This window comes from Pygocentrus nattereri, chromosome 17 (assembly GCF_015220715.1).
Source record: "Pygocentrus nattereri isolate fPygNat1 chromosome 17, fPygNat1.pri, whole genome shotgun sequence".
Classification (NCBI taxonomy): domain Eukaryota; kingdom Metazoa; phylum Chordata; class Actinopteri; order Characiformes; family Serrasalmidae; genus Pygocentrus; species Pygocentrus nattereri.
This window is the reverse complement of record NC_051227.1, coordinates 18,297,173-18,583,657: the sequence shown is the minus strand read 5'-3', so window position 1 is coordinate 18,583,657 and position 286,485 is coordinate 18,297,173. Positions and strand designations below refer to the sequence as shown.

General features: G+C 39.1%; 2 protein-coding genes and 1 pseudogene across 3 annotated transcripts in view; 1 reads left to right on the top strand and 2 right to left on the bottom strand.

Annotated features, from left to right (window-relative positions):
- The window catches only part of fxyd5 (FXYD domain containing ion transport regulator 5), a 24,504-nt gene extending 9,973 nt beyond the window's left edge, over window positions 1-14,531 (bottom strand). For both annotated transcript variants that reach the window (XM_017722686.2, XM_017722687.2), the window contains exons 1-4: window positions 14,460-14,531; window positions 8,729-8,774; window positions 3,295-3,384; window positions 2,560-2,748 (exon numbers count right to left, since the gene is read on the bottom strand). In XM_017722686.2, coding sequence (XP_017578175.2) covers window positions 2,560-2,748; window positions 3,295-3,384; window positions 8,729-8,774; window positions 14,460-14,471 — 337 coding nt within the window. In that variant the 5' untranslated portion in view covers window positions 14,472-14,531. The remainder of the gene's footprint in view (window positions 1-2,559; window positions 2,749-3,294; window positions 3,385-8,728; window positions 8,775-14,459) is intronic.
- Window positions 14,532-17,880: 3,349 nt separating this feature from the next.
- Window positions 17,881-17,982, top strand: LOC119265817 (annotated as a pseudogene).
- A 25,477-nt stretch (window positions 17,983-43,459) lies between these two features.
- On the bottom strand, window positions 43,460-237,521 carry nphs1 (NPHS1 adhesion molecule, nephrin). Its single transcript, XM_017722688.2, has 30 exons — window positions 237,435-237,521; window positions 224,210-224,301; window positions 207,228-207,422; window positions 199,397-199,519; window positions 152,973-153,095; window positions 151,674-151,755; window positions 147,976-148,079; window positions 125,591-125,712; window positions 123,586-123,757; window positions 116,594-116,751; window positions 112,189-112,330; window positions 111,856-111,980; window positions 110,239-110,407; window positions 107,234-107,363; window positions 103,391-103,563; window positions 98,595-98,735; window positions 96,549-96,689; window positions 83,001-83,122; window positions 79,214-79,376; window positions 78,563-78,719; window positions 76,504-76,655; window positions 73,020-73,131; window positions 70,053-70,234; window positions 65,667-65,720; window positions 62,388-62,501; window positions 57,676-57,721; window positions 55,233-55,362; window positions 52,696-52,774; window positions 46,512-46,669; window positions 43,460-46,341 (listed from the first exon to the last, which is right to left on the bottom strand). The coding sequence occupies exons 2-30, from the start codon at window positions 224,271-224,273 to the stop codon at window positions 46,225-46,227; spliced, it is 3,750 nt and encodes a 1,249-aa protein (XP_017578177.2). The 5' UTR covers window positions 224,274-224,301; window positions 237,435-237,521; the 3' UTR covers window positions 43,460-46,224.
- Window positions 237,522-286,485: the final 48,964 nt, after the last annotated feature.

Below are 286,485 nucleotides of genomic sequence, written 5' to 3'. Positions count from 1 at the left end.
AGGCAAGTCTTAGGACACATTTTCAAAATGTATTTATTTGTGTAGTGTGTTTATTTGCTGAGAAAAGTGTTAATATTTGAATAAACAAAATGTATAGAATATTAATTAATAATGAATATTAATGAATTAATTAATGAAGATTACATGTTATATATATATATGTCTGCCCATTCACCATATTTTCTCTTTTTGGACCATTCTCTATAAACCCTAGAGAAACCCTGGTTGTGTGCGAAAATCCCAGTAGATCAGCAGTTCCTGAAATACTCGAGCCCGTCTGGCACCAACAACCACGTCACGTTCAGAGTCACTTAAATCCCCTTTATTCCCTGTTCTGATGCTCAGTCTGCACTTCAGCAAGTTGTCTTGACCACCTACATGCCTAAACACATTGAGTTGCGGCCATGTGATTGCCTCATTAGCTATTGGTGTTAAGCAATTGAACAATTGAATAAAGTGGCTGGGGATTGTACATTGTGATAAACTCACTGCTGAGGTAAATTGTTTAAAAATTTGCTTAGATGCCTAAAACATTCGCACAGTACTGTATATTTAAGGAGATGAGTTTGGGAGTCTTGGTTGATATTGTTTGAAATATACAGTAAGACAAGTTCACAAACAATAGCCTACAACTTCAGTGAACACTAGGACTTGACCAAATATTTCAATAGAGAAGTGTACACTAAATGCACACTTACAAAAGACCATTCACAAGACAGATATACATTTCTCCTAGCACAGATAAGAGATTGTTGCACTGTGTAACCCTGCACGTATGTATTCTCCAACTTGGTAGATCACTTTATTTGTTTTAACTCGATTAACTTTCTTAATGTGATTCATATCAACTGGCAAACTCAGATAACAACTAAGTTTAAGTTGCCTGAGTTTATTACTATTTCATGACTATCAACAACTGGAAGGTGACTTTCTTCAGATAAATTGATCATTACCATGTTCTGATTTGAGAGCTCTTGGATCATTCTGTCTGAAGATGCAGTAAGCACTGGTGTGATTCTGGGGGACCAGTTATTCTTCTTAACTTATATTGCAAAGCTACCTTGGTCATGCATGTTTCTCTTTTACAACATCCAGAACATTTGACCCTTTCTCTCAAAGTTGGCCACCCAGGTGTTTGAGCCGTACCTCGTACCCTTCTAGCTTCAAATACAGTCCCTCACCATCACCATTAGGACCCCTCACTTTGTGAAGCATTTCAGCATTTCTGCTGCAGATAATCATGTTCCCAGCAAGGCACAGCACTATCCATCCATACCACTGTAATTTATACATTGTAACCTAATCTGTTGTAAATTTAAAAACCTCTATTAGTAGCCTATATTTAGTTATTATTATTAGTTATTTCTTGATTAATATATATGCTTGTATATATACTCTTTTGTATGTTTAATGTTATATCTGGCATTCTTAGCGAGGAGCAAAGTAAGCTTTTCATTGTATATAAGGAACCTGTGTTGCACTCATGCGTTTTACTACAATCGCATTTTAAGGTCACGGTTAAAAAAAAAAGACTTTGAGAATAAAGTTATAATATTTTGATAATAAAGTCATACGTTTTCAAGAATAAACCTGTGACTTTTTGATGATAAAGTGGGCTAATTGTAGGGGGTTGATGTAGTACATTGGGGCCTCGGTTGCTGTACTGGCAACGACAAAGGGATCCTCCTTTGGGATCAATCATTTTGATTATCATCTCACTGTCTCCTGTGAAACTACATGCACTCTTTGAATGTAATCACTGATAGCCACGTAGATGCCACTGTCTGCGATTCTCCATCAACAACAGACAATTTCCTCCAAGTCTATATTTCTTCTTGAGGTATACTATTTTTGATGATTTTTATTTGTTTTGTTTTGTTTTGTTTTTTACAGTGGGCCTAAAATGCTGTTAAATTTTACAATTTAATCACTCAATATTGTATCATCTTTCTAGGTATCAACATCAATGGTAGTTTGGACTGTAGACTGTTAGAACTAGCTAGGATACTCTCTCTGAGTGGATAATAAAACTCTTTTTTAAGTTATTCGGAATAAAAACATCTGCTAAATTGAACATCTGCTTTAACTGTACATTTAAAAAATCCTTTGTTGCACCAGTTTTTTGTCAATCTTTTGGAAAACAAACTTTTCTCAAGCTAAAATATTAGTTAGTAGTAAGCCATTTACTATTCTGAATGCCACGGCAAGCCTTTGAGAGATAGATTCAGAGAGACTGCATGGAAAAAATCACCACATTTTCTAGAGTTCTGTTTGCAGCAGATAGTATTAAATAAATTAGATGTCCTTGCATGTTTGCCCAAAGCATACCACATCATTTCGAACACATATTTGTTTGTTGTCGCACCACTTTAACAATCACCTGCTCCTACACATCATGCAAAGCAGCAAGTTGTAGTCTGTCTTTTTGCATGTCAGTCAAACGGCCTCTTTCTGAAAAAGTAGGCAGATTGGCCACATTGAGAAACAAAACCAGCCAGACCACCAGACAGTGCATAGTTAGCGTCTGAAAGCAACGTAAAATAGCAATGGGATGGTTACCAGATGTCTTGTTCTGGACAACAATATCTTTCTTTGCTTGTGTGGACCCCACGATTGTTGATTCCACTGTAGTAGCTGGTTTCACTACGGAGATGTTTGTAGCAGCAACAAGTTCGGTTTGATGTTCAGTACCATTTTGTGCAGTGCTGAACAGTTGCGTCGTACTGGATCCATTTGTTGTCAAGGTATCTAGGATTGAAGAAAATACATTTGTTACATACTATATAAAATTAATTCTAATTTTATCCCTTAGAAATAAAATTTTAGTGTTAAAATGTTTGTGTTAATTACATCTTTAAGACTGATATATGTAAATGAGCTCTGTTCTGTTTGCCTCATTTATAAAGCAAATTAATGTTATTTATAACTTCATCTTAACTGTAGAGATGCATCAGTTTTAATGACATCACAAAAGAATGAATTCAAACAGGGCAGTTTTCGCAGCTCAGCTTCCACATATGAACTGGCTGATTTATCAATGTTCACATTACACCAAACCCTTATTTATAACAAACAAACAAGTAAATAAATATAAATATGTGATTGTTATGGACCTTTTTGAACAACATGATACTAAAGAAGTTAAGATAGCTATCACAGTAATTGTGTTTTTTCATTAAAACCCAGTATGACAGGGTATACTTCATAGAATGAAATATGATGTAATTACAGCTAAATATTGCCATAAACATCAGTGATGGAAAGATAAGGGTGTATATAGTGTATTTAGTTTACCTCCGATGGTTTGCGCTGACTCATTGGTGACAAAAAGAGTTGAGGAATTCTGGGTCTCTGGGTGGGATGTTACTTCTACAGCATCACTGCCTTTCAAAATAGGATGTGAGATACATTTCAACTTGTTGAAGCAAAATTCTGGTTTCAATTTGCTTGAAACTTTCAAAGGCAAAATAAGAAAAAAAAAGCTGAAAACTGAAAACTCGTTGACAATAAAACAGATCTAACATTTCTATTCAAGCCCAAACAAAGAAAAACAATGGATGTTAGTCTAGATCAATGACCTCAAACTACCGGCTCATGAGACAACTTAATGTTTATGTGTATTGTAGTTTATTGTATTGCATTCTATTGTATTGCATTGAATGGCACAGAGTTCCTTTTTCTCTTGGTATCTACAGTAACTTTTTGTTTCTAGCAGTATCTGATCTCAGGACTGTCTTTTCTCGATGCTGCTGGTAACTAACAAAGATACTTTCTCTAGATAGACAAAGCACTTCTTGTAAGTCGCTCTGGATAAGAGCGTCTGCTAAATGCTGTAAATGTAAATGTTTATAATCTATTCTCAAATACAGCCTACCAAAAAATGAATAAAAATAATACATATTTTTGTAGCTAATTGTATGTGATGGGTAGATGGGTAGCTTATTTTAGCCCTGCCCCTGCATTAAAGAACAGGAAGAGATTGCATCCCTGTCCCTCATGGCCACATGGTGAGCAGTTAGATCACACTCTTTTGAAATAAATGTGTTCCAAAACCTGAAAATCAGTCTGAAATATTAGGAATTATCGGTACTGAAACTCATATTTTCTAGAATTAAGTAAAACTGTCATGCTTTAATAAAAATATCATGATTTTATATGTGTACAACTCACAACTAGCTGTGTTTGCTAGTCATGTACTGCTAGCATTTTTTAGTTGCCACTAATGAAACAATGTTATGATCGATTTAGTAGGGACAGAATGGTCAATCATTTGTTATACTGCAATGTTCAATCCTTGATTTTAACACAATAACCATAATTAAGGCATAGAGCCAGTCAAAGCGATAGGATTTTAGTCAAAAATCTAAGCTAAAAGACTTAAATGTGTTTTCAGCTCTGACTTTGAACAGTAGAATAACACGTGTAAGATCAGCTTAGACGGATGGCTATGATGTTAGAACTAATGTTCTGCCTGCAAGAGGAATCTTTCAGATGAAATCTTGAGAGAGCATGGCTTTAATTTAGCTTCAGCTCATTTAGCTACCTTTCTAATTAGACTGACAATTAATTAAATCGGTAACATTTTCTATAAATGTCACGTTTGTAAGCATCTATAAACACATTCATAGAGGCACAGGCACAGACAGCACAGAGCCGACACAGCACTCATTTCTGAGCATGAGGTAGGGTTGTAGAATAAGGTGCAAAGATTATTTAACATGCTGTGATCTGTGAATACGTGACCACAGCAGTTCCTGGGGTAGGATACACACCGCACTTGAGTAAACAACGTGCAAACACTGTATTAGCATCAAGTTCCAGATCATCAAAAGAGGAGAGTGTGTGAGAGGGGGGCTTTCAGTTCAGTCATTGTGAGTTCAAAATCCTGTTATAATGCATTCATAAGGCATCATAAACATGGCTATAAATATTTATGAAAATGCATTACATGTAATAGCTATGCTTATAAGTACTGTTCATAACAAATTATAAGAGCTCATAAGTTGTATTTGTCTGGTCTAAGGAAAGTGAACTGTACTGTAGTAAAGCTGCCTCCAGTGTTAAGAGTGAGGCTTCAAGTTGAAGTATTTACTGAAGGATTTACTGAAACACTAAAACATCCACAGTAAATCACATCACAGGCTTCAAATGTCAGAGTTTAAACTAGCATTGCCATCAGTGTTTTACCCAAAGTGGGAAAGTCAATGTACACCATTGTTAATGTTCACCACCATTAGCCTGGCACTAACTTATCACTGCATATCCAATATTATACTGTTTGGAGAATCTGAATATTCAGGACTGAAGCCCTGAAGATGCAGCCATAACAGCTCCAGCAGTGACAAATAAAGTACTGGAAATCTGTCTTTACTTTACACTCTCCAACCTGGGAACTTCTTTGGCACTGACAGTATAACATGTTATTAACACAACTTATAATGTATTATGTTAACAATTCATGATGCATAATAAACACCATTTTAATTCATTTTATACATATTTCTAACCATGTTTGTAATGCCTTATGAATGCATTATAGCATGTTATAAATGGGTTTATACATGCTTACAAACATAACATTTTTAGAAAGTGTTACCGTTAAATCTGCCTTCATGGATTCAATCATGACATAGTGGTAGACACAGCATGTCAGAATGAAGAAATGATTGGGATTACCAGACAGATTCATTGATAAATGCAAATTTAACTATTCGCTTTAAGGCCTTGTGGTTCAGTATCTGACCAGCACATGTGTCAGTTGTGTCATGCTGGCATGGTTTCCATTCCATTTGTGTGCAGCACATAATCTGCTACTTTTGACACATAAAAACTGGTACCAGCTGATAACAAACGCCATGCAGGAAATCCCTGAAAATAAATGGTTAAACTGAAATGTGCATTCTGAATTGACCACTTGTCCCCAATAAGGGGAGCTACTACAGCTTTGAGTGATATTTTGATTGTAATTGTAGATCACAGTTTGCATAAAAGGTGAAAAAATTATATTTAAATGAGTTTCTCTGCCCTTGCTGAGATGAGCTATGCCATCGTTTGGCAGGAACAAAAGTATTATTATTATTATTATTATTATTATTGGTTGTAGTGGCTTGGGGTGACAGAATTGCTAATACATGTAAATTTCACTAAGATGTGCTCATGTTGGTGTTTATGTTGTTAAAATTTATACTTGGGGGAAAAAAACCATTTACATCTGTAAATCTTCATCCATACAGTGGCTAAATCAGGAATAAAACCTTGAACAATTATGCCACAATTAAGGCATTTAGTTTCCATATTGTGAATTAACTATGGTTTGTGATATTCTTTGTGGTTTTGTTTATCTGTGGTATTTATTTCCCATTTGTATTCTGTGCTGTCTGTTGGTGTATAGACCCATTTACAGTACATGCAGGTGCACATGGCTAATAAAGTGATTCTGCTAACAATACATTACAACATAAGTGGCCACTCCTAAACTGGGAGAAACAGTCTATGAAAAATTCTCATGGAACAATAGCTTGCTGTTTGTCCTGCAGCATATGCAAGCTGCGGATAAAAATAAAGCTGTATATTCTCGGAGCTGACAGATGCAAATGTATTCAACGACTGACATAATAATAGTGTTGACATGGAGAGCTTTGTCCCCTGTCATGAAAGAAGCTTTCTCAGGGTCCCCTGCTACTGCACAAGGCCAGATTATGCAACACAAGAGAGCAGTCAGGACAGAGTTTTCCACTTAACCCTTTGCTAAAGAGTACACAAGAATTCCTGGATTAAACCTTCTTTTGCAGAATGCAGAGAATTTAATCTGTTATTAATATTTTTATTATTATTACTAGTAGTAGAAACAGTAGTAGTAGGTATTGCAGCAGTAATAACACTACTAGTAGTAGTTGTAGCAGCAGTAGTAGTAGTAGCAACAGTAGCAGCAGCAGCAGTATAAGTAGTAGTAGTAATGGTAGTAGTAGCAGCAGTAATAGTAATAGCAGTAGCAGTAGCAGAAGTATTAGTAGTAATAGCAGCATTAGTAGTAGTAGTAGTAGTAGCAGCAATGGAAATAGCAGTATTAGCAGTAGTTGCAGCAGTAGCAGCACTAGTAGTAGCAGTAGTAGTAGTAGCAGCAGCAATAGTAGTAGTAGTACTAGTAGTAGAAGCAGCAGCAGCAGCAGTACTAGTAGCTGTAGTAGTAATAACAGCAGTAACAGTAATAGTAGCAGCAGTAGCAACAGTAATAGCAGTAACAGTAATACTACTAGTAGTAGCAGCAGTAATAGTACTACTACTACTAGTAGTAGTAGCAGCAATAAGAGTAGAAGTACTAGTAGAAGAAGCAGCAGTAGTAGTACCAGCAGTAAGAGTAATAGTAGCAGCAGTATTAGTACTATCAGCAGCAGTATCAGTAGTTAAGTGATCCTTATTAGTCCCACAACAGGGAAATTTTCCCTCTGGATTTAATCCATCTGTGAAGTGAAAAACCACATACAGACTACTGAAGACACATGATAGGAGACAGTTAGCACACTTGCCCAGAGTGGTGGGCAGCCTGGAGAGCTGCTGGGGGTTAGGTGTCTTGCTCAAGGACACCTCATTCATGTATTATTGGCTCTGAGGATTGAACCGGCAACCTTCTGGTCACAGGGCCAGTTCCCTAACCTCCAGCCCATGACTGCCCCTACTAATCCTATCAGCAGTAGCAGTAGTAGTAGTATTAGTAGTAGAAGTAATAGTAATATTGTCATTGTTTTGTGTTGCGATAGCAACATTGCACATAAATTTCAATAGCAGTTCGACACACATTTCTCAAGATTCACCTTGAATAGCAGTAGTAGTGCTAGTAGTATTAGTAGCAGTAGTAGAAGTACTGGTATCAGCAGCAGTAGTACCAGTTGTAGCAGTTGTAGTAGTAGTAGTAGCAACAGTAGTAGCAGTAATATCAGTAGCATTAGCAGTAGTAGTAGTATTAGTAGTAGAAGTAATAGTGACATTGTTATTGTCTTGTGTTGCCATAGCAACATCATATGTACATTTTGATAGCAGTTCAACAGATATTTCTCAAGATTCACCTTGTTTTTGTACCATAAAAGTATTTTTTTTAATCGGAAATGTTTTTTCTTTTTTTTTTTTTCATTTCTTATAATTGTGTGTATGAGTCAAAGAATCTCTAGATGTTATGTTCTAAAAGTGTACACTATTTCCCCCTCCCATAGACCCCCGCCCCCCTTAGCTGGAATGATGTTTCACATCCCATCACCTCCTGTCTCCTTTTTGTGCTGAGTTGGTTTTACAGTAGGATTTGGGCAGGGGAATTTCTGGCCATCTAGTGAATAAAGCTTTCACTTCTCTGACCTCCTTCTGCTTTTCTACAGTTTCTACAGATTCATTTCTCAAGCCACAGTCATTAATTGAAGACGTAGTCTGCACTTTCCAGCGTTCTTTCAGTGAAGTACTTTACTGTGCGTTTCTTCCTTTAATTAGACTCTGAGATGAGTGTTTTTACTTTTACTCAAGCACATTTTCTCTGAAGTAATGGCACTTCTCTTTAAAGTGTAGTTTTTAAGTAGTCGTTCTCCCACTGCTGATGAGAGTGGAGATGAGGCAGGAGAAGAAAGAAAGATATTAGGAACTAGAGAGAAAGAGAGAGACTGAGAGAGAGAGAGAGAGAGAGAGAGAGAGAGATAGGGGAGGAGGAGGAGGAGGAGGAGGAGGGAGGGGAATTTTGATTACTCACCTCTGTAGAAAAGTGACACAAACAGTACGACTCCTCCCCAGAGTGTCTGCAAAGCAGGTCACAGTCAAACATGTGAACACACAAGCATGTCACCTACAATGCAAATAAAGCTCTGTTCACGCTGGATAAACTTTTAACAAGCTTAAAGTTTTAGGGCTAATTAAATTTACAATGTCACGATAAATGCAAAAGCATCAAATTAACACTCCTGAAATGCATGTCTGAATATATATTTTATTGTTTATGTTTAGACTGCTTTGTGCTTGTGGGCTCATCTGAACAAAAAAAAACCCAAAACAAATAAACAAACAAACAAATGAAAAAAACATTTAAATGAAAACCAGAAGTCTTACTTCAATAAACTCATTACCTATAAAGTCTTAGAGATCTTCACAATGGTGCAAATGGATTTTGTATTAAATAGTTTCAGATGTCTTTATCAATAAATACATTACTAAAATGCTCTACTCATTTATTTTAGGGCAGTTAGAGCAAAGTACGTGGTCAAGATTTTTTCCAATAAAATCCACATTCTGTCCACTGTCCACTTAGAAAAATAAATGAGCTAAGAAAAGCTAGCCTTGTCTGAGTGTAGGCATAGCCATGATTTGACACCCCAGAGCACATGGCCCTGTCAAAGGATGCAGTAATAGAGCCTAGTCAGCACCAGAAGTCTGTCTTGTTAGTACTCAGTTTAATACATTCACATACCGGACATGTAGAGTTATATGCAAAGGTTCGGTTATGTATTGTTGATTTTCTTATTGAAAAAAGGTGATGAGTAAGACATCATCCTCTACAGAGAACACACTGAAATAGTTCATTTCTCTTGACATTGTAGTGAACAAATTCTATACAAGACAAACTAAGAAATGTGCCAAAACTTTTGCACAGGCCACATTCTATATTTCATTTTCCCCAGTATCTTTAAATCAGCAAATAAACATTAGCTGTACTTTATTAAACATTATAACGGTGGACAAACCAAAACCTAAGTTTTGTATACGATTATATAATAAGAACACACATGGTAGCACTTTACTGTAGTGTAGTGGTCATAAGGTCACACAAAACAGGCATCAGCTTTTCACCTATGTAAAGTCATATAGACATTTATAAGGACTTTTTTCAAGAAGCATCACTGATCATGACACTTGAGTGGGCAGTAAACTTCAAACAAAACCAACGTTTCCACAAGCTTTAGGTGACCATACTCACTCTTGACTGGAGATGTGGGTTGTAGAACAGTGAAGAAAGTACAGAGGAATTATAATTTAGTAAAAATATCGAGTACTTGAAATCTCATTCAGTTAAAATTGAAATATGAAGCTAAAAATGTATTTAAGTGAAATTAGAAAAGTATCTACATCTAAACATAATAATGTACTTAAAAAAATAAATGTTTAAACAAAGACATTTACATTTTCTTTGGTAGAAAAGAGTAAAAAGAGAACATAGCATTTTATAATTGTAACAAGTACTCTAAAGGAGTACAATATATGTATATATGTGTAAATATATTTTATTTACTTGAGTAAACATATGAGTATTCAACTAGAAAAGTGCACTTTCTGAAGAAAATTGCAGCGTGATTGTGCAGCTTAAACAATTCCCAGGTGGTTGCTATAGATGTTGCCAAATGGTTAGCATTTGCTGGGGTGTTGATGAACAGCTACTATGGTATTTTACATCATTGAAAAGGTGTTGATTAGTGATTGAGATTCCCAGGTCGTTGCAAAGGTGTTGCTAGGTGGTTGCTAGGGTTTTGCTAGGTGGCTGCTATGGTATCCCAGGTGGATGCCAAGGTATTGCTATAGTTCCCTAAATGGTTAATTAGGTGCTACTAGTGAAATTCTACTAACATGACATAAATTTCGATGCACAAAGGTTTGCACTCAATTCTTTCCTATAAGAAAAAAATAATCATATAACCATAATTGTAAGACAACCTTATATCGATCAAAAAGCATACCATATACAAGCACACCTTTTCCAACCAGGTCTAACAAAATAAACATACTTTTTTCTCCACTTCTGGGTGGGTTCAATCCACTGGTTCTATTTCAGTTTCCAGTTACACGTGCAACAAAAATTTTGACGGAACTGTACTTGTGCAAGTGGTACTACTCCTTGGTTTAGTATAGTAGTTAACCTACCCCATCCCCCCCCCCCCCCCCCCCCCCCCCCCCAAGGCAAACACCTCACACTGTAACAGTCCCCTGTAACAAGACCCCTAACACTAAAGTTACTATATAAATCATACAATGATTGTTAGTTGCTCTGGATACCAGCAACTGCCAAAGACCATGAGTGTGAATAATAATGTTCCCACTATTTAAGTACACTAAATGACCAAAAGTATCCAGACACCACTTCTAACTAGTGACTTCATGCTAGCAAATGTGTTCAATTGCATACATACAGCTATATTCACCATAGAAAAGCATTGAATCATAAAACAGACATTTGCAGGATTATGTTTCAGTTTGTCTGTATGTGTTGTAGAAGTTGTTTAGGCAGCTTTGCAGAAGTTCCTTTTCTGTTCTATAAAACCCACAATGGCAGAGATCACCAAAGCACAGAAGATATAGGACGCATCACTTAGCAACAGTCAAAACAGTAAGAAGAAAAAAAAAAGGTGGAATACAACAGTAACCTCATTAAGATCAGACCATGACTGGCCCCATAATGTGCTTTAATTGCAGCAGAGGTCAGCAAGTTCAGCCATATTAAACAGCAGCAAAGAACAAGCTTAGCATCCTGAAGGTTCATGAAGTTTTTGAAAAGTGGAAGCTAACTCTTCTCTCACTGTTAGTCTTTTTTTTGGACATAACGTCATTATCTTAACCTCAGACAATGTTTCCTGTATGTGCACTGTCTGTAGGGCTGTGTATGAAACTCTGCAGTGTGGTTGCTACTGAGGCCACATTTGACATCCACAAACCCTTAACTCTGAGCTAGCGAATGCCAACTGCTGGGTGTTTCATCACGTTTCTTGGAGACTCAAGAGTTTTCAAGATCACAACGCCGTATTCTATGAATATGTAGCATTGTTCCAACCCAGAAAACTAGAAAACCCACTTGTTTGGCTACTTTAAAACCACGTGTCATTCATAACACGTGTTCATGTTCAGAGGAAGTCGTTCCATGTGAAAACATGCCACCCATCAGAGCGCACCTCCTCTCTGTCTCTGCCACTTACAATAGCATCCTCTCTAATCAGGTGCCTTTCTATCAGTGTAAAGCCTGAAGTAATAGTATGAACTAGAGCACAGGGACGAGTAATTATAGCAGCCACTCAGCAAACATGAAAAAAAAATCAGTTAAAACAAACTGTGATGACATTTAGTCAAATAAATTAATTACTAATGCTGGGAAAAAGAGTCTAGTCTTCCACAAAACAAAACAAAAAAATCTGTTCTACAAACAATTAGCAGGAAAGTGGCTTAATGGATCATTTTGTAACATGGCTATGATTTGATTGCATACAGTAGATATTAATAATATTACGTGAGAATTGATCTTTTTAACTTTAAGCACCAACACATATAACCATAATTGTAAGACAATTACAGATGAGGACTTATTGAGGCTGTATCTATTATTTCATTTGGTTTTAGTCTTTTTTGTTGGGGTTGCAGGGGTAGCGCTTTTGTTAGCACCATGCAATTGACAGGCTGTGTTGGGTAGTCTCAGACTCTGTGTAATCCAGATTGCGTCATCTGATTACAAAAGTAAAGTACTAAAGTATTACTTGTATTGTGGTATTCAACAACAACTTACACACTTGTTATTGACATTTTAGAAGCATTACACTGCAAAAAATCATATCTTGTCAAATGAAATGATATTAAATCTAGTCAATATAGCTAATATGTCTCATTTTGAGATTGGTGTGCAATTATTCTAAGATTATCTATCTTATTTGTAGACATTTTTCACTTGTTTTCAGTCATTTTATTTAAAAATTAAGTTCTCTCACTATACTGGCAGGTCATTTTGATGGTTTCAAGCATATTTAATCAAGCTACTGTATCTTTCAATATAGTGAGATTACTTTAAACATTACTTAAAACAAGTAAGAATGTCTAGAAACAAGATAATCTTAGAATAAGTACACAAGTTTACAACAATCTCAACAGGATAAATAGATATATTATCTATAGTTAATTTTACTTGACAAGATGTTGTCTTGTTGTTATGTTTTGCAGCATATATGATTGTCAGATTGTAAGCAATTTCTAGATTGAACATGTCAAGGTTTGTGAAAACAACAAGAAGTTGATTAAATGATGAACAATATACTGTAATTATCTATATATACTAATTTCTTGTCAGTTAACCCATTAAAACCCCAGGCTTGGTATTACATACCTTATTATTCATTAACTACTTTCTTCAATGCAAACTGGCTGAGCTATTCGTATGTTGTAGAAGTGTGTGGAGGCTAAAGTAACATCCTGGATGTTAATTTGAAATTCAATCTAGATTTTATACAGCTTTCATTTACAACTACATAATACATACAGCTTTGACTCTGACAAATCTAAAACTAGTTCTGCAGACTATCTGAAACCTATGAAGCTGTACAGTATGGTCATCATATTCAAACAATTGTATATGTTTACAGTGAGATCTGAGACCGCTTTGGGAATTTGAAACTTTCTCAGTTGAAGATGGAGTTCTGACAAATTTAAACAATTAACCGTTTGGATAAGTTTGATAAATATTCTGCAGGTCACTGTTCAAATGTAAGTGTGTGACACTGACCATGTTAAGGCCTTCCAAAAGGCCAGATCGTTAAGTCATGTTCAGATGATGCTCAGTGGATTTGATCTTCTCATCAGAGGCTTTTGCACAGTCATGGAGTCCACCTTAAGTGAGCTCTGCCATTGAAGCAAAACCCGCACATACTATCCCACTAATTCAAAAATTCCGATTCTTTTTTTTCTGAAATTAAAATTTTAAAGACTCTACTTTTCACTTAAATTCATTATGCTGATATCATTTGTTATTACAAAATGTTGTCGTACATTAAAAAGAATGTAAAAGTGAAGCATTGTTACTAGTGGTCTCAACCTTTAAACACCAATTATTTTGGTTTTATATCATTGAAAACACTGATTCCACAATTTGGGGGAGCAAATCCAATTTTTTTTATATTTGTGTGCCTTTGAAAATATATAATCAGATTTTAAAGCATTGTATTTTCCATCAAGCATGTGAATAAATCAGCCTATTAATTTGTTTGTTTACTGATGGTGAATATAATCTGCATGATAACTTTGTCACAATGACTAATAACAGAAATGATGTGTGCTTTAGGGAGGATGAAAGGAGGGGGAGGGATAATGAAGCTTTGCATGGTATGAGCATGGTGAAGATACAAAATGGAGCAGTTGGAAAGTTATTGAGTAAATTTATTCAAATTACATTTGATATTTTAAATAATCGAATGTTAATAAATAGATTAGAGTGTTACGTTAGTGTTAGTCATGTACATTACTTGAGTAATCCCCCAAACTGTGTTAACAGTTGAAATAGATGAGTAGGCCGATCCTCCTTTGTTCACAGAAATGTAGAACACGTGGTCTTCAAGCTCTGCAACTGTGATGCCCAATAAAGCCCAGCTCTCTACCTCTCATCCCCTCCAAAATCTGACCTCCTTCCAATCTGTCTCATCTCTTTTTACTGAAAATCAACACTGAAGAATTTAATGTTTTCTGCTTACCTTCATTTTCATTCTGAAAGAGTGTGTCGGGTTCAGAGCAGAATCCAAACAGCTTGCAACAACAGCTAACCGTTAGTTGACCACACCTTTTTGTTACTTCCTTTCTCTCTCTTTCGCTCTCTCTCTCTCTCTCTCTCTCTCTCTCTCTCTCTCTCTCTCTCTCTCTCACACACTTCAATATTCTCTGTGTTCAGCCCACCAGCTTTTTTCACTCCACCAGCTTTTGTGAGCCAGCTTGTGGCTTGGTCGCATGCTCTTTCACTGTCTGTGGGTTTTTATATGCTTGTAAACTGCATCACTGATTGTTGAGTTAACTGAACACGGACACTGTAAAAGTACAATTAAGCAATAATTTGCCAAAAAAAAGCCAAATGTCAAATATCTAGTGTTACAATAAGTTTGTGACAAAATTGAAGTTTGACAAATGATTATTTGTTGGGTGAAACTGCTGTGGATTCTTGATTACTTGGGATTAAACAGGACTCTGAATTCTCTGAATAAACATTAGCCTGCTTTGAAGCAGGAGCACCATGTCATTTGCCTTGTGGACTGGTAGAGAAGACATCATGTCAACTGGAGACTATTAAATCTTCCTGCCTTTAACAGAATGTAACAGTGACAGACTGAACCAGATGCTTGCAGCAGAGGCTTGGGTTAAGGCTTGGGGTAAGTTGCTCTGGATAAGAGCATCTGCTAAATGCTGTAAATGTAAATGTAAATGTAAAGAACTTTAATACCAAAGGGGTTATCCAAAATCACAGTTGGTAAACAGAAGCACAGAGTTGAAAACCAAAGCAGAGTGAAAGGATAAAGCTAGAACTGAAGTCATAAACAGGACAGCAGTCAGAAACACAGGGGGAATGCTGGTGAGAGGTGTGCGTATTAAGTGGTCTGGAGATGGCGAATGGTGTTAGGTTGATATATTTATGATATTTCTAGCGCAAGTTGCTGGCTAGCAAGCTAAAGCAAGTAAGCTAGAACCAGCTTGTGCTAGACAACCTGAAAAGACACCAAGACACTTCAATGTTGATAAGTAACAGTGGCTTTTTGAATATTTCGCTGATGTAATTGAGACACTACACCACTTTTTCTTGTGTAAGAGTTAAATATCTACTTTTCTACTAGGAAAACCCCATGTAAGGTACACCATTGGACCTTAAAACCACTGCTGTACCTCTGAGGGTACATTTATGTTGTTTGTACCTTAATGAGTGAATCATGTACCTGCCTAGTATGTTTATTTCTAACAGTGTAGACTAATTGGACTAAATGAGGCCTAGTACTAAATGAACTAGCTAGCTAGTTACCAACCATTGCTGCTTAGCTAAAAGGAAAGGTTTACACACAGTAGACAGTTTGATATGAAATGACATCAGTAGCCAGTCAACATATTTTATGTAGTATTCTGAGATGAATACTTGGTCTCTCTGTTCTGTTACCTTTAAGGCACATTACTGAGGCACTAATAACACACTGTTGTGTCCATATTCATCATCTGCTTGCGTTTACAGTGACTATGCTTGTTAATTTCAGGTGGCAGGTGTGAATGTTTTAGTTCACATATCTTAATATTCACATTTCTTTAAGGGCAAAATTGACACTCACTACAGTAATACTGAATACGTATTATGAATATGACTCAGTATATGTATGTGTTGCTGTATGTGCACGTTTGTGTGTATGCAAGCCATTGCAAATGTGGTATTTCTGATCTAAAACAAAAAAGAGTGACATTGTTCTTGACAGCTTCACATCCTTTAAGACTCATAGGCTATATTTACACAGCAGGTAAAAGTGGACCAAATCCAATCTTTTTCTTCATATGTGACACAGGTGTGTGTCTGTGTGTCAGTGTGAACAGCAAAAAATGCATTGAGTCTGATATTTTCTATTCTGAATTGAGAAGCTTTCATATGTGGTACTGAAATCCAATCCGTATCCTATCTGCTGGAATACGACTCAGTCTGAACAGCCAGATCGGAATTCATTCAGACTTTTCCATCAGTCCAACTCGACATTCGTCATCATTTCATGCTGCTCAGACTCAAACATTAAGGCTGATGTTTCTGTACCAAAAAAATTAGAAAAACTCAAACCACTCCATGTTCGAAGAGGTTTCATACGAAACGGCCGAACGCAGCTGGAGGAGAAAAAAGTCGAAAGAATCTGAGGACATGAATCAAAGAAGTGGCCATGGCTAAATAACATAGCCTTTTCATGGTGAACTCGAACACATTCTGGGTGATGAGCGCAGCTGTAAACCACTGGAACTTCATAATCACTCCTGTGATGTTGGCGAAGAGGAAACTGAAGCTCCAGCAGCGACTGGCACTCACTGGCCATCATGGTTGTTTACCTCTGGATGAGCCATATGAATCAGTGTTCTTTTGTGCATGTGGGTCGGTCGGTGGGAACAGCTGATCTGTTCAGACTGATGTTGCTTACAGCTCACATTTAAAAGATAATGTGAACAGCCAAACAAAAAAAATCTGATTTGGTGAGAAAATCAGATTTGGGCCTCTTTTACCTGCTGTATAAACATTGCCATAGTGTCGAGTTGTTTTCTCACAGAAACACCTGTGGGTTTTTTCAGACCCGAAGCAGCTTGATTTTCCTCCTCTCTCTCAAAAATTAACACACTACTTTCCCCTTCCTAATGCAAGTGGACATTTTGTGCTACACCTGCATATACTAACAGAGAGAAAGGCTGTGCAGTCCCTTTGCATATTACTAGTCTAGCTGTTAATAAAATATGTACTCAGAGAAAAAAACGCAGTCTCTGTAGCTGCTCCAGGTTTTGCAACAGGAAAGAAAGATATGGAAAAGGAGGTGTGCCTATTTGCTTGTCAATCACTTTGTATGTGCACAGCACATAGCATGAAGCACAAAGCCTTATGATTATACAGTACTATGCAAAAGACAGAGATCACACTTTTATATATCTAGTTTTCAGTCAAAAATGCCAATGTGTTCATTAGATTGCTCATTTTTCAGGATAAATTTCTGAAGAAATTGACTGAGGATAACCCAGGGACATAAGAAAGGGGAAAGGAAAGGAATAACAAAGGGAAAACAGAAGTTTCCAAAACTGGAGTGGCGAAAAATAATTAAAGTACAAAGAAAATGACAATCTTAACAAACGTGCAAGAGCTAGTAGACCACCAAAATCAAATCAAATCAAATCAAATTCATTTATATAGCGCTTTTTACAACTGATGTTGTCACAAAGCAGCTTCACAGAATTCCAGAAAAAACAAAGTTTTAACAAGAATGTAAAAACCCCCAAGTGAGTAAGCCAGGGGTGACAGTGGCAAGGAAAAACTCCCTCAGAGCTGAGGAAGAAACTTTGGGAGGAACCAAGGCTCACAAGGGGAGACGCATCCTCCTCTGGTCAGACTACGTACAAGTGATTGTACTCCTAATCGCTTCTCGGCCTTTTGGCTAAGATCAAGTGTAGTATCTGTTCTTATCAGTTTACAATCTGATACGTCCTCTGTATGACGACTGCATTCATCCATCCATCCATCCATCCATCCATCCATCCATCCATCCATCCATCCATCCATCCATCCATCCATCCATCCATTTTCTAAGCCACTTCTCCGTCATTCCAGAGTTTGGGGGCTTTATAAGAAAAGGCTCTTTCCCCAGCTGCAGCCTTGTGAATTCTAGGAACTATTAATAAGCGAGCGCTCTGTGATCTGAGAAGTTGTGATGGCTCGTAATAGGAAATAAGGTCTTGTAAGTACTCAGGAGCGAGCCCATGTAGGGCTTTATACGTCAATAAAAGAATTTTATAATCAACACGGAATTTAACAGGCAGCCAATGAAGTGATGATAGCACTGGACTAATATGTAGAAAATTTCTAGTTTTAGTGAGGACCCTGGCTGCGGCGTTTTGGACTAGTTGAAGTTTGTTTAGATTCCTGCTCGTACATCCTGACAGTAATGCATTACAATAGTCTAGTCTAGAAGTAATAAAAGCGTGTACTAGTGTTTCTGCATCACACAGGGATGGGGCATTTCTTATCTTGGCAATGTTGCGAAGATGTAGAAAAGCTGTCCTAGTGATACTGCATATGTGTTGATCGAATGATAAATCCGAATCAATTACGATGCCAAGATTTTTTGCTGCTGAGCCAGGTGTAACTGGAAAGTCAGCGAGATTTAAAATTAAATCTGGTTATTTATTTCTTGCCAAAACTGTTCCTATCAGAAACTTTCGTCTTTGTAACAGAAGAACATCTGAAAAAATCCAGAGGTGTTTCTGTCCATCCTTCCACAGTGAGAAGACCACTCAGTGCTATGGGTCTGAAAGGATATGTAGCTGTCAAGAAGAACCTTCCTGAGAAAAGGAGATGGACACCTCAAACAAAGAAGCTGAACAATGTACTGACCACCCCAGAGTCCAGACCTCAACATCACTGAATGTGTTTACTTGGATTCTGAGAAGCAGAATATGCAGACTGAACTTTTGAGGTGGGGAGACATATTCATGCTGATTTCTTTGTGAAAATGAAAGCAAGTCTCCTGAAAAGAATTGCAGCTGTAAACAAGGTAAAGCGTGAACACACTGAATATGGAAAAATCCAGTATTATATTTAGCTGTTGAGGCTTTTATGTTATTTCCTCTTAAAAAATATGTTTTTTGCATATTTCCTGTCACTGAAAAATGAGTAAATTACAGATTGAGTGACCCACTGTGACAGTTGGTGTGTTTAAAGAAATGATGGCAGAGGAACCTGAAAAATGCTTATTCTGATACTACCTATGATGGCTTGCACAACCGGGTAGGCATGAAGAGGGATGGCAACCTTGGCACTGCAATGCTAGGTAATTATTTGCCTGGCATGTTTTGTTTAAAACTGTGCCGCTAAGTAGCTAAAGTTAATATTGGCTGGTTGACAACAAACTGTGTGAGCCAGCTTTTGCTATAGCACAACGAAAATGAGAGCTGCCTAGAGATAATTAAAATCAGACATAGGCTGGGAATTGCAGCCTGGAATCGAACAAAGTGGCCAGGTTAAAGCAAGCTTGCTAAGTTCTGTATTAGCCAACATCAGCTAGCACTGACTAATAGGGAATTGAGAGTTGGGAACTACTTCTCTGTCTTACACATGACAGTGTACTCAATGTTCCCTCATCCTCCCTGTATGAGTAATACTGATACAATTTGGTTGGCACATTTATCTACTTCATTTTCCTGTCAAGGCGGAGGGAATTTCTCACTGTGAACAACTGTCATCTCCGCTCTCCGGGCTAAACAGTCACTCCAGCACCTTCCACCAATCTTTTTTCCCAAAACGGCAATGCGAGAATGATTATTTTCTCGCCTTGGAGTGAGGTAAGTATGGAGCAACACTCCTCTCACTCGCGTCTACGCTAAGCAGGAAGGAAGTGTCGCAAGCTGGGTTTGAGAGCCTAAAAAAACACGTTGCTCCAGATGTCAGCGTGACAGCGAGGCCATGCTCGACACTCATGTGGGTTCAACGCACCCTAACACATCAGAGCATGCACGCACTCCGACTTCCCCTCGTCTCTCCTTTTCAACTCCGCTTCTCACTCTCTCGGGCGAAGCTTTCAGACGCCCGCCCGGTGCTGGAAGTGACTGCAATACAAACAAACATGAAACGGCAGTGCGATCCTGCTCTTCCTCATTTGCACTCGTTGCACCTATAGCTCTGAAGCACCAAAGAGATGGAGTGACATGAGAGAGGTGTGCTGTTGACTGAACCCCAGCTAGCACCTCAAGCTCTCCGTGACAGTTTGATTAGGCTTAGTCGGGAAATTTAGGCTTGTCACAGCTGCAATAGGTTACTGTCTGTCTACGAAATGAATATCAACAGCCTGTAGCCGCACTCATTAGATGTTGTGCATGTTGTGCAGAGTCTTTGGATTTTAATACGGCTTTACCAGTGCATTAAGCCATGCCAGCCAGCTGGCTAACTGGCACGCACACCGACCTGCGCTTTTAAATGAAGTATACGAAGCACAGCTGTCACTGTAAGTTTACACTGTACACTGTACCTAAAACAGTGATGTAGTGGTGTCAGGATAGGTGGGTGGACTTTGTCTTCTGTGGACCCTTGCCATTCTAACGAGTATATCCATTCACGCCCTGTGAGCACACCATTTAGCCATATACTCATGACTAAAGCATCAACACAGCAATACCCACACGATGCATGCTTAAGGCTTTCTAAGAAGGTGTTTTAATTATATTTGGCTCTTTTTTATTGTGTCTTATTTGTCAGCTATGGTTAAATTACATACATTTCCCTATTTTCTGTCACTGCATCTGAGAGATGCATGAAAAGAGTAATTGGTACATTTTTTATATGCCTTTAGTGTAGCAGACTCTGTGAGCTCCCCTTTTTGAATCTTTACTTGAATAACACAGACATTTAAAATCAAGGTAAACTGAGCATCAAAGGCAAAGTGTGATTATCTCTTTTTTTATCCCATTTAATCCCATTATATCGAATTAGTACAAGGACTCATGAAATTACAAGGCTTTATGGTAATGAAGTGCATGTACTGACACTTAAGTTTTTATTGCTGTTGTTGGTGAAGAGTTTTATATAAAAGCCAGTGTTAATGGAGTTAATGAAAAGGCCAATTATGACAGTCATGGTGCTGCATTATTATTGGGAGCTTTGGTGAGAGGAAGATTTATACTGTATTTATACTATACTGTATGCAGAAATGTGGAAAGGAGTTTTAAAATGGGTGATTGATGACATTTTTAGCAGCATATGTGTGATGTACACCATGACATCATGATAAACACTACATACTTCATTCCTTTATTTGTCATTTTTCATTTTGACTGTATGATGCAGAATTTCATAATGGTTTTCAAATGTTTTTTTTCCTTTTTGTTTTTGCATATTGAGTAGCCATTTATGTGCATATTACTAGTGTTACATATCATTGACATTAACACTGAACAGAAAACACAAATTACATGGGTCAGGAGGATGAGAAGCCATTACTCCACCCCTACTGCCAACTATGGTTGTCTACATAAACTAATATATACAATATTCTATTAGTTAATATAATGTTAAGTAAGCAATATTAGATCATTTTACATACTCAAAAAATCATATTCTAAACTCATTTAATTTCTACACTACTGCTATATATTAGCAAACTCCTAGATAATTAGCATAATAATAGTTTTATCAGTGGCTGTAGAGAAGAACAGCAAGAAAATGGACAAAAGCAGAGAACACTGCAACATATCGAGGTGTGAGATGCTTCTATACAAACCAAATGCCCCCAAAAGTTGTACAGTATGTGAAATGCTGAAAAAAAAAAACCACAAAGCAGTGATTCTGTTTGATCTAATTGAACTGTTTAAACATATCATTTTTGTGCATTCTTCTATTATAGAAGTCTATGGGCATTTATTATCATATAACTGTATGGGGGTCTTTGTCATCATATTTTGAGCTAAATACAACACCTATTTTCCATAGGAGACAGTTCTGGACTGCAGACAGCTCAGTCTAGCACCTGCACTCTCAGATTGTGCAGGCATGCACCATGTAGAAAGATTCTTGGTGTTGTCATTTTGAAATAGGTATGCATGTCCCTGAAAGACTAAAAGGTAACATAAATTGCTCCAAAATGTGCTCAGCATTAATGGTGCTGTCAGGGAAGTGCAAATTACTCACAAAGGCTCCCCCATACCGTGACAGATGATGGCTTTGGAACTTTATGCTGGTAACAATATTAGTGGTCCTTTTCTATTTTGGACTGAAGAATTCAGTGTCAGTTATTACCAAAAACAATATCTGAAAGGTGGAGCCATCAGACCACAATATATATTTCCACCGTGCATGAGTTCCTTTAGATGAGCTCAAGCCCAGAGAAGTTGGCAGTGTTTCCAGACAATGCATGAAATATGACTTGTACATAGTAATCTTAACCTGCATTTGTACATGCAGTGATGAACAGTGTTTATTGACAACAATTTTTCAAAGTATTTCTGAGCCCACATGATAATGTCCACTACAGAAACTTGCCAGTTTTTAAACACACTGCCATTTAAGGGGTCAAAGGTCACAGGCATTCAGTTGTAGTTTTCAACCTTGCCCTTTATGCATGTTACTTTCCCTTGGGCTTATGACATGTGAGTGGATAATTGTAATCCAAATCCAAAGCAATAGACACAGACATATCTCTGGCCATATTTATGGTATATCGCTCTCAAAGGTGGGTATATGCCTTAAACCTTCACATGCATCTCACTACACTAGTGCCTTACAGTGAGTTAGTAAAAAACTCACTTGAACCTTGAACCATATATAAACCATGACACATAGTTTACACATGCATTCAATGAGTGAATTACAACAAACTCCTCAACTGACAGCTGCCTGTTTTCCTGACACATAAGCAGCATTGTATGTGTTACGCTACAGTGGATGAGATATGCACTGAAAAATGCCACAACTCGGTCAGCGTCAGCTGCAAGTCACAATGGAGGGTATTGAGAACTGTACAAAGGCAAAGCACTCTTACAAGTGGATTCGGGGGTGGTTCTGGACCTCTTCATGGTGTGTCACATTCCTGCCATTGACCTGTGCAGTCTGCAGATTCCTGATCATTTTTTCATTTAGCAGAGATTCGCACAAACATCTGCCTGTTTAGTTTTGTGTAAAAGAGGGGCAGCCTTCAAGGGCAACACTTTTCTTTCACACTCAAGAGCTATTTGGAGTTATCAGGTTGGAGCAATCATCCCACACAGGTGGTTTGAAAACTTCATTTCACCAACAGCAGTTTTTGTCAAGTAGATGGAAGCTGCTTTTGGTAAGCCATGCTGGAGTTTCACTCATCAACACAACAAATTAGATAAAGGTTAAATGGCAAAAAATTGAAAAAGATAAAGTTAAGATGGAAAAGCAAAGTGCCATTTCTTTTGACATTTCACTTTGCCTGTCTTAATGGTCTGACAAATTTAAACTGAAGTATTGGCAATCACGTTTCCTCATCATCATGCTTCAGCTCTGCCAAAATTAAAATACAATTGCAAACCTGATTGCAACTGCATTTTCACTGTTAACAAGGAACTCCTGTCAATCAAACACTGTGGGTGGGACATCATGGGGGACTTTTTAGAGCAGGGATTGAGGACCATTCTGTCCGAAGTGATTTTTGATCACCAATGTTAGTGACACTCTGACCGTGTCAGAGAAACATGGTCCTGCACATTTGGATGCTTTCACAGATTTAACACACCACGGAGAGCCGTAACAAGCTGAGCACCCCAGTTTTTGTTAAGTTGCTCCAGGAGCAGAGTTGGGAATACTGCACTAACCCACAGTGGCCCTGTGCCTCTTTAATCAGAATATCTGTCATTGGCCATCCAGCAAATCTGAAAGTCCTGCAAGCCTCTTCCCAAAGTCAGGTCACAATATCACCAACATTGGTGTTATGCAGCCACCAGCTGTCCTAGTCGGTCAAGAATCACTTTCACATGAGACAACAGGAAAACACTTTGGACAGAATGATCCTTGGCCTTGTTGGCGAGTGTAAAAATGACACTAGCAGAGGTTGCTATTATGAGCTCTGTATTGTAAACAATAATCTAGCACTGTGCCAATATCGTCAAAGTTTACCTTTCTCATCACTTCCTCTGAAAACACACACCATGCTAAAAATCCTTCCTAACATGCCACATACATTGTTTGATTGACAGGAGTGTCTTGCTGACAGTCAAAATGCGATTGCAAACAGGGCTGCAGTTGCAATTTCATTTTGGCAGAGCTCAATGATGAAGTGCAATTGCAAATGTGCAATTACTTTCTCTTTTTAGTATGTTGGAATCAGACCATTAAAACAATGCACAGAAACACAAATGCATATTACATATTTTGCAATTACATTTGAATTTTGTCGTAAAATTATGCACACTCACATTGGAAATGCCACTGTAAATACCCAACTGCATTGGAATTTGAATAAGGCCTGAAATCTGTTGGCATGAGGTCCATCTATTGGAGCAAAAACCAAAATGATGGTGCCAATCCGAGCAACACAAATGCACAAATACAGTCAGATAGTCCAAAATGACAGCAGTTGTGTCACATTAAAGCCTCGGGTTCTTTTAAGCTGTTGCTGAACTGAATGGAACTCACGAGAACTCATGCGTTCTCCTGTTACTTCGAGACCCAAATAAACAAACATGGAGCTGCTCGCTATTGCTGTTTGTACTGACACAGTAAAGAAGAAGCAGGTAAACATGTTTAAGTGAGGCTCATGGATTTAAACATGTGAGCAGTGTGAAATTTTTTTGTTTTATATGTATGTAAACCCGATTATGCTTGCGCCTCAAACTCTCTAAAAGCTTCATTAAAACTACGCTCTACACTCTCAGAAATAAAGGTAGTAAACCGTCACTGGGGTGGTACCCTCAAGGGTACATCTCGGAAACCTTTAGTCAGGGAACATAACTGAACCATAATCCACTGAAATGATATTTTCTAAGTTGTATCGACTCCACACACCCCGTCTCGCCTCCAGGCTTTTATTTTACTGCTCTGTTTTAAAACATTCAGTTATGAAAAGGTACAAATACATACTTTTCACCTGGAAAACTTACTTAAGGTTCACAACTGGACCTTAAAACCACTGCTGTACCTTTGAGGGAACTTTTACCTTGTTTGTACTTCGATGAATGAAAATGGACCTGCACAGAACCTTCATTTCTAACAGTGTACATGTGACTTTTTGCCCCTTTTTCTTTGTTTGCTTGCTGCATTTTCTTCTTTCATGTCCTCAATTTTCATTGGGCGGATGCAGGAATTTGGTCAGATTGAGTCATTGACCAGTTTACCAGTCTGGTCAAAAAAAATATACTCTGATTGGTCTGAAACTTGATTGGGAGGACAAAAATTTGAGACATCAAAAAAAATGTATCTCATTTTTTCTTTCTTTTTCAACACACCTGCTGTCCTTTGCACTCTGTGAACACTTCATGACTAATGCACCAACACAAATACTTTAAAAACATTTAGAAAGTTTTTGCCTTTTCCTGTAAAGTTACTGTTTTGGAGTGTATTTTGGGAGTGCACAACATATTGTCTGCATTATCTGATCTACTTCCAATCTTTGTTCCCTGAAATCTATATCTGCGTTTCTTAAATAATGATAGTTCCTACACCTCCACACTAGCTCTTCAGTTTCTTTGGTCTAACTGCTGCAAAAAGGCTACTGCACAAAACTGATTTAATTCAAATATACAACTGTCATGAAGGGTTACTCTTGCGTTATGATGCCAGTTTCCTTTGAACAGATGACAGCAATAAAATAAATCTAAATCAGCTACAGTGTTGGTGTGGGATGCAAAAGCATCAGCTCTTCAGGAATTAATTTTAGCCCTTCAAAATGAGTTTGCTTAATAACCCACTCTCTATACTTACTCTTTTTTGTCTGTCTCAATTAGTGTGACAATGGCTGTATTTGTGCTTCTGTCTGTAGTTATTCATGTTTTTTCTGTATTTTAAAGAGCAGTTTAGTCTTTTTAGAATTAAGCCCCAACCTGGCTACCTTTTTTTTTGGAGGGCAGGGAAGATTTTATGATATCACAGCAGGTTATATGAGATGACAGTCCACTAATCTCAGAGTGGGGCATGTCACTGATATAATTTTAATATTTCTTTGCTGAGTGGCAAACAATCAGATTGTTGATATGTGGCATGGTGTCTGATTGTGTCATGCTCACAGTCACACACTGAGATAAATCACTCAAGCCTGAATTATACTTTGGCGACACAGTGTTGAGTAAGACCTTGCAGACAGCACAAAAACTTGAAGCGAACTTACTTTAAAGTTATAGTTGTATACAGAGTATTCAGAACATGATTTGATAAAGGGCTTAAACAAGCGCCTGCTGAGGCATACCCTTCAAATTCATCCACTCTGAATGAAGTGTTGCACATGTGGTGAGTGCCAAGTTACTAAAAACTGGGAGATGCACAACCACACTTCACAACAGCTTTGGGGTTCAGAACTGGCCTTCAGTTCTTTCACTTTTTGCACCTTGAAAAGGGGGCAGTCCTAGGCTGGAGTTTAGGGAACCAGTCTTGTGACCGTAAGGTCGCTAGTTTGATCCTTTGAGCTGACAGTCTGCGACTGATGTGCCCTTGAGCAAGGCACCTAATTCCCAACTGCTCCCCTGGTGCTGTAATTAGAGCTGCCCACTGCTCAAGTCAAGCGTACTCACTGCCCCCTAGTGTGTGTCTTCACTAGTGTGTATGTGATGTTTCACTGCATGGATGGGTTAGATTGTGGAGGTGAAATTGTGGGTTACTTAATCTTAATCTGCTCCGGATACTATTAGGCTTGCTTTAATGAAAATGCAACATTTCTCAAAGCAATACAGTAAACATCTACTTCAATTTTTTTGAAAATGTATGAATATAACACAACAATACAAACCTAAAACAGGCACACAGGTCTCAGATCTTCAGATCTCAGATCTTATTTATAGTCTCTATTTAACATTTTTTAACAACTCTAAATTATGGGGGTGCTGCCGTACCCTCAGCACCTCCTCTTTCTGCATCCCTGTCCATTCACGGTGTGTCCTGCTTGAAGTTGAGGTTATAACATGAGGCTGACAGCAGTACAATCATCATCCTACAAATTCCAATATGCTGATAAAAACAAAATCATTACAAGATTATACACATACTACTGAGAACATAAGTTAATATCAACCAAACAACAACAGTTGTAACACTTTCTTATGCATCCACTCTTGATAAACACAACATTAATTATTCCCTCAAAATCCCAGATTTATTACATGCCAAGCCTTATTATTCAGTAAATACATGGACTTCAATATAAACTGATTGAGCTATTCTTAGGATATTGAATTGTATAATAAAACTTTGGGAATATATACATACATGTATATACAGAGACCCAGAGGGGAAGGAGGTAAAAAAAATATATAATTCAAGCAGTTTGAACAAACATTTTCTCTTATTGGTGGTCACGGTTTCTTAAATCGTTCCCTTTTCTTTTAATCGCGCGCATGTTTTCTTTACTTTGTGATCACAATTTTCTAATTCATTCTCTCGTTCATCACCAGGTCTGATTCTGATTTAGGGGGTTATGAGGAAACTGCAGCTCCTCTTCACAGCAAATGGCCCACGATGGTTCTGCTGATGGTCAAGAGCTTATGTTAGAGACCATCAAACAATTACAAGAAGAAATGATCAGCGTTTCAATGTCCTCACATTAATAAATGTACATCTAATCCACAGATCTGTTAAACTCTCTTACCATTTGACCTCATCCTACATGAAGTCTCTGTGTGTGTTTAATCTGATCATTTGTTCCTGTAACTGTGTCATGGTCTCTAACACCGCAGCTTGTCGTGGGAGCAGAAAGCAGTTAGGCTGCAGCTGTATCTCTGTTAAATATGATCATTAGAAAGTGCAACATAGTAAAGATTGTGGTTGTAGTTTGTTGTCTTCCTTCATTTCACCACCAAACTGCAGCTTCTCTGATATATCTGAGGGCTGTTTGCTGTGAAGATGAGCTGCAGTTTCCTCTTAGTGCCCCCAATCAAAATCAGACCTGATGAGCATCCAGTATCTCATCATACACATCAGAACCCATCAGACAGTATCAGGGAGCTGTTAGTTACTCCTGCACAGGACAAATAACACAACTTGTATCCACTACATTGATTTTGGGCACAAATCAAAAAAAAAAAAAAGAACATGTGTTCCATTAAAATGGAACATGACAACTATTAAAAGAAAACAAGAGAATGAATTAGAAAATTGTAATCACAAATAAACAAAAACATACCCAGGAAGTAAAGAATACATGTGCACATTTAAAAGAAAATGAGGGAATGCTTTAAGAAATCATGACCACGAAAAATGCAAAACCTTCACTCTAATTAATTAGCTTTTTTTAAAACTCCATCTGTATGTATATTACAAAGATGGGGAAAACAACACTAGCACAAACCAAAATGATCAAGCATCCTAAGCCAAAGAAAAAATCAAAACTCATTTATATCTTACCTTTGATGATTTATGTGCGGAAGGGTCTGCAGATCACTCCCAACAAGGACGGGCTGACATTGCTTTATCTATATGTTTTATCCTTTGGAAACGGGCATCCTTTGCTCTGTCAAAGTACCAAGTCTCACTCTTACAGCTCTCGTGCACATCATTGGTATATTTGAATATTGAATTTCAAAGTAAATTTTTATTGGATTCTGACAATCTTTATGGACTTTGCCTTTTTGCCTTTGCCCCTTGGACTATGTTTGCCTGGTATGTTTGTCTGTTTGTGTTTTCTGCCCTTGCTGGTTTTGACTCGTGCCTTGTCGATCACGATTTTACAAGTAAAGTCTTTTTCTCTTTTTCCATCCACGAGCATCTGAATCATTCTGGCATGTTACAACAACAGCTGTTTATATTTTCTCACAGTTGCATGCAAGAGACCCCTCATGGCTCAGACCCAAGGACACATGTCCATAAAACCCAAGAGATGATCCAGGCCTGTCTATAATACTTGATTTTTCTTTTTCTTTTTTTTTAAAACAAGGGTGCTGAGGAGGGTGGTGCAAAAGACCCAAACCTTATTGAGGGAGTGCTACTAGGGGTGCTGAATGATTTTCACTGGCCTCAATATCTGCTGAGACTTGACCAGTCATCCAAAAATTAAGGAAAAAAAAATAGGTTTTGTAAAGTAAGCGCTCCCACATGGCGCCTCGGCAAAAACACTGCACACACAGCAGAGGTGTCTGCACCACATGTGGTTTGTGGCTGTGGGTCCTTGGGGGTTGAAATCGTCTGTGCTCCCACTGGGGTTGGATCTGGTACCTGTCGTAAAAAATCCCTGCCTTGGTGTATTTTTAAAGCATACATGCTATTGTTTATTGTGGCACAGTTTGAAAAATGACCATTAAAATGATGCTTTTGCATGCCACAGCAGAATTGAGGGAGATAACGGTTGCAAAATAGAGTGTCATTTTCTCTGCTTGAGTTGCCAGTTGCTCATTCTCTACCAATCAGAGCAGACCCTGAATTTCCAGGTGACAGCATCATCTGGACAAGGATCATCGCTGCAGTGGAGTCAGCTCCTCCATTGTGTGGGAAGGAGCATGACTCATTTCTTCTAGCAAGTCTAAAAAGTACATAAATGACATTTACTGCTTGCTTCTTTCACACAGTGTATCAGGCAGGTTCAACTCAGTTTCAAAGTGAAAGTGTATCCAGTCTTCATGGAGTTCGTGTAGGCTGGAAGTGTCAAGACTAATCAAAGCATGGCTCTGCATATTCGCTCACAGGAGAGGTTTTCGTTTGCATTTGATTTACATAGATTTCACACAAACAAAGGTTAAGCAACCAAAACAACAACTACTACTACTACCATTAGGGGGTACTTTATGAAACAAAAGCCAGACAGTGCAAGCCAAAGGTCAAGTTTGTCCAGTTTCTTTTGGATAGTGATCAATTTTTGACTTAAACTTACAAAAAAATGTGCTTTGAGTTGATTTTGAATTTGCTTGAGGATTAAAAAATGTGGTAACACTTTCTATGAATATTACGTGTGTAAGCATCTATAAACACATTTATAACATGTTATAATGCGTTCATAAGGCATTATAAACATGGTTATAAATATTTCTAAAAATTATTTACACTGAATTACACTTTATAGCCATGTTTATTATGCATCATGAATTGTTAACATAATACATTATAAGTAGTGCTAATAACATGATATACGGTCAGTGCCAAAGAAGTCAGTCCCAGGTTGGAGAGGGTAAAGTAAAGACAGATTTCCAGTATTTTATTTGTCCCTGCTGGAGCTGTTATGGCTGCATCTTCAGGGCTTCAGTCCTGAATATTGATTCTCCAAACAGTATAATATTGGATATGCAGTGTTAAGTTAGTGCCAGGCTAATGGTGGTGAACATTAACAATGGTGTACATTGACTTTCCCACTTTGGGTAAAACACTGATGGCAGCTCTAGTTTAAACTCTCACATTTGAAGCCTGTGATGTGATTTACTGTGGATGTTTTAGTGTTTCAGTAAATCCTTCAGTAAATACTTCAACTTGAAGCCTCACTCTTAACACTGGAGGAAGCTTTAGTACAGTACAGTTCACTTTCCTTAGACCAGACAAATACAACTTATGAGCTCTAATAATTTGTTATGAACAGTACTCATACTGCATATGGCATTTTTATAAATATGTATAGCCATGTTTATGATGCCTTATGAATGGATTAAAACGTTATGAATCTGGTTATATATGTTTATAAACATGACACTTATAGAAAGTGTTACCAAATATTTTCCATGAACATAAATATTTATATTTACTCATTTTTGGTAACAGTAGTTTTGATGCAGGACATGCTATTCATATTCTTATGTACAATACTGTGTACAATAAGTGACCATCCTTCCCAGCCAAAACAATCAGTAAGTATGAATGTTACAATTTTTAAATGTAAGTTTTACAGTGCTTAGCATCAGGAAAAAAAAAAGTAGAATAAAATCATGTTTGACAGCGAATTGTACACAATCCGCACCATTTATTTATTTATTTATTTTTTCCAGCATTTAATGTGTCTACTCTTTGCTTTCAGTACCACTTGCATTCTTTTCAGAAAACTCCCTTCAGTTTTTCAAAGAAATCTGCAGTGATATTTTTCCACATCTCCGAAGTTTCTATTTGTTATAATCTGAGTGATCCCAAACACACTGAGTGTTGCTGAGGTCTGGACTCTGTGGTGGTCAGTCCATTGACCTGAGAACACCTGCAGCATATTTGTTTTATTTGCAAATGTTCTACTTTTTGATAGATTTAATTTCCTCTAAAATCAAGTAAATTTAAGTTCCACTTACTAAGTAGTTCTCCTTATAATATCCCACTGACAGCAACAATAACAATAGTAATCATTGTCGTAATTGTTGTTACTGTTTTCATTATAATGTCATATAAACATTTTGTAAGATAATATATAATTTAAAAAGTATGAGGTCTTGAACTGAGACATAATTTCAGGGCCCAATTATTCAGTGCTGCTTTCAGTGCCTTTGTTGCGACAGTGTGCTTGTACTCCTCCCTGAAGTCCATTAGAAACCATTAATATTTAAGTAAGTTCATCGCACCATTCAGTTTTCTCAGATGAATCCTCATCTAATATTAACCCTGATGTGTTTGGAATGTCTCCTCCTCTGGCTGACTGGCTGGCCTCTGTCCGTTGTAAGATTCCAAAACTACTCTCTTCTTGAAAAGGACGAAGCTTCAGGATTAGGTGGTTGAAGAAAAACATTTATTTTTAGAGGAAAAATCTTCTATAATGAAAACATTTGACACTAGCATTCAAAAATGTGGGACCAATTGAAAAGTCCAGATGCTATAGAAGAACCAAGGATGGCTCCTCAGAGAACCAATTTTGTAAAGAACCACTTTGTTGTGTCCCTAATTACTGTGTAGTTACACATGAATAGCATATGTAAAAACATTGTAGCTACTGATGATTTAGTCAGTGTTACAGATGGATTCCAGTATAGCCTGTGTAATTACACATGTATCGACTTCAGTTTTGCCTCATGTAATTACACAAGTGTATCTATTTATTTGCACTTATTAATAAGATAATAAAATATTGGGTCCGACTTTATATTAACTGTCTCTAATAACTCTGTAGTTACAAGTGAAAAATATATGTAATAACAATGTAACTACTATTGATTTAGTCACTGCTACAGATGGATTACAGAAAGACACCTCATAATTACACAAGTGTATTTTAATATTTATAACAGCCTATTATCTCCCATGTAATTAGACAAGTGTAATAACAAATGTAATTGCATTTGTAATCAGAATCAGAATCAGACTACTTTATTGATCCCAGAGGGAAATTGCAGTTATTACAGTTGCAACCATTTATGTAAAAGAATAAACACTTTAATAATTTAAAGCAAAAAAAAAAAACTGGAGCATCATTTTTTTCCAGCAGTTAACAGAAGCACCTAATAATGTACATTAAGGCATTACTAACACTGTATCTGCCATCTTTCCTAACATTTAGCTAATGTTTATGTTGCCAGTGCTGTGACACTGTAACCAGTTTCAGCTTCAAACCAGTCTATAATGTGACAGAAGAGCAGAAATCCCCTCATCTGAAAATGTAACTGTTATAACATTAATTGTGCTGCATTTCCCCCAAAGCAATGTCTATATTACCACTGCATTATTACACAGTACCTGCATAATAACTAAACAGGAACTGTCCACTTAGTATAAAGTGTAACTAACACTGCACTACAGGAAAGTTCCTGTGTCGAAGATACACTTGTGTAATTACATTAAGCAAAACTGAAGTTGATACACATGTAATTACATAGGCTGTACTTCTGTAATCCATCAGGAACCTTGACTAAATCATCAGTAGTTACAATGTGTGCATATGGTATTCATGTGTAACTACACAGTTATTAGCAACACTTACATAAAGTGAGACCAAATATTGCAATATTTTAAAAATGTTTAATATGATTTGTTATTCTGCAGTAATCATGTATTAGGTGTAGATGTATTTTTATAAACTAAACACCAAAATGTATTTATGGATGTTTAATCAAAATTTGATTGGTACTTTTTCAATACAAGTTATCCTGGATATTACATTTATTACAACTTTATTCTGGTGTAAAACTAATCTATGGCTCTGTTAATTACTCTGAAAACCATCTTCATTTGGAACAACAGCTTCCTATTAACTATTTGAAAGCTATGAAACACCACTGAACAATTTCATACACTTATCTGAAACCAAACAATTTTACATTCAACTTAAATTTTATACAGATGAACTCAAACACTGAGCTGAACTGCACTGTAAAAGTTAAAGGAAAATATGTCTCTTGTCAGCCTTCAAATATTGAGTTCACTGAACATAAAACTAAGTGAACAGGAGGATAATCTCCACCTTACATCTAATTTAAAGTTGAATAAAATCTATGCTTTTAGACAGCTGGGTTAACAGAGTGAGAGAGCACATTCTGAGTGTGTCCCTGAAAAACAGAGAAAAATAAGAGACAGAAGCAAACCTGATGGTTTGAATAAAGCTGTCAGGCAGTTAGTTCAGCACATTAGTGCATCTCGCCGTATTTGATGTCACATCAGGTGCAAACAGCTCCAATCGAATCCTGTCCATCACGCTGACGTGCGCACCGTAGGCCCCTCCGTAATGAATAAAGAAGATGGGGCTGTCAGAAAGACGGAGCAATGGCAGGTGTAAATTAGAAACACTGCCAGAGTTGTGCAGATATAAGAACATTATAATCTAACAGATCGCAATGGTGGAGTTTCATGTGAGATTTCTAAGAATAACCTTGTTTTGCAAGACAAAATATGTGTGTGGGAGACCGGAATAATTTATGAATGCACAAGGCCGCTGTTTGAAATATGCCTTATCTACCCAACTGTAATACACTCAGAATGACTCAATGCTTAGCGCTCAAATGCTCTACAATCACAATGCAGTGAGTGATAGTCAGGGTGATAGTCAAATGATCATTTTTATTGTGTTCTCATTTTCCTGCTTGTGTGATTGTGCCTTGATCAAATATCTAAACCCATTCATGGCAAAATGTAGGATGAGTATTTAATGAAATGTCAAAGGATAAAATGCCACTGAGCTTATTCTGATTGGAAGTTGGAAATGATGGCAAATTAGAATAGATCGTCATTAGTCGGCAATTAATTCCTAATTAGAACATCTAAAATCAAGGATTTGACCCATCAAAACATCAATTATAAAATGCAAAGCAACTATTATAAAATGGACTTTTCTACTTCTAGAATCTGATTGGCTAAGCCATGTTAAAAGCCTGCATTATTATTAAATCATTTAACATGTTAAAGTAATTGAGCAGTTTGATATAAAATGTTTGGTAGCACTTTTACAGATCAGTGTAAAATAAGTAATAATATGGTAATATTATGGTAACAAGTTGTACTAACGCAAATATGCCATTCAATTCTTAGTTATTACTAAATAAGTTGGTGAATGTAGCATTAATAACTTTTTAAATTAAATAGTAATACATAAGAAGTTGGTAATAACATTGGTAATAACCTAAATACCAATTAATAACATTGATTTCCCAGTTGATGCTAAATAATTTAATTAGCAGGTATTGCGATAGAAATGAGTAATGTTAAACAGACATTCACAGTAGTTTTTCTCACATTGATGCGAATAAGGTCTTTTACAGCATAAAATCTGCTTAATGAACATATCACTAATTCTTTTAAAAATAATACTAATGATATAGAATTTCAATTATTTTTCATACTGGTGCTTAAAGTGCTTTACAGACAGACAGGCTAACAGTAATAGAAGACACATGTCAAATGAAAAAAGATGAATACCATTGAGATCAAGAATTTTAATTAAGCTCTGAAAGTTAGAGATACATTTTTAAATATTTTCCAAAAGTGAGCACAGAGCTTGACTGTCTAATAAAAGGTGAATTCAGTTCCACAGTTTAGCAGCAGAATAACTGAGAGTGTCTCATGTTTTCTGTATTTTACTGAAGGTGTTTGCAGAAGGTCAGTATCTGAAGCAGGAACTTACACAGACAGACACTGTGTGATGTAAGTGGTGCTTTAAGGTCATTTAGAACTTTCAAAACTAGTAGCAGAACTTTAAAATCTGTCCTGAATGATAAAGGCAGGTAGGTCAGTTCTTTCAAAGCGGAAATGAAAAGATCCTGGGTTTATTTTCGTTCATACTGCCGCATTTTATAGAGGATGGACTGGTTTCTTAGGAAGTCCAGTAAGAAGATCATTACAGTGATCAACTCTGCTCCTAACAAATGCATGAACACGTTTCTCTGTGTCACTCTGAGATAGAAAAAGCCAAGCTTTAGTGATATTCCGCAAGTGATAAAAAGCTACTTTCGTAACTGTGTTTACATGCGGGATAAAACAGAGCTCAAAGTCTAAGATCACACCCAGGTTTTATACTACAGACTTGGTAAATGAAGCTAAACAATGGAGCTTCTTATAAAGTGGCTTTCTCTGGGCTTTCTCTACTTCAGGTTTTATAATGATTTAGTTGTAGACAATTTTGTGACACACAACAACTGACACAGCTGGTAACTGTTTATCATCAGTAGAGCTATTGGAATTATGTTTTCTAATGACATCACCTAGACATACCAAATATAAAGAGAAAAACAAAGGCCCTAAAACTGATTTTAAAGCATAGGATTTTATATTTTTAGGGTTAGTACCATAGAAACGTGCATGCAATTCTGGTAAAATCACATGTATTAGTGCTATAAAATACTAATTCACCTACTTCTGTTTCTTATCTGTTATGTATTTAAATGGTCAGCTGCTGTGTGATGTACAGACTTTACAGGCTATAATTATAGTGAAACTAATTTGCATTAGGGCAGCAAAAACAAACTTATTTCATTCCATCTGCTTTCTCAGTTACTGTAGGTGATAATGTCAGCTCTTCACAATAATGTGAGTAACCACACTGAAATTATCACTCCAATTATATTATGGTGTGGGAAAAATGTTGCCCACACACTGCTGAAAAGTCAGACATATTTAGTAAAAGTATACGTTTATTCCATTAAATAGAATCTAAAAAAGCCAGACACAGACCCAGCAAGTGTTTCTGCTTCTTGCCATCATCAGTGCAAGTGAAGCAACTCGCTCAACCTACTCTTTTTTTGAAGACTTAAACAAGTTGTCCTCACCTGTGTAGGTTCTGGTAAGGACTTCCTAAAGTGACAGTGCAATAGCAAGAGGATATACTCAGTTACAAAGATCAAATGTGCCACTCTGAGATTAAGGTTAAGATCCTCATTCATACGATTAGGGAACAAAGACTGAAGTTCACACATCCAAAAGGCCTCCCTCTGTAATCATCTTTCAGTCTAGTCCCCTTCTTCTCTGCATCAAAACCGTTATGCCCAGGAAACACAGATGCCCATGGTTACATAAATATAATTTAATGAAATATAATGAATTCTATTGTTTTGATTTTTGCTATATAAATGTGCCACGCTTCACACATTATCTTTCCACTATCATTTCTACCTCTTATGATTAATATATGTTCATTTGCATGGGCCAGAAAGCTTGTCTGTTTCAAACAACACAGAACTGTATTCAATTAATATGTTTGCACCTTTCAGTGACTGCTTAAACAAAAATGTCCATTACAATCACCCCACCTATGCACTGTTAGAAATAAAGGTTCTGTGCAGGTACATATTTCATTTAAGGTACAAACAATGTAAATATTCCCTCAAAGGTACAACCGTGGTTTTAAGATTCAATTTTGTACCTTAAATATGATTTTACAGGTGAAAAGTACAGATTTGTACCTTTTCATAACCAAATGTTTTAAAATAGAACAATAGAATAAATGCCTGGAAACAAGCCGGGATGTGTGGAGTCAGTAGAACATAGAAAATGAAATTTTAATGGATTCTGGTACAGTTAGGTTCTCTGACTAAAGGTACTGAGATGTATAAAATTGTTTTCTTAATGTACAGTGAATAGGCCTTTTAGAACGGTCGAATTTGGGCTTCATTGAATACATAACAAACCCTTTGTAATCCCCCAATATGCATCGCTTAAGCTAAAATGTTACCTAAATAAAGGCAAAATCTTAAATGGCTCTGGTTTGATAGCACAGCTTTACTAAAAACCTTTTGCATCATTTGTAGGTTCTTTAAACCTACAGTTGCATTGGCTTCCTATTACTACAGGCCATTTACATCCTTAACGGCAGTCACTACACAATGGGCCTCTAGCACTTTGCTGACCTTCATGCCAATTTGGATTATTAGTTCTAGGATTAAGTACAAAATTCTTCTTCTTACTTTCAAGGCTTTACATGGTCTGGCTCCGACATAACTTTCTGACCTTGTTTCTTTATATTGTCCCTCTCACGCTCTTTTAATGCTGGACTCCTCACAGTTCCTTCAACGAGACTTTCTCTACCTTCCATTCTTCGCAATTGCTCTTCCTTCAAATCTCTGCTAAAAACTTTCCTCATTTCTTCTCTGTAGTCTTCAATTTCTCTCTTTTTTTTGTTTTTGTTTGGATAATATGTAAAGCATCCATGGGTTTGTGAAATGTGCATATAAATTGAACTTATTAGTATTATTATTAAACTTTACAAAGGTTTTTCACAGTCATTCTATTTAATGGATTCAGAGGTGAGAAAGTCCAGGTCCACAAATTAAAACCCTCCCCAGGATATTGTTCCAACTGCCTGATGATATTTGCTGCTGGTTTGAGCTAACTAGAAAATCCAGGCCATTGGAACAAAATCCTGGGGAGGATTTATACTTTTTGGACCTGGATTGTCCACTTCTACTCACATATCACATTTACAAAAGTTGTTCTTTAATAACAACATGCATTGAGACACTCTTCAGGGAATAAAAGTGTTTTCTCTGTGGCATCCCTCCAAAGAAAGTCTTGTGTACTTGCATGAGACCTGTTTTCATATATTGTTGTGTTGTTTTGTATGGAAATAATGCACTCAGTGGGGAAAATAGTGCTAAGAATATCTCAGGGATTGCTGTGTGATAGGCAGTAATGCACATGGCAGTGTTTAGTATTTAGTCTACTTATCTATGCTCCTAAAACATTGGCCTTCAGTGCGCTGTGTTAATATTTACAGGATTAACAACACCAATTTCCTTCCTAATTTAATGACTGAGGGAGTCCTACACACTGCCATAGCTGGCAATTTGCTCATTTAATAAGAATCACCCTAAAGCATGTGGTGTGTTATTTCTCTGGAAGACATCAGCCTTAAAATAGATCAAGCTCCAACGACTAAATTCCTACAGCTGATTGGAATAAGCAATCCTTATTAGCCAAATGAATATAGAATAGACTTTGCTTGCTGTGGTCGTCCAGCAGTGTGAGAAATAATCATTATTGAATAGCAGCGTGTTTGTGTATTTGTGTGCTTCAGGAAGGTCTGAGATGAACGAGGACACAGCTGTGTGTGTACATGTGTGCAGTGTAGAAGCTTGCAGGGAAGTAGTGTTGTTTAATTGTTCATTGTCCTCTGACCGCATCAGCCAATTTACTACAGGCCATTTACATCCTTAACGGCAGTTACTACACAATGGGCCTCGAGCACTTTGCTGACCTTCATGCCAATTTGGACCTCATTAGATCGACCTTTTTAGAACTTACAGTACTGGGCAAAAGTCATTCAGTTATTCATTTTTCTCAGGTGATATTTTTGAGGAGATGGCTGTGAGAAAACTCATGAGGAGGAGAAAATTCAAAGGAAAATATGTGAAAAACAAGAGTTTCCTAAACAAGAAAAAACAAGACGTAGAGAAAATGGGACTCCTAACAACCACCTAGAAGACATGGTAGACATCAAAACTACCCCCATGAGATTTAGCACTTAAAGCTTTCATCTTTGAGAGAGAGGAGAATATCAAGCTGCTTTGAGGGCTGGAGTTTAGGGAACCTGCCTTGTGACCGGAAGGGTGCCAGTTCAACCCCTTCAGCTGACAGTACGTGGCTGAAGTGCCCTTGATCAAGGAACCTAACCCTCAACTGCTCACTGCCCCCTTGTGTGTATGTATGCGGGTGTTTCACGCACGAATGGGTTAAATGCGGAGGTCTAATTCTTCTGTGTGCAAACACAGTAGGCTTTTGGATCTGGATTCTATTCTATTCACACCTGAAAACATCCACAGGTATTTCTGTCCATCCGTTAGAAGTGCTTCCACTGTTAGAAGCCCACTCAGCACTATGGGTCTGAAAGGATGTGCAGCTGACAAAAAGACCTCATTGAGAAAAGGAGACAGACACATCAAAGACAGAAGCTGAACAATGGACTGACCACCCCAGAGCCCAGTCCTCAACATTACTTAATGTACAGCATTTGAGATTATTTGAATTGTGAGTAGAAGAAAATACCATTTCTAAGAAAATCTTGGAAATAGTTAATCAGGATAGTGGAGAATGTGTTGTATACAGCTTTCTATAGCACCAAAAGGTGTTCTACTGTTACAGGTTTGGCATTGTGACAACACAAGAACCCTTTTTGGTGCTTTGCAAAACCATTTTCAGAAATTTTCTGTATAGAACCACATACAACACATTCTCGATTAATGCAAAGACCAGTCTGACCATGCAAAGAACTATTTAAGCATGCAAAGGGATGTTTGAGTGTTCATTGTGCTTTATAGAATCATTATCTTTGCTAAAGAACCCTTGAAGAACCATCTTTTTAAGGGTGTACTGTTAAAAGTTTGACATTGAACCCCTTTTGGTGCTAGATAGAACCCTTCTCAAAAAAGGTCTATGTAGTACCGTATACCACAAAGTTCCATATAGAACCATCAATCTGAAGAATGTTTTCATCATGCAAAGAACCATTTAAGCATGCAAAACGTTCAGTGTGTTAATGATTCTATAGAATCATTGTCTTTACTAAAGAACCCTTGAAGAGCCACCTTTTTTTTTTAAGAGTGTTGGGATTTTTGGGTAATTTTCTGTTCAGTGATATTTTTATGATGCTGACAATAAACAACTTGCAATTAATTGTTCTAAAAAAAAAAAAAATCACCAAATCTTTTAAATGTAACAAAATGTATTGACTGCCTTAACAAAAGACTTCAAAACTGTAATTTAAAAAATATAGGAAAGGTTTTTCATAATGTTTACATAACTAAAGATGTAAACAAAGCAATGCAGAGTGATTTGGTTTGAAATGTTGAGTTATAGAGAAACCAAGTAAGAAGTGTTCACAGTGGTGGTCATAGGAACCAGACGTCTGGGAGTTTAACGGCTCTAAATCTCCCTCACAGAAAGTTATTACATGAAATAATTGTAAACTTTGTTTTATGATAGTTCTGAGATAAAGTTTTGGCTTAAATGTGCATTTTTAATCATGGTGGAGTGGCACATGAAGGTGTTAGAAGGCATTATTTTACCCTCATCAAAAACTCAGAGGAATTTATTAGGTCCACTGGTGGTTTTGGATAGTAAACAAAATTAACATATGTACTGTAGACATGGTGACCCCTGGTTCCTTTCAGCTCCACTGTAAAGAAATCTGAGTCTGTAAGTTTTCTCTACAGTGAACCATTTACATCAAACCACTCTGATTGAGTCTGTTTACATCTCCATAGTTGAATTATGTAGAAATATCCAATGAAAATCAGTGCAACACTGCTTAGAATTGAATATATGCTAATGTTACATAAAACTATGTTGTTAATTAAATGTTTAGTTAATGTTCACAGAAGATAAAGAGCAGTAGGTGCATTCAAATGACAGTCTTGAAGTTTCAATCATATAATCATATAAATTTATACACAAATGTTACAACCTAATATTCAGTAGATACTCTGGCAGTTAATAAAACTGAATTTTAAGATGTCTGTAAAATAAAGAACATCGTACGAGCTCATTATGTTAAATTATGCAAAAAATCAGGCCACAGATGTAAATAGTGTCAGACATTTCTTTTTATATCTTGCTCCTATGTTACTCTGTTTTTTTCCTTAATTGCTCCCTCACCGCTTAGAGTAATTAACACCATTTATTTTTATTTTCATAAATGTGCTAAATTAATCCAATGATACTTGTCTGTGTATATGACTAATTTGTCTTTTGAACCCAGTCAGGCCTGAGGAAAACCGCCTCCGAAAGAAGCGAAAGTGAGAAGACCCTCAAAGGTAAAAATTATACCTCTCAGAGTCTAGAACTAATCACTGCTGGTATCTTTCCAGAATGTGCAGTGAGTCGTAATCCTTAAGAAAACAGGATTAGAGGCCCAGATGCTGCGCTGCTGCTGCAACGTCAAGAACACAATGCCACAGTCAATTAGCGATAAACAGCCGGCTTTATGGGAAAGCAGGCATCACCTCTGGCCAAAAGCACTGCCGCATGATTGCTCCATGGTGGGTATGAGTGTATGAGGGCCTGGGTGGGATGGGGACGGGGAGGGATGTTGAGTTCTTTCCTGGGAGCTTCTTGTCTCCAACCATGCTGCCTTGCTTGTGGCGGTGAACTCAGCTGGAGAATCACTCAAAAGGGCAAGTGGCTGCTGGGAGAAGAGTTGAGGGGAAGACAGGGTGTAGATGGGTTGGGGGGGGCGGGGGGTCCCTCCCCAGTCCCGACGGCTGCAGGCCGGCTTCCTCTGAACGTCTGCTTCCTGTCACACACATGAGAACATCCTGGGGGTCACCAAGGAGATGTCGCCAAGGGGGTTTTGAGGGGAGGATGAGATGTTTGGAGTGAGGGGGGTGGGGGGTGGGGTTTGGTTCTTCCCTCACAGTGTATTAATTTCATTCAATCCTGTGTCTTTATAAAAATGTACATACAGTCTCCAATATTTGATGTCCTCTGATTTTTTTTTCTCTCTCAGTTAGATCACAAACCTTGGCTGCCCACTTTTTATCATTTCTTAAGAACAATTCAATTTAACCAAGACCACTGAACCAAGAAATACCAGCATTGTAATGGCAGTTCTTTGAGAATATTAAAAATGACATCCTAGAACTAATAGGCAGACCGCGGTCTGAGTCTGGACCCAGACGCTGTCCTAAGTGAACCTGAACCTATAACCAATAAACTATGATAATAATATTTCATTTTAACAGGGTGGTCATATTTAAATCGGCGTTGCTTCTCGAGCTTTTATGGTGCCGCTTTAGCAGCCCAGGAAACTCACAGACCAATCACATCTGTTGTAAATATCACACGTAATGCTACTCAGCCAATCAGATCTGTGCATTACGATGAGCACTGAGACTTGAGTGAGTGATGCACACCCAGGGGAGGCAGAGGGAAGTACATGGTGTGCTCTAAAAAGAGAAAACTGACAATGAAGATTGATGAAGTATCAGTTAATTGTGCTTTATTTGATTTAACATTCAGTTGTTGACTGAATAAGATATTGATATACCTACTAGGCTACTTCAGTAAACAGTATATGGCACTGAATCATGATGCTGGTTAGACATTATGATGTTCTGGACCTTCACCTAAGGCTATTATCTCTAAATGGATCTTACTGAATTTTAATCAAAGACCCCTGTTCTAGAAGAATGTGAATAAGGAGAGCATTCTAACATTAGACCATCCTAAAACACACTGATTTAGGCGGAGAGGATTGGAGAACAGTGTGAAAGGATGATTACCTTGCAAAATCAGGTGAATGGAACAAAACAATGGAAACAAACTAGGCAGAACAGCGAAGGTAAACATTACCTTCAGCATTAGAATGCTACAAATATGTGACAGCATTCTAGAATCCTATGAATAAACAGTACGAATGGGAGAATACATTCTAGAAAAGTGTTACTGGGAGACAATGTTCTAGAACAGTGCTAATCGGAGACAACATTGTAGAACAGCATGACGGGAGACAGCAGTGTAGAAAAATGTGCGTAGGAGACATTACAGAACAGTGTGAATGGAGAACAGATCATTCTAGAACAATGTGAATGAAGTGGAGAATACTGTAGAATAGACTTAATGAAAGAGAACTCTATGCAAAAGAGTGACTGGGAGAAAGCACTGTAGAACGGTGCTAATTGGAGGAAACATTCTAGAACTGAGTAAATTGGAGGAGAACACTCAAAACTAATATAAATAGAGGACAGATTATTCTAGGACAATGTGAATGAGGTGCACAACATTCTGGAACAGTATGAGCGGAAGACAACATTCTAGAACAGTGTGAATGGGAGACAAAATTCTAGAACAATGTGATTAGAATACAGTAGAACATTGCAACATTCTAGAACAGTATGAGTGGGAGACAACATTCTAGAACAGTGTGAACGGAATACAGCAGAACAAGCCAACATTATAGAACAGTGCGAATGGGAGACACCCATCGACCCAACGGCCCATTGACCCTCCAAGTGTGTTCAACTTAAAAGAGAACAAGTTGGATTTGATCAAATTTCATGGTTTATTCTATGACATATAATTAAAAGTACAAACAGGTACAAGTACAAGCAAGAAGAAAAACAAACAAAACAAAAACACAAATTTGCCTTTGGTTTCTGAGCCTTGTCCCAGAAGGAAATAAGGCTCTTCTGTGTCTTCCCTGACATTCTAAATAAACAACAAACGGTTAAAAACGTATCCATGTTCATGACAGCTCTAAGGTGACTAAACCAAAGTTATTCTACCCTATAATACCCAGAAAGACCCTATAAATACCCCAAAAGGTCTCTGACTAACCGAACATTTAAAACATCGTCAGGCTCCAGTGGTGCCGTTCTCCTTCAGTTGTTCACCGACGTGTGTTAGTCAGAATCGAATTGGACAGTTCTTCGCGCCTGACACTCTGGCTGAAACTCCACCCTCTTTGACTAGATCTGCCAAACGACAGAGCGATCTATATTCTGATTGGCTCAATGAGAGTTCTTTATAATATGCAACCGATGGATTGGCTGAATAGGGTGTGGTAAGTGGGTAACTTCTCTGAGCACAGAAGCGCTGTGACCAGTGGCTGTGACTTGTTTGTAGACAGGGCAAATTAATTTTTGATTGGATAAAAAAAAAAATCAAGAGTGAGAAATAGCATGTGTGGCGTATAATAATAATATATTATAATAGCAGCGTGTGAACTCGCTGAGGTGCGTGTGTCACACGCTCAAAGCGTGAGACTTGAGAACAATGATTATGGAACAGTGAATGGGGAAAACAGAGCAGTGCTAATGGGGGTGGAAGCACTGCATAATAGTATTAATGGGAAGTTCATAGAACGGTGACTGGGAGACAACATTACAGAACAATGAAAATGGGAAGAGAACAATCTGGAATCGTTTGAAAAATGTCACATGGCACACATTCTTTGGTTTTCCCCAGTTATATCTAGTGCTGTGTATCCTTAAATTTATATATCTATTCATGCATCTCTAACTACCTCTATGTTGGTTTGTTTGCTTGTTTATTTGTTCCTAAATTCTGTGGAATCATATAAAAATTGAAGCCAAAATATGAGAAATTTGTTTAATTTGACATCATTAATCAATATCACCACACCTCTTTATATGAACAAAAACCTTTCAAAATGTGAGTATTGTAAATATTGTAAATAAATGCTATATTGGTGTTTGTTTATACAACCATAATAGTATCTCAGTAAAAATGTAGCATCTATTATCAAAATCTATGGACTAATAACATATAATGTGATGTAACGTTAGTGTTCCTTTAATAAATCTACCGTAAATACACTTTCACAAGCTGTAGTGATGTTCTCATATTTATCTATTTTCAATGGCAAGAATCCCATCAGCAGCACATGCCAGTTGCTGGTTTACGGCTGGTGCTTGGCAGGGCAGGGCTGCTGGCAGATACCTGCAAACTGATGATCCAGACACAGGTAAGCTGCCAGCTGCCGTACTTATTGGCCTGCCAACTTTATGCCTTGTTGGGTAGACATACGTCTAAGACACTGACGTCTGTTTAGCTGTGCTTTACTCTGTGTGCACTTCAACCCAGCTTCAAGCACTGGACACAGACACTTCTCCAAAGTGTCAATCACGCATCAGCCTCGAGAGATGTTTAATCCTTCAGATCATTGCATAATCATTTTGTTATGGACACCTGAAAAGAGTCCGTGTGAAAAGAGGCAATGGTGTCTGCATTGTTTACTTCCAAGAATCATTGTGCTTTTGCTGAGCAGTCCTTACCTTCGACACGGTTCTTACATCAGATCTTTTCCTCCCAGGTCACGGATGCCAAGTGTCCTCAGACAACAATAAGACTGTACCCAGGCAAGGAATGATCACAGGCAAAAATAGTTTGCTGAGCTAACTGGGAAAATATGTCCAAACCATTGAGGCCCAAAAACAATAACAACAACAATGTAAAAGAAAAAAAAAAAGATAATAATCACCCACACAAACTGTTATTTGTCAACACAGGAAGGTGTGAAACCAAGTACGTATGGAGCCCCCTTGTGCAGACCTTTGGAAGTGCGTCCAGGCTTAGACTTTGGGAACAGCTTGTTTGACAGTTTACACAATATATAGTGTTATCGTTTAAATGTCGTAATACTATGATTAGATCCAGAATATAACATATTGTACGTCAAATATAACAGAATTTTGCATTATTTTACACATTTCATTTAAAGGCTACCTACATAGTGACCTTATAACACATGCATAAGTTTTGAATAACATATTTATAAGTTGATGAATGACATTTATAAATGGTTGATGCCAGTAATCACAAGATGATATCAGGTATTTTATGAAGTATATGCATTGCGTTGCATCGTTATACAAGTGTATGCACCACATGTCAGTTTAATCAAACTTCAGCTGAACTTAATCATTTTTTTTTATATGCACATGTAACGTTGTTCGTAAAACGCATTATATTTTCTTGATATTACTAGCATACTAACATAAGCTATTTTGTTTGTTTTTATGTTATTTGATACTTAAAAAGTCCCCAAATAAAATGCTACAGCCTTTTTTAAAAATGCCATGTGTACAATCATTTTTGCTATCGTCAGAATCTTTGACAATCTGGCCATATATTTTGTCCTGTTATCAACCAGCATTTAAAATTTGAAAACTGTCAAAATCATAGATTTAAGACAAATGCAAAATTACTACAGTGAATGAAGCATTCCACACCACCTGGATCAGCTACGGACCATTCAATGAAGTATCTAGCATTTTTGTTAGCTCTTAAACCAGCTCCCCCCTCAGTTCAAACGGCAAATCTGAATCCTTTTTGCGTCTGTAAGCCAGAGAATTGTAAACTGCACTTGCTGGGTCCAAATCAGCTTCACCTCGCCGCCCAGCCTGTTGGAGAGGCAATCAAAAGTAATGGTGTTCAAAAATGCTAACCATGCTAATATGGAAGCACATCTTGTATCTATGAGCATGCTAATGTAATCAGTTTCAGTCGCAGTTACTGTTGTAACTGCACATCGATGGACTGACTCTAAAAACATTGTGTGGGTCAAGCTCACTTCTTGGTAAGAAGGAAGTGGTGTCCTGCCTATCCGGTCAACACCAACCCCCTGGACAGTGACAGGAGGTAGAGTGGGTGCTAGCAGGTCTTCATATGGTCTCCAGTCTCTGACCTCCTCATACTCATGGCTGAGAGGGTTCAAACCAGGTCTGCTACCTATATGGGAGAAATGAGTACAGGCCAAGCTTCAACCTTCAGAAGTTGCAGTTGTAACCAGTGATAACAAAAATGTAATTTTATATGAATTAATAATCACTTATGACAAATAATTCTGTTATATTCTGTTAAGTATAAATCCTAAACCGTCAGTCTATCCACATTTTTGTGGAACAAGAGGTACTTAATTATGATATGAAATACAGTGTTCTACCATGCTTTCCCCTTTTCATACTCTTCTTGAACGTTCTCCCTATTCACACTGTTCTGGAAAATTCTCACCCTTCACTGTTCTGGCATGTTCTCTCCAAATCCACTCTTCTACCAGGTTCTCTCTTTTTACACTGTTCTAGAATGGTCTCCTCATTTACACTCTTCTGGAATGTCCTTTCCAGCCACACCATTAACACTTCTAGAATGTTCCCCTCTCCACAGTGTTCTTGAATCTTCTCTATTTTTTACAGTGTTCTAGTATTTTCTCCCTATTTACACTGTTCTAGGACATTCCATTCATGTGCTTCTAGCACATTGTCCCCATTCACACTGTTCTGGCATGTTCTCACCATATCAACTCTTCTAGCATGTTCTCTCCATGTACACTGTTCTAGAATGTTCTTCTCATTTACACTCTTCTGGAATACGCTTTCCACCCACACTCTTCTAGAACATTCTCCCCTTCATAGTGTTCTTGAATATTCTCCCCCTTTTTACAGTGTTCTAGAATCTCCCCATTCATATTCTTCTAGAATGTTATCTCCATTCATACTGCTCTGCCATGTTCTCCCGTTCACAATGTTCTTACATGCTCTCCCCTTTCCCAGAGTTCTAGAATGCCCCCCCAATTCATGCTCTTCTAGAATGTTCTCCCCATTCATGTGGGGCAACAGAGAGCACATCGCTGTGAGCGGCAGAGAGCACCACAGCTTAGAACTTCAGATTGAGCAGCGTTCAACCTTCACTTAAATAATTAATACTTACCAATCTGCTAACCACCTCACGCCTTTTCCCTCTTATTGTGTTTTCTCCCTCTCTTTCTCTTTCCTTTTCTCTTCCACAGATATTTCCTCAGCCCACTCAACATGGCGTCTTCCCAAGACTGAGCTCTCCAGGCCCTGAGCTCAGAGTTGGCCCAGCTGGACCGGCAGGTTACCATACTCCTGAAGAAGCAGGGCAAGCTCCTTCAGCAGAAGTTGCAGCTCAAAGCCGCCTGGGAAGTTTCACCCTCGGTGGTTGTGCCAGCCTTGTCTCTTTATACACCAGGAGACGCCATTCTCAGCCCCAGCCCCAGCTGGTCCCTGGGAACGCCAATGCCACAGAGGGCCTTCCAGACTTTCACCACCACCCCAGCCGATCTCCACCTCCTGCAATCGATTTGCCGCCCTCAGTTTACCACCTACACCTTCACCTACACCTCGGGCCTCGGGCCTCGGGCCTCGGGCCCCGTCGCCCGCCCCACAGGCGCTCTACAGAGGACTCGTTTTCTGTTATTGGTAGCTCTATTGTCCGCCATGTTTGAATAAAAGGTATAAACTGCCACACCACTGTCTCTTGTTTTCAAGGTGCATGCACTTTAGACATAGCCAAGCATTTCCCCTCAGCCCTCGGCAGACGCAACACCTTTGGAACCATGGTTATCCACGTCAGGACCAACGACATCTCTGACTGACGCAGTGAGGTCCTGAAGGAGCACTACCAGACACTACAGAGAGCACTGCCAGGAAGACTGGACACTGCTTGGAAGAAGACAGGCACCAGGATCGTCATCTCCGGCCCTCTTCCCACCTACAGGAGGGGATCCAAGCATTTCAGCTTTCTCTTCACACTGCAGGCCTGGCTCCGCAGCTGGTGCGCCATCAACAGCTTGGGCTACGTGGACAACCGGTCCTCGTTTTGGGAGCAGCCAGTGCTCTACCGGAGGGATGGGCTTCACCCTAGTCATCTAGGATCTCTCACGGAACATCGAGAGGGCAATCCACTGACTACAAAGCGAAGGCCACGTAAGTAGCACCAGATATAGAAACGCTACAGCTAATAATGCTAATACTACTGCTAAAAATAAGTCAATTGCTAACACTTATACTGTAAATAAGACAAGTGCTAATACAAATACATATTCTATAAATACAAATTCTCATGTAGCATACTGCCTTGAGACGCCACTTAGATTCCTCCCAATTGAGACAGTGTCTGTTCCACAAATTAAAAAACACATCAAAAAATTTGCTCTAGTAACCTGATTAATACACATGCTTTGCATGTATGAGGCCCCGGGTTCAATCCCCGGCATCGCCACGAGGAAACACTTTAGGGACAGTCATGGGCTGGAGGCTAGGGAACCAGCCTCGTGACTGAAAGGTTGCCCGTTCGATCCCCAGAGCTGACAGAACATGACTGAGGTGTCCTTGAGCAAGACACCTAATCCCCAACTGCTGTGCTGTGGATTGTGCTGCCCACCGCTCTGGGCAAGTGTGCTCACTGCCCCCTAGTGTGTGTGTGCTCACTAGAGTGTATGTGGTGTTTCACTTTATGGATGGGTTAAATGTGGAAGTGAAATTTCCCCATTGTGGGACTAATAAGGGTCACTTAATCTTAATATCAGACCAGTTAAACCAGTCTGCAATGACCGCACCTTTATAAAAGGGCACACACATTACCACACTACCACAACCACACTCTAGACTTAATACTGAACTTTGGTGTAGACATAGATAACTTAACCATTCTCCCCCAGAGCACAGCAGTCTCAGACCATTACTTAATCTCTTATGAAATTCAGTTTACTGGTAATGAGCATTCATCACATTGTTATCATATTAAGAGGACTATAACTTCCTCCACAGCTGGCAGCTTTATCAGAAAACTTCCGCAGTTATCAGCTTCTGTCAACTATCCATCTAACCCTACCGAGTTAGATATTTTGACCAACTTTTCGATCTACTCTAGATAATGTGGCTCCATTACAAAAATAAAATAGTAAGGCAGAAAAAAAACTCGCCCCTTGGTATAACGATCATACCCGAGCTTTAAAACAGACAGCAAATGGTCTTTGACTAAATTAGAGGTTTTCCAGTCTGCCTAGAAGGAGAGCCTTATAGACTATAGAAGAGCTCTTACTGCAGCACGATCAGGCTATCTCTCCTCTGTCATAGAAAACAATAAGAATAATCCTCGATTACTATTTATCACAATTTTTTAAAATAACAGAGAACAAAACAGCTACTGAATCCCAGATGCCATTAGCCTATAGCAGCAATGATTTTATGAATTTCTTTGTTGAAAGAAAAAAAAATAATTAGGCAGAAAATTCAGAACACACAGTTAAATTCTACAAACCTGCTGCCTTATAATGTCAGTCTAGATCCTGAGAATATTATAATCACTGAGAGGATGGAATTGTTTACATTACTTCACGAAAATGAACTAGTTAAAATTGATACTTCCACAAAATCATCTACCTGTATTTTAGATCCAATTCCTACAGGTTTACTCAAGGAAATTTTACCAGAAAGAGCCAAGCCTATTCTGTCAATGATAAACTCCTCTCTTAGTCTTGGATATATCCCAAAAACTTTTAAACTTGCAGTAATTAGACCGCCGATTAAGAAAGCTACCCCTTGATCCATGCAATCTGTCAAACTATAGACCTATCTCGAATCTCCCCTTTATATCTAAGATCTTGGAAAAAGAGGTAGCAAAACAACCTCTTAATTGCATAGGAATCATCTATTTGAGTTTGTCTGGTTTTAGGCCACATCACATGACAGAAACTGCACTAGTAAAAAATTGTAAGCAATCTTTTATTATTCTCTGACAAAGGAAATGTATCTCTGCTAGTTCTTCTTGATCTTAGTGGAGCATTTGACACAATAGACCACGCTAACTTACTAGATAGACTGCAAAACCTTGCAGGGATAAGAGGAATTGCTCTTTCCTGGTTCAGGTCCTACCTCGCTATCAATTTGTTAATGTAAAGGGTGAATCATCTGTCCTTGCAAAAGTAAAGTATGGTGTTCCACAAGGAACTTGGCAAGATTGAGGACTGTGTAAAAGACATAAAAGACTGGATGTCGAGTAACCTTCTCTTACTTAACTCAGATAAAACAGAGGTCCTCCTTCTTGGTCCAGAAACAAACTGTCTAACTTACCTCTTAAACTTAACAATTTCTCAGTTTCATCAAGCTCATCTGTTAAAAATCTTGGTGTCGTGATAGACGCTGATCTGTCCTTCGATGCACATATAACTGATATCACTAGAACAGCCTTCCTGCATCTCCACAATATTGCTAAATTAAGAAATGCATTATCTCTACAGGATGCAGAAAAACTAATTCATGCTTTTATTACTTCAAGGCTAGATTACTGTAATGCCCTGCTATCATAGCAAAACCCTCAACAAGTTTCAGCTAGTTCAGAACGCTGCAGCCAGAGTCCTCACAAGAACCAGAAAATTTGAACATATTAGCCCAGTTTTATCAACCCTGCACTGGTTACCAGTTAAATTTCGCATTGATTATAAAATTCTATTACTGACCTATAAAGCTCTAAATGGACTCGCCCCTCAGTACCTGAGTGAACTTCTCTCCTACTATGAACCATCACGCCTACAAAGCCCCCAAGCTCTAGAATAACCTTCCTGTTAATGTTCGGGACTCAGACACAGCCTCAGTCTTTAAGTCTAGGCTAAAAACTTGTATTGTCAAACCTTGTAATTAGTTTTCCCTGTCAGATCTAGACCTGCCGGAGTCTCTGCTGCTCTGTTATACTGTGATCTGTGGTCAGCCACTCTTTACAGAACTGACTCTGTGTTTTCTTATTTTCTCTGCCGACTTGAACAGCTGCCCACCCTGTGCATCTGATGCTGTTGGCCCTTCTGCCCTGATCGGGTGCCACTGCTCACCAGCCATCGGCTTGACCACCACTGTTGCTGCTGCTGCATAATCATAACCTAATCAAATTAGCTACTGCTTTCTTTTTTTCCCCCACTTCTACAATACTTCATAGTAACAATGGTTGCTATCCAGTGTTGACCAGAGGAGGATGGGTTCCCCTTCTGAGTCTTGGTTCCTCTCAAGGTTTCTTCCACTTTTAGGGAGTTTTTCCTTGCCACTGTTGCCACTGGCTTGCTCATGGGGGCTTGGACCCAGATTTTTCTTTTCTTTCTGTAATACTGATTGTGCTGTAAAGCTGCTTTGTGACAACACCTGTTGTAAAAAGTGCTATATAAATAAACGTTGCTTGCTTGCTTGCTTCTAGCATGTTGTCCCCATTCATACTCCTCTAGAATGTTATCTCCATTCACATTGTTCCTACAGGCTCTCCCCATTACAGTGTTCTAGAATGTCCCCCTTCATGCTTTTCCAGCATATTCTCCCCATTTACTGTGTTCTAGCATATTCTCACCATTCACACTCATCTAGCATGCTATCCCCATTCGTGCTCTTCTAGAATGTTGTCCCCATTCTAACTGTTCTAGTATGTTCTCCCCATTCACACTCTACTAGAATATTGTCCCCATTCACACTGTTCTAGCATGCTCTTCCTATTAACAATATTCTTGAATGTTCTCCCTCTTCCCTCTTCTCACATGTTCTCCCAGTTCATATTGTTCTAGAATGCCCTCCCTAATCAAGCTGTTCTCACATCTCCCTCTTTACCCTGCACTATGACAGTATGTTCTTCCCAATGATACTGGTTCTAGGTAAAGTCTCCCATTCACATGATTACAGAATGTTTTTTCCATTCACACACCTGGTTTATCACTTTGATTTCTAAACGTTCTAAAACAACTGTCAACATGAGTTAGAGGCTATTAGTAATAACTCCAGACTTCTAAGGGTTAAAGCTTACATCATGCTTACATCGTCTGTTCTGAGCTGCAAAAAAGGTTATAGGCAAATGTGGGCTGTGAGCGAATAACGACAAATTCATAAATATTTTCCCGTCTTTACCGCGCTGACGTTAGGAGGGATAAATCTTTCACAAATGCATTCCCTGCCTGCAGTGCGCCTGTCTGTGTGATTTCTCACCCTGTTCCTCAGGAGCCTCCGGATGGGGGTATAGAGCAGGGCTGTAGGCCTCAGTGGGGTAGTAGTAGTGATAGCTTTCCTGGTGGAACAGTTAGAAAGAAAAAACAAAATCCTGTGAGACTTGCTTTAGCAAACAATGTGGTGTGGTTCTAGAATTATCTCCCCATTTATTCTCTTTTAGGATGTTCTTTTGCACTATTCAAAAATAGCCTACCTTATTCACACTGTTCTAGAATGTTCTCCCTATTCACACTCTTCTACACTGTCTTCCTTCATTCACTGTTTTAAAACTCCTCTAGAACACTCTTCCTCATTCACACAATTGTAAAAGAGTATCTCCTTTTCAGTGTTCTAGAATATTCTTCCCCTTTCACACTGTTCTAGAATGTTCTCCCTGCTCACATTGTTCTACACAGTCTTCCCTCATTCTTTGTTTTAAAACTCTTCTAGAACACTCTTCCTCATTCACACCATTGTACAATCCCAATTCCAAAAATGCTGGAACGCTGTGTAAAATGTAAATAAATGTAAGTAAAAAACAGAATTCAATGATTTGCAAACCTTATTAAACATAGAACATAGAACACATATCAGATGTTGAAAGTGAGACATTTTCATGAAAAACATTAACTCGTTTAGAACTTGATGGCAGCAACGCATCTCAAAAAAGTTGGGACAGGGCCAAGTCTACCTTTGTGTAGCATCCCCTGTTCTTTTATCAACAGTCTGTAAATGTCTGCGAAGTGAGGAGACCAATTGCTGGAGTTTTGGGAGAGGAATGTTTCCCATTACACCATGTCTGGTGCAGGATTATAGCTGCTCTAACAGTTCTAGGTCTTCTTTGCTGGATTTTTCATTTCATGATGCGCCAAATGTTTGCTATTGGTGAAAGGTCTGGACTGCAGATAGGCCAGTTCAGCAACCGGACTCTTTTGCGAAGTCATGCTGTTGTGATGGATGCAGTATGTGGTTTATCATTGTCTTGCTGAAATACGCAAGGCCTTCCCTGAAACAGACGCTGTCTGAATGGGAGCATATGCTGTTCTAAAACCTCTATATACTGTTCAGCACTGATAGAGCCATTCCAGATGTGTACGCTGCCCAAGCCATTGGCACTAATCTATCCCCATACCATTAGAGACGCAGGCTTTAGATCTGTGCACTGAAAACAAGCTGGGTGGTCCCTCTCCTTTTGAGTCCACAGGACACGGCGTCTGTAGTTTCCAAAAAGAATTTAAAATTTTGATTCATCTGACCACAGAACAATTTTATATTTTGCCTCAGTCTATTTTAATTGAGTTTTGGCCCTGAGAAGATGGCAGTGTTTCTAGATTGTGTCAACATGTAGCTTCCTCTTTGCATGATACAGTTTTAACTTGCATTGGTGGATTTCACAGCGAATTGTGTTCTTCTTCACAATTTTTAGATGCATTTTTTTGCAGATTGGTGAACCTCTTGCCATTTATGAGTTAGTTGCAAATGGCTCCTCCAGCAATCCAGTTTTTATTAGTACCACTTACTTTTCCAGACTTTTGTTGCCTCTGGCCCCGTTTTTGAGATGCGTTGCTGCCATGAAGTTCTAAATAACTTTTTATTTATGAAATGGTTCTATTTTTTCCTGTAAATAAAATATGAGTCAATGAGATTTGCAAGTCATTGCATTCTCTTTTTATTTACATTTATTTACATTTAGCGTTGTTTATATCCCAACTCTTATTACAGTATAGCTAACATATCAGTTTCACAGTAGTAGCAATAATGTAGCAACTGTTGCGTAACAAATTAAAAACTGAACAGGGCTAGAGCAATGCTTTCTTTTTCTTGTTGTAGGTATTAGCCAGGTAAGTGTGTGGTACTCCAAAAATATAAAGTACTAGAACATTTATTTGGGGAACATGATGGAAAGTTCCAAAATAGTTTGACTAGATTACACTAACTTAAGACAGGTTCTATATATTAAGTGGGTTACTGTGAAGAACAATATGCATTGTACTATGCAATACAAAGAGTCTTATTGTTTATACCATATAGTTTAGAACCAAAAATTAATCTGGGCTGTAAAAAGAAGCAATGATTCTTACTGTGGCTCTAAGGGGTTCTCACCTTACATCTTTTTGAGCCATAGAATTAACCCAGTACTTGTATGTATTTCAGATTTACTTGTATGTTTTACAGATCTACTATGTCCTCTATTAGCTTTACAGCTAGAACCTTTTGGCCATTTCAGTGTAATTTAGTCAGACTTTCTTTTAGTTTATGCTGAATAATTACACAGCTTTACAGAATGCGCCTCACACTGACTCAGTTCATTGTCTAAAACCTGTTGGGCATTTCAATGTAATTTAGTTAAACTGTCTTGGAATTTGCCAACATGTTACCCAAAATAATTGTAATTGTTTTGAGTTTGTACTTCATAGTCAGCTGGTTAATACCCAGATTTTAAAAGAAAGCTTTACAGGGATTCAGGGGCTAATCTTCTCTTTTCTTTCTGTTTTTCTGTCTCTTCCACTCTCCGCCCCTCCGCTCTGCTCTCTTACCCCTCCATAGCTCTCGTATACGCTGCCGCTGCTGTCGGGTTCAGAGCTGGTGTCGATGAGCAGGGTGCGCTGGGCAGAAGCGTTGATCCTCTCTCTGCTTGCATAACGGCTGGAGCTACTCACAGATGACCTGTGCACACAAAGCCAAAAAGATCAACCTGTTTTTTGGAGTAATGTGCAACAATGACTGCCTAAAATTATACGTTTTTTACAGAACGACTTTTAGCCTGTGATCACTTCTGACCTGCCACAACACGATTAAATCTTTCAGAATCAGCCAACACGTTCAGACAAAGTTCAGATAAAGTGCAAACATGCTTAAGCAAGTATGTTCCAAGCCAGCGTTTCTCAACCTCGTCTTTCTGATTGTCCACATTTTATTCCATCTGAGCTCAATCATTACGACGTGATGACAGGGGCAAGTAATACATGTAATTTCTGACCTTTACCTTCAAATGTGAACACCTGGTTTGTTGCCTGAATTTTGCTTTTTGGAGTTTTGCACTGGAGCTATGAGGCTAATGTAGCTAACAAGTAATAAAAGCTTATAGCCCACCGGTTAGCATCATGAAAACAACCAAAATCATCACACACTTGCCTCACACATCTCAAATTGGCTTGCTTATGTGGCTTCTGACACTGTACGGCATATAATTATCTATAAACATGAACAAATATACATTGAAAGCAAGAGTAAAGGCATTTTTATAGCCTGAATTTTGTCCATTTTTATAGATAACAGTATGTCATGCAGTGTCACACCGCAGAAGACACCTTGGCAAATCTTAAATCAAGTAAATATGTAAACGCATATGCTTGTTCTAAGCATTATTTCTTTATTTCGAGCAGACAACATCATCTGCCAATAGAATAAGACACTTTCACTACATAAAATTACAAAAACAGTATAATTTGTAATACTATTAATTATCATCTTATAGATGATAATAGCCCAAACATTGTAGACTTCAATATCAAAAACTGAGATTATTTAAAATACTTTTAGTGACTAAAGCTATTCAAAGTGATAAAATACAGTAATTATTATCCTCAGATATACGCTATAATCTTAAATGGCATTGTTCATTCTCTAAGATTTATATAGGATAGTTGTATGATTGTACACTAATAAAGTACAATCAGTCCTAAATAGTAATATGGAATGTGCTACATGCTCCTTGTTTCAACAGGAGTTCAAGGGCTGTTGCATGCAAAGCTGTGTCTGCACCTGCCTCCCTGTCCATTAACACCACTTTTGTTGTTGTTGTTGTTAATATTGTTGTTTGTTAGTTTAAGATGTGTTTATGTGTGAACCCCACACCTGCTCAGTTAACCCTCTCAGGTCAACAATGTCATATGCTATATCCAAGGATGATGTACATAACAGAAGGCTAACATTTTGCCATTTCAATGAGAGGTCTATTGCAATTGTATCCATTTCAGAAGCTTTGTAATCCAGCCTTGAACTGCACTGTCTTTTTGGACAATTTGAAAATAAATCCTTAAAGCCAAATACAACAGGAAATGTCTTTTGAGATTCATCCAAATCTCTGTGTGTTCATGACTCATCTTTCAATGGGAGGCCGTGTTCCTGACTCATCAACCAATCAGAAGCAGTGTTCCTTGCACGTCAACCAATCGGAGGCTGTGTTCCTGACTTGTTAACCAATCAGAGGCTGTGTTCCTGACTTGTTAACCAATCAGCAGCTGTGTTCTTCACTCGCAGACCAATCAGAGGCCATGTTCCGGACTTGTTAGGAGGCTGTGCTCATAACTTGTTGACCAATTAAAGGCTGTGTTTCAGACTCATCAACCAATCAAAGGCTGTGTTTCTGAGATGTCATTGGAACAATGCTACCTTTCCTGGCAAAATAAAAGTCTCTAGCATGCAGCATTCATTTCTTTTTTATTTTATTTACAACCTCCTTTTATGTTGCATATGACATCGTCAGCCTGAGAGAGCAAATATATAGAAGATGTTTGACATTTCAGTTTAATTTTGTTAAGCTGTATTGGAACTCACCATCATTTTACCTAAATACTTATCTAGTACTCTGGAGTTTACCTGGTTTATAGCTAGTACACAGGAGACTGTAAAAGAAAGTGTTACCAGTATTTCGCAGCTGATCAACTGCATTTGGGGTAAATATTTGATTATGTAACTCATAGTATCACTTTAAGAGCACAGAGTTCCTGATCCAGGTGTACTAAGTTAGAAATAAGGCCTGGGTCTGGAGGTCTGGGTTGAGAAACACAGTTCTAAGCCAAATGAACAGACTGCGACTGGTTTAAAGCTGTTGTCTGTCTGTACTGAAGGCCGCTGCTGTTGCTACGTCTCTGCTGTCTGTTTTCAGTGTTCAGATGGCTTTAAGTGGGGATTTAGCGAGAGCTGCTGTATCTGCAGCGTCACGCTGACTCAAAGCGTGAGATTAATGTGACTCACCCCTCGCTCTCGCTCTTCTTTCCCTCTAAAGCGCCGCCTGCCCCCTCTGGAGGAGGAAGAGAGAGCCGGGTGAGGACAGGGAGATTAAGTGACAGGGACGTCTGCCGTTATTACACACAGCACACAAACAGGTCAGAGGAAGGAGGGGGCAGTGAAGCAGTCAGGCAGAGGAGAGAGAGTGATATGGAAAACGAGTGTGGTGTAGGTGTGTGTGGAGCTCGTGTTCGTTTCCATTATCAATTACTCATTCCTGCAAATCACATCACGTCAGATTGGACTCAGCAAATCTGAGAAAAAGGACACTTAGTCAAACAGAAGACGCATGGAGGGAGGAAGGGGGTAGAGAGGGAGGAAGAAAGAAAGAAAGAAAGAAAGAAAGAAAGAAAGAAAGAAAGAAAGAAAGAAAGGGAGAGAGACGACAGTTTTAGGAGAAAAGTAATCAGAAAAGAGCGAAGAGAAGACAGAGAAAAAGACAAAGAAATGTGAAAGAGAAAGAAAGAGTGAGAGACAGACCAAGCAGAGTGAGAGAGAGAGAGAGAGAGAGAGAGAGAGCAAAAAAGAAAAGAGGAGAGCATGAAAGAAAGAACATGAAAGAGAAAGAAAGAGACAGAAAATTGGAGAGAGAGAGCAAGAAAGGGAGAGAGAGAGAGAGAGAGAGAGAGAGAAGAAGGGGTTAAAGACCATGTGAGGACAGTTTGAGAAAAGGGGAGCAAGAGAGTTAGAATAAGAAAACCAGAGAGGGATAAGAGTGGGAAAATAACAGATAGGATGTGGAAGAGAGAGTAAAAAAGTGAGTAAAAAAGAGAAAGAGCGAGTTAAAAACAGAGAAATTGAGTGGGTTAATGTGTGTATATGAGGAGAGAAAGACAGAGAGAGAGAGAGAGAGAGAGACAGAGAGATAAACATGAGTGAAAGGAAGAGAGAAATAGCATGAGAGAAAAAAAGGTGAGAAATGGGGGGATGACAAGGTGATGTCAGTTTTAATAAAAGGGGATAAAGGAGAGTCAGGTTGAGAGGCTGAGAGGGAGAGAGAGGGAAATGGAGTAAAAGAAGAAAGATGGAAGGGTAAGGAATGAGAGAGGAAGATGAGAGTGAGAGAGGAAGATGACTGAGAGAGAGAAAGTGTGAAAGACAAAGAGAAGAAGACAGAGAAAGAAAGATATGAGAGAAAAGAGAGGAGGCAGATGGAGTGAGAGAGAGAGATAGAAATTAAAGGAGAAAAAGATGAGCAGAAGAGAGGAAAATAGCAGAAACAGAGAAGCTGTGAACACTGATAACAGTTTTGGGAAAGGGGAAGCAAGAAAGTGAGAAACAGAAAGTAAAAAGAGAAAGACAGAAAAAGTGAGAGTTAGTCAGAGATACGTGGATAGAAAGAGAGAACAAGAAAGGGAGGGGTGAAAATAAAGAGGTGTGTGTGTGTGTGAGAGAGAGAGAAAGAGAGAGAGCAAGAGAGAGAGAAACAGGATTGAAAGAGAGTGAAAAAGAGAAATAGTATGAGAGAGAGAGAGAGAGAGAGAGAGAGAGAGAGAGAGAGAGAGAGAGAGAGAAAGAAAACGAACAACGCCTGCAGAGCTGAATTAGGCCAAATTCCACTGCTGCTCAAAATCCAAAAGAGAACCATTAAATATTGGCTACACCTAAAACACAGTGACCCCCACTCCCACCCTCACACAGCTGGTCCTGATGCTGAGTTCACTAACACACACTAACACTGTTACTCATCAGGACCAGCCTGTAATACACACAATCAGACCAAACCAAATTATAACTCTCCAAAAACAAAACTTTATCACCCACTGGAAAACACAGACACATGCACAGAGTAAAATGCAGTGCTATCTGGCCCTAAAACATCAGTACACTGTAGCAGATTACCTGAACACACTGACACTAAACACAGATCCACCTTGACAAAGTACAGACTCAGTGACCACAGCCTGGCCGTGTAGTCCGGCCGCTATAAGAGATCCTGGCTGCCTAAAGAGCAGAGACTCTGCCATTTACTTTAATACATTTGAGAAGATTCACCCCCAATTTTGCCGCCTCACTGATAACGAGAAGCTGCCCATCCTGCAACAAACAAACAAACAAACAAACAAATGATATCAAAAACTGCCCTGTTTGTAATGTTTATATAGTTATTTAAATTTCTATTATTTATTTATTTATTTATTTTTGAGAGAGAGAGAGAGAGAGAGAGAGAGAGAGAGAGAGAGAGAGAGAGAAAAAGAGAGAGAGAGGACTGAAGGAGAGTGAAAAAGAAATAGCATGAGAGAGAGAGAGAGAGAGGGAGAGGGAGAGAAGACTGAAAGGGTGTGAAAAAGAAATATGAGAGAGAGAGAGAGAAAGAGAACTGAAGGAGAGTGAAAAAGAAATAGCATGAGAGAGAGAAAGAGAGAGGCAGAGAGGGAGAGAGAGGACTGAAAGAGAGTAAAAAACAGAAATAGCATGTGAGAGGGGGGGCTGAAAGAGAGTGAAAAAGAGAAATAGCATGTGAGAGAGAGAGAGAGAGAGAGAGAGAGAGAGGGGGGACTGAAAGTATGAAAAAGAGAGAAATAGCATGTGAGAGAGAGAGGGGACTGAAATAGAGTGAAAAAGAGAGAAACAGCATGTGTGTGTGTGCACGCGTGTGTGTGCGAGCGAGAGAGAGAGAGAGAGAGAGAGAGAGAGAAAGAAAGAAAGAAAGAAAGAAAGAAAGAAAGAAAGAAAGAAAGAAAGAAAGAAAGAAAGAAAGAGAGAAAGAGAGAGAAAGAGGGGACAGAAAAGGGGGGGTGACAAGGTGATGACAGTTTGAGAGAATGGGGAGGGTAAGAGAGTCAGATAAAGAGTGAAGGGATGAGAGAGCTGACAGGAAAAGAAAGAGAGGGAAATAAAAATAGAGTGACCTAAAACCCAACGACATCACTGACAGCCTTGCAACACTCAGAAAATCAGACCCAACACAATCATAACCAACCGGAATACCGCTACTTCATCTGCTGGCCTAATACTGCGCAACAACACCACACACTTCAGTGCTGCTCATCCCTGAAGATCACACATCAGTGACCTGCCTGACCACAGCTAATGGGAAAAACTGAGGAAAGTGTGACGATGTACAGACAGAGCTGGTCACTCAGACAGGCTGGACTGTGTTCCAACTGTCAGCTCTCAGTGACTCTGAGAAACTGCTGTATGGGTTATGAGAGAAGATTGAGCTGATCACACATGCAGTGAGATACGAGACAGCCTTCACAACCTGAGGGACAAGCAGTGAGGAATATCAACACATTATTATTGATTATTACTGATTATAAATCTTATTTTCACCCTTTTCATTTATTAGTTACTAATAATCCTGCAGATAATATGAAATAGTGTGTCACTGTAATCTATAATATTATCTTTATCTTATTTGTTATTATTTTGTTCATGTGCTTCTTGTTAACTGCTTTGGCAATTACTGTATGTGACAAAAAACTGGCAAAGAAGAAAGGGAGAGAGACAGGAACAGACAGAGGGGAGAGAAACAGTGAGAGAAAGACAGTTCAGAGTGAGGCAGAGAGAAAGAGCAAGTAAGAGAGACAAAAGAGTGAGAGACAGAGACAGAGAAAGAAGGAGACAGAGGAAAGAGAAGAAAAGGGTGAGAGAGAAAGTTTAAGAGAAAGAAATAGAGCGAGAGAAAGACAAAAAAGGGCGAGTGAAAAAAGAAAGACATTGAAAGTGAAAGAGAGTAATAGAGTGAGAGACAGAAAGAGAGAGACAAAAAGGGGAGAGCACAGACGATTGGGAAAGCGAGTGAGAGAGAAATAGAGTGGGTGAGAGAAAGAGAAAAAAGAGAGAGTGAAAAAGAGAGGGATGCGAGAGAGACAGAAAGAAGAGAAAAAGTGGGAGTGAGCAAGAGAGAGAAAGAGAGCGAAAGTGAGAAATAGAGTGAGTGAGAGAAAGAAAAAAGAGGGAAAGAGAAAGAGAAAAAGAAGTGAGTAAAAGTGAGAGACAAAAAGAATGAGAGGGAAAGTGAATGAGAGAGACAGATACAGTGAGGGAGAGAGAGAAAGTGAGACAGAATGAAAGAGACAGCATGTGTGTGTGTGTGTGTGAGTGTGTGTGAGTGTGTGTGTGAGAGAGAGAGAGAGAGAGAGAGAGAGAGAGAGAGAGGGAGAAAAGGGGGTAAAAGACAAGTGACACCTGACAGTCTGAGGGAAGGAGGTATGAAGAGTCAAACAGAGACAGACATGATGGGGGGGAGAAAGGGAGAGGGAGAGAGAGAGAGAGGGTCAGAGAGAGAGAAGGGGGTAAAAGACAAGTGACACCTGACAGTCTGAGGGAAGGAGGTATGAAGAGTCAGAGAGAGAGAGAGACATGATGGAGGGAGAAAGGGAGAGGGAGGGAGAGAGGGAGAGAGAGAGATAGAGAAAGGGATGGATGGAGGGAGGAAAAGGCCGTGATAAGGGGAAGACGATGGAGAATTAAAAATGACAGCTGCTGAGGGAGAAAAAGGTGGCAGATGGGTGAGGAGAAGAGGGTGAAATGATAGAGAGAGAGAGGGAGCGAGAGAGAATGAGCGAGAGAGATGGATTTGAAAGTGACAGCCATATTAGGATTCAGACAGGCTGTTCTTTTTGAGTGCTGTACTGTCGCTGCGGTAAGTAGAACAGTCTACAGTCTAGGACGCGCTGTCTAACAGCACGTCGGTGAAAAAGTGACACTAAATAAGCTCCCCCGTTCCTCACCTTTCAGACTCCTCCCCCTTTTCCACCGGGCGAACAGAACGAAGCCTAACGCGTTGAGCAGCAGGAGGAGCCCTCCAACCAGGACGGCTATGGCGTAGACTGGCACAGCGGAGGCTGCGGAAACAACCCACAATACGGAACAGTGAGAGGCAGTGAACACACGGCAGCCCGTCTATGTTAAACTGGAACACTAATACAGACATACGCCCTTCTGATGGATTCATGACAAGTGCATTTGCATTCATTTATACTGCATGTCAGTGAACATCAAAGTGAGACATCAAAGTGCAGCTTTTGAACACAGCTCGAACGCAGGCAGCTCAAACAGAGTCTGTCACTGATGAGTGATGGTTAATGCCAAAGAAAATGGGCTAAAAACAGACATGTAGAATCTACAGTGAGGAAACGGTCTATTTAAATGCAGGGCCTGGTCAGAACACGACTTGAATTGTTTACTGGGCCACATGAATACCCGGGTGAATCGAGGTTGAATCACTGTCAAATTTTGCTTTTAAATTTGAAAACTGAATCAACGTTGATATTGTAACATTATTTCAACATCTTACTTGTCAACACTGAATAAACTATTATACTGCCAAATTTGATATCTTAGCAAGTGTAAACATCTTAAATGCCATCAATAGATGTACTATTACCCATTTTGCATATTATGTAACATATTTGTTACATAATATGCAATATTATCATGTGACATGTTTTAATCATTATTTCTTGAAATAAGCAAAATGATCATTATTTCTCAAAAAAAAAAAAAACTAAACTAAGTAATCTGCCAATGGAATAAGACACTTTCACTAGATAAAATCACTTAAACAAGTAAAAACGTACAGAAACAGGTGGAATGTTCTTATAATATTCTTACAACAGTCTCATAATGAGAAATAGTAGATTTATTGACTACTTTTAAGAAGTTTTCACAAATTATTGGCACATAACAAAAATTAGTCAGACCACGTCTTGTCCAGATGCACGACGACAAAGCCTGAACATTAGTGGCCCAGACTTGGCTTGAATGGAGGCCCAATTCTGGCCCAAATGCTCATCTGGGCCAAGCAACACACACTGCTATTTATTAGATTGGCCAAAGTTTGGGCCGTAAGCCTCATGCTGCAGCATTCAGCACAGCCTTGGTTTGATTCTACAGCCGATTCCAGTACAATTATTGGCTCACACCCAGGACAAATACCGTATGCTGTGACATTAAACGTTCCCCTGCCCAGCTAGCACAAATACTCACTGCATTCACTTCTAAATACTTTTCTGCACACGCCTAAGTTTCTATTTAGCACTGATATAACCTTGCTATGAACATGTTATAGCAGATGCCATAACAGCGTATGTCCAATTATAAAACAATGTCATGTTACTGTTGCCGCTAATTGTCCTGACAGAGTTGCTGTCATGATGACCAACTAGAGTACACAGCAAATTGGCATGTGGCACAAACTGTCATACATCAAACATTATTACAGCTGTCATTATAGTTACAGACAGTGGTAATAACTCAACATAGTGTCACTGTAAAAAGAAAAACAAGTAACTCCAAAATGGAAACTTTATAGCAGAAGGCGATTTGGATTTTCTCAATTTAGTCGTGTTTGACTCCAACCACTAGTTAGGACTCCTCCCACACAATACCACCAGTGCTATGGGAAGGCTAGCACAGGCTTGTTCTTGTGAAGCACCACCGCATCTTTTCGCAAACACAATCAAACGCCAAGGAAAGCGCCCCCCGCCAGAACTGTTACATCAGCTAAAAGGCGCCTGCACTGGCTATGTGAGTGATAGTGGGGAGGGGGCAATTGTCATAACTCACAATCTCCTGATGACAGGGCCAATGCTTAGACGGTTGTGCCGCTCAGGACCAAAAATTCTTTACTTTTGATGAAAGGTCATTTACACACACTCCTAACCCTAACCCTAACCATACTGTTGGTGAACTGAATCACTAGAAAGTTTGTTAGTGATTTAGGGATCTGTAGAGCACCTGGAGGAGACCATCCAAATAAAGTGTGGCCCAGTTTACTGACCCCTGATGGCAAACCAGCAACAAACAAACTGTCACCAAGCAGCTAGGGATGTGTGTGTATTCTGACCACTTCTGATTATGTATTGCTGTTTACACCAATTCTGCTGTGAGTATTGATACAATGTTCTTTTTTGTTTGTTTGTTTTATTTATTTTTATTTTATTTTATTTTTTTCAACACCAACCAGTCTTGTGGTGTCTTCATAGATGTCTACATTGCTATTGTAATAGATGTAAAAGATTCCAAACTCAACATACTTCATGAAAGAAAGATGGCCTAAATATATTATATAAAAGTGAATAATGTTAAATAATGTATAGAGAACGTGACTGTAAAAAATAACATGCAGTTGTTTTGCATGAGTGCGTTCAATCATGTATCAATTGTGATTAATATTTATTAAAAACCTTTGACTGGATTCCAAGATATTATCATATAATGAATCTCAAATGTAATTTTTTTAACTGGAATTTTGCCGTTATTATAGTTGTCAGACTCAGATTTGTACTTTTTTAAATAACAAAGAAATGTTGCTTTATTACTGCTATGCTACAGGAAACACTTTATTTGAAGCCTACCTACTTAAGGAGTTCATTACACATGAGCATTGGAGTTCTTAACTAGGGATTAGGTTTATAAGGTCAATTTCTTGGGAATGATGCTTCATAACAGTGCTATATACGTAAATGGCAATCACTTAAAATAAAAATTTTATGTCAATACAGTGTCATTTACTGTACTATCTTGTAACTGGCACTGTTCAGAAATACTCAAGTATTGTATGTTACAAAGTCCCTATGAAGCAATTCAAATGAGCTCTTACCAAGTTCTAATATCAAGTTCTATCGCTGGAACATGACGGCAAGGAAAAAAAAAACGCTAACAATTCAACAGAGGGAGTTCGCTGGTCATTCAGCTCGTGGTGACACCAACATGCAAGCATTACACTATCCATCAGTGGCTGCTACCTAACTACCTTCAAAAGCCTGGTTCTACCAGACCTGCAGGATTGCATGCGATTACATCAAGGCTGACATCACGTCCCAGCTGCATTACGGCTGGTAGCTATATCATAGTGCATAAGAAAAGGCCTCGCAAATTAGCCTTATGAGCGGAGATATTGATCTGAACTGTGGAATGACAGAGGCGCGCTGAGCTTGATGAATAGCAGCAGTGGAAAGCCATCTGTGAACAGGCTGACGGAGCAGGCAGAAACGCAAGCGCAGCACCTTCTGAGGAGTCCGGCACTTCTGGCTGAGGCTCGTCGGGAGCGGGCTCGCGAGCTGCAGAGGGTTGGGGGGAGGGGGGTTGGGGGGGGGGGGAAGAGGAGAATCAGCATCAGAGCACAGACTTCGCTTGCAGTCAATAAACACAATAAAACCCAAGAAAGTCAATTAATTATCTATATCTTTAACTCTTTAAAATTCCAGGCTTATTACTCACTAAAGTTTATTATTCAGTAACTACAGGGAGCTATTGGTTGGTAACAGAAGTGTGTAATAAAACTTTAGGCCTGCCGGAGCGCCCATAGCTTAGTAAGGGGTTGACTTATTACAGCTTATTACAACTCCAAAATTTCCTCTAAGGGGATCAACAAACTGTCTGTCTATCTGTCTGTCCATCTATAAACCTATAGCTTGACCAAGCAGGCTAATGTCATTACCAATGAATGGAAGCTAATAGCCATCAGTTAGCAAGAGGTCATTTGTATAAGGCTAATTCATGTCTATCAATCTTCATTATTTTCATTTATTTTGATCAGTGTTAGCATTTTTGGCTTAACTCTTCCTGCAAACTCTAAAGCCAGCAGTATACTTCAAATTTTTGGCCAAAACTATGCAGTACATTGGATGTTGTGTGTGCTAACTGCTAAACAGAACACCCTATCACAGCATTGCTTGTTTTGATACCTCCTCTTAACTATGATTGGCTCTAATTACCACATTGTTTATTAACTAAGACCTCCCGCTGACTGTGATTGGTCCTAAGCACTGCATAATTTATTCTGAGACCTCCCCCTGATGGTGACTGGTCCTAAGTACTACATATGTTCAACTTAGAAATCCATTGAACTTCAAATAATTAGTCATAAAAACAGATTATTATTATTATTCTATTAATTTATTAATAGAAGGCCTGTAAACTCAAAAATTCTGTCCTAATCACTGAAGGTTCTTTCATGGCTAGCACAGCATCCATATGTGGGTCAACACTTCAGTTCCTCATGCTCATAACTACAGGACTTGTACATTAGTTTATTGATTACCAGGTACATCATGATCAATATTTAATAATAAGCCTTAAGATTAAAAATTTAATAATACAAGGGCAGTTTAATAGGTTAAGCTGTCCAAATAAGCTGTGTATCATTGTGTCATGTGTGACTTCTTTTAAGAAAGTAGTCCTAATAATACATTGTAATTGTCTACATCTTATGAAAGTCAACCAAAGCATGAAAATTTCAGTCACTTAAGCAAGTTAAGGAAGTTATTTAAGAGGCTAAGATGACTCTATTGTTCTTCTTTGTTACTGAAACCAAATGAAGCAGTTATTAATGCAAAGCATGGCTAATTAAACACTGGCAATTATGAACCAAAAACAAAACAGTTTGAGTGTTCTCTCAGACCTTTGCCACACAAAAACAGAGAAATATCAATCAACAGCCGTGTAAGACCACACAGATCGGGTGACACTCAACTTTTTTTTGCTTTGTTTTCATTTAATAACCAAGGCAACACATCATAATTTAGCATAGAGCTGGAGAACTCCAGAAGTTTGCGTGTTGCAGTGATTTGAGAGTGGGCGGAGGTGCTAACGATGTGGTTTAACGGGACGGATCCGCCACAACACAGCATGATTGCTGCAATCTGAGTGTGTTGTTTTCCAGCTCACACACAATCAGTCGAGTTTTGCTCGCCGCCTGGTTTCTGAAGCAAACCAGGCTTAACCCCCAAACTCTTAATTGCTTGTAGCAGCAAACGCAGAGTAATAACTCTGTAATATCTCTTTCCTTGTGCTGATTTTGCTACAAATGCATTAAGGTTTTGAATGTTTGGAGCAGCTAATGTAGCTTCTGTTTACTGGATTCTAAATGTGTGGTAGGGAGACTTTGTAAAGGACTTTCTAAGCTCAATGCATATTTCTTAATACTGCTGTGACGTTTTAGTAATTACATTTGGTTACAGTTTGTTATTTAAACATGCTGGCCTTCAAATTCTCTTCCATAGCATATGATTTATGCATCATTACTGTCAAAACAAAACCCTTAAAATCTCCATTTTTGGCATTTGTGATGCTTTTACAGAATTTGAATGCCATCTGCGCTTTACAAGGTGTTAAAATCTCAATGAATGGGAAAACAGAAATATTCCAACGAAAATTGTTATTATAAAGCCAAGAACATTCCAAGGCTACATTTGCACAGCAGGTAAAAGTGGCCCAAACCTGATTTCATCACGAAATCTGATTTTTATCCTGAACAGATCAGCTCTTAAACTGACCTGCATGTGCAAAAGAACAAGGCTCCACATAATCTGAAAGTAAACAATCATAACTGACAACAAATGCCAGTCGTTCCCGCTGGGTTCGGTTTCATAAAGCTTCACTGACTGACAACTGGGCTCATCGCATAGAATGTGTTTGATTTTGCTGTAAAAAGTGCACGTTATTCAGCCGCGGTCACTTTTTTGGTCATTGTCCTCAGATTGTCTAAACTTTGCTTTCAGACTTTTCTTTGAAGCTGCAGCCTCGCTCTCCTACGGCTGCATTCAGTCAATTCTTTCAAAATCTCTTCGAACACAGAGAGCTTGCAAAAAAGTCTCTTCTAATATTTTGTCCAGAAGCCTAAATGTTTATGAGGTACAGCAGTGCAAAATGATGAAGAATGTGAAGGTGAATTGATGTAAAAGTCTGAGTTGCATTGCAGCATATAGGATATGTATTGGATTTCACTACCACGTATGAAAAACTGGTACTGAAAATGTCAGATTCCGTGTGTTTTTGCTGATCACACTGACACATCTGTGCCACATATGATGGAAAAAATCTGATTTGGGCCACTTTGACCTGCTGTGTGAACAAAGCCAAAGAGCCCTTTGCATGATTAAAGGGTTCTTTGCATCATGAACGTGTTCTTCAGATTGATGGAGAATGGGCTGTAAATAGCACTATATAGAACGTTTGTGAAAAGGGTTCTATACAGCACAAAAACAGGGGTTTTCTATTGCTATGCTATCAAGCTTGTTACAGAAGTCAGTGGACAATATGGTCCTATATACAAAAAAAGTTATTTACTAAGGAACCCTTGAAGATCCATCTTTTTTTAAGAGTATAGAGTCTGATGTGGTATGTAAAAACTAACAGTTTCCATTCACTTGTCAGTCCATATAGTCCACATATGCAAAACAAGCTGCAAAAAAAAAAATCACAGTTTGTTTGTTTTTTTTATTGTTGTGTGGTCATTAAAACAAATGTATCCATAAATATCCATTTAATCAAATTACAGCACCTTGGCTCCTCCCAGTCACCCTGAAGTTATAAGGAGTGTTTCAGTCCAGACTGCTTTGTGAATGAAGTAAAATACAGGGCAGCCAATCAGAACAGCACTGTCTTTAAAACACAGTAACGAAAACAGCCTGTTTAAGTCTTTAGTCTAAGGGGTTAGAAACCAGTCATGTAAAAGTGAACGACACATAAAACTCATATAAATTAAGTTGCCAAAAATGTTAGATATAAGCCTTTTAAGACTGCAGTTCACTTCTACAAACACAACTGTAAAATCAATCCTGAATATCCCAATTTCATGCCACAAGGTAAAATTCTCTGGCAGTGTTTTATGTGCAGAAAGAGAACTGCATGCTCCAGGCAATGCTTCCGCAGCGTTTATTCCAACAAGGCTTGTTTTTCCACAACAATATGCTCACACTGCACCCACTCTAGTGGATGATTGGTCACACAGTGATTGCTTCGGCAGCAAACGTGGCTCTCAGCACTACGGCACAGATCTTGCACTCGATGCATGCAACCTGTCCTCAGGTCCCTCTTTCAACGATTTAACACACCAGTGTGAATGTTGCTTGCATGATGATACAGCTCATTTATCAGAAACACCCACCTGGCCACTTTATGGACTCCTCAGCTCCTTATAGGTCCACTATATGCAGTATGCGTACAATTACAGCCTGTAGTTTATCTGACCGGAGTGTCTGACCGCAGAACTGCTGCTGCCCAGATATTATTTGGGTAGTGGGACATTCTTCTGCAGGGATTTTTACACATGGCATTGTCACTTCTAGTTTGAGCGTGGTCCAAAACCAAAATGCATCCAGCCAAACCGGCTCTGTGGTCCGAAACTAGAGGATGGCTAACACAAATTATGCATCAAGAGCTGGGCTACAGTCAGGGGGACCAGCAAGGGACAGGTTTCTTATAAAGTGGCCAATGAGAGAACATAAAAATTGACAGTGCTGAGGTAATCAATGCTTCGGTCAATTGATTTCTTCCCTTTCTTTGGAGGAAAGAAAGTGACAAAACACACGTCATGATGCAAACCATTCACTCAAGGGTTGTTTTTCACATTGCTCAATGTGACAGTAGCATAAGAAGTCTATACTTACCCAAGGTGGTGACAGTCAGTACTACCCCATTGTCTGCATAACTGCTCTCCCCCACGGGGTTAATGGCGTTGACGGAGAAGTTGTAGGTGGTGGAAGGGTTCAGGCCAGTGACTGTGTAGACAGTGGCTCTTGGAGGAAAGACATCCACGTAGAGATAACTGGCAGACTCCGCCCACCGATACCTGTCCATTGGTCAAACATTGTTTATACAAATTAATAAGAAAAAAAATTATAACCAGATCCTTTTCAGGATAATGACACATGGCCAATTTCAACTCAATGATATATGAACTATGGTTTCTTAAGCCATATTCGAGCTGGATTAGATCAAATGTACTAGAGCTCAGTTTTTTAACGGTCTGGTTATGTAGTTTATATGGTATAAAGTATAAATTATATGGTATAAAGTAAATTTCCCAATTACCCCAGATAGCCAGGATCATATTATAGCCTGACATACTACAGCCTGGATATTAAGTTTAGAGGGTAAAGCTTAAATGTAATGGAGGCAAATAAATAAACATCAAAATTCATCAAGAATTGTCAGGTGATGCCAGATAGAATGGCACTACACAATTAAAAATATGGTTCTTCTGAGGTTCTTTAATAAAGGGAATGGTTCTATTTAGAACAAGCATGTCAAAATGGGGAACTTCTGGGCTAAAATGCTGTGGAGATTAGCATTCACCCTCATCTAACATTCTGGATTCAGTGCATGGAGTCCTTACTAATTAGCTGATGAGCTGAATCAGGTGGATTTAATGAGGCAGTGTGCGGAAGCCTGCAGTGTTTTGGCCCGCAAGGACTGGAGCCTGAGCCATAAGTTCTATATAGAATCATTTCATGCTTCAAATGGTTCTTTGCATGTGAAATGCCTACTCAGATTAATGAAGAATGTTAAATGGTTCTATATAGAACTTTTTTTAAATGTTTTTTGTAGCACCAAAAATTATTCTTTTAAAAAAAAATTTTTATGAGTTTGACACCAGAACAGTAGTAGATCCCTTTTGGTACCATATAGAACCCATTTTCAAAAAAAATGTTTCATATAGAACCACATACAACACATTCTCCATCAACTTGAACTATTTTATCATGCATATAAGTGTGACTATTCATGGGCTGGAGGTTAGGGAACCGGCCCTGTGACCGGAAGGTTGCTGGTTTGATCCCCAGAGCCAACAGTACATGACTGAGGTGTCCTTGAGCAAGGCATCCAACCACCAACTACTCCCCGGGTGCTGTGGATAGGGCTGCCCACCACTCTGGGCAAGTGTGCTCACTGCCCCCTAGTGTGTATGTGCTCACTAATGTGTGTATGTGATGTTTCACTTCACGGATGGGTTAAACGCAGAGGTGACTGCGACTAATAAGAGTCCCTTAACATATAGATAGTTATATTTCTGAATATCACTACTGGCTTTACAATAGAACCTTGAAGAATAATCTTTTTTAAGTGTGCATTATTTCAAATTGGGCTCTTTCAAATTGTCAAATGCCAGCCAATAAGTCATTCCACTGTTTTGTGAGAGGTACTGTCAATTCAGCTTCTTATTAGGCTATCACCAAAAAATGTTACAGATTACAGCCTTGTTTTCAACTTGTGCTTAGTCAGTCTTTATTTCAGCAGTTAGCCTTGTCTGCCAGGTCACAATTAATATGTGCCAGGATCTATTGGCAAGTTTTGTTATTGCTTTGCCTTGAAGTCTTGCTGAAGGGCTCAGTGAATTATAGATAGTAATAAACATTTGCAATAGACATTGCAGACTTTTATGAAAGTCATGGATGGTAATCATTCAATGAAATACTTTGCAAACAAACTGTGATGTGGTGAAGTAACAGTCTAACTAACTGGCTCAAACAAAATCCTTTGACCAATCAGAGACCCCTAGGTCCCATTCTTAATCCATAGGGTTTAATATGATTTCAGCCCCCCCTTTGCAGCTGCAACAGCTTCAGCTCTTCTGAGAAGGCTTTCCACAAGGTTTAGGAGTGTGTTTATGGGAATTTTTGATCATTCTTCCAGAAGCGCATTTGTGGGGTCAGACACTGATGTTGGACGAGAAGGCCTGGCTCGCAGTCTCCACTCTAATTCATCCCAAAGGTGCTCTATCTAGTTGAGGTCAGGACTCTGTGCAGGCCAGTCAAGTTCATTCACACCAAACTCGCTCATCCATGTCTTTATGGACCTTGCTTTGTGCACTGGTGTGCAGTCATGTTGGAACAGGAAGGGGTCGTCCCCAAACTGTTCCCACAAAGTAGGGAGCATGAATTTGTCGAAAATGTCTTGGTCTGCTGAAGCATTAAGAATTTCTTTCACTGGATCAAAGGGTCCAAGCCCACCTCTCGAAAAACAACCCCACACCATAATCCCCCATCCGCCAAACTTTACACCTGACACAATGCAGTCAGACAAGTACCGTTCTCCTGGCAACTGGCAAACCTATACTTGTCCATCGGATTGATAGATGGAGAAGCGTGATTCGTCACTCCAGAGAATACGTCTCCACTGCTCCAGAGTCCAGTGGCGCACTTTACACCACTGCATTTGACTCTTTGCATTGTGCTTGGTGATGTAAGGCTTGGATGCAGCTGCTTGGCTATGGAAACCCATTCCATGAAGCTCTCTATGCTGTTCTTGAGCTAATCTGAAGGCCACATGAAGTTTGAAGGTCTGTAGCGATTGACTCTGCAGAAAGTTGGTGACCTCTGTGCACTATGTGCCTCAGCATCCGCTGACCCCATGCTATCATTTTACTTTGCTGTCGTTCCCAATCGCTTCCACTTTGTTATAATACCACTGACAGTTGACTGTGGAATATTTAGTAGCAAGAAAATCAGCACTATACATGCCCAGACACGACGACAAGAGTAGCCTCAAGCACACCCACAAGAGAAATACTACAGCGACTTTAGAGACTTGAAGCCTCCTAATGCAAACAGAGTAAGTCAGTGTCTGTGACTCACCTGACACGGAAGTTCTGGATCAGGCCTCCATCAAAGCCTGGCATCCACTCCAGAGTGACAGAACTGGAAGAGACACTGAGCAGCTTCAGGTCTGAAGGGGGGTCTGGGTAACCTGAAAGAGAGAGAGGTCCGCACAGGCATGAAATTGAACCTTTATGTGCAGCTTTGAGGCTCAACCTAAATCTGCTAAACTTCAGACCTGGACCCAAACTTATTCGCATGTATGAACAGACAGTGTCACAGTGCTTTGCTTTGTTACTAAACACTTGAGCTGACTGACAGAAAATGAACCAAATAAAGCCTTTTCACTTATCCGAGAGTTTGCTGTAGCCAACACTGACCTCACTGCTGTGAGAAAGTAATTAGACACTGTCATTTGTTTCTTGCTAGTGGCTGCTGGGGAACAACGGTGTGCACAGTAAATGTATCACTGAGATGATGATGTGCCAGTTCTCTTGCTATCATAGCTGAAAATTCACAAGTACAATCACAAGGGCTTTTTATATAATATAAAGGATATAACAGTCATACAGTTTTAACAATGCGGCATCTCATTTTGGAAATTTTTAATGAGTTCTTCTTTAACAAAATTCCTTTTTATTTATTTCTTGGTGAACAGTGAGACAGGCTTTGCTGGATATATGAGAGAGAGAGAGAGAGAGAGAGAGAGAGAGAGAGAGAGAGAGAGAGAGAGAGAGAGAGAGAGCCCGCCCATGCCAAGTCCAATATTTCACTGGGCTTCTTTCAGCTTGGATCAGGTGGCAGAACTTTATATACATTAGAGGCTGTAGCCCATCTACTCATGCACACTCTGTGGCCCAGTTTCCCAAAAGCATCTTATTCTTAAGATTATAACTGGTAGAGTGTTAAGAATCACCTTTGTGCATTTGGGAGAACTCAGCCTGTGTTAGCCATAACAATGGTCATTCTACCACAGATCCACTTTTGGCTGAACATTTTTGGGTGGCAGACCACTCTCAAAAAGCCCTATAACACCACTGTGTCCCACACACTTGAAACAGCACCACTTAAACCACCATGTCAGGTGGTCACTACTGTGTTAAGAATGGACCACCACCTAAATAATAAATGGTAAACAGTGGTCCCATGGTCAGAAACTGACCAATCACCAATGGGGTAAAAGTGGATGATAAATAATGTAGCAGCAGAAGGATGACAGTTGTATATAGTGTACATTTACAGTGTTGATGAATTAGTTTAACTACATTTTCAGATGGGTGAATAAAATCTGTTTGGAATGAATCTTTCATTCATCTTCATTTATAAAACTGCAGTTGTACATTGCTGTTGTCAGATCAAAGCCTTGTATCTCCAAAATGGTAACTTTCCAGGAAAAGGAAAAAACCTAGTCTACTTTTAATGCAAGTCAATGGAACCAGAATTATTTACAAATTATTTTGGATCATTTCTGTTGGTCCTTTCATCATGAAATTTGCACAGAGGATGTAGAACCATAGGTACTTTCAAACTATTTCAAAAACTGAAAAAACAACAAAAAGATACGAGGAAAGTAGAAAGGAAAAATGTACATAGAAGGCATATTAGGGTTCTAGGGTTCTTTAGCAAAAACAAAGATTATATGTAGAACCATACCCACTTAAATGCATAAGTGATCTTTTCCATGGTTCTTTTCTACAGTGGAGAACCTGTTGTATTTTACTATATAGCATCATAAAAGGTTCTGCTATTCTTGCAAAACATAGAACGTTTTTTTTTAATACTATACTTTTTGCTAAGAGTGCAGGTGTTTCTAATAAAGTGTCCACTGACTGTATAATTTGCATAACACAGCTGCTAGCCAAATTTCAGATCACTGTTATCTTAATAAAGGAGTGCTGGAGAATGTGTTTGCATATTTTAGTGAGAGGAAAAGTGCGCATTTCATGTGTGCGAGTCACTGAGGTAAAGGAGGAGTGAGAAACTAAGAGAAAGAGAGATGAAAATATGTCCCCATTCATTTCACTTGGTTGAGTAAATAGCAATTATCTGCTCTCACTCTCGGGACGGAGGGGCAGAAGGGTCAGTCCTTTTTTCTTTGCCTGCTCGTACACATTAAAAAACACAGGAAAAAAAGCACAGAGCGAAATCTGGGTTATTTTTCTCCCACAGCCTTCTGATGATAAGAAGCATATAAGATTTATTATCACTGCGTCAGATTAATTATGAATATTCACGGCAGTAAAAATAGAGGAGGGGGGCTCTGCGAATATTGGATTGTATTTCATGGTTTTTATGGTAAACATTAAATGTCTCCGCCTGAGTCCAGAGAACTTGCCGGAAGAAAGACAGAGGGGGAAGGGTGGGGGATGGAGGGATGGAGCTGCAGGGAGGAAGCCTCACTAATAACAAAAAAAAGTCAGAGAAAGGGAGCGAGGAAGGAAGAGGAGAGGATCATATTTAATAGAGAAAAGGAAATGAGAATAGGTAGATGGGACTGATGGGGGGGAGAGAGAGAGAGAGAGAGAGAGAGAGAGAGAGAGGAAGAGGGAGAGGGAGAGAGAGAGAGAGAGAGAGAGAGGGAGAGAGAGAGAGAGAGAGAGGGAGAGAGAGAGAGAGAGAGAGAGAGAGGGAGAGAGAGAGAGAGAGAGGGAGAGAGAGAGAGAGAGAGAAAGAACAGTGTGTAAGAGATAGAGAGGGAGAGGATGAGAAGGAAAGAGAAGGAGAGAAAACAGCAGAGAGAATGAAACACAAAGATGAAAAAAGAGCAGGGAGAGAGAGAAATAGGGAGAGAGAGAGAGCAGACTGAGAGAGAGGGAAGGGAAGGGAAGAGAAGAAGAGAGAGAGGGAGAGAGAAGAAATGGGGAGAAGGAGGGTGGAGAAAGAAAGAAAGAAAGAAAGAAAGAAAGAAAGAAAGAAAGAAAGAAAGAAAGGTTAAAAACAGCATAAGAGATAGAGAGGGAGAGAATGAAAGAGTGAAAGCAGAGCAGGAAAAATAAAAGAGAAAAAAGAGCAGAGAGAGATAGGGAGACAGAGCAGAAAGAGAGAGGCAGAGAGGGAAGTGAAGGGAAATGAAGGGAAGAAGGAGGGGTGGAGAGGGAGAGGGAGGAGGGAGAGAGAGAGGGAGAGGGAGGAGGGAGAGAGAGAGAGAGAGAGAGAGAGAGAGAGAGCTTGAGTGACCTAGAAAAGCAACAAAATTATTTTAACTACTCTGACGATCTCCTCTTAAAAAAGCTCCTTTATTATTATTATTATTATTATTATTATTATTATTATTATTATTATTATTATTAGTAATATTATTATTATTATTATTATTGTAGTTGTTTTGGTGTTGTTGTTGTCTTGTTTGTTGTGTTATTTATTGTATATATTTGGTTACGGAGGTTAAGATGAGGGTTAGGTTTAAAAATAAAGGAATTTATTTTTTTCATTTATTCATTTTTGACATAATTAAAAAATTCCAGCTGCTCTTCACATTGTGCAAAACAAATGTGTGTGTCAGTGTGTCGATGTGTGTCTGTACTGGTGCTAAGTAGTTGTATGTCCAGACTGTCCTCCCCCTGGCTGTTGCGGGCCGTACAGGTGAAAACAGCGTAGTCCAGCGCTGCACTCACATTAACTACAGTCAGGGTACTGGTGTGGACGACCCCCTCCCTGACCGTCCGCTCAATATACCTACACACACACACACACACACACACACACACACACACACACACACACACATACACACACACACACACACACACACAAACACAAACACCAACACAAACACATACGAAGAATGACCCTTACATCACATATGGACATTTTCATCTAAAATAGTGCCAATATAAAATTATACATATAAGCTTAAATTACCCGAACAACCAACTGACCAACATCAGCACATTAAGGTGACACTCTTTTAAATGCTGAAACAGCAGGATGTGCTTCTTAGAGGGCAGATTCACACATGTAACTGATGAGATAAGACTGCAATTTGAGAGAACATGAAAGATGGAGACTTTCGTTTCTAAACTGTAATATGTAATAATGAACAGCTTTGAATGAAAACTTTTTTGACATTCATATAGCTGTTAATCCTTGTGTGGAGCAGTGTGCCCGAAAACAGTGCTTTTCACTTTTCACTACTACTTACCACTAGTCCATGTTTATAAATAACAGTATATAAATGACTATATTAGGGATGCCTGAACAGCTCTACATAGTTTGAGGAAAGTGTGTGATGATTTAGACACGCATATATATATATATATATATATATATATATATATATATATATACATATACACAGTAGTAAAATAATAGCAGTGTGTTTAAAAACATGAGTTAAGAACAAAATCTTTATAATACTTCCATGCATCATAATTTCCATGCATTGGGAACATTACTGTTTTCTAAATCAAAACAAGAGAAAAGTATATAATTTTTAATAATTTACAGAAAATAACAAAAAATTTATATCGGGCTGTTAAAAAAAAGCAGTGTCTGCATTTGTCTTTACAAACTCAAAATATCCATCCATCATCTTCCGCTTCTCCGGGGTTCGGGTCGCGGGGGCAGCATCCTGAGCAATGAAGCCCAGACCTCCCTTTCCCCAGCCACTTCCACTAGCTCCCTGGGAGGGATTCCGAGGCACTCCCAGGCCAGCTGGGCGATATAGTCACGCCAGCGTGTCCTGGGTGTTACACTTACTGTATAGCTGCACTTTGTAGTTCTACAGTTACAGACTGTAGTCCATCTGTTTCTCTGATACTTTGTTACCCCCTTTTACCCTGTTCTTCAGTGGTCAGGACCCCCATGGACCCTCACAGAGCAGGTACTATTCAGTTGGTGGATCATTGGCAGTGCACTGCAGTAACACTGATGTGGTGGTGGTGTGTTAGTATGTGTTGTGCTGGTCTGAGCGGATCAGACACATTTTTAAACACCTCCGTGTCACTGCTGGACTGAGAATAGTTCACCAACCAAAAATATCCAGCCAACAGCTTCCAGTGGGCAGCGTCCTGTGACCACTGACCAGCACAAACTGTGCAGCAACAGATGAGCTATAATCTCTGACTTTACATCTACAAGGTGGACCGACAAGGTAGGAGTGTCTAATAGAGTGGACAGTGAGTGGACACAGTGTTTAAAAACTCCAGCAGCACTGCTGTATCTGATCCACTTGCACCAGCATAACACACACTAACACATCACCACCACGTCCGTGTAAGTGGAGCTGATAAAATCTTCAACGAGTGAAGTGGACAAGGAGGTGGTCATAATGTTATGCCTGTGTATATCTGTGTATATCTGATTATTGAAGCTGATAGAATGGACAAAAGGTATACTCGCTGACATTGCTGGTCAGTGTACGTGTGTATATTATTTGACAAATAAATAAATAAATAAAATGTATCCCTTCAGTTCATTAATGTATGATTGTGTTCAGTGTTTTATAGTAGGACACAAACAGAGTCATTTTAAATGTGTTCACTGTACATTTCCCTTAACTGTTCTGTTATGTAATGTCAAGACTGTCCACTCCTGCCTCTACCTGGACGTTTCAAGTCTACATGATGTGTATATGTGAAAACCTGGGGTTGTTGAAGTCCAGTGGTAAACTATTCTTGGCCCAATTGAAGGTGACTCGTGGAACGCCTTCTGCCTGGCACAGAATGTCCACATCAGTGGTACCATCCCCTCTACTGGCCACCTTCTTCCACTGTGCCCCCTTTTGCAACTCTGGTGCAACTGCAACACACAGAAACCAGAAGATGGGGAGGTTTCAGTGACAAAACAACATTATATGTCTTCTCTGGAGTAATGCAGCCTTGTCCACTACATTTGGGATGAGCCGTAGTGACCCAGAACTGATCATTCAACATCAGCACCTGATTTCACGAATGTCCTTGTGGTTGAATGCAATCAAATCCTTACAGCAAAGTTCTAGCATCTAGTGTAAAGCCTTCCCAGAACACTAGATGCTGTTACTGCAGCAACGAGCAGAAAAGTCACAACTAATATCCTTCACTTCAGAAGAAAAGGCCTTTGTCTAAAGACTTCTGGATGTACATTGGACTTGACTGTATTATGGATTTGACCCAGACGTTAAATTGCAGGTAAATAAACTAATGTAAATTCTGAGCTGTTATGAAATCATGCTGAAGTTGAAGTTACCTCACTGGTAGCTTTAAAGTAAATGAAGCAGCTCTTGAACAATACGTTTCTTTAAGGATCGAACTCACAGCGGACGATAAGTTGTCCCACCACACTGGCAGGGGGCGCTATGTCATTATCTGCTGTGCACTGGTAAGGTCCTGCTTGAGCACGGGTCACCTCATACAGAGTCAACATGCCAGTAGCACCATCCTCACTCTCTTCACCCAGCTCCTCCACCTCCCCATCACCCTGCAAGACAGACACAGACACACACACACACAGTATAACCACCAGCACCCAGCACAATAATACTACTGATCTCAGGTCAGGTGATTGACTTGGACAGCCAAGAATTTTCCACTTTTTTGACTTCGGAAAAACTCTATATTTGCTTTAACTCTATCAAACTGAGCATGACAACATTGAGATTTTGCACATGGTCACTAACTCTTAACCACTTACATCCCAGGCCTATTACATACTAAGGCTTATTATTCAGTAACTACAGGAACTTCAGTGCAAACTGGCTGAGCTATTCTTAAGTCTAAACTTTGGGCCTGTTGCTCTATGACTGTGTGAGCTCATTCAAAGCACAAGTTGGGTTACTAAGCGCTTATTATAGTTTTGTTTAATCAGAGAAACAACAACAACAACAATAATAATAATAATAATAATAATAATACTAATAATAATATGCCAGTATGCTTAAAGTGGTGAATAAATAAATAGATACTTTCATTACTGACTCTCTGTGCAACTACATATAGCCTATGCTTTGGGTATAACAACATGTCCCAATGAACCTATTCATAAGCAGTGTCAGTGAGCATCGTAGTTTCACTGGCCATCCACCAAAGTCCTTACACACTCAAAAATAATGGCAAGTTAAAATTAAACCCAATTTGAGTGATTCCCATTACCCAGCACTGGCCGCTATCTAACAGAATATACATTTAGTCAATCTGACCCAGCATCAACTCAGCAGGCTGGGTCACTAGAATTACCCCAAAATATGGTTACTTTGACTTAGCAAAGGGTTCATTTGAACTCTTTTGTTGGGTTAGCATCTGATATTTTTGTGATATTGATATTATCTTCTAATTCAATATAATCAGTCAAATCAAATCAAAAAATAAAAAACACATTTTGCACTCAAAAACAACAGCTTATCCAAAATAATGCAACATCATGAGAAGAGCGATTATATAAAGTCTACATGAAGTCAAATCAAGTTTGCTTGCTTACTAATGTGTGTAACTTAGTTGGTAGGCTAACATTAGCAACACACAATATGATTATTATTATGACACAGATAAAGTTAATATTTACATTAAAAAAATACTTTTCAGCTACGAATGTCAATGAAAGGGCCACAGCTACGAGTAGCCCTCTGGTAGTGGAAACACACACAATAGCATGCTAATTCAGCTACCATAATCCTATCAGCCTCACAACCTGAAACAAACATTTATAATATATTCCTGAAATATAATAATTATTTTTATTGGTTTATATTTTATATAAGTCTATATATATGAGACTTATGAGACTTATAAGTCTCAGCACTGAGAAATCACACACATATTTTTGCATTAGCCCTCATGAATTAATGCAATTTTCCTGTTGTGAGGTGATGCATCATTTCCTTGTTGCTAAACAACAATCGTGTTGTAAGTGTTTTCGGTTGTGCTAGTTAGCTATTGTTTTAATAAAGCTGTTTTTTATTGGTCAGAATTATTTGTATCTGTGAAATTTTACAAATAATGATATTCAGTGAGTGAAATGTAAATCATTACAGCAGCAACCACAGGCCCACTTTTGATCTGATTGGTTAAAAAAAAAAAGTCATAATGTTCACCACTGACCGTTTTGTCTTTATTTTGTTTTGGGGGTGTTTGGTGTCCTGTGCATGAAACACAGTCATACAGGGTACCTAAAATGCAAGCTGTCCAGTGCACAGGCACAGTGAGCAGAACACATTTCTACCACTTAGAAGAGCTGAAAAAAGTGGTTTGGTCCACTTTGGTCCAGAAAATGCATGTGAACTCCCATTAATGTACAATTATTGTGGGCAGTTGAGTGCCCAACACTTGCAGTAATCTTGTGATTCAGTCCTTGTCTAGCACAATTTGGTAGAGCACATTTTAAGTAACTATATATGCTATATAAGTGTCATCTAGACCGTTTGGTAGACGTGAATGTTTTAAAAATTGTGGGGTCAAAAAAATACCAATTGTTTTTATTATTTCCTCAAACAAATAAAAAAATACAAAATATAAAAGTCCACTGCTTGTTTCTTGGTGAGGACATTAAAGAGTTATTTATTTTTAGGTTGAACAGACAAAACTTTTTGGAACGTGTACAAAAGAATGATACCATTTTTCTGGCTCTCATTTTGTGAAAATGAGACCAGTTTAGAAAAAAATCCTTGATCATTTCTAAATAGCATATTTTAAACCATATTGTAGGGCCAGCTCTGATGAAGGACCACGTGAGGAGGCTCATGGGAGGCGCATGCTCTCCAAAGAGGGAATTGTTGTTTATGTTGTTGTTTGTTAGTTAAATGATGCGTTATGTGCTGTTTATGATATATTGTGTCAGGAGTGGGATGTTTATGTGCGAGTGTCACTTCAAGGTGACTGATTCTCACACATAAGCCTTTCTGCAGGTTAATTTATAAAAGAGAACTTCACACTTTTCACAGCAGAATCAAGTGCTCTGTGCTGACACCACAGCTAGTATGTTAACATTTTAGGAAACATTTTGAACATATTTTTCAAGTTTGCATATCCTGTAGCTTTTAATAAAGGCTTGGATTGCAGAGTCAGGAAAAAAGAAATAAAGCACATATTTAACAGATAATTACAAAGTCCCACGACTACATATAATAGCAAAGTTTATATTTTTCAATATTTGTCACACTCTTTACTTTTATTCTAACATCTGCTCATTTCTGGAGACTCACTTTCAGTTTTTTTAGGGATATTTTTCCACACCTCCAAATTTCAGTCTTACAAGTTGGTTTAAATTTCTGCTCCTCACAATTCTTGTATTCCCAATACACTGATGATGTTGAGGTCAGGACTCTGGGGTGGTCAGTCCATGGTTTATTTAAGACTCATAGCATTGAGTTGTCCTCACAGTGGAAGGTTGGACAGAAACATCTATTATAGTTTTAGATCTGACACAAGTGGAGCTTGATTTTCTTCCAAAGATGAAAGTTTTAAGTACTGTTTATCTGGTGGTCTCATTTTCTCTGTACATTTGATGATTTTTTGAACGATTTTTTTCTGACTTTTTCCTTCCTTACACAGGTGGATGATCTTCTAATCTCCTCAAAAACACCCTCTGAAAAATGAATAACCTTGTTTTAACAGATATTTGACTGGAAATGAAAAAGAATGAATGGTGGCCTCTGACTTTTGCAGTACTGTACATATTAAACACATCCTCTTATACAAACATGGAGAGTGGCTTGCAATATTAGAATTGTGGCCTAACCGCCAGAAGGACAATGGTTGTGCGCTTTGAACAGGGAAAAAAAAAGCTCTAAAACAGCACAATCTCAGCTAACACTGACAAATGTGGCCTTTGCTAAAGCTGCTTTAATGAAAGCTATTTTTCTCCATTTGGAACGGAGGTGTTGCAGAGAGGTGAGATAGTTAGAGCAGTGAAATATGGCACGTCCCCCTGCTAAAGAGTGCCACCGACACAGCCAAGAGAAGAGGAGACAAAGAGGAAGAGAGGGATGTCGGAGGAAGACAAATAGACAGTGAGAGTGAGAGTGCAGAGAAAGGAAGGGGAGGAGAGGAAAGTTGAAAGAGATGTTGTTAATGTGAGAAAAAGAGCAGAACAAAAAAAGGAGTCACTCACCATCCACTTCCAGGAGAACATGCCAGGGTTGATGGGGTTGGCATCAGCTTCACACATCAAATCTGCAGTGTCTCCAACGTTAACGAACACCGGGTCCTTCTTCATCTTCACACTCGGAGCATCTGTACAACAAACACAGGTTCAAATTCATACTCACTGTCAGAGGAGGAGGGTTAGTGCTGGGTGATATTTCATCCATAGACCAGCAACAATATCGATTTTTATATTTAGCAGCATTGATAGATCACAAAAACTTCACTGCAATGCGGTGAGTACTCTCAGGGCTTTAATGTCTTCAGTGAAAACCTAATCATTTCTGGGGACTAAAATTAACAGTTTGTAATTTTTGGGCTCATTTTAAAAACAAACTTAAATTTAAACTATTATTGTTGTAGTACTTCTCTTATTTTGTTTAGATTTGGCTGGAAATAAAACTGTTATGATCTTGAAGAGCCCAACTTGATACTGTCCAATCAGGATTGTTTTCTCAGTGACATTTAAGTAGGTACAGTCAAGCAAGGTCTCCCATTGGTTAGGCATTCAGGAGCTTAAATAAAGGCCCTTACATAATTATCTACCAACAGAGTTATGAAACAACAGTGGATTCTACCAATCATGAGTTTGCTTTAGAAAAGGTGGGACCTGAAGTGGTGTTTTGGGGGGTAAAATCTTCTAGGCCTTCTGGAAGTTGTACACTGTGACTGAGTTTAACCAGATTTCATGCAGTTGCTAATAATGGGTGCTTTACTGAGAGTCACTGTAAAATTGATAAATACTAGGTAAAATATATGTTAATGTCTACTGTAAGCTTCAAAAAACAAATATGAAATGTCTTTTCAAGCTTCAAATGTCTGTGTTTAATATAAAATGGCCAAAAAACAAAAAAGTGCTGGCTTAGCATGAACATATAACTAGAAAACCTGCATCACAAAGGTGGGTATTATCTTAATTTTTGAATAAGTTTTCTCATTTATGGCCTGAACTGAAAGCCAAGCTCTAACAGTCACAGTTTACTACGGCTGTGTTTATAATTTGCTGGGTACTTTAGATTGCCATCATATCCACCAAGAGAGTGGCTGAGAGTGATTTTCCAAGTGTGGCTCGGACGCTTTTTGGGCTAGCCATTTGGGTAATGCTAGATTGTATCAATGATGGATCTGGACTGGCTGCTTGAGTCATGCTGCCTTACAGCTATGAGGCTACCTGGACTGGGGACCAGATTGACACTACATCACAGCTATAAGGCTGCCTAGACCGGGGACCTGATTGACACCACGCTGCAGCTATGTGGCTGCCTGGACCGACTGCTTGGATAATGCTGAACTGCAGCTGTGGTGTTGCCTGGACTGGAGGTATTCAGCTGCAGCCACAGCACTATGCCGCATTATGATGGTTCTCAGGTGTGCGGCCTAAGTAATGCTACATTGCAGCTACATTGCTGCCTGGGCTGGTGCAGGAAAATGCTACCCTTTCGGAGCTTAGGATATTTTTGCCTTCAAGCCTTCCCAGGCAGGCTGCCGTTGTGATAGACCAAATTTAAGGAGTGAGACTTTCCAGTTCCCCATAGAACCACCGTGGTACCTCTTAGTACATCTAGCATCTATAGTTGTAGGAACTAAAGTTTGTTTGGTTCTTTTTAGATCTTTTTGCTTTAAGAAAAAACACAAAAGCTCTAAAGTGAGAGATGTGAGTTGAATCAACACAACAAAATTAAATGAAACCAATAAAACAAATTAGGAACTAAATGTGAATTTCTGAAGAGGAACTGAAGGAAATGTTGGTACTTTACTTATAAATATAAATAGGACTAACAGTAACAATGTGAAAATACCAGTGGAGACATGAAAATGAGTAACAAAACAATTTAATTTATATTATGCAGAGGTCAAAACACATCTTCTATTTTAGATCCTTCAAATTATTTCTCTCAAGAACATTCATGAGTATGAACAAGGGTTGTTTTTATAAAAGGCTTGAAGAAGATATACATGTATTGAGAGTTTGTTGGAATATATATGAAGAATTGAAATTTTTGTTTTGGAAATAAATTCATAGATGTCAAGTTGACTGGTCTTATACTCTAAACAGTGCTAGACTATTTGTTTTACTCAAACACTTAGCTTTTGTCCAGCTTTTGTTTGATAAAAAAATAGTAATAAATAAATAAATAAATAAAAAATACAAATTTTGTGGAAAAGAGTGACTGGACAATGGTCATGTAACATATAATTATGGTCACTTTGGGAGTACAAAACCACACAAATGCTATACGTAGACAATGAAAAAAAATTTAAAAACTTAAAACTTAAAAGAAGCAACATAGGATATGGGCCTTTTATGGACTTTAAATTTATATAGTTAACAACTAAATTCATCTAGTATAGTTAAGCACTACATTTATCTAGAGACATTAAGAATGTCAGGTGAATGCAACATTAGGAGTTTTATCCAGCAGCTCTTATTGGTATAAAATAATACTGCTTCTATCTAAATATACTATCTAAATATTGGAATCCTCGTTTTCCCTTTCAATTGGATATGTGTGTTATCCACTACACAATCCAACTATTTGTAATGACTGACAGCATATCTGCAGCAGCACCATCGTATTGATTAAAGCAGAAATCATTTTGATAATCTATTAGTCTAACAGTAAGCCTATGACAACTCATATAAAAGTTTTTGTAACTACATAATAAAAACATTGATACTTGGACCAGCGTATTGATATTACTCTTAACCCTAAAACACTGCAATATTGTTTTTTTTGTCCACCCATAGCATCCACACAGTATGGATTGAGAAGTCATATGACTTGCATGACTTTTGTTTCTGGTGCATCTGCTCAGGGCCATGCTGCAATGGGAACTTAGGGGGTCTAGCCGTACTCTTGTGATGCGCCACCCTTCCGGTGCAAAAAGGGACAGTTATTATTGCACTTTGTTAATAAGTAAATTGCCAACTACACACTATATCCACTACTGGGGTGGGAGGGGCACTATCCTGCCTCCTGGTACTGTGGGGGAAGCATAAAAGCCCCAGAGGTAGAGAATCACAAGGGAGAGAGTCAGTTGTGACAGAAAGTGTGGTGGTGTTGAACTTGAATGCGAAGACAGACCACCCTCCTCTTATGTTTGGTGTGGGAATTTGTCCCAGCTACCCACTTTTAAACTTTTTTTTGGGATTTTTACCCAATTTTCTCCCCAATTTAGTTGTCTTCAATTTTGCCCACTGGTTAGGACTCCCCCTATCAAATTATACTTTCAACACTAGGAGGCTGAAGACTAGAACAGACTTCCTCCAAGACCTGTGAAACCAGCCACATCATAATGCAACATCATTGCTGACAGCTGAACGTGCTCGGAAGAAAGTGCCAACCTCCAGATCTGTTACGTCAGCTAACAGACGCCTGTGCTGACTAGCATCGCGTTAAGTGATGGGGAGAGAAGGGGGGGCATCCTACCCACCCAGAGAGAGCAAGGCCAACTGTGCTCTCTAGCTCCTGGCTACAGATGGCTGTAGCTTCACCAGGGATCGAACTCATGACCCCCTGATAATATGGCCCACACTTAGACGGTTGTACCACTCAAAAGCCCCGTTTTTAAACTTTTGAATGGAACCAAGAGGCTTGTGTTCTCTGCCGTTGAGGGACTGCACTTGTGCTGGCCTGGAGTTGTGGATGTAGGCTGGTTTCCCCCAGTAACCCACAGTCATCTTAGCTTGATACATACTGATAAACACGTCACCTGCACACGTGTATGTTAGGGGTTTAAATTGACTATAAAGTTGAAGAACATTAGATTAGAACAATAAATTGTCATTAAACCATTAACATCACCCTTTTTGAATGTCATGTCCCTCCATGTTACACCCTCCCTATGTTTTGCATAGGGTTAGTACTGGGCTGGGCATTTCTAGTCTTTGTAAAGATTCACTGTTTACTAAAAACAAACAGCATTTGCCTTTATGTGCAATGTTTTCTGCGTCTTCTTTTGCACTGAAGCTGCAATTTATTGTTATTTGTTCCCTTTCTTCTTTTTTGCCCCTTGGCTTCATTATGCCTATTTTGGAGAAATGGTTTCAGGTTGAATTTGTTTATTTAAGCTAAATTGATCAGCGTTGCTCTGTCCTGTTCTGTGCGGTGACACTAAAAACTCTATAGCGTTATGCAGGATAATATAACAGTGTGGAGGTAATGAAGGTTGCAGAATGATCATTCAGCTTTAGAGTCAGCTACTGCCTGCTCTTCCATTTCTGTGTCAGCTCCAAGGACAGGCTTTCACCAAAGTCTATTGCTCTGTGCCGCCATCCATGCACTGCATTGATTTCTTATTTCCAGTAAGTTGCTCCCCAAAGTTTGCTGTGCAGTCATAGATGTCTTTTTCCAACAGTTGAACCCTTAGAGGTCACCGTTATTAGTTGCAGGAGGTTTGAAAAGCAGTCAAATTCTTATTTAAGGTAATTTTATATGGATCATTTCTCACTCACAGCGAGGGACAGCAAAGCATGCAATGCTATATGTTTCTCAGCACAAGCAGAGAAATTCTGTGAAAATACAGAGTTTAAACTTTGAATTTATATCACAGTTGCATTTATAAGCAAAAGAGGAGATATTTTATTATGGTTTGGGAGGCATTGTTGTGTATTCAGTCTTAAGTTGTGGAATGAAAAAAATCCTTTATATGTTGTCTATATTTTAGACCTTCACTGATACTCAAACCTAAAGTGCAAACTCAAAACTCAAAAGTGCAAACACAAGCCTGTTGATACAGATTCTAAATAGAATGTATAAATGTAGTTTAACTGTAGCTGGCTTTCCTCTGATGTGCCTATTTTGACATATGAAATAAAAAACAATTTTTGATGGAAACAGCAAATAAAATCACCAAATGAAAAGTCTGAATACTCACTTGAGGTTCAGAAACTTAAAAAAAAAAAATAAAAAAAGAAGAAGTAAATGTCATCATAATGGCAACACATTCATAGAAAAAAAATGTAATATTAAAAGAAAGGCATATAACTGCTCATATTTCTGTTTTCATAACATGACAGAAGGAAGAAGGTACAATTAAACACAAAGAAATAATAATAATAATCATAATAATAATAATAATAATAAAAACTTGTAAAACTAAACAGTCATGAAGTTCACAGCTGGTTAATGGACATTTCTTGAGCTGCTAACTGCACTTGTACTTTTATGGCCATATTATTAATTAAAACAGCAATCAAGCTCAATATTAGACATTTTTCTATAAACTCTGTTAAAGTGAGCTTGGAATGAGTTTCCATGGCCGCACCGCTGCATCCAAGCCTTATATCACCAAGCGCAATGCAAAGCACAGAATGCAGTGGTGTAAAGTCCCGCCACTGGACTTTGGACACTGGACACGCAGTGGAGACGTGTTCTATGGAGTGATGAATCACTTTTCTCCGTCTGCCAATCCAATGGATAAGTCTGGGTTTAGTGGTTGCCAGGAGAACGGTACTTGTCTCACTGCACTGTGCCAAGTGTAAAGTTTGGTGGAGGGGGGATTATGGTGTGGGGTTGTTTTTCAGGATTTTTCAGGCCCCTTAGTTCCAGTGAAAGGAACTCTTAATGCTTCAGCACCAAGAGATTTTGGACAATTTCATGCTCCCAACCCCTTCCTGTTCCAACATGACTGCACACCAGTGCACAAAGCAGGTCCATAAAGACCTGGATGAGTGAGTTTTGTGTGGAAGAACTTAACTGGCCTATACAGAGTCCTGACCTCAACCCGATAGAGCACCTTTGGGATAAATTAGAGTGGAGACTGCGAGCCAGACCTCAGACCTGTCTGACCTCACAAATGCGCTCCTGAAAGAACAGTGAAAAATTCCCATAAACACAGCCCTAAACCTTGTGGAAAGCCTTCCCAGAAGAGTTGAAGCTGTTGTAGCGGCAAAGGGTGGGCCGACATTGTATTAAACCCTATGGATTAAGAATGGAATGTCACTCAATTTCATATGTGTGTGAAGGCAGAGGAGCAAATACTGTTGGCGATATAGCATGCGTAGGAGCACACTTCAGTTCCTCACTCTTATATCTACACACTTAAAACATAGTTCTTCAAGGTTCTTTAGTAAGGAAATAGTTCTATATAGAAACATGGTAATCTTTGCATTATTAAAGTGTTCTTTGTATCATGAAAGGGTTCTTCAAATGAATAGGGAATGTGCTTTAGATGTTTCTAAATGGAACCTTTTTGAAAAGTGTTCTATATAGCATTGAAACGGGTAGCACCAAAGGTACAAGCTTGATTTAATAACAATAGAAGAACCATTTTTGGTGCTGTATGGAACCCTTTTCAAAAAGGTACTACATAGAACCATATCCAACAGATTCTCCATCAATCTAAAGAACACTTTCACAATTCAGCAAACATCCATGAACAATAATCATGCAAAGTGAACACTTTGAGTGTTCATGGTTTATATAGAACTATTTTCTTTACCAAAGAACTCTTGAAGAACCATCTTTTTTAAGAATGTACAAAACTTACACATTAGTTTAAAAGCAGTTCACAGCTGTTACATGACTTAAAGAATCTTTACTGTATTCAGATTAGCTTGACAAGGTAATGACATTAATAAAGATTATGTGCCTGTTTAGCCACCTTATAAAAACTTATAAGCTATTAAATAAAACTAAATAATGGGTTAAGGGGGGGCAAATTAGCCAAGTTAGCTGCTGAGTTAAATAATAATAATTATAATGAGCTTAAAAAATGTGTAGCTACACTCTACAATGAGATGGTTCTTCAGGGGAACTGTCAGTTCTACATAGAACCATTCCATGCCTACAAATGGTGAAATGGCTTATTAGATTGTTGGAGAATGTGTTGTATGTGGTTCAGTAAAGAACCTTTTTGAAAATGATTCTACATAGCACCAAAAATGTTAATGGTTCTATATAGAGCTTATGGTTCTTAATAGGACCATGAGCACTCAAAGAACCCTTTTAGAAACATGTTTAAGACAGTATTTTAGCTACTGAGTAAAGGTTCAAGTTACATTCTCATAATTACACACTTAAAATATAGTTCTTCAAGGGTTTAGTATAAAAAATAGTTCTATTTAGAACCATGATCACTGAAAGAACCCTTTAAGACGGTATCTTAGCTACTGAGTAAAAGTTGAAGCTACATTCTCATAACTACACACTTAAAAATATAGTTCTTCAAGGGTTCTTCAGTACAGAAAATGGTTCTATTTAGATCCACAAGCACTCAAAAAAAACCTTTGCATGATTAAAGGGTTCTTCACATCAGGAAAGGGTTCTGCAAATAAATAGTTATTTGCTTTAGATGGTTCTATATAGAACCATTTTGAAAAATGGCCCTGAATAGCACCAAAAACTGCACTACAGATTTGGAGCTTCTGTGGTGGATGTGTGTAACTGCATGAAACATATGGAACAACATTTTATGTATAACGATGAATACGATGATGAATGACGAGTGCATTGAAGGAGAACCTACAAAACTCAGTCAAAACTTGGTGAAAGCGTGTCTTCTGAGGATGCAAGTGAACTATCTACTATTGTCATCATATCTTCATTTAGTATAATATTGATTTTGCATTCGAGACCTAAACATCAAGCCTGACTTTCTTTTTGAGAGGCTAATAACATAAAGACATATGACATGGTCTCACAAACTCCTGATCCTGGCCCCTCTCAGGCTTTAGATGGTGACCTGGAGCAGAGCACACACTCCATGTTATAACCTAGTTTTTTCTATTGACTCTGTATTGCTACTGCTTTCAATTTTAGAAAGGGGAAAAAATAAATAAATAAATACATAAATAGTGCAGCATTAAGACATTAAACCAGACATAAATGTGATGCTACATCAGTCTGCAGCTGTGTCAGTAAGTGCAGCATCTACATATTACTTATGAAAGTGCTTTCATTCTGGGACCTTTAACAATTGCTACATTACAGGTCTCTTATGAATTTGGAACCATCTAAAGATGCTCCTGTGGAACCCTGAGATGTGGACAGCTTTAAATACACTCATAACACATTAATCACAGCATCCCTATAGACACCGTCACAGCCGTTTAATTTTTAACCGCAGTTCATTTCCACTCATCACGCGCTTATTTGTGTAGCAGTGGGTAATCTCACTCGCATAAAGTGCATGATGTGTTTTGACACCGGACCTCTGGGTTTGGCTAGTGGGTCTACTTAGCATTTCAGTGACTTTGACTTTTTAAACACTACGAGTCTAAAAACATTAAGTGAGCATCATCTGACGTCATCTTGCTGTGTTTGATAAAGGAAGGAATCAATAATTGCTCATTTCACCTGCTGCCTTTCATTTCCTTCACCTTTTTTTAAATGTGTGCTAGCGCTCATATTTAACCTGCTTATAAATAAAGCTCACAAAGTTTAACAGCAACCATTTCAGTTCAATATGAATCACCCCAGGTGTTCTTGGTGACCCAAGGCCCTTAACTTAACCAACGTCAATGCACTTAACTTTGTTTTATCAGCTTATAATCTATTAACATTTATGAATTTTAAGAGAACTGCTTATAAACATGATTACAATTTGATGGCATGCTTCAGGAGTCCGAATGAAAACATTTACAATGCTATTCAAAACTTTGGAATGACTATTTTCAATTTTGTTGCAGATACATTTACAGTCATATGCAAAAGTTTGGGCACCTGGTAATTTACATGTTTAGTTGATCATCACATAACTAGTTGAAATAGTTGCTACATCAAATACCCCATATATTATAGACATCCAATAAAACATACTATGAAGTATGAAATGCTTCATAATTTAGTTTAAAATAATGTTTTGTGGTTATTTACAGATCGCAGCACCCATTTTTTAAAATGTTTACACCTATTTTGTGGCAGAAAGGAGCTTCAGATGATTCTCAACAGCATTAGGTTAAGGACTATCATCAGTGTTTAGGAGCAGAGTTAGGGTTAGGGTAAGGTTTTGGGTTGATGTTAGAGTGTTAGGTGTTTGTTTAACCATTTCAAAACCTCTATGTAAGGAAGCTTCATTTGTACTAATCTAGTTTATGTGATTTGGTTTATTTCATCAACCCTTCATTATAGTAAATCAAATATGCTGGTGATGGAATTTAATAAACCCAAGTTATATCTGGGGCCATCAAGGAGAAATCTGGAACAAAACTTTGCTCTTCAAACTAGCTCCAAAAATGTCACCTTCTCTTTTATAAACAGCACATTCTTGTTAATTTACTGTATTTGTTTTATTTGCATTTACGCTGATGACATATGATGTTTTTATAAGCACAAACCACTTATTGATAAGTTTTTTTTTGCATTTTTTTTGCAAAATTGCAATTTTAATCAATCAATGTGTTTAGGTGCCTAATTTGGGGGCAGTCGTGGGCTGGAGGTTAGGGAACCGGCCTTGTGACCGGAAGGTTGCTGGTTCGATCCTCAGCACCGACAGTCCATGACTGAGGTGTCCTTGAGCAAGACACCTAACCCCCAATTGCTCCCCGGGCGCCATGGATAGGGCTGCCCACCACTACGGGCAAGTGTACTTACTGCCCCCTAGTGTGTGTATTCACTAGTGTGTATGTGATGTTTAATCCCCGGTTGTGGGATTAAAAAAGTATTACTTAATACTTTTTCAGAGTACTATACGTATATATATATATATATACACACACACTCACACACATATAGATAGATAGATAGATAGATAGATAGATAGATAGATAGATAGATAGATAGATAGATAGATAGATAGATAGATAGATAGATAGATAGATAGATAGATATTTACATTGTCATGCTCTCCTAGTGTTGCGAACTACATCTCCCAAGACACCATGGGAGAACAAGTGACTGAGGACCCTCCTTGTGGCATCGGAGTCCATCATGGACTCCAATACCCAAGAGTCAGCAGGGGATTACTGTTCATCACTAATCCTATCAGCACTCTCAGTCTCTGGATTACTGACTGGTTTCACCTGTGTGGTCTTGTCATATGACTGTCTTAGTTTAGTATAAAAGCCCAGGCTTTAGTTTAGTTTATTGCAAAGTATTGTTTCTCTTTTGAACTTACTGAGTGTTTTTTCTGATTGCCATTCTCTGTGCTGTTCTGACTTTGATCTTGTTTTATCTCCCGACTCTGATTTTTGCCTTGCCCTTTTGGTTTTGATTGCTGGTTTTTGGATTTGTGCTTTTGACCATTTTCGCCTGTTACTACAAGCTTGTTTTTTGGATTGCCCTTTTGTTTAGTCAGCCTGGTGCGACCACAAATGTGATCATCTATGCTCTTCTGGTTTTGACCCCCGCATGTACTTTGACTACGACTTTGCTTAACATAAATAAACCCACTCTTTTCACTTTTATCCCCGCCCGTCTAGAACTTGCTGAACCCTCACATACATATACATATATCCAAAAAGGTAACTACAGGAGAAGGAAAAAACTATTTTTCTTTTAATGTAAGTCTATAGAACCAGACTTTGTTCTAATTTCCTTTTCTTTTGGTTCAATCATCATAAAATTTCAAGTTAATTTTCAAATTATGTCTGAAAGACGACAACGATGAAGACTTTTTGTTCAGACAGCAGTGCAGTGATATATGAAAGGGGCTCATTTAAAATGGCTATTAACATTTTTTATCATTATTTATATACATACACCACTGGGGTCTACAGGACCCCAAACAGTGAGGAACCAAAGGCACTCTCGACAAATTATCAGGCCTTGAAGAACCCCAGAAGAATGTGGGCTAAAAGCCTGGGCCCAAAGCCCCTGCATTTTCTCCCCCTCTTTCTCTCATCCCTCTCTCTGTTCCCACTGGAATCATGTTCTTAACCAAGCGGCCCATTAGCACTTGTGTAACCCCTCATGTGTTGACACACTGGAGCCGCTTCCCCATTGTCTTAAACCGATGAAAGAGGAGCTCCTACATGGAAAAACAGGGCCATCCGTAAAAGCTATTAAAACGGCCCATACATAATGAATATCTACCACTGTCGACTGCTATTGTACCAGGAAGTAGGGATCCATTAGTGATGGAGGATTTGCCAGACCATGCAGGCCTAGATTTGAAGCAGGGCTATTATTAAATCATTAAGGAGGTAAGAGACGGCATACAGGCCAGTATCGCTCCCTATTTTCTTCTGCTCTCCCGCTCCCTCTCGCTCTTTTGTTTAAATTGCCACAAAATAATTTGCCCACTATAAAGAAGTGATAATAAAGAATGTGTCTGTATCTCTGGCAGAGCTGTCCTTTTAAAGGATGCTTTCTTGCAGTGCCTTATGTAACCAAACGCATAACCGTATTGGTTATTTTTAAAATCACACCATCTCCATCTCCGAGATAGATATAATGTCCCTGCAAGCAAATATAATGATTACAAAAGTGGAACAAATCCATTACTTTAACTGTCAGAGATGAGCCACAGTTGGTGAGATTCATAGCGTCTCTTTTCTAAGCCTGACTTGTAAAACTGTATTAATAAAAAAATAGTGTTAAGAAAGTGCTTGATTTGGGACGAGGTTGTGACATTGAGAGTCAGTCTTTTGTGCCAGTTTAATGTGCAAATTGGTTTAATTCTGCTCTGAAACTTTCATATGAGTCTAAATATGCAGTTTATGGGTCATGTGCATGGAAAAATATGCATATTTATATGAAGCAGGATTGCGCTCAATGTGAGAGGATCACATAGAAAATGGGTGGAGATCTTTGAGATGCGGTTGATCAAATATTCTGCCCAATTTATTAAAGTTTCAAAAGCTAATAGCAGCTGGTTTTGCATGCATTTTCCTCCAGGCATAGACATACAGTAATATCTGTTCTTTTGAGACTTTGTTTATTAACACTGATATCTCTTTGTCTTCGGTTCGCTGCTGTCAGAACAAAAACTCAAATGCCAACTCAGGAGAAAATAAAAACCTATTTTACTTTCAGTGCAAGTCAATGGAACCAGATGTTTTTTCCAAGTCATTTTGGGCTGTTTCTGTTTGTCCATTCACCATCAAATTTACTTACAATATAAAGGACTATAGGAATTTTCAAATAATGGCAAAAATTCAAACCCAAAAAAAGGGTTTGTTCCTACAGCAGCGATTTAATAATATCTCTTCATCACTGACCTTTCAGAGGCATTGAAACCAGCATTGTGCATCAGAGCATAACTCTGATACATTCTGTCTGCTTGTTCTTAGTGAAACCAGTGCATGACCATAAACTGGCTTTTGTTGCCCACAGGCATTGAAAAATGCTAAATGTGCTGTTCTCCCTCATATAAGTGCATTTGAGGGAGGGTTATGGAGATATTGAATATTCTGCTTGGATCTAAGCAACTGAGTGGCCAGTTTCGCATGAAATGCCTTCAGCCTTTTCAAACCAGGCACAAATTTGCAGTAAGGTTTCAAAAGCATTTTGTTATGAGGCTTCCTTTAACAGCTGCAGCAATCAAACACATGCTAAAAGGACATTTTCCACAAAAATCACACTGTTTCAACTCTCAGGATCAAAAGAAATATGTGTGAGAAACAGTCATGTGGCCATACGATGCACTCACAGTCCGTATAACTTGCTCACTGGTGTAGAATTACAACCCGGCAGAAAACATCTCCATTTGACATAATGTGAAAATGCCTGTCGCCCTTTACATTGTATGTAAATTTCATGATGAATGGACGAAAAGAAATGGCCAAAAGTTACTTGGAAAAAGTCTGGTTCCACTGACTTACATTAAAAGTAAAGTATGTTTTTTCCTTCTCCTGTAAAGTTATCATTTTGGGAATATGAGGTTTTGTTCCTAGAGCAGCGATTTATTAACAGCGCAATCTTTGTCATTGAACTTTCAGGGCCTGATGTTCAAAGCTTTTTGAGCAGTTTCAGCCACAAACCAGATGCATTCTGTCTGCATGTTGTGTAAAAAAAACTGGCGCAAGAGCCTAGATGTCCAGTTTGTAGACCATGGGTATCAAAAAATGGGAAATTTGCTTTGCTCCCTCTTACAGATAAGCTTTTGAGGGAAGATTTCATTAACTGTTGGAGGATCATACATAAATGAGTGGATGTATTGGAATGGCAGCTGCATTAAAATTTGAGAAAGTGATGACAGATGGTTCTGTATGGATATCCCAACACCATTAAAACCTGGTAGTGTCCCATTAGTATGTATTTGAATGTAAATAAGATGTCTGAGAAAAGAGGCATCAAAGACTATGTCATGATGCGGCCACAGTATGAACTGTTGTTTTGCAAACCATTTTCTTTGCTATTGTTGAATTACACCCCTGAAGAAAGTCTGAATGGGAAAGAGCTTCATGTATTACTTCTTCAAACCTTGAGCTTTATGAGTGATCCTATACACAGCCTTGGTAAATCAAATGTTAATTTCAGACACATTGTAGCATGTTTTTTGGTTAAACCGCAGCACATTTAAATCCATGTGTGGTTGTATATACATGCTGCACTGGAAGTTTGCATTTAAATCTCTATAAATGAGCGCAGTGTTAAGAAGTGCAGTGACTGGTTCTAAATGGGGTTCTCACACTGGACGTCCAGTTTGACGATGGTGCTGTTCTTTCCTTCAGTATTGGAGCACTCCACTCTGTAATGCCCCGCATCACGCCTGCTCACGTTCCAGATCTCCAGCACCCAGCCTTCAGGAAAGTGGTAACGATGATCCCTCTCTGCACACATACACACACACACACACATACATACACACACACACACACACACACACACACACACACACACACACACACACACACACACACACACACATTAATTACAATACCACTTAAAAGTTTGAAATCAAAGGTTTGGCATCACTTCTCAAACTAGAAATAATTCATTTTTGTATTCAACAATAAATTAATATACAGTGCAGATATAGTTTGGATGGAATATCTTACAGCTAAGCTTAACAAGGCAAAACAGAAAACAATAAGAAACTTGGAGAATTTATATGACTCTTCAAGACATTTAGTGTTCAATGAAATTATGTGATGTTTAGTTGTATAGTTGTTTATATATGTTTATATGTCTTTGCTTTATTTTTGATGTGTGTATTCCTAAAATGTATGACACCATCCTGCCTTCCCCTTACCTCTCCCCACCCTTCTTGAAAAATGCAATAAAAAGTTGATCACAAAAAAACATACAGTGTAGACATTAATATTATAATCCATACACCCAAAGGCATTTTTAGAAGTTTTTATACTTAATAAGTTATTACATATTAGACAGCACACTGTATTTATCTATTGATGATGTGATCACCCCTTCTCAAACACAGGCCAACCTATATTGCTGCCTGGGAACAAAACCTCTCCAGAAAAAAACATCTCCAAAATGGTCACTTTACAGGAGAAGGAAAAAAACAACTTTAACAAAAACTTTTTTTCCAAGTAATTTTGGGCCATTTCTTTTGGTCCATTCATCATCACTTTTACACACAATGAAAAGGGCAATAGGTATTTTCAAATTATGCCAAAAACTGAAAAAATGACAAATTTAAATTAGGAAAAAAAATTATCACTCTTCAATTTAGCCATAGCCAACTACTCCCACTAGCTAGGCCTTCCACTATTACAAGATGCTGCCAAGCTGAGTGGAGGCTAGCATATTACCTCCCCCCAAGACACATGTAGTGACACTGCATCTTGCCAAACTGCTGTTAATGTAACCTCATTGGACAGCTCAACACACTTGGAGGAGAACCCTAACTATCAATCCTGTAACATCAGCTAACAGACATCCATGCTACCTAGCATTTATCTAAGTGATGGACATATGTGGGAGGACCAACTAGCCCACTCAAATAGAGGGAGGCCAGTTATGCTCTCTTGGACTCCTGGCCATCATTGGCTATGGTATCGCTGAAGATTGAACTTAAGGTCTTCTGTTGATACAACCAACATTTTGGCCATTGCAGTAAAAACGTTGTGGATAATAATTTTATTCTAACTTCATTCTCAATGTTCTACAACGTAGTCATTTTAGAGTCATCTACAATGCTGTTCACCTTTCTGGACACACCTAACACTTTAGACCTTCCTATAAAGTGATACAAGGTTACTACAGAATCTTTTTTATTTACATCTATCTGCAACAAAATTTGTCTAATATGAATGAAAACAGAGATCAGAAATTTCTGCATGGTGGTACAAGCAATCAAATGAATTTCACTGGTGCACTCATATACACTGACACACATAAAGTATTCACAGTTAAATCATAAACACTGACGGTACACATGCACAGCTGTCCTGTGCAGTATGTGTCTCTTCTGGGCTGCAGACAGGCCTGTGAGGAAGGGTGGGGGGCGAGGGTGGGCTCCAGAGGGGCCTGAACTGATGAGAAGCGCTCAGTGGAGCGGTGCAGACTGCAGACGCTGTGTAACATTCAGCATGACAGCAATCCTCATTTAGCCTGCATACATTAACACACCAGGCAGGACCACATCTGGCAGCCATGGTGCCACAGAGCCTGCCAATGTTTTATTCAGCGCACATATGGCAGAGTGTGAGTGGGTGTAACAGAGAGAGTGCGTGTGTGAACTCGTATTGAGATGTTATAACGGCTGTTACCTTTAACCACCTTCTCGCCCTGGAATACCCACTCGCAGGTAACATCGTCCGGATTGGCGGACACCATGACGGGCAGAGTGGCCATGTCGTCCTCGATGATCTGGACCTCTGTGGGCTGGTCTTCTGCAAACTCTGGTGGGACTAAATCATAGAGAAACATACACGCTTATTAATTCTGAGTATATTGCAGATGTGTCCAATTTCGGCCTGATTGTTGTCAGGGAGACCTGATTGTTGGCGTGCCTGCATAACAGATTCATAACATCTTACAAAAACATGTCATAACATGTTCATTAATAAATTTAGATCAACATTCCTAAAGCAGACACGTTTTAAATGATCTTAATATGGACTGCTCTTTTTACTGAGACTTTATTTGTCCACATTTTTTATGTTGAAAAACTATTATTTTCAGTGAAACGCCTCATTTCTAGACAGCCAAAATTAAAATGACCTTGCTTTACCCCTTTACTCATTTGCTATGAGACTCTTTGACACTCAGGCATGTCACATATACTTTTTTAATGTTTTTATTTCTTAAGAATTCGTTGATTTGCATGTCAGTGTAGTATATGGACATTAATTTACTAATAATATACTTTTTGATTATTAGATTTAAATAATATACTTTTTCAAAATAAAAAAATGAGGACTTATTTTGAAGAAACGACTCTCAGGAAAATGACATAGTAGTCCATCTTATTATCCTGTAAACACATGTATACATTTTAAATGTTGATTTAAACATTAACTCAACATGTTATGAAGTGTTTGTGTAAGTTGTTATGAATGTGTTATGAACATACCCCTCAAGTAAAGTGTTACCGAAGTCCATGTAGTTACTGAATAATAAGCCTGGGATTTTAAGGGGTTAAACTTCATTTTGGAGAGCCGATAATCAGGCTATTTGTTTTTGTTTGTGCATCAAAATCTCCTCGCCAGGGCTTCATTTGTGCTGGAACAAGCCACATCCTGATGCAGCACATCCCAGATATGTAATGTGTGTGTGTGTAACAGTAATAAAAACAGTTGATGCTGTTTATCACTTGCAAATGCACCATTACTGCTGTGATCGTTCATCCTTCAAAAGCTTTTAGCAATGGTGAGCTATCCCACTAGCTCATGAGCAGTAGTGGCTTCAGGACAGTTGTTTTGAATGGGCACTACAAATTCGCAGGTGGGCCAAACCTTGAATTTCACTCCTGCAGCACACACTTATACAGGGTAATCCTAAAAATCTGGTTCTCAAACTTGACAACCACTGACAGATGTTCCTTACATCTCTATTGAACTCAGAATTGTTAACACTCGGTGAGGTAAATAAAAAAAAAAAAGAAGCCTTATTTATTTATTTATTTATTTGAAATCAGTGTTGGTACCAGCTCACTTTATGTAAATACGTTTTGCAGACAGTATAGCTTGCTTTCATTTCTTATTTACTAAGCTGCTTTACATACTGCCGCTTATTTTTTCCCCCTTCTGTTTATGTATAGGCCCCACTGTAAATAAGGCCTCACTCCCAGCGGACTTTTCCCTTCATAAATAAATGAAAAAGCCCCACAAATGTTATGGTGAAGCTGCAGTTTCTCCTCCAAGTGGCTGAACCATTATTTATGGATAAGGACCTGAAAACAGTGCAGTCTGGCTTTTGGGGGGTGTGGGGGGGGAGGTGGTTAAAACAAACTCTATAACATTCTGTCATTTCCTAATGTTTCAGGAGCGGAAGCTAAAACAGAAACCAGAATACTTCTAAACGGGAAAGAAAATATGTCTGTTAAACTACAATAAAAAAAATGAAGGTCATGTTAGTTAAGTTACAAGACAAGTTAGCTTTACATCACAACAGCAAAGAACTTATACAGATAGCACCCGTAGTGCTACACTGGTACAGCAGAACTTTGTACTAATGTTTAAGGTTATTTCATCAGGCTTTTTTTAAAATAGTCTTCCAAGTGAATGCTTTCACAACCATGTAATTATTTTTTTTATTCACATACTCATGAATATGCAGTAGCCACATATTTCATTGCAGGGTTTAATGAAGAAGCATTCGCTTGATATCTTTAGTTCATTTTCCAACTGTTTACAAAGTAATAATTCTAAAAATGATTAATTACCACATCAACATATCTAGTGCCAGTTCACAATGTGACACGTGTTGGTGATGTAATAGTGCTTGGTGACTTTATCTTCAACAGAAGAAGAATAAATGGTTTGCTGAAGTGTTTTTAGCTTCAAGTGTTTCCAAATGAAACCAAATGACAGATGATCTATTACTGGGATGAATACTACATTAAGCAAAAATGGGGAAAAATGGGAAAAACCTGAGTAAATGCCATTACATACTTGCGTATGATTGACATTGACACAAGGTTTTACCATTAAAATTTCTGTTTGCATTTACAGTAAATTGTACTGTAAACTGAGCTGCTTCCATGGTGATTGAATGCAAGTTGTCAAGCCAGAAGAACAGCTGACCTTTTTCAAACATTCTGATTTGGTCTATTAATAATAAGTTAGACTAAACCAGATCATAGTGTTCCTTTAATAACGTTGACTGTTTGGGCAAATTTGTCAACAATTATATCTTCTATTGCTGTTGGCAGAACAAAATCTCATATCTCCAAAATGGTCACTTTACAGTTGAAGGAAAAACATACTGTACTTTTAATGTAAGTCATGGAACCAGATGTTTTTCCAAGTAACGTTGGGCCATTTATCAGGAAATTTACACACAATATAAGGGACAGTAGGTATTTTTAAATAATGTCAAAAACTGAAAAACAACAAAAATGGAGATATGAGGTTTTTAAAATGTTTGTTAAAGAAAATTTTCAGAACTTTAGAATTTTTTTATACTACAATGATCACATTTTTGAAGCCATTCATGATGAAACACTACATTTTGTGAACCCTTTGGACTGTTTTTAATGTACATGCATAAAAAGTTTTTTTTTTCTTCAAGGATTTTTAAATAAAGGGAATGGTTCTATTTAGAACCATGAGTTCTAGGTGAAATGGTTCTTCAGATTGATGGAGAATGTTGTATGTGGTTCTATGTTGAACCTTTTGAAAAGGGTTCTATATAGCACCAAAATGGTTTTTCTATGGTTACAATGTCAAACTTTTAATAATAGAAGAACTCCTTTTTTGTGCTATACAGAATGTAGATGTAGGGTTTTCTAAGGGTTCTACATAGAACCACATACGACATTCTCCATCAATCTGAAGAACACAAAGATGCAAAAAGGTTTGTGTTCATAATTCCATATAGAACCATTTTCTTGTATAAAGAACCCAAAAGGAACCACAATTTTAACTATCATTAAGAGTGTATAGAACTCACTAGAACCATTCCCTTCACAAAAGAACCCTTGGAGAACCACCTTTATTAAGCGTGTTATGGTAGAAAATGTACATAATGAAGACATTCAGACCTTTAGAATGTTTCTTCTTCAGTAACTTGTTTTCCTGTGTGTGAGATTACTTTTCTCTCTGATTGTTGATGTTACAGAACTGATATTTATTGGGTTGAATGATGAAAATGCTCACTCTGTATTACATATCTGTAAACAAACATTACGGTTTTATTTATGAAAGCGTGCCTCATGCTTAACATGGCTTCTTTCTTTCTTTCTTTCTTTCTTTCTTTCTTTCTTTCTTTCTTTCTTTCTTTCTTTCTTTCTTTCTTTCTTTCTTTCTTTCTTTCTTTCTTTCTTTCTTTCTTTCTTTCTTTCTTCCTTCCTTCCTTCCTTCCTTCCTTCCTTCCTTCCTTCCTTCCTTCGGACACTAGTTTAAATCACACTATGTACAGCAGAGTTCAAACAGTCCAGTTAAACTTGGCTCTGGTGTGGAGCAGCTGATTGGCCTGTGTGTGGACACTGTATGCACCACACGTTTTCACATTTATTTTCCTTGTGTAAAGTGTTATTGCAGAGTGGATGATCATTTAAATACAGACTCATATACAAATCACACACACATGCGCACACGCACAAAGAGATCAAATGAAAACCTCATCTAAGAAAAAATGGAATCATCAAAAAATCATCAGACAGACAAAAAACAGCAATTAATGTTGAGTGTGCACAGAAGGAAATCTCCATCGACAGGGTTTAATAAAGAGACGCTGGAAAACAGCCTCAGAGTTCCACACAGACACACACACACACAGACACACACACACACACACGTTCCTTTGTGCTGGTAGATTACGGCGAGCTTTGAAGAGGTGACCGCTACATCAGCCGCAACAGCATCAAAGTCAACCGTCCAGTTACAAACCTACAATCACCGAGTTATTATATCCATACAGCACAGACAGACATGCTTACTCTCTCTCTCTCTCTCTCTCTCTCCTTCTTCCTCCACTTCTTCTATTACTCCATTTCCTTATTTTTTTTCTCCCCTCTTCCCTCTCTTTCTCTCCCTTTGATCTCTCTCTACCTCTTTTTTTCCTCTCTTCCTCTCTATTGCTGTTTCCCCTAGTGTTTCTCTTCTTCTCCCTTCTTATTTTTGCTCAACTGTCTCTGTCCGTCTCCCTGTTAAATATCTATCTGTCTATTCTCCCTCTCTCTCTCTCTCTCTCTCTCTCTCTCTGTCTTTTGTACTTTTCTCTCTGCTTTCTTCCTTACCTCTCTTCCCTCTTTCTCTTTTTGATCTCTTTACCTCTCTTTCTTCCACTCTCTTGCTTTCTCTCTTCCTCTTCCTCTCTCCCTCTTCTTGTTCTATCCTTTTGTTTCTTATTCTATTTCCCTCTCTCTCTTTCTCTCTCAATCTCTCACTCTCTCACTCACAGAGAACGTTGAGGGTGTAGAAGGTGTTCACTCCCTCAGACAGGAGGCTACTGAAGACCTGACAGGTAATCCTGTTGTCGTGGTGATGAGAGCCCAAGCACAGGGCCAGTTTGCTGCTGACGGACAGACCACCATACTCCGCCTTCTTGGGGGCCTGGTCTACTCCCTTCAGCCTGGGAAAGAGAGAGAGAGAGAGAGAGAAAGAGAGAGAGGGAATAAGAGAGAAAGTGAGAAATAGAGAGCAAAAGTGAAAGATAGAAAGAAAGAAAGAAAGAAAGAAAGAAAGAAAGACAGGAATAAAGTAATAAAAAGAAAGGTGGAGAAAGAGAATGAGGGAGAGAAAAGCAAGAGAGAGGGAAGAATAAGAGAAAGTGAGAAATAGAGAAAGAAAGAAAGCAAGAAAGAAGATTAAAGAGAGAAATAAAATTGAGCAAAAGCGAGAGAGATGACAGAGAAAGAGCAGTTTGAGAGAAAGTGAGAAATAAAAAAGAGAGAGCAAGAGTAAAAGACAAAGACAGAGAGAAAGAAAGACAGAGCGAGAGAGAGAGAGAGAGAGAGAGAGAGAGAGAGAGAGAGAGAGAGATACAAAAAAACAATACTTTTTTTTTTAATGTTTATTTTTTCACCAAACATATCTGCTCGACTACATCTGGGATAAAGTAGAGGGGGGATCTAAGAGGCCACTCTGGTCAGCTGTACCACAGGAGCCTTAAAGTGAGATTTTTTCTGTGGCAGCAGTTATTGACTGTGCTGGAGACAGACTCTAACAAGGTAATGACTCAGCGATCACCGGCTGCCCGTCGAAGGCCCGAGTGCCAGGGAAACGGAGCCGAAGATGGATTGCCAAACTGTCTGCCTGCCTGCGCAAACACTTCACACTCCAGTGCTCGGAGTCTGGAGCCGTTACTGCAGAACTGCGCTCATGGAGCATCAGTGCTTTTTCCTTTGTTTCTCTTTGGGGAAGGATGAGCGAGCGAGACAGATTGGCTGTGATGTATTGTAAATGTACTGGCTTACATACTGTATTGCTGCACTCATCATTGGGCTCATCTGCTTTTTTTATAGAATGACATTAATCTAATGGAAAGCACAGAGCGTGATGTCGTGCTCTGATTGAAAATGGGAGAGTGAGCTCTTTGTTTTTCAGTTGAGGAGATTCACTGTGAATGGGGAAGTTGAATTAAAGCATTTGGTACAATGGAAATCTAAAACATTAAAAAAAAGAAGGGATCATGTTTTTCATGGTCATCATATCTCTCTCATACTCCCTTGTGCTCAGGGAACTGATTAAGGTCAAGAGGCTATTATTATTATTATTATTATTATTATTATTATTATTATATTTCACCTTTGATCTATTATTAGTAGTGCTGTACTTAGGGTGCTTTTATTTACTACCACTGCTACTATTTACATGGAAAAACAGTTTTCTGACACTATCCACTGTTTTCTAAGGTCATCTACTAACTTTATAATTACCATATGACCAGCAATATAACCCCAGGTTTGATTCTCTATGTTTTTGTTTGTTTGTTTGTTTTTATTTACCTGTTTCAGGTTCAAAATGTGATTATGTCAAAATAATGACATTTCTCTTTTCTCCATTTTTGTCATTTTTCAGTTAGTTGGAAAATGCATGCTGTTTTTTTTTACATTGTGTCTAGATTTTATGATGAATGGCCAAATAAAAAAGCAAAAAATCTTTTTATTTATTTGAATATACAGGGTGATTCAAGAAGATTCATCCAATTTCAGAGGCCCATGTTTTTACAACCATGAGGCCTAGGAACCAATCACAATCCAATTGAAAAAAGGAGGTCAGAGTTTCTGACTGTCACTGGAAGACGGCTCCCTTCAGTCTGAGAGGAGATGAGACCCCTGAGCAGAAAGCATTCTGTGTTCTCCACTTCAAAAAGAGTGAATCAATCATAACTGTGCGGCATGATTTTCGTCAGTAGTGAACCTCCAACAGCTCAGAGCGTTTGTTGTTGGTTCCACAACCCTGGATGATCTCCGAAATCACATTGAAAGAGCCGTGAGTACAGAGACACCCGACACGCTCAATCCAGTATGGGATGAATTTGACTATGGTGTTGATGTTGACCGTACAGCTGGAGGAGGTTTATACTGAGCACTTGTAAAATTACATAAACCTTATGTAAACCATTTAAACCATTTACACTTTACTGCATGGTTCTGTAATGATTTACAAGTAAAATAAATCATTTTGAAATCGATTGAGTCTTTTTGAATCACCCTGTATATGAACATAACCAAAAAAAAATAAAAAATCCCCACAAATATACACACAGGGGAAAAAAGAGAGAGAATGGCAGTAACTAAAGTGGTAGTTAATTAGAAAGGAAAAGGGTTAAGATAACTGTTTTAAAGCTTGGATCACACTATATTGGATCACACTATATTAGCAGTAGATTTTTTTTTTGCTCTGTTGATCCTGCCGTACTACACTGTATGCAGGTTATATTATTAAAAGAAACAACACAGAATTATTTGAAATTGATATCAGATGTAAACCATAGCATGCAGCCTGCCATCAATAGCCTCTTCTGAGTTGTAGTACAACACAGTTGTAGTATAGGGGCAGTCATGAGCTGGAACCATGCCAGCCTCATGGCCGGAAAGTCACCGGTTCGAACCCCTTGGCTGACAGTCCATGACTGAGGTGTCCTTGAGCAAGACACCTAACCCCCAATCGCTTCCCAGGTGCCGTGGGTAGGGCTGCCCACCACTCCGGACAAGTGTGCTCACTGATCCCTAGTGTGTGCGTTCACTAGTGTGGATGTATGTGAGTGTTTCACTGCATGGATGGGTTAAATGCAGAGGTCTAATTTGACAGTGTGCAAAACACAGTGACAAAAGGTTGTAAATTCAATTCAAACATCCAGCCTAATTCAATTTTTCCACTCTACAGTGATAGAAAACAATACACATTAACCAGAGTGCAGGAGTCACACAAACAAAAACCTTTTGGTAAACACTTCTCACTATAAAGCTTCATATGTTTGCCCAAAGAATACAGTATATCTCCATTAAAAACAGAAAGCTGAGATGCGCAAGGATAATGAAAAACAACACGGCAATTTATAAACCTAAACCCAGTCATCCTAGACTAAAGCTCACCACCATGGTGGGCATGAACAACTTTGATAAATTTAGACTGCTGAAGTAGACATTTTGACACTGTCCATTTTAGTTTTTGTAGTAAAAGAATGACGTATCACATTTGCAGATCACTGATAACATTTTCCTATATCTGTTTTTGGCTCTGGAAATGGGTAGAAAATCAGTCTATCAAGACAGGATATCAGTTTTACAGCTCCCCCAGGCGCATCTTTTGAATGCAGCTGGAGCTTCAAATTCAAACACTGGCATACTTATATATAACTAAAGGCTTGAGGCAGTGGTGGATAGCAAGGGTTGCTATGTAGTGATTGAGGGGCTGAAAAAATACAACCAAGCTTGGGTTCAGTTGACTGGACCATATAAATGATGCAATGATGTAGAGAGTGAAATGAATTGATTGGCCATAATACAGTGACAGCACTCACCAAATACAAATCAAATTTCATTATCCAGGCTTATGAACAATCTGGGTAGGTCCAGTCCCACCCAGGTGTACCCATGGCTATGCCCTAATACAATGCACCATATCACATTTTCACACGGCAGCAGTCATTGGCTGCGCTGAAGACAGACTAACAGTGTATGGTACAGGTATAGGTGGGATCTCCAGGCGATGAAGGCATTGACTAGGTATGATACTTACTGCTGTACACCTTTTTCATATGTACACGTGTGAGATGTCAGACAGTGCTGCAGTACCTGGTGGAGCCCAGACTCCAGCTGATATTGGCTTTAGGGTTGCTGCTTCCAGCCAGACAGTCCAGATTAAGCACCTGTCCTGCACGCAGCTCATTCTGCTTCACCACAATCTTCACATTCACTGCAGGAACTGCAGCAAGATCAGCCACAAAACAGCAGAGCACTCTTAACTGACAATTCATTCTCAGACCAAATGATCTGCTTTCAAGCAAACAGTGACAATGTGTCTATCTAAAGATGAGCTCTGCTAGAGAGGGTGTTCAAAGTGACAGTTTTGCTTGCATATATAAAGCACTAAAGACACCGTTTGGAAAACCCAGGCTACAGCAGTTAACACCAACTGCTGTAAAATTTAACGTAACCCTCCATTACACAGTGTTGCCATATGGCAACAATGATATCACAATTTTACTAAAAATCAGTAATATAAAATGTGTTGTCAATTTCAAATATGGAAAAAGGGTCTTTTACCTTTGAAAGGACAAATACTTTGACATCACATGACCAGGAATTTATATTATGACGTTATTACCACACATTTCAAATATAAACTGAAATTGTATTAGTTTCCAATTTTTGTAAATATCGGTCGGGCATTATACTAAATATAAGTTGGATGTGTTTGGACTTGTTTTCAATAAAAGGATGTTTTTAGAGAATAAAATTGATTTATGGTGATTTTTTTATTTTTTATTTTTTTATTAGTGTGTGTGTTTTATATTTAATATATATATTTTTTATGTGTGTGTGTGTGTGTGTGTGTGTGTGTGTGTGTACACATGTATATACACGCACACACTCACCGGCCGCCTTATTAGGTAAACCTGTTCAATTGCTAGTTAACACAAATAGATAGATACTTTATTGATCCCGAAGGAAATTTAGCAAATAGCTAAATTACATAAATAGCTAATCAGCCAATCACATGGCCACAACTCAATGCATTTAGGCATGTAGAGGTGGTCAAGACAACTTGCTGAAGTGCAGACCGAGCATCAGAAGGGATAAGAAAGGTGATTTAAGTGGCTTTGAACATGGCGTGGTTGTTGGTGCCAGACGGGCTGGTCTGAGTATTTCAGAAACTGCTGATCTACTGGGGTTTCACACACAACCATCTCTAGGGTTTATAGAGAACGGTCCAAAAAAGAGAAAATATCCAGTGAGCTGCAGTTGTGTGGACGAAAATGCCTTGTTGATGTGAGAGGTCAGAGGAGAATGGGCAGACTGGTTGCAGATGATAGAAAGACAACAGTAACTCAAATAACCACTTGTTACAACGAAGGAATGCAGAATACCATCTCTGAATGCACAACATTCATATATATATATATATATAAATTTAAGCAATTCTAAATACCCACATTAAAACATTTTTATCATGTTTAAGTAATAATTAATGCAACAGAAGGTTAAATTGAGAACCAGTAAAAAAGAAGAAACTGGTCTATAATGGTCTGGTAGGGGAGTTTTATAGTAATATGACCAGTTACAATGCATTTGATACTGCTGATGGAACCGTCTTCAAACTTCAATGCATTTCAGATATCCAGTAGTTATTATAATAAAAGAAAGCTGCACTTTACTAGAATAGTTGTACCTTACATCTCCCAAAATATAAGAGCCATTTCAAAGTCCCATCAGCTGGAATGTTTTGCATTTCAGACATTATACCTTTCTTTGGCTTCAGGTTGGTTCACTGTTAGTTATGTGCATAATATTACGTATTTTATCCCCAGTGCAGTACAAAGAAAACTCGCTGACCTGACCCAAATCATTATACTACAATATAAACAAGATCTGCAGAACAATAAACAAACAATTATTTATGCTTCTGGGACTGAATAGATCTGTGGAAGCTTCTACTTTAATTATTTAATGATTTCCGTCCCCAGTGCTCATGGTAAAAGTGCTTTACTGTTGTAAATAAACTGAAAGAAATAACACTGGATATTTAGCAGAACATTAAGGCAGTGGTTCTCAAACCCATCCCCAGGGGCCCCCAGAAGTTTTCCCCGTTCCCTAGGTGTTACGAGTTGGATTGGAGGAAAAAAAACATGAACCATTTTGGGGGACATGAGGACCGGGTTGAGAACCACTGCACTAAAAGAACAGTTTGGTGAGAAATCTAATTTGCACAATTCAGGCTCAAAAATATTTGTTACTACTGTTTTAGCGTTGCTTGGGCGCCTGCATAGACTGACTACAGAGGGTATTTGAGTACTTGCCGTTTTGCCCCCAAGGTGTATAAAAGCCCTTCTTTATCACTAACTGTGTTAAATGGCCGTTCTTAAGAAATGTTTCATAAAGGCATGAATCAGCCTCATCCTGGGAATAAAGCTAATGGATCAGCTCAGCCTACTCACACTTGAGTGCCCCTCTGGTTTAGTAATGCTAATGCTACTGCTGTTTTAGGTGTGTTGATGTTTTGCTTCTAGCTATGTAACTATGTCTACTACTGTTTTAGCCATGCTATAGTTCTATTACTGTTTTGAACTATGTTAGTATAGCTAGAACCGCTTTTAGTGATGCTAATGCTTTACTTTCAGCTGTGCAACTACTGCTCTTATTGTTGTTAGCCATGCATCTATTGCAAGTACTCATTATCCTACTACCACTACTGTTACTAACTACTCTTATAACTAACTACTCTACTACTACTAACTACTAACTAACTACTACTGCTGTTTTCAACTATACTGCTACTAGCCAATATCAACTACTACTATTTTTATTAGCTATGCTACTTCTATGCTACTACCACCACCACTACTACTACTACTTTACCTATGCTGCTATTGCCACTGCTGCTTTTGGCTATGCTACTACTGCTACTGCTGTCTTCACCTGTGCTTATACTGCTACCCTATGTAGCTATGTGATATGCATTAATATTTTTGTGAACAGTCACCACTTGATTATGACTACATTTGAAGCAAGCTATTTATTTAAGCTGTAAAAAAGCTAAATGAAATTAGTCTGGAAGCACATAACTGTGATATACTCACACTGGACCTGCAGCTTTATCTCAGCCGACTTCACTTTTTTGGCCTCGTTGGTGGCATCACAGCGATAGGTGGCTAAATTATCACTGGGATGGAGGGTCAGGAGGAACTCCCGCGATACGCCACGCTCAGATTGGACATGCTTTGATGGGACTTGCACCACTTTACCGTTCTAATGTAGCCAAACAGAACCAGAAACTCATCAACATACACACACACACACACACACACACACACACACACACACACACACACAAATTCAACAAGGACTAAACAGAAAATCAAACAAATATTCAATTTTAACCCCTTTAAAGCACTTATTAGTTCTAAGACTTATTAACTGATTCTAATATGTCAGTTGAGGAGGGATGAAACACTCCTTATAACTTCAACGCTAAATTACTGTAGGCTGACATATGTCCATGAGTTTTTGTGACATCATAAAGAAAGTAAATTCATGAGCTTAGCGACTATATATGGACTGTGTGGACAGGGAGAGAACAGTACACTTTAAAGCTTTAACACTTCACACACTACATCAAAGCTCTCTACATCAAAAGTGAGTTTTTTCCTCATGTAGACTCTGTAAAGGATTAAGACAGTGAGTCCAGACACCTAAACACAAAGCAAATAATGTCTAACACTTGAATCAAGTTTTCCACAGTCCAAAGCAATTAAGAAACCACAACCCTGACCTATTTAACGTCAAATCAATCAAGACTGAAAAAGATCTCAGTCATTCCAACATGAGGGTTATTCTTTTTGTTTTTTAATTTACAGTCATACATAGTAAACATGTAAACTTCTATGACTGAAAATGGAATGAAAACATGTCCTCAACTTTAATGTATGTTACTATAGTATGTTACTATATAACATTTTGTAACTGCAGTAAATTTTGAAGCATTTCTAGATCACACTGATCCTTTGTCCTGATATGATCACAGTATGTAAAGAGAAGCTGATGATTTCAAATGTTTGAAGACTCTATTATTTCCAAAGACTCTTTTTTAAACATACAGTTAAACATTTTTAAACATAGTTACAGTTTAACTTTCAAGCGCAATAATTAAAAATTTCCAATCCAAAAACATTTACAAGATTATGACTACATGAAAGAAAGTGAAAGTGCTCAGCAGTTAATGCTGAAAAAGTATTTGCTCCACCCTGATTTCCTGTTTTTTTTGCATATTTGTAACACTAAATGGTTTCAGATCCTCATATAACATATCAGTGTTGTCGCAAGAAAACCTTGTATCTCCATTTTTGACATTTTTTCAGTTTTTGATTTGAAAATATTTGTTGTTGTGATGGATGGACCAAACGAAATGACTTAAAATGACATCTGGTTCCACTGAATTACATGGAACATAAAGGGTTTTTCCTTCTCTTTTGATTAACTGGTCGATTATGTAAATAAGTTGGTGTTGGGATACCTTTTTTCAATATTAAATGAAACAGTTGTTATATGATTTAACAATGGGATATTGTGTTTATTCAGGTTGTCTTTGTCTTATGTTACATTTTGTGTGAAGATCTTAACATCTGAGTGTGACAAATATGCAAAATCGAATAAATTAAGAGGGGCAAATACTTACACTCACATTCATAAACACACACCTTTAACCACGTCAGGCGGCCTGCAGGATTTCCTCCACTGGAGAAACACACCAGACGCACAGTCATCCCAGAGCGCAGAGGAGTTCCTTCCGGAGGAGCGTCTAACCACACCTTCTGAGGAGGATCTGAGAGAGAGACAGAGAGACAGAGAGACAGAGAGAGAGAGAGAGAGAGAGAGAGAGAGAGCGTCATTTGTTAATTCTGTCTCTGTAATCACTGAGTGCTATTGTAATTGGTTCATTGTTCAATCAGTACACACACCTGGAAGCCACTGGCAGGCAATTATAGAGGGAAATGATCACAGAGCAAAGCAGCGTTTGTGTATGTACTCACAGTAGACACTGAGAGTTTTGGATTGGATGCTGGAGAAGCGTGTGCCTTTGTTAAATGCCTCACAGGTAAAAGGGAGTCCATTTTCCTCTCTGGACACAGTGTGGGTCAAATTGGACATGGTCATCATCCCTCCATTCTCTCCCTTCAGCACAAGAAAATAGTTTCAATACATTTTGCATTAGAAATAAGTTTTAAAAAATCATGATTAATTATCATCAGTTTGTGTAGTTAATTGTGATTAAACATGCTGGTCTTATGTGATCAAATCTGACACCAAGCATTTTTCCATTTAGAAACAGTGTATATTTTAGAGGTATGAGTGGACAAGATAAGCAGAATAAAAATGTATTTATTAAATTCAATAATTCAATAAAATTACTTTCACTGTGTGAATGGAGAGTTTCACAGTTTCCAGGTTTCATCACTGATGGCCAGTGAGAGCAACAGTGACTGCAGGTTCCTTATATGTACCAGACGTAGTCAATGAGTATGTTTTATGTATACATAACATATACATTCACTTAATGAGGGTATTTTTCATTCATACACATATCATATACATACATGAATACATACATACATACATGCATATATATATTATATATATATATATTCCAATTATGTATATAAATATATATTTTATTTATGTAGCACTTTTTACAACAGGTGTTGTCACAAAGCAGCTCTACAGAACAATCCGTATTACAGAAAAAAAGAAAATAAAAATCCGGGTCCAAGCCCCCATGCGGCCACCAGCGGCCACAGTGGCAAGGAAAAACTACCTAAGGGCAAGAGGAAGAAACCTTGAGAAGAACCAAGACTCCCATCCTCCTCTGGTTGACACCGGATAGCAAACATTGTTAGTGTAAAGTGTTAAAGTATTATAGTACAAAGCAGGAAAAACAGGTGGGGTAGCGGTTAATTTCATTAGTTTATGATTATACAGCGACAGCAGCAGCTTCTGAGGGTGAGGACTGCACAGCATTGTACAACAAGAAGCTCAATGGTTTTCAAGCTGGTCCAGAAGGATGGTGGGCAGTGGCACCTAATCAAGGCAGAAGAGGCAACAGCATCAGAGGCACAGGATGGGCAGCTGTTCAACTCAACAGAAACTCAAAAAGAAACTCAAGCACCTCCAATTTTTTGCATTTTATAATGTTCTGCATCATTTGAGCTTGGCAGCTGTCCTTCACACTGTGTGAAGAATTCATGATGAATGGACCAATAGAAACACTCCAAAACTGCTTGGAATATATATATTTTTACATTAACTTTCATGGAAGGTTAAGAATGTTTCTGCCCTCTCCTGTAAACTATTTTGTCCCACATATTCATGTCACCTGAAACAATATTTTAGCCACACCCCTGCATTTTTAAGCAGGAAGTGCATCCCTATGATCTGGTTTGTGGGGGAAAGGGGGGGAAAAAACATGTTACTAACTCTCATATTTTATATTTCAGCATTTATTCTTTATTATTTATTATTCATTTATTATTTGTTTTTGAAAAGGAAGAAAACAGAAAACAAACAAAAAGAAAAACATAGCAAAACTCTTCACTCTGACAATGTTACTGATTTGACGAGAGATTCAATATAATCCAGTGTTTTTTACTGCAATAAAAGCATTTCTTGACTCAGTGGTTGAAATTATAGATGTTTTCTTCATGTGCTGGAGCTCTAAAGACTAAAGAAAAATGCACATTTATTTTAAGTCCTTCTCCTCAAGGCTGCTGAGTTTCTTTCACCAGAGCAACTGTTGGTATGTTTTTTCCCCCATCATTCCGAGCTCTGAGTTCACTTTCTAGAAGCTTCATTTAAGCTTGCCTGAAGAGCCTCAGCATCTCCATATAATTACTGGTGTGCAAAGCAAAAAACTGTCACGAAAAAGCAAAAAAGCAACACAGGTAGTTCCAGAAATATCAGCCAGAAAGGTCAGTCCTATTCTTTTGTCATTTAATTTACATATATACAAATTTGAAGAAATAGTGGGATCATATATGTGTAAAATAATCAAAATGAACAAGGCGGAGGCCAGAGAGGCTTGTGGCTGCCTCGTATTGGCTTTTATCCACTTACATTTCATTCAAATCAAGCCTCGTAGAAGAAGAACATGGGGAACGAAAGCAACCCCCCCCCACCCCCCCACCCCCGATCTCACAGGAAATTTAGTGGCAGCTAATAGAAACCAAACTATAGGCCAAGTCAGCAGAGCCGTGCTAGGGTCAAGGTGCGCCAGCTTTATTTTGTAGTATAATAGCCAAATTATTCTTTTAATCAAACACTCCACCTTGGGAAGTCATTTATTGTCAGTGGACGGACCCCAGAGGGGGTTTGCGCTCGACAGTGTTTTATATTGTCCCTGACTTCAAGGCTGAACTCATCAAGCACTCAATAAAGGAACACCCTGGTTACACATTTCGTCTCTCTTTGAAAGCAATTTCAAAGTCTCGCTTCAAAAGTTCCTGTAAGGAGCGCAGTGATTCATATATGACTAAATTATTCAGTGCTACATGAGCGCAAAGCGTCGCGATGTTAAACAATTTGTAAATGATACTCTTCTCAGAAAAATTTAATCGCAGAAATGTACTGCTGTAAATGGCTGTGAATACCATTTGAATTGCTCTTATTTTCTTGCCCAGAAAAAAGGGGAAAAAAAACAACAACAACAAAAAAAAAAAAACTAATCACTGAGATATATTTCACGGGAGCCAGGTTGCAGTCAGGGAGAGGTTTTTTTTTTTTTTTTAAGTTTTTCAAGCATCAGTTAGAGAAATGAATCTGAATCATTACAGAAAAGGCTACATAAGGTCATTTTTGTGGCCCGTTATTAGGACAACTGTCTGAAATGCTTAGGAAACACTCAGCAGCTTTTCAAAGCCAAATTAATGACATCTATGACCCAGAAATGAAAAGATTCATTAAAAAAAGGGGGAAGAAACAAACTGCCAGACAAATCAAAGAAGTTAATATTGAGCCCTCCATCATTAACAATGATGTAGGGCTCAACACTGAAATGATACTATTAATAATAAAGTCATAAGAACTACAAAGTGCTCCTATATGGTAAGAGGAGTGGTCCTAATAAAGTGCCCAATGCATATATATCATGGATCATTCTCAGCACTACAGTAACTCTGATATGGTGGTAGTGGTGTGTTAGTGTGTGTTGCACTGGTCTGAGTGGATCACTCAGCAGTGCTGCTGGAGTTTGTAAACACCTCAGTGTTTCTGCTGGACTGAGAATAGTTCACCAACCAAACATATCCGGCCAACAGCATCCTGTGGGCAGCGTCCTGTGACCACTGATGAAGGACTAGAGGATGACTAACACAAACTGTGCAGCAGCAGATGAGCTACTGTCTCTGACTTTACATCTACAGGGTGGACCGACAAGGTAGGAGTGTCTAATAGAGTGGACAGTGAGCGGGACAGAGTGTTTAAAAACTCCAGCAGCACTGCTGTGTCTGATCCACTCATACCAGCGCAACACACACACACACCAAGTATCAGAGAAACAGATGGACTACAGTCTGTAACTGTAGAACTACAAAGTGCAGCTATACAGTAAGTGGAGGTGATAAAATGGACAATGAGCACAGAAACAAGGAGGTGGTCATAATGTTATGCCTGATTGGTGTGTGTGTGTGTGTGTGTATATATATAGCTGCTGTTGGAACAAAAAACTCATATTTCCATTTTAGTCATTTTTCAGTTTTTGAGATAATTTGAAAATCCAATCTCATAGTCCTATATAGTGTGTGCAAATTCCATGATTTTATATATATATATATATATATATATATATATATATATATATATATATATATATATATATATATACATACACACACACACAGACACACACACACACACACACGTTTCTGCCATTTTATTAAATATACAGTTTGGCCAGTGGCTCTACCAAAACATCTGCATAAATTAGGACATGCTTCATGCAAACTACATGTAAATGAGGTGCTGTTTGTGTACATCATTAAAGATGGTGAAATCTGAGCTCTTTTTACTCAACTTTGATAAAAAGGGCCAGTATCTTAACATTTTAGACTATAATTTAAACTAGTCGCACTTAAAATCTAAGATTTTTCCTATTCAGAACTTTTTTTTTTTTTATCAACTACACTTTGATGGTAGGCCTACATCATAGAGTACTGTGTAAAAGTATTAGGCCAGTAAGAAAGTTTTGCTCTGCATAACCTTTTTCTTTCAACAACTGAAACAATTACTTGAGAATTGTATCTTATGTTTAACCGTATATTTTGTTAGAAGATCTGTTTGATGTGTGATAGGCAAAAAAAAAAAAGGGAAGCAATCAGGGGAGGACAAATACGTCAGTACTGTATGTAAAGCCATTTGTCAGTGGAGTGTGATGGTGAGTGTATTTACCTCTGAGATGGTGACTGTGGCATTGTTGAGCTCTCTGAAGCCGAGCCACCAGCGGATGTGGACTGGGGGGTTGCTGGAGGAGGTGTGGCAGCACAGGGTCACCTTCGTCCCCTCTACAGCCTCGACGGAGCCCAGCAGGGTCACTTCAGCAGGTTCGACTGGACCAGAGTGGGAAAAGCAGTCACATTGCGAAACAGGAGAAGTCCAATGTTACTAAACATGTTCAAATAGTGTTTCAGAAGGCGTATAAATTAATTAATTGTTGGATGAATTAACAGAATTATTTACTTAATACCAGCTGTTCTGTATATTTCACTTAAATATAAATTTCAGTTTAACAATGAAACACTCAGAGTTCTCAGCAGCCAATGCAGTATTTTATTTGAATTATTTCTCATTTGTAGCTGATTGAAAAGGAAGAAGAAATGCAGAAATTAAATGCAGTGTTAAAAGTGGAGAATGCAAACTTTGAGTCCCTGGCACATTAGTGTGTGAAAGTAGAGGAGTTTCTTTAAAAGCACTACATAAAGTCTGATTTGAAAGGATCTACATAGAAATTATCGGCCCAATCCCATTTCACCTCTTGCCCCTACCATTTGGCTCTACTCCTCCATTTTGCACGTTCACGCCTAGGAGGTAGGATGTCCAGATTTTTGTTGCGATAGAGAAGTAGGGTGAAGGTTTTTTTTTAGAGGCACACTCCAAATACAGTGCTATGAGAAAGGAAAACTAGAAAGATGGTGGCGGGAAAGACCAAAGAAACCCACAAATGTGAGACTTTTCTCCATTAAAAAATTACTATAACCATTGTGTTTTCTAAGTTGAATGGCATTTCAATGTATTATGGTCCTTTTCTTCATAACAAGCATGAAGAGTCATAATAGCATGCTGATGTCATGGTAGCTAGCTAGCTAAATGTCACATTCCACCTTAAATGGCCCAGCAGTTTGGTACACATTTTGGTGCCTTGGGAGGTACATTTAAGGTGGAATGGGAAAATTACAACACGAAGCTGGTGAATAGCTGACTTTAGCTTCATATCACTAAAGTATTAGTTAAAATGATAATTGTCCCCTCTTTGAAGGCTTATGATGCCCTAAAGTTAACCAAAGCCCAGCAGTGAGGAGCTGAACTTTACCCTCCTCTGCTGTCACTGCAGACTGGCAGGGTCACCTACAGAGCAGCACTAGAGGCTGTTAATGAAGTGATGTTCTTTTTTATTTGAGGGTCCCGTTTTGTAGAAGAAGATTTCAACCACTACTCCTTGTAACTCAGAGGCAAGGTGACACTCAAAAAGATGGGGTAGGGGTAAAAATAGATGGGATTGGGCCTTATACAGTGTATCAGGCCTCTGCTTTAGAAGTTCCATTTCTTGGCAACAACGCTCTGTAACTGTGCAATAAACCAGAACAAATGTTCAATATTTTGTTTCATATTTAGAGGCCTTATATCAACATTTCACCATGTCATTTGCATAATAAAAAACTTATGTTGTGAATACTGATATAAACTTCTCATAAAAATAACTGCTTTTTAAATGTGTTGTTTGATGCCTATGTGGGTGTTATGAGGACATTTTAATATAATTTCTACTGGATATGAAAGGCTATTGTTGTGCGTTATGATATTGTTTGTGTGGTTTTTTAAAGGTTTTGTCAATTTTTTACATTAATATGTAGTTACAAAATAACATTTGAAGAGTGGAGCAGTAGGGTTAGCAAAGGATCAGATTTTTGCCATTTTCTGTCATTGTTTGATATTGAAACAAGTGGAAACATGAATGTAAATATAATAGAATTTAAATTAAAGTTAATTGCATTTAAAATAATATAACTAAAGTGTAATTACATATGAATAATTATGTGATACATGCAAATTTATACATGCAGATGCACCTATTGCTAATATAAGATAGACTGTAACTCTTGTTCTCTTGTTTATATTCTTGTACCAAAGCCATGGTAGAAGACAGAGGAGAGCCATATGCTTTGTGTTTGACACTGACAGTACTGCCCGAGAAAATCCATAAATGTTTTGTCATGAGCACCCAGGTTGCCTCAGGTGTGTTTTGTAGCTCTGAGGCAGAAAATGGTTTGTGTTGTTCTGGCTTCAGCCTCTGATGTGACCTGGTCCTTCAGGGCCTCCTGGCTGAGTCTGCGAGCAAAGGAATGCGGCATTGTAATGCTGCAGCTTTGCAGGAAAAAAGCTCAGGGACTGGACAAATGACCTTGCACTGTAACAATGAGCCACCCACATGCGCACACCCAGACATGAACACCTAACACGTCTATAACCTTAACCTCAGCATCAGCTGTATTCTCTTTCACTTTTCTAAGAAAAGCTGCAGTTTTGGGGGGAAATAATTTGTCCTAGTGAACAATAGCCAAATGTCCCCACAGCCACTAAACATTTTCATCATCTGGGGGTATTTGGTCCTCAGAAAAAAGGTAAACACATCCAATTGCAAATGCCTCAGCATGTGTTGCTTGTTAGATTCACAAACTCACAGTATATGTCAAAGTATATGCAGGAAGTTGGGGGGTACAGAGGGGGGTGTTTCCAGAACATCCAGATTTCAGCAGCTGCTACATTTTTAGCAACTTCGAACCTGGAGATTTCGCAGGTCAGTCCAGATGTGTGAAAGCTCCTGAATATTCATCATGCCAATCAGTCACATTTGCAGCCCTGTCACCTCAATCAAATGACCCATTTCTGCATAATTAAAACACTCCCAGAACATCACAGAGCCTCCTTCAGACAGGCTTGAACACACCTTGAACCCAGTCCTCATTGAAGGCTTCCTGAGGTCTATGATGAACACAACACCCAACATCATTCACATACAGGCAGGAACAAGATTCATCTGACCAGATAACTTGTTTCCAGTCATGAACAGTCCATTTATTTATTTATTTCTATCTCTTCAACCACTGCAAGAGTGCCGCTTTGCTCCATACGTTCATGGTATGCAGTTCCCTGTGGAGAATTCTTTCTGAAATTGGTTGTGAAGGACCTGTGTTGATTTCTAGAAGCAATTCTTGCTAGAAAGCAAAATGTTTTTTATTCAGAAGCCCTGAAAGACGCCAGGGGTCCCTGTCCATCAGTTACATCTTTCTGACAGAATTTCCTGTAGACTAGGATTTTTGTCACTGCTGGTAGACCCGTATGACTGGACAGTTTTATACACCTGCAAATTCAGCTACTTCCCTCTCACTATAGCCTTTGGCATGCCCAAATATAATCACTCCTTTTTGCCAATCATTAACATCTACTTTGTGACCCATTTCCCACATCAACAGAGATATTCCTTTCACTGTACCACCTTTTCTCAATCTATGAATCCTGTTACAGATCCTGCAGGTATTTATAGCCCAATCAACCATGTGCAACATAATCTGGAGGAGCCTCAAGTTATAGGCACCTTGAACACAGGTGATTTTTTATTGTCGAGTCAAGTCATTATTTATTTTCAAAGCCTGCAGTAGTGGCACTATTCAAGCCAGCAATGTATTTTCATTACAGTGAACTGAATCACTTCCCTCCACAACCAGGTTGGGGTATAAAGAGGGAGAAAGTGTACAAAGTTCCACAGCAACCCATTATTATAATAGCTATAAAAAGCAATCAGTAACACTTGATATTAAGGCCTGCTCCTTAACCGTTACTAAACTAATGGCAAGCAATTCATAATGCACCTGATAGTAGGGCTGTATTATTTGTAAGCAAGCTTAAAAGTGTTTGTTGTGTAATGAGTCAACTGTCAGTGAGTTGTAATCTTTCAGTTGCAAGTATACTTTTTTGTGACAAGGAATATGCAGGTGATAATGATCTGATTTCACAATTACCAAATACAGTGGTAAACAGTCACCTCAAACAACTGACTAATTTGACAATGATTAGTTGATTAGTGTATTTGAAAGTGTAAAAATAAATTGCTAATGCCTGCAAGTCAAGTGAGCAAAAAGCTTTTATCAGCTTTTAACAATGTTAGTCAAACACAAGTTAATACAACCTCTTCACTGGCAATGGCCCAAAATCATCCATGCAGTGGTTAAAGGGGTTTACAAATGTGTACAAATGACCTAGAAATAGAAATAACACATTATAATAACTTATTTATTCGTAGTATCCACTGCCTTATACCTAGCAAGTGCTTATAAACAATATTTCCTGTTCATAACATGTATTTTGATACTGTAAAATTCCAGTGTTTAAATGCCTGCAATTTCTGAAGTGTGTCCATTTACTACCATTTACTACCACATACAGTGAACAGTTGCTTTTGGCTCAGGATGAAAGGTTGAAGCCTTTATATAGAGTCCATCAGTCTAAAAGAACTCAAGAGAGCACAGAAGGTGTGACATACAGCAGGCCTTTCTGAATGACTCCTTCCTTGCACACTGTATTTCACACATCATGAACTTTTACTGGAATTTTAGATGTACTCCACCGTGGGACATAGCATAACTTTTTGTTGAGCCTTCATGATTGGTTATCAACTGGCTTATAAACCACAATCTTTTTTCTCTGCTAATAGATTCTTCTCTTCAGACTCAGTCCTATACTTAAAGGTTGCACCAATGAACATTTTCTGTTTTTTAGTCATTTTTAATGTGTCATAAAATTTCTGAACCTGTATCATCTTTCATTGCTTTTTTCCACAAAATGGTCATAAAAGCCACCGTGGAAGTGGCATAATTAGGATCTTAAGGGCCCTGGTATCCCTCAGTCTTAAGGGCCCTGGTATCCTTTTTTCTCAAACAAACTGATGCTCTCCATGCATGCCACTTCTTGCTAGCATCTGACACTAACTTACTTATATTAGGCTACTTATTTACTCACAGCAAAAAGTGTCTGGGTTTGATTCCCCGGCCGGGCGACTGGAGTCCTTTCTGTGTAGAGTTTGCATGTTCTCCCCATGTCTGCGTGGGTTTCCTCCCACAGTCCAAAGACATGCAGTCGGGCCAATTGGACACACTAAACTGCTAAATGTGAATGTGTGTGTGTCTGCCCTGTGACCTGTCCAGGGCATTTTCCGCTTCTGCCCAGTGATGACTAGAATAGGCTACAGCACCCCAGTGGCACAGAAGGATAAGCAGCTTAGATAATGTGTCATTTTAGAATTATAAATAATGAATACACTAAGTTGCATATTGTGAAGGATCTGTTCACTGTGGATGAGATGAACGATGAATAAGAGGAGGACAAGTAAATAACTGGTGAGGTACGCTGTCAGTGAACTGGGATACAAGTGTGTCAGTAAGTGTAGGAGGTGGATTTCAGGGGTCAATCAGTTTCTTCCAGTATTTACACCACTGGTTACAATTTAATGTTTACAGCAGACTAAAGATACTAACTTAAAAGATAAAGGATTAACTGAAAAGATAAAAGATATTTGAGCATGCAATTTCTCCCCTAGTGCACCTTAGAATTTGAAACAGACAAATGTTTCTAGCATGGTGGTAACCATCATTCATTTACAAGGATAATTGAGATTATTGCGTTTTACCACTTGTGTTATGTGAGGTGTTGCTTCAGTTTTCCTTAATTTCCATTCATTGGCCTCCTAGTAGAACATTTTCTATATCTTTTAAGAATCCATCATGGATTAATTATATATTTTCCACACTGCTTCCACAGATTTGGTCCCACAAACAATCAACATACGCATATTCACCCACTCAGCTGATTAACCAACATGTTTAAAAGACATGCTTTTATCTGTTTGAACGGATCATGACAAACCTACCTGCTGTTGTAAAATTAGACGAGAAGGAGAAACACTTGCTTGAGCAGAATTTCAGATTGCTGAGGACTTTTGATGTAAGACATGCAAATGTAGGTGCTGCAGATATTATTATTCATCTCACACTTTCCATCAACGCTGTGCTTAAAACAGCTGCGTCTTCTTGCGTCTAATTCAGTGTTTGGTGAACCCCCTTCTGTGTATGTGTGAAAAGCAGGTTTATCTTGTAATCCAAATGTGAGTGAAGAGTGAGATTCTTATTTCAACTGACTGATGCAAGCAGTTTTAGGTTTTGACCTGTTTTTCAATTTACAACGGCTTTTACAAAGAAATTTCATTTATGCATGCACAAATTACACTTTACTAGTGAAAATAGTATCAAAACTATATCATTTCTTACAAGTACAAATTGTAAACTGTGAATGAATTTTGAAGTCAATCTTTTAATATTTATTTGTGGAATTTCAGAAATTTCAGATGAATTCCTGAGATCAGGAAAGATATGAAACAAATGCTAAAACGGTAATTAGAATTTCAGCACAATTTAATTTTTAAATATTTTTCATACATTTTTGTGTGTTTGCATGGTTTTAATGTTCCTACCATTAAAATTTTAATTTCAAGATATAATAACTCAGATTTTTATACATCATTTATTGTTTCTTTAGCCTGGGCACAGAGACTCCCGCTAACATTTGTATGCTTTTTCTTTCACATTTCTTTGGTTTCCTGCTCAACTTCCGATGGCCAACAGCAGTTCATGTTACATATGCCTGCACATTTGTGTGCTCCACAGTTCCAATATGTTTCTCTATTGTTTAATTATTGCTGCATCTTAAACAATCTACTGTTGTCTGTCAGCACTGGTTCCTTTAAAATGTCCAGCTCTGTTTCTGAGAAACTTGTTTCCTTGTTTCTTTCATTGTATCCATTTCAGTAGTCACCTGGAGCTGGACATGGGTCATTAATATGTATAACCTCCCTTACATGTTGATTTAGGTACGTTCTTGACTTCATCAGTAGTAAACAAATATATATATATATATATATATATATATATATATATATATATATATATATATATATATATATATATATATATATATATATATATATATATATATACACATATATATATATATATATATATATACTGCAATGTTAAAACACCCTAATGCAGAAGTGAGAAGTGGATGTATTCAATTATCAATTATTAGAATATGACTTGGTGACCTCAGTGACTCACAGAGGACAGTGAGGGAGCGAGTGATGGACAAAGGAGATCTGGACACCTGGTTGACGCTCTCACAGCATAGAACAGCTTCATTATCCTCCGGTTTCACCTCCATATTCAACAAACTGCTGGCCTTCTGAGAGACTGTGTCCACCTCCCAGCTAGTGGACAATACCTCTCCATTCTGAGAGACAGACAGACAGATAGACAGATTGACAGTTAGAGAGAGAGACAGAGAGAGAGAAGGTAAGAGATAGAGATAGACAGAGGAAAAGAGATGGAGAGTGGGCAAAGGAAATAAAGTAAAAGACAGATGGCAGACAGAAAGAACAATTTGAGAAAAGAGGCAGCAAGAGTGAAGGAAAGAGAGAGATAGAGATAAAGAAAGAAAAAGAGTGAGGGAGAGGAAAAAAGAGAGTGATAGAGATAGAAAGAGAGAGGAGATGAAGTGAAAGAAGAGAGAAAGAAAGGAAAAAAACAAAAATGAGGACAGAAACAGTTTGAGAGAAAGAAAGAGATGGGGAGAAAAAGAGAGGGAGAGTAAGAGATGGAGTGAGAGTGAGGGAAAGCAATACAAAAAAGCAAAAGATAGAGAGATGAGAGAGAAAGAACAGTTTGAGAAAGCGAGAAAAAGAGAGCGAGGGTGGAGGAAAGAGAGAGAAAGAACAAAGAGAGAAATTGGTGACAGTGACCGAGTTGAAAATAGAGAGAATCGTGAGAGTGACCACAGAAAAAAGGAAAAAGAGTAATAGAGAAAGAAAGAGATTAAGATGGGGAGAAAAGGAAAGAGAAAGAGACAAAAAAAGACAGATTTAGATTGTCTATTTTTTTTAGTCTTGTCTTCTTTAATGAGAAGCGACTCTAAAATAGATTCTGTTTAAAGACTGTTTGGGTGAGAATGTACTGCAGTCACAGTGAATCTCTGTTACCTGACGATTCTGTTCATCAGCTGAGACACTGTACAAACACAAAGCATTTCGTCAAGGTCCTTGAGAGCCCATGGTGTCTATTCTAAGTTTTGAGTGTGTGTGTTTTTATGTGTGTCAGCCAGGGTCTATTGTGCTGTGTGTCCTTGGCTGAACTGTGGATGATGGTGTAGCACTGAGCATCTCTCTGCCTTTGTCTGCAGAATTGCTGGTGTCTCTAAGCTGAGTGGATGGATGAAATGAAAAGTGTTTATTTAGATGAACGGAGTAGGGCATCAGGTTTTGAATGGGCTAAGACATTATGCCAAACGTCTTAGCTCTGAGTTACATTCATAATGATCGGCTGCAAGACCATTTTAGAAACTCATTTTTCACATTGTTATGAAATGTCCACCACATATTACGTACACTTATTAAATTTGTATAGAAACATTTTTTTTTTACATCCACTCACTGGATCATTTATTTTATTGAAATTCCCACCTCCTCCTTGTCTTTCCTTTCACTGTAAACTTTGTTATAACTCCTACCTTGTACTTCCACTCACTGGACACTTTATTAGAAACACCAACATTGTCCTTCCACTCACTAGCCACTTTATTAGAAACACCTACCTTGTACCTCCAGTCACTGGCCACTTTATTAGAAACACCTGCCATGTACTTCCACAATCTGGCCACTTTGGTAGATACACCTACCTCTACCCCATTCATTATTACTTAGTTTCTGGCCACAGGACCACTATTGCCAAGATATTGTCTTATTTAGGACACAAAAAGATTAGGACTTGGGAGTTGACTTGAGACTTCCCTGTACTGACTCAGGACTTGAATTGGGACTTGACTGTCATGACTCTGGACTTGAATGTCAATACTTGAGACCTACTCGTTTCCTGCAACTTACTGATTTGTTCCCACCTCTGGGACCACCCAAATAAAGCTGGACCAGCTTGTACGTAGAATTAAAACAAGAATGAGTAAAAATTCCTGTTCAGCAAGAGCCCAGGATAGCAGAGGAATTCCTCCCAGTGCTGGAGCAGTGATCTGGGCCTTGGGAGTGTATTGTAGTCACTGACGGCTGTGTTTTCCCACCTTGGTCCAGTGCAAAGTAGCCAGAGGGTTCCCTCCGTATGACAGGCAGACGAGCCTCAGAAAGGTCCCCGCTTTCACCTCACTGCTCCTCAATCCTTCTATCACTGGAGCCTGCGGTGGGACTTCAAGAAGAGGAGAGAGAGTATGAGAGAACGAGGTGATAGAGAGAGCCATGAGACATAAACCAATATATATCATGACATTTCAGTCCATTCCCTTAGCGTGTATAATCCTCTAGAAGCCCTCAAGGAAGAAACGAGATGGCTGGGGGTGGTGAGATGAACAGATAAAGGAAAAGAAGTACAAAGCCATGACTGACCACACAACAGTCCATCTGAAATGAGGTTCCAGTTTGAACCAGTGAAAAGAAACATGAAGATCAGTAAACAGAAAAGATATATGAGCCTGGGGAAGCATAGAGAGAGGAAGAGCGGCTCTTTTTTATTCACGGACAGTGCTGTTAAATTGCAAGGCGTTTAATATGGCTGCGGCGGTGAGAGGAGCAGGCCCGGCCCTTTGATGAACGCATTAAGCACTAAGAGCAAGCAGCGTTCTGGCTCCGGTCCATAAAACAAAATAACAGATGTTTAAACAGTAATAAGGCAATGCGGAATATGAATAAATTACAGAGCAGCTCCTGAATAAAACATACGCTGTAAAGTGAATTACGGAGCTGGGACTGGCCTTGTTATTGCGGACGTGTGGCCGATGGACAGATGAGGGTCCACTGTGACAAAGTACCGCCTCGCTCACAATCTGGCGAGGACTGGAATGGTGGATTTTGATGGGCCGGGTGTGCTGAGTAAGGCCCCTACACTGGCCATCCGTTCTGCAAGATTAGCACTTAGTGCAGTGGCTGGGCAGTAATGGAACAGAGAGAGCGAGGGGGGGGTAGGGAGGGAGGGAGGGGGAGAGAGAGAGAGAGAGAGAGAGAGAGAGAGAGAGAGAGAGAGAGAGAGAGAGAGAGAGAGAGAGAGAGAGAGAGAGAGAGAGAGAGGTGCTGACAGGCAGAGGTACACTGAAAAATTATGAGTGTTGAATTTAACACCTACAGTGTTTGCGCAGTAAACAGTCACTAAAAACAAAGTAACAGAAGTAATAAAAGCCGATTGAGTCTTTTATTGTCATATGACGGGGATGGTAATTATATCCAGTGCATTGAGATATATCACTGTTGTAGAGCAATACAACATAAAATTAAAGTCATAAAAAATTACACAGCAACTTCATCTGTGCATCCTTACAAAGGGAAATCTGACAGACTGTATTAATATACACCACTCAGAAGAGGAAACTTCACAATACCTGGCAATTTATTATGAGTTTGAACATCTATTTCCTCTCAAACTGCTGAAATCCAAAATATCTTAGCAAGTATGAACATCTTAAATGCAGTCTTTGTATCTACTATTTCTCATTATTGGACAGGTGTAAGAATATTGAGATTATTTCACTTATTTCTAGACATTTTGCCTTGTTTTTAAGCACTTTTATCTTATAAGTGTCATGATCCATTGGCAGATCATGTTCCTTGTTTTAAGCATTGCTTCTTGAAATAAGTAAAATTATTTGTTATTTCTGAAAGAAGTAAACTAATCTGCCAATGGAATAAAACACTTTCACAAGATAAAATCACTTAACACAAGTAAAAATGTACAGAAACTCAAGACGTTTTTTCTTAAGATAATCTTTTTTGCAGTGTAGATGACGTAAGAACACTCTTAAGCCTCTAAAGTTTAGTTTGTATTAAGTATTCAGTTAAGTGTTGGTGACTTCACTCTTTAAGGAAAAAATGTCATGTCACAATTTCTATAGTTAAGAAAGTTGAAGTCTCAGTTCAAGCCCCAGTGATTCTATGGCCATCTGTGGCCTGGACTCCAAGACAGCACAACTGGCCACGCTCTCTCTGGGTGGGTGGGTAGGATATGGTAGGTTCTTTGATAACAACATGACTGACATTTGTCAAAATTCACCCTGAAGGCTGCTTTTGTATTATAAAAGTAACTTTCTCACACCTTTTTGATTGACTACTGTAGTCAAGTTGTAGTTGGCACCATATTCTTATAGCCAAATTAGGAACTCTGGTCTAAGCTTGATTTCTCTATGGGCTGAATAAATAGATACATTTTGTCCTGTGAGCACTCTCTTGAATACCACTGGATCCCCTGAATTATAAGGTCATTAAAGTGTTGAAATATGAATATATATGTGAGCTAAAGCTACTGTGCGCTGATTTCACATCATTAGACTGGCAGCCTCCTTAAGCAGGTTATCAAATCAAATCAGATTTATTTGTATAGCTTTTTTTTTACAACTGATGTCACAAAGCAGCTTCACAGAATTTCAGAAGAGACAAAGATTTAACATCAATGTAAAAAACCCCAGGTGAGCAAGCCAGGGCAACAGCGGCAAGGAAAAACTCCCTCAGAGCTGAGGAAGAAACCTTGGGAGGAACCAAGGCTCACATGAGGGGACCCATCCTCCTCTGGTCAAATGACCAACAAATGATTATACTACTAATATTAATAGCAGTAGTATTAGTAGTAGGAATAGCTAGGAGTCTATGAAAACTTCAATGTAGCGTGGGCAGCTAGTCCAAGGCAGGTGGCAGTAGCTGGGGCGTGGGCAGCTGGTCTGAAGCGGGTAGCAGGAGAGCTCGACAGTCAGTCATCCTTCAGTGTCCGGCTGGACATGTGGCGGTCGATTACTCAGAAAAAGCCAGGGAGATGGAATTAGTATTGTTCTGTTTGATTATATGTAAAACAGGGAATGTGAACATTTCCAGAGTGTGGCTAATGACTAACAGCTTATCACCCTCTGATAAACTGATTTTGGCTCTCAGAATATCCTGATTATTATTTTAATGCTGGTAAGATTTTTCTGAGGACATTCACCAGTTTTTTGTTTGACTTTTCCCAATCCATGTTAAATGGTGCAGCAGTCATGTTCTGAACTGCTACATCACTTAAAGTGGAACGGGAAAATTCAAAGAAGCAGCCGGCGAAAAAGAAGCTGACTTCAGCTCCATGGAGGGTTGAAAGGCGTGATGACGTTTTTCTAATTTCACTTAACCGCTGAGTGACAATAACTTATTTTTGCTGTTTCACAGAACCTACAGGTTCATATGTTGTCTTGTTTTCTAATGTTTGATGGCTACTCACAGCTGCTGCATCATTTATGGTGAAATGGGAACGTTGAAACAAACTGAAAAAAGAAGCTAAATTCAGCCTCATAGCTTTAAGTCAGATAGTAGTAGAGTTTTAGCCCATCAAAATATCCCACCCAGAAGTTTTATTTACAGATATACCTGCAAATATGTGCTACAGTAGTATATTTTGTTAAGTTAGCACAGCTCATCAGAACACTGGCACAGCCTGCCTTAGTTTCATGTACCTCAAATTGATGTGCAGTAGCTTTAGCTCACATAGCAATATTAATATTATAGCTCTTTATGACCTCACTTGGAGGATCCAGTGGTATTCAGTAAAAAAAAAAAAAAAAAAAAAAAAAATTACACAGGAAAAAATGTATCAGTTTCTGAATTTTTATTTAACACAGGGGTCAATAGAGATTTTTTGAAAACCCTATTCATTCTGCACATAGAGAAATGGAGCTTAGACCCAGAGATTCTAATATGGGCATTGAGGACTACAGAATGACACACAATTACATCCGTATAAACTCACCTGTAATCTCCCTTTTGATGGTTGTACTATAGCATCAAGCCCCACTAAAGTACAGCCCACTTAGGTTTAATGCAGTAAAACTGCAGTGTAAACAATGAGAAGTTAATTTCCCTTCACATCAAGTCAAAATTACATTTTTGTCTCATTCACAGATTCATTAAAAATATATATCAGGATTTCTCAGGGCTCCTCATAAGTGGGCCATGAAGCACCCATTGATGCTCCTGGGGCGTATTCTGAAGGGTAGCCAGGGGTCCTCAGAGGGCCCGAGATGGCACTTTATCTTATAAATATCAGTGAAAAAAATAACTGACTTAAGAGAAATGTCAAGTGCTTTCAAGAGGTAAACAACATTAAAATGAGATCTGCAACAATGGTGCATGAAGCTTTTTTTGTGTATTTTTGCTTCCCTCGACTTTTCACTCATCCACTCCCAAGCAGCTGGGATAAAAAATGGGTTGTAGAAAAATTCTGCTTAATTTGCTACCACTCTGCTTGATTTGTGGTGTAAAACAAGCTGATGTTAGCCTAATCTGATAATATTTTATGTTCAGTGATACACGCTGCAAATCACCATGCTGTATATTTCTGACTACATCAGCTTTAATAGCAACACTGCATTTTTCCTGCTTGTTTGAAAGAAGATTAGATAAGGGCAAGAAAAATTTAATAAAAATTGGTCAGGGCTGCGCTCTCTTCATTAAGTATACAATGAATTGTTGCTACTGCTGCTGCTACTACTGCTGCTGCTGCTACTGCAGCTGCTGCTTCTACTACTACTACTTCAGTGACATTGCCTTATATAATTACAGATAATTACATTAAAGTAAATGGGCTTGCATCATTTTATCAGATTTCTATAGAGACTGACCAAATGAGCAAACCAGTGTCCCTAGTTAAATCCGTTTCCTTTCATATTTTCCCCCCTTATTTGAGTCCCATTCTCTCTCTGCTCTAGTCTTACAGTAGTTTATACACTTTCTCACCATTTTATCAGCTAAAGCCGCTTACTTCTCAATGCAAATTCAATGTTTGCTAGCTTGGTACATAATATCACCTTTAAAGTAATACTACTGCAAGCAAAGTTTATTTATGCAGAGCTTTTTACAACAGGTGTTGTCACAAAGCAGCTTTACAGAAAAGTCAGCATTACAGAAAGAAAATCCAGGTCCAAGCCCCCATGAGCGTCACCAGTAGCAAGGAAAAACTCCAAGAGCGAGAGGAAGAAACCTTAAGAGGAACCAAGGCCTATCCTCCTCTGGTCCACACCAGATAGCAAACATTGTTAGTATAAATTATTATAGTACTGGACTTCATATCATTATACTAGCAGCAGGTCTATAACACACATTACTTACATGAGCTGCAATATTTTCTGGTCTGGGAAAAGGCCCAAGCTTGCTTTTAGCTGTCCTTAAATAATGCCTGGGCAAATTTCAGACATGCTCAGTGGAACCCGGTTGGATTGGTCCATTTGAAGGGGGAGTTTATGGGATTTATATCTTTTGAAGTGTTCTTTTTTTCATTTGATCTTATTTGTTCTGCATGTCTTTTAGTCGATGATTCAAGAATTCATTTGCGAACAAGCTTTTTATGGATTTTGTATTTACTTTTTAAGTTATTATTGATGGTCATTATTGTCTCCCCCTGCAGAGGAGAAGGACTGGTATGTGCTGGGTTGGGTAGACCAGTGGATGTCTATGTAGTCTTTTATTCTCCAAGGTATATTATGCTTATTCCATCTGAATTTATATGACCAAATCATAAGGCAAATTATTCAGTAACTGCATGAAATAAATGTAATTGTTTTCTAATATAAAATACACTCAGACCAGCGCAACACCACCACCATGTCAGCATCACTGCAGTGCTGAGAATGATCCACCACCCAAATAGTACCTGCTCTGTGAGGGTCCATGGGGCTCCTGACCACTGAAGAACAGGGTAAACAGGGGCTAACAAAGTATCAGAGAAACAGATGGACTACAGTCTGTAACTGTAGAACTACAAAGTGTTCCTATACAGTAAGTGGAGCTGATCAAATGGACAATGAGCATAGAAAGAAGGATATAATGGTCATAATGTTATGCTTGATTGGTGTATCTTAGCATCAGCCATGCAGAAGCATGACTAAAGCCATGTTCAAACCAGAAACGTGCTTTACTAAATGGGATATAGTATGCATTTTTTCCTTTTCTTTTAGTGTGTTATGTAGCATTTTGTGCATATAAACAATCTCCAAGGTATGAAGCCCAAAGTAGATGCCAGAGGGAGTCATTTTCTCCCACTGAAACCTTTTCTCAGCTGTCTAAAATGCTTCACAGGAATTTCAGCCCTTTTTCTTTGGCTACAAGATGATGTCATCTTGTTACACAATCGTTATTGCCCTCCTACTAGCAAGCTTGGCACGCCCTCACACAAGAAAGCTGCAGAGTAAAAACGTAGAACTCTGAAACGTCCTTCTCCAGTCTAGCTTGTAAAGGTGAATCGTAAACTAACTAAATAAGGTATAGCTATTTTATGCCTTTTTAAGCTCTTTCCTTCAAGAAATGGGTGGGAAAATGGTAAAAAGGCGCCTTCATCTGTTCACTCACTGACTATCTACAACATAAAGAAGAAGGCAGTGTGTGAAATACCCCCAGGGGGGTCCCATGTTGGCTAGCTTCTCCAGCATTGGCAGTGCTGATGCTAGCTTTAATGGCAGTGGAATGTTTAGTTTAACAATTGTTCTTCTGAAAAGGTTCTTTCGTAGTTTGGTAATGCACATTTTCACACATTAACACAGATCCTTTCTCCTCTTTTGTCATCAGCTTGAGAAATTAGTTCACTCCTTCCACCACTTCTGAGAAGCTGGGCAGGTTTTTATACATTTACAAATATGCTGTGGCTATGATGGACCACCTGGGTGAAACAATTTCCTACAGCGCCACCTTAAGGCAGACCAGTGCTGCAGCTCTAGTTAGTAAAGGATATCAAAGAAAGAGGCTCATTGTTTGTAGGTGAAACAGCTAAACAATGACCTTTACCTGAATTTATATGTGAGCATCTATTTTACCCTAACAGACAGCTTTTCAGGGACTCCCTAGAATTTTGATTTTGGGACATCTGGGGGGTCCAAGAGGTTAATTAGGAGGTCCTGGACCTTCCTGGATCCCCTCAAGACCAGCTATATTTTGGACAGGTCAGGCTATCATGGACTAACTCTCACAGCAAACCCATTTCAATGCAAGGAAAACACAGATGTAGTCTCTATTTGTACATTTATATAAATGTTTATGTTTCAGCACCACAATTCCCATATCAATGCATCCCCAGCAAAAACCAAGATGTGATTTGTACTAAATTAGCGAGTGTTTTTTTTCTCTCCTACCTTTTTGAGATTGCTAGACAGTTTCATGTCTGAGGGGTGGAAATAAAACTTAAATGACTCAATATAATGACAAACAGAGAGAAGCAGACAGAAAAGAGAATAAATGCCAGTGTAAGAAAAGCAGAAGAAATCAGAGATGCAATTGGTAGGATCTGTGTAAACGAAACAATCAGAAACAACAGTCTGCCACAAACTTCTATTCAACACATAACAAAGCGAGAATAATAACAAAGACACTGCGGGGAAGAATACAATGTTGGGAAACGTTCTGTACTGAGATCAGGTCCTGTTTGAATAATGAAAGGTAGAATGTAAAATGTGGAAAGTGGCCTTCGATCAGCATGAAAACAAAGGTAGTATGTAAAGGCACAGAATGTTCTCGGAGTGAGAGACGCCATGGGTGATTTAGAGGAGGAGCTCCTATAATACGCCTTAATGTGCCAATGGGTTTAACACAGCCCAAGACATTCAAGCACATGTCACAATGTTGGAGAATCTGAGGCCACGTTGTTTGAAATAGGTTTCAAAGTTTCTCGTATTCAGTCGCTTCACTTTCTTCAAATATTTAAACTTAAAAAAAAAAAAAAAAAACTTGGCCCATTGATGGTGTCGGAACATTTTCTTCATGAAACATTTCTGAGGAAGTTTCAGAGCCACGGGAAATTGTCTGGGGATGCTACGGCTTTGACCTCGTTCGATTTTCACAGCGCTGTGCTGAATATATTTAAGTGAGCCTGTTGAATTAACTCTTATACAGACTTTGCACAAACGAAATAGGGACAATGGGACACAACCTAACATGTGGGTAAAATGTTACGCTGACTTTGTATGCAATTCAACATATTCAAATAGGTCAACCTCTCACTTCTTTTAACCACAACACCATCATCTCCAGGTTGGGACTGCAGTCAGACAGATATTCCTCAAAATGTACAGTGTTTTTGTGTTTTTGATTACTTGGTTGTCTATCTTAATGCCACAGAATGTATTCCTATATTATTCCTATAATATAATAATATTCCTATAATATTATTTCAAGCATCATGAGCATGTGAACAGCTCATAACATGATCTATCCAGACTAAAGCTGGGGGTTGCACTATATGACTTTTACCCCAATTTTAGCCCAGATTCTCAGTCTCTTATCAAACATGTTTGACTCAACTGAGTGTAATCTAGTGGTGTAAACTGGTCAATGGCTGGTCAGCGAAAGAAGAAAATAGAACAGACAATAAATGAAAAATGGTGAAAAGTCACATGTGTAACAAATATTTTTAATGAGCTGGGTTTTAGAAATAAGCACAATTGGGTTAATGTACTCAAAAAAAGAATAATAAATAATAAATAAATAAAAATACCACACTAATGAAATATTTAAGTCCATGATCCTCAATTAAATATGTCTACCTGCTGCTTCTGTACTGTATCAATGCAAACTGCAAAGAAAACAACAGGAGTAATGGGAGAATGACATTCATATGAGTTCAGGAAGTTTCATTTCAGAGTACTGTGTGATCCCTAATCATTTAGTGTGTGATAAAAAGAAAAGTAAAAAATGTTGTATGGTGTGAGATACTTTTTAAATCTGTTAAGACTATAAAAGTCATGTAATGTACCAAAGACTAAAAGTACACCCTGGACCTGATTGGGTCAGTTGTAACACAATGTTATAACTAAGACCTCCAATATAAACAATGAGAAAAATCGATTTCTACTTCATATGAATTCAAAACACTTCCTATTTCTCAAGATAGGAATGGATATATCAAAACTATTGTACTATCCACATTCTCATACCTCTGCACATTTTAATATACAACTGCTGTTTTTATGTATGTTAAATTCAACAAATAAATAGAAACATAAAATGTGGCTTGTGCAATAGTTATGACACATTTTAGATTTCATGTTTTATTTATTCCAATATGTTTAACTAAAAACTGTCTGTTAAAATGAGCTGAAATGGCATAATTAAGTTTGTTCCCTGTAAGGAAAGTGTTAACTTTCTTCATTTAGAAAAATTGAGAAAAACAATTTGACTGGGGTGTTTGTAGTTCTGCATATGACTGTATACTTTATATGCATTGTAAAAAAAAAAGTTCTTAAAAAATAAACAGCACGTTTGATAATAATCAGTACTTTTTCATTAATTATTTGCTTTTGATCATTTCTCACATGTAGGTGAAAGTAGCATTAGGAGTCTTGCCTAATGACTCTTATTGGTATAGTGTAGGGTGCTTACTCACATAGGGAATTGAACCCCAGTCTACAGCATAGAAGGCAGAGGTGTTACCCACTACACTATACCAATCACCCATCCATCCATTTTCTAAGCCGCTTCTCCGTCAGGGTCGCGGGGGGGTGCTGGAGCCTATCCCAGCAGTCTTCGGGCGGAAGGCAGGATACACCCTGGACAGGTCGCCAGTCCATCGCAGGGCAGACAAACAGACACAGACAGTCACTCACACACTCACACCTAGGGGCAATTTAGCATGTCCAATTGGCCTGACTGCATGTCTTTGGACTGTGGGAGGAAACCGGAGAACCCGGAGGAAACCCATGCAGACACAGGGAGAACATGCAAACTCCACACAGAGAGGACCCTGGTTGCCCGGCCGGGGAATCGAACCCAGGCCCTCCTCGCTGTGAGGCGACAGCGCTACCCACCGTGCCGCCCTCCTATACCAATCACACTATACCAAATTATATTTACTATATAGTTTGGAAAGCTAGTCTGGTACAAAAATAAATAAATAAACCAATACATTAAAAAAATAAAATATTATATTGAATTGTGTTTGCCAGACTTGCCAGACTTAATTAATTAACCCCATCTATAGGGTAAGCTGTAACATATATACTTGTGTCACACTCCACTTTGTGTTGGTGACACAAAGTTATAAAATTTACATTCTCATATCTAGATGAGGTGTACTGGTTACTTGTTTCTAAAGAAAGGGTATTAATCTTGCTCAAATGATTGTAAAATATAGAGGTGTTGCAAGGGCTTGGTGTACCACCTATAAATATCCAGGCAAGACCTGCTATTTGGTCTGAAATTGACCACTGATGAAGGCAAAAGGATGACCAACACAAATTGTGCATCAACAGATGGTCTACAGTCTTTACTTGGCCATTAATAAGGTGGAGCTAAAAGAAAGGCCATTATAACTAGTAGGCAAATCAATGTTCACAGTATGTGGTCCTATGGTGGTCTTTTTTCATTGATAGATGGGGTAGAGGGGGCTGATAAATCATGGACCAAAAGATGAGCTACAATCGGTAACTGCAAACGGGCAATTGCACCTAAATGGTAGGTATTTCTGATAAAACGGCCGATTTAAGTTCAAGTAAGGTGTATCTAATAAACTGGAAACTCTGTATAGATGTCTTTGTGGAATATAAAGTGAATCGACGGTGTTAGTAAGCGAAGGCCAGAGGAGGGTTAGAGAGAGGGCCAGGCTGAATATCAAAGTGCTCTCTGCAGTTGGCCAGGAGCTCTGGCACACACTCAAAACTCTTCTGCTTCAAAAAGCCAGGCAGGATCTCGCTCTATCCTTGACAACCATCCGTTTCTGAGTCAGAGCGAGCTGTGGTCAAGGGGCCATTCTGGCCAGGAAGCACAGAAAGGAGAAGAAACAGCAGCCAGAAAAGAAACGACTGCCTACAGTTTGCTTTGCCAAGCTCAAAATTGTCTACTTCAGGTAGCGTTTCCATTGCTTACTACTCAACTGATAGCTATAATGGACATTAACTAACCCCAGAGATGCTACCTTTAGCATGAGGCTTCCACTGTAAGCACACTATCCCGAACACATGCTTTAAAGTAAATCTGACACAAATCACAGCTGAATCCTATAATATAAATTTCATCTGGACTTCAGTGACAATCTGTGGACTGAATGTTACAAAATCATTTGATATTTTTATCAGGAAAACCTAAAATATAGGAGTTCTTTGTATGTTTACATTTACAATCTGTAGACCAGCTGTTACTGCACAGTTTATCAGCTGCCTTGTACAGTGGAAAGCAACTGCCATTAGACCACCATTGACCATATCTCTGAAGCACAGAAGATCTTGTAAATTTTGGTGTTTTTCATGTTGCAGTATGCTCTCAATATTGTTTCCTTCTCTCCAACAATTCACTTATTAAATTATTCTGAAACTTTTCAAGGCCAAAAATGAAACTTAGACCTTAAACCTTAAAATGAAAATAGAACTTAACAATATTTTAAAAACAAAACTGAAACTAATTATCTTTAACCATTCTGGAAACATTCATTTGAATTCTCTATTAGCAGTTAATGCCATTTTTTAACTGTAACTACCTAATTTTGCATTGAGTACTAGAGTTTATTGAAGTCCTGTAGTGTACACATCTATAGCTGGTTCTGTGTCACTTGGCCTTTCATTGGCTATGAGATTTCAGGGTACTACAACACAAACTCAATCCCTCAAAAAAGTTGGGAGAGTAGGTGAAATGCTAATAAAAATTAAATGCAGTGATTAGTAAAATACATTTGACCTGTTTTCAATTGAAGATGGTACAAAAATACAATAGTCAGTGTTTTACCTCAAGAATAACATTGTGTTTTGTAAACATTTCTGGACAGCAGGAAGGTCAAAAATGGCCTAAAACGCAGCATATATATATATATATATATATATATATATATATATATATATATATATATATATATATATAATTATTTATTATTTTTTTATTCTCTTCTAAGATTATATTAAGATTACATTTGGTGAATGGAGGAACACCAAAGTAAGAATTTCATTGTACAGTGTAACTGCCTGTTCTGCTGTGCACATGACAATAAACCTCTTGAATCTTGAATCTTGAATGTGGCTTCGCTGTGCATAGTACAGATATAACTTGTGTCTGTGGATGCAGCAACAATGTATATCAACAATGATTTGTTGAAGCATTCCTGAGCCCATGTGGTGATATTCATCACAGAAGCAGGCTAGTTTTTAATGCAGCACCGATTGATAGCTATGCACTATAAAAACATAAAATACTTGCAATTGCTCAATGAAGAGTGTTTTCTTTTGTTGTTGTCGTTGTTCAAACTGCTGGAGTTTTTGCTGATCAATTTTTGTCAAAGTTAGAGAGCCTCGAGCTCTCTTTTCTCCTCAAGGATGAGGTCTTTCCTAAATGCTCCTTTTATACCCAAGTATGACTGAATCTCTCAGTTTCTGTGCAAATACAGATTAATGGACATTTCTAAATCACTGCTTTACTGCAAACTTTTATTTACCTACTGTCCCATCTTTCAGGAATGTATAATTTTACAATTTATATAGGTATAATATAAAAATAGGGGTGATTACTAGCAGGATTACCTACAAACACATGCAGTCTATAGAAAATGTTAACATGCTTTAGGCTCTGAGTTTCTTCCTCGCTCTTCAGAGGTTTCAACTCTGGTCAAGAGTATCCGTTCCTTTTTTGAGCCTGATCGCTCACGGACGCTTTGTCGCACCTGCTCTGGCTAGACAGGTCATTGTTGTGACATGTGTATCATGTTACACTCTTTCAAAGCTATGATGGTAAAATATGGGTTTTTTCTTGCTGAAAAAAAAAATCATATTTCTTTTAAGTATTCTATCTCTGTTTACTCATAATCAGTTGAATAAACTAAAAATCATACACATACACTTACACACATGCACACACATTAAGACCTCTTTCTTCATCTCTGTTATTTGTTGTTGCAGCACTACAATCACATTTTTATTCATTCACCACTGCTGCACTCTAACACTAATTGAGCCCGTTTGCTGGGCTTTAATGGTAACATTAGTTAAGACTAGTGCCTCACTTGATGCCAGCTGATTTAATTCAACCTGGCCTTGTTTTCAGACTGCCCAATTAATTGTACCAGTCGTTGAAATTATTTTGTGTGCCCTGAGTGCACCGAACAACGTAATTCTTCAGAGGCCTCTCAAATGCACTTAATAAAATACAAGCACTTTCAGGCTCTGTATATGGGAAGTGAGGTAGAACTAATGACTAGGAGGAATATGAGCTTTTTGGCACTGAAATGCTACACTAAAGCCAGCTGTGATAAAACATGCATGATCACCGTGGTCTTATTCATATGTATACTGTATTTCTTACTGTGGAAGAATGCACAATATCAGTTAAATTTACATGCGCTGTGAATAAGATTATATGATAAATACTCTCTAGTGGGAGACCTATAGCACAAGAAAACGACAACATTCATCTTGGATCTTCATTGCTAGCTTCTATTTTGGGAGGGTTCAAACAAGAACAAGCCTTTTGCACAATAACAGCAATATTGTGTCTTGGGAAAATAAATGGGCTTAAGCATGTTATTGTTTTGTTGCATTATTATCTAATTTACTGCTATCTATTTGTAGTAGGCTCATGAAATGAGCTCCTTTACTATGTTGATCTGTTGTTCCTAAACATCAACCAGCCCAAACTAATTGGGACTGGGAGGGGCCAATCGTGACAGTTTTGTGCTTATGATCATTTTAATAGATGTCAGCGTCACAAATTAATGACGTTCTATTAAAAGACTGGTTTACCAAGAGAGACGCTGGAGGATTTCACCTAAAATGAGTTCATGAAGCGAGTCTTGTTATACAAATGATAACAGGACATCAAAGCCATAATTAATCTTTTAGTACTTTTACTTTCGATACTTAAGTACATTTGAAGATAAATACTTCAGTACTTTTACTCAAGTAGAGTAATAATTTACCATGGGACATCTTTACTTTAAATCAAGTACATGATTTTTGTATTTCGTCTACCACTGTCTGCTGGTGACATCCTGTATAAATAAAAATAACATGTGGTCACGCCATATTAATGTGTAATATGTGTAAAGTGTGGGAACAAGATAGTTAAGTCACAGCCAGGACTGAGTAAGGTGCAAGAACAAGGTCATGCCTTATTAAGCTGTGGTCATGGCTTAATTATCTCATTCCCACACCTTACTAAGTCATGGCCATGCATTATTTTAATTTATCTTGGATCTCACCAGCAGGGATCCGTAATCACTAGCACTATCCTTAAGCATTAAGTTTAAAAAGGAAATAGCTTAAATTTGGGTGAAGGACCACACCCACATTTCCACAATTGCTTTCATTTATGGAGTGACAGGTGGGTCTGACTTCCAAGCTTCTTAAAGTTCCCTTCCTCTATCTTCAGCTGAGTTTGAGATGTGATCAAACTCATTAACAAACAGTTAGCCTTGCAGAGCCAGATGTGTTCACACACTGAGAACATGTGGGGACAGTCATGAGAGAGTTTAGGCCAAACGTGAATGGAGATATACGCTTATAATGATGGAAACAACTTGAGAGTGAAAAATGTAAAGCAATACATTTTTTTTATAGTGAATTTCTCTTGAAGGTGGTGCTCAAAGTATATCAATGACAGTGTGCTAGTCAACACTGACTGATCATCAACAAGCCTGTTGATAAATATGTAGATATCATGTATGGAGAACCTATTGTTTGCAATAAAAATAAACATGACCTCTTGCAAGGAAACACTGCTCAATTAAACTAGACAGCATGTTAGCTTCAGAAATTATAAATAGACAAGTAATAAAAGACGGTGATAAGTCGGCTGTATGTGGCATTTGTTGTTCACAGTTGTGATGATGCAGCTGGAGTAAAAGTAATGTGGAAAGTATTGGCAGCTATGTTTAAAAAAGACAAGCTCTTGTATTTCTATTAGAGCTAAACGATCGCCATCATTCCCACTACATTGTTAGAAGTGAAGGTTCTATGTGGGTACATTTTTCATTCAACATACAAACCATGTAAATGTTCCCTCAAAGTTACAACGGTGGTTTTAAAGCCCAACTGTGAACCTTAAATAAGGTTTTCCTTATAAGGTAAAAAAATAATAATAATACGTATTTGTATCTTTTCATAACCAAATGTTTTAAAACAGCAGTAAAACAAAAAAGCCTGGCGATGAGACGGGGTGTGTGGAATCGATACATCTTTAAAAAAATCATTTCAGTGGATTATGGTACAATTATTTTCCCTGGCTACTGAGATGTACACTTGAGGTTACCACCACAGTGACAAGAGGGGTCCTGCCCCAATGACAATTTACTACAAAAATTGCAAAAAGCATGCAAGAATGCATAGCAGTGAACAACAATACAGTTGAAAATAAATGTATTCACAACTGAGCAGCAGTATGAACTTCCTCCTCAGCTATTCCACCAAGCCACTGATGGAATAAGTCTGTCAGAAATTGCCTGAAGCTATTTTTTGACGATTTCTGTGCTCGGTGCAAGCAGCTGGAATCTCCTTTGCATTTAAAAAACATGCGTGCTCTTCCATGAAGGACAGTAATGGATATACAACTAAGACCATTGCTTTTTGTATTTTAAATATTGAATTGTAAACAGCTGGTCGGTCTTGGTAAACTAAAGTTTTACCACATTCTGTTGGTAAACAAGCCAAAGCATCTTTTTTTCTATGTAATTGACATCTTTAAGTGGTTTCATAGAATCAATTTTATGTATAGAGCACACCTCCAATACAACTAAGTGGAAGGGCATTTCTGAAACATTAATCTTGAAGAATTGTCCCCAGACATATTCTCATTGTCCCCAAATGCATGCTCATTATGAGGTCACATGTAGCCCTGCAAGACCAACAAACACTTAAAAGAACTCTCACGCTTCCCACTAAGCCTGCTTTCAAGGCTTTGATCTCCCAGAGACCCCACAGTCTTATGACTTTGTTTTTTTCCAGGGACTCAATATCACAGCATTCCCTGTGAGATCACATGACTGCCTTACAGTCATGCACTGTTAGAAATAAACATACTATGCAGGTACATGATTCATTCATCAATGTAAGTGTACCCGCCCTCAAAGGTACAACAGTGTTTTTAAGGTCCAGTGGTGTACCTTACATGAGTTTTTCCTAGTGTAAAAGTAGATATTTGTACCTTTTCATAACCAAATGTATTAAATCAGAGCATTAAAATAAAAAGCCTGGGGATTTTATGGTTTTTTGCAAATATTCACATAATTTTGAATTTGATACAACACGTTCCAAAGACGTTGGGACAGGGGCAACAAAAGACTGGGAAAGTTGAGGAAAGGTTAATTGGAAACAGGTGAGTGTCATGATTGGGTATAAAGGGAGCATCCCTGAAAGGCTCAGTCGTTCACAAGCAAGGATGGGGCGAGGTTCACCACTTTGTGAACAACTGTGTGAGCAAATAGTCCAACAGTTTAAGCACGTTTCTCTGGAAAAGTGTCCTGTGGTCTGACGAGTCCACATTTCAAATTGTTTTTGGAAATCATGGACATCGTGTCCTCCGGACCAAAGAGGAAAAGGGCTGTCCGGATTGTTATCAGCACAAAGTTCAAAAGCCAGCATCTCTGATGGTGTGGCGGGGGGGTGTTAATGCCCATGGCATGGGTAACTTGCACATCTGTGAAGGCACCATTAATGCTGAAAGGTACATACAGGTTTTGGAGCAACATATGCTGCCATCCAAGCAACGTCTTTTTCAGGGACGTCCTGCTTATTTCAGCAAGACAATGCCAAGTTACATTCTGCACGTGTTACAACAGCGTGGCTTCGTAGTAAAACAGTGCGGGTACTAGACTGGCCTGCCTGCAGTCCATACCTGTCTCCCATTGAAAATGTGTGGCGCATTATGAAGTGCCCGGACTGTTGCGCAAATGAAGTTGTACATCAAGCAAGAATGGGAAAGAATTCCACCTACAGAGATTCAACAATGGGTGTCCTCAGTTCCCAAACGCTTATTGAGTCTTGTTAAAAGGAGAGGTGATGTAACACAGTGGTAAACATGCCCCTGTCCCAACTTCTTTGGAACATGTTGCAGACATCAAATTCAAAATGAGTGAATATTTGTAAAAAAACAATAGTTTATCTGTTTGAACATTAAATATCTTGTCTTTGTAGGGTATTCAATTGAATACAGGTTGAAAAGGATTTGCAAATCATTGTATTCTGTTTTTATTTATGTTTTACACAACGTCCCAACTTCATTGGAATTGGGGTTGTATGTGTATGTGGGAGCCTTTGTTCCTACAGGTTGGTGTTTGTGTGCTATTTTGTCTGTCATTCCTTGTGGAACAATGTTTATTTGCCATCTCTAACAATGCACATAGCTTATTGTTATATACATCCAACCTTACACCAACTTGAGGAGTCCAACAGGAAAGGTTAAGGTGCCTTACACATTTTACATCATGTAGCTGTCTGTGTATAGATTCACCAGGTTAGCAGGTGGGTTCCCCATTTGTACTTATATTTGTTAGTTTAAGTAGTTAGGGTTTGCTTTCTTTGTTTCTGTTTTGTTTAGCTTAACTCTAGTTTTAGATTAATGGTTTTTCCTTTTTGTCACCGTTGGCTCCTCTAGGCCTCAAATTGTCTGAGCCCTGGCTAAGTGCCTGTTTTGGTTGGATGTTTGTAAGCTTAAATACATCCATCTTATGTTAAATCTCTAATTATAGTCTGGTCCCTTCACTTCTCTTGCATTCCCTTTGTGTTGCAACCATTTTAGAATGAGCCATTCTAGGTTGTAACACAGGTATTGCTGCTTTAGTAGAGCTACTGAGCATTTCTTCCTGTGATTGTCTCTTGTTATCTCAAGGCTTGACTACTGCAACTCACTCTTGGCTGGCCTTGCCATGCAGACCATCAAGCCTCTGCAACTCATCCAGAATGCGGCAGCATGACTCGTCTTCAATCTGCCCAAGTTAATACACGTCACCCCACTGCTGCGCTCCCTTCACTGGCTTTCTGTAGCTGCATGCATCAGATTTAAAACCCCGATTTAAAACAAAGCCAAAAATGGACCAGCCCCTACCTACTTGATGGCACTGGTGAAATCTCGAACTGTACCTCGAGCCCATCGAGCTTCGAGTACAGCTCGGCTTGACCAGCCATCCTTCAAGGCGCGTGGAAGACAAGCATCGAGACTGTTCTCTGTACTGGCACCCAGGTGGTGGAATGAACTCCCACTGGCTGTCCGAACAGCAGAGTCTCTTGCTGTCTTCAAACGTAGACTGAAGACTCATCTCTTTACACAGCACTTAAATGAGCACTGAATAATAAGCTGCACTTATTTTATTGTACTGCACTGTGTATTGTAGTTTATTGTATTGTATCTTATTGTTATTGCATTGCATTGAATGGCACAGAGTTCTTTTTCTCTTGGTGTCTGCAGTGACATTTTGTTTCTAGCAGTATCTGAGCTCAGGACTGGCTTTTCTCTAAGCTATTGGTAACTAGCAAAGGTACTTTCTATAGACAGACAAAACACTTCTTGTAAGTCGCTCTGGATAAGAGCGTCTGATAAATGCTGTAAATGTAATTGTATGTAAAATGTAATGTTTATTAGACTCTTTGCTGCATCTTTGACTTTGCCTTGTTGCCCACCCCTTTTTGGGTCTGGTTTGCTTTTTTTGTTATTGCTGTGTTTGTCCCTTATTGTTTTTGGATCAAACTGGATTTGACCTTTTGCCTGTTTCTTGACCACAAGTATTGATCACGTTCAAAACAGTTAAACCTCAAATCCTGATTTTACCAGCAAGTATCTGGCTAGTTATATTACATTACAATAACCAGGGCAGCAGGGCCACAAAGGCACAAAAAATCATGAGCGAAGAACGAGACAAATAAAAATGGTGTATATACACAGGTGAAAATGAATGTGAAACAAAGGACAAATTTGAGGGGAGGACTATAGACAACACACAGGTGAGGGGCTTGACAACAGAGCAGAGAAAGGACCGAGCAGGAAAACAAAAGCAAGAGCACATGGCCTGAGACATGAGGGAAGGTAAGTAAGAAAGGAAAACAAACCAAGACAAGGGCCAGACAGGGCAGGACATGACGGTGTCAGCTCTTGTCACTCTCTATTTGTATTTTTTAGAGCATTAGTCATTAGATTTTGGCCTAAAATGTATTACATGGCCAAAACTCTGCTGATGGTGTCTTTGAGCACAAAGGCTCTAAAACGGCCTTAAATTAGCTGCATACATAATGAATCTGATTATTAAAATGAGGGCAAATCTCAATGAGAGTTCATCAATTTCAGTTTTGTCATTTCTTAAATATCAAACATGTTGGCTAGGAGTGGCAAAAAAGCTTATTTTGCTTAAACACATCAGTAATAACAATAATAAAAATAGAAAATATTGATGATAGTGACCTTGATAAGGTGGCTGGACTGGGAAGCATATTGGAACAGAAACACATTATTTAGCAGCTTGTCGACACTTGCAACATGTAGCTTTCATGCTTTGTGGCTAGCTGGAGGACAAGGCTAAAGGAAACCAGCTGGGGGTTATATATGGCCACTGGTTTCCTGCTGACCATAAACATGAAACACCAGTTGCAGGCAGCCAAGGGGACTCACGGGAGAATGTAAATAAGCTTGAGACCATGCAGAGCTCAGGGTCACCATGGTGCTATTAACTGTGCACTTGACAATCCTTGTACTTAAGGGAATGGTGTGTGCGCGTGTGTACACATGCTTATAAATAACATGCGCATAAAGTAACACACATACAAATTCTGCAACCATTAGCATCCTGTTTGAAGTCTTTAGCTTTACACTACTGATAAAGTACGACTTCAGCCAGTAGCAAACGAAACCTAATAATGTAGCAGCCTCATTTACTGCAAAAAGCTAAGACTTTTTCCCCAGTTTCAGATGTTATTGTGTAATTTTAACTCTATATACACAACTGCAATTCCAATGAAGTTGAGACATTGTGTAAAACATAAAACAATACAATGATTTGCAAATCCTTTTCAACCTATATTCAATTGAATACACTACAAAGACAAGATATTTAATGTTCAAACAGATAAACTTTTGTTTTTTGCAAATATTCACTCAGTTTGAATTTGATGCCTGCAACATGTTCCAAAGAAGTTGGGACAGGGGCATGTTTACCACTGTGTTACATCACCTTTCCTTTTAACAACACTCAATAAGCGTTTGGGAACTGATGACACTAATTGTTGAAGCTTTGTTGGTGGAATTCTTTCTCATTCTTGCTTGATGTACAACTTCAGTTGCTCAACAGTCCGGGGTCTCCGTTGTCGTATTTTGCACTTCATAATGCGCCACACATTTTCAATGGGAGACAGGTCTGGACTGCAGGAAGGTCAGTCTAGTACCTGCACTCTTTTACTACGAAGCCACACTGTTGTAACACGTGCAGAATGTGGCTTGGCATTGTCTTGCTGAAATAAGCAGGGACGTCCCTGAAAAAGACGTTGCTTGGATGGCAGCATATGTTGCTCCAAAACCTGTACGTACCTTTCAGCATTAATGGGGCCTTCATAGATGTGCAAGTTACCCATGCCATGGGCACTAACACACCCCCACACCATCAGAGATGCTGGCTTTTGAACTTTGCGCTGATAACAATCCGGACAGTCCTTTTCCTCTTTGGCCCGGAGGACACAACGTCCATGATTTCCAAAAACAATTTGAAATGTGGACTCATCAGACCACAGGACACTTTTCCACTTTGCGTCAGTCCATCTCAGATGAGCTCGGGAAGCCGGCGGCGTTTCTGGGTGGTGTTGATATATGGCTTTTGCTTTGGATGGCAGAGTTTTAACTTGCACTTGTAGATGGAGCGACGAACTGTGTTCACTGACAGTGGTTTTCTGAAGTGTTCCTGAGCCCATGTGGTAATATCTGTTACAGAATGATGCCAGTTTTTAATGCAGTGCCGTCTGAGGGATCGAAGGTCACGGGCATTCAATGTCGGTTTTCTGCCTTGCTGATTTCTTGCAGAGATTTCTCCAGATTCTCTGAATCTTTTGATGATATTATGGACTGTAGATGATGAAATCCCTAAGTTCCTTGCAGTTGCATGTTGAGAAACATTCTTAAACTGTTGGACTATTTGCTCACACAGTTGTTCATAAAGTGGTGAACCTCACCCCATCCTTGCTTGTGAATGACTGAGTCTTTCAGGGATGCTCCATTTATACCAAATCATGACACTCATCTGTTTCCAATTAACGTGTTCACCTGTGGAATGTCCCAAACAGGTGTTTTTTGAGCATTCCTCAACTTTCCCAGTCTTTTGTTGCCCCTGTCCCAACTTCTTTGGAACATGTTGCAGGCATCAAATTCAAAATGAGTGAATATTTGCAAAAAACAAAGTTTATCCATTTGAACATTAAATATTTTGTCTTTGTAGTGTGTTCAATTGAATATAGGTTGAAAAGGATTTGCAAATCATCGTATTCCATTTTTTTTTGTTTTACACAATGTCCCAACTTCATTGGAATTGGGGTTGTATTCATTTAAAGTCTGGCCAGTAAGAGGAGGGGCAGTGTCTGTCCTGTCTGACTCCAAACTCCACCTACGGGACCATCACCCACATTCCCGTTGGATGCTTTCCTTTTATTGGCCCACTATCAAAATGTCAGCATTTTTTAGGGCATGCTTAATGTATGAGAGCATATCAATGTTTTTGGAAGAAAACCTTGTATCTCCAAAATGGCAACTTTAAAGAAGAAGGAACAACTTACTTTACTTTTAATACCACTAAATGGAACCAGATTTTTTTTTTTTCCCAAACCATTTTGGGGCATTTCTTTTAGTCCGTTTATCATGAAATTTACACACAATGTAAAGGGTAACAGGTATTTTCAAATTGTTAAAAACTGAAGTACCACAAACAATATCTTAACAAGTAAAAACACTAAATGTAGTCAATAAATCTGATATTTCTCATTATGATTATACCATGTGTTTCTGTACACTTTTATTTGTTTTAAGTGATTTTATCTAGTGAAAGTGTCTTATTCCATTGGCAGATAAGTTTACTTATTTTGAGAAATTTACATTATTTCAAGAAATAATGCTTAAAACAAATAACATGATCTGCCAATGAAGCAAGACACTTTTCTAAGATAAAAATAAAAATGTCTAGAATTAAGTTAAATAACCTCATAATATTCTTAACAAAATTGTAAAAAGAAATGGTAGATATGTTGACTATATTTAAGATGCTGAGCTATATTTTTTTGCAGTGTAATGCTCAGACACTTGTGCAGAAGTTTCATCTCCTATGTTCAAATTATTTGTTGCTCATAAAAAGGTCATAAAAATTCAGATGCTGAGTTGTTTGTACGTCATTGACGGTCAAATTTGCAGTTATTTTTACACAACATTGATGAAGGAGGGTCATTAGGTGTTCAAAGACCATCATTTTTTCATGATTTGCAAAAAATTGAAGAGTAAACCTGCCTTAATGAAAGGAAAACAAAACAAAAAAGTTTCTTACAGTATATGTTCATGACCATTTTGGTTTCCAGAGCCCGGGGACTAACTGGATTCTTCACTCGGCACAGCAGGAGCCGGCCGTTGTCCAAACGCTGTGCCCTGACCCTGCGGTGGGAGAGTGGGATGCTGTCCGTTAATACATTTCACACTCTTTCTCACTCCCTCATTTCACCTCCAGCACCATTAAACTCATGCTTAGACCACCGCTCCATTGAAGAGCTTGGAGCCTGGCCAGAGGGAATCTACAGCATCTCCCAACATTCTTCAGGAAGACAGAAAGTAAGCTGCTTTTTTTGGTACAAAAAGAACTGCTGAATACTTTTACAGCATGATGCAAACTACAGCCTGCTCACTGAAAGCACTGCTTTGTTGATCTATTTAGTAACACCAAAGGTAATATAATTCAATTTGATCTATTTGAATAATAGAGCTCACAGGGCATGGGGAGAAATACAAGACTAGAAAGATAGAGGAATTCAAAATTGCCAGATCTTTAATCATGAGGGTATCATCACTCATGTAGACAAACTGAGAAATAACATTACTCTTTAAGGAAGATCACTGAGAATCATTAGTCAGGAGCTGAAGACTACTTCTAGAGCCTTCCACTACTGAACTAATATGAACCTAATAATCATAATTGGTCTGTAATAAAATTAGCTTATGGAGTGCTGGTTGTTCACAGTGGCCAAAGTTATAATTCAAATCACAATTATTTTCATTATAAATGTATTGATCGTTGCTAATTAGCTGCTGTTGGCTAACATTAGCTCACTGGCTGGCTAACATGCACCTAAATGTCATCAAAGTTAAGTTTAAGTTGGCAAACTGAACATTTGCGAACTGCAGAGCAGATTAAGTGAGGTGTTACGTCCAATGATGTACTGATTACATTTCTTTTCTCTCTCCTTTCTTGCACAAGCTTCCACTCTGTCAGCTTCTTGCTCTTCTGTCGATCACTGTCAGGTGTTGCTGCTGAGGGAGGTGTAATGGAGCACACTTATTGACTGTACTGAGATCAGGGCAAAAGCTTATAAGCTTGGTGACCGGATTCCTAGGGGCTCTTCCTTCCCCTGATGTTGTTGCCAAACCAGCCAGACCAAGAAGTTCTAACACAGAGTAGTTGGGCCTGCTCTCTGTGTAGTTGCTAGTCTGATGTGTTGTGAGAAACTGTCCACTGTGGTGGTATGTGGAATCTTTTCTTAAACTTTTCATTCATTTCTTAATCTTCTAGATTGGAAGCTGTAGGGGTGTAGCCCTATTTTTGGGGGGTTTTCTTCATTTTGTTGAGGGAGTTCGGTTATGTTTTTTTGTATTTTTTGTTTCTTTGTTTATTTTAGGTAAGTTAGCTTATTTGTGGGTCTTTGGCTGAGAACACTACTGAAGCTTAAGCTTCCACATTCCATAATAAACCAATCATGAGACTAGTAGTGTTTGAGTGTGATGGGTCTGGTAGGTTGGTAATGGGAAGTTGGGGGAGACTCTTATGTTGCGGCCTACCCTAGACGGGTCGTAACAGAGGTCAAATAAGCAATCTATTAAATTAACTCTAAAACATAAGTGACCATTAGCTTCCTGTGTTGTAAGCTAATAAGACTAAATTTATCTAATGTTTAAGGTCAATCTTGTTATGTGTGAGGCAATGGCTAAACTACCCACTTGATCTGTTCCAGAAATCATGAAGTTGATTCAGATTCCAATGGGAGTTGATTCCAAGAGTCAATTTCACAATTTCTGTTTTTCCAGAAATTTCCAGAAAAATCTAAATTTATATGGCAATATAACCGTAATTAAACAGAATTAGAGATTCTATCACAGAACCACAGATATTGTACAGGGGCAGTCATCGGCCGAAGGGGCAGTTGTGGGCTGGAGGTTAGGGAAGTGGCCCTGTGACTGGAAGGTTGCCGGTTCGATCCCCAGCGCCGACAGTCCATGACTAAGGTGTCCTTGAGCAAGAGACCTAACCCCCAATTGCTCCCTGGGTGTCATGGATAGGGCTCACTGTCCCCTAGTGTGTGTGTGTGTGTGTGTGTGTGAGCTCACTAGTGTGTATGTGGTGTTTCACTTCATGGATGGGTTAAATGTAGAGGTGAAATTTCCCCATTTGTGAGATAAAAAAGTGTCACTTAAAAGTAGCTATCACAATGTGCTGGTGGCTCCTTTGTATTTTCATGTAATTTTTCATCATTTGCAAGTGGAACTGTAGCGTGATACCTGATTCTAGTGGCATACCATTCATCCCTCGTGCATATATGCCAGCTGCACATCTTTTGTTTTTACCACAGATATACAAACATATTGATACATTTCTTGCTACAAAAACTACTTTACAGTGCTTTCCTCTTCTCCAAAGTAAAATACAACCAACCCATCAATGTGTAAATTGTGGATATATGCATTTTTAGACAGGCTGCCTACACAGTGAAAGCTCACTAAATACCTCACACTCTACACTATATGGACAAAAGTATCAGGACACCTACACATTGCACCTACAGGGGTGTTTATGAATCCCATTCTAAATCCATAGGAATTAATATGGAGTTGGTCCCCCTTTTGCAGCTATAACAGCTTCCACTCTTCTGGGCAGCTTCCTACAAGAGGTTGGAGTGTGTCTGGAAAATTTTACCCATTCATCCAGAAGAGCATTTGTGAGGTCAGACACAGATGTTAGACGAGAGGGCCTGGCTCAGAATCTCTGTTCTAGCTCATCCCAAAGGTGTTCAGTGATTCATCAAACCCAGACTTGGACATCAGACTGCCAAATAGAGAACCGTAATTCAGAATTTTACAGAATACATTTCCATAGCTCCAGAGTCCAGTGGCAGTGTGCTTTACACTACTCCCCCTTGACGCTTGGCATTGTGCATTTTAATCTTAGGTTTATGTGTAACTTTTCATCCACGGAAACCCATTTTGTGAAGCTCCTGACACATCTTTTGTTGATATTGCTTCCAGATGCAATTTGGAACTCTTTAGTGAGCGATTCAACAGAAAATAGGCAATGTGACTTGAGGCAGAGGAGGCATCCTATGACAGCACCATGTTTAAAGTCAATGAGCTCATCAGTAAAACCAATTCTACTGCTTGTGTTTGTCAATTGACAAAACTACTAGGCTATGTGCTTATTTTTATCCACCTGTTAGCAATAGGTGTGGCTAAAACACCTGAATTCAATAACTAGGAGGGGTGTCTCAGTACTTTTGTCCATATAATGTATGTACAAGCAAACTTGGACGTCTCTGTGTGGAAACAGTACAAACTCTGGAGCCGACTCTCAATTCTCATATGCCTGGAACTGAATAATTAATTTTTTTGTGGGATCAATTCCTAACCCTACTACCCAGCATGCAAAATGTAGAGGAACATTAGAGTGAAATAATGACATGGACAACTTCTATGTGGATTGTGTGTAATAATAACCCTTGAAAAATATTTATGGTGCCTGAGAAATGCTGGGTGAACTGGCTTTTATGATGGCAATAGCAAATTAATTTCCTTTAAAATAGCTGGACATAAAATTGCCTCACAATATAAACTCACAATCTGCCCACAGTCAAACATTTTCTGTCACCTTAGACCTTACAATTGTTATGAAAATGAAAAAAAAAAAATCTCAGCATTTAAGGCTCTTGAAACCGCTCAAGGACATGTAAGTGCAGTGGTAAAGGGCAGGTGAGATATGCAAACACATACTTAACTTCAGCATGAGTGTTGAGAAGTTTATCCTCAGAGCCTGACATGGTGAAAGACTCTATATCTGTCAGTTCCTCTCCATCTGAGAAGGAAAGAATGAGAGTGTGTTTTGTAGAGAGTGTGAAGCTCACACTGCCTTGGGTTTTTTTTTTTTTATGACAACTTTACACATGGAGATTGGGTTTGCATATGTCTTCTCAGCTGGTGGCAAAGGGTCTACATTATAGAGTTATTGATTATACTTATGTTTCATTATTATAACAGATGAATTCATTATAATGCATTCATACTAGAGCTGCTAAACACAAAATAAGTAACTGAAAGTAATCTGCATTTATTATCTTTAGCGGAGATGAATAAATCACATTTGTCTTATTTGCTGAAACCCTAATTGTTTTTTTTCAGTGCATTGTCACAGTTATATAAGTGATGGAAATTAGCTTCGGAATGTATTTACTACTTTCGACAATTCAATTTACAGCATTGTCTTTGTGTGAACACAGTTGAACCTGAACAAGAAAATCATGAGTTCCACAGAACACAGACATCCAGTGAGAGCACCAGTGGCTGCATGTTCCATTCAACAAGTATATCTAAGATGTATATTGTACACACAGCCAATGGTTTTAACTCCTCTGTGATTGTAGCCTGTCCCCTTCAAGCTTGTTCCTGTTCACGCAGTTTATAGATTCTTGCTATAATGGATGCTCTCAACTGAACTGAATATCAATTTTGCTGTTGCTTTTGTTAGTTTGTTGCTTATTGAAAGATTTATAGGTCTCCTGTGATCTCTCTCCAATGAAGTCATGGGGAAGGTGTTGAAAGTATTTCTTTAAAATCCATTTAAAAGCTGTTGAATGAGAGGGTTACCATAGAACATACAGTCGGACTTCAGCTCGCATTGAATAGATAGTTTGAAAGGTAAAACCAGGAAAACGTGATTAATATAATTTGTCATGTGTTCCCACTAATTTATACCATACCCAAGAAGCTTTATTAAGCATGTTCAAGTACGAACCTAATTGAAATGGCAGGAAGAGCAATAGCTAGTAAACCACAATAACTAGTAAATTGCTCCTAGACAGCATTAAGGAAAACAGTAGCTCAACTTAATCTTCCATTTAGGGGCCAATTGACCTGGTCCACAACATAAGCAACCTGAACTGATTGATGACTGCTGTGTTTCTTTCCTCTATCAGATAAATATAACCACTTTTCAATCATTATTAGACAAATTGAAGCTTTCCTTTAAATTACCTGCTGATCTGATTTGGAGACATTGCTAAAAGGACATCATACCTTTATAGAAAATGACATCAGCAGCTGGTTTTGCATCTGGGGCGATGCAGGTCACTGTGTACTCTTCTCCCTCCACCCAGGGCTCTTCAGAGTCCACCTCAATATATGGCTCTGAGGGGGGAACTGGACAGCAATATGGTACCAGTTAAAAGTCTGGATATGTCTACATATATTAATTATTATTATTATTAATTAATTATTCGTTCATACTAATCTATTTTACATATAACAGTGATGACAGTCAAACTATACAATAAACAGCTGGGAAGCCTCATGGACATTTAGGCCTTCAGAGAAGGACTAATAGCAAGCAAGCAAAGTTTATTTATATAGCGCTTTTTACATCAGGTGCTGTCACAAAGCAGCTTTACAGAAAAAAATCCAGGTCCAAGCCCCCATGAGCATCATGAGTAGCGATAGTGGCAAGGAAAACCTCCCTAAGAGCAGGAGGAAGAAACCTTGAGAGGAACCAAGACTCAGAAGGGGAACCCATCTTCCTTTGGTTGACACCGGATAGCAAACAGCATTAGTAGAAAGTATTATAGTACAAAACAAGGAAAACAAGTGGAGCAATGGTAAATTAGATGTTTTAGTTTATGCCGCAGCAGCAGCAGCATCATGAGGGTCATTTCATGAGGGTGAGGTTTGCACAGTGTTGAATAACATGAATGTAATTTTTAGTTCATATTTATTTGATATAATCATCATGTTTGATGTATTCAAACTGAAGTACTTTAATGATACTCAATTCATTGATGAGTTTTGATTGGGAACAATGTTAAAATCTTGGACTCTTAAACAGAAAATTGTCCAATGAGGTACAAGGATACACTCAAGTGAGCTATCCCACTGGTTGTGACTACAGGAGCTAAATTTAGGGCCTGTTGTGTCAGATTAGACCACTATCTGATGAAATAACAGTGAAATCAGCCAATAACATTTTGATTTATAATAGGTGGGACCAATTCTGAGGCCTTCTGAAAGTTCTACATATGCCACTGACTGTGGAAATGAGCTGTAGTCTATCCATGTTTCAGTCATTTATTAGAAATGCAAAACAGTGGTAGCTCTATGTCAGGGTAACTTACTGAAGTAAGCACTGTAAAATAACTACTTTAGGTAAAATATGTTTTAGCACATGTTGCAAACCTCAAGTAAAGCATTTTACAAGCTTCAATTGACTGTGATTAAATACCTTGGCTCTAATATACTACTAGAATCCCATTGGGGTGCCAGATGAACTCAGCATTATCATAGAGGTATTTTTTCCCTCTTTTGTTTTACATTTATGGTCCAAACTGAAGGCCTAGCTATAATAGACATGGTTCACCTCTGGAAATACCATATGTGTAATTATGCAGTGACCAAAAAGTGTCTTACTTAATGATTTTTTGTAGAATTCAGAGTCTTTAGCTTTGTTCCCTTTATGCTTTAAAGTCTCATTAAAACATTAAAATCTGCCCCCAGAGTAGTTATTGATGCTGACACTGGTCATTGTAAAAAGGATCCGCATGTGTAACTTTCTGTGCACTGCAGTGTTTCCTATCACTGTATTAAAGAAGCTCCATGCTGCCTTTATTGTTAATGCACGATGATAGTTTTAAGCATGTGTACCAGAGCAGAGTAAGCAGAGTACCAATCAAATGCAATCCACTATGGAAACACTTATTATTGATTGATCTCAATAGGTTAAAAATAAAAAGCTGCTTTTGTTTGTAGCATATTTCTGTTTATATGTTTTGCTTTGATCAAAATAGTAGTTTGTCACAATAACAATGGAAAACTCAAATTTGCAAGCACAAATGTCAACCATTTTTCCAACTTTGTTCAAGTCCTTTATATCACAAAATCAATGTAACAAAAGCATTGGGAATCTCACTTGAGCTTTAGACACAAGCTTGATATATATATATATATATATATATATATACATATGATTGCATAACCTATACTGAGATGGGAACAAACTTGTGGAGACTATTATGTTACATGACACATGCTGCAATATGTTGAGTCTAATAATGACATATATCCCACATACATCCCACATCAAGTGCATAACATTTGATCTTCATTGAAATACACATAGGGTATACATAGGCTTTATTATGATAGCAACACATTGTTCCTCGGTGGATCAAGTACAGGTCACAAGCTTGGAAACTCATACTGTGTCCATATATACGACACAAAACCACTAATTTCAATGGATTCAATAGCCTGATTCATCAGAGAAACCATTTCATCATGCTATATACTGTTGGTGCTGTTATATACTGTTATATAATGTTAGTGCTGGATAGTTTTGGAGCTTTTAGACACTGTATCCACTTACAGACACTGTATCCACTTTTAGACACTGTGTCCACTCTATTAACACTCCTACCTTGTCAGTCCACCTTGTAGATGTAAAGTCAGAGACGATTCTGCACAGTTTGTGTTGGTCATCCTCTAGTCCTTCATCAGTGGTCACAGGACACTGCCCACAGGATGCTGTTGGCTGGATATTTTTGTCCAGCAGTGACACTGAGGTGTTTAAAAACTCCAGCAGCACTGCTGTGTCTGATCCACTTAGACCAGTGCAGCACACACTAACACACCACCACCACATCAGTGTCACTGCAGTGCTGAGAATGGTCCACCAACCAAATAGTACTTGCTCTTTGAGGGTCCATGGGGGTCCTGACCACTGAAGAACAGGGTAAAAGGGGACTAACAAAGTATGCAGAGAAACAGATGGACTACAGTCTGTAACTGTAGAGCTACAAAGTGCACATATATTGATATTAGATTAAAATGTGTTTATTTATTCATTCATTATGTCACTTTTGGCTTTATTCAGCTTCTTTAATTTACATCTAAGACACCAAGACACAAATCAGTGCCTGATCCTCTGGCTGGGGATTTACAGTTTTTCATGTTTAAAATGCAAAGCAAACAGGGAACTAAAATCCATTACAGAATAGGAGTACACAGGAAAGAAGACAGTAATCTGATTATAGATACTTTCAAAATAGAAGGCTATTGCTTGAGGGATTACATTACATTCAAGAAAATACAAGTACTAGACACAATCCTATAAACAAAGGTGACACAAAGAGTTTTTGGTTGATGCCAACGAAGAATCACTTGTGGTTCCCTCAAGAACCTTGTTTGAATAGTGTTACGTTTAAAGTCCTTTCACATAATGTAAAGGGCTGTTTGTAAGTTTACATTATGTTTAGGTTCTAAAACATGAGATGTGCAAGCGTGAGGAACCTTTTAAAAGTTTAAAGAATGTCACAAAATGTAAAGGTTCTATGCCAATTCCTAGAAGCTATACCTTATGTGGTGCAGTGAGCTGTCAGAGGAAGCCTCCCAGCTTGGCAGCATTATGTAATAGGAGGAGGCCTACCTGGGTAGAAATGACAGCAGCTAAATTGGGAGGAAAAATGGGAAACAAAAGCTCCTCCAATACTGAGTTACTTATAGAACTGCAGTGACTCTACTTAGTATATCCAACATTTATCAGTATAGGGACTTTTTTGATCCTCTGAGTTTAAGCAGCACAAGAGATGAATCAGCTTTCATTTTGCTTTACTATTGCAATGCAGTGTGTAGTTACAAATGTAATTGCACAGTTAGTTTAATGGTGTATTATTTTCACATTCAGTTTATATTCAATATTGATAGATTTGAATCTGCACTACTCCATCATCATTGTTGTTGACCACTTAATCCAGATAGGGTCGTGGTAGCAGTTGGGAGAGCAGAGAATCCCAGATGACCCTGTCCGCTGCAACTTCCTCCAGCTCATTCCCAGGGACCCCAAGCCGCTCCCAGGCCAACTTGGAGATGTAATCCCTCCATCGGGTCCGACTGCATTACTGCTGCAACCTGTCCCAGCCTGCAGCTGATCTCATGATCCCTCTTCCCAGCACTTGTGAACAAGACCCCAAGATACTTGGGGCAGATACTCCTCCACCTGGGGCAAGTCCTTTCTCCTTACCTGGAGTGGGCATACCATCCTTTTCTGGGCTAAGATCATGGATTCAGATTTGGAGGTGCTGATCCGCATACCAACCGCTTCATACTCAGCTGCAAACTGCTTCAGTGAGCGCTGGAGGCAACCATATGATTCAGCCAAAAGAACATCGTCTGCAAACAGCAGAGACACCAGCCTCCAGCCTCCACACATAATGTCCTCCTGACCTTGGCTACACCTTGACACCCTGTCCATGAATGTTATGAACAGGAGTGGAGACAGGGCACAACCCTGCCAGAGCCCAATGCTAATACTGAAAGGGTCTGACTTAATGCTAAGTATACGAATACAGCTCTCACACTTTGAGTACAGCGATCGAATGGTCCGGAGTAGTAGCCTTGGCATAGACTTTCCCAGGGAGGCTAAGCAGTGTGATACCCTGATAGTTGGCACACACACTCCGGTCCCTTTTTTTAAAAATGGGGACCACCACCCCGGTCTGCCAGTCCAAGGGTACTGTTCCTGAGGTTCCATGCAATATTGCAGAGGCGCATCAGCCACGACATCCCCACAATATCCAGAGCATTAAGCATCTCCGGACGAATCTCATCCATCCCCGGTGCCTTGCCACTGAAGAGCTTGCCAACTACCTCAGTGACTTCCAATAGGGAAATGGAGCTTGACACGAGAGGCCTTTGGCCCTGACTCCTGTGAGGGAGGCATGCCTCCCTGATTAAGGAGTTTTTCAAAGTGCTCCTTCCATCGACCGACAATATCTTCATTTGAAGTCAGAGCTTCTCTACCTTTGCCGAATACAGCTTGGGTGCAGCCACCCTGACCACTCCCGAGTTGCTAGACAGTTGACGGCTTCCCTCACCACTGGTACCACCCCGACAGGCACCCACAAGCTTTTGGCCACAGCTATGCCTAGCAGCTTCCACAATGTAGGTTTTGAACAGGGTCCATTCAGACTCCATGTTCCCTACCTCCCCCAGGACATGAGAAAAGCTCTCCACAAGATTGAAATCATTCCAAACAGGGGCCTCCAACAGTTGTTTCCAGCACACCCTTACTATTTGCTTGGGGCTACCAGGTCTGACCATGAGTTTTCCTTGCCATCTGATCCAACTCACCACCAGATGGTGATCAGTTGACAGCTCAGCACCTCTCTTTACCCGAGTGTCCAGAACATACGGTCCCAAGTCAGATGAAACGACAACAAAGTCGATCATTGACCTCTAACCCAAGGAGCTGTGGTAGCATATATACTTATGAACATCCTTGTGTTCAAACTTGATGTTTGTTATGGACAACCCATGCCTGATACAGAAGTCCAATAACAATTCACCATTTGGGTTTAGATCGGGCAGGCTGTCCAACATGAGCATTGAAGTTCCCCAGTAGGACTATGGAGTCTGTAGGCAGGACCCTTTCCAGAACCCTGCCCACTTGATCCAAGAAGGCCGAATACTCTGACCTGTTGTTTGGTGCAAAAGTAAGTAAGTAAGTAAAACTTTATTTATATAGCACTTTTCCAGAGTGACTCACAAAGCACACACCACAGTCAGAGTTTTCCTCTCTCTGATTTTAATTCACATTGAGGCAACCCTCTCATCCACCGGGACAGACTCCAACTGCATGGCTGCCAGCTGGGGACCCGTGAGTATCCCCACTCCCGCCTGGCGCCTCTCACCCTGTGCAACACCATAGTAGGAGAGGGACCAACCCCTATCAAGGAGTTTGTGTTCCAGAGCCAACATTGTGGGTGAAGGTGAGCCTGAGTATAGTTGGTACCTCTCAACCTCCTGCACAAGCTCCAGCTCCTTCCAGTGAGGTTACATTCCACATGCCAAGAGCCAGTTTCTGCCACAAGGGCCTAGGCCGCCAAAGGGCCCCTCTGCAATCTCCCACTGCCTGTGCAGCACTGCACTGCTCCCCCATGCTGGACCTTGTGGGTGGTGGGCCCACATGGTCCCCCCACGTTGACTCTTCAGGGTGAGGCCGGCCAGGTTATGTGGGCTGCCCGGCCACCAGGCGGTCAGGCCTGGCTCCAGGGGTAGGTCCCAGTGACCCTATCCTGAGCAAGGTACACATTGTTCTGTGCCTGTTTTTTGGATCATGTTAGTCCGGGTCTTCAGACCTGTTCGCCCTGGGAGACCCTACCAGGAGCATATTGCTCCCGACAACTTAGCTCTGAAGATCCCTAGACCACACAAGTCCTTCTGCCATGACAAGGCCCCGATCCAGGAAGGGCACTACTGATTTTTCAAATACGATGATAAAAAGGTGTTTTTCTTTTTCAAATTCAAAATATAAATAAACAAATAATAACATTCTATTGCATTACCAAATGTAAGTATGCATTAAAAGTGTGGAATGAAAATTATCCTGTGATTTTATTATAGCTTATCGCTTCTGTTGGGGCAAAACCACTTTTATTGTTTTTCTAGTTTTTGACATAATTTCAAAAATGTTATATTTACATTATATGTAAATTTCATAATGAATGGACCAAAGGAAATAGCCCAAAATGACACATCTGGTTCCACTGACTAACATTAAGAGTACAGTATGTGTTTTTCCTTCTCCTGTAAAGTTAGCATTTTGGAGATTTTGGACAGCAGCGATATAGAGGTATAGGCAAAAAAAAGCAAATTAAAAAACCTTGGAATATCGAATTACATGGATTAAATTTAAATATGGCATTGCATGAGAAGTTTAATGCACAACTTGCACAGGTCACTTTTTTTTATTATTATCATCCAATGTGGTAAATTAAGCAAACAAAGAGAAAGTGTGCAATAAAAAGTGCAGCAGTGTGTTCTTTGCAGAACTCAGGCATATGATTGTAACTTCAATGGCACTTTAAGATTGATTGTTTTTAATAAGGTACTTTTCAGCATGTAAAACCATGCCCCCCCATGCTTCTGTAGGCCCACCTCAGAAAGACTGAAATTAAAACTAATGCATTCTTTTAGTGGCTGTTACCAGTTGCTGGCATTCCAGCACCTCCACTTACTACTGCTCTGAACTGCAATCTCATTATTTACATTACATTTATTCATTTGGCACACACTTTCATCCAAAGCCACTTACAAATGACTCAAAATACAATGTAAGCAAACAGCTCTGACAAGAGTGTCAATATGAGTGCTACATAGCTGTGTTTGCATTTCAGGAGTAATGTAAGACAGCTGTAGGAGGTAAGAGAAAGTCTCCATCACATGGCTTAAAGCTACAAGGTATATTAAGAAATCTGGTTTGTTTGACAATACAGTTCATTACAATTCAATAATATTATAATAAATCTTAATATCTACTGAACCTCTGACAGAAATGTATCTTTATCTGGCATCATCTCTGCTGCCTTTTTTTTCTTCTAAAAGAAGCACCAGATGGCTCTGACCTTTTCATAATCAATGCTTTTGGCAATCACCTCCACCACCCCCCCAGTGCGCGTGACCAAGTGATTGCCCACCCGCCCCTCCACACCTGTCAGTCAAAGGTCATATCCAAAGGAAGCACACAGTAAAACATAGCTCTGAAATGTCTACCAATTTAAATGAGGTACAAATGTTATCTACAACCCCGATTCCAATGAAGTTGGGACATTGTGTAAAACATAAATAAAAACAGAATACAATGATTTGCAAATCCTTTTTCAACCTATATTCAATTGAATATGCTACAAAAACAAGATATTTAATGTTCAAACGGATAAACTTTATTGTTTTTTGCAAATATTCACTCATTTTGAATTTGATGCCTGCAACACGTTCCAAAGAAGTTGGGACAGGGTCAACAAAAGACTGGGAAAGTTGAGGAATGCTCAAGAAACACCTGTTTGGAACATTCCACAGGTGAACAGGTTAATTGGAAACAGGTGAGTGTCATGATTTGGTATAAAGGGAGCATCCCTGGAAGGCTCAGTCATTCACAAGCAAGGATGGGGCGAGGTTCATCACTTTGTGAAGAACTGCGTGAGCAAATAGTCCAACAGTTTAAGAACAACGTTTCTCAATGTGCAATTGCAGGGAATTTAGGGATTTCATCATCTACAGTCCATAATATCATCAAAAGATTCAGAGAATCTGGAGAAATCTCTGCAAGAAATCAGCAAGGCAGAAAACCAACATTGAATGCCCGTGACCTTCAATCCCTCAGGCAGCACTGCATTAAAAACTGACATCATTCTGTAACGGATATTACCATATGGACTCAGGAACACTTCAGAAAACCACTGTCAGTGAACACAGTTTTACAGGTTTTGGAGCAACATATGCTGCCATCCAAGCAACGTCTTTTTCAGGGACGTCCTGCTTATTTCAGCAAGACAATGCCAAGCCACATTCTGCACGTCACAACAGCGTGGCTTCGTAGTAAAAGAGTGCGGGTACTAGACTGGCCTGCCTGCAGTCCAGACCTGTCTCCCATTGAAAATGTGTGGCGCATTGTGAAACGCAAAATACGACAACGGAGACCCCGGACCGTTGAACAACTGAAGTTGTACATCAAGAGAATGGGAAGGAATTCCAGGCATCAAATTCAAAATAAGTGAATATTTGCAAAAAATAATAAAGTTTATCCGTTTGAACATTAAATATCTTGTCTTTGTAGTGTATTCAATTGAATATAGGTTGAAAAGGATTTGCAAATCATTGTATTCTGTTTTTATTTATGTTTTAAACAACATCCCAACTTCATTGGAATCGGGGTTGTACAATATTATAATCATGCTGTTATTATATACAGCATTCTTATTGTTGCTTTATTGTAAGTATACAATCCAATGCATTGGTTTTGTAGGTACTGGCTGTATATACAGTAAATAACACATAGTTATTTGATATTTTTCAGTAGCACTTTGGAGTGGCCCTTTGCAGATAATTGATACACTTATAACAGATTATCAGTGGCACAGTGAAGTAGCATCTGAATATACTGTAGTAAATTTCTTAAAGATGTTCTGTTGATACATTATGTACGTTAAGTCGATGTATTGTTAATATGTCACTTGCATTTTAACTTGAATTTAGTTTGTGGATTTCAAGGTAAAATTGTCATTTTTTAGATAACAGCAACTTTTTAGCATCAGTTTCTTGACTGACTGTTACACTGGCTCCCAGAATCTGCACATTCATATCCATTCTTACATCCCTACAATGTTTCCCATGTTCACAGCCCTGAAGCATAATAGATACAGTCCATGCTTAACAGTTGACAAGGTGTTCTTTTCATCAAATGCTGCTCCTTTTTTCTCCAAACATCTTTGTCGATTGGTCACAAAGTATTCCCATTTATATTTCATCAGTCCACAGCAAATGCTTCCTAGATGCTTCTGACTTATCTAGATGTTGTTTTGCAAATGTTGACTCTTGAGATGAGGCTGCAGTTAAGGATTCCTTCTGATGACTCCATGCATATCGTGTATGTGCAAAAATGCTTTGCCTTTCTGGTCAGCATATGAGCAGGTCCACTTAAGGGCCATATCTTAATCACATTTCAGACACTGGTAATTGTGAGCTGGTCCTCCTCTCCAGTGTAGGCATCAATCAGCTTCATTTTCAGATCTTCAGCCAGCTGCTTAGACAAGTCCATGATTTGTAAGTTATAGTACAAGGTTTAAAGAGTCAGAGAATTGATTGTGCTCTGAAATTGATGGCTAATTAGAATTCTTGACCTGCATAATCACTTCTACTGTGTCAGTTTACACCTAACAGTGTGGACATATTACACGTATTAAGTAAATCAAGTTCTTCAACTGAAAAGCAACTGTGGATTAACACTTGCAGAAAAAACATTTTTTTTTTTTAAAGTTGTGTTTGCTTCATGTCACTTCAAAAAACAAAAAATTAATTTGTGTATTTTGGTCATGGTACAGAAAGAGAATGAGTTATGATTTCATATTCTCAGCAGCCCTCATTTATCAGAGTTGTGTGTGGTCAAATCTGAGCCACTTTCACAGTTTTGTGATTTATCACTGTCAACTAGCGCGTATCTGTACATTTGGTGGGAGTGTGTGTGTCAGTTTGAGCATAAACCAGGGGTCACCGACATGTGGCTCTGGAGCCGCATGCAACTCTATTACTGCCCTGTTGTGGCTCCACAGTAGAACTGGATTTCTAGGTTAAAATAATCTTCCTTTGCAATAAAACATCAAATGTTCTAACACAGTTTTTAACAATAAATGGATTAAACACTGGAGTTAATGTAGAACTATTAATTCACCAGCTTTCAACCCTCAAGGCTGCTGCACAGACTGCACAGACAACAGTCTAGACAAGCTTGTAGCTAACAAAAAGGCAAGGAGAAAGATTTAAGATGAATATTGGTATTTAGGAGACGAATGAACTTGCATTTGTAATCACTCCAGCTGGTTTCCTGGTACATTTAATTTGCAATGAGATACTGTCAAACACTTAATACCAGCTTCAATGTTCAAATTGTCCCGTTCCACCTTAAATGGTGCAGCTGTTACATTCTGGCACCTCTGGCACCATTTAAGGTGGAACAGGAAAATTTGAACAAGATGCTGGTGAACGAAAAGTGACTTCAGCCTCAAAAAAACCTAATGTTGAGACATTTTACAAGAAACTGTTTTGTTTAAAGGTTTCCTGCCAGAGATGTGCGAAAAGCAGCTATAGCTGAGCTAAAGCAGAGCAAAGTTAGCCTGTGTTTTTGTTTTTATAATATTTTTTAGCCTATACAAGTACATCAGCACATACTGAGACAGATTTACAGCCAAGATGGTAAAATGGACATAAATTGTTATATAATGCTATAATATCTATAACACAGTATCATTTATGATACCAATAATACAAATACAAATAGAAAAAAAAACACTAATATAAATCATTTGTGCAAGCAGGAATCTAGTCGAAAAGTCGATGTACTTATTTTACAGAAAAGTTCTGCAGCCGTTCTGTGTTCCATTTTATTACATTCTACTTTTGTTCTGCATTGCTGGATGGATATTGCCCAAAATAAATAAATAAATAATAAGAAATACCGCTGGTGTGGAAGCATGTCATAAACCACAATAATAAAACATTTACATATGACATTTTAGGAATAATCACATTGATCAATCGCAGATGTTTTTGTTTATTTCACATTTAATTCCTTCCAGATGTCGTCATTTTGACACTAAAAAGTTAGCCAGTAGGGGGAGCAGTGAACTAACTGCTCGATCTCAAACTCCACCTACGAGAACAGCCACTGGCTCAGGAGATGCTGAAACCTGACTTTTTTAGCTCCCTCAAAACATTTGCATTAATTAGGGTGTGCATCATGTAAATGAATATGTAAATGAGGTGCTGATAGGCTGGCACTTGATTTTATGAACTGTAGCTGATTCATCACTTACCCTCAAATCTCTGCTTGTTTCTACGTCGCAGGAAGGTTTGATGAATCAGACTCAGAGCAGTTCATTTGTGCTTGCTGTCTTTTTAATGAACTTGTGAGGACATAAGGGCCATTGACTGAGTTTGTCTATCGAGGCTTCTGCTATCAGCTTTAATAGAGATTAGACTATATGTGAATATCAGTGGAGAGGTAATAAAAGTGTAATATCCTCTAAGTGGTAGAGAATAGAATCTGTTTACACAGCCTGCATTTACTGTTTATTTTACTGTATCATTTTTTACAGCGTAAACCAACTCAGAGTGTTGTGATGTAGTTGTGTTTATTTAAAGGGCTTTTTTTATCATTATCTAAGTGTTTTGCCCTTATAAATGAGGCAGAGCTGCAGGCAGTACATCAGTGCTCGGCTTAGAGTGTGTGTATGTGTGTATCTGCATGCTGTTCCAGTCTGAGATGCTCTTTAACCCCCACTGCCTCCAGCACGAGACGCGCTCGCGCCATGGATCAAAGACACGAGCTCCAGAGCACAAATGCACACATGTACACACACGCACACACACACCACACACACGTTTGTATTCCTGTCATTGTGGTTTCAGTACCTTCTGTATAAGTATAGCTAATGTTTTGTTAGCCCCCCAGAAATATTTACAATAATGTGCAAAAGTCAGAGAGTACTCTTAAGTATAACATAGTCCACCTGCGCAATGAAGGTGGTGAAAACAAGCTATGGGTCTAAAAGGATGTGTAGCTTTAAAGAAGCCCTCAGCAATATGAGCCTCCTAAAAAAAAGAATGGAAGCTGTAATAAGAGCAAAGATTGCAAATAATAAATACTTAAATATTTAATATTATATAGTTTACTTATGCATATTTTATTATAGTTATATTCTTTTTCCTGATGCTGAAAAAGAAGTAACTTGTACTTAATGGTTGTTTCAACCGAAAATGATTTAACACTTGTGTGGTGTTGGGATCTGTGAGACCCAGTTTCAGTTATGTGATTTATTAATATTTCAACCTCAGATTGTTGGCCTTTGCTCATTTTCTATGAAGAACATATAACACATTTTCAGTGCTTCACACTGTTCACACATGTGGTGTTGGGCTGAACCTGTGGGGAATAAAAGTGTGGAGTTGCTGTGTCCTTCACTGTGTTCTGCTTCTACATGACCTGTAGAAGTGTGTGTGTATGTGTGTGTGTGTGTGTGTGTGTGTGTGTGTGTGTGTGTGTGAGGACAGACAACATGGACAAGCTGCTGACTGGCTACAGCTGCTAAAGGGGAACCTATGCTGGACATTTGTGATATTTTAAAAATCTGGTATTTTTACAGAAATGTTTACAGCTGTATTGATTTAAACCAATTATGTGGTGGGTCCACCAGACCACTGAGTAACAGACACACCAACACCACACAAGGGTTAAATGAAAGGGTGATTTCTGACTTTTGAACAGTATTGTGTATAACTATACAAATGGCTTAAAGCAGGTTGTGCCAAATATTTGGTTCAAAGTTGCTGAACTGCACGCAAAACTAGACTTGTCACAAATATTAGTCAGAAAGCACATTCCTAGCTATAACACTTTTAGAGGGTGGCAGTGAGTGACGTTTGTTTAGTTGATGTTTGTTAATAACGCCTTTAGAGGGCGGCGGTGAGCGACGTTTGTTTAGTTGATGTTTGTTAATAACGCCTTTAGAGGGCGGTGGTGAGTGACGTTTGTTTAATTGATGTTTGTTAATAACGCCTTTAGAGGGCGGCGGTGAGCGACGTTTGTTTAGTTGATGTTCGTTAATAACGCCTTTAGAGGGCGGTGGTGAGTGACGTTTGTTTAATTGATGTTTGTTAATAACGCCCTTTAGAGGGCGGCGGTGAGCGACGTTTGTTTAGTTGATGTTTGTTAATAACGCCTTTAGAGGGCAAAGGTGAGCGACGTTTGTTTAGTTGATGTTTGTTAATAACACCTTTAGAGGGCAGCGGTGAGCGACGTTTGTTTATTTGATGTTTGTTAATAACGCCTTTAGAGGGTGGCGGTGAGCGACGTTTGTTTAGTTGATGTTTGTTAATAACGCCTTTAGAGGGCGGCGGTGAGCGACGTTTGTTTAGTTGATGTTTGTTAATAACACCTTTAGAGGGCGGCGGTGAGAAACTTTTGTTTAATTGATGTTTGTTAAAAATGCCTTTAGAGGGCGGCGGAGAGCGACTTTTGTTTAATTGATGTTTGTTAATAACGCCTTTAGAGGGCGACAGTGAGTGACGTTTGTTTAGTTGATGTTTGTTAATAACGCCTTTAGAGGGCGACAGTGAGTGACGTTTGTTTAGTTGATGTTTGTTAATAACGCCTTTAGAGGGCGACAGTGAGTGACGTTTGTTTAGTTGATGTTTGTTAAAAACGCCTTTAGAGGGCGGCGGTGAGCGACTTTTGTTTAATTGATGTTTGTTAAAAATGCCTTTAGAGGGCGGCGGAGAGCGACTTTTGTTTAATTGATGTTTGTTAATAACGCCTTTAGAGGGCGGCGGTGAGCGACGTTTGTTTAGTTGATGTTTGTTAATAACGCCTTTAGAGGGCGGCGGTGAGCGACGTTTGTTTAGTTGATGTTTGTTAATAACGCCTTTAGAGGGCGGCGGTGAGCGACGTTTGTTTATTTGATGTTTGTTAATAACGCCTTTAGAGGGCGGCGGTGAGCGACGTTTGTTTAGTTGATATTTGTTAATAACGCCTTTAGAGGGCGGCGGTGAGCGACGTTTGTTTAGTTGATGTTTGTTAATAACGCCTTTAGAGGGCGGCGGTGAGCGACGTTTGTTTAGTTGATGTTTGTTAATAACGCCTTTAGAGGGCAAAGGTGAGCGACGTTTGTTTAGTTGATGTTTGTTAATAACGCCTTTAGAGGGCGGCGGTGAGCGACGTTTGTTTAGTTGATGTTTGGTAATAACGCCTTTAGAGGGCGGCGGTGAGTGACGTTTGTTTAGTTGATGTTTGTTAATAACGCCTTTAGAGGGCGACAGTGAGTGACGTTTGTTTAGTTGATGTTTGTTAATAACGCCTTTAGAGGGCGACAGTGAGCGACATTTGTTTAGTTGATGTTTGTTAATAACACCTTTAGAGGGCGGCGGTGAGCGATGTTTGTTTAGTTGATGTTTGTTATTAACGCCTTTAGAGGGCGGCGGTGAGCGACGTTTGTTTAGTTGATGTTTGTTAATAACGCCTTTAGAGGGCGGCGGTGAGCGACGTTTGTTTAGTTGATGTTTGTTAATAACGCCTTTAGAGGGCGGCGGTGAGCGACGTTTGTTTAGTTGATGTTTGTTAATAACACCTTTAGAGGGTGGCGGTGAGCGACGTTTGTTTAGTTGATGTTTGTTAATAATGCCTTTAGAGGGCGGCGGTGAGCGACGTTTGTTTAGTTGACGTTTGTTAATAACGCCTTTAGAGGCTGGCGGTGAGCGACTTTTGTTTAATTGACGTTTGTTAATAACGCCTTTAGAGGGCGGCGGTGAGCGACGTTTGTTTAGTTGATGTTTGTTAATAACGCCTTTAGAGGGCGACAGTGAGTGACGTTTGTTTAGTTGATGTTTGTTAATAACACCTTTAGAGGGCGACAGTGAGTGACGTTTGTTTAGTTGATGTTTGTTAATAACGCCTTTAGAGGGCGGCGGTGAGCGACGTTTGTTTAGTTGATGTTTGTTAATAACGCCTTTAGAGGGCGACAGTGAGTGATGTTTGTTTAGTTGATGTTTGTTAATAACGCCTTTAGAGGGCGGCGGTGAGCGACGTTTGTTTAGTTGATGTTTGTTAATAACGCCTTTAGAGGGCGACAGTGAGTGATGTTTGTTTAGTTGATGTTTGTTAATAACGCCTTTAGAGGGCGGCGGTGAGTAACATTTGTTTAGTTGATGTTTGTTAATAACGCCTTTAGAGGGTGGCAGTGAGTGACGTTTGTTTAGTTGATGTTTGTTAATAATGCCTTTAGAGGGCGGCGGTGAGTGACCTTTGTTTAGTTGATGTTTGTTAATAACGCCTTTAGAGGGTGGCAGTGAGTGACGTTTGTTTAGTTGATGTTTGTTAATAACACCTTTAGAGGGTGGCAGTGAGTGACGTTTGTTTAGTTGATGTTTGTTAATAACGCCTTTAGAGGGCGGCGGTGAGTGACGTTTGTTTAGTTGATGTTTGTTAATAACGCCTTTAGAGGGCGACAGTGAGTGACGTTTGTTTAGTTGATGTTTGTTAATAACACCTTTAGAGGGCGGCTGTGAGCGACGTTTGTTTAGTTGATGTTTGTTAATAACGCCTTTAGAGGGCAAAGGTGAGCGACGTTTGTTTAGTTGATGTTTGTTAATAACGCCTTTAGAGGGCGGCTGTGAGCGACATTTGTTTAGTTGATGTTTGTTAATAACGCCTTTAGAGGGCGACAGTGAGCGACATTTGTTTAGTTGATGTTTGTTAATAACGCCTTTAGAGGGCGGCTGTGAGCGACGTTTGTTTAGTTGATGTTTGTTAATAACGCCTTTAGAGGGCGACAGTGAGCGACATTTGTTTAGTTGATGTTTGTTAATAACGCCTTTAGAGGGCGGCGGTGAGCGACGTTTGTTTAGTTGATGTTCGTTAGCACCTTTTTTCAGTTTTTTCCAGACCAATGCAGTGGTTAATTGCAGTTATTTATATGGCAATTAAAAGGTAATGATTGTGACAAGCCTATACAGAGCTAACATCATGTAGCATATGGCTGCTGTCAGAAGAAAATCTTGTATCTCCAAAACGGTCACTTTAAAGCAGAAGAAAAAATACTTTACTTTTAATGTAAGTCAATGGAATTAGACGTATTTCCAAATAATTTTAGGCCACTTCTTTTAGCCCATTCATCATGAAATATACACACAATATAAAAGGCAACAGGCACTTTCAAAATTATGCCAAAAACAGAAGGTTTTGTTCCCATAGCAGCAATATGTCATATACACATGACAATACAATTTTAATAGATCTATATTTATCTGAACATTGAACATTATCACATCTTTACTCTTACTCAGCTATATTAGGATGAAAGTAAATGACTTTTTTCTCAATTCCACTTTCTTTCACAATCAGTTCCTGATTTTACTGTTATTTACTACTTTTATTTGTGTGTGTGTGTGTGTGTGTGTGTGTGTGTGTGTGTGTGTGTGTGTGTGTGTGTGTGTGCGCGCACCCTGGGGGCAATTATATTCTGTTGTTTCTGTGCAGCTCTTGATTGAACTACTTTGCTGTTGCTTCTTTCTCTCACTCTAGAGTTCTATTCTTGAGCAAAAAGAGAACAGTCATACATCAGTCAGTAGATTTTGGATATACTAAAAGTTTCACTTCAGTGCTGTAAGCAACTCGGTATTGGAGGACCTCAGACTTTTCTACTGTAGCTGCTTTCTGGTAGGTATATTTGCTCCTATCAGATATTTCGTTGCAGTGACAGCTCTTTTATTGGACTGTTACTCTGCCCACCACATGGGGGCGATGTTGCAGTGTGAGCTTGTCGCTCAGGGGCTGAAACTGCAGAGCTGGTTTAAACGAAGTGATGGGATCTGTGTGGAGTCCTCACTGCAGAGGTACCGGCCAAATAATGACATGCATTTATTATCTCCATCTCTCTCTCTCTCCCTCTCTCTCTCCCCCTCTCTCTCTCTCTCTCTCTCTCTCACTAGTCTCTACCATTCTTTTTACATTTCCCCCTCCTTTGTCTTCCTTGTTTTAGTTTCTCATCCCTTCCCCTCATTCCTATCTTTATCTTCTTATATCTCATGATATATTCCCCCCTCTCTCTCATTCTTTCTCTCTCCTTTTTTCTTCTTACTTTGTTCTATCTTATGCTATTCTCTCTCTCATTCTTTTTCTCTTTCTCTCTCTCTCTATTTGTCATTTCCCATTGTTTTGCTCACCACTCTATCTTGCCTTTCTCTTCTTCATCTTATGTAATGCTTTTATTCTCTTTCTCCTCCTTCTCTCTTTATCAATTGCTGTACTGTAGCCTTTTGTCTTTGTGCTTCTTTAATTTCTCTCCTCCTTCGGTCTCTCTATACTTCATGTTCCTTCTCTTCTATCACTGCCCCTCCCCCTTTATCACTTGTTGTGCCGGAGCAGACGGTCACACAAATCTCCCTAAAACAAGAATGATAGTGTGATTTCTCAAACCGAAAGAGGTGGGGGATTTTTTCCCCTCCATCTCATTCTCTCTTCCTAGAACCACTTCTCTCTCTCTCTCTCTCTCTCTCTCTCTCTCTCTCTCTCTCTCTCCAGCTCCTTTATGTACTTTCCCCTCATTCATTTATTCCCATCGGCCAACTCAGCACACCTTCAGCTTCACCCTCTCTCTTTCTCTCTCGCTCTCTCTCTCTCTCTCTCTCTCTCTCTCTCTCTCTCTCCCCCCATCTGAGAGAGAGAGAGAGAGAGAGAAAGTGGACCTGATAAACGAATCACTGACACAAAACCTGTGACCGCAATGAAGTCCACCTGAGAGCCAGTGAACACAAACACATGAGCACATCCAAAACTCTGTATATGTAGGTCAGAAATCTGACATTGTGCACTTTATAAAAAAAAGCATTGTTTACCTGTTATAAAGGTGTTATAATTAATGCTGCCAAATGATTGAAGTAAACAATTGCAATCAATTATTTATTCTCATTTGTTTAATTTCCTGATTTGCTCATGTGTTTATCTTTTTTTATTAAAATGCAGTCCATGTTGTTTTTGCTACATTGGTGGACAAAATAAGCTTAATCAGAATGTATTTATTATTTTCAATAATTCATCTTTTAATTTCCATTCAACCTGAACATGAAAATCACAGAGATATTTCCACAAAGTGAACATTTCCAATTTTTATCACCAATGTCCAATGAGATCAGCAGTGGCTGCATGTGCCCACCATTAAGTGTATATCTCTATATAGTATATGAGTCAATAAGGGTATATCTCATATGTGTCAAATATACAATATATAAGTCAGTATAAGACAATATAGGTATAAGTATATAAGTCAATATAAGTCAATGATTCTATATATAATATAAATGATATATAGTCAATGAGTGTATGTCATATATATTGTAGATACAGTTAATGAGTATATTTTTCACATATATTACATATACAGCCAATGAGTATGTGTCTCATATATCACATATACAATCAATGAGTGTATATATCATATTATATACACATTCAATGATTCACCTCTTCCATGACCCTCTTGCTCTGGTTCATACACCATGCGAACTCTTGTTACAGTGGAGGGGAACTAGAGCTCCACTTTTCTGATGTTTGTTAGTTTGCTGCTCATTGATTTATGAACAGGGTCTCCTGTAAGCATTGTCTAGAACAGTTATGAATATTGCTAATACTAAAGCATCTGTTGCTGGTAAATTATAATCCAGATGTGACGTACTTTACTGATAAACAAATTTTTCGGCCATGCGATGGCTAGACATGACTGGTTTTATCAAGAAAGCCATCAATGATTCTTCTTGCCATTTAAACGCTGTATTTGAATCAAGGGTCTACAGTGGCGGGGTCATAGCAACAGTGCTCAACAAGCTGAGCTTCAGAGTTGAACTACAGATGGTTTGAAAGGTGAAACTAGTAAAATGAATGTGTTGATGATGTTAATACCATGTCACATTAATACCTTATTAACGTGTTAACTTTGACACCACTAATCACAACATACCGTTATTGTTTCTTATATGTGTGAAGCTCACTGCCAACAATGTAAATCATAAAAAATAACTAAGTAAGAAAAGTAACAAAGGTGCCATTTAATGTGTTTTGGAATGAAGCCCTTGATATTCATGTGTATAAACACAGATGTACACAAAAGAATAACAACACAGACACTTTCTGGAGAACCACACACACACACACACACACACACACACACAGCCTGTGAGGTGCAAAATTTGATTCATTAGACAAATACAGATGGATGGACAGATAAGGAAGATAAAAGATTAACAGAGACAGAGATGCACATACTCTCTCTCTCTCTCTCTCATTCCCACACAGCACAGCACTCAAACATTAAATGTCTGTGAAAATATTTATGAGTGTCTACCTGCTCGTTAATGGAGGTTAAGACATTGGTTTGTCAATATTAAATGATTTTCAGGTAAGAATTCACTCAGTGATCATTAAAAGGTTGACTTTGATTGCGAATATGGTTCAGGTCATGCTTTATATTGATTAAATCTAATAACTGTGTAGTTACACATTAACAAAGCATGTAACGACAATGTAACTACTAAGTATGCACTGTCATAGATGGATTACAGTAGCACAGCGTATGCGAGTATAACTTCAGTTTTTACTTGTGTAATTACACAAGTGTATCTTGAAAGTTGTAAGATATTTACAGCATATTTTCTCTTTTGTAATTACATGTGTGATAGGGTGAGTGAATTGCACTGCATGAAGATTTTTTTTGATTGGAACAGAAGGTAATGTGTAGGAACTGAATGTAATGACCTACATATTGCCAGTGTTTACTCTGTTTTCTTAACATTTAGCTAGTTGTAGTAGTACACTTGTGCTGTGTCATGGTAACCAAAGTCCGGGCTCAGAACATTCCTGGAATGTGACAGTAGTTAGTGCAGGTTTATTCATCTTTACAAGACATAACTCCTTAACTCTGTAACATTTCAACATTTTATTTCACACAAAGACTGATTATTCAATGTACTGTCCTTGCTGACGTGTTGAGACTTCAGTTAGACAGCCAGCCAAACTCTGTACATATGACACTGGAGTCAGGGAATAGCCTTTAGCTCCTTTATTTATTGCAGACTCACTGAGAGTGAAGATGTGTCACAAGAGTGAAACTAAAAGGACATCAAATAAAATATTCTTAAAACAAGTTCCAAAATAAGATGTTTCAGACACATAAGCATTAAAGAAAACCACTGGTACACATCTAGCATATGTTTTAACCAGGCAGCCGCATGTAAAAAGCCAACACAGCTAGCATGCAATTAAGGCTCAAATCTAACATTGTTTTTCCTCTCCTAACCACTAAATATGACTATATATTTATAGATAACATATCAATCAACATAATTTCAACTTACAAGCAATGCCTCCACTGGTACATCAACAGGATGGCTACTGATTGTCTCCAGCTCTACTAACAGGAAGTATAAAAAATATATACAAATATTGCCTAGAGGGCAGTACACTCCCCACCTGACCTTTTCAATAAGGTCACACAACCCTCAAGTTCACAACATTATGAACAGTCTTCCACAGGAAAGAGCAAAACAACTTCAGAGACTGGTCTCAGATATGTCTTTGCAATGCCTGTGGTTGCAGTCTTGACTTCAATTTTCTGAACTTTACCATCCCTACCATAGAAGACAGAACTGATCACAGCAAGGGGCCAATCATTGCGAGCAACTTGATCATCCCTCAATAGGACGACATCGCCTGCCTGCAGGTCTCTGCGAGAAACATTTCACTTATGACGTCTCTGTAGAGTTGGGAGATACTCATGGCTCCAACGGGTCCCAAATCTGTCAGCAAAGGCCTGCACTTGTCTCCACTGTTTACAGAATCGGTCTTTATCCGTGAAGTCCCCTGGTGGAGGTGGGACCCCTTCCTTCTGGGTGAGTATCATTGCGGGGGTTAGTATGAAAGGTGCATCTGGGTCTGTGGAGACTGGGATGAGAGGTCTGGTGTTTAGTATTGCTGTAACCTCAGCCATAAGAGTGCACAAAACTTCATGTGAGAGTTGAACCTTCTCCTGCAGCAACATGAAATCTAGAATTCTTCAAACCATCCCAATCATGCATTCCCATGATCCACCCATGTGGGAGGCGTGAGGGGGTTGAACTCTCACGTGCAGCCCAGCATGCCAAGGTACTGCCACACGGCCATGCTCTGTGGATTCTTTCCCAGACCCAGCTCCCTAGCAGCACCTACAAAATTTGTGCCACAATCAGAAAAGAGGCTTTTTGCTGGTCCACGGATTGCGAAAAATCACCTCAGTGCATTAATGCAGCTTGAGGTATCCATTGACTCCAGTACCTCAATATGTACTGCTCTGGAGCTTAAACAACTGAAGAGCAATGCTCATGGCTTGCTTTGGGCTTGTCCTCCTCTTGTGCCCAGGGACCAAACACATCTAACCCAACATTCGTGAAGGGTGGGCATGCGCAAAGCTGCTCAGGAGGTAGGTCTGCCATAAGTTGATTCTCCATTTTCCCATGGAGTCTTCGACAGGTGACACCTTTATGCAGAATGGTGTTGATGAGCCTCTTGCCTCCTATAATCCAATAACTAGCTGCTTTAACAGCCCCCTCCGTAAGATGACGCCCTTAATCTTTCACTTGGTCATGGTAGTGTCGTACTACTAGCTCGGACATATGACTGTGCTTAGGGAGGATAACTGGGTGCTTTTCTCTGATGTCTAGGTGAGCATGTGTCAGCCTACCTCCAGGTGACCATTCTCAAGGATTGGACCCAATTTCAGATGGGAACTGCTTGTGCTAATATGTTTTCCTTGTGCAAGTGCAGCAAACTCTTCAGGGAAGGATTCTCTTTGTGCTGATCTGATGATAACATTGTTCGCTTGCAGCAACTCATCAGGAGTACATTGTAAGTTACACTGATGCCATTTTCTGCATTGGTTGGGAGACTCTGTAGACTTGAAAGATCTGGCAATATGTACGAGGCATGCCATAGCTCTAATGAATGAATGAAGGGTTGAAACACCAGAAACGTTCAGGTCTCAGGTTCCTCTCTTGAGTTTTGGTATTGAAATTGTTTACTTGCAGACGAATCTCTGGGTCATGCTCAGGATGAACTAAATCGAACTCTGACTTATCAACTGCGTCATCCGCAGGGAGTTTGTGAAGGAACGCAGGTCCAGTTAGCCATGTTGTCTGCACCAGGCGTGATGCTGGAACTGTCCTAGATGCATGATCAGCTGGGTTATTCTTAGTGCAAACGTAGGACCACTGTCCTGGCTTGGTCGACTGACATATGTGCTGGACTCTATTATGAACATACACATAGAAGCGCCTAGTCTCGTTGTAGATATAGCCAAGTACCACTCTACTGTCAGAGTAGAATTTAGCTGCATCCAGTTTGAGATGCAACTCATCTTGGATGAGTTCCACCATTTTAAATGCCAGCACAGTGGCACACAACTCCAGCCTTGGAATGGTAGGCTCAGAAGGCGGAGTGAGCTTAGCCTTACCCATTACGAACCCAACGTCAACATAACCATCTTCGCAGATGACTCTAAGGTATGCCACAATGCCGGTGGCCTTTGTTGAGGCATCTGAAAACACACACAACTCTTTATGCACTGCCTTGGATAGGGATAAACATGTGTATGCTCGTGGGACATGAAGTTCCTCCAAATCTTGTAATGAGTCTCTCCAGGTTTCCCATTGACTGCATTTTTCATTGGGTAGCGGTGCATCCCAATCATTTGTGTCCATTGTAAGTTCCCTTAGGAGAGCTCTGCCTTGGATAATGATGGGAGTCACTAGACCAAGGGGATCAAAAACACTATTCACCACAGACAAGACTCTGTGCCGAGTGAATGGCTTGTCACCAGTGGATACCGTAAAGGTAAAAGTGTCCTTTGCTATCTCCCAGCAAAGTCCTAAACTACGCTGAATGGGAGGTGTTTCTGCACCAAGGTCCAGGTTCCTGACACCTGCAGCACAGTCCTCAGGTGGGAATGCATCCATTACAACTTGCTGGTTTGAAGCAAACTTGTGCAAATGCAGGTTAGACTCACCAAGGGATGCCTGAGTCCTCTGCAGCAGATCAACTGCCTCTTCTTCAGATGGCAAGGAGATAAGCCCATCATCCATGTGATGTTCTACGAACTCCAGTGAGGAGCACATAATTGAGCGAGATGGACTGCTGGTACAGTGGAGGTATCTTGTTCCTCCCCACCATGGTCTGCCATGGGAGAGACTGTACTTGGAGCCACAGATGTTGGTCCTGGGTGCATAGCTTTGTTGTGCCAACTGTTCCCACACTCACCACACTTTACTACTGCTTTACAGTCTTTAGCTCTATGTGCTGTTGAAGCACAGCATTTGAAACATATCCCATTTTCCTTCAGGAATGGCTTTCTTTCTTCAAGTGGCTTTGCCCTAAAGGCCCTGCATTTCCTGAGTGGATGCGCTTTATTGTGGATGGGACAGTTTTTACCCAACCCATCGCTCTTCCTCATGGGATTGTCCTCTGTTGGGCTTTCAGCCGAAGAGACATCTGTCTTGCGGACCGATATGGTGTTTCTTGTATTGTGTGACCTAAAGGTAGCTATGTCTGGTTTTCTGGGTACACTGCTAGAGCTATTGTGAAAGGTGAAGCTAGGGTCATTCCTGGTTCGGGCCTTATTGCAGATGAACCCTGCAAAGATATCAAATGGAGGAAACCAGCCATCATTGTCCTCTTTATATCGTGAACCATACGATATCCATCTCTCTTGAAGTGCAAAAGGAAGCTTTTCAATGATTGGACCAATGCCGCGGGCTGTATCCAGATATGACAACCCTGGTGAGTTGCCTTCCTCCTTGGCACAGTTAAGCTCCATAAGAAGGTCCCCTAGCTCCCTTAACTTTGTGTAGTCTTTGGCTGAATTTCTGGGAAAATCATCCAGTCTCTTAAATAAGGCACATTCAATCACTTCTGGAGAAGCATAACAATCCTGCAGTCGATGCCAAGCTCTCATCAGGGCTCTTTCAGGATGGCTGATGTGTACTGAGCGTATCCTCTTGACATGTTCGGCAGATTCACTTCCTAACCATTTTGCCATCAGATCCAATTCCTCACTTGCTGTGATACCTAAGCCTCTGATTGCATTGTTAAAGGAAGACTGTCATGCCCTGTAACTTTCAGGTCTGTCATCGAACTGAAAAAAGCTTGTGATGACCAAGTCGGTTGTAAATGTATGGCCAACTGCAGCTTGCTGGGGAACATATGACTGAGCTGTTGTGCTTATAGCGGGATGCACTGGTTTAAAATCTGCCCAGTACTCATTACCCTTCTTAAAAGTCCTCCCAACGTTTCCTTTGTGGAGCAGTAAAAATGTATCTTGTAATCTATTCTCAGCATCAAGTGACTTATCGGTCCTGTCAGGTTCGGTGTATGCATGGCTTACATACGGTGTTCCCCATGTAATGAAACTTTGATCAGGAGCATGCAGAAGTGTAGGAGTGGCAGCAAAAGGTTCCAAACATTGTGGAGTGAGCAGTCTCTGTTGTGTTTTCACATATTCACTTGTACGCTCAGGAAAACTGTTCTCTGTCACTGATTTCCTGGAGTCACTCCTCATCATACCTCCCTCCATTACTTCAGCTGCCTCTAGTGCTACAGCTTGTGCAATAGCTGCTGCTGCCTCTCTTTGCAAAGTTAGTGCTTCTAGTTCAGTCTCCAATTTAGCCTTTCCTAACTGCAATTCTGCTTCCTTTTGTGCCTTTTCCAATTTTAACTGTGTCTCTCTTTCAGCAAATGCAGCCCTAGCTTTTGCCGCTTCAGCCTTGGCGTGTGCTCTCGCAGCTGCACTGGTAGTTGAGGATGCTGAACGACTGCTCTTAGAGCTGGACACTGAAGCATCTTCTTTGTGTTCCTCTTCCATGTTTGGATAAGATGTTTATTTCCACACGTAGTTGCTGAGGCACCAGACAATCTTTGCTTTTTCACTGTACTGACCTCGCTGAAGTGTTGAGACTTCAGTTAGACAGCCAGCCAAACTCTGTACATATGACACTGGAGTCAGGGAATAGCCTTTAGCTCCTTTATTTATTGCAGACTCACTGAGAGTGAAGATGTGTCACAAGAGTGAAACTAAAAGGACATCAAATAAAATATTCTTAAAACAAGTTCCAAAATAAGATGTTTCAGACACATAAGCATTAAAGAAAACCACTGGTACACATCTAGCATATGTTTTAACCAGGCAGCCGCATGTAAAAAAGCCAACACAGCTAGCATGCAATTAAGGCTCAAATCTGACATTGTTTTTCCTCTTCTAACCACTAAATATGACTATATATTTATAGGTAACATATCAATCAACGTAATTTCAACTTACAAGCAATGCCTCCACTGGTACATCAACAGGATGGCTACTGATTGTCTCCAGCTCTACTAACAGCTCTACACATGAACATAGGCTTCCTACTTCCTGCTTCCTGTCTAAACAGGAAGTATACAATAAAACTTTGGGCCCACCAACAGGCCCATAGCTTTTTATGGTTTATGGCGTCAATCCCATGTGACTTGATTACAGTACAAATGTCTTTCACGATTGGCCCATCCCAGTCGTGTCCATGTGTTCATGTTGTGTTTTTGTTTTGGTTTTCAGTCCAGCCCCCTCATTTTGTGACTCCACCCCTGATTGTTTCCACCTGTGTTCCCGCCTGTCCCTCATTTACCCTGTGATTATTTAAGCCCTGTGTTTGCCACTCGTTGTCACTGGTCTTTGTTGTTTGAACTGTTTGGATGTTTGGTGTTTGATGTTTAGGATTTGTTTGGTGTGTTTCTCGTCATGTCTGTACCCGAATCTATCCATGTTGGCTACATGAACCTGGATTGTCTTGACCCTGATTTTGGATTTGCCCACAATAAAAGTTACTTATCTCTGCATATACGTCTGCCTCCTCGCTCCCCGGTTTTACAATGTCCCACAGTGACCACGTCAATGTTACATTTAAAATTAAATGGACAGTTTCTGTGTAGGAGTTGATATAGTGAAATTATACACTGGAAATCTAGAAATCACTCTTGAGATAATATAATGCAACACACATTGATGATGGCAAACATTATCAAGTACATGGTAATAAACTATTAATTACTCATCGTCTATATATTTATTATACTTCTAATTAAACATGAGTGCTTAGTAACTGATAAAGTATTTAGTAATTAGTAATTGAGTACACCGTTAACTGATTTTTGCATTGCATTTTGCTGCTCATAAGTGCAAAATTTCAGGCGATTTTGATTGAGTTCAGTTTATGATTTTCATTGCCATTTGCATGGGAATTGACAGCCAACACTCAATATCTCAGCATACAATCAAATCACAATACATGTTTTAATATTAAGTCTCGAGGTTATAATGTATATTAACTTGATTTGGGCCTCTCCTGTTTTCCACAGGTTATGAATAAATATTTCCCAATATCAAAGTTTGCACAGGATTAGTATAATGAGGTTTATTTCTATGGTGAAAGTTTAACTGATGTGAGAGCACTCAATCTCTAAAAATAGCATGGCATGACAAAAACCAGTGAAAATTACTGATAATGTTTGCATTACACCAATCTTCCATTTAATACTAATCCAATCCCAATAGGGCTTTAGATTGACTTCAATAACAATTCAATTAAATGCATGGAATTGAATCACAGAGTCACTTGAGGCTGTATGTTGATCTACACTTAAGGGGTGTTGTTAGTGCAGAATAAAAATACACAAAGGCAGGGACTAAAATGTCTTTTGCACAAAATTGTCATATGTAAGTCTATCCTCTGTACTGCATGTCTTACCATATTTTCACTGGAGGTGTTTGGCATTTGCATACAACTGTATGTGTATATATCAGCAAATAACATTTCAGAACTTATGACCTATCATATATTGTTATATCTAAATATATACAGCTTGTCACCACAACAACAATATGGACATATTCTTCCATCTTCATGTTGACATTTGGTCCCCACATAGAGCTAAATGCACTCACATATAAGCATCCAGTTTCTGTAAGTCCTGTATAAGAAGAGGCAATGACAGCACTGATATTTTTAACTGCTGTAGAGGCAGGAGGTCTGCGTCCGCTGTTTAACTCGGAGAGACCAGCGCGAGTGGGAGAGATCCAAACAGACAGCCGTCAGCACCAGCCAACAGCATGCGGCCTGATGAGAGACAAGCTTACACACGCCGCACACTTCACACACTGCACAAAAACAGGTAACACGCTCCAGAGGGATCCTTTCAACTTCACCCAACCCTGAAACGCAGCAGTGCTTTCTTTTGCATTCTTTTAAGCTTATAAGCATCAGCCTGGACCCAAACACACATGTGGGTAGGCATCCATTCAGTTCAGTTCAATTTGATTCAATTCAATTCAGCTTAATTCAAATAACTTTTCTTTCAATCCAGTTTAATTCAATTTAAATGAATTCAATTTCATTCAATGCAATTTCCTTTCTTTCCTTCCAGTTTAATTCAGTTCAATAGCCTTTCTTTCCCTTCAGTTCAATTCACTTCAGTACAATTCAGTTAATTTTCAATTCAATTCAGGTCAGTTCAATTCAGAATTTTCAATTCAATCAATTCAATTCAGGTCAGTTCCTTTTCCTTCCTGGCAATTCAATTCAGTTCAGTACAATTCATTTTCTTTTCCTTCAAGTCAGTTCAATTCAATCCAGGTCAGTTCCTTTTCCTTCCCTGCAATTCAATTTAGTTCAGTACAATTCAATTCATTTTCTTTTCCTTCAAATCAGTTCAATTCAATCCAGGTCAGTTCCTTTTCCTTCCCTGCAATTCAATTTAGTTCAGTACAATTCAATTAATTTTCTTTTCCTTCAAATCTGTTCAATTCAATCCAGGTCAGTTCCTTTTCCTTCCCTGCAATTCAATTCAGTTCAGTACAATTCAATTCATTTTCTTTTCCTTCAAATCAGTTCAATTCAATCCAGGTCAGTTCCTTTCCCTTCCCTGCAGTTCAGGTCAGTTCAGTTCTATTAAGTTTGGTTCAGTTCAGTTCAATTCCTTTTCCTTCTCTTCTCTTCAGTTCAGTTAAATTCAATTTCATTCAGGTAAATTCAAGCCAGTTCACTTCAGTTCAGTTAATTCAATTCAGTTGCATTCTGTATCATAACAATTCCATTTCATTCCACTCCAATTCCATCCCATTCAATCCAGTTTATTCCATTCCAATTCCACCCAAGTGCATTCACTTCTCTTCCATTCCCAATAGTTCAATTCAATTAACTGCTTTCTATTCTAATGCATTTAAGCTGATTCAATTCAATTCATTTCAGTTTCATTGAATTCAGATGTGTGTGTGTGTGTGTATATATGTGTGCACATACAATTTAATTTAATACAATTATATTCAATTCAATTTAGGTTTTCACTTTTATTTAAGTATCACTTTTTCTAAGTATCTAATGCTTACATCATGACGCACCTTTAGTTTACGCTAAAGTTATGAGTTCCCTTCCCTCTTTAAATGCACACTGCCAGTCTGTCTGAAGATGACAAGGACTTATTCCCACTTCACTCACTAGTAATGCAGATATTTGTGGCCTTTATCACTGACACTGGAAGGATGGAAATTCTAATCCCTAACCATCTACTCAGATAACAAAACATAGAGTTTGACAGTGGTTTAGCACTAAAATTGCATACCTTCAAAGTTAAATCAATTGACCAAGCTAACCAGTGTCTTTTGAAACTTCTGCTCAGTGTAAATAAAATTTGAATTCACACATATCTTCTAAGCCACCTATCCTTCTGGGTTGCAGGGGGAGCTGGAGCCTATCTCAGCAGTCACTGGGTGGAAAGCAGGATACACCCTGGACAGGTCACCAGTCCATCGCAGGGCAGAGACAGACATATACATTCACCCACACCTTCACACCTAGGGGCAATTTAGCATCTCCAATTAGCCTGACTGCACTGTCTTTGGACTGTGGGAGGAAACCGGAGCACCTACGCAGACACATGGAGAACATACAAACTCCGCAAGGTCGCCCAGCTGGGGAATCGCACCCAGGCCCTTCTTGCTGTGAGGTGACAGCGCCACCCACTGCACCACCCCAAATTTGAATTCAGCACAATTAAAAAATAATAATTAATTAAACTAGTTGTTTTACTCAACTGGTATGTAGTAGATCATTCTTTATTAATGAGGAATATATTGTTTTTTCATACCTGATGCACACGCCAGAACCAAGTCAGACCACATGTGTGAACTATAACTGGCTCTTTCCAAACATTCAAACATACGTGCAGTACCTCAGAAAGCACACATACACTCACAAACACGTACACCCACACAGCCGTTATGGGGGGCTCAGGTGCAGTCTTTGAAGCTGAAAGCTATTGAAGCAGTCCCTTTGCTCCGCCCCCTCTGTCCTCTCCTTTCTCTCCTTCCCCCTCTCCTCTCTTCCTCTCTCTCTCTCTCTTTTCATCTCATCTCCTCCTCTTCTCTCCACTCATCTCTCTCTCTACACCTATCCTCTCATCTCTTCCCTCTTTCTTGTTTTTTTTCTCTCTCTGAGGACATAGAGGAGCAGGTGTGTTTGAGTCCGGGCGAGTGATAGCTCTATCCTCTCTCTCTCTCTCTCCATTCCCTCTTTTTTCCCCTCGCGGTTCTCAGTCCACTGTGTGACAAACATTTTATTCAGGAGAACAAGACCTGAATTGAGTAAGTCTGTCTGACAACTGATAAACGATGCAGCATCTCTTCTGTCTAAAGCCGCTAATATGTGGATACACGGGCAGGGCCGCAGAGGGGGGCAGTTCAAAGTCCAAATGCAATAGCCGAGGCTCTGTTCCTGTCACATTGCATCTGAAATAACCAGCTAAACAGCACAGAGGAGGATTCAGTAAAGACATTACAGCAGAACCAGAACAGAATGAGCCTCAGTGTAAATCTCTGAACTACCACTGATTCAATGTCTTTAGAAAATGAATCAGCATCATGGAATTGCAGATTCTTTAGGAGGTGAGGCATCATGAGACCCCAAACGATAATTCTATTGAGCACTTTAGCATGAGGATGAAACAGTGAGAGGAATCAAGACTCTGTATGAACCTCACATTTGATTCAATTTGATTAGGATTCTTTAGGAAATGGTTCAATGCATGATGACATCTCAAGTGTCATCACAATTTGATTTGATTCTACAAGAAACAATTCAGTGCATCACCACATATCATATATCATCACAATTCAATTTGATTCATTAGGAAATGATTCAGTGCATCATAACAATTCTGAACATCATAATTTGATTCAGTTCTTTAGTATGAGAAAGAAATGTTATATTTCTTTAAAGCAGTTCTATGTAAGAATTGTTTCTTAACATTCAAACTTGGCAATATATATTTTTTTCAGACCACATATTATGTCTTCAGATATTAATGCCACATGCACATGCTCAAAACTTAGGTCTGGCTCATTGTTTAGGTCTCAAATGCAAAATCAACATTATACTGATGAAGACATGATGACAATAAGTAGATAATTCACTCACGTCCTCAGAAGCTGCGTCTTTCAAGAAGATTTGATGAAGTTCTCTTTGAATATTCAAAGTTCAAAGATTCATCCACTTGGGGAAGGAGTCTGAAGCAAAATCCCCATTGCAAAACGTCTTTTTAACATGTTGCATATCACAGTCTCATTTGTCACCACAATTCAATTCAAATCTTCAGATAATGACTTAATACATCCATATATATCAGCTTTGAGTTAAATGCATCATGAAATCTGAAATTTCACCACAATTTAATTCTCTTTGATTCTTTTGAAAAGAAGTTAATGAAAGTGAATGAAATTGAGTGCATCATAAATATTTCATTTCAAAATGATAAAATCTTCAATACACTCTTTAAAAAGATTCTATGTACCATGAAATCTCTCATTTCATAGCAATTCAATTGGATTAGATTTTTTAAGTTACTTTTAATTTAACCACAATTTGCTGACTGCATATAACTAAGAATTATTTAAAAGAACATGGAATGCAAAATGTCAAAAGGAGTGCATTAGCCATTTTCTTTTTTTATAATCAATTAGAGTGCATTATAGCAATCTAAAATCAATGCAGTTAAATTGCCACCTTCAGAGGCATTTTTACTCCCCTAGAGACGAGTGTTGAGAGGCGCCACACAGCATGACTCAGTTTAACGTGGGTGGTGAGAAGGAACCCAAATAAAACCCCAGATCAGCGGCGGACAAATACAGATGCCAACTACACGGGACTTGATTCCAGCCAGCCTGGAGCACCGTGCGTCACATTATTGCCTGGGCAAATCTTTAAAGCTCTTAATACACTCCACACACACTGTAACTAAGGCCATTCGGAGAAAACAGTAGCAGCCTCGAGGATGCGCTCCTGCACAGGCTCAGCCCTCATTCACTCATTTTCAGGAATTCGATTTGCTGGTGAACACTGGGTTACTATTTCATAGGGAAGCACAGGCTAGAGAGCCTGATGATGAAGAGACTCTGGGAGAATGCTAAAAAGTTGGAGGCATGCCCAGACCTGATTCCAGAACAAAAGCACTGAGAGTCCATTAGAAATAAATGGGGGTGCATGCATACATTTATATATGCATTATAGCCAGCCTACTTGGTAGCTGGGTTTGCATCATTTTCCCCATATTGGCACCTGTCTAGTATGCTAACCATGGACAATGTTAGCTACAGCACAGGATACTCATGCAAATAGGAATTAGCTTGTAGCTAACACTAATGCAAAGCATTTTTTTCTAACTTGTGATTTTTACATTGTGTCTGAAAAACAGAAACAAAAAAAACCTAAAGCTAAACTAAATTATCAGACACAAATGCATGAGTCAGCTAACTATATTCTTTATGCTGTGCTACAAGATCGTGCATTCATATGTTACAAGTTCTGTGCTAGCACAGTGGACTGCAGGAGCTGGCATGGCTGTTTCAGGGGAATTCCATGGAATGTTACTGCATAAACAAATCACTAAGATATAGAAAAGTCATTTAGAGTGGGAGTATGTCAAATGCTCTGTTTTAGAGAAGCTTATGAGCAGTGGTGATAGGAACTAGACATCCAATGCACTTTATATATATATATATATATATATGTATATATACGTGACCCTGACGGAGAAGCGGCTTAGAAAATGGATGGATGGATGGATGGATGGATATATATATATATATATATATATATATATATATATATATATATATATGTAAAAGCATGACATGTTTAGGAATACATCCCCTGATGTTTGAAATGTTGTTTTATGGTAGTTTGGCTTTAACATGCTTTTTAAAAGCTGTTCATGGTGGTGTGATTCATGCAGGCATTAAGTACAATGAAGTCACAGAAGAAGAACATGATGTATGTAATATATGTAAACATATTGTAAAACTTCATTTCTTTTTAAGAAGTTTTAAGTTGCACCATTTTACTTGAAAATATGAACACAGATCATCTAGAAGATGAAGAATATTGAAATCTTTAATTTCGTCAAGGATGTAGTTGGTTTAGGCGAAAGAAATCAGAGTAAGAGCTCACATGCACTGAGAAATCTGATTACTGAGCTAAAATCCAGCCTCTTTATCTGATTTCTTAACCGGATTTCTAGACCTCACTCCAATCTAACCATTTGAATAATCAGATAAATACAGAAATCTGATTTATGATTGGATCATTGAGTGAATGTAAACACACTTATTTTTAGGTCGTTTTAGGTTTATCAGTATTTTTCCAAGATCAACATTACATGTAGAACTCAGAAAGCATGTGGGTTCACTGGTCACTTTGGATAGCAAATAAAACAGCTACCTTTGTGCTGTAGACAATGTGACCCCTGGTTCCTGTCACCACTATTGTAAGGAAATCCAAGGTAGTACATTTTTCTGCAATGAACCATCTCACATCAGAACACTCAAAAAGACTTAGTTTACATCCGAACAATAGAATTACACAGAAATTTTGGAAAATCATTTCCCCAAAGCACAACTGAAGGTGCAAAAATTTAATCCAGCGGTGCAGTTTGTGTTCTAGCACCCCCATAGAACCAAGCCAGGATGTCTGCTGACATGGCTGGTTTGGGTTTCTATGCGAGGCAGATGAGACTGGCTGTATTGTTTTGGATTAGGCGGGCCCACTTGATCTAGTGGCTTCGGTAATCCCCTATCAGCGCATGGCAGGGATGGAAAAACACACAAGGGTAATGTCAGACCCATACAGTCCTCTTCAAAACGTCTCTCTGCTGCGTCCTGTGGAGATAGCTATTGACGCAGTGGCCTCGCTCATAGCCGCTAGCTAGCACTCTGTGATTCATCTTGAATTAGCCCATTATAAAACATATCACATGGACATGGGGAATCCAATTAAGGTCCTGCCTCATCCTTTACTCTCTGTTTCGTTCTCTTTTCTTGCCTCTCCACTCCCCTTGGTAAAGACATTATGCCATTCGGATTAGATTTGTGAAGGTAGATTTAAAGCAGGCACAGCCGCAACCGTGTCTCGGCCTGAATGGATTGGTGGAGTAGAGGACGGGAAATTACGATCTCCAGTTGTGCAACACAAATAAATAAATAAACATTAAAATCACCTCAAGCAGATAAACCCATTGATATTATCCACTACTAAGTATATCCTGCAAAACAAATAGCTTCACAACCACTGGCTATTGAGAGTGACTGAGAGGGATTAAAGCTACACTAACTGCCACAGCCCATAGATTTTCCACCCACAGACGTACACAGAGCATCAGATATATTTTACACATTAAGCTGGCTACAACTAATGGGATATTTGTCAGCTGCATTATGATTGGCTATCTGCATGCTCTTGTATGCATTTTTGTGTGCTGTTTTAGTCTGTCCGATATGAAAAACTTCTTTTTTTGCAAAGAGCTGTGTTCTATAAGCCTTTCAGAGTATGATGCATCAACTAGACTGAGAAAAAGTTGTATGCAAAAGTTGTTGTTGCTGCTGTTGTTGTCATCGTTGTTGTTGTTTGTTAATAATCTGGTGCTGCACACACAGGTCTAGTTGATATAGGGTAGTGAGTATCCGGGTGGCACGGTGGCACAGTGGGTAGCGCTGTCGCCTCACAGCGAAGAGGGCCTGGGTTTGATTCCCCGGCCAGGTGACCGGGGTCCTCTCTGTGTGGAGTTTGCATGTTCTCCCCGTGTCTGCGTGGGTTTCCTCCAGGTTCTCCAGTTTCCTCCAACAGTCTAAAGACATGCAGTCAGGCCAACTGGCCACATGGGTGTGAGTAACTGTCTGTGTCTGGCTGCCCTACGATGGACTGGTGACCTGTCCACGGTGTATCCTGACAGCTGGGATAGGCTCCAGCACCGCACAACCCCCACCCGCGACCCTAAGGGAGAAGCGTCTTAGAAAATGGATGGATGGTATCACCTCTGCCTGCCGACTTGGGTTTGTATCTTTATATCTTATATAGATATATATTATATCTATGCTATACTGATGAGTGTCCTTGGGCAAGACTCCTAATGCTATCCTTGCCTACCTTTTGTATAATTTAATGAACTACACATGCTAGACCAAGCCTTTAACAGCATTATTTTTAATAGCATTATTGAATGTAGACTGTAAAATGCAAGTAACCCATCAAAGACCTTTGGAAAAAAAATACTTTAGTTAAAGCCTGAAGTGACTCCAAACTTCCAGTAAAGTGTAAGTATTAGATTTCAAGTAGGCTGATGGCCACAAGCAAAGGCACAAGGTACGCATATGCCCTCCAACAAAGGGACTTTGTGTGTGTACATTGTGGTTATGTGTATGAGTTGTGTTGTTGGGTTTTGGGGTGTGTATGTTTTTTCTGTTGGAGGTTGGTCACTGTCAGCGTGAAGTGTGTGGTTAGTGGTGACCTCCCCCCATGGTTTTGGTGCTCTGTGTGTGCCTTTGTGCTTGTGTGCACTTCTCACAGCAGAATCATGGCCTCCCCTGTGTTTCTTCTTCTGCTGACATCACAATACTTTTACATTTCAAATAATAAGTTAAGGCAGCAAAGGATCTTACTTTTTAAAGCTACACTACATATGTTTTGGGGCTATGGAGACCTCTGGTGGAAGTGTATAATTGCACCCAATGTGCTTCAGCCTCTTTTCCTGAGCGGATGAACTTGGTAAATGGCATATCTTATGACAATGTGAGTGAATTATCTATTACTGTCATATCTTCATCAGTATATTTCAGTGTTGGTACTTTTTTCAGGTTTAACAAGAAATCTCACACAGACCATCTTTAAAGTTAAAGCAACAAACTTTTCTTTTCTTACAGTATAGAGTAAATGACTTTTGTCTTAGACTTTTGCAAAAGTTTAAAACTAGTAAAAACTCCTCAAGTAAAGTACACAAAAACACAAAGGAGCTACTTAAATGCAAAAAACAAAACAGATGTGCCATTGGCTCACAGTGGCTGGAATGAACCAGCACTGCTCGTCATGTTTCGGCAGGGACTTAATGCTGATATTCGCAATGAAATGGTCAGTAAAGATGACGATCTGACAGTGGATCAGCTTATCAACTTAGCTATCAAGCTTGATCATCTCCTGAATTTCCAACGTAAGAGACAAAGCATTCAATGGCCACGAAACACCCGGAACATGGCTTCCAGTTATACTAAAGAGGAAGAAGCCCCAGGACCGATGATCTGTGATTCATCAAGGTTATCACAGGCAGAAAGACGCCATAGAGCCAACCACCAACTCTGTTTTTATTGTGGGGATTCCGGACACCGACTTCGGGATTGTTCTTTCTCTACCACAAAGAGACAAGGAGCCGACCCCTGGACAGCATGTGGAGTTAGCTCCATGTGCTAATGTAGTGAGTGGTCCCACATAGGGGTTGGTAACCAGGTTGGTGTTTCTCATAGTTCAGATTGTCTTTCATCAAAATACTCTAGTTGTTTCAGCGCTGATCGACTCCGGAGCAGAAGGGAATTTCATTCATGCCCGCATTGTCGAGAGATTAGGAGTACCACTTCGGGATCTACAAACCCCCTTGTCTGTGACTGCATTGGACGGAGACAAAGCCAATTGCCAAGGTCATCATTCCTATAAAGATTCATGCTAGTGCACTAAATACTCAACAACCTTCCTTTTTAGTATTGGAACAGTCAGATTTGGACCCGATTTTGGGACTACCATTGCTAGAAAAGCATAATCCCACTATTTCCTGGGCCAAGCGCACAATTATACATTGGTCTCCGTACTGCTTAGAGCATTGTATTAAATCCCCATCAGTTTACTTCGGTTCTACCACTATTGAGAGTCCCAATTCTGACTCACAATTTCAGATTCCCCCAGAATACCATGACTTGCAAGAAGTTTTCAACAAGAAAAATGCCACCTAACTCCCACCACATAGACCATATGACTGTACTATCGATCTTGTCAAAGACCCTATTCTCCCCAAAGCTAGAATTTACCCATTGACTCAGGAAGAGCAGCAAGCTCTAGACCTGTACATTAAAGAAGCTCTGGATCAAGGTTTTATCCTATTGCTTGAAGTTTCATTTTTATTAAGAAAAAAGATGGAGGACTTCGGCCATGCATTGATTATAGGGCCTTAAACCAGATTTCCAAGGCTTATCCATACCCTCTTTCTCTCGTCCCAGTGGCTTTAGAGCAGCGTTAGGGGCTCAGTATGTCACCAAGTTGGTTCTTCGTAGTGTTTATAATTTAATAAGGGTAAAAGCAGGAGATGGGTGGAAAACTGCATTTTTAACCACTAGGGGCACTATGAATATTTAGTGATGCCTTTCGGGCTCTGACGTGCTCAGGGAAATGTTGGGTAGATTTCTAATTGCCTACCTCGATGACATCCTTGTTTATTCTCCCTCCTGGGAGACTCACATCAGACATGTAAGAATGGTATTGAAAAGACTTCTAGAGAACAACCTGTTTCTCAAAGCAGAGAAATGTAAATTCCATTTAGTCTGTCTTGTTTTTAGGTTATGTAATCAGCAAACAGGGTAGTATTATGGACGACAAGAAGGTGGATGCGATACGCAATTGGGGAAGACCTAATACAGTGAACGAACTACAACATTTTTTGGGGTTCACCAATTTCTATTTATTTTATTATTCGGTTTATTCGTAAATTTAGCTCAATAGCCTCACCTCTGACAGCACTTCTCGAGAATAACCCAAAGAAACTATGCTGGAACGAACAAGCTGAGAAAGCATTTCTCAAACTCAAAGCCCCTTTTACTTCAGCCCCCATTCTTGTACATCCTGATCCTGGTTAACCTTTTGTGGTGGAAGTAGATGCATCTGAGACAGGGGATGGTGCAGTGCTGTCGCAACAGAAGGGAGATCCAACCAAACTGCACCCTGTAGCATTCTACTCCCATAAGCTTTCTGGAGCTGAAAGAAATTATGGGATTGGGATAGAGAATTACTGGCCGTTAAACTAGCGTTAGAAGAATGGAGACATTGGCTAGAAGGGGCCAACCATCCATTTGTTGTGTTAACCGACCATAAGAATTTGGAATACCTCCGCACAGCCAAGAGGTTAATGCGCGGCAAGCCAGATGGTCTTTGTTCTTTTCTCGATTTAATTTCCGCATCACATAAAGACCCGGTTCCCGCAACACTAAAGCCGATGCTCTTTCAAGAAAATATCAACCAGAGACACACATGTCAGAAAAGGCAGAACCAGAAAGAATAATTCCGCCCCAGGTTAAGATTTCGTCTATTAGATGGAACATAGATGCAGAAATAGAAGAGGCCCTCTCTCACATTCCAATTCCCACACAATGTCCTCCAGAAAAAATGTACATGCCACAACCTTTCAGAACACCCCTCATCATGTGGGCACATTCGTCATTGACCTCAGGTCACCCAGGAGAGACTCGCATCCAAAACCTTCTGACCCCTCGGTATTGGTGGGAGACTATGAATAAAGACATCCACTCGGTAATTGCATCTTGTTCCACATGTGCCCAGTGCAAGACTCCCAAGCTCCTGCCAGCTGGGAAACTAGTACCTCTACCGGTTCCCGAGCGACTGTGGAGTCACATATCGATAGACTTTGCAACCGACCTACCTGAATCACAGGGATATACTACCATTCTGACAATCATAGATAGGTTTTCTAGAGGAGTGTGTTTTGTACCCTTTATTAATTTACCATCCACTTTTCAGACAGCAGAAGTGCTTGTACAACAGGTCTTTAGATTTTTTGGAATACCTGAGAATATTGTCAGATCGGGGTTCACAATTTACCTCCCAAGTATGGACAGCATTTTTTGAAAATTTAGGGCTGTCTCTTAGCCTGTCTTCTGGATACCACCCACAAACAAATGGTTAGTGTGAAAGGGCCAATCAATAACTGGGTAAATTTCTGAGAATATATTGTCATGACAATCCTAAGGACTGGGCTAAGTTCTTGAGCTGGGCAGAGATAGCCCATAATTCATTACGTAACTCCACTACAGGACTGACCCCTTTCCAGTGCAATTTAGGTTTTCAACCTCCCTTAGCACCCTGGACCGGGGTGCGAACAGATGCCCCTGATGTTGATGAGTGGATGAGACACAGTGAGAAGGTATGGGAACAGACACATCAGCACATCGAACAGGTGCTTCAGAGGCATAAACATCAAGCTGACAAGCATAGGGGGCCCACACCTGTCTATCAACCTGGAGATCGAGTATGGCTGTCAACAAGGGATTTCCGGGTTCCTGAGGGAAGTTGTCGTAAACTTCTACCTAAATATCTGGGGCCATTTAAAATCATCAAACAAATCAATGAAGTTGTGTATAGACTAAACTTACCCTCCAGATATCGAATGTCACACTCATTTCATGTGTCGCTTTTGAAAACTGTGCTTGCAGGACCATTGAATGAGGAGACTCCAGATGTCACGACCCCGCCTCCAGAGATGATGGAAGGGTTCCCGATCTACGCTGTCCGCAGGCTGTTGGATTCCCAGAGACGAGGCGGGCGGATTCAGTACCTTGTGGACTGGGAGGGCTATGGTCCTGAAGAACAATGTTGAGTACTGGCTAAAGATATATTGGATCCAGGTCTCATCTGGGACTTTCACAGCGGGTACCCTGAGAGGCCAGCCCCACGTCCTAGAGGTCGTCCGCATAGATGGCTTCCTAGATCATTACTTTGACCCGTGCTCGCAGTGGTTATGGATCGGGACCAAGGCATACTTCCAGGGCAGGATGAGTGGTTGTCCAGTGCATCCCCATTCGGTGGTCCTCCCGGACTCTTTGGGGGGGGGTTTATGTCATGCACTCAGATCCTACCGTGCAAGACAGGGACTCTATCTCCCAGAATCCTCTGGAGTCCCACATGACTTCTTACTCCCTGCCCCACTCCTGGCAGAGATCTCAGTCCCCTGATTACTATAGACTGTCACCTGAAGTTTGTTATGGGACTCTTAGCTTGGGCTATTTAAGCCCAGAATCTATGCAGCTAAAACGCGAAGTATTGTTCCGCTGAACCTTACTGAGCGTTTCTCTTTGTACCGTTGGCTTTCTTGTGTTTGAACTTTCGTATTGCTTTGCTGACTTCTGATTTTTGCCTCACCTCTTTTTGGATACCTCTGCCTTTGTCGCTTTGGATATTTATCCTTTTGGACCTTGGATCGGACTGGGATTACGTCTTTGTTTTGGTCCATTGTCAACTGAATATCTTGCCATTTATTAAATCCACGCTGTTTTCCAGTCTGCGTTCGTCTGCGACTCTCTCACCCTTACACACAGTGACTGGGTTTGTCATCACATGAGAAATAATATAAAATAACTATCTTGTGGATTGCTGTGAGAGTATTAGTTAATGAAAGCCTAAAGGGAAAACAAATAAACATTGTATTCTTTTCACACAAAGTGACACACAGAGAAACATGCTTGCAAATATGTTGAGGGTGATAAATGTGTGAGCCGCACTGCTGGTGCAGGTGCACACGTTTTACGCTCTCTCTGTTGCTTTCTCTCACTTGTGCCACTGTCAGTAAAACCTGCTCCCTTCCCAAGTGGAAAAAAAAAACAGTCAGGGTCGCCACGGCAACCTGCCCTCAACCTACCCCCCTTTTCCGTTTTCCGTATACACACTTGCACATTCTCTCTTTCTCTCACACACACTAGTCTGGAGCAGACGAGGCAGAAGTGAATGTGGGATGAGTGAGGAAGAAAGCAGGCTTTCAATGCCCCTCGCCTCACACGTATGGGTCAGCTCCCACCATGGTCGAGAGAGAGAGCTAGAAACCTCTCCTTCGGAGCTCCACCTTGCTTACCTTACTTGTCTACTGATGGACAGTTTGTGTCAGTCATCCTCTAGTCCTTCAGTTTCTGACCACAGAACTGCTGTTGTGTGGACGTTTTTTTGAGTGGTGGTAAACTCTCAACCTACCAGTGATGTGTGTAAACTGTTGTGTCTGACACACTTATTCCAGCACTGCACACACTGCCAAGTCAGCATCACTGCTGTGCTCAGAATGGACAGCAGTTCTGTGGTCAGAAATTAAGCAATGATGAACGAGTTGATGACTTTGAAGCAACAGATGAGCTACAGTTTGTAATTGTCCATCAACATACGGACCTTTAAAGTTAAGTGATAATTTTTTAATCCCACACCCGGGGAGATTCTACCTCTACATTTAACCCATCCGTGAAGTGAAACACCACATACACCCTAGGGGGCAGTGAGCACACTTGCCCGGTGCGGTGGGCAGCCCTATCCACAGTGCCTAGGGAGCAATTGGCGGTTAGATGTCTTGCTCAACGATACGTCAGTCATGGACTGTCGGTGCTGGGGATTGAACCAGCAACCTTCCGGTCACAGGGTCAGTTCCCTAACCTCCAGCTCATGCCTGCCCCCAAGGGGCCCTATTATGCTTTTCCATTTTTTTTCCTCTCCTGTAGTATGTTTAGCAGCTTGTATGCATGTAAACGATCTGCAAAGTTACAAAGCTCAAAGTACACACCAGAGGGAGTAACTATCTCCCACAGAAACCTTTTCTCAGCTCCCTGAAATTGTAATCCTAGCCTTTTTATTTTGTAACGAGATGGTGAAATTGCACAACACAGTCCTTATGGCCCACTTGGCTGTAAGCTTGGCACAATCTAACACAACGCACAGGCCAGGAGGAGTTTGTCCATTATTGTAGCCATGTCCTAAAGACACTAACCACCTTTCTGGATCAGGTGCTGACTCAAACTGATATGGCAGAACTGACTCTATTGGAAATAGTGCCACACCACTATTTACAGCTTCTCAAGACAGAAGGGTCTGTCTGCAGATTGCAAGACAAGGGTGGAATGTGTAGGGGCGGGACAGCTCTGCTGGTTGATCAGAACAGAGTGGGTGAGCTGACCAATCAGAGAAGACTAGCTTCATCAGGAGGCGGGGCTTAAAGACACAGGGGCTCTAGCAGAGTTTTAGACACAGGGTGAATAAAGATGTGCAGTATGGGAGAAATAGCTAGCTAAATGCCTCTATACCATGATCATTGTAATCTTCTCAACTAGCTGTGGGAACTATGGAGTGTGTGTGTGTGTGTGTGTGCGTGTGTGTGTGTGTGTGTGTGCTGAGTTATTTAATTTCTTGTTTATTATGTATTGTGTTACTTTCTGATCTCTTTGTGTCCTTGGATTTGTGAAAGGCATTATATAAATTAAATAAATTCATTCACTCTCCACTTGATGAGCTCCCCTTACCTTAATAATAATAATAATAATAATAAAAATAATAATAATGTAAAGCATCCTTGGGTTCATAAAAGGTTTAATATAAATTAAACCTGTCTAGAAGTTTCTAATAAAGTGGACAGTGAGAATTGTCTGAGTGGACAGTGAGTTCATTCAGATCAATAAGTTAAAAGCAATACTCTGGCCAAAAAGAAAAACATAACCATTGCAACGTCTTTTGTTAACCCGATTGCTGGCCTCCTACAGCAGTCCCATAACAGTCCTGAGACTGGAAACTTCTGATCTATAGACGTGAAAAACTCCCTTCTAGTGACGTGTCTTGAAGGTGGGAGGAACTACAGGCACTCTGGGGCAGATACGCGATGGCAGTCTGGTCAAGCTTGCTGATGAATGCAGAGGGAAGCCAGAAGCATCTTAACTCTGAAATCATACCTGCTTAGTCACCATGACAACTTTGCTAAGAATTGATTTTAACGTTTCTGAAGTTCAAAATCTCAATCTCAATCTCAAAACACCAGATAAAAACAGGACATCACAGAAGCTTCCTAAGTACTAGACGTCCTAACTTTACAAGGACCCCAACACCATCCTAACTTCTGTTTTGAGCTTCTGTTTCTACTGTGAGCCACACTATTGAAACGAGAATGTTATCATTATAAGGCAGCTGTGAAAGGAACTATAACAAGTCCACTATAACTAGTCTAACAGTGTTACATTTATCCCATTGACTGAATTTTTAAAATAGTTTACTCTATGGTCCAAGAAACCCAGGACACTGCAGGCACATTCTCATTCCCTCTCATTACCTACATGTGTTAATGTCAATGAAAACTTGCCAAATAATGTTGTTCTAATGGTGGTAAATAATGAGGAGATGATTTTAACATGTGGCTGTGTTTGGCAGAATAATGTTAATGTGGCTCACATGCTAAAGCCTTGGTAAATAAAAACTTCATAACTTTCAAAAATGATAACTTCCAATTCAACAATTTAGTTCTGTTTTGACAATTTTAACACATGTTCGCCATCAGTTTGTGTTATTTATGTTATTTCAATTATTTGTTTACACTTCAGCAATATGCATATTGTCAGTTTCTTGGTAACAGGTTGTAGATTCTGCTTGTCGATTATGTAGTTTAGGATTTCCTAACTTGATAGAAAATGGTGTAAGTTAAAATCCCTAATTTAAGATTTGCTTCTTGTGGAAAATATTGTCAGATCTTAATTTAAAATACAGGAAATAAGATGTTCCTGTAATACGCCCCCACATAGCTAATGGGAAATAGCTGCTAGGGAGACAAATATCATGTCTGTATTTTTTAGAGTCTTTACCACCAGCACTTGTATGAGTTATTCGGTGCAATCCATGCTTAATATTTTATTAAGAGAGCCCTGATGGACAGAAATGCATAAAGGATGCAGAGTCATGAAACCACTGAGGTCGAGCGATGCAATACTTTGGTACAGAATGTTGCATAACCTGACAAATAGTATATTAAATGCTAGGTTTAGGTTGGTTTGCTCATTTAAAGAGTTTGACTGTTTAGGAATGAGTATTGGTGTATATATATATATATATATATATATATATATATATATATAAAATGTATAATAGAATATTTGCCCTGGGCAAAAGTCAAAGACCGTCTTTATTTATTTAATGTCCAGTCAAAGCAGCCAAGTTACAAGTTATTCATTTTTCAGGAGATGTTTCTGTTGAGATTAGATATAAAATAACCCTTTGCTTAACCCTCTTACATAAAGAAGGGGAAAATCAAAGGAAGATAAATGAAGACAGCTTAAAGCTTTAATCTTTTAGAGAGAGGAGGAAATCAAGCTGCTCAGTGCAGCACTATGGGTCCGAAAGGATGTGTAGCTGTCAAGGAGCACTTATTGAAAAAAAAGCAAATGCACAAAAATGAAGAGCATACATAAACAATGAAGCTGCTGGTGTTGTCAGAGGCTGGTGTCCAGACCTCAGCATCACTGAATGTGCTTGGTATTACTTGAATAATGACCTGTAGCACCTCTAAGACTTAGTGGTGGAGGTGTGAAAAAAGATCCTGAAAAGAATGGAAGCCATTAATAATCCTTAACCACCTTTTTCCTGCCACCGAACAAAGAACAACTTGTTGACCTGGAAATTAAATACATGAACAGTGATCCCCTATTTTTGCATGTATGTGTACATATTTTAACATCCCAATACTGGCTTGGGCTGCCATAGAGGCTCTGGAGGTGTGTCCATGCAGAAGGCTATGCAAAGAGGTCATGGGAGGTGTGTATCCTCCAGAAAAGGGACTGTTGTTGTTTATGTTGTGTTCTATTAGTTTAAGTTATGTATATGATACCTTGGTCATTGTGTGTCAGGCAGTGGGCTAAGCTACATGGGTTGAGTGTCTGTCCTACACTATTCACAGCAGAAACATGGCCTTGCCTGTGTCTTATTCTACAGTGACACCACGATATGTATATACCTAGTAGCAAAAAAATTAACCAACTTCTTGTTTCTACACAGACAGCATGGTGGCGTGGTGTCACTGATCCACCACCCAAATAACACTGGATCTGTGGTGGCCCTGTCAGGGTCCTGACCAGTGGATAACAGGATGACTACTGTAATTGTGTGTGTGTGTGTGTGTGTGTGTATATTATATATATATGTATATATACACGATGTATAGACAGGACCACAAAGAGAGCACATGAAACCTCCTAAGTGACTTATAGAAGTGTATATACTGCCACTGACACAATCCTATGAGGCCCTGAGAGACCACCTGGCAGAACGTGTTTTCTGGATGAATAGCTTTGGTCCTCTCATGTACTCAGCAGCTGGACTCTCTGACTGGAGACACATACATACTGAGGCAACTAACGTTCCTCAATGAAGCTACATGGCTGGCAGCTTGAACTGCCCATGAATGGAGCGAGTTCATCTTAATGAATAAATAATTAAAGAAGTAAAACCAGTGCTGTGACAGAAGCAAAACTGCACAAAAAAGGTCTAAATACACACATACAAACAAACATTAGAAAACTTTCCACGCATTCTGCTTAATCTACATTATGCTCACACTTCTACTCTGAGCCTGACACCGAGCATCAGGGTACATGCAAGACCTCATCAATTACATCCAAATGCAGAACCTAGAGAGAAATGACTCTGCGAACGAAGATGGCCTACAGGCAGGATGAGACCCAGAGGCAAATTATCCTTCATTCACAGTTTAAAGCTTGCACACTCATAGCTTTTTAAAACAAGTGAAGAAAATGTGTTGTTTCAATCCATATCAACACATTAGTGTTTATAAGTAGAAAAGTTTTATTATGATTTGAATTTTAAATGAATTTGATGAAGTTATGGTTGTCTGTACAGTCTTGTTTTGCAAAAAGAAAACTCTCTTGACATAGTTGACATTTTCCCGTATTCCCTATCATTTGATATGAAAGAGTCTGTTTTGAATTTATCTATTTATTTATTTTTTCTCATTGTAGTATGTATTCAAAGTTTGCAGTTAAAGTCACCCAGTTCAACAGAGTGCAGTTTTGCAAGTAAAACGACCCTAAATCTAGCTGATATCTGGACTATTTCTCATAATTGTAAACTTTTTTTTTCATTAAGGAAGGAATGGCCGAACTTTGTACGCAAAGGTTTATGCAACCCACTCATGTGACCATGATACAAGTACACCAGCAATATTCTAGCAACTACAGCAAACCAACATCCTAGCAACCACTCGGGACACCATTACAATCACTTATCAACATCCTAGCAACCATCTAAGATACCATAGCAACCACTTAACAACCCTTCAGCAGCCACATGGGATACCATAGCAAACACGTAGCAACACCCTAGCAAACACGTGGGATGCCATAACAACCATATAGCAAAATCATTTCAACCACCTGGGATACCATAGAAACCACTTAGCAACACCTCAGAAACCACATGGGATGTTAGAACAACCATGTAGCAAGACCCTATCAACCATATGGGTTACCATAAGACCCACTCAGCCAACAATGGGATACCATGGCAACAATGTAGCAACATCCTAGCAACCATATGGGATGCCATAACACTTAGCAACACCTTAGCAACCACTTAAAATAACATTAACTGTTTGGCAACACCCTAGCAACCATGAGGAAATTGCTTAAACTGTGCAGCCACTCTGCATTTTCTTAAGGAAATGCACTTTTTTAGTTTAACAGTGTATTTATATTTAAGTAATTTAGCCAAATAATGTGGCTTATTCGAAAGTAGTGGCAAATTTCATAGGCAAATGGCTTCTACCAAATGGCTGTATGTTTGGCCAGATTCATCATAAAAGACAATCAGTGGCTTCCTAACAGCAACTAATTAGTTGCTCCTTCTGGTCCATCATATAGACATACTGGCCCTTTTCTGTAAGAAACTCTACGAGAAGCGCTGAGGACTGTCCGTTTTACCTCATAGACACCACATGCCTCATTAGTATCCTGAATGTAGCAGTGAAAAAATGTGACAGGATCAGTCTGCCACTGTGTGTCACCTTTTCAGTATGTGCAGAGCCATTAGTGGTCCAGGCTGAGCTATCTGTCATTGCTAAAGTTGTCCCATGCTGCTTCTTGTGTATACCCCCACATTTCCCACAATCCCATGCTGCGAGCGATGGTTCTGCTTACTCTGCACATTGAGCCACACTGTACGGGAGACTATGGGCTGGCTAGTTTTGGAGCGGCCCACTTGGCACTCGTAGGGGGAGTCGTCTTCCAGGTGAACATCCATAATCTGGAGATGGTATTGGCCTTCAGGAGAAAGAAAGACAAAGGAGACAAAGAGAAATATTACATTCTTTAAAAATAAAAATCTACAGGAAAGAGGTCTTTGGAGTGATGCAAGAGAAGAATCCAGGGGTGAAAATTTGGTCAAGCAGGGTGATCAATGTCGGGAGGCTAAAGCTTACATACAGTGATTCATACATACAGTACAACTGTGTAAATTAAGTGTGTCTACAGTTATAATTATTATACTGACAGCTCATGCTTTATATGTCAGTATTAAAACACTAGAAATAAATCGCTGCTGTCAGAGCAAAAGCTTGTATCTCCAAAATGGTAACTTTGCAGGAGAAGGAAAAAACTTATTTCGCTTTTAATGTAAGTCAATGGAACCAGAGTTTTTTCTGTATCATTTTGAGCCATTTGTTTTAGTCTGTTCATCATGAAATTCATACACAGTGTAAAGAGTAATAGATATTTTCAAATTTTCTCAAAAGCTGAAAAATGGCAAAAATGGAGACACAAGGTTTTGTTCTGACAGCAGTGAAATACTATAACAAACAGGAATAATATTATATATATATTCTGTAGTGATTCTGTTTTGTTCTACACAAATGAACATGGTAGATGGTAAAAAGACACTAAAACTGTAGGGAAAACTCTAAAACATTAATGCATTATGATGCCTTAAAACCGACAAATTTTCTTTTCAGTGTCCGTTTTGTGGATTTTTTCGATAACCCAAAATTTTCATCATTTCAAGAGTCATGTTTGTAAGTGAAATGTGTGAGTGTGTAACGCAACCAGCCAGATGCTCACAGTGAAAAACAAGACATGAGGCTTTACTTCAAAAGGCTTTGACAGGACTTGTAGTGGATAGACAGCCAGTGGTGAAATCCAAAAAGGCCAAAGTACAAAAAAAGACCAACATAACAAACAATATCAGGCCAACAGATCAAAAAGGGCAAAAGACAACAAGGCAAAATCAGGAAGACCAAAAACAAAAAAGCAATATAACAGACAGAATCACTCAGTAGCTCTACAGAGAGAAGCAATACCTCACAAAGACCCTGTACTAAAGCCCAGGCTTATATACTAAACTAGATCTAGTCATATGGTACACACAACAGGTGAAACAGGTTAGCACTCAGAAGAACTGGAACAGTGATTGGTGGATTGTGGCGGTTTATCAGTCACACAGTCTCCCAGAGACTTCTGGGAAATGGAGTCTTTATGAATGTCAGAGCTGGAGAGATGCATGACAGTGTGAAGACCCCTTTTAAATTTTGCCTCTTTTCACAGTAGTCATAAAATATCATTTCCAGGAGATGCCTCTGTCGATCTATTCATTTAATTCAATAATGATGGAATGTACATTGATGCAAATGTGTACAAATTACAAACACAAAAGTGAACTTTTTGTCTTCATAGAAAAACAAAGCAAGGATGTCAATGTTTAGTAATTTTATTCAGTTAAATTGTAACAGTTGCACATGACTTTTTGATATCAAGAAAGCTGTTGTTGTGCTGTATTTATCTCAGCATGGCCATTTTTCTTGAAAGGAGTGAATTGTTTTCAGAACCCCTTTCACACCTAATTGCTCACTAGCAGCACAATCCTATTTAATCTGATAACAGAGATACAGAGATCAGATTAGATTAAATTCAACTTTATTGTCATTTGCAGAGTACAGGTACAGAGCCAATGAAATGCTCTTAGCGTCTAACCTAAAGTGCAAAATACAATGTTATCGGAAGAAAAACCTGTAGCTCCATTTTTGTCAGTTTTCAGTTTTTGACATAATTTGAAAATGCCTGTTACTCTTTATATTGTGTGTAAATTTCATTATAAATGGACAAAAAGAAACAGCCCTAAGCCAGACTTGGAGCATGTCTGGTTCCATTGACTTGCATTAAAAGTAAATTATGTTTTTACCTTCTCCTGTAAAGTTGCCATTTGGAGATATGAGGTTTTCTTCTGACAACAACCATATGTAAAAAATACAGAGTAAGCTTGTACAGTAACTGCCAGTGCAAACATGAATAATGCAGTAATAGACTGTGCAAGTATGAATAGCACAATAATAATGGGACATAAAGTACAATAAAAGTACAGTGAGTGCAAAGATGCATTTAAAGTGGCAGTGAGGTGTTCAGCAGGGTCGCAGCCTTCCTGAGCCTGCCGGTGCGGGAGCGGATGCTTCTGTATAGCCTGCCAGATGGGAGGAGGGTAAAGAGTCCATGGTTAGGATGAGAATCGTCCTTGATGATGTTCCTTGTTTTGCCCAGGCAGCGCTTACAGTAAATGTCCCCAATAGAGGGTAACTGTGTACCTGTGATGCATTGGGCAGTTTTCACCACGTGCATGAGGCGCTTTGCGGTCAGATGCGGAGCAGCTGTCATACCACACTGAGATGCAGTTAGTGAGTATGATCTCTAAGGTACAGTGGTAAAAGTCCACCAGTATCCTGGGGCACAGGTGAGCTTTCTTGAGGCTCCATAGGAAGTAGAGATGCTGTTGTGTCTTTTGACCATGATGGAGGAGTTTAGGGACTAGGTGAGATCAACCGAGATGTGGATACCTGGCTCCTACACCTGCATGTGCCTGGCATCTACTCCTCCTAAAGCCCGCTATGATCTCCTTGGTTTTCTGGGTGTTGAGCGCCAGGTTGTTATCCGCAAACCGCTCTGTGAGGTGCTGCACCTTGTTCCCATAGGCCGTTTTATTGTCATCTCTGATCACCTATCACTATGGTGTCATCCTCAAACGTGATTATGGGGTTAGAGCCTTAAAAAGGAACAGTTATGGGTGAACAGGGAGTGCACCCATTACTGTCAGTAGAGTAAAAACATATTTTATTTGATTATATTGATTAAACATGTCCTAGTCAGTTTCCAATCCAATGGAAGAATGTCATTAGGGCTGTCATAGAAAAAGCCCACAGAATCTTCACATAATATACAAATTCATGCTTTCTGCCATGACTGTACATTCAAGCCATCGTTTTCGATGAGTGTTAGGTTTTTATATTTTCTTGCACAAAGAGCTTGCAGTGAATAGGCCTGAATAGAGAGGCATTTAGGTTAAAGCCTCTTCTGATTAATTCTGTTCTGTAAATGTCCCGATTTTTAATTACAAGAACACTTCCATTAACATCTGTGAGAAAGGCAGAGAGCCTTTGTTATTTGACACATTTGAAATATCTCAGCAACTCCAACTTGAATTCATTAAAATCAAATCATACATCCAAATTACAGCTGACAAATCGCGTTTGCTTTACTGAATTTGTTCGAAAATGTTAGTCTAATATGACCAATTATTGCCTCTGAAGGAAGGGAAATGCAGAATGGTTTATTCTATTTGATCTCGTCCCTAAGCACCATTCCTTTGTGTGCGAGATCCATTTATTATTTACCAGTTGAATACTGGGCCACCACGGGGTTAGTTTGTTCAACTACTACTCTGTGACGATTAATGCCTGCTCTGCGAGGTCTATGCAAGCTGTTCATGCTTTGAACTTTTCTCTCTCTCTTGCTCTCTTTCTTTCTCTCTCTCCTCCCTTCCAAAGAAAACTAACATGCAGAAAATAGTATCTTGGTATGACAACCACTGCAGCTGGAAAAAAAGGAGGTGTCAACCAAGCTGGCAAGATAATTAACACCAACCAGTAGCAATTTTCGGATCTATGCTATCATAGAAGGAAAAGGAGCCACTTTAAAATTATTAATGATTTTCCACTCTCTTGAAATTGCACTTAGCAAACGTTGCGATGATGTTTGTGTCTGCGATGTTTGCATGTGCATGCATGTGTTTGTGGGAGACCAGTAATTATACTTCTGACATCCAACATGAAATGCTGACAAGAACTCTTTTGCACATTCATTTTCTCTCTAGGCAGTGTGTGTGTGTGTGTGTGTGTGTGTGTGTGTGTGTGTGTGTGTGTGTGTCTCTCAGCCATGGTTGAGGACATTTATGAGGAAAAACAGTTAACGTCCTTCAACTCTATGTAGAACTCATTACAAAACCACATTACAGCAATTTGATTTCAACACTGTTGGAACAATCTCAGTTATAAAGTGTTGAATTGTCATCTCCACAGGTTAGTTTGCATAGAATTAAAGGGCCATTAAAGTCATACGTGTTTCTGTGAAGCTCACCTATTAGATCCTTTAAACATCAAAATATTCCGAATTTATCATTCTCCAAACTTTTTTCCCTCTGAGAATTTTGTTAAGTTACTGTTATTAGTCCCACAATGTGGAAATGTCACCTCCACATTTTAACCCATCCATGCAGTGAAACATCCACATATACACTAATGAATACACACACACTAGGGGCAGTTAGCACACTTGTCCAGAGTGGTGGGCAGCCCTATCCACAGTGCCTGGGGAGCAGTTGGGGGTTAGATGCCTTGCTCAGTGGCACTTCAGTTATGGGCTCAGAGACTCTGTAATAAGACTCATACACAGCAAATGTTTGAAATCCTCTGGTCAAAGTAGATATTTTGTTGATTTTCAAAGTGGAAATAAGTGAACACATCCTGCACAGCAATTTAAATGTGGAATTTGTCTACGAATTTGATTTGATGCAAAATTAGTATTTATTTCCTTAGGAACATTTTGGAAAAAAAATAAACATAAAATATAAAATATGGGATGGCATTAGGAGTGGGAATCTTTAGGCACCTCACGATTCGATTCTATTATGATTCAGAGGGCTGAGATGCGATTATAAAACGATTATTGATGCGTCTTCTTTTTCTATACAGGATTTCTGTTTTCTCACTGTGTCAGGACTTGGGAGTTTTAAAGCAAAGTATTTGTAATGATCTATAATGAATATACTTCCAATATCTTTGATTAATAAATCAAATGGAAGTGATGTGGCAAGTGAACTGGAAGACTCATTCATTGCTTTTGCTTGGAGCGCATGAGACGCTGCTGCTGCTCATCTGTGATAAATTGCGCAGTTACAGTGAAATAAGACCCAATGGCGATGGATGTCCACACAGCCCATGTTACAGCTGTCCTGCCCATTTTCTTTAGTGATTTTATAGCTTAAGTTTTGGTCTCATTGTAGAGAGTGGGGGGATCGCTGTGTTAGTAAAATATCTTCGAAACAGGACGTGCGCAACATAGAGCGAAAGCCCTGTTTCACCATGACTGAGACTCAGACTGCAGGTCACCTAGCAACGATGCGTTATTCTCATTCATAAGCAGCACAGTTTACTGGCAAGTTAAATCTGCAACGACAGACTGTCAAATGCTAAAAAGTTGCGAAGATAAAGTCGCTTCTCTTTCAAATTTTCCCGTTCCACGGGAAATGGTGCCGAATTTACATTCGATGCCTCAGTCAGAATTTAAGGTGGAATGTGAAAATTCGAAAAAGGAGCTGGAGCAACTTCAAGAAGCGACTTCAGGCTCATAAATCAGTCTAACGCTGAGAGACATTCTACAAGAAACGGATCTACTTTAGATGGAGATGGGAGGAAAGCCACTATAGCTGAGCTAAAGCTTAAAACAGCGCAAAGTAAGTCTGTGTTTACGTTTATATTTTTAACCTAACTTATACTAGGACATCAGCACATACTGGACATAAATGTTGCAGCTGCCAAGGTGGTCTGACTTTGTTGAAAGCAAATGACAAAATAGCTCTTCTTAGCATTTGGGTTTTCCAGTTGTGTTTTTGTTATGTGCACTTTACAGGCTGTCCAGGCGCTGCACTTCTGCACTTCCAGCTTCCGCCCTTTGGCGTTCCGTCAACATTACTTTAGAAAGTAATCTGACGTTTGTGAATCGATTCACATCTGCATCACGATGCATTTTTTCCTGCACCCCTAGATGGCATGGTGGCACAATGGCATAATAGGTAGCACTGTCACCTCACAGCAAGAAAGGCTTGGGTTCAGTTCCCCAGCTGGGTGACCAGAGCCCTTTCTGTGTGGAGTCTGTATGTTCTCCCTGTGACTGTGTGGGTTTCCTCCCACAGACCAAAGACATGCAGTCAGGGCAACTACATATGCTAGACTAGACCTAGACCCATAGGTGTGGGTGTATATGTCTGTCTGCCCTGTGATGGACTGGCGATCCATCCAGGTTGTTTCCTGCATTCTGTGCATTGACCGCTGGAATAGACTCCAGCACACAACTATGTGACCCAGGAGGATAAGCGGTTCAGTTATGTGCCATAACTTTTTTTTTAGAACTTTTCCCCATTTTTTCAGTGTGTAAAACTCAAATAAATTGTATGGTATAATGTGTGGTATAATGTATGGTAATTGTATGGTATAATGTGCAGAAGTGTGCTCTCCGTAGAACTAATTTTCACTTAGTAAACCTGTATTGATTTGCTAATCTGAATTCAAAAAGCAGTCTAGGCTGAAACACATAACTTCAAAGAGAATGGGCGGAGATAAACTGCAATTGAATGAACAGGCTGATGTAGAAGTATATATGTTAATGTGTGTTTTATAACATCACAAACACAGTGAATTCAGAACAGGCTGTTTTTGCAGATTCATTTTCATATCCTGCCTGGGGAGTGACTCAATGTTTTGAAACTCCTTTATGTGTTTCATCAAACAGTTGTATTAAAAAATAATGAGGGAAAGTTTTTTCTCCATGATATGGGACCTTTAAACTTAAGTCAATTGAAAACTCTAGGTGCAAATGCCCTGTGCCATCATGGGGAGTTAAGTGTAGCACAATATAGCTGCTTTGCTCTGTAATGAACAGGAATGCTCGCCCGGGCCTTTTTTCAGCCTTTCAGGTTTTAATTGCAGACGGCTTTTTATAGGTGCTAGTCCGCCCCGCCTGCTACATGCACTACCAGTATTCAGTGGTGCGAGCCACCAAGCAACAAACTCAATTTCCCCCTTATTTACTCCTAATGGCCGATAAGGATAGGCATGATTCAGAGCTGTTTTTGTGTAGGCGCTCGGCTCAGAAAAAAGAACTGCTCATTTCTCAAACCAGTCCCCAGTGCTTAAATTAGAACCTCCTTTGTTAGCGTTGCGCTAAGCTGTTTTCGGGGGAACAATGCTTATGGGATGCCATGGTTCCAGTGGTTACATAAAAAGTATAGATGACTCAAGTGCATGCTTAAATTAAAATATTACTAAAATATTCATTACGGCCTATCAGGTTCTATAATAATTAACGTAAACCGTGAGAACTGCTATGACTAAGCAGTCACATGAATGCACCATGCCACTCAGGGGCAAATGCACGGATGCATCATGGAGGTGGCAATTCAATTGTATTAATTTTGCCAAGGTAGAACTTTATATTATTATAAGAGAAATATTATTACTATTTAATAAAAGACTCAAATGTTCAGATTAAAAAAAATATGCCTGTGTATTGTTTGGATTGTTTGCTACACTGAAAACAGTTCCACCAGTCAAATTTGTACATTCAGTTTATTTAAAAAAAACACAAATGAATGAATGAATTGATTAATTAATTAATTAACAATGTATCAAGATAAATATCAAAATCTAATTTACTCAAGTTGTGGTAAAATCTGAGATTTCATGATGCAAAGAATAGTTTCATAAAGAAACACAATCACAGATTAAAACACCTGCACCACAGTAATATGCATTTTAAGTCAACTTCTGCCCTTTTTCACATTTTTTTCTATGCATTGTGTATTTTGTGTATATTTTTTTCATGTAATATTTCACACAATTACCATAGTTAATTCTCTTACTCCCTTCCTGGTTCTCACCTCTATTCTCCTCGCCGGTCATGCTGTAGCGTGGGTAGCCAGGCAGTGACCTCTGTGGCCCAAGCAGCAGACCGTCCTTTACCCACTGGACAGCCCCCGAGGCCCTGAGCACTTCACACTTCAGCAGAGCCGTGGCCCCTGCCCGTACAGTCAGGTTACGAGGCTCTGTTCGGAACGCCTGCTGCCCACTCACACCTGCAAAGCCAGAGATCCCATAAGTAAATCTAATGTACGGTAATGTATGGTTTTCAAATTTCTCCTTGTTTCCACACTCACTGTCCATTTTATCAGCTCCATGTTTGATATATGTTTACTTTCCAGTTCTACAATCACAGACTGTAGTCCATCTGTTTCTCTGCACACTTTGTTTCACTCTGTTCTTCAGTGGTCTGTTTCACTCTGTTGTCCCATGGACCCTCACAGAGCAGGCACTATTTGGGTGGTGGATCATTCTTAGCATTGCAGTAACACTGATGTGGTAGTGTGTTAGTGTGTGTTGTGCTGGTATGAGTGGATCAGACACAGCAGTGCTGCTGGAGTTTTTCAACACCTCAGTGTCACTGCTGGACTAAGAGTAGTCCACCAACCAAAAATATCCAGCCAACAGCGTCCTGTGGGCAGCGTCCTGTGACCACTGATGAAGGACTAGAGGATGATCAACACAAATTGTGTAGAAACAGATGAGCTATTGCCTCTCACTTTACAACAAAGTAGGAGAGTCTAATAGAGTGGACAGTGAGTGGACACAGTGTTTAAAAACACAAATAAAACATTGTTTCTGAATTATCCTGTATTTCTTTCAGAGCACTTTATTAGGAACACTACACATCATAATATTCATGAAACAAGAAAATGAGGTACATCTGACTAGACTTTAACCAGTTTTGACGAACCTGTGCCCACTGCAGCCTTGGTTGACAGAAGCAGAAGCCCTATGTGATCTTTTGCTGTTGTAGCCCATCCACCTCAAGGTTCGCTGTGTTGTGCATTCTGAGATTTATTGTTTGCTCACCACAGTCATACAGAGAGGTTATGTTAGTTACTTTAGCCTTTTTAACAGGGTGAGCAAATGTGGCCTTTCTCTTTTGACCTCCATGGCATTTCTGCCTGCAGAACTGCCACTTTCTGGATGTTTTTCTTTATTGCACCATTCTGCATAAACTCGAGATTGTGTGTGAAAATCTCAGGACATCAACAACTATAGAAGCACTCACATCAGTCTGTCTGGCACCAACAATCACGCCACATTTTCCCATTCTGATGGTTGGAATGAACAAACTGCTGTCCTGTATCTGCATGCATTTATGCACTGCACTGCTGCCATACAGTTGGCTGTTTGGATAACTGCATGGAAGAGTAGATATATAGTTGTACCTTAAAAAGTCCTCTGTGAGTGTATATCATTTAGAAAGTCCCCCTTGTGAAATGTAAAAAAAAAAAGAGCTGATATTCATTTTTACACACACAAATTTAGAGATACAGTTTAATGTCCAGTAATGGTTGTTTGTAGTAAGTGTAGTAACATTATTTTTTGATTAGTATAATAAACTTATGCATTAAAAAACACATCATTCAAAGCTATTGCTTATTTTGTTAAAGTTGAGCCTCATGTTTATTAAGCAGTGTCAGTAGATGATGTCCTATGATAAATGTTGTTTTTAGTGATTTCAGTGGGTTTTACTGGTCAGTATAGTGGACACTGGCATTAGGCACATGAAATCTGAAAAAATTACCATGTATATCATCAGAATAACAGACACAGACTAAAACTAAAGTAAACAGAAGCATTATTTCTGTCTCACTACTTAGATAGCATATAGGTGTAATATTACATATAAATGTAAGTGATATGTAATCTTATGTAGCGTTTTCAGGTTTTTTTTTTTCATACGGAGCCCCGCTGGTGACATCCTGTATGAATAATAAAAAAAAAAAAGTCCATGACTTAGTAAGGCATGGGAATAAGATGCTTAAGTTGCAGCCACAACTTAGTAAAGCATGTGAATGAGATCCTAATACATTGCCATGACTTAGTACACCATGATCATGTCCCCACGCCTTACATAGTCATAGCCACAATGTAATCATCTCATTCCCACGCCTTATTAAGTCATGGTCACGCATTAGGGTCTCATTTCCACACGTTAATGAATTATTTTTAATTATACAGGATACCATCATCAGGGCTCCAGAGGTTCATCACTGTCCTTAACTGTTTCAACTGTTCACTCTGGATGTAGGAATGTAAATCAGTGTATTTGTGTCAGGAAGATCTTTGCTCAGTATTATAATCTAAAAATGACTAGGAACATTATTTTGCATTTTAGGAGCATTCCGGAAGATGTCCAGATAGTTTCAAGTGTACTTTTTCATGCAAATATACATCTAGTAAACAAAGAAAAAGTTCACTGTTTGCTTTGTATCTTATATTCATAATGATGTATGTTCATTAAAAAAAAAAAAAAACTTTCAAAATTCAAGCATATAAATTCAGGGATGGCTTAGGCCTCTTAGTTCCAATTAAGGGAAATCTTAATGCTTCAGCATCATAAGAAATATTTTGGACAGTTGTCTGCTTCCAACTTTGTGGGAAAAGTTCAGGGAAGAACCTTTTCAGTTCCAGCATGACTGAGTTCTAGGGCACAAAGCAAGGTCCATAAAGGCTTGACTGGGTGAGTTTGGTGTGTAAGAGCTTGACTTTGGGATGAACTAGAACAGAGATTGCAAGCCAGACCCTCTTCCGGATAAAAGATCAAAAATTCCCACAGACACTCCAACATTTTGTAGAAGGCTTCGCAGAGGAATGGAAGCTGTTAGAGCTGCAAAGGCAACACCAACTCCATATTAATGCCGAAGGATTTCGAATGGGATGCCATAAAAGCTCCTGTAGGTGTAATGTGTAAGTGTCTCAATACTTTTGTCCATACTGAGGAGGTTACTATAAAATAATGTGTTTTTGAGAAGTTTTGCCTTATTCTATTGCGATTAAGTTTAGCTGTGATTGATGGCAGAAATGATGCAATAATGCAGGTATATATAACCGTATAAGTCCACACTATTATTGTATTTTCACAACATTTAGGTTAAAGGTCACAGTGTTAATCTCAAATATAGTTCCTCTCATATACTTTTCATAAATCAACCACACTATTTGCTGCTCCTTCATTCTCCAGATACAATTTGGTTGTTGTTTCATTCTCAGCACTGCAGAGACACTGATATGGAAGTGTGTGTGGTGCTGGTATGAGTGTATCAGACACAGTGGAGTGTGGCTAGCACAAACTGTGCATCACCAATGGAGTACAGTCTCTAACTGTACACATGGTAGAGGTACATTAAGGGATTTCTAATATGATGGTCAGTGGTTATGCCTTGGAAAGGGCAAGAAGAAAGTAAAATCCTTTCATGTCATTTCTTTACATCGATTCAATCAACACCGATGCCATTCTTTACACATTTAAATATGCCTTTAGCTCATTAAATAATGGTATTAATTAATATTATCATATGTGGTGAGCCAAACACTGAACAGAAGCAAATGTAATTCTGCCCACAATAGAGTGAAAGCCACTTTGCAGTTTGAGGACCCAAGTTAGCATTGCTATCCCTCATCCTAGTGTATGTTTTATTGATAGCAGATTGGAAGCAATTCAGCCCCGCAAATGAGTCAATAAAGTAATTACTGTGAATTAAATCTCTCCTCAGCAGGGAAGAGAAGGCAGAGAGCAAGAGGTGGGGAATAAAGTATGATGGGACCTCACCCTCCCTTTGCTGTTTTTCTTCTCAGTCAATGTGCCATCAAGCTAATATTCACTCCGAAGAATGATGGCCTAGTGTTGAAGACCCCTAATTTGTCAAAAGTGGGCTGTGCCTCGCTGATTTGTCTGACGGTTCTCGACTGAAGACTGTGTAGTTCAAATGCGACACATTCCCATCATAAACATGATTTAAACCTACAGGCTGTAACACAGGAGAAAACCGTCAGGGGATCCATTAAATATTGCCGTGGACAAGAGTTCGGTAACATGTGGAGAAAAACAGCAGATCCTAAAAGAGGATGGAGATTTGCAATGGTGTAACAGTGATAGCAGTAATAATAATGCATATTAGCTGATGCTTATTGCTTATATTATTTCCACCAATTTTTATTTTAATAAAAAATGTCTATAAATTAGAGATATATCAAAGAGCGGTTTGAAGTGAAATGGTTCGTTTGAAGAGAAACTTTACAGACTCTGATTTCTCTACAGTGGTCACAAGGAACCAAGGATCCCAGTGTCCCAGTAAGTTTCTGGGATTTTAACATGGTGACTGTTAGGTTGAGAGTAAACAACTGCTCAAAACATCGAGGCAAGAAAGGCTCTGGCCATAAACTGACTAGAGTAGAGCTAGAGTATGAAGAGTAAGAAAGAGTACCACAGATGCAATTTTTACATTGAGAGTGTTGGTAGAGAAGTACAGAGAAGGTCAGAAGGAGCTACATTGTGCCTTTGTGGATCTAGAGAAGGCATATGATAGGGTACCAAGAGAGGAACTGTGGTACTGTATGAGGAAGTCAGGTGTAGCTGAAAAGTATGTTAGGGTGGTGCAGGACATGTATGAGGATAGTGAGACAGTGGTGAGGTGTGCAGTTGGAGTGACAAATGGTTTGAAGTTGAAGGTAGGGTTACATCAGGGATCAGCTTTGAGACCCTTCTTGTTTGCAATGGTGATGGAAAGGTTGACAGATGAGGTCAGGCAGGAGGCTCCATGGACCATGATGTTTGCAGATGACATTGTAATCTGTGGTGAGAGTAGAGAGCAGGTGGAAGAGAATCTGGGGAGGTGGAGGTTTGCACTGGAGAGGAGAGGAATGAAGGTCAGTAGAGACAAGATGGAATACATGTGTGTGAATGAGAGGGAGGCAGGTGGAAAGGTGGGGATGCAAGGAGTAGAGGTTGTAAAGGTGGATGACTTCAAATATCTTGGGTCAACCATCCAGAGCAATGGACAGTGTAGAAAAGAGGTGAAGAAGAGGGTGCAGGCAGGATGGAGTGGGTGGAGTCAGGTGTCAGGGCTGATGTGTGACAGAAGGATAGCAGCAAGAGTGAAAGGGAAGGTTTACAAGACAGTAGTGCGTCCTGCTATGATGTATGGTTTGGAGACTGTGGCAATGTGGCTCTGTCTAAAAGACAGGAGGCTGAGCTGGAGGTGGCGGAGATGAAGATGCTGAGATTTTCGTTGGGAGTGACAAGGATGGACAAGATTAGAAATGAGCAGATCAGAGGGACAGTGAAGGTGGAGCAGTTTGGAGATAAAGCCAGAGAGGTTGAGATGGTTTGGACATGTGTTGAGGAGGAATAGTGGATATATTCGGAAAAGAATGTTGGAGATGGAGCTGCCGGGTAGAAGGAGAAGAGGTAGACCTCAGAGAAGGTTTATGGATGTAGTGAAGGTGGACATGGAGATGGTTGGTGTAAAAGTAGAGGAGGCAGTGGATAGGGCAAGATGGAGGCAGATGATCCGCTGTGGCAACCCCTAAAGAGAGCAGCCGAAAGAAGAAGATATTGAAAATAGAAAAAAATAGAAAATATTAGAATCACACTATAAACAGTGGTAAAAATATAATAAAAAGTACAGTTATGTGCAAAGCTGAAAGAAAATTAAAGTTACATGTGCAAGTATGTAGTTGTACACCAGCATGGTGTAGCTACAGTGAGGGATTTCCGATAAAATGGCCAGGGATTATGTATTGGTCCAAACTCCCTATCAATTCCATTGATCTCAGAAGAGATTGCATACTTATACATAAATATAGGTGTCTACAGACATATAAGGCTTATTTAAAGGTAATGGCCAAACCCTGCTTTGTTTAATATATGAATATTTTGTATTAATTTTAAAAGCTAGGATGATATAACGCATATTTTGGCAACACCTGCATGGAACTCTGGGTGGTACATCTGTTGATCTGAAGGTCAGTGAACAGGTATTTGAAATCTGTGTTACTGAATGAAACAGGTGTTACAACCTGTCAATATCTATTTTATTGTAAACCAGCCAAGAGGAGTCAAATACACAGGGATAATTTCAGCCTCTTAGTGATGGACTGGATTGGTACCTTTTATTTAAAAGCAAAAACATTCAAATTCCCCTTATGGTGCACTTTCTGCCACCTTTACTGACCTTTCAATTTTTCCTGTGATTGAGTAAGGAAACCTAACACCACACTAATCCAGCAGTGCTGTGACTAAGTAACCAGAGATGATGTGAAGCAATATAATGTGCTTTCACCTTGTCCAAATGTTCTTTGACTGGAACATAATGGACAGAAGATGCATATGTCTGGATACAGTGTAAATCACGATGAAAAGGAGAAAGAATATCACTCATATATCAGGTTTTATTAGTGGTAGGGGTGGCAGAAAGATTTGGCAGGGTGGCAATGTGAATGTGCCAACTTGGTAGGGGATGGGGGAAGGAGAGGGGTTGGATAGTTGTTTTGCAGATCGATGACAGCGAAACAACTCGAGTCTTAAAGGTGCAAACACTTGGTGGAAGCTAATGACATGGCAGAAATTTTGGGGTGGTATCTGGGGTTGCAAATGAGATTTCAGTGGAGGCCCTGGCCTCCCGCTGTTGTCAGAAGTAATCCTGATATCTCCAAAATGGTAACTTTACAGGAGAAGGAAAAAACATACTTTACTTTTAATGGCACCAGACATCATTTTGGGCCATTTCTTTTGGGAAACAGAAAAAGAACAACAGACATTCTCAGATTATGTCAAAAACTGAAAAACCAACAAAAATTGAGATGCAAGGTTTTGTTCCGACAACAGTGATATTCATATTCAATATTATGGGCACTACAGCTTCCGTACCGTTGCTGTTGCTATATCAAACCCCCTATCTACTCATTTGCATTATTATTTTTTCTATTATCTAGTTTTTGTGACATTTTTACAATGAACTGGCAGTGAAAGGATGCTGTTGGTGTTTTCTGTGGATAGAATTTTTATATTGATGCCATTTTCCTCAGTCCGATTGAGTTATGTCGGATTATCTTTGGCCTACTCCTAGCTCCCACCAAAACTCTGAGCAACGATGTTATGTAGGTTTTTCTAAAGGTGTTAACTGTGCTAATGAAGGTTTATCACATTGTTGTTTATAGTGTAGATAGCTGCTGCTTCACACTTGCTATAGCCACCTGTTTCAGTATGCTACCTTAATCCATTACCCTCATTTACAAAAGTATGATCACTAATAACCCCCTTAACATTAGGAATAAATGATACATTGGCTTTGTGTTACTTTACTTAGCCCCCACATCATGGCTAACAATGTTCCCCCACAATTGTACCCTATAGGCATGACATAGAACAAGGCACATGATAAATTTCAACAGTGTCTGAAAATATTACTGTGCGGACTCATAACAAGACCTTGTGTGACCTCTGTTTCAGAAGCATGGGCCAGTTAGCTAGCTAGTTACAGGTTACAGACATAACGTTAATGCTGAGTGTTCAAATATGAACACTATATGTTTGCAATCTACACTCTCAGAAAAGCAGTATGAAACTGTCACTGGGGTGGGAACCTCAAGGGTACATCTCAGTACCTTTAGTCAGGGAACATAACTATCATAATCCACTGAAATGATTTTTTCTAAGATGAACTGACTCCACACACCCCGTCTCATCTCCAGGCTTTACTTTATTGTTCTGTTTCAAAACATTTGGTTATGGAAAATTATAAATATGTACTTTTCCACTGGGAAAAACCTATTTAAGGTCCACAGTTGGACCTTAAAACCACTGCTGTACCTTTGAGGGAACATTTACATTGCTTGTAACTTGATGAATGAAAAATGCACAAACATGTAGGGATAAACCATATTGATTGGTGGTTTTGCTCACCACTGCCACTGAAGTCGGGTTGTTTATGTTGCCTGGGAGATACCACTGTCAATCACTTTGTGTTTCAACATACCATCATACTTATGAGCAGCAGCTCAGAATTGTTGGAGCATTTATCCTCCATTCTGTAGCACTTCTTTGCATAACTCCTGAAAAGAACTTTGGTAAATGCTTGTTCTGTGGCATATCTTCACTACTAAAACAAACATATGGAATCGTGTTGACCGAAGCTTTAACATTTTTTACACTAGCTCTCCTTTCCATTATGTGAACACACACACATTTTCTAAGCCACTTCTCCCACAGGGTCCCTTAGCCTTATACATTATGTGAACAAACCAACCAAAATGAGCCAACATTACTTGACATCAAACTTAATTATACAGACCACTTAAACCTAGGTGAGCCAACATGCATGTCCTCATTCCCATACTTACATAATAAAAAAGTTTCATAATGCTAAAGAATAACAGTAACAGTTATAATTTATGGTGCATTTATTAAACCCAAAGGAATTACTGCACATTCTTCCTGAACAGTAAGCCTTAAGAATGATATTTTAAAAGCCTTGGCTTCAAGTCATTAACATACATTAAAAATGGTTTTCCTTCTCCTGTGTAGTTATTATTTTTTGCAGATTGTATGTTTTGTTGCAACACTGACAACAAACTTAAATGGTCAGCATCCTCAGTGGGGTTATATCTACACTCCAAACATTTTAAAATAAATTTTATTCAAAACAGTTTGTATTATTATTATTATTTTATCAATGTTTGCTGCACACTGAGAAAAGGTTAACATTTATCTACAACTTGACTTTAATCTAAAGGAAGCTTTTGTCGCTAGAAATCCAACTTAGCTTTTAATCAAAAGCTGATGGTCTCATACCAAAATTATCTATTGTTGGTAATGCCAAAAAGAACACTACAGACACTAGAGAGCTCATTGAAGCCAGTGATAAAATGGTAGTTTTGTTGGAAACAGTCAAAAGAGTGTGTGACGTTGTCAGTTAAACATGTCATGTTAATAAACACAGTGCTAGTTAGCTGTCATTAGTGACACATCATTTTAAAATTCTTAGTAACTTTGGCCCACTGGTGGGTGCTGACCACTTAAGGGGTTCTTGATGTCATGTAGCATAGGTAATGTCAGGTTCTTGTGAATTCTCATGTAACCATGAGCCTAAATGGTAACAAAAATGACATGAGAGTCTGTCTGTGTCAGTTGTGACCACACTAGCCTGAAACCTCTAGACAAGCTAGCTAACCTTAGCTAGGTGCTATTTCTCTGTGTCAGCTAATGTGGCTAGAATTTCCATTCATGTGAAATGTAATTTTGTAGCAAATTTACTCGTAAAAGTTAATGACATTTTGCTCTTTTCAGCTTTCCAAATGGAAGAGGCACACTGAATTGGAATTCATAAAGACTTATAACATTGTTAATAATCATATTCATACATTTAGTCTATTTCATGAGATTGTTCTGAAGCATTTAGGCCAAAACACATGTGAAGAACACATCCTTATACTATCATTTTGAACACACTGTCTGTGTTAATGGAGTTAGCAAACTGCTTGTGCTAAAAAAAATCACATGTGCTGTTTCAGCACATCTGTTTTAGGAACGTAGAGAGGCGATTGCTGAAAACTGCAATAGCCAGTTGCCTCTTTTGGTGACCCTCTGAAAAACTAAGAAAACTTTCTAAGAAAACCTTAGAAACCTTCTGTTCTTTTCCATGCTAATTATTCAGGAGCTGCAGGAGGCTGCTGTGTTAGCTGTGCAAATGTGAATTTTGTACTGGAAGGTTTGACTTTTCTCAGTCTCCTTTGATCTGATGTTACTCTCAGCACTACGGCTTGAAAAACACGGCCTGAAAGATTATGATTTAGTGTAAATATGATTGTGATGTACACAGCAGGCCTGAGCGTTTAGGGACATGTACAGAGTTGAAAGCGGCTTCCGGGAGCCCGTCATATTAGAAAAACTTTTTCAAGCCCTCGACCTCCTTTAAGCCAATAACAAACTGGGGTGCGCTTGGGCATGCTCGGCTGCGCTCAAGAGTGCGGCGGCGCCTTTCACATCAAGGCTGCATCAGTCACCTCACGTCAAAACTTGAAGGGCACAATCGGACACAAGCGACAAGCCGGAAAACACATTAGCATAATGTTTACATAAATGAATACGTAAACACGGCCGTGAGATAATCAGCGTGGCACATTTAAATGTGGCGGCCCACCGCAACCCCACCACTCTTTCCCCTTGGCTGCCTGAGAGAGCGAGATAGGAGAGGAAAGACATGTCAAACACTCGGCCCAGCTCTGATTCCCAATCCCCACGTGTCGCTTTGACGTCTTATTTGAACAAGATAATGGCATGGGATTAAGTCGCGCAGAGGAATCTGACTTTCAATCTGCGAACAGGCACCATGCAAGTGCGAGTCCAGGACAGAGGAGTATTGCCCCAACACAAAATACGACATCTCATTATCCTCTCCCTATTGAGGTCCAAACATGCATCACCTCAAATGTTAATAATCACCATTGTTTGCCAGCTAAAGGACTCAACAAAGGCCACTGATTAACTTCACAGAGAATGAGTCTGTACTCAGGGCTGAGAGTGTTTTAACATATATGCATGCATCATCATATAGTTACAGGCAGTGTTGCCATTTTAAAGTGATAACTTTGCAAAGTTTTAAAGTGATAACCTTTCTGCATTTGCATGTTCTCCCTGTGTGTGCGTGGGTTTCCTCCCACAGCTCAAAGACATGCAGTCAGGTCAGTTGGACATGCCACATTACCTTAGTGTGAATGTACTGTATGTGTCTGTTTGCCCTGTGATAGACTGGCGACCTGTTGAGGGTGTTTCCTGCATTCCTCCCAAGGGCCGCTTGGATAGGCTCCAGCTCTCCCCATGACCCAGAAGGATATGTGGCTCAGATAATGTGTGCTCAGTCAGAACAGTCATGAAATAAAATAAATCTGCAGGGATATTTTTCCCCACCTCCAAAGTTCAGTATTAGAAGTTTTGGTTGAATTGAAGTTGAACAGTTTCCTCTTTGTTTAATTTGCTCATTTTCTTCATTTTTGACTATATTTTTTCTAATCTCATCGGAAATATCTTGAAAAATGAATAACTGATACTAAACAGTTGTTCTGACCAAAATGTTGGGTGGCTTTTGCACAGCTCTGCAGTTGACCAGTCAAGTCATATTTGATGTCCCGAGTCTGCTCTTAGTTTGCGCTGGAGATATAATGGAAGTCTGTGAATGACAATTAGTAACTACCAGCATATTTAAATGTTCATATACTTGCTTCAAATTACAAAAGTCATTTGTTTACATGGTTTCTGACTGTTTGACATACTATTATCTACCAAACTGGGAACACACAAATTAGCAAGTCTGTTTTCATTGTGCTTTAAGTGAGAAGATGTCATAATTTGTGTGTTTTATGTCAAATATGTCCAAACGAGCATTTTACGCCTCCACAGCTGCTTTTTACATTTTCTTTCCTCCTCAGAATATGCAGTCTCTTCGGCCAACAGTTGTCTTAAGTGACAGGATGTGCACCCCACAGGTAGATTAGAAGCCTAATTTGTGTTGTTGCCTGCAGTGTGGTCTTCCTGAAGCACAGCTACTCATAACCTGCAACTGCACGTTGAAACACGGAGCTACCTAATTAAAGTTAACTTCGCTGAGAAAAAAAAACATCTACAGACTGACATGCACATTATCATAAAAAAGGTTCTATTTTTCTCACTACTCACAGCAGCGTTAAATCAAGATTTGCCAAGCCTCAGTCCCTAACAACTGATCGGCCAAAATTAGCGAACAGCTACGCTCTTCATCTTGCACAGCAAAGGCAACAAAGTGGCACTTTGATTCCCCACTACAAACACATGGAAATGTGTTAGAGTCACAACAAATAGGCCTGTCATAACACTGCAAAAATTAACTCCATACATGTGGATCAGATGTGCCTAAAGCAGCTGTGCGTAACCCTTGTTCCTTCGGAGAAATGTTCCTCTCCGTTCTCACCTCAACAGCCATCAAGCGCATATTAGCATATGTTAGAAAAGGCTATGTGGGTGTAACATGCTTATTAGCATGATTAGCAGATCTCTACCCGGGATTTGTGTCAGACAACGAGGTTGAAATATTGATTGATCTGTCACATCTGTCATATACTTTCTGCTGTCTTATATCTTTGAGTGATTATTCACCCTTCCATGTCGTGCATCGCCTGCCCAATTTGCATAGCCTAAATACTACTGAGCATCTTGTAAAATTTGTATTATTTGCTTGCATTATTTGTGCGGCGTTTTCTCGGTTCTAAAATAGAGTTGGGCCTATTAGCAATGCAGCCTGGCACTCTCATCAGCTGGATTGTTGTAGAGAATTGACAATTAATTTCCAGGAAATGAGGGCGAGAATCTATTTCTATAGCTTTAATCTTCTTTTGTCTGAGAATCCTGCTGGTTTGCCATCACCTGGCCAAGCCTACATGCTACATAGACCTATAGGATACATACAAGTAGGTAATTTCCTTTTTAGTCAGTTAGAAATGCAGAAATCTGTGCAAACAGCTATCATGGCATTCTTTCTTTGCAGGTACCAAAGTCCATTCCTGACAAATCTAATTATGTTGTTTGTTGTAGCCTGGCAGCACGATGGCAACCTGCTTTGCGTCCCTTATGTGGCCTTCAAACTTCAATGTCTGATTGTTCTAGAGTTGATTGCAGGTGCGTAGTGGTGCATAGCTGGCGGTAAGATTGTAAGGTAACACCATGTGGAGGAAGGCGAATAGAGTGCAAGAATGAGTGTACAGCCTGGCCAGCCTCAGGAGAAAAAGACACGGCAGGCGTTGTGGGTTCACTCTGCAGCAAGCAGGTCTCAAACTCAACACACATACTGTGCTCAGATAAGCTACACACAAGTAAACAAGCGGTCAATCAAGCTGTAAACAGCTCTGACTTATTCTTTCTATTCAATCCCAGTTTGTGCCTATTATTTGCCACTGTTGTAGTGAAACGAAGCTGTTGAAAAGGCTGCATGGAAAAGCCAGCAGTTCAACATTATCCACATTCTTGGAAACTTTACTCGCTAGCACAGTTCACTTAGTTTACGCTTTGTTATAAATGCCTCACTTTTTGAACAACCTTGCTGGTGTGCAGTTGCTCTGCATTTACATTAGCAGACTAGGGAGCAATAGGAAACCAGTCATTTCTTTAGGAAGTAGGTGGCTTATAGCAGCAGATACATTCATGCACGTGTGCATCGTTAAGTTTTGTTGCAAATTTGCAGAGAAAACACTACAGTAATCTACTCTTTAAGAGGGGAAATCCAGCAATTTTGCCAAATTACTTAATTATTCAATGGTTTACATGTAAACAGAATTAACCATTAGTCGTTTGGTGTAAAATGTAAATCTAAAGAAATTTACCAAAAAATTGTTCACATTGTACATTTACATTTACATTTATAGCATTTAGCAGGCGCTTTTATCCAGAGCGACTTACAGACTTTGTCTGTCTAGAGAAAGTATCTTTGTTAGTTACCAGTAGGTTAGAGAGAAAGACGGTCCTGAGCTCAGATACTGCTAGAAACAAGTCACTGTTGATGCCCAGAGAAAAGGAACAGAGCTGAACACAGAACTCTGTGTAATACACTACACTACAATACAATACAATAAAATACAATACACTACAATACAACCCAATACACTACAATACATTAAAATACAATATATAATTGCAGCGTGATATACTGCAATCAATACTTAATTCAATGCTCATTTAAGTGCTGAGTAAAGAAACATGTCTTCAGTCTGTGTTTGAAGGTTATGAGAGACTCTGCTGTTCGGACAGCCAGTGGGAGTTCATTCCACCACCTGGGTGCCAGTACAGAGAACATTCTCAATGCTTGTCTTTCACGCGCCTTGAAGGCCCAGCTATACTCGAAGCACAAAGGGCTCGTGATACAGTTCAAGATTTCACCATTGCCATCGAGTAGGTAGGGGCTGGTCCATTTTTGGCTTTGTAGGCGAGCATCAGGGTTTTAAATCTGATGCACGCAGCTGCGGGAAGCCAGTGAAGCATAATACTAGGAATCAGCCATCCTTACATTTACATTTGCAGCATTTAGCGGACATTCTTAATCAGAGCGACTTACAAGAAGTGCTTTGTCTATCTAGTGAAAGTATCTTTGCAAGTTACCAGTAGGTTAGAGAGAAAGACAGTCCTCAGATACTGCTAGAAACAAAGTCATCATTGATACCAAGAGAAAAAGGTACAACGTTGAACACAGAACAGTGCAATACAATACAATACAATACACTAAGTCCTTATGTCTACACCTCAAATATCACGAATATATCTGCTATCCAAAATGACCCGTTAGTTTATATGTGTCCAATATGTTTTTATAAGTCTTGCCGATAATGTAAACAGTGCTAAACAAAGGAAAATATGTATAATATCTTTTCCTTATGAAGCCTTGCATGTACCAATCTGCCCTGCCCGCCTTTTGTCTTGTTTGGTTGGCGGCATTGCATCACACAGTTCAGCAACACTCAGAGCTTATGGGATATTCATCAGAGGAGTTTTGATAAATCACAGTTGCACCTTGCTGGTTAATTGTTTATAATGGTGGTGAACTGCACTGTACCAGGACACATAAGAAATAAATAAGTAAATAAATAAATGTAGAAAATACATTATGGTGAGGTTTATTTTGTCTGCCAGTGCAAGTAATAGAAATCCTGAAGTTGTGGCTAATTGTTTAGAAGCTACACACAAATAACAAAGTCTAACAACTCCACAAAATGTACTAAAACCCAGTGAAGACGACTCAAGTGTAGTAAAGAAATGCAGAGCTACATTTTTTCAAATAACGCCTCTGAGGTATTTTCCACAGAAAACTGAAGTCAAGGTAAAAAACATTTGTGAGTGAAATAAATTAGTCGCCATAAGCTACCATGCATATATTGCTCTTTGCTGTTAGCATACAGACTATCAAAAGCAATAAAAGAATGGTCTACCTCACTGTCCTACCTCATAAACTGCAGAGCAGTAGCATGATTGTTGTGGGCACAAAATAAACTGTAAACCAAAGCTGCTGCTGCTGTTAGCCATGTTGAATGGCTGTAGCTACCAGCTAGTAACAACAAAGGCATGTTAGCTTGCATGCACTAATCACAGCTGAGAATATAGTTTTGAGAGTCCTGGAGTAAAACTTTATCCTAAAAATACAGTTTAGGTCAAAACTTCATAAAAAAAAAAAGCTATCACTAAACAATGTCTCAGGTATCAAGGAATGCATGCATAACCATTCTGTGTAATAACTTAACAGGATGTAATGTTTAGAGCCATTAAATGCTTCAGACGTCTGGTTCCTGCTACAATGGTGAACAATTCTGACTTTCTGAATACTGTAGTTTGCTTCTAAACCATTTAATGATTGAGTAATTTTGTTAAATCAGTGGAGTTCCCATTTTAGGAAAACAAGTTGCTGTAAGAAACAATGTGTTCTTGGAGAAACAGGTCAAACTTCTTGCCAAGGAGGTCAAAACATTGCATTTTACAGTCATTCATTTGCAGAGCATATTGGGAAAGTGGGTACTACTGTCTCTGATGGCAGTGAATGCACCCCCCCCCCCCCCCCGCATTCTGTGTCATTTTAATCATTTTTGTAATTTGCTTTATTTGTCATCTACAATTTATGCTTATTTTTGACAAAAAATAATAAATACATTCAGACAAAACCTGTTAATGGTAGAAGTATGATGGCAAAAATCTGTAAACTTACAGTGATATAATTTCATACAAATACTGTCTTTTACTGTAATTTAACTGTATTATACCATAATAATAACAACCATTAAAATTAGTGTGAATATTTGAGAAATAAAGTTGATAAATTACAGTATATGTATGGTCTATTTACATGCACGTAACCTTTTTTTCTTTTCAAAAAAGAGCACTGACTATTATACTTTACGGTACACATTTTTATAGCATATAGTAACCAACTGTTTGTAGAAATACAGTAAAGTATCATAGTTTAATAATGCAGTAAAATAACTGTAAATAAACAGCCCTAACTGCCAATAAATTCCTGTAATACTAAGCAACAATCTAAATTATTGCCTTAAACAAATTTCCTCAGTCTTACTCTCCCTTCTCTCTGAATGTTTTCGTCCTAATAGTGTGTCATACCTATTCCAAATAGTGCCATTCAAAAACAAAAGACAAACTTAAGACCACAATTCATATTTTAAACAAAACAGACATTAATATTTGATACATTTTCTGGTTAGATGCTGGCCATGTACATGTCCATATGTGACAACAAGTATCAAAGTTTGACAGATTTTGCAGAAACATGTGTGCAGTAGTCTGTAATTATACACCTACAAGTTAGGTGGACCTTCGAAGTGACCAAAGAGTGTCAGTACAAGCCTAAATAAAGTGTTAGTGGGAGTGTAGATGGCAACATCTATAATAATAGTTTAAAATATGTTGATTTATGTAATTATTAACCTATAAACTAATGTCTACCCATTTATTTTCATGTATCATAACATAAAAAATACCTATGTGGGAGCAATTTGTACAATAAGCTTGACTTTTTATTGCTCACTGATGTGTGAAAGATTGCATATGAACATGATCAACATACATAGTCCATGTTGATAAAAACATGTGACATATCACTACAACAAAGAATAGTCCTCATAGTGTGTTTAATGCTTCTTCAACACATAATTGCTGAGTGTTATATGCATAAATGTTACTTCATAGGCACATTTGCACGCTGTACTTTTTGTTCCTTGTTGCACCGTGCTGTTCCTGGAGGAACATAATTTCATTAGACTGTGTACTTGTACATAGATGGAATGATTATAAAAGCCTCTTGACTTGACTTGAAAAAGTACATATAGAAGCCAATTTCCAAGAACCTTACTAGATTGAAGTGTTTTCTACTCAACAGAACACTACCCAGAACCTCCTATACAACACCTGAGCACAGCAGCATGAGTACATGAGCAACTGGTATGTTCTATAGAATTGTCCGCATGTCCTTACCTTGTGGTTGAGTGAAGAGCAGGAGGATAAAAGCATGAAGGATCAATGCTGACATCATGGCCATTTTGTCCAATCACAGACCAGGAACTGTCCTATACACCCACACACACCCCCACCCACCCACACACACACACAAACACACATGCACACATTGATAAAGAATGAGATGCAGCAGCTTATATTTCAAAGAAGATGTCATATATAAAACCTTGCATCTCCAAAATGGTAACTTCATAGGAAAAAAAATAATATAAATAAATAAATAAAATATTTTTCTTTTAATGTAAGTCAATGGAACCAGACATTTTCCCAAGTCATTTTGAGTTGTTCCTTTGGTCCATTCCTATATTTCCAAAACTATTCAGTCACCCATCCAAATGACTGAATTCAGGTGTTCCAATCACGTCCATGGCCACATGTGTATGAAACCAAGCACCTAGGTCTGCAGACTGCTTCTACAAACATTAGTGAAAGAATGGGTCACTCTCAGGAGCTCAGTGAATTCCAGTAAATTGGTACCATGATAGGATGCCACCTGTGCAACAAGTCTAGTTGTTAAATTTCCTCACTACTAAATATTCCACAGTCAACTGTCAGTGGTATTATAACAAAGTGGAAGCAATTGGGAACGTCAGCAACTCAGTCACGAAGTGGTCGGCCACATAAAATGACAGAGTGAGGTCAGTGGATGCTGAGTGCAGACCCCCAAACTTCATGTGGCCTTCAAATTAGCTCAAGATCAGTGTACAGAATATGAAATAGTTTTTCAAGGCTGCATTCAAGCCTTATATCACCAAGCGCAATGCAAAGCGTTGAATGTAGTATTGTAAAGCACCGCCACTGGACTCTAGAGCAGTGGAGACGTGTTCTCTGGAGTGATGAATCACGCTTCTCTATCTGGCAATCCAATGGATGAGTCTGGGTTTGGTGGTTGCCAGGAGAACGGTACTTGTCTCACTACATTGTGCCAAGCATAAAGTTTGGCAGAGGGGGGATCATGGGGTGGGGTTGCTTTTCGACAGTTGGGCTTGGCCCCTTAATTTCAGTGAAAGGAACTCTTAATGCTTCAGCACCAAGAGATTTTGGACAATTTCATGCTTCCAACTTTGTAGGAACAGTTTGGGGACGGCTCCTTCCTGTTCCGACATGACTGCGCACCAGTGCACAAAGCAAGATCCATAAAGACATGGATGAGCGAGTTTGGTGTGGAAGAACTTGACTGGCCTACATAGAGTCCTGGCCTCAACCTGATAGAGCACCTTTGGAAGAGCGCTTCTGGAAGAATGGTCAAAAATTCCCATAAACACACTCCTAAACCTTGTGGAAAGCCTTCCCAGAAGATTTGAATCTGTTATAGCTGCAAAGGGTGGGCTGACATCATATTAAACCCTATGGATTAAGAATGGGATGTCAGTCAAGTTCATATGTGTCTGACGGCATATTAGATACACATTAGGGCTGCATAAAACAAAACCAAAAGACCTCACTGTGAACATATTACTTAAAGTTAATGCTGTTATTTTCCTATAATATTTAAACATAATTTTACAATTATATTTTTAATTAAATGATTGAAGTTACATTTAATTGATGTTGTCAGATCCTAAGTTCATTTTGAAGTTATGAAATTACAAAATCATGACAAAACTTAAGTAACTTGTTTATCGTTCTACAAAATAAGACTGACTTAATGTACAATAGCTTTTCATCAAATTCAAATCATAATCATCTTAATCAGAAATAACCAAAATGTATAATGTAAGCATACATTCTGGATAGACAATGCAATTATAGTAAGTAAAAGAAGAGGAAAGACACACCAAATATGCAATAAATGGACTACATGATATCATTGAAACAAAAGTTCCCCTAAAGTTAAGTCATGTGAGATATATATTAAGTGCTTCTTCTTCTTCTTCTTCTTCTTTCGGCTGCTCCCTTTAGGGGTCGCCACAGGATCTGCCTCCATCTTGCCCTATCCACTGCCTCCTCTACTTTTACACCAACCATCTCCATGTCCACCTTCACTATATCTTCACCTTCACCTTCACCTTCTCTGAGATCTACCTCTTCTCCTTCTACCCGGCAGCTCCATCTCCAACATTCTTTGCCCAATATATCCACTATTCCTCCTCAACACATGTCCAAACCATCTCAACCTGGCCTCTCTGGCTTTATCTCCAAACTGCTCCACCTTCACTGTCCCTCTGATCTGCTCATTTCTAATCTTGTCCATCTTTGTCACTCCCAATCTCAGCATCTTCATCTCCGCCACCTCCAGCTCAGCCTCCTGTCTCCAAACCATACATCGTAGCAGGACGCACTACTGTCTTAGATATATATTAAGATCTTGAGATATATATTAAGTGCAACAGACCTAATTTATTAGGGTATATGTCTTGTGATAACAAGTAAAAATCCCAAAGGACTTGGAAAAACACATTTCCTCATCATTTTATTTGACTTGAATGACCTTGACTGATTTAATGCTTGGCATAATTATACTATTTCAACACTAATACTTTGGTACATTAAAAAAGAAATGGGTCAATACAATTAACTATTTTCAACATGATTTGCTTTCTATCACATGCAAGAGGCAGTCATACGTTTTTGAGCGCAGTCAACAATATATTTCAACAAGATGACTTCACATCTCAGGATAACAGTTTGATTTTTGCTCTCAAGATCTCAAAATCATTATGTTGAAAACTTAATATCCTTTGCCCTCTGGAGTCTTGATTTTTCTATCTTGGTATCTTGATTTCTCAATACCCTCTTAAATTGCCTTGAAAGTCTTATGCATATAGCATGATACCCCTATGTTTCATATCAAAATGCCATTGTCCATTGATCAGGTTCACATTACTTTGCCTATCAGAGTCTCTGCTTCACTCTCTTAACACTGTATACTGTAATAAGTCTTTCCGAACAGAACTAACTGCCTGTGTGATTCTTCGCTGAGTTCATGAACTTACAGGGTTAAGATCACGATAACATCTGCTATCTCAGGAAAACCACATTTATGTCACAGTAATGACAAAAAAGCTCATTAACTCATTAATTAAGTATTTATCACAACAAAACCGAGTATATAAATAACATAAATCCATGGTTGTTTAAGGCTTCCGTACTTTAGGATGCTTACAGGACATTTGCATATTCCAACCCTCTGCAATATTACTACTGCAAAAGCCAGTATCCCAATATCACATAGCGCAGGATCCCTTATACAGCCTTAAGGGTGTGGATGTTTGCAAGTTTTGTACACTCCATTGGCCTGTCCCTCATTTTTCACCTCTGGATAATAAATGTAGAGGAACTTCTCTGAATAAGTTGAGGTAATGAGAGCAAACCGAGCGAGCGTTTTCAGCAGAGCCCGGGGACCATATCTAGCCGTGCATGTCAGGCCCTCTCTGGAGGATCACGGCCATTACAAGGTGCTTCACACTCCTTCGCTCACCCCCCTCCTTCCTCTCTCTCCCTTCTCTCCAAGCCAATAATGTGCAGAGTTTCAGGTCAGGTTGCAATCACTTCGCATTACCAACCACTGTGGAACAAATAATAGTGATTTACTTAATTAAAAACCAAACATTCTCCCAACTAAATAAACAAAAGGAAGAGAAAACAGAGGCTCTTTGAGGCATCTCCCTCCGTCCATTAGTTGCACTTCAACGGGCTTTGATAAGAATTAGCTCACAGTCAATTATTCTCTATGCCTGAAAACTGTCCCAGGTGCCAGGCTCTGAATGTAGCTACTGCAGTTTCATCCTTTTAGAGGCAGAGGAATAGAGAGCCTTCAACAGTCTACACAGCTCCTGCTCACACACTGTACAGCCTTTTTCTCTCCTTTTCTTTCTTTCTGTTTCTGTTTCTCTTTCTTGATTCCTCTCTAATACCCCACTGTGCCATCTAAAAAAAAAGTTCAGTAAAACTTTACTTTATGGTCCAGTGTAGACAGTCTTGGACCTATGGTCTCATTTCCATTTCTACAGAACTTCTGTGCAGAAGCTAAACCTTCAATCTGTGCCATATTTGTGTTTGTAAGTGATTATTTAATTAAAAAAAAGTTATAGCTGTACAAACAGACCATATATGCATGCTTTTGTCATTTCTAAACAAACATATCAAATCAAAAGTGCACACTCAAACCAGTCTGAAAAGAATGTAAATCAACAATTAAATGTAATACATTAAATAACTATGTAATAATTGTGTAATTACATTTACATTCTATTTTAAAGCAAAAGTCATCATGAAGAGCCTAGTGAATTCATCTGACACTTCGACTAACTCTTGTCACTGTTTGCATGGATGCTTATAGCCATCGTAACTCAACAGTGGGTTAATGTGCAAATGTGACATCATGTCAGTCAGCAGAACTCTCTCTAGCTATTGAGGGTGCAATAAAACATCAGCAAAAAATCTTGCTAAAATGACCCAAACCCACCCTATAACCTCATATTCTATTTGATTTAAGGCCTCATAACCCAACAACAATGTAACTTACAGACATGCTACACATATATTAACAATCAGCCAGACTCGCTCTCGCTAGCTAACCACAGCAGTTTCACTGAGGTACAGAAAATATTAGCCAGTAATTCAGTACAAATAAATGTACCAAAACTTATACTTTGACCAGTCATTATATGTCTGTTTTTATTTTCCATGACCACCACATGCTGGTTCTCCTTATGTCACTGAGTGAGTGTATTATTTATTTATTTATTTGTTTATTTATCTATTTTAATTTACCTAGATATAATAAATGTAGCACGTGATCATAGCTTTGCAAGGCATTGAAAAAAATGATGGGCTCCTTTGTTTACACCAACAGCCAACATCTTCTTTTCACTACTATTATTTATAGTATTCATAAAAACACTTTGTTTGATTATGTAATATGTTTGCTTGTGTCTCAGAAAGAGCCATAGGTCCCAATAAGTAAAAATGGGTCCAAGGCATTTCATATTCCATATATTTCTCCACAGAAATAAAAAACATGATTGAATCACCATCAAAATCATTGCACTTCCAGGTACTAGATCCTCCCAGCTTCTAAAATGATATATAAACTGGCAGCTTTTATGATATTTGTACTTGCAATAATTTTAAAAAATCAAAGGTACTGAAGAAACCTTTGATGGCAAAATTCACAAACAGATCAGAATAACTGAATAATTAAACATCTGACTAACTTAGGGTCTTCTGAAAATAATATATGGCATGTTTGACTGTAAATAAATGGTTTGTAGATATAACTGAAACCTAATAAAATATCAAAGAATTATGCAAAACCACTTCAGGATTCAGTCACTCCTAGTCACTCGAATTTTAACTTCAACTTCATACCTAAATATACCCCTTACAATCACTGTAACCCAAAACTTAATCTCAGCTCAAAATCCAAACCTAACCCTGACCATCTCTCTAACCCTAAACTTAACCCTCACAAAAACTGTAACCCTAAACCTAATCTCAACTCAAAATCTAAACCTATCCCTCACAATCACTGTAACCCTAAACTTAATCTCAACTCAAAATCTAAACCTAACCCTCACAGCCACTGTAACCCTAAACCGAACATTAACTCAAAATCTAAATCTAATCTTCACAGTCACTTTATACCTACCCTGAATCTCAAACCAAAACTCAAACTTAATCCTTACATTTACTCTGTCCCTAAACTGAAGCTCAACTGAAAATCTAAACCTAACTCCAGTTCTGGGCAGTCATGGGCTGGAGGTTAGGGAACCAGCCTCGTGACCGGAAGGTCGCCGGGTCAATGCCCAGAGCTGACAGAACATGACTGAGGTGTCCTTGAGCAAGACACCTAACCCCCAACTGCTCCCTGGGCACTGTGGATTGGGCTGCCCACCGCTCCAGGCAAGTGTGCTCACTGCCCTCTAGTGTGTGTGTGCTCACTAGAGTGAATGTGGTGTTTCACTTCACGGATGGGTTAAATGCGGAGGTGAAATTTCCCCATTGTGGGACTAATAAGGGTCACTTAATCTTAATCTTAAAACTTAATCTCAACTCAAAATCTAAACCTAATCTTCACAGTCACTTTAAACCTACCTTGAATCTCAAACCAGAACGTAAAATTAATCTTTAGTTACTCTAACCCTAAACTGAACCTCAACTCAAAATCTAAGGCTAATCCTCACAATAACTATAACTCTAAACTTAATCTTAACTAAAAATCTAAACCTAACCCTCATAATTATGCTAACATGAATATTAACCTCAACTCAAAACCTGAACCTGACCTTCTGAATTACTCTAACCCTAACACTAAACCAATCAATCACTCTCGCTTTAATCTCAACCTGAAGTCAAAATCTAAACATAACCCTCACAATCACTCCAACCCTAACCTTAATCTCAACTCAAATCCTGAGACTAATCCTAAAACTTACCCCTTCCATTCTCTCTAACCCTAATCTTAATCTCAACCCAAAAGCTGAGTCTAATCCTAACAACTCAAAACCTCAGTCTAATCCTAAAACTTACCCCTTCCATTCTCTCTAACCCTAATCTTAATCTCAACCCAAAAACTGAACCTAATCCTAACACTTAACTGAACATTATAATAAAACTGAACAAAATAATTTTACTATTTTGGAGATGGTGTTTTCTCACAACAGCAATAGTGTCTATTTAAACTGTGGTGCACCGTTCATATGAAGCCAGACCCAGTGATCTTTCATGTCCTAACACATCTCAAATGAGGCAAATAGTAAACAGCTCCTGGACTTGTTCAGAAAATGCATTTCACTCAGCTTGTTGCTGGCCCTTCACCCTGATTGGAGGAAAATAACACTCCTCTATGCTTTCAAAAACATGTATTTTGTTGTGGTTTGCTGCTCTAAGAGATGTGAAGGGGTCCAGGGTCCATCAGTAGTTTGAAGAGGCGAATGACTCAGCGCTTTTCAGTCCAACTGTAATGAGATGCTGCTTAGGCTTGCCTGACCTCCCTCCGCCTCAGGACCCGGAGACAAACAGCCGCTTTAATTGCTGGAAAAATATCACCACCCGCACAGCAAAGGAAATTAATTAGCTGCTATTTTTAACTTTTTTTTGTTTTGTTTCTTGTGTTTCCCCCCTCATTTTGTTTCATTTGCCTGTCTCTGTCAGGCTTCGTTGTTTTGTTATGCTGTAAGATTCATCTGGACATGGAATGAAAGGGCAGAAGAAAGAGTTTCGATTGGACTCGAAAGAAGCAGTGGCTGGAACAAACCACCAAGACTTGCAGAGATAAACAAAGAGTGAACAACCTGCTGGCTTAACCCTATAACATACCATGGACAGCGCCTGATGGATGGCTTGAAATGCAGACTAAGACACCCTCAGTCAACTTTTATATGTGGTCCTTCTCTTCATATACTTAGAATTGAAATAGGTCCGTGACTATCAGAATATATATCAGTCCTGGCAGATAAAGCTCCGCAGCACTGTAATCTGTTTAGATACAGGCCGGCTGTGTCAATATACTTTCAGTGCACTATCAAGGATGGCAGCACATGCTGCAACATCCACACACACACACATCCATCGTGCATTTCTGCTTTCATAATAGTTTCTGACCTTGTCTCTCTCCGCAAGCTTTTCAGAAAAGGGGAAAAAGTTTGATTTGAAATTTGATTCACCGGCGAGAGGCTGTAGCTGCCCGTGATTGCCGGGGCAGCAGAGAGGAGGCCGAGCGTGACCCCGTCAGGTGAATTTTAATGGCTTCTTTCATAACATCGTCAAACGACTCAGTGCTCCCTGGCCCAGGCCTATTTGATGTGAAAGCCCCCATGAAATCAACCAATGTCCAGAAAATGAAGCCTCCACTCCTCGCCACTCCTGGACTATGCAGATTGGAGCGTACATCCCCACTACCTGCTCCTTTCCTGAACTGCTCAAATCCCTCTGTTGGCCCACAAGTTCAATTATATACAGTACATAGTATGTCTTTTTTCACTCTACTGTATGAAGTAGAGCTCTAAAATCCAGTTGTTGAGATTCTTCCAGCAGTTAATGGAAAACGATTGACTTGAATTACCTTTATTTTATTCACAGTGTATTTTGTATGACCACCTTTTACCATGTGAGTAAAACAAAAAAAGCCAAGAACGGCAGAGATTGGTTTCTTGGACAGGGATTATGTCTAGTCCTGAACAAGCCAAGTCCATATTCCTCTCAGGGAAGAGTTTCTATTCAGAATGCTAGTATAGGACTAATACTGAAGGCATAATACTTGTTTGGGAAACTGATTCCAGGCTTGTGTGAGACAAAAGTTACGTTAAGATACATAGAGTGAATTCAGTGAATGAAGCTAGATGTATTATCAGTGAGGATGCCTTGCACCTAGAGATGACATAAATCGAATACCCAGTATCAATATCAGGTCAATATCAGCAGGAAATGCTGGATCAGAGACAAGAACCAAGAATCTGTTAAAAAGTAAACAAAAGCAGCTGTAAAGGGGTTCTGTTTATTTGGTCTATTTCTTACATTCACTATAAATGGTCGGTTTGTTAAACCTGTAAGACCTACATTGAGACAATTCTGCCTTTCCATATCTTTGCGTTTTTGCGCTTATTTTATTTATTTATAAAATACATTTATAAAATGAATAAATAAAATAAGGGCAAAAAACTCAATTTTTATTCAAAATTAATTCAAAATATATTTTTATGCTATGAACATGCTGCCCAAAAGCTTTTGATTTCTTTTCTGTCCCTCTGTGTGTTTTTATGGAGCAATGCTTACATATGAAAGCAAATATTACAAAAGCGCACTTTGAAAACCTCACACAGGGGGTCTGTTGTTGTGTCATCTGTATCATCTGCATCATGATGCTAAAATCACTCACATCTTGTGAATAACATAACTCAGGATCTGAGGAGTTCTTACACTGTGTGTCTTTTATTGCTGGAACAGAAAATCAAAAGCTTTGTATATACAAAATGTCTTCATAGCCATGTTTTTAGTTTTTCTGTTTTCGGTTTCAGGATAATTTTCTTGCTTTTCTTTTTCTGTTCTTTTAAAGTTGCCCAAATACACTCCCACCATGACTTTCTCTGAATCAAAAACTCCAATTGACTGATGCAACCTAACCAAAGCCAATCTGCACACACACTCTCTAGCATTGTCCATGGATATGCTAAGCCTTTCAAATCTCCAAATCACATATTCTGATTGGTTATGACTCGATAACCAAAGCCAATCTAATGCAGGATGTAGATTACATATTACACAATGTCACAGGGGATTCAAACTGATCTGACTGACCTCTATACAAAATAATCGAACAAGCGTCATCCTGAAGGCATTGGAAAAGGTATGCTCATTGACCTATGCTGGTTTAGGTACAACATAAATGACCCACTGTGACAAATTTGGGCTTGCATTGTTGCACCATTTCTCTAGTTCAAACACATCTCACACTACTGAGAAGCAGTGAAGCTTTAAAGATAGCACAGTGTTTCATCTCATCAACAAGGCAGCAGGTTGTACATGGTTAACAGACTTCTCCAATAATATTCAGAGAAAATATTTAACTTCAAATGTTTTCTTTATGACTGACTGTAAAACATAAAACATTAAAAAAAAGTTTCTAAACATTTGTTATAAACCTGATGCAACATTAAAGCAACGTAGATCACATGATAACAGTACCCTCTTGTTGTCTAATGAGTAACTAGTTGATTATTATACCATACAATTTCTTTATTTTAACCACATTATGACAGAATAACCATAGACACTCACCAAGCACTTTATTAGGAGCACTGTACTAATAGTGGGTAGTGCTTTCTTTTGCTGATCAAGGATTCTACAAGATGTTGGAAACATTCCTTTAGGGTGCTGGTCCATGTTGACATGATTGCATCATGCAGTTCTTATAGTTTTTAGGATCACTTTCATGCTGTGAATCTCTTGTTCTTCGACATCCCAAAGGTGTTCTACTAGATTCAGATCCAGTGACTTTGAAGGCTGCTGAAGAACACTGAACTCATTGTCATGAACATGTAACCAGGTTGATATGACTTTGTGATATGACATGGTGCATTATCGCGCTGGATGTAGCCATTAGAAGATGGTAAAATATGTCCATGGCCATATCACAGGGTCACCAATAATACTAAAATAGGCTGTGGCATTTAAATGATGATTGATGTCGTTACCAGGCCCAAAATGTGCCAAGGAAACATTCCTCACACCATTACACTACCTCCACCAGCCTGGAGTGTTGACATAAGACAGATTGGGTCCAAGGATTCATGCTGTTGGTACCAAAATTCTGACCCTACCAACTGTGTTTGAGATTCATCGTCTTTTTTAAGTCTAGTTGAGGTGAGCCTGTGCCCACTGCAGCTTCAGCATTCTGTTCTTGATTACAGAAGTGGAACCATTCTCTGCTGACCTCTCATCAACAAGGTGTTTTTTTATTCCTCAGAACTGTGGCTTGCTATTTTTTTCTTTATTGCACCATTCAGAGTAAACTCTAGAGCAGGAGTGCACAGCTTTGGTCCTGTATGGTTGGTGTCTAGCACATTTTAATGATTTAGCCACTCAAACACACCTGATTACATGTGTCTGTTAATTGGCAGGTTTAGTGGGTGTGTTTGAGTAGAGAAACCTCCAAACTATGCTGGAGACTGGCCCTCTAGGACTGCAGTTGTGCACCCTGGCTCTAGAGACTGTTGTGCCTGAAGAATCCAGGAGATCAGTAGTTATAGGAATACACAAATCAGCCCGGCTACCACCAAAAATTCCATGGACAAAATTTGTGAGATTTTTTCCTTATTCTGAAGGTTGATGTGAACATTACCTGAAGCTGCTGGACTGTATGTACAAGATTTTATGCACTGTTGCCACATGATTGGCTGATTAGATGATTGCACGAAGGAGTAAGTGTACAGGTGTTGTGTACAGTGATATAGTGCTTGCTGAATGTATTTTCCCACAGGGCATCACAGTTCTTGTTTTCCTAGATCATTTACATCAGACAGACTACTTTTTTTAATTTAATCATTTTTTTAAATCAAAGTATAGGCCTACCACAACCTTCAGTTCTAACAATTCAGCTCTACCAAATGAACAGCAACCAAATAATTGAAGTATGTTGTAGGCCTATGCTATACATATGTAGCCTTTGTAGTGGAGCACCTTCTGTTTGTGTTTTTTTTTTCTTTTCTTTTTTGTGGGCTATGTCAGTAATTAGGATGGGAGCAGGCATATATACAAACACCTTGGGGTCCTGGTAGCAAGTCGGTGGGTGTCTTGGTGACAGCATTCCATGTTTTTGGAACTGCGGGTTCAGTCTCTACCATGTTAAGCCAAGTAGCATAGTGAATCTGGAGCAAAGTCAGCACCAACTGTAGCATCCAGTTTACATCGTTGGCCTTAGTACCCCAGATTGACTACAGCATATACCTTGTGCGACTTGCTGTTCTCTTACCACTTTTATTATTGTTTTTTTTTTTTTTTTTAATGAGGTTTAATTGAGATGCTGCTGTTTTTAAAGTCCTTTATTGTCTAAGCTGCCCTCTAGACTATAGCAATATTGTGTGTGTGCAAATGGGTATTTAGTGTATTGTGAGCCCAAACCTAGAGGAGTTGCAATTATTTTTAGCTATTTTTACTACTATTATTTTTTCCTTAGTCAGCCCATGACTGAGGTGTCCTTGAGCAAGACACCTAACTCCCAATTACTCCCCGGGCGCCATGGATAGAGTGCTCACTGTTCCCAAGTGTGCTTACTGCCCCCTAGTGTGTGTGTATTCACTAGTGTGTATGTGGTGTTTCACTTCACGGATGGGTTCAATGCGGAGGTGGAATTTCCCCATTTGTGGGAGTAAAATAGTATCACTTAACTTATTCCAGTCTATGTGGGGTTAAGTCTAGTCTAGGGCGTTTGGGACGGAGGAATGTTTGGTGTTCACCTGAATGGTAGAAATTTGCAATGCAGTATATTTGGAGTGATTAGCATGATTAGCTTTGCTGGAATGTTTTTTTCTTTTACTTTTTCGTTTAATCTATTCATGTGTGTCATTGAGAAAACATAGGACATACATAGGACATCTAGTGCAAACATGGAGACCACTGAACCAAACTATGCTTAAAATTAAAAGAAAATGAAGTGGTGTCAAAGTGAATGATAGTAGCTTTTTCGAGGCTCTGTTTATCAAGTCTATATCTTGCTACATCTAGTCTATTTGCTGTAAATGTTATTACAGTCAGCTTATTAACAGGCTTCTCCAGTAAAATTCATAGACTGTATTTAACTTTGAAAATTTCTTTAGGACTGACAGTAAAACATAATAAAATTACCTGAGTGCCTGTTAACCCCTGAACAGCCAATTACATACTAAGCTTATTATTCAGCAACTACAGGGACTTAAAGGCAAACTGATTGAGCTATTCTTAGGTTATAGGACTCAAATGCTTAAGCCAGGGCTAAAATGTTAATGATAATGTGCACCATTGTTAGCTTGACAATAACAAATAAATAAATACATAAATAAATAAACAAATAGTCATCACACTTGTGCACTTCAGAGATTTGGAGTGGTGCTACTGGAATAATAAAAGCATCCCATAATGCGCAAGGTTTCTAGATTAAAAAGTATTAATATAATTAATATGTGCAGCTAACCTAAATTCATAATTTTATAATTGTATCTACTTCTCAGTTTAAAATCAGCCACAATTGTAAAGACTAATGACATTTGTTTGTACACAGAAAAACACTTGAATTGCATATCATACAGTAATACAAACTGACACCCACATCTGTACTACATTCCTGAAATGGCAGTAAAAAATAAAATAGATGATAATTGAGACGCCCACTGAGACTGTCCTTGACATGAATTGAGCGAAGTTGCTACGCTTTTGTGTTTTCGCTCTTTTCCATGTCGTCAAATCTTGCAAGATTCACCCTTGTGCCAGCGACTTCCACAGAGGCAACTTTAGCTCCTTCCCCCCCTCGCTCCATCTGTCGCAGGAGTCAACTCAGAATTGACAGAGAGAGAAAAAAGGGAAGCAAGAGACAGAGAGAGCGAGCGGCCTGCTTTCAACTCCCCGTCGCCTCACTCTTACCTGTCTTCAGGGAGCATGAGGAGAGACAGAGAGAAATGCAATCTCCTACAGAGGAGGAAGAAATGGAAAAGGAAAAGAGGTTTCGGAGTCCTTTTGAGCGAAGCGGAGGATGGATTTGCATGCTCACCTGTAGAGCGATGTTGGCGCTGGCTCTGGAGCTCAGAAGCGGCTCTTTGTCTCGTCTGGTGTAGAGAAAGCAAGCTTAGAACATGCTCTCAGCCTCAGATGGAGAAGATGCCAATGGGACTCCCCTACAGTCACTCTCTGGCACGTCCAACAATGATAAGGAGGAGGAATGCAACAAGGGAGGGACGTGTAGGGAGTGAGAAATTACAAGAAAACTGCTGACGCTAAATAGACATGGGTAAACCATCCCATCACCGTGCAGCAGCTTCTCACAATTCAATGACTTTTTCCTCCTTTAAAGAGAATAATACTGTTTAGACCATTTCCCTTTAAGCCTAAACATAGTCAACCATGCAAGCCATGTTTGGAATCTGAGGTGGTATCAATGTTTACTTCTGCAGTTGTACACAGGAGCTATAAGGCTGATCTAGCTAGCATCTAAAGGAAGCTTATATGTAACCAGTTAGCATCACTAAAAAGCCAGTGTAGTTAACAAGCAATGGAACCTTACAATTCTACCAATTGGCATAGTTATGAAGCTAATACAGTTAACAAGTAATGGAACCTTATATCCCACCAATTATCATCACTATAAACAGTAGCTAATGTAACTGGCAAATAATGGAAGCTAGTATACCATCAATTAATACTGCTACTAAGCCAATATAGCTAACAAGTATTGAAAGCTTATATGCCTCAAATAATGGAAACTATAATCCCACCAATTAGCATTGCTATGAAGCTAATTTAGCTAACAAGTGTAATGGAAGCTTATATACTATACCTTTTAGCATTTCTTGAAAGCTGTTGTGGTTAAAAAGTAGTGGAAGCTTAAATGTTACCAATTAGCACCACTGCAAAGCAATAGAAATAGAAGCTTATACCCCACCAGGTATCATTGACCCTTATTAGTCCCACAGTGCGGAAATTTCACCTCCATAAGATAATCCATCCGTGCATTGAAACACCACATACACACTAGTGAAGACACACATTAGGTGGCAGTGAGCACACTTGCCCGGAGCGGTGGGCAGCCCTATCTGCAGTGCCCAGGGAGCAGTTGGGGGTTAGGTGCCTTGCTCAAGGGCACATTAGCCACGTCCTGGTCACTAGGCTGGTTCCCTAATCTCCACCCCATGACTGCCCCAACTATATAGTTAAAGTAGTCAACAAGGAATAGAAGCTAAAAGTCTATCATTTGCATTGTTATCAAGCTAATGTACCTGACAAGTAATGGATGCTAAACCCCACTATTTAGCATTGCTTTGAAGCTTATATAGCTAACAACTGTGCAAGCTTATAAATCACTGAGCTAACTGTTCACCTAAAACAGGACACCTTTGGAAATGGTACTCTGGAGAAAAGAAAAAATAATCAGCTCAGATTTCTTTTCAGTGGGAACAGGAACCAAGGTTGCAATTTTTTTTTCTTGGTACATTTATATGTGTCTTCCAATAGCATTGAAAATGCTAAAAGAGTAAATGTGAACAATTTGTTTTCTTAGATACTATGGTGCAGTACAACACTCTGTATGTATCTCTCTGCCATGAATAGATGTTTTAAAACAGCATATTCATAACATTCCATGTAATCATTTTCTGTGAGGGAGCTTATGGAGGCATTAAACCCTTCAGACTTCTGGTTTCAGTCACCACCACTGTGAACATTTCTGACTCGCTAAGTTTCACAGAGCATTTCATACCAAGCTACGCTGAATGACTTCTTTTTATAATGGAACCACTTACTAATGCATGAATGCATTAGTTCTCTACTAATCTCAAATAGGTTTGCTTATGTGTTTAATACCATATGAAACCTTATAAAACTCTTTTAGTAATACACAAAAGGTTATGCAGAATTGAACAAATTGAAATTCAAATCTACAGATCCTAAATTATAAATATGTTAAATGACTAAATATTGGGATTCCTATGTTGTTAATTGGTGGAATATAAGCCTTCATTACTTGTTAGCTACATGATCTTGCAGATCCAGTGTAGATGTCTGCATGGGACTGTTGTTTTTTTTTTTTTTTAAAGTCCAGTTCCCACCTGCTCCCACAAGATTCCATCCCACTCCTGCAGAAAATTGGAATCATTTGTTCTCCTCCCACCCACAACCGAAACGTTTGGCCTGCTCCCACCCACTCAGTTTTGTCAATACAAACTGACATTCAATATCTGACATAGTCTAATTACAAATACATTGTTTTCTGCTGAAATAACACAGCAGTCATGGTCATCAGGTTCACTGTGAAGTAACTTCACCAAACAGTGTTTATTCCCAAACACAAAGCAGGAATTAAACCACAGAACGGTTCTTTTTGGTGTTTTGCTGGGCTTGGCAGCTGCGGCCACACACACATATATATATATATATATATATATATATATATATATATATACACACACACACACACACAACCCCAATTCCAGTTCCAAAGTTTGGACGTTGTGTAAAACATAAATAAAAACAGAATACGATGATTTGCAAATCCTTTTCAAACTATATTCAATTGAATACACTACAAAGACAAGATATTTAATGTTCAAATGGATAAACTTTATTGTTTTTTGCAAATATTCACTCATTTTGAATTTGATGTCTGTAACATGTTCCAAAGAAGTTGGGACAGGGGCAACAAAGACTGGGAAAGTTGAGGAATGCTCAAAAAACACCTGTTTGGAACATTCCACAGGTGAACAGGTTCATTGGAAACAGGTCATTGTTGATTGGGTATAAAGGGAGCATCCCTGAAAGGCTCAGTCATTCACAAGCAAGGATGGGGTGAGGTTCACCACTTTATGAACAACTGCGTGAGCAAATAGTCCAACAGTTTAAGAACAACGTTTCTCAACGTGCAATTGCAAGGAACTTAGGGATTTCATCATCTACAGTCCATAATATCATCAAAAGATTCAGAGAATCTGGAGAAATCTCTGAAAGCAAGCAGCAAGGCAGAAAACCAACATTGAATGCCCGTGACCTTCGATCCCTCAGACGGCACTGCATTAAAAACCGACATCATTCTGTAATGGATATTAACCACATGGGCTCAGGAACACTTCAGAAAACCATTGTCAGTGAACACAGTTCGTCGCTCTACAAGTGCAAACTGATCGTTTACGCGCCCAAACGGAGAAAGACTGTCTGCATCCTCAGTAGCATGCACAGTATGGTGGAGACTGGAGACACCCGAAAAAAAAAGCCTAACACAGTCACCGACTACAACAGCTTAAAATGTGGTGTGGATGTGATGGACCAGATGGTGCGAAAGTACACTGTATGTTCAGGAACACGGCGTTGGCCAGTCGCTGTGTTTTATAACTTAATTTACATTTCAGCACTGAATGCACATGTGCTTTTTCAGGCATGCACTGGGGTCAAAGAGAGACGGTCGGACTTCTTGGTGAAGCTTGCAGAAGAGCTTGCACAGTCTCATATGGCAGCCAAGGAGGTGCATAAGGAAAACCTTCAGCAGCAACCAGCCACACCTGACACAGGGAAAAGGGCATTGTGCCAGGTTAAGTGTTGCTGCAAGAATAACCATGCCACTATGCGTTGCGTTTCTTGTAACAGGTTCACATGTGGCAAATGCAGAAAGGAGATGTTGTGGCAGTGCCAGGTGTGTTCAGACAATTTGTAATGTAGCGCACTACTGCACAATGACTGTATGTACATAGGATTATTAGCATAGTTTATATTTCTGTATAGTTTACTGTATAGTTTACATTTAGTTCTATTTATGAATACTTTTGTTGTAATATTGTTGCATGCTTATTTTATCTTTTTATTACTTTTTTTATCTTTTTATTACTTATTTTTATTACTATTTCATTGTACAGGGAAACAAAGCAACACGTTTCTTTACTGTACATATACCAATAAAGCTAACTTGAATCTAAATTTCTGGTAATGTTGACATTTTTTTTGGGGGGGGGGGGAGCTCCACCAACTTGTTGCCGAGAAAGGTGTAGAGTGTAGGAGAGTGTCCTTAGAGTTACTTCTTGCAAATGTAATGGCCTCATTTACATAACATTGGAGGCAAGAAGGGCTTTTCACACCTGCCATTTGGCAATTCTTTGGGAGTTAAAGGTATAACTGCCGAATGGCAGAGGTCTGGTAGTTCTAGTGTTAAAACTCTGCCATGCAAAGTGAAAGCCATATATCAACACCACGCAGACATGTCTTAGCTGATTGTTGTTTAATGTAAGTTTAACATTTAACTGTTTTTAAATTAGTTTTTTTGGCAAACTGCCACTTCAAAGATTTTTCTTTTATTGATAATTATTTATGGAATTGAGCCCTGCGTGAGCCAATAGGAGCCTTTAATTTTGGGTTCACTTAACTGACAAACAGCAATGTCAGATCTTTTCACATTCTTTCACCATCGCAGCATCTAAACAGCAAGGGACTCAGACCCCTCCCTACAGAGTCGCAGACATAAACACGGCCAACTCCACAGTCAGCACTTTGTAACATTTATGCCCATGCATAATAAATAGGATAAAGACTATCCACTTTATTTCACATGCTGAGCACTCCTGAGGGGAGCACGCACTGATTTTACACAGAATTCATTTTGCAGCTGAATTTGATTTGAAAGTGATGAGCCACAGACAAGAACAGAACAGACATTCAAATTTACCTCTAGTGCTGCCTTGAAATGAAAAAGGTCAAACCAGATGGGCTGGTTTGAGTATTTCTACTCATCTCCTGGTATTTCCATGCACTCTAGAGTTACTCAAAATGGTGCAATATAGAGAACATCCAGTGATTAGTAGTTCTACAGATGGAAATGCCTTGGTAATGAAAGAGGTCAAAATAAAATGTATAGCACTAAAAAAACAAAAGCATTCACTGATTATGAAACAAGTGGAAAAAATGCCATTTTAATTTCATAAGTAAAATGGTATATTAACCTCTTAAAGGTTGTTAATTAGCTTTTAATACTAAACCTTTTCCATAGCTTTGATGAAGCTAATGTGTAAATTCTGCATTTATGACGGTGAGGAATTGAAGTGTGGACCTATTGTTACGCTCTGACAGAAATCCAGACGCTAGCGGATAAGAGATCAGACGATCTTATCGACAAAGGTAACAAAAAGGGGCAAAATGCTAAAGAGTAGTCCGACTTCAGTCCAAAATTCTAAACAAACAATCCAAGTAACCAGCAAAAGTACCAAAGAGGGAAAGGCAATAGACGTAGTCAAAAACACGAAATCAAATGGTCAAAATCACGATCAGACAACGAGGAGAAACCGCTCAGTAGGTTTCAGGAAGAAAACAATACCTCGCACTGACTGATTGTCAGAGCCAGGCTTAAATGCTCTGCTCTAATGAGGCACAGGTGACATTCATCAAAAGTCTGGGGATTGTGAGGGCAGATAGGTGCGTGAGCCTGAGTCCAGAGTCACAGGATCTCCCAGGGTGTTCTGGGAGTTGGAGTTCACTCGACGAGCTGAATGCGTGACACCTATATATAGACCCTTAGAGGTTAAGTACATCAAGCAGGCTTCTGGCCCATCCAAACAGTGAATTAAATCAAACTGAGAAGCTGAAAATTTTAAATAAATAAATAAAACTTCCTAATAACAAAATAAATAAATAACACTTCCTCACCCAGATATACATTCGTGTGAACACATAAACAAAGTAGTTTCATGCACAGATGCAGGTTTATGTGTCACGTTTGGTCAGGGGATAAGAAGGCTCCTTAAATGTGAGCAGAATGTACAGATGTGAACAGCTGCACACTGTTGTTTTGTCATTTTGCATAGCAGCCTCTGGCCATGGAGGTTAATGCTCCTTCACACACAGGCACATTGTTTCACATCATAAACAAGGAGAGGCAACTTGTAACAGTGCATAGCAACAACATTCCTGCACTGAGCAACATGCTGGCAGAGGAGAAAAGGATGCGCTTAAAAAAGGGAAGGAAGGAGGAAAAAAAATGTATGAAAGGTAAGAAGGAGAGATAAGGGTAGAACGAGTGTGAAAGAAGGTTAAATGAACAGCAGGAGCAAGAGAGACAGGAGGAGCGAGAGAGCAAACAAAATTCAGAGCCCGAGTCAAGGAAGAGGTGGCTGGAGAGTGAAAGAGAAAAAAAAACTGCGAGTTTAAAGGGAAAAAAAAAAAAAGCTTGAGGAAAGAGGGAGAGCTAGGCAGAATGAGAGCAAAGAGCAAAAGCGTACCACAAAGAGTGCCAAGAGACAGGTCTTCTGCAGAGCTAGTTTACAGAAAAGAGAAGACCGCACACACATATGCACTGTCAGGAGAGATGCAGGGAGGAGAAAATGGTCAAAGAAAGCAATAAACTCAGCAATAAAACTCATGGCGGTGGGAGTGTGAGGTCCAGAAGCTATACTGTTAGATAGCTGTACACTTGCTCACACGCCTTCAATGTTCTTGCTCAACCAAGTGTTCTTCCTCAATAACAAACACCCAATATTTCCCTCTCATTCCATTCACTGTTGGTTTTAAAGCCCTTAAAGGGATACTGTAGTGCATCTGCGTGGTAGAGCAAATTACCACCGACGATAATTTTGGCTCATTTGCCGTAGTGTAAGAACAGAACACATTACACTTACCAAAGCCCCCTTTCATTTGTAGGGTCTCCAGTCGAAGCAACTATTGAGTGCAAATTCTTCATGTTTCATGAGATATTTTGAGAAGATTGCCTATAAAATGATGAATGTGAATAAAGAAGAGGAAAGTCAAAGTGAAAAAAACAAACATTAACTAAGAGAAAATGTTGCGCCTAACAACCATTCAAGGCCTAGTACACCACCAAAATGGTCCCTATCATATAAACAGTTCAGTACCCCTTAGATCCCAGGCTTATTACATTCTAAGGCTTATTATTCAGTAACTACATGGTCTTCAGTGCAAACTGGTTGAGCTATTCTTAGGCTACAGAAGGGTGTAATAAAACTCATCATGTAAGGGGTGAAAGCTTCCATCTCTGGAAAGAGGACATCAAGCTCCACTCCTGTTTCAGATCTGAAAAACAATCCGCCAAAATCTTCCACTGTGAGAAGACAACTCAGCGCTGTGGGTAGGAAAGGGTGTGTAGCTGTTAAGAAGCCCTCCCTGAGAAAGGAGACAAATCAAACAAAGAAGCTGCTGGTATTCTCTGAACAATGGCCTGACCACCGCAAAGTCCAGACTCCAACATCATTGAAAGTGTTTACTTGAATTGTGAGAAGGAGAACGTGTAACCAACTTCTAAGACTGAACTTTTTGAAGATGTGGAAAAATATCTCTATGAAAAACTGAAAAGCAAGTCTCCTGAAAAGAGTGGAAATGTGTTCACTAATGACTGAAAACATATTTCGTTTTGTAATTTTTCTGGTAACTATGTTTTATGCTGTCTCTTCTAAATGCTGAGAAATGAAGAACAAGATTGACTAAGAATTGAATAAATGAGGGAAAACCTCTACAGTACTCTGCACAATTCTATATGTTGACTCAAAAATATCTGAAGATCACTCTGCATCTGCTTCTTAGCTTCTGCTATAAGTGTGTCAGAATGATTGCCTGTGGTAATCGACTGTACAGTGAGGAAGCAGGCGAAACAGATCAGTTTGAAAAATGTTAGAGCGCTTTTTAAAAGGACTCGCTAGCCAAAATGAAAAGTGTAATTACTGCTACATCTGTTGTAATCGTGCTCATTCTCCTCCTACAGTGGTCCCGCATTAGTCTCTCCAGAGATTTTACAGTTCAAAGACAAGGAAACCTCCCTTCTGACGATGTATCTTGAAGGTGCGAGGAATGTTATGAATACTACAAGTTGGGGGGCGGGGGGCGTAGATTGTTTGTGCCTGATAAAGACTGTAGACACAGGTAACTTTAGAATAATCATAGACTAGTATGGTCACTAATTGTAACCACTAATTGTATTTTATCTGCTTTGTGTTATGTTTTTTACTTCCCTCGTACTTATTCTCACTTTCTTACTTCCCTCCCCTCTTGTTCTCTCACTGCCTTTCACTATGAAACAGAAACTACAGTCTGAGGTCAGTCACTTAAATTCAGAAAGGCCTGAGAGAGCTAGAGGTCCAGCGTCGGCTGCGTGATCTCCTCCAGTGGGAGGATTTAGCCGTTAATGGCTGTGTCTCATTAGGAGTCACATTTAATGAAAAAGGACCCTGCTGACCCCCAGGGGCCTCAGAGGGGCCTGGCTCAAGACTGGATCCTGCCTCTGCGTCCACTGAATCCCGGATTTATACTGTATCTCTGCTTCTGACCGCTAATTGCATCCTTCAGCCCTGCTGTCAGTATGAGGCCATGAGCATCCGTGCTGTCTGCTAATGCTGCCCTGTATAGCAGTGGCTTTAGCTTAAAAGCTTCCTCTTTAAAGCAATAGTTTGGCAAGAACAATCAAATTTGCATAATTTTATCTTCATCACAAATTCAGACTGCACCAGTTAGCATTGTGTAAACAACTAGATAAGCAACTAGATACCAGGGTAACACTTTCTGTAACGTGGAGCGATGAGGCGGACACACGTACTGAGAAAAGCGAGATTTATTGAGGGCAAATCCAAGGTCATGGTCAGAACAGTCTGAGGTCAATGAGCCAAGATGAAGAAATCCAGAGTTAGACATAATGAACGAGATGCAGGAAAACTACAACAGGGGCTGGAAGAACGAACACCAAACAAAGCAATAAATACCATAGATCAAACATACAGACAGCACATCAAACAAAGACCAAAACAGACCAGGGCAAACAGGGGGCTTATATCACAGGGGTGACATATAGGGACAGGTGGGAAACAGGTGGAAACGATCAGGGGCGGAGTAACGAAACAAGGGGGCAGGACATAAAGGAATCAAAACAAAGAGGCACGTGGACGACCAGAAAGTAAACAGAAAAGCACATGGAGGAGTGGGAGGAGCCTATCGTGACACTTTCTATGAATGTCACGTTTGTAAGCACCTATAAACACATTCATAACATATAATGCATTCACAAGGAATCATAAACATGACTATAAACATTTTTAAAATGCATTAAACATTATAGCCATGCTTATTATGCATTATGAATTGTTAACATAATACAATATAAGTACTGTGCAAAACTAATTGTAAGAGCTCATAAGTTGTATTTGTCTGCTCTAAGTAAAGTGAATCACTCTGTACTAAACCCTCCTCCAAAGTTAAGAGTGAAGCTTCAGGTTTAAGTATTTACTGAAAAATTTACTGAAACACTAAAACGTACACAGTAAATCACATCACAGGCTTCAAATGTCAGAGTTTAAACTAGAGCTGCCATCAGTGTTTTACTCAATGTAGGAAAGTCAATGTACACCACTGATAATATACCCCACCATTAGCCTGGCACTAACTTAAAGCTGCATATCCAAAAGAACACTAGCAGAATTTAGCATTACTACTGTACTGCAGTGTAGTGTAGTGTTACAGAGTGAAGGGTTCTAGTGTTTGATGTTAGAACCAGTGAGGGAACAAATTACAATGACAGCACTCATCTCTCTCACCTCTCCCTCTCCAGGCCTTCACTCCACAGTGACTTCACGCTCACTGTGATATCAGAGGTGGTTCAAGGGAGGGGTTGATGGGTACTTGATTTGTTGCCATGTAATGTAACATTTAAAATGAGAGCACTGGTTAAGAAAAGCACATTACAGCAGTAATTCTAGACTGGACAACCTGTTTGGAGCATGTGAATATTCAGGACTAAAGCCGTGAAGATGCAGCTCTAACAGCACCAGCGGTCAGAAATAAAATAAAGGAAATCCCAGGGTGTAAATAAACTTTGTATTTGTCTTTACTTAAAACTACCAAAGCTGGGAATTCTTTAGCACCGACAGTATAACATTTTATTAACAGTACTTTTAAATCATTATATTAAGAATTCATTATGTATAATAAACATTACTATAAACTGTAATTGAGTGATGGGTTTCGCAACGCTTTTTGGTGAAGAACAAGCTGCAATTATTTGCTACTGCATTAACTTTCTAGCTTCTGTGCCAGACTTCAGACAATAGACATGTCTTGACTGATTGACTGTGTGTAGTGTAAGGAGAAAATTGTGCAAATTTGATTTTTTGCCAAACTATCACTTTAAGAGGCCTTCAAGAGTGCAGCTAAGTACTGTTGTTCAGATGGAGCTGCTCTGTGCACATCTTGATGAGCGTGAGTAATGAGTCTTGCCCTGAGGGCTAGAATCGAACTCTGCTCTTTCTGGTGCTAAGCAAGCTCTACTGATACAGTTGAAGCCATCAGTGCCTCTGAAGTCTCCTGAGTAAATGCACCAACTAGTTGAGCTCTGCTATCCATTGTTAAGCATGAGGCTCAAAAGCTTTGCCCAGTGCCTCAACACAACAATCAAGGATTTGCAAATGTGTTTTTGTTTTTAGCAAATTAATAGCATCTGATTCTTAATGATAACTGCTTTTAAGTGTTTTGTTTGTGGAGTTCAATTGCTGTACATCATCATGGGTCAGTGTAGGAGAGATTTTGCATCCGATTGGTGTAATTATCCCTCTTGAGTCTAAGAGCATTTTCTCATTTTTTGTATATCTTCCTAAATTCACCTTTAAATGCACTTGCATTTAACATGATATCCATACGTTGCATATCATAATAAGTCCTTACAGATTTCCTGAGTGTCCATTGGTCAAATGTAGATGAAAAGATGAATCCACACATGGTGAAAGGCAGATGACCCCAGAGCATGAAAAAGAAGTCATAAAATATTATTTGTTTTTGGCCATTAATTCTCCACACTGATCAATTTAAAGCAAGGCTATGCAAAGTGGTGGCCCAAAGGACATTTGATTTTACCCACTATACTTTCTCAGACACTTGACCATTACATTTATATAAGTATTTGTTGGCCTGTTAGGCATCCCATTGCAAAACCATGGGCATTAATATAGAGAGACACTCCTCCAACCCCTCCCTCCCCCTTTGTGGCTATAACAGCCTCCACTCTTCTGAAAAGGCTTTCTACAAGATTTTGCTGTGTGTCTCTGGGTATTTGTGCCCATTTAATCAAAAGAGCATTTGTTAGGTCAGACACTGATGTTAGACGAGAAGGCCTGATATTCCAGATACCAGAGGTGTTTGGTGGGGTTGAGATCAGGACTCTGTCCAGGCCACTGGAGCTCCACACCAAACTCATCAAACTGAGTATTTATGGAGCTCACTTTGTGCGCAGAGGCTCAATCATGCTGGAACAGGAAAAGCTCTTCCCCAAACTGCTGATACAAAGTTGGAAGCATACAACTGTCTAAACTGTCTTTGTATGCTGTAACATTAATGTTATCCTTCATTGGAGCAAAGGGCCAAAACCCTGAAAAACAGCCCCAGCCCATTATCCCTCCTCCACCAAACTTTACTGTTGGCACTATGCATTTTGATAGACAGTGTTCTACTGGCATATATCAAACAAAGATTCATTCATCAGAGTGATAGATAGTGAGTGATACATAGTGAAGCATGGCTCATTACTCCAGAGAAAACATTTCCACTGAGTACAGTGGCAGTGTGCTTTACACCTCTCCAGCCTACACATGGTATTGTGCATAGAGATCTTGTTCTTGTTTGCACCTGTTCAGCAGGCAAAACCCATTTCATGAAACCCCAGATGTAAAGTTCTTGTGTCAATGTTGCTTCCAGCAAAAGTTCACAAACTGACTTGTGGAAAGGTGGCATCCCATGTCAGTGCCAAGTTTAAGTTACTGAGCGCTAATGTTATTGAGCCTTCTGCAGATACTGTCCATAAAATGAATAAGATGTGGACAGACATGCTTTATTGTTATGCTACTGAACTGAGGAGCTCAATTTCCTTCTATTGGACAGTCTAGTTCAGTTCACACATTTAGGAAATGTTTAAAGGTGTATCTCTTTGGCTTAGAGTTCAATTAAAATTCCAATTCTCTTTGTTAATTCCTTTAAGTTAATCTGTCAGTGTCTATTAATGTAAAACACCTGTGTGTAAAGCACTTTGAGCTGCCACTGGTATGAAAGGTGCTGTAAAAATAAAGATATTATTATTATTATTATCATCACCATCATTCAGTATGACCCTTTCTACTGCCATTGCTTGTCTATGGAGACTACAGGGATAAGTGTACAAGCATACAGCCAGGTTCATCCAATAAGGAAAGCTGTAACTAAGGACACAGTACAGTGTGCACTGTGGCACATTTTGTTCAAATAATATAAGGTTTAGCTTAATTATTAACTTCCTGCATGAGTTATGAAATATATTTGAAAAACAAATAAATAAGAAGTTTTCCTGTTGAAGATGTTGTAAATATTAGAAGTATTTGTTAAAAAAAGAAATGTTAAAAGTTGTGTTTGTTTTCTTTTTTTTTTTGTGGGGGGGTCAGGGGTGGTGACATACCTTGCTTTTTGTTGCCGAATGGCAACAGCATGTGACAATGGAACTACGGCATAGAATAAGAGTGAATGAATGTCCTGCCATAGATCACATTTGTTATCATAACAGCAATATATGTATTAATGATTTAAGAACAAAGAAAAGTATAAATAATAATGATTGTTATAATAATTATTAGAATAATAATTATTAGAATGATTAAAAGCCATCAACTTGGTGTCCTATAGGAGCAGATTCATTAACACTAATTGCAGGCTGCTGTTCCTTTGGCACATGCTATTGCCATATGGCAACAATGACATTTTTGCAATGTCATTAAGACACATAACATCTAACATAGTTAAACGTATGAAAAAGAAATTGTAACCTCCTACAGATTGTATTTTGTTTGTTCTTGATTAGTTGTTGTCTGTAAACAGAATTACTCTCTTATGGTGTGAGAGCTCATCAGAAGCCAGGCATCAGCATGAGATTTCTCCAGATTCTCTGAATATCATATTATGGCTTTTACATTGTAGATGATGAAAAGCAAAAGTTCTTTGTTGTTTAATGTTGAGAAATGTTATTCTTGAATTGTTGCACTATTTGATTGTGCAGTCTTTCACAGAGTGATGAGCCCCTCCTCATCTTTACTTCTGAAAGACTCGGCCTCTCTGGGATGCTTTTGTACCCAATCATGCTACTTACATGTTGTCAATCAACCACCAGTTTTTTTGTTTGTTTGTTATGTTTTGTTTCTGTTTTTAGCATTACACAACATTACCAGCCTTTTGTTGCACTCGTCCCGACTTTTTCAAAAATACAGGGTTTAAATGATTTGCACATCATTGCATTTTGTTTTTATTTACATTTTGCAGTATCCCAACTTTTTTGGAAATGTAAAAGTTTGGGCTTCCATGATTTAGAGGTACAATCCCCCACTAATTGAAGTGCTTTTGACACTTCGAGTATGACTTTACTCTTTATTGCGTCTGAGTGGCATTTAAACCAGCACCCCCTTTTGCAATAACATTGGTCCTCAATTTTCTCCTTCAACAACATTAAAGGCTGCTTGAGGTAGCCAGTGCATTTGCATGTGAATGTCAAATCACCAACAACAATGGCAGACAGCGGGAGGATAAGGTGAAATGTATTATTTGTTCTTTGACAATAGCATGGAATCAACAGCAAACATCATTTTGAATGGTCGGTCTGGCTCTCAGATGAATCAAAATCTAAAAAAAAAAGACAATCGCACAGATATAAGGACACACATACACACCCATGCACTTGAATGTGCACAAACAACAACAAAAAACACTGCGGCAATCTGGCTATCTCTGATTTCATTGCCATCAGACAAACAGGCGACTGGCGCTGATTCAAACGTTAATCTCTGCTGCAGAGCCTGTTTGGACGGACATGGGTGAGATCATCAGGGCTTTCACGGCAAAGAAATCACCCTTGACGTCTTCCCCGAGCTCCAGGTTACAGCTGAAGGGGTCTAGCAGTCCTAATCCAGAGAGAGAGAGAGAGAGAGAGAGAGGGGTCATTTTGAGCAGGTGGGGGAAGTGCTTATCTGGGTTAAGAGGGATTTGGACATTGAGGCTTGGTGGCACTCCCCATATACATATGCACAAATACACACAGATATACACACACACACGCATCTCTCTCTCTCTCTCTCTCTCTCTCTCTCTCTCTCTCTCTCTCTCTACATATATATATATATATATATATATATATATATATATATATAAAACGCACATACACCATCCTGCTTGCTCTGGCACTGAGATGGGGGTCAGGCCTGGCATAAGGAAAAACCAGCTGTGATCGCCAGATTGGAAAAGCTCTAATCCCCAAATCGGCTCCGTTTAACCCCAAAACCACTAACGAGCTTCTAAATATCAGCTATTTAATACAGCAGTATATTCTGACTTTGGTTGATAAGAGTGAGTTCAAATGGAGGCTGAGGCACAGAGGTCATCTCTGGGATGGAGATGCTTTCAGGGAATCAAGATATTCAGCTCCATTTAAGTCCATAATGATCACAGTCAGTTCAGACTGTTAAAACATCCACAAGCAGCACTCTGAGGTGCTTTATTAGGAACATGGATTCTGGAATGGATGTTAAACCTCCACCTCTTGCAGTTTCTGCTAGTCCTGGTGCTCTCTAGGAACAACCAACCACAGGTTTTGCATCACATGTTGCATTTAGAGCATCATATGCGTTCAAAGAGGGGGGATGTAATAATTACGTATTATCGCCCACCCCTAATTCTTTGGTGATCTGAAACTGAAGTCAGCTATTCACCAGCTTCTTGTTCGAATTTTCTCATTCCACCTTAAATGGAGCAGCAGATACATTCTGGCGTTTCAGGCATCAGAACTGCTGGACTATTTAAGGTGAAACGGAAAAGTTAGCTAGCTGGCTACCAAGATATCAGCATACTGTTAGCCAATTGCTATGCTTGTTATGTAGAAAAAGACCATAATATATTGAAATGACAAAGAAAATGCAATGGCTATCATGTTTTTAACAGAGAAAATGCTCACATTTGTGAGTTTCTTTACTCTCTTGTGCAGCCATCATGCTGGTTTTCCTTTTGTTCTCATAACACAGTTTGGAGTGTGCCTCTGAAAAACCTCTGTTTGGAGGGCCATGTAACCCTGACACTTTACCCTACCTCTCCATCTTAACAAAAATTGGGACCTCCTACCCCTAAGCGCGAATGCACAAAACAGAGGCCTAAGGGCTAAGTGATAAGGGCAGGGAGTAAAATGGCATTGCGCCTATTTGATGGGCAGAGTAGTAGCCAGTGAGCATAACAAGTAGTTGCTACATGCTGCTTACTAATAACATATTGGCTTATTGGCACCCATTACATTCTTACTGTGACTTTATCCAATTATCCAGAATGATGAGTTCAATCAAGAAATGCAATTCTTACATACCAGGATGTGCAGACATGTGCAAAAGTCAAAGACAACCTCTCACATATATAACTTACTAAGTTACTATTTTGGAGATACAAGCTTTTTTTCCGACAGCAGCGATATATATATATATATATATATATATATATATATATATATATATATATATATATATATATATCGCTGCTGTCGGAAAAAAAGCTTGTATCTCCAAAATAGTAACTTTACAGGAGAAGGAAAAAACATGCTTCACTTTCAATGTAAGTCAATGTAAACAGAAATGTTCCCATGTCATTTTGGGTAATTTCTTTTAGGCCATTCATCGTACAATTTAAAATGTGCCATGGTGGTACATGTAAAATGTAAAAGTAACATGGTGGTAGTAGGAGAGAAGACTGATTGAATGAGGGTAAAGAACTCTGAGAACTAGAACTCTGAGAACTAGAACTCTGAGAACTTTGGCTGGAATTCTGGGCACTTCTGGGAATTCTGTAGCTAGAAGACCTGACCCCCATTCATAGCTGTATTAGGAGTAATGCAGGACAGAGTAACACTGTGAACATTATGGGACCTGAAGGTGAGGATGTGAATTTGTAGGCCGTTTGATTGGAAGGAGGGGTTTCAGCCATGCCACAAATAAAAATTTTATCTTTTAAATGTTATGGTGAATTTACATGAAGGTAAAAAGGTTCATTTTGACAATAACAAAATAATGTAGCAAAAGCTAAAAAATACACCTATATTCCTCAAGGCTAATGTAGCTAAGTACCTAGCTTAAGTACTGCATGCCTAAATCATCACACATTTACATCAAATTACATCACAATTACATCAAATCATCTTAAAGCCTGAATTTTGTCTGTAGGTTTGTATATAGATGATAGTGGAAAGCCCTATGGGCACTTGATTAGTTTCACCTGTGGTGGTGCTGTAATTTGAGGTATTATCAACAAGATCTATGATTTTAATCCAATATGAATGTACCTTGTGTGTAGTTTTTGCAAATATGCTAAAGAATAATTCTTGAGTGAAAGCTAAACGGAGCTTGATTTGACCCAGTTCCTTAATCCTCAAGTTCATGTCAAGAAAACTGAAATCCATAAAATTTGGTGGATATGAACTGCCTTTTTTGTCCAGTGTTGCTGTTTTTTTGTGCCATATTTAACATTTAGCCACATCAAGTGTTGTTACAGTTTGGAAGTGTGGCACCTGCCACACAATGCTGAAGTGAACTTCTTGGCAATCATGTTTTGAGGAAAATACAGAGAGTCTATATCCCATACGAATCAGCCAGTCACACCCAAATTATATCACCAGATGTCCTCTGGTAACACTAATCCAGCTCAAATAGGGCTTAAGTGACTGTTTCTTGCTTATGAGTTTCAGCCATTATATGATTTTCATGTTTTGCTCCACTGTACTCCTTGATCATATATGATGATATCAGCCTGCCGTCCCTATAGTTGTGTTCTACATTATTATTTCAGCTCATGCAGTATGATTTGTGGGAGATTCCCCATCTTGTGCTTTCATCCTGCATCCTGCAAGGAGTCTAACAGCTCATTAGAAACACTACAGTGTTCTCTTGTCAATACAGTCATGCGCACTGAGAAACATAAATAGTAGTATTCCACTGTTTAGCTGTTCTTGTGTTTGTTTGTGTTCAGCATTTTTCATGAAGTACTTAGCTTTATCCATTACTTGTCAGAAGCTTGGACAAATCTGACAAAGTATGTTTTTCAAAGTCCTAAAAGACATTTCAACCAAAGCAAACTTGTTTTGAGGCCAGATATGCCAGGCTTCTCCTCATGAATCTGCTTGAGAGAACAGCAAGAGTGTGCAGAGTTGGATCAAGAGAAAAAGAGGCTATTTTAAAGAAGCAAAAACAGAAGATTGATTTGTTTAACACTATTTTGGTCACCGCATAATTCTGTACATGCTCTTTCAGTTTACACGTCTATACAGCTTAATTATAGGAAACAGCACAAATACAGAGAGCCTTCTGTAAGAGGGGTGCTCCCTAGCTCAGCAAGATAGATAGCTGTGAATATAAACTAATGAGAATCCTCATTTAAATAAATGATGAAAGAGCTGCAGCTCTAATATTTTTAGTAAATCAAGGATTTTGTTCATTTATATTGAACTGAAATGCAGAGCAGCACAATACTTACCTCTATGGAAAATAGATGTTTTATGCAGAAGTTTCAAGTGGAGTTGAGGGAATTAGAAGCATAGACTGATGACATGAGATCTTACTGAAAACGATGCGGGTTAAGAAGAATTTTATTCCAGGAACAGCCAAAGTGCAAGGGGTTGGCTGCCTAGTGGCCAAACAAAATAAACCCAGGCTCGCATGTTTCTACATTGACTTCATACAAAATAAATTTTTTTAGGTTCTAAGTCTCTGTTTGACTTTGCCATCTTTTATTCAGTTATCATTTGTTTTGGGCACTTAAAATAAAATCTTTGTCTCTCTGCTTTCATGTAATTTTTTATGCAGGATCATGTTTTCCATTCCTAAGCCTGGCTGTTGTCATGAATGCTGCCATAAACTAAATAGCATTCTTAACACGTAATCCTTCCACATTAATAGGGGCATCAGACGTGAAATTCATAGCCTGTATCAGGGGTGTCAAGCTCAACCACTAAAAGGGACATATCAAAAATCTTTGGCTTTGTTTTTCACTTTTTTTAATAATATTTTTGCCATGACCCCAACAGGCCACTGTTTATTCCAAATATGCCAAAACTGCAGTAAAATAAGCATTAATACTTATTCAAAAAGTTTTCTAAATAAAAATATATTGTTTTAAGTAGTTTTTAAAACTGCTTATTTGCTTGAACTAAACACCAGGTATCCTTATTTATGTGTAACCGCTGGGCCATAGATTGTTGCTGGGGATCAGAACACACACTATGTTTCAGTGCATGCTGGGGACTGTAGAGCATCTCAGGGTGAGACAGGCTAATAAGAATAGAAAACTCCTATGCCGAATAGTACTGTGTCATGGACCTGACTTGGCCTGCAGGCCTTGTGTTTGACACATGAGGCCTATATCATTGGCTTAAAATTTGATGCCAGAAGAAAGTGGGGTGATTTTTTTATTAGCAAAGTTGTAAGTATATAGTTGTAAATATAAGGTTTGTATGGATTACCTACCACTAGCACTAATGCTAACAGTTCTCCTCAGGTCCTGCACACCCTCTGTAGGAAAAACAAATATAATTTAGTTGTAACGGCGGGGAGCGAGGAAGTGGATGCACGTGCTGAGACAAGTGAGATTTATTATGGGCAAATCCAGGGTCATGGTCTAAACAGTCCGGGGTCATAGAGCCAACACGGATTGATCGGGGGACAGACATGACAGACACCAGAGTCCAACAGAACAAGCAACAGTACATAAACCAGTACAAACAACACAGCAGAAAACAAAGACCAGCAAACACAAGGGGCAAATACAGGGCTTAAATACAACAGGACTGACAAGGAACAGGTGGAAACAATCAGGGGCGGTCATGAAACAGTCATGAAATGAGGGGGCTAGACCAAAACAAACGCACATGGGCTAAACCAAAACAACACAAAGACATGAAAAGGACTGGGAAGGGCCAATCGTGACATTAGTTGAATAAGATGTCTTAATTGATGAATTTATATTCTACACAGCCTTCTAGAATGAAGCAGAAGCCCCAAGTTCTTTCCTCTTTCCTTTGAGTTCTTTCCTCTTTCTGCAGAATCACTTAGCTAAAATTAGCTTAAACCACAATCGATTAGCTAAAGGTATGGTCTGCACTCGCAATTAATTGTTAGTATATGAGCAGTGTAAGTAAATTACATTAATGCACTCGTAAGAAATATTTCTGAAACTTTTAATATCAAGCTGCCAAATGCATTTTCACCGTATGAATATGGCTATTACTCGCGATATATGGCTCGTGAAGCTTTTGGAGTTCAGTATAGCTTGGTGAGATAGGGTCAGCAATTATATGTACGCTGAGGTTGTGTTTGACAATGAAAGGGCGGCTAAGGGTGTGTTAGTGTGGGGAGGGATGTGTGTGTGTGTGTGTGTGCGTGTGTGTGCGTGTGTGGGTGGGGTGGTAAAATATTAACAGGTCAGCGTGGAGAGGGAGTGGGGTCAGATAATAAGAAAGACTCAATCGAGCTGAGTGAAAGGTACTGGGAAGGGAAAATGCTGACGCGTTTGCTTTCCCTCATTCATCCAATTGCAGCAGATCGCTCTCGCCATCTCTCTCTCTCTCTCTCTCTCTCTCTCTCTGTCTGCTTTTTTTATGCACAGCAGTACTGGCTGCATGGCCCACAAACTTTAGCGCCATGCTCAGCCCTCCAATGTCCCATCTATCACCATGAAGCCCCGATGGAGAGACAGTGAGAGAGGGATGAATAAAAAGAGTGAGGCAGGCGAGGGAGGGAGGGCCTCATATTGAAATGGGAAGTCAGAGAAGATGAGCATCATGGGCAGCCTTGTGTGTCCCATTGTCTTATTTACTGCACCAGCTCCATCAGCCTATTACTGACAAACAAATGCATACAGACCTGATAAAAACATGATTCAGACAAGCAGACTTTGAAACGTGTGTGTGCTTAAAAACCCAGCAACACATAACAACTAGAATGGCCACTGAGGGCATTTTGACTGTTAAATAAACATTTAATATTGTTGAAATAAATTGCTGCCATCGGAACAAAACCTCATATCTCAAATAAACAAACTTCACTTTTAATCTAAGTCAATGGAACCAGACGGTTTTTACAAGTAATTCTGAACCATTTCTTTTGGTCCATTCATCATGAAGTTTATACACAATGTAAATGACAACAGACATTGACAAATTTTGTCAGAAACTGCTAAATGAAATATAAGATTTTGTTTGTATAGCAGTGAAATGCTTATTCATACCACAGCTGAGAACAGTTTAGCCCTTATGTTCCCTTATGTTCAGAGCCTCTTCAACAGCTCACAAACTATCCTTATTCATTTTAATTAGCTTGATATCTCATGACTTTTATTAATTTTATGGAAACTGCAAATGGACAAAATTGTTGTAATGTAGTTATGTTATAACTGAAGTTTGTGGGGAGGAGCATGGCTGAACCCTCTCATTCTTTCAGTCCAATGCCCTCTAAATTCACATTCTCACCTTCCGCTCCCATGACAAAGTGTTCGCAAATCGCACCAGCAACGATCTCCTCCCCGTTCCTCGGTCCTGCGTCAGTCCTACTATAACTATGAGAGAGGATCTGGCCTTCTAGCTACAGGCAGAAGCTGCCCATAACTCTAGCCCAAGTTCTCAGAGTTCTCCCCCCTCTCTCAATCAATTCTCCCTCATACTACCACCACATGTTGAAGGCATGGTCTGAACTCACAAACTGATATTGCCCTCCAATCATCCTGTAGACAAATTTATACAAAACTTTTGTTTGGGGTCTCAGAGGCCCCAGCTAGAATACAGAATGAAAGGCAATAGTTGTCATGTGTATTTAGTTTCTGTCTGGTGTTAAAGGCACAGCTTACTCTCTTTTATACATACACACACTAACAAACCCCAGCAAATGTGCTGTGCCTGCAATTCAAAATCTACCTATGCTTGGAAAGTGCATACAGGAGTTCTACAGAAAACAATCCAGATAGTGAACCACGGCATGGTGGTCATCCTGGTTTTGACAGATGGACAATATTATAATTTTCCTAGTCTGTAAATGAGATTTACTAATGAAACAAAATCAAAATATAAGTCTGAGAAAATATTAAATATAACTGTAATAATAAAGGATTATGTTATTTACATATTTGTTCACATTCCTGATACTTAAAAGCCTAGTTTATTGTTAAAAAAGGTGAAAAATACACTTATTTTCTATGTACCAAGTTAAAATATCTTTGATTTAGAATGATATAGCAATATGTAGAAGAAAAATGGTAACTTTTGAAATCAGTATAATTTAATTTGCCCACACAACACTGGGGTCTCTGGGACCCCAAACAACAAGGGAATAAGTCAATGTTAACAGAACACAAGGGTGTTAAATAATAATAATTTTGCTAAGGCACATCATAAAGAAGCCACACACATCTATAACTTAGGAATATTTCAACCAGGTTGCACTGAAGTCCCTGTAGTTACTGAATAAGAGGTTTTATTATGTAATAAGCCTGAGATTTTTTAAGGAGTTTGGACTGTTGTTTATTAATTTTGCCAGAAACAAACTGAACTAGTAGACAAATAAAATTAACACTAATAGTGCTGAGTTTCAAATGCAATACTTTCATATGTGAATACAAAGATGACAGTGATCATCTTCAAGAGTACACTCTCTCTTAGTCAGTGCCCAAGTGTCTCATCCATGCCAAGCTATAGCATCATGTTTACCATATGTTTGCATCCAACCAAAACTTTGCAACATATCTGTTGGGTGTGTCATGGCCTCTGTTATCTGACCTGCCCAATTCTGTTATTTTATTCTGTTTTGGATTATACTTTATAAACCTTGTGCTCATTCTTTCAAGATACTTTGTGATGTAATTGTGATAAGACTCACAGGCTACTGAATAAGCACGGATTAAAATAGACTCATTAGAGTAGCAGAAAAAGGAGCTCACAGAGGCAAAACAGTGTGAAGTATACGGTAAAAGTGTACACCACATGGTGCATACCTACATACTTTTGAGATAGAAATGCAGAGATAAAGTGAGTAGGATACTGAAAAAGGGAGGGGAGGAATCAAGCTCATGATGACGAAACAAAGTCAAATGTTTATGGCCAAAATCACCGCTAAGGGCCCTCTGAGGTAAAAAAGAAAACAAACTTTTTTGTGCTTTGTAATATTATTCTTACAACAACGTCAAACAAAAATTTGCACAACTTTCATACAAGTCAAGGAACAGTAGACAATTTGAGAAAATGATCACGTTTCTAATGTTGTTAAATCATTTGATTGACAGGGAAGTAAACACCAAGTAGTGATCTGAGAGAATGTGAAATGCATTGATGATCAATAAACATTTTGAAACTGATATGCAGTCAGAGGGGTTCGGCACAGATGTCTGCACGGACTTGATTATGAAAGCCTGCACGTTCCCTGTTTAACCACATATCAGTTTGCACCAAAAAAATCCCGTTGTTCCTGCCCACACCTGCTCACTTAAACCACATGTCATGCCTGCCCACTCTCACCAACTCTGGGCAATGGTCCATCCTAACAAGTATGCCTTTTTAATCCTCGCCACTGGCATAGAGCCTTCCAACACAGCCCCTGCGACATGGTGGAACACCCTCCCGACCTCCACACAGAGAGCTACCTTTTTTCTTTTTAACAATCATAAATCTGGGAGTGGGGGGTGGGGGTGGGGGGTTTCATGTAATGGGAATGTTAGGGCCCCTCAGCCACCCTCAGGCCCCTCTGTAGCTATGCCACACAATGTAGCTATGTCATACACGTACATTTACAGCACAGGTAGGAGAGAGCAGGGAAAGCTGAAAGCTGTCACATGGGTAAGTTGTCATACTGTCAAACTGTCATACCTCCAACACTAGAGGTGCTAACTTAAAAACTGAATGTCTGCTCTGAGGGCAACTTCCAGTTTACATTGGTCAAACTAATCTGAGATGATTTTTCCCCCTTTTCACCTAAAAAAAAGCCTACATTTTATTTAGTATGCCTGTGTTAGGTATGACTTAGCCTAGAATCTATTGGCACATTGAATTTACTTGAAAACCATTGTGATATTGTGCATGTCTAGCTTTTTGAAAGCAATATTAAATCGTGCGTTTTTTTGTTGTTGTTCATTCTGTTTCGTGTACAATATATGATTTATATTGCCTCATTTATTTACTAAGCCTGTGTGCTCATTTGAAGGTGTTTGTAAATGTAGAGTGTTATAATTGCTTTGTGACCACAAGGATATTAGGTGGCCACAACCCTGGCCACCTTATATCCTTGTGGTCATTCTGTAATTGAAAATTTGTTTTGAAAGAAGTAAGACATGAGTAAAGATCTTAAAAGCAGTGAGGGATGCGAAGCTACAGAAGAAAGTGAAGCAAAGAATTTAACATATATTACTGTAATTAAGCTCAATACTTTTAAACTTTACCAGAGAAGAGGTTTACTTTGATTTATGATTTAATTTTTAATTGGACATAAAACCAAACACGCTATCACAGGTACGCATCCTTTACGTGTAACAAGACAGAAAGGGCCAGACACTCGTGGTAAAAACCAAAAGATGAGGCTTTAATATCCAAGGCTTTGACAAGAATCGTAGTAAGTAAACAGGCGTGGGTCAGATCCAAAACAGCAAAAAGGTACAAAATGGCAACCATAACCAGAAGGCAAAGACAAAAAGGGAAAATCCTCGTACCTCGCAATCTGGTTAAACTAAAACCCAGGCTTTAAACTAAACAAGTCATGTGACATGGAACACACGTGAACAGAGTTAGTATTCAGGAGACTGTGAGCGCTGATTGGAGTGCGAGGGAAGGTCAGGGATCACGTGAGTCAGGTGATCTCGGAGGATTCTGGGAGATGGAGTCTGAGTGTGCCTCAGAGCCGGAGGTATGTCTGACACTACGTAATTGCTTAAAACTCCATACCTCCATAGTAAAATAATAATAATCATAATAACAATAACAACCAAAGAAACCTTGTAGCTGTAGTGTAGCGTCACTCAAGTGGTGGGACCTGGAAACCTTTTAGCTGCAGTGTAGCATCACTTAAGTGGTGGGACCAGGAAACCTTGTAGCTGTAGTGTAGCATCACTCAAGTGGTGGGAGAGGGAAACCTTGTAGCTGTAGTGTAGCATCACTCAAGTGGTGGGACCAGTAATCCTTGTAGCTGTAGTGTAGCATCACTCAAGCTCTCAGCTCAGGCAGCCACATTGTTGTGGTGTAGCTTCTCACTGAGCAATGAGGGAAAGTCACTCTTGGCCGCTATCTCAGTCAATACTGTGGCAAATTCCTCAGCCAGCAGGGGAAACATCAAAACATACACAAACTATACAATACAGCTCAGAAACAAAAAAAATGAAACCAATGTTGAGTAGCAGCCATATTGCACCAGCATACTTAAACCAGCACACACACACACACACACACACACACACACACAGAAAGAGTGAAAAGTGTGACAATGTGCCACTGTCTATAGTGCATTAGTCTCCTCAGACTCAGAGGCGTCTAGCTGTGCTGGAGCATTCTTCCAGAGGAGCCCCAATCTTTGACAGCAACGCCCATGTGAGTGTGTTTGAGGGAGGCACAGGACAATGTGTGGCAGAGCGCCACGAGCAGGCTGCTTCCCCAGTGTCAATAACAAAACCAGCTGGATTAGCGGCTGAATCGTTGCTAAATCTCGCAGAAGGGGGAAATAGCAGGTGCAGAAATAGCCTGGAACAGATCGACATGGAACCTCAAACAAAAAAACGATTAAGCTGTAAAATAGTGCTTTAATAACTTAAGCCATGTGCTCTATTATCTTTCCTTCCCTGCCCACACACACTGTCTCATAGCTCCTTCTGCCTACACATACACACACTTGCGTACGCACACACACACACACACACACACACACACACACACACATAAACAAACATGCACTTAGCCCAACAGATGGGCTTTTGGATTTGTTTGGGTGCGAGCTCGTTCTCTTGCTTTCTCTCCTAGCTGTCCCTTCTCATTTTAAAGGCACTGTAATTAACATATCAGGGGTCAAAAACTAGGCTAAATCCCTCCTCAGTACCCATCCCTTTAAAAATGGCCCTACATCTGAGCAATAAAGTAGGCCAGATCTGCACACAAATGGGCAGGTTTTCAAATCACTGCCTTCCACACTTCTTATATAAAGGAAGGGTCACTTATACTAGCCTATGCATTATCATAAAAAAATCATAACTGTGTCCAGAATGATGAATCGATATATAATAAGAGTGACATCCAGAACAGGAGTCATCAACCCCCCTCCTAAACATCTACTAAACTTTCCTGTCGAGTTTATCCCCAACCTCCATCCAACATCCTGCCCTTCTAACTAAAACTAATGCATCTGATCCATCCAATCAAGGACTTCTTAATTAGCCAGAGCAGAAGGTTGGGACTACACTTACAGGATGGGAAATCTCCTGCACTCTGGTTGGTGACCACTGATCTACAATATCTCAAATTTCAAGAGTTTAAATAAATCATTTTAGTATATTACCACATGAAATATTAACTAAAGCAGCAAAAGACTGCTGTTACCTTGTTTATTATATTTAGATCTACATTATATTGCATAAGCTATCATTTTACATAAAATACCACCAATAACAATAACAATCAGGATATGGACTGACTGCATTTTGTAATGTGTGGAATATTTGTGATATGAGTGGAGCTGAGCTGAGCTGAGTTGAGTTGAGTTGAGTGGAGCTGAGCTGAGCTGAGCTGAGCTGAGCTGAGCTGAGCTGAGCTAGGCTGAGCTGAGTTGAGTTGAGTTGAGTTGAGTTGAGTTGAGTTGAGTTGAGTTGAGTTGAGTGGAGCTGAGCTGAGCTGAGCTGAGCTGAGCTAGGCTGAGCTGAGTTGAGTTGAGTTGACTTGAGCTGAGCTGAGCTGAGTTGAGTTGAGTTGAGTTGAGCTGAGTTGAGTTGACTTGAGTTGAGCTGAGCTGAGTTGAGTTGGGCTGAGTGAATTGAATTGAATTGAGTTGAGTTGAGTTGGGCTGAGTGAATTGAATTGAGTTGAGTTGAGTTGAGTTGAGTTGAGTTGGGCTGAGTGAGTTGAGTTGAGTTGAGTTGAGTTGAGTTGAGTTGAGTTGAGTTGAGCTGAGTTGAGCTGAGTGGAGCTGAATTAAGTAAAAATTGTACCCGTGTGCACAGAGTGCACTCAGGTGAGTATTAGTCATTGGCACAAAATGCAATAAGGCTGAATACCAATGGTATTTTGTAATATGTGCAACATTTGTAGTACATTATTTGTCCAGTAGTATTTAGACACTCGCTTCGAATACTAAATTCAGCTACTTTAAGGTGCACCCATTGAAGTTTTCAGCTGTTCACACACAGCTTAATCTCAATAGAAAAGCACTGGGAAGAGTAGCAGCTGGAGCAGCTGTACACGAGGTCATCATTCCCAAAGCTAAATGTGGGCTAGAGTGGGGCATAAAGCCTTCTCTGAAAATGATGGAGCTTCATCCAGAACTGATCATCCATCATCAGTACCTAACCTCACTAATGCTGTGGTTGAATGCAATCAAATCCTCACAGCAACGTTTCACCATCTAGTGTAAAGCCTTCCCAGAAGAGTAGAGGCTGTTATTGCAGAACAAATCTCTATTAATACATTTGATTTCAGAAGAAATGATGGTGTGTAGACATGCAGTGTATATGCATTGTTTTCTGTGAGAAAAGAAACACTTTATTTAATTTACATCCACTTAAATAGACAAGGAATAACAACATTTGAGTTAAAGTCACTTTCAGCTAATGGCACAAAGGACACGAGTACAGAGCAACATGCTCTCTCACCTTGAGAAGTCACGCACATGTCATCGGTGACCTTTTCTGTCTTGTCTATACCCCCACATATCATAAGCAATTATTGTTTCAAACGTATATGAGCACATGGGAAAGCCTTTGCAATCACTTGTGGGAACTGAATTTCAGCAGCATCTCAAATGTCCTTGAATATACAAAGTCTCGCACGAGTTTCAGATTGTTATTTCTTTCCCAAGAAGCAAGGGTCAAGGAAAATTTGAGCAGGCCACGCTCCAACAACGCATACTCTCCAAACTCTCATAGAGAAATCTTAACTTCCATGCCAGAGCTTGGTGTTCCACATGGTCCTTGAGTTCTTGTAGGACATGTATCCCTGTATCTCGCATAAATGGGTGTTTGAGGCTTGCCAAATAGACATATTTTTCATTCTCTGTTATTTGGCCATGCTCAGAGGTACGAGTGTGCTAACAGTGTGGAGACTAAAGAATGTTGTTTTCTATTTTTGTGACTGTTGTGGTGAAAAGCCAAAGCTCCCACTCAAATCAAGCGGAACAAAGAACAATAGCTTGTACCAGTAACATACGGCATAGGATAACGAATTAATTAGTAACACTGTAGAGCTTCTCTTATATAAATTTAACACTGTTGTTAGCTCCTCCATTCAGAGATGTTAATTGAAATAACAATGCATACTTTGTGAAAAAAAATTACTTTGTTAAACAAGACAAAAGTTTTTGCCAGTGATTCTAAGCAAGCTTACTTTCTTGGACTAACTGAAGCTAACTTTCAGTGCTACGTATAGCATATGGCGTGGCTACAGTGGCAGATACAGTTTAAGCACCAGTGGTCAAAATCACATTGTGTTGATTAAGTGCACATCCTCTACATGCTCTGCATATTTAAGAGCATAATGTAACACATTGGAAAAATTTACAGGTTGGAAAAAGTGATTTCCTGTTTTTTTTTATTTAAACAAATAAAATTGAAATGTGTTAATCGGGGATGTGTTCAAAGTTTTGCATTTGACTGTATGAGTTGAGCTGCCCATGTCAACATTTTCATAAACACTTTGACAAGAATGTAAAGGCTTATTTTTTCTCAGAATCAAATCGAGAACCATTTAAGAGCCTTATTTTTAAGAGTGTAAGATTAGTTGACAAATAAAACATGTTTTGAATGTCTCTCTTTTACTTTCTTTCTTTCTTTCTTGCTTTCTCTTAGCTTGGAACTCAATCATGCACTCATTATTATACTCATTCACATTTAGCAGACTGAAAATTCTCCACAAGGGGGCACCATTAGCAGTCAAATAGCTTTACAGTAGTGCCTCACATTCAGTGACACAGCGTTTGTCAGTCATTTTGAATATTGAAATAGAACATGGTTTTAGTTCTCTCTTGTAATTTGTTAAATATGGCACACTTTTTTTCATGGATACATTTTACTGAGTGTGGAACAATAACAGATTGGAAAAAAAAATCAAGTTTTTAAAATTAAACAAATACAATTTAAGTGTGTTCTCTGTAGAGGATGTGTTAACGTATGTTCACTTAGAAAATAAATACATAAAAAAACTGAATTTGAACAGTGGTGGGTTCAAGCTTTCGCATGTGACTATGAGTTGAGCTGTCCAATTAAACATTTTCATAAACACTGTCAGTGCTCACTGTGACAAGTATGTAAAGGCTATGTAACAATTCTTAATAACAGATTGAGAACCATTTAAGAGCCTTATTTTTAAGAGTGTAAGGTTAGATAGCGTTGGACAGCAAACATTAACATTAGATGTCATATTAAAGTAATGAGACAGTTCCTTGTCACTTGCCTTGTACAGAAAAAAGTAAAATACTTCATTTCTGACTTTGTAAGCTGTTCTCACATTAATCTGTAAAGCACACAGAACATATAACTGTCCTGATCATTAAAATTGCTGGCATGAAAGGGATGGACTTTGAAAGGCCAGATGTTTTTGTCAGTAATTCTCTGTAAGTCCAGACAGCAAATAAACCTTTTTTTGTTTGATTTTTTTCTTTATCTTAGCTTGGAAATCATGTTCTTATTACCATACTCATTCACATTAAGCAGGCTGAAAATTCTCCACAAGAGGGCACCATTGGCACTCAAGTAGCTTTGGAGCAGTGTTTCACATTCAATTACACTGTGAGTCTTTGCTTTGTTGTCTTGTTATTTCTTCCACATTGTTGCTATCCACACTCCCACAAAGGGGCACTAACTTTTGTCAGTAATTCTAGGTCTATAATGCGAATGGAACATGCTTTTGTTGTCCTTCTTTCTTTCTTTTTATTCTTGTTTTGTACTTTGTTAAATAGGGCAAAAGTTGTTGTTTTTTTTTTTTTCTTCTTTTTTTCATGGGTAAATCTTGGCGAGTGCAGAACACTTGCAGGTGTTTTTCTTCCCGAGGCCAGTGTGAGGTGGAGTAGTCATTAGTGTGGCTTTCCAGTTTCACCTCTGCCATTCTGAAAGTACTTAAAAAGCAGCCAGGCAGCAGCAGCCACCCACCACTCAGAGCAGCTGCACTCGGCTCCCGCAGCATCCGCGCTGCTCTCTCCCTGATGGATTCTACCACTCTCTCTCTCTCTCTCTCTCTCTCTCTTCCTCTCGCTCGGTCCCTCTCTCGCTCTCCATCAGTGAAAGTATCCGTGGAGACCGGGTTTGAATGGCTGGCCCACCCTCCACCTGTGCTGTGCTGAGTGCATGTATGTGTCACTGGGGCTTCAACCTTCTCCAGAGCAGCTTTTGGAAATGGAGCCTTTCCAACAGATGGAGCCTATTGTCTCTGGGGAAGCAGACTAAAAAGGATAGGGTGGCGGAACATGAGGGTGGTGTGTGTGTGAGAGAGAAAGTGTGTGTGGAGAGTGGGAGGGGTGCTAAGGTTAAGACAAGCTGGTTAAAAGCTGCTAGGCTGACAGAGTGTCTGAGGGAGGGATTCTTGGTTAATAGAGTCCCCTGGAATGTCGCCTTGCTTGGTTTTTAATGAACCCCCCAGCCAATAGACTTAATGAAGCATGCTCGCCTGCTTTGCCAATCTCTCTCTCTCTCTCTCTCTCTCTCTCTCTCTCTTTCTCTTTTACACTCTGCTCAAACAGACACACACCACGCTTGACCCCACCACACCCACTCTTCTGCAGGGATTCCATTAAGGTCTTAACACAAGTACAGAGGGTCAGTATTAACTCTAAGAATACAATGCATTACATCAGAGAACACATACACCTTGACATGACCTGCACTTCCCTACAGGTGGTTTTAATCCTGCCTGGACACAGACTGGCCTGCTAAAGCTGATGCTTTTGTCAGGCAAATAAACTTTAAACACATTTAATGTGGCTTTTAAGCTAAAAAATAAATAAATAAATAAAAACAACGTTATGTTGTTTTACTCACTTTATGCTGCTTGAACAAAATGTCCTTTACATTATTTGTTTGTACAGATTAACATGATCAAAATTGTTTGTTTTATTAACCCCTGACATGCCCATGAGCCTGCTGGTGGGCCCTACGTTTTATTATGCACTTCTATAACCTATATGTGCAAAAGATTATGATGTGTAATGTACAAGTAAAATGCTCTGGAAAATATATGCAATTCACTTAAGTTACTGTTTAATAAAGTAATACTTAGCAGACAATTAACTATTATCTCCTGGCTTGATGACGATTAATAAGAGCAGTGCAAGGGCATTGTAAAATCCTACATACTGAAGCATTTTTGTCCAGTAACAGCAACAGTGTCTGCACGTTCCTACCAATGAGTCAATATATCATATACACAGTCAACGAATATATTGTATATATGGATCATTCTAACAAATTTAGAGTTCAAAATACATGCCAGACTTTTAATTGACTTAATCTTTAGACTACAATAATTTTCCTTAATTAGGTCCATTTTAATAATCAGCCATTTCATTTAAATGTTATAGCAATCATATTGTTTCAGTGCTTGCTGTTTTAAAGATTATGGTCTTATATTATTGAGCGCAGCTTAACCCTCTGCTGCACACATTATGAAAGCAATGAAGAAAAAAAATCAATTCACAATTCTTAAATGATTCATGATGGATTTTTTCTGACCTGATTATTAAATTCAAAAACATAAAACAATTAAATAAAAAGATGTTTGCAGGGGTCTTTTTGAAGTATGTTGCCTTGAGGCAACATTGTGCCACAATAAAAAGAAATGATGTAGATCTGTGTTCCCTGAAGTGGTGAGATCTGGTTTGTGACTGGCTGAATCCATTCCACTGTCGCACAATGTTGTTTCTAGGCAACAAACATATTTCTGCTAATTCTCATAAAACAAAATGATAGTGAATGTTTAAAAAGAGGTATAAATGTGCCCACAAACAGACAGTCTGATTAGGCACATGCTTTTTATCGACTTACTTAAACTCTTTCCTTCGTTGTTAACCCAGTCCGTTGTCTTCAAATATGTATAACGTTATTGTAAAATAAGGAAAATGAGTTTGTTGCCCTGAGGCAACATTGTGCAATAGAGGGTTAAATAAATTTTTGTGATGCTTTCACTGCTTTGATTCTTCAAGTAATTAAAACCACTTCATCAAATTTGAAAACACATTTCAAGGAAATGTAAATGTAAACGTTTGTCACTCACAGTGTCTGTGTATCTGTTCACCCGCTGTGTGAAAGGTGTCTCCTGATTGCAGTTTAATTCTCTTTTGAGCAAGTAAGGACCTCATTATTCACCAAGACAAACCAGGGCGGACAAAGACATAGTAGCGTGGGGGCGGCCGAGTGCGTGCGCACCAGGGCTGTTGTCTATGTGCTGCGCCTTAAGTGCCAAAGCTGCTAATTAACCAGGCCTTTTGTTTATGTTCAATAGCAGTGGTATAAAACAGACCGCTTCAATATGGAGAGGAATGTGTGAGAGCGTAATATGCATCTGAATGGACATAAACAGCAAGAGAGAGAGAGAGAGAGAGAGAGAGAGAGAGAGAGAGAGTGAGAGAGAGTGAGAGAGAGAGAGAGAGAGAGTGAGAGAGAGAGAGAGAGAGAGAGTGAGAGAGAGAGAGAGAGAGAGAGAGAGAGTGAGAGAGAGTGAGAGAGAGAGAGTGAGAGAGAGAGAGAGAGAGAGAGAGACCCCTCACCTCCACATCAAAAGAGAGTTTTCCCAAACTGCAAACTGAGTGAGTTTGTGCAGAATTACTGGTGAAGAAGGGGGCGTTGAGGAATGTGAATTAAGCTGCACTGTTAATGATACTTAACAATTAACAATTCAAAATTAACATATAACCACACACACACACACCCAAGGCCACCCACTCGCACTCATTCTCAAACACAGACATGTATCCAGTGGCCTCATGGTACTGGATGCATGCTTTAGCTGGATGATCTTTCAGGAGCACAGTGAGTGCTGAGATGGAGAGGAATGGCATGGATCAATAACTGGAGCGGAAAAAGTGAAACATTAGTATTTGAAATCTCACTTAATTCAAATTGGATGTACAGAGCAAAAAATGTACATGAGTGAAAGTAGAAAAGTATGTTATACAATAAGAAAACAAACAATATGACAAAGAAATCATAGGTTTTCTTGGTTTGGTGCTGTTTGGTGAGTTGACTAATTGGCGGTACCAGTTTTGTTTTTTGGTTTATTTGTTTGTTTGTTTTTAAAAGTTCACACATTACCACTTCAAAAAATAAATAAATAAAAATAGAAGCAGAGTAAAGTGTCAAGGAACATTGATGCAACATTCCCCACCAAACTACATCCTAGTGCTGCAGTTGTCTTAGAGTGTCTAGAAAACTAAATGGGCCAATATGAATAGGAAGAAACTTCCAGAACATTGTGAATGGGAGAACATCTTAGAACACTATGAATATGGGGAGAATATTCTAGAACAGTGTAAATAGAGAGAGCATTCTAGAACAGTGTGAATGTGGGAGAGTGTATTCTAGACCATGAAAATGGAGAAAAAAAACATTCTAGAACATTGTAAATGGGAGAACATTGTAGAACATTGTCAATAGATGAGAAAATGACACAACTGCATGAACAGGAAAGCACTATAAGCAACCGAGAACATAATACAACAGTGTTAATTTGGAAGAGAACATACTAGAATGGTCTGAAAGTGGGATTGAATGTTCTAGAACAGTGTGAATGTGGGAAAGAGCGCTCTAGAGCAGTGTGAATGTGGGAGAGATCATTCTAGAACAATGTAAATGGAGAGGAAACATTCTAGAATGTTATGAATGGAGGGGGGTCATTCTAGAACATTGTGAATAGAGTGAGAACATTATAGAACATTGTGAATGGTGGTGGATCGTTCTAGAACAGTGTGAATAGATGGAGGGCATTTTACAACTGTATGCAAGGTGGGAGAACATTCTAGAACAGTGTAAATGGAGGGAAATATTCTAGAACATTGTGAATACAGTGAGAACATCATAGAACATTGTGAATGGAGGGGGATCATTCTAGAACAGTGTGAGAAGAGGGAGGGCATTTTAGAACTGTATGCAAAGAGGGAGAACGTTCAAAAACAATGTAAATGGAGAGAATAAAGTCATTTATGTTGCATGTTCTTCATTACCTGAACACCAATGGTGTGCAACATTGTCCCGTCTATCATGACTGGAAGTGAACCATTGAATCTAATGGTCACTAGATTTCAGCATTTTGCTAAATTAGGCTGAATTCCAGGGCTTGTGTATAATTCCCTGCTGCACTGGAAATACTTGTGAACACAAGTATGCAAAGCCAATGGAATCCCCTGAACTGGATGACTCTGGTCATTTTTAAAGCCAGTTGTTCATCAGTGATGTAGTAATCACTAAATGACTGTTCTCAGATACCAGGGTTTAGTGATCTCACCATCAGAGCCAAACAAAGACTTTAACTCAGCTTAAAAGTTTTGACAAAAGTTATGACATACATTCTCAAGTTATCAGTTGCCAAAAAATGTTTAAGTAGCCAGTAAAGTAATTCAAGGGTTTTCAACAGAATATTTCATATTTCAACAGAAAAAAATTCCAGTTCCATTGAGGTCCAACGCCTGACAATGTCACCTTACTGAAGAATTGAAGTATTATGCATTAATGCTGTGATGCATATTTCAATTTAACATTGAAGTAATCAGTTTCCTCAATGTATTGGTAACCCTTTCTTTTACAGTCCCCCAAATTCTAGGTATTAACCAGGTAAGTGTGGGGTACAAACTCCAAAGTATTAGGTAATTATTTTAAGTAATAAGATGGTAAATACCAGGATAGTCTATATTAATTATACTGAAATGTATTACAGGTTCTAGGTATTAACCACGTAAGTGTGAGGTAGAAAGTCCAAAGTACTAGGCAATTATTTTAAGTAATAAGATGGTAAGTACCAGGATAGTCTAAATAAATTCTTATGAAATTATGTGAAAAGAACTAAACAGCAAGGTGTAGGCATTCAGACATTCTTGTACAATATTGTACATTGTAATGTACAGGAATTATTGTGTCAAAAGACAGAGTTGTCAGAAGGTTTTAATAAACAGGTGCCATTGTGACGCGTCCTGCTTTCTCTTAGTGTCTGTTTACACTTACGCATAAGAAGTGGCAATTTTTTCTGAACTTTGTGGTAAGAACTCAGTAAAACCACAGAAAAAGTCTCTGCTTTCTTTTACAGTTCAGATTCAGTTTAGTACCTAGGCAATTTATACATACTATTTAAGAGACTACAGATTTGAGTGACCTGAGCTTCTTCTCACATTCTGTTTATTCTTTTGAAGTTCCAGGTAAATTCATTATAACACATAGATACATTCCCTCTAATATTGATAATCTAGTACCCATGTGTCAACACAAGAAATCTAGAACCTGTGAGACGTTTCATTATAATTCATTTAGACTACCAAGTGCTTAATATTTTCTCACCTAAAATTAATTACCTTGGTGTTTGTACCTCACACTTACCTGGATAATACGTAGAACTTAGGGGACTGTAAAAGAAAGTGTGAATAGATGATCATGGTGGTTTCTGTGAATCCAAGAGACAAAGACCAACTTTACTTTTCTCCCAGATAACTTCAAAGGCAACTTTATTCATTTACTTATTTGTTGACAAACAATATTCTTGATTTACTGGAAGCAGTGCTATTTTGCCGTGGCGCGATGACAGTTCTGGTGGAAAACAGCTAATATCGTTCTCTGTTGTAAAATGCTCCAAGCACATGCAGGTAACAAACTACTTCATTATACATTCCTGCTAGCAGCTCTTAAGATTGTGGGTCCTTTTTTATTTATATATTTTTTTGCTGTCTGTAAGAAAAAAAAAACAGCAAAGCAAAAGGAAAGGCCAGCTTTGTTCACTTCTCAAGCATAAAATGCACTAAGGAAGGGGGGAAAAAAACACAACATGGATGATTGGCTTTTTTTAATTAAAAATAAAGTACAAAAAAAAAGAGTCAGGATTCCATTTAGAGCAAAATGGAGGGAAAGAGGGAGGTGAAGTGTGTGTGTGTGTGTGTTTGTGTGTGTGTGTTTAATGGCTGTTTCAGGAGTTAAGAGTGAACTATTTATGACCTTCATTATGACTCTTATTACAATAAACACACTTTTTATTGTGTAATAATACACTGAGTGGGCAAGTTACACACTCACACACATGCAATCAAATGAAATGAAACCTCATGGACAAAAGTGCACATGTGTGAATGTATACACACACACACACACACACACACACACACAGTGTGCTATGTTATCTCAAAATCATACACATATGCACAATATAGCAATAATATAGCAATCAGGGAGACATGACCACACATACCATTTTGCTGGACATTTGGGAAAACATCTTATAAAACAAACTCTCGAACACACACACACACACACACACACACACACACACACACACATGCTCGCACAGGAATGGACAAGCCAGCAGCACACATTAGGCATGAAATAAAGCAATCAAGGTTATGTAAATGAGAGTGAATGGAGCACTGCGGGACCGGGGAGAGAGCGTGCCTGTGCATTCCTCATATGGAGCCAGTGAGAGCGTGTCTGCCTCTTCAGCCTCAGCTGCATCACTGTTTAGTCTACACCTAAAACCAGTCTCTACCTTCAAACTGTAGTTTGGTGAAAAGTCAAACAAGTGAATATAAGTAAATACAAAGTGAATAGAGAGAAAAATTCTAGCATAGTGTGAATGTGGAGAACATTCTAAAACCATGTGAATAGATAAGGACATGCTAGACAATTGTGAATGTGGAGAACATCTAGCACAGTGTGTTTTACTTATTTTGAAATTAAAGCTAAGATGAGAAAGACCATTCTAGACAATTGTGAATGTGGACAATGTTCTAAAACAGTGGGTTTTACTCATATTGGGATTAAAGTTAAGATGAGGAAGACCATTCTAGACAGTCATATATTTGGAAAACATTCTAGAAAAGTGTATTTTACTTATTTTGGGATTAAAGTTAAGATAAGGATGACTATTCTAGACAATCATGAATCTAGAGAACATTGTTGAACAGTGCATTTTACTCATTTTGGGATTAAAGTGAAGATGAGAAAGACCATTCTAGACAATCGTGAATGTGGGTAATGTTCTAAAACAGTGTGATTTATTCATTTTGGGATTAAAGTGAAGATGAGAAAGACCATTCTGGTGAATCTGGAGAACATTCTAGAACAGTGTTTTACTCATTTTGGCATTAAAGTTAAGATGAGCATGACCATTCTAGACAAATCTGAATGTGGAGAACATTCTAGAACAGTGTGTTTTACTCATTTTGGGATTAAAGTTAAGATGAGAAAGATCATTCTAGACAAATATGAATGTGGAGAACATTCTAGAACAGTGCATTTTACTCATTTTGGCATTAACGGTAAGATGAGGAAGACAATTCTAGACAATTGTGAATGTGGAGAACACTGTGGAACAGTGCATTTTAGTTTTTGAAGATGACAAAGACCATTCTAGCCAATTCTAAATGGGAAGAACATTCTACAAAAGTTTGAACAAGCAAAACCATTCTAGACAATTGTCACTGAGGAGAACATTCTACAACAATGTGCTTTACTCCTTTTAAAATTAAAATCAAGCAAGAATATTCTAGATAATTGTGAGGAGAACATTCTAGAACAGTATATTTTACACATTTTAGAATTGAAGTTAAGCAAGAACATTCTTGGCAATTGTGGAAACATTCTAGAACACTGTGTTTTGATAAGTTTAGAATTAAAGTTAAGATGACCAAGGACATTCTAGACAATTGTGAATGTGGAGAACATTCAAGAAGAGTGTGTTTTACTCATTTTGGAAGCTGAAATGAGCGAGAACATTTGAGACAACCACAAATGTGGAAAAACATTCTAGAATGATTTTATTCATTTTAGAGATAAATCAAGCAAGATTTTCAAGCAAGATCTGAGCACAAACATTCTAGACAATTTTGAATAGGGAGAACATGCTAGAACAGCTTTTTCTTTTTTATTGATATGGCTTGCATTATTGAGCATACAACAAACAGTTGGGTTAATATGTCTAAGCTTATACAAACATACATTCAACCGGGTTTGGCTATACTGTTAACCTACACACATGTTAAACAGTATAAGAGGTAGGACTCAGGTGTGAAAGAGTGACTGAGTGAGTAACTGTCTACTGACATTGTTTTCAGTGTCTAACCTTAACAGTGAAAATAGTAATAAGAGATTTCAGTCATTTATGAATTGTCAAATATTATTTTTTGTCATCCCTTCATGCAATGTGTGAATTATTAGTCACAGTTAAACAGGACATTATCAATGCATGTTTTAGTATTTATAGTAATGTGATAACAATAGTTTTACTAATAAACAATAATAAACCTCCCACTGTATTCTATTTGTGTTGTTTTATTTTACTTTGGATAATATAATAATACCCTTTAATGATGCTGCATAATAGCACAGCATTTCCAGCAGAGCAGATCCGCCGAGAACAGTGGGGGGTTGAGTGCCTTGCTAAGGGCACAAACAGGAGTACCCAGTCAGTCCTGGGACTTGAACCAGTCACCTTCTCCTACCACAAGCAAACAAGCCACCCTGACACATTGGGGTTTTGCAGCATGAATTTTGAGCGACTCTGAAAGCTACCTACATGGGGACATCATAGCACATCTATAAGCATTGATTAATATAATAGTAAATCAATATTAAAAGGCAAAAATATTGTGTTTCATGAAGCAAAGGGCATTTTAGTTAGATAATGGACCTTAACCCCTTAAAATCTCAGACCTATTACAGACTAAGGCCTATTATTCATTAACTCTAGGGACTTTAATGCAAACCAATGAAGCTATTCTTGGGTTATAGAATTGTGAAATAAAACTTTGGGCTATCCAGCAGGCACATGGCTTAGTAGGAGGTTAAATTATATTGATGGACATTAGTTCCGTTCATAATACTGTCATGAATCATCAGCCCCCAGGACCTAACTAAAGGAGGCTAACAAAGTATCAGAGAAACAGATGGACTACAGTCTGTTATTGTAGAACTACAAAGTGCACCTATATAGTAAGTGCAGCTGATAAAATGGACACTGAGTGTAGAAACAAGGTCATAATTCTGTGCCTGATCGGTGTATATCTATATGTACAGGTATAGATTTGCTAGGTTAAGATCAGAGTAAGTCTGTTTGGATGTGTGGATGAGGTGTGGATTGTATATGGAGATCATCATGATGATGATTCAAAGGTGCAGTGACTAACCTTTAGACCAACACATCCACATTACTGGCTGTTCAGCAACCTGATGGCCTGGTGGTTTATTGATGTCTTTTTTTTTGGTAGGAGAGTTTGCATAAGTTGCCAAAATCTACTATTTTAAACCCTGTCCAATACAATAACGGCCCATTTCATGCTTAGAAGTTTACTGCCTCTCACTTGAGGTTGTTTTTGCAATTGCTTGAGGTTGTTTTTATTCCGTTTTCTGGTGCTTAAAGTTGCCGTAGGCACGCTTCATTTCATGTGTCAGCGCATGAATTGTAGAGGCAGTGTTGCTTCTGATTTATTTGATCTAAACAGATTTCATGGTGAATTCTCAAGAGCTGGATCCTCCAACTGTTTCTCTTTTTCTCACCACAGCAGACACTGTATATTGATGCAGGCCTGTGCAGCCTGGTTAGGTTAACATCTATCAATGTATATGTAATTTAGTGGGAAAAAAAAAAAAAAACCTGAGTGGGTTTTTGATGAACAAGGCCTCTAAGCATTCACTCTAGCAAACATCAGCATGTGAGTAACCATGGAAATCAACAGGTAATTGCTGGAGCTTTATGGAGAACAAAGAGATGTTCACCTCGCTGTGAGGGCAAAGAGGACCTCTGGGGGTCTGAAGGGTTAAAATCAGAAAAAAAACAAAAAAACAACTTTCAGCTACCCGTTGGTCCACAGATGACATGCACAAAGGAATCAATCATATAATTACTTTAATTGTGCACAATTAGCTTTAATAAGACTTGTTTTGGAAGATATGTAATTTTCGCCGCAGGGGAGGTTGTATGCATTTCCTTTAATTTTTATTTTATTTTATTTTATTTTATTTATTTATTTTTTGCAGTGGCTAAGAGTTACAAGGTGTTGCAAAGACTGCACTTTGTAAATGCCAACTATTTAAAGGTGCAGTCATTAGTGGATTTGTGCATTATTGTGTGCCATAAAGCCTTTCAAATCAATAATCCAAACACTGTTGGTTTTCCATTAAAACTTGGACACGTATATTCACTCTCTGACCACTTTATTAGAAACCCCTCTATTGTAGCTCTTATAGCTGGTGGACAGTTAGACTGTAGCTCATTTGCTAATGCACAGTTTGTGATAATCACCCTCTAGAGCTTCACCAATGGTCCGTTTCTGACTGGAGAAATGCTCTTGGCTGGATATTTCTGGGTGGTGGTCCACGCTAAACCTAGCGGTGACATTGAAGTGTTATACACTTGCACCACACACACTACTATGTAAACAGCCTTCCCCTTACTACAGGACATTTATCACGCCAGGGTCATCAGAAGGGCCCAAAATATTATCAGGGACAGTACACACCCCCAGCACAGACTCTTCACACTCCTACCTTCAGGCAGACGTTACAGGAGTGTGAAGTCCAGGACAACAAGAATGACCAACCGTTTCTATTCACAAGCCATCAGGCTGGTGAATACCTCACTTATTACCTCTTTCCCCCTCCCATTCTGAACTGGTTTAACCTTACACTCAATAACTGCACCTTACCTACACTGTACTGCTGCTGTTAGAGCAATACTGTTTACATCTATTACCTGCACAGAACACTAATGTTTACTGTTTACATCTGTTACTTGATGCACTTTATGAACAGCTGCTCTACATATTTGCACATATGCACACGTAACTTTAATTTTATTTAAACTTTGCACATACTGTATATTTTTACTTGTACTTTTACTTTTTTACTACTGTTTTTAGAGTTATACGTATTTTCTTTTTTTATTTTCTTAAGGTTATATTTGGTAAATGGAGGAACAGCAAAGTAAGAATTCCACTGCACAGTGCAACTGCCTGTTCTGCTGTGCACATGACAATAAAACTCTTGAATCTTGAATCTTGCATCACTGATGTGCTGGAAATGGACTGCCACTTATTTAATATCTGGACAGTAGCAATCATGTGGTCAGAAACTGACCAGTGAATGGGTTAGTGGAGAGCTGACAACAATAGTTTTGTATTTATGTTTGTATCTAGGTCCACTAGATACAAGTGTAGTTGTATACCTACCTAGTGGACCTATAAGATAAATGGAACTCATCCACCTGTCCATGTATGTCCAACAATATCCAGACACCCCTTCTAATTTGTGAATTTAGCTCATTTATATCTTGCCCCTTAATCCAAGACAACGAGTAATACAGCAAAATCTGTACAGAGCCAAAGTCATTATCATACATCTTTGTATAATTTATCAGCGTAGGTTTCAGTTTCTATTATTAAGTAGCCCACAAACATGCTTAGAACTCTCCCAGACAGTTAACACATACATGTCAAAGTGACATACTATATAAAATAACTCAAGCCTCAATACAAGATGATGCAAACTGTATTTGCTTAATGAATACAAGCTTAAAATCTCTTTATAACCCCTTAAAATCTCAAACTTTTTACACACTAAGGCTTATTTTTCAGTGACTCCAAGGACTTCAATGCAAACTGGCTGATCTATTCTTATGTTATATGTTTGTAAAAAACACTTTGGGGGCTTTGGCCATTTAGCTGGTTCGTTTAATTTTGGCTTTAAAACAGGGTACAACACTACTCTGTGAGGGTATCAGGTATATTTTACAAGTCTCTGCAGGCACACAGGAACAATAGGCTTGATGGCTGATTTCAGATGGGATGCACTACTTATGCAACCTAACCTAATAACATGGTGCCAAAATGAAAATTAAGACATTCTGTGTTGCTCACAGGATACAGAGGTGAAGTGGGACTTGGGAGCTGCATTGAAGAAGCAGAGGTTATTCACAGGTCTTCTAAAAATGGGCCCATATGCAGTTGCATACTCTGCATACCTAGACGCTACACCACTGCTTTAAGGTGCTGGATCTTACAGTGCCCAGCAAAATATCTGGTTTCAGCCAGGGTCATGCTTGGGTTGGGCTTGTGTTTGTTGTCTAATAAGGTATTTTAATGATGTGGTAGATTTGCTTTTACTTGAAGGAATATGCCTACATAACTACTACTATCTCTCTATGTGTCATACAGCAAAGTCTAGCTTCTAAGTGGGTAAGTCTTGCTGACTGCCATGGACAAAATACAAAAAGAGATTTTCATTTTATTGCACATGAGTGGGTTGAGGTCAAATTTGGGTTTTACTAGTCACACCTGGTGGGTTCAGATCTTTGTGGGCACAGATTTTGTCCAGGCCTTAATTTGGTGCCCCTGCAGGCCTCCAGTATAAAGCTCAGCAGCACAGTGTGTTTTTATTTATTCCAGTTGGCAGTTCTCACCATAAGTATGTTCATCACACATTGGATAAATATGTACTAGATGCAATACCATCTTTGATCTGAAGAAAGAATCTCAATTATAATCACCATATAATTACTCTCCAATTGTTCTATGTGACCTTTTTAATTGTAGCCTCAATTTTCCAGCCTACCATCAAGCAATGCCATTAAGGGAAGGAGAAAAGTCATTTCCACTACAAGCCTGTTATTGCTTTCTAACAGCATGCATGCAAAACTCGGTACATGCTGTACAGACGTTGAAAAGTTGGTCACTAAAAAAAGGGATTGTTCCGCTTCACTTGGTTCTAAAATCATCCGGAATTACACCCAAATGTCATTGCAGAACTCATGGATTCAAAACTAATTTTATTGCAAATTGAGTGGGAAACTGCCAGGTAATTTAAATGTTATTTAGCTAAAATTAAAAAAGTGAGGGGGGGTGTAATTTATTGATAAAAGCAAAACAAAGGGCAGATGATGATGATGCTGCATCTGCTTCCACAATAAGTGTAGATGTGAACATAAGAAACACTGATCACATACCGCTGTGTCTGCTCTTATACACAGAAGTGCTCGAGCACTTTATTAGGACATCAGATAACTGTGTTATATGTATATCACTGTTGCTGGAACAAAAGCTTGTATCTCCAAAATGGTAACTTTACAGGAGCAGGAAAAAATCTACTTAACTTTTAATGTAAGTCAATGGAACCACAGAGTATCACTTAAAGAGACTTAATTGAGAAGCAGTTAAATGCAACAATTGGCTTGAGTCAGTCAGTATTGACAGAGAGGAGAAAGATGGAGAGATAGTGATAAGAACAGAGGGAAAACTGGAGTGAATGTGTGTGTGTGTGTGTGTGTGTGAGCGAGAGAGAGAGAGAGAGAGAGAGAGAGAGAGAGAGAGAGAGAAGAGAGAAAAAACAGAAAGAATGAAGAATGAGAGTCAAGTATGAGACAGGAAAGGGGGTGGATGGAGAGAGAAGGAAAAAGATGGGAAAGATAGGGGAACAAGAAAAGAACAAAGAAAGGAAAATTGCTGTGTGAGAGGAGATGGAGGCAGAGAGAGGGACAGAAAGATAACTAGATTGAGGGAAAGAAAAGAGAAAGTTGGGTGAGAGAGAAAAAGCATGTGAGAGAGTGGAAAGGGAGAGAGAGAGAGAGAGAGAGAGAGAGAGAGAGAGATTGGTAAGAGGATGAGAGAGAATGAGAGATATAGAGAGGGAAATAGAATAGAAATAGAGAAAGAAAAAAGATAGAAGGGTAAGAGGGGAGAGAAGAAGATGAGAGAGAGAGGAATAAAAGAGTGAAATGGGGAGATGGAGAAAAAGAAAAAAGGGATGAGATACAGTGTATGTGTGACAAAGAGAGCGAGAGAAATAAAGGGTGATCAACAGAAAGGAAGTAAAAAGAGAAAAAGAGAGGAGGCAGATGGAACGAAAGCGATAATGAGCAGGAGAGAAAAATGGAAAAGAAAGGAAGGGAGCAGAAGAGTGGAAAAGAAAAGAAAATGGCAGGGAGAGAGAGAGGGAGAGAGAGAGAGAGAGAGAGAGAGAGAGAGAGAGAGAGTATTGTTGTTATCTGGACAGCAGGCCCTCTCCACATGCTCTATTGTTTTTAGGCTGGGCGTAATGGAAGAGCCTGGATAATATTTAACTAATGGCTCTCTCTCTCTCTCTCTCTCTCTCTCTCTCTCTCTCTCTCTCTCTCTCTTTCTCTCTTTCTCTCTTTCTCTCTCCTCCCCCTCCTCCCTCTCTTAGTCTGCCCCATATGCTGTACAAGCCTTATCCAGAACCATCTCCAAAGTTAATGACTCAGAAATGGAAACAGAAGAGAGTAGATGAGAGGGAGGGGATCAAAGAGAGAGAGAGAGAGAGAGCAGGTGAAGTAAATAATAAAGAGAAAATGGCAGAGGGTAGAGATGCTGTGATGATGTCATCCCAATCTTCTCACCGTCATATAGATCATATTGAGGTGTCTGTTGTTGTTGTCATTGCTGTTGTTGTTGCTGTTGTCGTCGTTGTCGTTTGTGCTGTGATCCTGGCACGTTTCGCTGCTGAGAGAACATTTGTGTCGTTAGCCCTGTTATAAAATAAATTCTACAACATATTGCGATTTTCACAGGCCCATCTCTCTCTAACACAGTTACAGCAGCAGTCTAAAGGCAGGAGCAGTTAGCAAGCAGCTCTATCAAAGTGAAAAGGGGCGAGAGAGAAACAGACGGGAGTGGAGAGAGAAGCAGTGTGACACCATGGTGTTATAAAACTTTGGCAGTACAAATATGTATCTTGGACACGCCAATAAAGCTAATTGAAGCTGAAATTGAATTCGGTGGAATAGAGAAAGAACAGCAAATAAGAAAGATACAGGGGGACAGAGAGACAGAGAGAGAGAGAGAGAGAGAAAGAGAGAAAGAGAGAGAGAGAGAGGAGAGCAATGAGGAGAAGAGAGAGATGATAAGGTAGGAGAGAGAGAAAGAGAGAAAATAAGAGAGAGAGGGAGAGAGAAAAAGAAAAAAGGAACAGACCATCAGAATGAGAGATGGGGTGAGAGAGAGAGAGATAGAGAGAGAGAGACGAGAGGGGGAGACAGAGAGGAAAGCGATGGGGAGAAGAGAAAGATGAGAGTGTAGGAGAGAGAAAAAGTGAGAGAAAATAAGAGACAAAGAGAGGGAAGGAGAAAAATAAAAAAGGAACAGACCATCAGAATGAGAGAGAAAGAGAGAGAGAGAGAAACAGAAGGAGAAAAAGAAGAAGATGGGAGAAGGGATGATACAAAATGAAGGAGATAGAAAACAAGAGAAAAATAGAAAAATGATCAAGAAAGACAGCATGAACGAGAGAGAATGGAAGACAAAGAAAGGTTGAGAAAAATGAAACAGAAAAAGAGAGGAGGGAGAGTGAGTTACATGGGAAAGTGAGAGCGAGAGATAGTAAAGAGAAAGAAAGAGAAAGACATAATCAGAGCGGGAGAGAGACAATGAGAGAAAGTGAAGGAGAGAGAGAGATGGCTGAGAAAGAGTGAGAGAGAGAGAAAGGTGAGAGGAGGACAGAGAATGAGAGAGAGAGAGAAAGAGAGAGAAGGAGAGAGAGAGAGGTTGTGTATGTGAGACTGTAGGTTGGGTAGTTGTGCCACCGCCATGGATTAAAGTCACTGGCGCTTGGAGGCAAATGTAGTATTAGTCACTTTAATAATTAATCACCCTCTGAGCATGTTTTTTGAGCCCATGCGCTGACCCATTTTTTCAATTCCACTCACCAAACGAAAATAAACCCCACATTTTCTTATAGCAGAGCTAAAGTTAGCGGGTAGGGAGGAGGCGCTAAGGTCAAGCAAACTCATCCATTATCAGTATTTCCAGGGCAAATAATGGAATTTCTAAGTTTGCCCACTTTATGGTGCTTCTAATGTCCTGGAGCCATGTGGAGAGAGAATGAATGGGGGGCTAAGGCTGAGGGCTGAGTCCAAAAGGCCTGCATGGATCCTTCCTGGAGATGTATGAGGCCCATATGCAGCCTTCCCCTGGTGAAAAGAAAGCTCCTACCGTGCTCCTTCTGGCTTTGATGCTCCACCAGCACAAAAGCAGATGGTTTTGCCCTGGCTCTCCAGGCTTTTCTCGTCCACCCCCCTTCCACTACTCCACCTTCAGACAATCCTCGCCATGGCCATTAGCCCCCTGCCTAGCTTGGGGCTTCTTTCAGGCCACTGCCCAGGCCCTGGAGGGGGGCCGCAAGGGGCAAAGCAAGCTAGTCAAGCATTCACCATTGCTGGCTAGCTCTGAATGGAAGTCAATGGAGTGAAAAAGACATGTTTAAAAAGGACGGAGCAGAAGGGGAGAAGAGGAAGGTGAGGGCGAATCGATGCAGCTATTTTTTTCCCTCCTCTCCAATACCTCTTCGCTCACAGGTTTTCAAAGCCAGCCACGGCGAGTATGGCTTTCCGGACGTTGTGCAAAAAAGCGATGAATGGCAGGCCTATGAGGAAAGCACTCAAAGACTGTGATCAAAGCATGAGTGCACTTTCCAACCTTTTGTGAAATCATTTTAGCTTTACTGAGAGAAGAACTCAAGAAGTTCAATCTTAGCTAAGGCTCCTGTTGCGCCTAAGCAATTTGTGAGCCCAAAGAATGCAATAAGGAACCTGACGGCAATCCCAGGTCAAACGAACTCGGAGGAGATACCAGCTAACCAGCCCTGCCCTGTGCCGTCTCCCCAAGCCTCATTGGCACAAGCCAATTAACCGCACGATTCAAAGGCTGAGGTGAAGGCCTTAATTGATTACATCGCTATAGCTGATTCAATTATCAATCAAGGCCCCCTTTTCTCTCCCTCGCCTCTGCCATTTAAATTAAACTGAGATGTCAGCACAATACCAGGGTATGACACATGTAAGGTTTTTTTCTCATCACTTACATATAAAATTCAGATAAAGGGAAAAAATACAAATAAACAAAGCCTCATAGATTTGATGAAACCCACTCAATTTTTAATAAAAATGTAGATGTAACAGAAAGTGAAAAGATGGTTCTGTTCACTCTGTGCAGTTTGTCTTTGCATATTATACAGAAATCAATTATGTAAAGATGTCAAGCAAAACAAAATGCCGTGATTGCATTAGTCGCAAATTACTTCCAAAATGTTTAACTCTGATGGCAGAGCTGCAGCCTTCTTTTTGCAGACGTGGGGAACCTATTATCAGTTCAAATTTGTTTAATGCTTTCGGGTCACTGGTGAGTAACAATTTGGCATGAGTATTAGCATAACTAACAAGGTGTGAATCTATCATTCTATGCTGAAGAATGACTCGTTATGTAGAGCAAATTATATAAATGGCACATGTGGAAACAAGTTCACACATTGTAATGCTGAGAATGTGAATCAATCGGTGAAGAAGACTGCGCTGTTTACAGGATTCATGCTGTATGGAGATAACTAATATTAACTAATATTACACGAGAATAGAACTGGACCTTCAAAGTAACAGCTAAGAATGGACTAGGGTAAACATTCATATGAATGAACAAAAGAATCATTAGATTAATGTTTAAACACATTATATAGGAACTTCTTAGGGCATATTTCTGCTGCATGTTCAAAAAACAAGATGTGGCACAAATGGGAACCAATTTATCATCCTATGCTAAAATTGATCATCTTATCACCATCTTATGCTTTCTAGTTCTTGTTCATTTTCCACCTGCTTGAAGCAGCTAAAACTAGCATAACATCATATAGTGATAAGTCTTTTTGGTCACTTTATGCCACTGTCATAGAACATTGATCAAAATATTAGGACATGTGAAATGCTAATATAATCAGAAACCAGTGATTAGTGAATTCAATTTGACCTGTCTCATAACAGTACACTTGACAAGCATTTGTGTAACCACACTGGGTGTTGTTGTCATCATGTTTGTGCTTTGAAATGTGCCATAAATTTCCAGGTCAAGACTGGCAGTTCACTCTACTCTTTATGCAGCCATGCTGTCATAACACATGCACGTCATCTAGAAGGCAACATGTTGCTCTAAAATATGTATCTTTTAGTGTTAATGGTGACTTTGCAGATATGCAAGTTATGCATGCTATGTGAACTAATACTCCTCACACCATGACAAGCCCTGACTTTTGAACTTTACACTGGTAACAAGCTGGTCCTTTTCTTCTTTGTGCATAATGTCCATTATGTTTGAATGGTCCTTTTCTTCTCTGGAGAGCATAATGCTCATTTCAATCCATTTCAGATGAATGCAAGCCTAGACAGGGGTATTTCTGCAAATTGTGGACTTTTGGCTTCCACTATAGATAGCATATTCTAAACTTCTGAGCAGTGACCAACAGTGTGCATTGACAAAAGTTTGTAAATTAACAACTATTTGTCACAAATATATGTGCCAGTTGAGGGACCAAAAATTGTGAATTCAGTTGCAATTTTCTGCTTTGCCCTTTATGCACAGTTTCTCTTAATTCCCTGATTTATTTATTTATTTATTTATTTTACTTTATACACCGAAATCTTTGTGTTTAGGCATTGAGGAACATTGTTCTTAAACTGTTGAATTATTTTTTGTGGGGAGCCTTAAACCATCCTTGCTCATAAAATACTAGGCCTTTCCTGAATGCTAATTTTTCACCCAGGTGAGATTGTATCATTTGTACCATTACAACTTAACTACTGGATCAACAGACTGTGGAAAAATCATAGTTCCAATTTTCTAGTGCTGAAGACACATGTTGGTTTGAATGCACTGATTAAATAATATCCAACAGATTATGGTAGGTATGTAGGCATGCTTAAATGATATACTGGACCTTTTGTTTATTTTATCTTTCTTGATTTTGAAGTCAGATTGTTAGTTTATGCTCATTTTAAAGCAGTTATCCTGTTTAGAATTCAAAGCTTGGGAGTGAGGAGGCGGATGCATGTGCGGAGATAAGCGAGATTTATTATGGGCAAATCCAGGGTCATAGTCGTAACAGTCCAGGGTCATAGAGCCAACACGGATTGATCGGGGGCAGACATGACAAATAAGAATCAAACAAAACGTACAAACAGAACATTCAACACAGCAGATAGCAAAGACAAAGACCAGCAAACACAAGGGGAAAACACAGGGCTTAAATTCAACAGGGCTGATGAGGGACAGGTGGAAACAATCAGGGGTGGAGTCATGAAACGAGGGGGCTGGACCAAAACAAAACGCACATGGGGTAAACCAAAACACAAACTCATGGACAGGCCTGGGAGGGGCCAATCGTGACAGCTAGACATAATCAGGGCCAAATGTATGTATTTGAGAAGGGTGAACACAACATGTAAGAATGTGAACACATTCAGTAAAATTAATGTTCAATTCACTGGGGCTGCAATTAATCATGCTAACTCTGGAACAAAAAAATGAAACACAATTTCAATAATAAGAAAATAAACTCAACCTGGAAATAAAACTGAATTTATTTATGTTGTTACTGTAGGCATTTTGCATTTCTTTAGATGCATGTCATGTGTGCAAGCTTTGTAAATAACACATGAGCAAAATGTGTCCTATTTACATCTGAAATCTAGCACAAAAGGCTTATTATATCTTTTCCTTGGTGCTACTGTTTTCTACAAGTGGACATATTCTTTGCACTGCTTTAACATTATTGCAGTAAAATGTGAGTTTATGGGTGAAAAATATGGGTTTGGGTTATTTCAGTGTGCAAAGCAGCTAAACATGTGGGTACTTACCAAACTGGATTGCACTGAATAACAAAATATGCTG

What these genes read in the sequence shown, in the direction of transcription:
- nphs1 (XM_017722688.2), bottom strand. Translation starts at nt 224,273, where the DNA reads ATGGCCATGATGTCAGCATTGATCCTTCATGCTTTTATCCTCCTGCTC. An exon ending in CCACAGTCACCATCTCAGAG is followed by an intron (nt 112,331 to 116,593) that starts GTAAATACACTC and finishes CTTGTGCTGAAG; the next exon opens with GGAGAGAATGGAGGGATGAT. An exon ending in CTGGACTTCAACAACCCCAG is followed by an intron (nt 76,656 to 78,562) that starts GTTTTCACATAT and finishes GTGTGTGTGTAG; the next exon opens with GTATATTGAGCGGACGGTCA.